Source organism: Pomacea canaliculata, linkage group LG6 (assembly GCF_003073045.1).
Source record: "Pomacea canaliculata isolate SZHN2017 linkage group LG6, ASM307304v1, whole genome shotgun sequence".
Lineage (NCBI taxonomy): Eukaryota > Metazoa > Mollusca > Gastropoda > Architaenioglossa > Ampullariidae > Pomacea > Pomacea canaliculata.
The window spans coordinates 14946704-15169306 of NC_037595.1; the positions used below are offsets into that span (position 1 = coordinate 14946704).

General features: G+C 38.3%; 8 protein-coding genes and 1 long non-coding RNA gene across 9 annotated transcripts; 3 read left to right on the forward strand and 6 right to left on the reverse strand.

The window, feature by feature from the left end:
* Positions 1–5142: 5142 nt before the first annotated feature.
* On the forward strand, positions 5143–35922 carry LOC112566861 (tryptophan 5-hydroxylase 1-like). The gene is made up of 14 exons (XM_025243266.1): positions 5143–5223; positions 8462–8686; positions 8866–8985; positions 11034–11232; positions 14119–14222; positions 15018–15085; positions 16541–16591; positions 18552–18650; positions 24813–24859; positions 26204–26339; positions 26607–26733; positions 32645–32740; positions 34198–34331; positions 34500–35922. The coding sequence occupies exons 2-14, from the start codon at positions 8468–8470 to the stop codon at positions 34681–34683; spliced, it is 1584 nt and encodes a 527-aa protein (XP_025099051.1). The 5' UTR covers positions 5143–5223; positions 8462–8467; the 3' UTR covers positions 34684–35922.
* A 3512-nt stretch (positions 35923–39434) lies between these two features.
* Positions 39435–77772, reverse strand: LOC112566104 (cullin-5-like). Its single transcript, XM_025242071.1, has 18 exons — positions 77663–77772; positions 72814–72923; positions 70987–71089; positions 67512–67697; positions 66828–66969; positions 66040–66266; positions 62872–62965; positions 61456–61586; positions 59789–59896; positions 58463–58527; positions 57330–57462; positions 55904–56035; positions 55237–55360; positions 47807–47979; positions 47401–47562; positions 45512–45630; positions 41730–41853; positions 39435–41376 (listed from the first exon to the last, which is right to left on the reverse strand). The coding sequence occupies exons 1-18, from the start codon at positions 77675–77677 to the stop codon at positions 41182–41184; spliced, it is 2343 nt and encodes a 780-aa protein (XP_025097856.1). The 5' UTR covers positions 77678–77772; the 3' UTR covers positions 39435–41181.
* Positions 77651–85839, forward strand: LOC112566105 (prefoldin subunit 3-like). The gene is made up of 6 exons (XM_025242072.1): positions 77651–77773; positions 80766–80890; positions 81386–81452; positions 84267–84365; positions 84808–84946; positions 85680–85839. The coding sequence occupies exons 1-6, from the start codon at positions 77720–77722 to the stop codon at positions 85742–85744; spliced, it is 549 nt and encodes a 182-aa protein (XP_025097857.1). The 5' UTR covers positions 77651–77719; the 3' UTR covers positions 85745–85839.
* Positions 85840–90069: 4230 nt separating this feature from the next.
* On the reverse strand, positions 90070–134803 carry LOC112566108 (TBC1 domain family member 15-like). Its single transcript, XM_025242075.1, is given in 16 exon segments — positions 90070–91775; positions 93569–93685; positions 96467–96564; positions 98348–98447; positions 101814–101914; positions 107537–107653; positions 109504–109598; positions 111021–111124; positions 114924–115052; positions 116159–116365; positions 116684–116727; positions 117654–117691; positions 121979–122210; positions 127695–127815; positions 132670–132768; positions 134668–134803. Coding segments are annotated over 16 exon segments (1938 nt in total). The 5' UTR covers positions 134686–134803; the 3' UTR covers positions 90070–91457.
* A 130-nt stretch (positions 134804–134933) lies between these two features.
* On the forward strand, positions 134934–144421 carry LOC112566107 (ras-related protein Rab-21-like). Its single transcript, XM_025242074.1, has 6 exons — positions 134934–135230; positions 137518–137577; positions 138212–138319; positions 140351–140469; positions 142732–142820; positions 143278–144421. The coding sequence occupies exons 1-6, from the start codon at positions 135102–135104 to the stop codon at positions 143400–143402; spliced, it is 630 nt and encodes a 209-aa protein (XP_025097859.1). The 5' UTR covers positions 134934–135101; the 3' UTR covers positions 143403–144421.
* A 962-nt stretch (positions 144422–145383) lies between these two features.
* Positions 145384–164376, reverse strand: LOC112566106 (tuftelin-interacting protein 11-like). Its single transcript, XM_025242073.1, has 17 exons — positions 164188–164376; positions 163416–163588; positions 162448–162545; positions 161909–161966; positions 161357–161569; positions 160783–160927; positions 160251–160428; positions 157224–157346; positions 156099–156246; positions 155154–155344; positions 153443–153639; positions 152022–152240; positions 150723–150817; positions 149763–149874; positions 147951–148135; positions 147281–147343; positions 145384–146706 (listed from the first exon to the last, which is right to left on the reverse strand). Exons 1-17 carry the CDS (start codon positions 164294–164296, stop codon positions 146530–146532), a joined length of 2484 nt encoding a protein of 827 aa, XP_025097858.1. The 5' UTR covers positions 164297–164376; the 3' UTR covers positions 145384–146529.
* A 3572-nt stretch (positions 164377–167948) lies between these two features.
* Positions 167949–187775, reverse strand: LOC112566799 (RYamide receptor-like). The gene is made up of 2 exons (XM_025243163.1): positions 182813–187775; positions 167949–170661 (listed from the first exon to the last, which is right to left on the reverse strand). The coding sequence occupies exon 2, from the start codon at positions 170525–170527 to the stop codon at positions 169337–169339; it is 1191 nt and encodes a 396-aa protein (XP_025098948.1). The 5' UTR covers positions 170528–170661; positions 182813–187775; the 3' UTR covers positions 167949–169336.
* Positions 187776–189102: 1327 nt separating this feature from the next.
* LOC112567113 lies at positions 189103–194342 on the reverse strand. The gene is made up of 3 exons (XR_003099748.1): positions 192005–194342; positions 191384–191655; positions 189103–190761 (listed from the first exon to the last, which is right to left on the reverse strand). It is a non-coding gene; the product is annotated as an uncharacterized LOC112567113 (long non-coding RNA).
* A 2911-nt stretch (positions 194343–197253) lies between these two features.
* On the reverse strand, positions 197254–205706 carry LOC112566737. The gene is made up of 3 exons (XM_025243076.1): positions 205475–205706; positions 198125–198327; positions 197254–197444 (listed from the first exon to the last, which is right to left on the reverse strand). The coding sequence occupies exons 1-3, from the start codon at positions 205673–205675 to the stop codon at positions 197354–197356; spliced, it is 495 nt and encodes a 164-aa protein (XP_025098861.1). The 5' UTR covers positions 205676–205706; the 3' UTR covers positions 197254–197353.
* Positions 205707–222603: the final 16897 nt, after the last annotated feature.

A 222603-nucleotide genomic window follows, 5' to 3' on the forward strand; every position in this document is an offset into this window, starting at 1 on the left:
CAGATCAATTGAATTGTTAAATTTTTTTTTAACAACCATTATTTGAAATAAAATTTTTGAAATAAATCAGCAAAGTGAGGGCGTGCTTCTCTTATTTGAGACAACAAGCCATGTAAATGGGTCAGTGACAATGGTATTAATGGTTGCTAGCTAGCTAATAGCAAAGTCTGATATTCATTACAAGCATGTAGCCCTGATATGATCGGTTATGGGTTTTTCGCATCGGAGCTTTAGGCCATAACTCATTTTATGTAGCCTTTCATCTTACAACGAACTTGAGGTATCATACAGAAAAGAGGCATTCGTATTCCCAACACATCGATCAACGTTTGATGGAAGAGTGAGAATAGAGCTGGTATTTATATTTATATGAAGCCTTTAATCCATTTACTGAACGGTCAATGTTTAATCCAACAACTCAAGGTGTGAAACAAAACTCAGGACTGTCTTGCGTGATTGCGATTCTTCAGCTTGAATATGTTCCTACTGACAGAAGGCTCACATTCTTGCCTAGATTGTTGTTTGCGCAGACTAAAACTGGCTTTTCCTCGACAGTGTCGAGGACGCTGGCGATCAGTTAAATTATCTGTTGCTTGGTTACGTTCCACAACCTCCGCCATACCAGCGTCGACATCCCGCAATATCAGAGCCACGGAGTTACATAATATAAAACTCCGTGATCGGGGCTTTCGATTATCCAGCTTCCTGTCTGACTTCGTCGCCTTCTTGAAGATTGCTGCTCACTGCATCGAGCCTCACTTTCTTGCTTTATATCATGATGGTCTGCGCATGATCTTTGACCTTCACGCCCCCCGACCTCTAGACGTGTTAATGACCATCCTTTTGGAATGATGCTGTGAATGCTGCCCGATGTTGGCGCAGGAGTGCGGGAAGTCGTCGGAGGACAACACAGCTTGAAGTTCAAAGACAACTTTCTGCCATAGTGCACGTCGAAGCTAGGGAGACTGTTAACTACGTAAAGAAAGACAATTTGAGTACATGATATCTGTTGCAGTATTCCTAGTTTTTGAGCCGAAACAAGAATACTGGCCCAGGGCAACCGGACACATTGGCGTGAGTCATACATCGACCACAGTTTACCACGCGGCGTCCGAGTCCCCACCCCTGTTGTTTCCCAAAAACAAGACTCGACGTGTGATGTAACGTGTAGAAATAACAAGATTTATTAAACATACAAACATACAAATATATACAATAAAAAGACCCGTCTAGGGGATCGAGTCCCAGAGCTATCCGTGCAAAGCAAAAATAAAGATGTAATTATAAGTATAGGTCCGACAGTATGCCAGAGGGAAACTTTTCTCACAATGTCATATCTCGTAATGGTGCATAAATGCGATTTTCTTGAAAAGCACTTTTTTTTGGCGAGTGTCTTTAATGTTACCTTGGCAGTCCAGTCACATGGCGGTTTCGGGTAGCCGGCTTCTGATTGCACGAGGACAAAACTCTTTCATACCGGCGCGGGCGCCTATGACGGGCGGCCGTACCGGAGCGAAACGTGAGTGAGCGCCCGCGGGAGCACGTGTACCTCCTCTAGAGGTAGTACGCCACTGGCGCAAAGATGGCCGCCATGGTTGTAGAGTTTAGGCGTGTAGACGATATTCACAATTGAGAGAGCTTGAGTAATGAACACAATGATGAAAATAATAAAGATCAAAGATACAACATGCTTAATGAGAAGGTGCTTGTTGTGTCCTTTTGTAAAACTCCATATCATTGTGTTTTTAGGTCTGTTATGGAAAAATCAACTTTGCTTTAGAACACTGTTGTTTTGGGTCAGATGGTTAGATTTAAGTTAAATGTGTCAAGAAATATTGGCTTCCCTTAATAAACTATACTGTGGTACATTACAATAGTTATAAGCTGGCACTGTGTAAGAGAATCCTCAGTGAGCAATTTATAAAAAAGAAAGAGCATGTTACTTGTCAGCTGAGCATGTATAATAAACTTAAAAGATCCTAATGATGAAGACCGCAACAACATTCAAGATTCTTTATTCTGTCACCTTCAAAGGGATATTGAGATCTTAATAATATGGCCATACATGTTCATGAACATTCCTATCTTTATAAATAGTGTCTGTTATTCACATACACTCACTGGGTGATTTATGACAGCTAATAAAAAAAACCCAATAGCAGCAACAACAACAAAAAGGAAAACTAATTCTTGGTATCATACGCTCATTCTTTCCTTCGTCCAGACTCCTCGTGTATACCTGTATATGTAGTCTAGTAAATTATGAAGCAACTAAGAATTGTGATGCTACTGTAGTTATTTGGATCACTTTGTTTTTAAAACCTAGTGTTATAATACCTAATGCCCATTCTGTGTTAGGAGACTAAAGCAGACGTGGAAAAGAACAGTAGAGAGCATGGCAAAGGACATCGGAACCTCATGGGCCCAACTGATGGGGGCTACCCTTTACTGGGTCCGCTGGCGAGGTGTTGTGGCCATATGCTCCTGAGTAACAAGAACTAAACTAAGCATTCTCTGAGGGCATGACCCGTTGCTATTGAGAATTTTAAAAATTATCATTTCCACGAGCTTTGCTTTCTTTAAGCTTTTTTAGGCAATTGGACACCTCCCTCTCAAATACTTCAGTGTTCAGATAGTTATTGCTAGTTTCAGGTATGTCCACAGGTAGATCAGTCTCAAATGTATCATTACAAGAGTGGTTTATCTTCTTAAATGCTCTAAGAATTCATTCCAGGTTGGGATTTCCTTTCTTTTTTTTCACTGTTATTCTTGTTTAGAGTGTTCCAAAATGCCTTTGGGTCCTTACATCTTAGATACCTAATTTTCATAAACCGTTTTTGCTGCTTTCTTGTTTCTCTTTTGTAGTCATGTCCAACTCTAATCATGCATGATTTTGAATCCGGGTTCTTACAGGATTATACATGACACCTAGCTTTAAAAACATTCATGTCTCTTCATGCGGGAGCCGGAGTTAAACCATGGTTTAGTTTTAGGCTTTGGACTGGAGACAGCTGTCTGTCAGTCTATTATGCTAAACAAGTTACAGCTGTCTGTTAATCTGCGTGTTATGATAGACAAGTGACAGTTGTCTGTCAGTCTGTCTATTATGAACTACGCAAGATCAGAGCCATCCGTCCCATTCTGTGTAATCGCGCTACCAACACTCTTGTCTGTGCAGAAAGGACATTTACTTGTATTCTCTGTCCTATCTTGTACAAAACGATTCTTGTGTGCATTCCTAAAGAACATTCCTGAAGTCCTTTACTTATATTATAAATACATCTCTGTCATGAGTGGATTTGATTCGATCGGTATGGTTGGAAACGTTAACTGTGTCTCGTGTTCGCAATCCATGTTTGCTGACTGACATCTGAGTTTGAGAATGGCTCAGCAAACACGCAAGATTTGGTCAAGATTAGGCCAAGCTTGGGGAAAATCTTATAACATTGGTTTGCCCATTGTCAAGCATCACAAAGCAAACGCCAGCGTTCGCTGTACGCGCATCGCGATCTACGGATCTTCGATCGGCTAGCTACACATCCTTGCATGTCAGCGTATGGTCGTGTTGAATTGTTGAATAGTATTACATCCCTATTCTCAAAACATGAATTGTACTAGCATATGAGTGAATGATCGTACTAGCACATTACATCATTTTATGCAGTACACATCTCTATCAAGATAGCAAGTCGACCTTGTCGGCGCATATATGCCATCAGGTGACTTCCAAGTCGCTTTATGAATCTCATGTTGAAAAATTTTATCTGCAATTACAAGGTCATTTTCTTCACAAAAATCACATAATCTGCTGCAATTGTCAGTTATATACCCTATTCCTTCCCTTCCCATAGTTCTTTACCTACCATCATTCTATTGAAAACTCCGTGTACTAGTATCACATGGGTAAGAATGTTTTCCACTGCTGCCTGTAAGCTGTTGAAGAAATCTTTGTCTTCTTCCTCTGTTGGCGTAGAGCAGGTCAGTATGGAAAGCTTGATGAATTTGGAGTTTTGCCTTGTATACCTTTGCTGATTGTCTTCCATTCTAATAGAGACTTCTTGTGTTGTTTTGGGATACACATTTTTATCCCTGTTGGAGGCGCGAAAAAGTACTCTCTCCTCCAATAAAAGCATATCGAAACAGCCGTTTGGAGTCTGCAAAATGTGTGTTTATGATTAGAAATCACTTCACTTCACTTTTACACACTGTCAAGTCAGCTGATCCCTGATTGTGGTCCAAGCGTACTCAAGAAATGAACAGTAAATATTTCGTAGCTCTCCCCCACCGCCGCACCCCTCTGCCAAAATAGTCAATGTTCAGATTACACAAAGCTTTGATCAAATACATAAAAAAATATCTGTTATTTCCAGATTTCTAAAATAATAGGTGAGTGCTTAAAATATCTTGAGATTGATACACATTGGTAACATCAATATAAAAAGGTTGTCACAAAACTTCCCATTAATGTCAGTTGTATTATTATTTGTATTATTATTTAAAAGTGTTATTGACGTTTAGATTATGCAACTTACTTTATTACGCTGAGCGCCATATGTCAGTAATGTAAATATTATGCGCGGGCGTCGCTCACTGGCATATTCACGCACGCACGCACGCACGCTTTTACGCAAGAAATCACTAAAATTTAAGGGTACATAAATAATATATGATTATAACTATTTCAAACAGCTTTTGACGCAAGTAAAGGACAAAAAGTGGAAAATACTTGTTTGGTACCAAAATTTGTTTTGCGAAACCTATTAATATTGTGTCTGGTCGCATTTTACGTAGGCGGTCACAGTATCAATAATCAAAGCAAAAAGCAGCAAAATCATCGTCTGCATCATTAGTCAAATACATAAACTTCAGGAACCTATCGCGCTTCGTTTCTCAAGCATCCGGAAAGCCAATCTCACTAAAGCTTCTATTTGCTTAAATGCAATTTGTATTCCAAGAGACGAGATCACTTTCGAATGAATATGGATTAGGATGAGAGCAATGTAATGTAAAATGCCCCAAAAATAACTAAGCAGAATCTTCTACTAGGCTCATTTACATTATCATTATCATGAGTTGTCAGAAAAGTAATTATCATGTCATTACCGTCAGTATAAGAACAAGCCTACTGGGAAAGAGTATGACATACAAAGTGGGATGTGCCGCTGGTGCTATCTGCAAACTAAGCTGCAAGACGTTTTCATCACAAGTATATAGTCCGTAACGGTAGGACATGTTTTTAGTCATGTTTTTAAAAACTCTCTCTATATGTATCTTTTTATTGCGATATATATATATGACAATTTCATTGAAACTATAAAAAATTGTCGGTGAACAAATCCGACACATTGTTGTTTAGGTCTTCATTGAGTAAATTTCACAGCAAGAGTGCTTGTGCTTACACTCGCAAGTACACATTTCAGCTGGACCAGACAATGCGTTTCAACAAGAAAAAGTCCTAGTGTCACACAGTGCAAATTTCAACTGAATTATAACGTTAGCTCTGAATTTACTTCTTCAAGAGTTTCCTTATGAAAATCTGAATTTTTTTGCTATCATGAAACAGTCTCTGTATTGCAGTACCTTTTTGTATACAATTTGAGATAGACTCGTCAGCAAACACAAGCTTACTTCAAAGAAAGTAATTTACCATCTTTGCTTACACCACTTTACCTTAAAGTCCAATTTGTTTCAAAATCTTCTGTCAGTCTTCCTACGTCAGAGCGGGTCGTCCAAAAAAAACGTTAAGTTTTCATAGTTTTAACTTGCAAGCTGGTAAGAGAAGTTAGAAATAAAATTAAATGTTGAAGAAAAAAATTATGTGATTTACAAAAAACACTGAGATGATCAGAATATATAACAACTGAAGCGTGACAATAAATAAAAAGCAGGAAACCAGCTAGCGGCCAGGATATGATGTTCTCCTTCTTGAAGTCACTGATATAGCGTACAGAAATATGTTAATTCATTTGTGTTTTTTCACATAAATTATATATGTATAAAAGACTTCAATACTCACGGACCAAAAAACACGAGGTTCAGCGTAGATGTGCAAAAGAGTTGTCTCGAAAGATGATATAAGAGTCGTAAGAGTGAATGTAGATCGGCCTGATGTCAAATCCCTCTGCGGCACTTACATCTTGTGCACTAAACAGGCGGAGTAAGGATGAGGGACTCGTAGTAGTTCAGTAGAAGCATGGAAGTGTATATATGGACTGATGTCTGTATACCGAGACTCACTCTTGGCCTCGTGCGAAGTGATCTGTTGTTAGTCTCGGCGAGCCGTAACAAAGAATGTGAATAAACCGGAAGCCATGTCGTCTAATGCCTCGTTTTAGTAGTTAATCTGAAATATGAATAAACCGGAAGCTGTGTCATCTTATGCCTCATTTTAGCAGTAAACTGAAAAAAAAATCGCCTGCCAGCAGTCCAGGATACTAGTTCGTGGTAGAAGAGGCGTAGAACTCGTCGAGAATTTTGATTTCATAGCTGAAAACAACGGTGATATGAGCACATATTCTCTATGGTAAAAACACTAACACAATAACAAAGTAAAGTATTTATTTTTATTAAGGTGGGGGTAGGTAAGTGGATGTTAAGTGATTATTTTGTAAGTTTTAAATAGATAAAAGAAACTGTCAAAAACCAGCGCTAGATGTTGAGTACAGTGTGATCGATTGTGACGTTGAGGCAGAAAAATAAGTGTAGGAATAAAGCCATACAGCAAAGCTTTAATTCAGAAAATGTTTCTTGGGATAAATTGGAAGGCATTGTTATATGCACCCGTCTACCTAACGTCTACAACTTCTTGTCCTTTAGCGACTCAGGAATTGCTTCCTATAGGATTAGTCCCCTTGGTTTTGCGCCAAATATTGTTGACTACATGGTCAAGCTTTAGTCAGGTGAAAACATCCGTTTAATGATTTTCTGTGCACGAAAACGATTATTACTGGCACAATTATCTCATTAACTTTGCTAAGATTTTTTTCAAGTGGTTGTACATATACACTAAAGTTAGTAATTTTACAGTAACTTGAAAAACTGATTTGGGTTTTCTTAAATCTACTGACATCAGTGCTTTATAATCCAAGCAGAACATTGTGATTTTTGCAGTATTTAGAAAATGAAATGATTTTAATGCATCAGCCCATACTATAAGGGGTGATTTTGTACTAATTCACATTACGTTCACAACATCATGTCCCAATATGACATAGTCATATCTAATCCTGCAGTTATTTTACACTCATTCTTATGTAGCACTTTTACATTAAAAATGCGCTTTGTCGTACTACGTCTGCTGTTAAGCAGAATTAAACATTTATGGATGTCTATATAATTTATGAAATACTGTTCTTAAGAGATCTATATATCTGCTACAGTGAGCGTACGGTTAAGTTCTATTTCATCTGCATATGTGCATATGACTAACTTTTTCAAGAAAGGCAATGAAATCTCTAAAAGTAATTCAAACATTTCTTTTTATCAGTTTGTTCTGAATTACCGTTTTTTAAAGAATATTTTCGATTGCCCTCAAAGGGCTTTCGGATCATTACTGTAATTCTGAAAGGTTTTTGTAACAATGCTTTTATGTTTTATTTTACAGATTTCTCGTCTATGTTTATTGAATTTTGGTGACTAAATTCTTGTAAACAAACAACAACAACAACAACAACAACAACAACAAAAATCCAGGTTTTGAACACACCAACTGTCAATCTGAAGACTTCGTAACCACTACGCTACAGAGGCGTTGCTCACGATGAACTCTACTGTAACCTACTTGTAGTGTAACATTGTCTCGGTTGTTTTGGGCCCTCGTTTATTTTATCTTTACCTGTCATCCGTTTTAGGCCTTGAGTTATTTGGCATGTCGCAATTAACTTTCTGCCGCCCTTCATAGTGTTTACAAGTTGTAGAATTAGCCCCAGAACAAGTTTCATGGCTGGCACGGAGTGAATCGGACAGTTTGCTTTGCACGGGAAAGTCAAGGTCGCTGACGTCACGCTTTCGAAGTTTTTTCCCTTCACTGGACGTTGATAAAAAAAAAATCAGTATACATGTACAGGCCCGTGTATTAAAGGGTTGCACACCTGCTGAGTGTTCCTGCCTTTGTTCGAGTGTTGGAAGTTTGTTGTTCACACCACAACCAAGCTAATTATAGATTATTTATGCTAGCTAGGCGTGGACACATCATTAAAACCTCTGTTAACATTACTTGTAGATACTGTATGTAGAAACTTTAAAAGCTTGTAATCTTCGGTTGTGTAATGCTTGTATGAAAGTTAAGACTTCTGATTCAAAAAGGAGCTACTGAGACGGGTTTGTCGCTTTACTTTTCAATGAATAAAATTGATTAGATGCATAATCACTTGATATAAGATATAATTATGGCTGGGTGAATGTGTGTGCTGTTGTCTTGCTGGCTGTTTAATTGGAAAAAATACTTAATTTCATGTTTCAGAAAGCCATGGGAAACTACATCGAAATTTGTAAATCAAGTGTTAGAAACACACCAACTGCCAGACTCTCTTCATCTCAGAAGGAGCAGGATCGGATACTCAACCCAATAATGCATCGGCCTAAGCCTCTTACTTCAAAGCCAGAGATGTGTGCCTCTCAAATTTTAAGAAAACGAATGTGTCATGATATACGACCGCCAACACCAAGTCAGATAAAAGCCCTTGAGGTCAATTTTAGAAGTGTATACGCGTATTTTGTAGCAGTTTATTATTTATTTATTCTATGAAACAAGTGGTTGTTATATTTTTTAAGGAAAGGATAGACAGTGTCATCAAGGTGCCTTTATTCAAATGAGTATTTTGTCCTAGCATACGTAAATGTTTAAAGGTCTAATTTTGCTCACAGGATAGTTTAAAAAACATAGATGGTATTAGAAGCCCTTCAGGTCTTGGCACTACGACAGCGGTCGTCTTCTCGCTCAAAAACAACATCGGGAATCTGGCCAATGCCCTTCGCATATTTCAGGTAAGTTTTATTGAAATAATTTTTAAAATAATTGTTTCTGATGAGTGGGTAAGGCTAGGCGAAAGATACTTTTTTTCCCAAAATCTGGATGAGCACTCCTTTCTGTTCTTATGGTAATTCTTTGCACACATAACCACACACAGAAAGAGAACAAGCTCGTGACACAGATATACCTAATAAACATGATCCAAGTTCTCCCACTGGCAGAAATTTTTAGTAAAGCAAATTATTTATGCATAATCCTGAAGACTGTGTTATTGACTTTTTTAAGTGCATTGTGATACTTGCCCACTTGTACATCAAGAACAAAAGGGGATTTGCTACTCAGATTTGGGGAAGCAGTATTCTGTACTTAGACATGGGAAATAGTTGACTAGATTGTCACGTTACTTAAATATGAACAGGCGATAAACTAGAACATGAATTTGATAAGTAGATCAGTAGTCTGTCCACGTGGTCCATACGAGGACGAAATAAACTGGAGGTAAAGAGGCCTCACTTGCATTTTATCATTTTGCTATCAGTTTTCATGACATGTGAACAGCAAACCAACGGTGGCTCTTTTGGCATAATCCGCTTAAGGATTCACTTTGCAAAATTTATTGACGAAATCCTAAATTAGGAAACAAAAATATGTTGTCGTCTTTGTCTGATCCTGTCAGCTGCAATTACTACCCTGAAAATTTAAGGCATTTCCGAGTGAGCCGAGTTGTATACAGATTTAGGGAGTTCGAGGCAATATAAATGTATAGTGTAATTTTCAGCGCCTGAAATACAACTGTTTTCTTTATTATCGCTAATTTCAAAGTTGGCGGTTTGTATCTGTAATCAGCAAGTCCCGCAAAATCTCGCTCTCGCGCGAATGGGCGGTCTGTTGGCGCAAATTTAGCCCCAGTCACAAATACAGTGAGGATTGGCTATTATTTTGGTGATGAAGAAACTGGAAGAGAAAGCTTCACTGTGTCGTTAAGTAACTAAGAAAAAAACCACCTTTGACCTCTCGCTTGTAGGCTTCAGCGCTAGGGGCGGGCCCCCATCCTCTCGGTTCACAGAGTGACCACACATCAGTAACATACCTATCTCTTCACTGTCAATACCGATTTGCTTGCAGGGCCTCCTCTTGTGGCACATAAATCCAGCAATTTCAATGCACGAACATTCTTCTATATTTTCATGTGCAATAAATCCTCGGTGTCCAGCGATAATGTGATACCGGTGACTATGCTTCCCACCCCAGGCCTAGACCTACCTTAGGCCTAGAAATTGTTCTTGGCTGTTTCTTTCTCGCTGTGAAGGGCGTCCCGGCCTTGGTCAGTGGATTTTTTCCTTTCTTTTCCTTTTCGTTGTCTTTTAAAGAAAGAAGGGAAAAAATCCACTGACCAAGGCCGGGCCCCCTTCACAGCCGCGGGCCTGGGGACAGCAGATCCCCCTGTCTCCACCCCACCTCTCTCAGGCCTGGGTTCCTGGAAAGTTTAGTCTGATTCCCATGAATTCCGTGTCGATGTCTTATTTACTGGAGTTCCGAGTCTCAACGGATGGATTGCTTTTATTCTTAGGCCTCCTTTAAGTCGTTTCTTCCTGTCTTGTCTGAAAGTTCCACGCCCTTCATGAAGAAGCGATTGCTTGTGTAAGGAGTAAGGAGTCAGACCTATGGTCTGTATCTGTGGGCTCGAGGGCAGGATATCGTTCTCCCCTGACACTAGTCCTGGAAGATGACACCACATACGTGAGCAGTCCGATAACAACAGACCTCTATTGTTCTTGCATAAATCATTGGCTATTAAGAAGTGACATAAATACTGTCTACTAATCTTTCTCGCAAAATACTTTCTAGGGTCTATAAAACAAGCCTTTCGTACCCCGTGACTATTGTAGATAATCTTTTAATTAATTATGGCAGTCTAAAACCAGTGTTTTTGAGACCACGGCTGCTGAATCCATCTTGGACTCCGATCATATTGAGATCTCTCAAAATTTATAATTGATGATTAACACTGTCAATTTTTTGTTAATTTTAGTAATAATATTACCATTTTGTCTCTTTATAGGAAAACAAAATCAACGTTGTTCATATTGAGTCCCGGAAGTCTCAACGGCGTGACTCTGAGTACGACATATATGTAGACGTTGAAACGGACACAGTGCGTCTTGAAGAACTCGTTAACCGTCTGAAGCGTGACATTGCTTCTATTACCTTCAGTGAACTAAGCCTGCCTGTATCTCCTCCACCACTTGCAAAGGAGGCTTGTAAGTGTTTTACATGACACGAAACTCTCTATTGATCAGGTTGGCCCATCTCCAGACATTGCAGATTTGTTTAAAAATAAAGTAGCTGATGTTAAGAAGAATCATATTTTCATCTTTATCTGCAAATAATTTGTACATAATATTTCTGTTTATTGTCATACAGGGAGTAGGAAAAAAACTGTTCAAATATGAAGCATTGTCTTATAGATTTATATAAGGTTGGAGCATGTGAATCAAATGTCCTAAACTAGCCTGTACCACCTACTATTAACCCCTCTCTCATCATCATCATCATTCCTTGTTACTCCTCGAGGAGCATAGGGCCGCAACAACACCTCGCCAGCGAACCCGGTTTTGGGCAGCCCCCCTCAGTTGGGCCCATGTGGTTCCGGCTGCCTTTGCCTCGCTCTCTACTGATCTTCTCCAAGTCTGTTTTGGCCTCCCAACTTTCCTCTTCCCCTGCGGGTTCCAGTCAAGTGCCTGCCTGGCAATGGTGTCAGCCGGTTTGCGCAAGGTGTGTCCTATCCAGCCCCACTTGCGCTTTTTGATGTCTTGACTAGTGGCATTCTGGTTAGTTCTTTCCCACAGGCTGCTGTTGGAGATCCTCTCAGGCCATCTTATTCTCAAAATATGGCGAAGGCATCGGTTGGTAAAGGTCTGGAGCTTGTTGTTGATGGTGTTTGTCACTCTCCAAGTTTCAGAGCCATACACTAGGACTGCCTTCACATTGGTGTTAAATATGCGGGTTTTGCTGCGAAGGGATAATGCTCGGGAGTTCCAGATGGGGCGCAGACTGTTGAAAGCATGCCTGGCCTTGTTTATGCGGCTTCTGATGTCGTCGTCCGCTCCACCATCCTTGCTGCCGATGCTCCCCAGATATGTGAAGCGGTCTGTTTCTAGGATGTTCTCTCCTTGAAGTTGAATTGGAAGTTCCTGCTTGTTGTTGAATTTCATCACTTCGGTCTTCTTTTTGTTGATCTTTAAGCCGGTCTTTTCTGCTTCCTCTGCTAGCTTGCTCAGTTTGGTTTGTGCATGCTGCTGCCGATGAGACTAATGTCATCTGCAAAGTCCAGGTCTTCTAGCTGTTTAGTGAAGATCCACTGGATACCGGTGTTGTTGTCTTGGGTCGTCTTACGCATAACCCTAGTCTATGACCATCAGGAAGATTGTCGGTGATAGTATGCAACCCTGTCTTACACCAGTCTTCCTTACAAAAGGTTTAGTGAGTTTGCCATTATGGATAACTTGGCAGGATGAGTCTTCATACAATCCCTGGACGATGTTTATGAATTTAGGCGGAATACCATAGTGGTTCATCAGTCTCCAGATGACGTCCCTGTCTACACTGTCGAAGGCCTTCTCAAAGTCCACAAAGGTTATATAAAGGGAGGATTGCCATTCGATGGACTGTTCTATGATGATACGAAGGGTTGCAATGTGGTCAGTGCATGATTTGTCCTGGCCGAAACCCTGCTTGGCGAAACCCTGCTGGCCCTCCAGGTTGGGGGTTTTCCTATGGGTTAACAACCCATTCAAGTAAAACATAAACTGTTACAGAAACTGCAACAATATCGCAACCCCTCTCTCAACCTTCTAATATTTCTTATCTTTCTCATTCTCCATTACTAAACAGTACAACAGCAGTGATCGATTAGAAAATGATTGCAAACCCAATTTCCAAGAATTTTCGAGTCTTACAGGAAACAGGAGAGAAAATACTGGGCTTCCAACGGAAAAAGAAAGAACAGTGGATCAGAGAAGAGACATGGAAAAAGATAGACGAGAGAAAGTCAACCAAACAAAAAACTCAAGAGCACTAGATCTGAACGCCTGAAGGAACAACACAGACAAAGATATACAAAACTAAACAAAGAGGAAAAGAGGATGGCAAGAACCGACAAAAGAGACCACATAGAGAAACTGGCAGATGAAGCTGAAAAAGCAGCTAGCAAAAATGACCTGAAGACACTGTACAAGATAAGCAAACAGCTAAACAACGGGTTTAAGAACAGTGATGTGTCAGTGAAAGACATGAACGGTAATGTCGTCGAGGGAGAGGCAGGAAAACTACAGCGCTGGAGGGAACATTTTGAGTCAGTTCTGAACAGACCAGATCCCCCCTCCCCAATTGCAGACATCCAGCCAGCAGCTATAGACCTTGACATCTGCACAGACCCGCCAATCCTGGAAGAAATGACAGCAGCAATCAAGACAATGAAGAGCGGCAAAGCACCAGGGGCAGATGAATAACAGTAACGAACGAATTTTTTTTTTTTAACGAACGATGGAATAACAGTGGAGATGTTGAAAGCAGATGTGAATGTGACAGGTCCCACATTTTCCTCCATTTAGCTCTGAGTACGTGTCCGACGAAAGGCTTCCCTTTACTGTCCGCTTTAACTGACCGCGGCCCACCTATAATTATCTACCCTGCATAGGTCCTGTTGTTCTGGCCATAAACCAGGCTGGTTCATGACAATACTTATAAAATGTACTCTATAGCTATACATTGCATTCTAAAGTTATACATTTCATTCTCTACTTATCGATTGCATTTTATAGCTAAAAATTGTATAAATAAAACTCGGTAAAAACCAAAGTGTTTCATTTATATTATACTCAGAAGTTGCTATCCAATACATTTTATTTATACAATTCCATTCTGTAGCTAAATAATGCATTCTAGCATTGCATTTCAATTGTATACTTATAGAATAAATTCTGTAACAGAGGCTGGCTCATTTGCATACTCTGTTATAGAATACATGTATTGTATAGCGCTATAGAGAGAATATTAGAGAAAATTCCACTCTTGGCGCCCCATACAAAACTGTAACTTGCTCTGAACTTTCTGGGAGTAGATTAGCTGCATGTGTTGTTTTCCAGCGTTTATGGAAAGTGTTCCCTGGTTTCCTCGAAAAATATCAGATCTTGACAAGGCAGCGCATCGTGTCCTTATGTATGGCACTGAACTTGATGCTGACCATCCGGTAAGTTCTTCATTCTGACACAGACAAAAAGATACTAGAACACGTTTTTAAATAAAACGTTCTGGGTTTTAAATTTTAACACAGAAAGTTTTGCACTATTTAAAATAAAATTAAAGTAATAATATCATTGGTTTGTTACAGATCTATGGTTATTTACCAAATTAGTATCATTACTTTGAACACAAGTAGAAAAACAACAAACTTGAAAATCTGCATTTAGAAAAAAAGAGTGGGTAAACACACTGGGGCATTTATCGAAGAGTTTAACAGTTTATTGAGTCGTTCAAAACCGGATTTTAATGCTTGGCTATTTTAAAGCAGTATAATGCTTTCGCGAAGACTGGATTTATAATCCCAATTATGAATTATATTTGAAAAATTTGTAAACAAAACGAAAAACCTTCTAAATGAAGATAGATACCCAAGTAGTCATTAAAGACCATATGGGGAATAGACACCTATATCTATTGTTAGCTGCATCACGATTACTTGCTAAATTTTCAATTCGCAAAAGTTCTCATGTGACGGAAATAAAACAGATACTCCTGTTTTAAAAATTGTAATGTCCGAAACAGTAGTGCATGATCTAAAATAAACCTTTAGAAGCATTTTGTGCAACATTCAGCAACAAATACTATGGTAATTTTTTTAAATATTGCATCACATAGAGAAGTGTACATATATATTTATAAATTGAGTTAAATTCATTAACTTTCAAGCTTCTAAGTTCCAGTATTACTCGGTAGTTTGCAATAAAGTTAAGAATTTAAACCAAGATGTTTCTTTTGTGTGCAGGGTTTCAAGGATAAACTATACCGAGAACGAAGGAAAGCGTTCACTGATATTGCAATGGCGTACCGCGAGTAAGTCCAGGCGCATGCATAAACAACTTATGAAAACACACACAACACGCGGCGCGCGCGCGCACACCCTAACCTGATAGAAGGAGAAGAGTAGATTTCTAGTTAATATATAGTGGCAGTTCATTTTCGATAAGAGGACCAATGACAGACAAGGAACATGTACCAAATGTAAGTCTGGTCTGAGGAATGCAAAGACTGAAGGTATTATAAGAGAACTGACTGAGAGGCGGTGTGTGGAGAGAAAGTTGGGAAAAAGACCTTGATGACACATAACAGAAAATCAATCATTTATACATGATGATTAGTTGCGCGGCATGACCTTAATAATAATAATAAACACTCTTGTATAACACAGTTCCGTAAAGGCTCAATGCGCTTTACATCATAAATTATATACAAACACAAGCACACGCACAAGAAAGTAAACAGAAAAATACAGTAACAGGAAAAACGAAAAGCAAACATGCTATCTCTCGGACAACTAAACAGTATGAATAAAAATCTATATACTACACAACAAACTAATGGGGTATCTTAACGGAGGAGTCAGTTCGGTGATATACACCTCATCACCCTGAGGTACAACAAAGCCTCAGGCGTCATGGCAATATCCACAATGTCTTCGAAGAGCATCTGGTGAATGTCATTCTCCGTCTTTTGACACGATTGATCATTAAATTGCATTGTACGCATTGGGGGTAGAGTGTACACAATGTTGACATGATTGAAAGTTGCGGGGCGCACAGAAGAGGACAAGATCTGTGCCCCCTCACCTAACAAGTTGGAGGCGAGCGTGGCTTGGTTTGTAGTTTCTTTCACTTTAGGTGTCTTCTACGAGCTTCACTATTTCAGCTTCATTAACACCGAGAAAGAGCCATTTTAATCAAAGAAAAGTTCTTCGCCATTTTTGCGGTTTCCTGCTCTTGCAGAAGTAGTAAGTTAGGTAATGGGTAGAGGAATCCAAGAAAACCGATGTAAGCGAAGAATGAGTCTGCTTAATGCGTGAAAGAGTCCTGCACGGTCTGCCTGTGTCTGACTCTTCCACCGTTAGCTGTGCACTGTCGGTGGCTACTATCAACACCTGTCTTCCCGAGTGAGGAGCACTAGACCGAAGAGGTGGAGCGTCATTTTCACTCATCTCAACCAAAGGTCCACAGTAACTTATCCATGAGGAGCATAGTCATTGATCAGCACAACTACAAGCCTCATTTTAAAAAATTACTTGGGATTTTTAATAAATTGCAGGATTAAAACAACGACGATTATTTCAGTGTGCATAAATATTTGGAGATTTGTTCATTTTGAAATATGCTGCCTTGGTCAACTAAATGATTGATTACATGAAGGAGAATAACACGAGTTTGTGATCACTATGCAAATCATCTAATCTATTGTTAAAATCATATATTAAGTTTCACATTATCTCATCAGGATTGTTCATCTGCTTGATTTCAGCGGTGACCCTATACCTCGCATTGACTACACTGACTCTGAAGTCCAAACGTGGTAAGGATTTCTATAGTCTATTCATTTTTTATACCTTTTCTTACGCCGTAACCCCTCTAGCAGGTTTTGTGTGGCACTTGAAAAGGCGTTTATGTTTCAAAATGTTCTTATTCTGTAGAAGTCCCTTTAAAGGATAGGGATCACTAATTAATTAAGATTAATGTTTTCTTCTTTTGTTTTCGTAATATTGTAACTAGAGAGTTAGATCTTTTCTGTAACAGATTTACCACTCAATTATCAGAGGTCATTTTAGCAGTAGCTTTTGTGCGAATCTGTGAAGGTCTCTTTTATTAATATTAATATACGAAAGACAGTTGTGGCAGATACCCAACCTGCAAAACTACTACTAGTACTAGTAGTACTGGGTAAGAACTGGATCGAGGTGTAACGCCGCAGCAAAGAAGATAATATGGCACAAAATAATAGCAAAAATGCCCTACCAGTTTCTGAAGACTCTCATTAAGATAGTCCAGGAAAACCCTTCAGTCTTTGAAGACTAGGTGGATCTTCTGCAGATTATTCTCCATGAAGATTTTTGCTGTACTTACATTCTGCATTCTTCCCGAGAATAACTTGATATCTCGCCATCGCAGCATTGAGCGCTGGTTTGTTAGACCTCTGCGCCGTCTCTTGACTTCGATTGATCTTCCTTGATTTTATTGTAAAGCGCACCTACCTCGTCCTCATGGACGGAGGAAGTGTACACTTTTATTATAAAAAACAACAACAATGGAAACACTTAGGAAACTCAAGCTATGGATCGAATACTGTAAAGACTGTACACTTTCCAGACCCTAAAGACAGAGGTCTCTTCCAAAACTGTTGATAAGATAGCGAGCTTGCGGGTTTACCAGTATAATTGGAAATCATCTGGCGTACCTGTGTGTATCAAACAAGTTGAGGAAGAAATGCCACGAGGATCTGTCGCACATTATCAACGACTTTAAATAGAAGCTTTACACTATCTTGACGTGATTGCCATGTTATGGAAAAATTCAACATCGAAGAGGACTTCATTCGAGTCAATGAAGTTCTTTACAAGAGCTCAGTGAGCGAACTGATGCTCAGCAACTAACTGGAAAATTCTTTGCTTGCGATGCCTACTGTTGAAGCCAAATGTAACCTTAGTTTTGTAGAGAACATTTGATCAGATGACAGGAAACAGCAGCAAACTGTAAGACATAACAAATAGACAGTGCGTCTGAATTTAGAATGGAGACCATCACTGACAAGAACAAAGTAAGGATTAATACCAACACAGACAGTAGAGCAAAAAAAATGAAATACATCTGGAAGAAGTAAACAGCATCAAGTATTTTGGGAGCCACCCTGTCTAGAGATGGCAGCTGCATCACGATTGGCTAGGTTGGTACAGCTATAGTATGAGATTTAGACACCACTTGGTGATGGGTAGGAAAAATCCAGGAGTCCAAGGAACTGCTCAGAATCTCATACATTGAACATAAGACCAATGTATATGTAATAAAGTACGGTCGCCACCAAGAATCCCTTCCGGTGTTAGTAATGGCATAAGCTAGTGTGGATTGGCCATGTAACTCAACATGACACTGTCTAAAAACGTCTTTCATGTTACAACAGTGGACGTCAAAGCGGACAGAGAAAATGTGGCAAAAGTTAAATAATGTCTGGACTTACCAGACGGGACTTCTTTACCGCAGTTCAAGACAGGCCAAAGTGGTGACCTTGTTAGATGCTGCAACTGTCTACTATGACTAGTACGGACGGAAAACATGGCAGGTCATCAGCTGGTACCTGTTAAGGGAAGAATAAAGGAATGAAGAGAGAGCTTCCCATTCACATGCTTGTTTATTTATTTCTTAAGTATTTGTTTTTGAAACATCTTTATTTGTAAGTAAATGCAATTGAACTTTTAAGACATTTACAATGACCGTTCCTTTTATATAGGTTTAATACATGCATATTGAAAATGTTGTTGCAGGGGAACAGTTTTTAGGGAACTTATGAAGCTATACCCAACTCATGCCTGCCGTGAATACCTTGCAAATATTCCACTTTTGGTGGAACACTGTGGGTACAGGTGTGTTAAGGAAATCATTTTATAGAGTGAAAGTACAGAGACTCATTTCACGTTCGAGGAGAGGCTGAGAGGGTCGCGACTTTATACAGATACAAGAGAGCAGAAAGGAAGGGAAAGGAATTACTGCTACAACAGTATTGTGAGAGTTTTGTGCTATAATTAGTTTTCTTTCTATATTTCGAATTTGTGTTGGCTGTGGTCAACACAAGAATTCGGCAGCATTGACACTTATTAGGCAACGAAGCTGAAGATTCTCTGTGAAATAAAATGTTGTCATCTCTGCAACACAGTATCTCTTTCCTCAGACTGGTAAAGAAATCGGTAGAAAGAAATGTTTCTGAACCGACCTCTTTGATGTAACAGTTAAATCACGCTTTGGAAAGCTCATTTCAGTTGACAAAGATGTTAAAGACTGTCGCCCGCCTGATAAATATTGATAAAACAGTCTTGAGACTAATGAACAATTCAAGGAATTGCGCCATGAAAAATCTTTCTGGCCAAAGGCGAAATGGGCAGGAAAATCGTGGCTTCTGATTTGGTACAAGGATGGTGTTATCTAGATGAACGTTCAAGAACCGTGTAAATCTCTGAGAAAAATAGGATCGAGAGTTTAGCAATAGACGCACCTGTTCCCACTGCCTACCAAATTACACAGGACAAAGATGACTTGGAATTTGTACTGTTGGCTAAAGAAATATTTAAGTAATGTTCCAGTCAGATCACGGATTCCGCAGAGGTAGGGCTCGCTGACCAACATATGGAGCTTTTTCGCAGTGTTTTAAGAACTGAAGGAACGTTGTAATAAATCCGTACCATTAGCGGATTATTGCTTAAACGGACTCAACACTTCAGAGTTCACCTTTTTTTCTAGAAAAAAATCGCCAGCTTTTCAGCCTCTCCTAGTACTCACGTAATATAATTATGTAATTGTGAATAAATACATCATTAAAACAATATTACCCAATATGGTCACTGTTCATTTCTCCCCAAGACCATGCTGCCTCAATCATATCAAATAACCCTAACCCAAACCGGTTCTAGCCATGACAAAGCAAGACCCATCGTCCCAACATTGAAAGTCAAATCGTCCCGCGTATGACACAAATAGCTATTACAGTCGGACATCGATAAATCGACCTTCCTTAAGTCGAAAACCTCCCTATATCGAATTAATTGTTAGTTCCCGGTCAGATACCTGCGCCTATTTCGCCATTTTCCCTAACTCGAAAACTTCGTAAGTCGAATTTTTTTCGGGTCTTTGAGTTCGACTTATCGAGGTCCGACTGTAACTTCAAAAATTGCCAACAGATCCATGATTTGTTTGAACACTATACATAGTTCAGCCGCCTATTTGAAAGGGAGCCATGCGAGTAAATTTATCCATCACTTTACTAAATTAAAAAAGCCATTTGGCAATGCACATCTAGTTGAGAACATATCGCAATGACGCATACACGCTATTTCTCTTTAAACTATTTTTTAATCAAAGTTTTTGTCAGCATTTATTCATAATTTAGAGGTGTCATTTAAATGTACTAAATTTTTGTTTTCCTTCTCTTTCTGTCTGCTGCTATGTCTCTGTATACATAATACTGTATATTTGATCTGTGTTTGAAGATGTTATTTATTTTGAATTGTTATTTTTTCTTTTTTGTGCATTGCATCTACTCTGCATGTCGTCGTCGTCGTCGTCGTCGTCGTCATCATCATCATCATCATCATCATCATCATCATCATCATCATCATCATCTAGAGGTGTCGCTGTTCGGGTATTCATTTAGCCTGTTGCACATATCTTACTAAAATAGTGCACCAAAATCATGTACTGTACTCAGGTGTGAATCCCACTTATGAAGAAGCTATCGATTCTATTGATGTCTTGTATTCAGAAGGAGTGGATTGATTATTTCATAGGGCTCAGGGATTCATTACAACTCTCTTGTATTGTATGCAAGCCAGAACGTATGTAACATGTATTAGTTAGTTAGTTCCCGTTATGCCGGTCGGCACGTAGGGCAGTGACAAAGGTCCTCCACTTTTGCCTGTCCTGGGCTAGACTCCCCACAGTACCCCAGCGGAGGTTTTGGGTCTTCATGTCTGCCTCCACAGTTCGGCGCCAGGTGATCTTGGGCCGGCCTCGCTTGCTTTTTCCTTCTGGCGTCCAGTGTAAGGCAGTTTTTAGGATGGAGTTGCTCCCGCCTCGGAGGACGTGACCAATCCAGCGCCATCGCTTCTTCAACAGGATGGTGGCCATACTCTCCTGCCCACACTGGGCAAGTAGTTCTTCGTTGGAGATTGTCCTTGGCCAGAAGATGCCCAGAATTCTTCGCAGGCTTTTGGTGTGGAAGACTGACAGTTTGTTGAGGTCTCTGTCAGTCATTCGCCAGCACTCCGAGCCAAACAGTAGAGTGGACATGACCAGGCTCTGGTAAAGTCTCAGCTTGGTATTGATGCTGTACTGTGTCGACTTCCAGATGTTGCGTAGGCTACAAAAGATGCCCCTGCCTTTACTCAGTCTGCTCTGGATGTCACGGCCTGCTCCTCCATCTTGCGTGACCACGCTGCCCAAGTAGGTGAAGCTTTCAACCATCGGCAGGTCTTCTCCCTCTATGCTGATCGGTGTTGTATTGGTGGTGTTCAGGGTCATCACTTCTGTCTTTGTCCGGCTGATGTGCAGTCCGACCTGCTGCGCAAAAGTGTTCAGGCGAGACGTCTTCTCCTGCATGTGTCGGTGGGTGTGTGACAGCATGGCCAGGTCGTCGGCAAAGTCTAGGTCTTCTAAGTTCGTGGAGAGTGTCCATCGTATGCCCCTTGGTTCATCTTCCGTTGTATGGCGCGTTACCCAGTCAATGACAAGATTAAAGAGCAGGGAAGACATCACGCAGCCCTGTTTCACTCCAGTCCCGACCTCAAAGTAGATGTCACTGTTTCCAACACAGCACGAAAAGTTCGCATAGAAGCTTTTGATCAGCAGTACAATTTCCATTGGTATTCCGTATGCTCTCAGGATGCGCCAAAGGCTCTCTCTATGGATGCTGTCAAAAGCCTTCTGGAAATCTACGAAGTTAATATAGAGCTGCCTCTGCCACTCTGTGCACTGTTCAATGATGTTGCGTAGTGCGAATATCTGGTCGGTGCATCCTCTTCTTCTACGAAAACCAGCTTGTTCTTCTCTAAGTTGTGTGTCCACTGCCTCTGAGATTCGTTGGATGATGATCTTTGTCATGATCTTGCTCGGGATGGACAGGAGAGTTATTCCTCGCCAGTTGTTGCAGTCGCTAAGGGATCCTTTCTTTGGGATTTTGACGATCACTCCTCTGGTCCAGTCATCTGGGACTTGCTTTCCTTCCCATATTGCGGTAAATAGGTGTTGTAGGATATTGGCTGCCAGTTCTGGGTCTGCCTTGAATAATTCAGCATTCAGATTGTCCTGACCTGGTGCCTTTCTGTTCTTCAAGGACTTAATCGCTGTGATGATTTCCTGCTTCTCTGGTGGGGCGATGTTAACGTCTAGGTCCTCAATGGCTTCTTGTATGTCGGCTTCTTCGGAAGGTGGTGGTCTGTTCAGGATCTCTCTGAAGTGTTCAGCCCAGCGTGCTTCTTGTTCTCTCTGTGTCGTTAGCAGCTTCCCTCCCTTGTCCTTGACTGGGGCATTGTTGGTGCTGTGGAATTTGCCGCTAATCGTCTTGGTGATCTTGTACAGCTTTCCTTGTTCTCCTTTTCTTGCTGCTTCTTCGGCCTCACTTGCTAGGTTGTTCAAGTAGGCACGCTTATCTGATCTCGCCGAGCGCTTCACTTTCCGGTTCATCTCTCTGTACTGTAGCTTGAATGTCTCTTGCAGTCTTTCAGATCTGGTGCTAGCCACCTTCTTTTTAAGTTCTCTTCTTTCCTTTATCGCTTTCCACTTCTCTGGTGTTATCCATTCCTTCTTCTTAGTTCCTCTCAGTCCAAGACTCTTCTCGCTGCTTTTCTGGTACACTGTTCTCACAAGGTCCCATCTCTGGTTTATGCTTTCTGCGTCTGCCTCGCAAATGTCCGTCATGTCTGCAAGTGCCTGAAATCTGTTTTTCACTTGAAGAGTGAAGGCATTTTTCAACTTGGGGTCCTGCAATCTTTCCACATCAAAGCGTCTGTGTGCTGCTGACTTGCGTCCTGTACTTCGCAGTTTCATTTTAATGTTTGCTACAACAAGGTGATGGTCACTTCCAACATCTCCTCCTCTTCTCACCCTGACGTCAAGCAGGGAACGTCTCCAGGAGCCGTTGATCATTAGGTGGTCGATCTGGTTACTGTCCCTACCATTGGGTGAGCACCATGTTAGCTTATGGACGTTACGGTGAGGGAATAGTGTTCCTCCAATCACCAGGTTGTACATAGTGCATAGCTCCACTAGCCTCTCTCTGTTCTCGTTCATGCAGCCACAACCATGTCTGCCCATAGTTCTCTCTACATGGGTGTTGTCGTTCCCAACTTTGGCATTCATGTCGCCCATCACAATCAACAGGTCATGATGGGGTGCTGCACTTACTTCTGCTTGCAATTGATCGTAAAAGGTGTCCTTCGCCTCATCATCGCCATCGTTGGTTGGTGCGTAGCACTGGATCAAGGTCATGTTGCCATGTCTCCCTCTCACTCTGGCTGTAATCAGTCTGCTGTTGATCGGCTTCCACTCTATTAGGCACTTATCTGTTCCTTTCCTCAGGATGATGGCTACTCCCTCATGGTGTTGGTTGTCCTCTCTGCCAGAATACAGCACTGTCTCTCCGGTCTGGGTCTTTACTCTTCCAGAACCTGTCCATCTGCTTTCACTTACTCCAAGGATGTGTAAGTTGTAACGCCTCATCTCGGCTGTAACTTGTGCTAACTTGCCTGTTTCATACATGGTGCGCACATTCCAGAAGCCTATTCTGGTCTTACATTTGGCGCTCAAGACTTCCATCTTCTGAATTATTATATTTTATATTTTATAATCATTATATTCGTGATACATTTACAGTTGGCGCTTTTATACATCCGCATGAAAATTCAAAAGTCAGACGGAAAGAAGTCTAACGAAATGTAAATCGTTTACCGTGTCAAGGGAATGGAAACCCTGAATCAGTACCAATCTGCTGAGTGGGACGGCGTTGGTTTTTTTTAATACATTATAATGGCACAAAGGATTGGCCTCACTCAAATTGGCGACTTTCTACGCAATAAGCAATAGGCAAATGCACCTCCACTCGAAGGAAAAGAATAAAATGGGAGACGCAAATGCATGCACTTAATGTATATCTGTAGACACATATTGTGTTTATGTGGGTCAGTTTTGTACTTGTTATTAAATGCTGACAAAGTTTCGATCAACAACTGTTTTATTTACTCGTCTAATTAACAATTAAAGTAATACCAGAATAAGTATTTTTTTAAATTTTAGACACAAATTTTATTCTCCCTTTCCATATCCGCCACCTACCCAAGGTCTTTAAATGTGCATTGAAAATGTACCCTTCCGTAAACATTACTACTAGCACCCATTCCCACAATACTAGTCCTTTTTACACCCTTCCCTCCTCGTCTTAGTCATGATACTCTCAGTTCTTGTTATTTGGTTCCTTTTTGCATTTTCTGTATTTGTTTGTATTCATCATTCGTACTGTTATTTATTCTTTCATAGTTCATATGTTATTCGTTTGTTTTCCTGTCCCTTGCATGCTGTTCTTGTTCTTAGAAGCCACGAGCATGCTCCTTAAGAGTTAAGAGTGTGAGTATGAGCTTTACAAATGTTGTATTTATTGTTATATTATTATTCATATATTTAAATCAGTGGTTCTTAACATTTTTTGAGGTACCGAACCCACAAGCTTCACATGCACATTCACCGAACCCTTCTTTAGTGTCATCACGAATTGCGGGTGTCTTGACCTCCATGGCGGAGGCTCCGCTGAACCCCTGAGACCGACTCATCCAAACCCCAAGGGTTCGATCGAACAGGTTAAGAACCACTGATTTCAATATTTGAATATAATTGTTTCGAACGCGATCTTTTCAAACATAACTAACAAAAGTATGTTTTATTAAATATCCTAAATTTGTTTATAGGTAAACAAATTATTAATTCATGTATAAATTTCATCTAATGAAGTCGGAGATGATACTAGTGTGCCATTATCTTTTATATAGAGAAGACAACGTACCTCAACTTGATGACGTATCCATATTTTTGAAAGGTGCGTACTTTCCTATTCTTCTGGTCAAGTTATGAAGCTTGGTGTTTACCTATCTTAGTCATATTAGAAAGTGAATTTGTTAATCATAATTTGGTTTCATTTTGTTTTAAAAAGAATCCTTTTGATTTACCTTGTCGCCTTGTCAGAATTGTCCCCTTGTCACCTTGTCACCTTGTCATTGACTGGGTAACGCGCCATACAACGGAAGACGAACCAAGAGGCATACGATGGACACTCTCTACGACCTTAGAAGACCTGGACTTTGCCGACGACCTGGCCCTGCTGTCACACACCCACCGACACATGCAGGAGAAGACGTCTCGCCTGTACACCTTTGCGCAGCAGGTCGGACTGCACATCAGCCGGACAAAGACAGAAGTGATGACCCTGAACACCACCAATACAACACCGATCAGCATAGAGGGAGAAGACCTGCCGATGGTTGAAAGCTTCACCTACTTGGGCAGCGTGGTCACGCAAGATGGAGGAGCAGGCCGTGACATCCAGAGCAGACTGAGCAAAGGCAAGGCATCTTCTGTAGCCTAAGAAACATCTAGAAGTCGACACAGTACAGCATCAATACCAAGCTGAGACTTTACCAGAGTCTGGTCATGTCCACTCTACTGTATGGCTCGGAGTGCTGGCGAATGACTGACAGAGACCTCAACAAACTGTCAGTCTTCCACACCAAAAGCCTGCGAAGAATCCTGGGCATCTTCTGGCCAAGGACAATCTCCAACGAAGAACTACTTGCCCAGTGTGGGCAGCAGAGCATGGCCACCATCCTGCTGAAGAAGCGATGGCGCTGGATTGGTCACGTCCTCCGAGGCGGGAGCAACTCCATCACAAAAACTGCCTTACACTGGACGCCAGAAGGAAAACGCAAGCGAGGCCGGCCCAAGATCACCTGGCGCCGAACTGTGGAGGCAGACATGAAGACCCTAAACCACAGCTGGGGTACTGTGGGGAAACTAGCCCAGGACAGGCAAAAGTGGAGGACCTTTGTCACTGCCCTACGTGCCGACCGGCATAACGGGCAATAATCTAAAAAATCTAAAATCTTCTCAGAATAATATTTTAGGAAAAAATCCGGCTTTGAGTTAACTGTAGTTAGACGGAGTTTCGTTTGGAACGTTCCCAATGTTTGAAACAAGGCGATTTGTTCTCCAACGTTATATACACAAAGTAACTGTTGAAATTCGTCATAGAGGTCACTATGGGACCCAGTATTTTAGATTTGACAGAGCTCTATAATACAAATTGATAGTAGGCCACTTACTACATGAAACATAATTGATTTGTTTGCGAATGTTTCTAATCCTAACACAATTTCTTTTGTGAAAGGGCGAACAGGATTCCAGCTTCGCCCCGTTGCGGGTTACTTGTCATCACGGGACTTCTTGGCAGGTCTTGCTTTTCGAGTATTCCATTGTACTCAGTATATAAGGCATGCTTCGGACCCTTTTTACACCCCAGAGCCGTGAGTTTTAAAATTTTATTTATATTCCAATCTAAAATAGTAGCTGCTAATGCAAAACTGTTACGGATAAACTTTTTAGTAACATTTTAAAGAATATACAATTGTAAAAATAGATTGTAAAGAGAGGAACTCATATTTTATGTTCGATTCAAAGAAAGAGGGTCAAGAAACACCCATTGTATGTTAAAGGCTTTTGAATCTGATATGAAATACCAAACATTTATTTCCATTCTTGATATGTTCGTCTATATTGTATTTAATTGCCAGGGATTGCTGCCATGAGTTAATGGGACATGTGCCGTTACTTGCTGATGCAAGTTTTGCTCAGTTTTCTCAAGAAATAGGACTTGCATCTCTCGGAGCCTCAGATGAAGATGTTGCCAGGCTTGCAACGGTACGATGACCACTATAAAATCTTAAGAAAGGACATTAAAATCTTGCAGTTGTCTAGCTTAACTTCGGTTTTTTTTTTCTTTTTTTTTTTTTTTGGAAAAAGCTTTCAGTCGGCAGCATGGTCTTTTGGAACAATTAACATTTTGTGACAACTGTTTTGGTGTTTTAGGGTTTTTTATTGTCTATACATAGGGCTTTATTCTTTTATGTGCAGAAATGGTCACTTCCAAACTCTTTTTATACAAACAATAACAGGTTCTCCATAACATTTTTAACCGCATATTACACAGCTTGGATAGCATAACGATAAATTGTCAAACATGCTCTTACCTTTGTTAAGCAAATTGTAGCACATTAACATAAGTGTCAGTTAATTTTTTAAAATTTAAATATCTAAGATATCTTGTGCGAAGCAGCCGATACACCTAGGAGAGATCACTACAAAACGCTCAGATGTGTCACTTTAAATTAAGGGCAGGGTTAAGAGTGTCTTTACATGACTTTATCATACGAAACTATAGTCCATAGAAATTATGTATAAAAAATGACAAAAGGTTCATAGTAACGAACGTAGAACTATGCTATTGTTATTGTGTTCAATCTGTTTCATGGTATTTGGAAGAATCTGAAACTTGTTGATTTCATAAATGTAAAACTTATGATGCTCAAAAGGGCTAAGGGGCAGTTGCAGTTTTAGGTTAAGCATTGTGGAAGGAACTGAAAACCCTGGTGTGATTGCACTCTGTACTTGAACGACTTGTACATGTCTTGTTCTTAAAGACCTACCCGATTGGTCAGAGCTATAAACAGGTTCTGTGTTGTTGGACGAGAAAAAGCATGCTACTGTATAGTAGGTGCAGACCCTGGAAAAAAGACGCTCCTGTGGTACATCAAAACTCTCTTGCAACTATACTTATGAACCAAAATTTCAACTGTATAAAATGTCTATTTTTCAGCTCAATCTTAAACCATAGTGTGAACACTGTTCACCCGCTGTTTCGAAGAAAAGGTATCTAAATGGAATGAAAATTGGTTTACAATAAACATGCACCCAGAAGACATTTGACACCAGTCTATTCTGGCTGGTGTCTATGGTTGACTCCAAGAAAGTACATTCAGCAGTGTTCAGAGGGCTAGTTTAAGTAATTCTGTTAATCGGTGAATTTTGAAAAGATTGAAAATGACGAACAAGGCTGAACAATAGGGTGTAACGTCATCCAATGAAGTGTAACGGATCAACAGGCACATTTGGAGTTTTTTACAACCAGCTATGCTGAGTTCAAAGATGTAAAGCAGAGAAATCTACAATGAGCAGAACACCTCCCTTTTTCTGCCCCCAAATGCAAAAATTATGGGATTTTAACTAAATGTTTCCTTTTTGTCGAAAGTTCTATATTTAGATAACTGCAAGACAAGATCCGTTTCTGATAACGTTTGCACTGTCAGACAATAATTATAAACAGTCCAGGCACCGGTTTTCATTTCTAGTCACGAGGTAAACAAAAATCTTGCTTAGTCTGAAATGACGGCATAAATTCTCGATGATAGCTCGATTGTAACCATCCCTTGCATCCCATCCCATAGACTAATTTTGATGCCTCACTCACTAGTCCTGACACAGCGCTCGACTACCTGAGAGTGACAAGGTATCTGACAGATGAAGGGCTGAGTGGCAAGCTGCTGGAGTGCTTCATCTGGAAGGTGATTTGTGAGAGGTGGTTCCAGTGTGAATTCCTCCATTGATGGCAAGTAAGTCTTGCAACGTTTGGGCATTCTCCTTTAGTTTGGGAGGTAGAAATTCTCTGACTTGCTGTTAATACCCACCAGCTTGCTTGGCGAATGGTTTTTATTATGTCCACTGCTGCCTTCCTATTGACTTCATCGTCGTCTCAAAGCATCATCAGAGCATTTTCCTGATGGGCTCAGTATGAGTTGCATTGCATTACGGGCCATGTTATATTCCTGTAGGCCGAGGATAACAAACTCTGTTGCTTAATTTGTTGAATCAAATGCTTTGGTCTGTCAGTGCATCTAGGTCGAAACTTGATACTAAACAATGATGCAGACAATGAAGTGTGTCAGGGAATACAGTTCGTTACTTGGTTGCACTGATGCCACATACAGCCGACATATAGCCTGCTAGCAGTTGTGAGCCATCTGGCCATCGACATGGGCCCAGGCTTTTCCTGCGGTAATTCGTCACTGATGCTTCCACTTCTAAAAGCTGTAATCATTTTGCACAGGTATGCTTGGTCATTACTAAGTTCACTGACCGATTTCTAGAAGAGAATCACTGTCGGCAATGAGTCGAACTCCTTCTGCACAAAGTGGCAATGATGCACAATTAGCCAATGCATTTCCGATTGGTCCTTTCTACAGTGTATGTCCTTCGGTTGGACCAGTGAGTGTTTGCAGTGCTGGCGGACTGGAAGCTTGTTCAAGTATAAAGAGAAAATGAACCACTTCAGTCTGAAGCTATAGGAGATGTATTGCCCCACCGCGGCGCCCAGTGTTCACAGTTGTGCAGTCGGATCCAACTGCCATGATCTTGTCTGTAATTCCCCTTTCTTCAATTGCACTGTGAATGCTATCAGCAATGGCAGAACCGGGGCCTCGTTCCAGTGTTAAATGGCACAGAAAGAAAGTTCCGGGTTCACCAATCATTATATAGTGTTCTTCGATTGTCTTTATATTTTACCACTTGTCTCCCCTTTTCTCTATCCTCAGTGTCATATCTCATATCTTTTCGGCCATCAGAAAATATTGCCAAGATTTCCTCTTCATTGTTTATAGGAGTTTCCCTGATAGCCCCTCTCAACTATTGTCGAGCCCTCCATACTCTGTGATGATCGACGATATTGATGCGGTCTTCCAAGCAAATAATGCCATAGTCCATCAATGCAGCTGTCCTATTTGACACGCCATATCGGTCTGCTTCCAAAGCAATGGTTGGTATTGGTACCATTTTTTTGTTCTGTTGTTGGAAAATATCAGTCCAGTCATCAGCATTGTCGTCATTATCATCATCGCCGTCGTTGTCGGTTTTACTATCATTGCCATCATAATTAGCAGCGGCCTCTTTTATACTGGTACTGCAGGAAGCTGTTTCTAACTCTGCATGCACTACTGCAAACACTTCTACAGATGAAACTATGTCCTCACTTTCCCTCTTCCTTCTCTTTTCTTTTATTTATTTTTTTGATTTTTATTATTTTTTTATTTTATTTTTTTTTATATTTCTGATTACCCTGAATTCTGCTCTGTATTCACAGATGGCTCCAAAATCCCATGTGGGGGCCCAGTCGCTGCGGCAGCAGTTCCGTCCTGCCAACCACAACGGGCTGTTTCAGTCCGACTGGCAGACGAATGTTCTAGTTTCACAGCAGAACTTCATGCCATCTTGCTTGCCTTGCAGCATGCTCACCGCTCTTTGGAACACAACTTTTTGATTATTTCCGACTCTCTTTCTGCACTTCAAGCCTTCATTTCAAATGATTCTGACCACCCTCTTGTGGTCCAGATTCATAAAATTCATGCAGCACTCTTTCAGCAAAATAAGGACATTGTTTTTATTTGGGCTCCTGGCCATGCTGGTATCCCATGCAATGTTCGAGCAGACCAGGCTGCCCAGGCTGCATATCAGTCCCCTGGTAAACTTCAATCACTTATTTCATCAGACTGCAAATCTTTTTTTTTTTTCGGCCTACATTCAGTCCTTATGGCAACGCCACTGGGACATTCTGGGCCAAAACAAGTTATATGCCACCCTTCCCTGACTTTCCGACCTCCTACCTTCTTGCCGCCCTACTAGACGGGAGGAGGGGTGGGATTGGTGTTTTACGCCGTGCCAGCAACTGAGGCTATATTACGGCAAGGCAGCCAGCCATGTAAATAGATGCCACGTATAGAGAAAGAACAGCGTGCCCGAGACGAGAAATGAACTCTGGGCAGCCAACCTTCACTGTATCGGTGACAGGCGCTAACCGCTAACGAGACGGGAGGAGGTAGTTCTTACAAGATTAAAGATAGGACACACCTATATGCCACGGAAGGACACCACTTACGAGGTGAACCGCCACTTGTTTGTCCCTGGTGTAGGGAAAATTTTAATGTTCTACACTTTTTGATTGTCTGTCCGAAGCTTCAGACTACTCGTCAAATTTTTACAGAAAAATCTTTATTTTCCTTATTTAGGTCCGTCCCATCGGCAGCAATCTTTTTCTTTTTAAAGAGGATAGGGCTCTACCATCAAATATAAAATTTTTATATCCTGATAGTTCTGTTTTGTTTTTGGTGTGATTGTAACCTTTTTGGGCTTCTACACCCCTTTTAAAGCTTTACCCACCCGTTTTTACATTTTGGTAACTTATTATGTTGGGCTTTAAAAATATATCATGTTTATAAGAATTAGGAAGTTTTTATTCCAAAACCTTTAAAGTTACAACTACTTTTTGCCGTGATATAGCCATAGTTGCTAGCACGGCATAAAAACACAAACTGCTTTCTTTCTCTTCTCTTTATAGCAGGAGTGCCACATCCGGCTCGCGAAGGTGCCTCATGCGGTCAGCTCATTTTAACCAGACGCAATATAATTTCATTTCTAAAGTCATGATTCTGGCAAAACCGCCATGTTCTGGCCCGCGAGGTTTTATATTATGTCCATGCAGCCCTCGGGTGAGAAAAGTTTCGGAACTGCTTTATAGTCTCCTCGCCATGCTTTGATGCTTGTGCTGCTTCATCTATTAATCGGGACACTTTGAGCTTGACGTTCTTGAGTAGTTGTGACGGAATTCCAGCAACGAGTCCACAGGTGTATCAGTCTGAGAAAACTTGTGAAACAAAGTGCTTGTTGTGGTGTACTTGCTGTCCTTCAGACACATCGTCCAATTTGCAAACGAGTTGGAAGTTCAGTCAAGGGAAGCACTCGTTCCTCATTGCTATGTGGGACGTCACTTATTATTAATTTCGTTGTAGAGCTGAATGATGATAGTATAATATCATGTCATCAATAAACATCTACAGCAAAGAAATATCCGTTCAGGAAATTTAAAAAAATATGGATCCTGCAGATAATAATGATTTTAAGTACGAAACATTTCAAGTCAAAATAGCAGATCAACATTCTGATTGACGGACATTTCTTGTGGAAACAGGGAGGTGTTGTGCTTATCGCAGAGAAAAATCTTTTTCACATTTAAAATCAGGATAGTGACGTTTACAAAACCTCAAATTTGCGTCAAAATCACTGACATCACTATACCCTGATGAACAACTGTGTCTGCCGTGACGGAGCCAAATGACGTCAACATGACGACCACTTCATAAATCTGATCCAGCTTTGCGCAACAGAACCATTGTTGCAGAACCTCTAAGAGCAGATGAGAATGACAACACACGTTATTGTTAACTAAGAGACCATCCGCAACTGCCTGCACCTGTATAGTTTATAATCTGTAGTAAAACCTGTGATCTGAGAAAGAATCAGTATTTATGGTAGAACCTCTCTTTATTTTGCTCCTGGCACTTTGACTGGCATCGGGTACATAACCAAAATTCTACAGTCTCTCATTGTGCCAGTTCTACAGGCCATGGGTCTAGGCTGATGGCTACATCAAGGGGTTTTTTTTTAGCTTTTTTTTCTTGATTTGTATGCCCATTGAAAGCATTATAAAACGCAGTAAAAGCAAATCACTACCGGTCACGTTCTAATTATTCCCAGTGATTATATCTTATTTTGTCTATTTTTGAATTGTAAAAATGTACCATTTTCAGTCACATAATGACATATTTGTAATCTTGAAGACCCCCTTGTGGTTGCCAGGTTTCTTACCTCTAAGGCTCTGTCTAAAGTGTCTGCGAATAACTGAGTACTCATTGATCTTAAACTTCCTTCTCTTTGTGTTTCGTTACAGTGTTATTTCTTTTCTGTGGAGTTTGGACTCTGCAAACAGGATGGACAACTGCGTGCATATGGAGCCGGTCTTCTATCGTCTGTTGGAGAGCTGAAGGTATTCTTTAGCAACACAATGAAAATCATTTAACAAATAAATGATCGACACAAAGGGTATGATCTTTTCATTCTCATTTAAACAGCATAAAAAAAACAGATGTGCGCAGTAAATAAGCTATCGGTGTCTAGCTGGGTGTACAAGAAAGCTGCCAGTTGACAAATACGATTTCGATGGACAACTTGGATAGGTAAAATTAATTTGTCTTTGAAAGTAAAGTTTATCTTTGGAGGAAGTCTGGACTTATTTTACAGGGATATTTATAATACAGTAAAACCTCACTAGAGTCCACCAAAGTCAGGTCAAAACTGAGAGGGTAGAGAGATCAATGAGTCTGCTTTCACCCCAAGAACCATAACCTCGAACAGCTATTAAATTCAAGTTCGTTTCTCTCTATGTCAGAGTAATCGCTCACTACGTATATACCGTGGTAGACAAAGAGTAAAGACGCTTTCTTAAAATGCATTATTTATACTTTTGAACGATCTCGCCATGACCTTACGTCCTACGTAAGATAACATCGTCCCAACTCGAAAGTGGAATCGGCCATGCTCAGGCTAAATGAATACCCTAAGAATAAGACCTGTTTTATATGAACGGAACACTCACATGAGGGCCTCCAAACTAAAGAATAATGACGACAAAGGCTTTCTAAAAACAAACAAAAATATGAATTATTTAAAAGAAAATTCTGTTATGAACCATTGTGTTATTTGTTTTCTGAATTTGAATCGCAGCCGCTGGCCCGGGTACACCAGACCCACCTGTTCCCGCCTCCTCCCTCTCGTCAGGCCCGATTGTCATTGTCATTGAAATTCCCAATGACGCACTACAGCTTTAGCCTAACAACTTAGAAATGCTATGAATTTTCTGGCATTGCATCCTATTTTTCATCTTACTCGACCTTCAAAGAGGTGCTACTGTCAACAGCCCATGCAGGAGGTTTTAGGGCGACAAAGGAAAAAGAAAAGAAAACCATGGGTCACGAATGACTAGATCTCTGTGACCAAAGGAGGACCTTGAAGAGAGGAAAAAAAGCAAAACCAAAGCAGCTACCAACTACAAAGAAATGAACCAGAGAAGGAACTGGCTTACGAACGTCATAGACTGGTCGTCCTGCTGACTATTGCCCACAATAGACAAGAGTGGCGGCCTGTCAGCTATCCGCGTCTATCCCCAGCGACAGGTGCCAGTCAAAGAACGACTGACTGACCTTCATTTACCAAGATTGGAATCCACAAAAGACGCTTTATTTATCCAGAAGTTTCTATGCTTCTGTGTTCTATCTGACAGGAAAACAGACGTAAATTTGAAATGGATTATTTTACATTTGTATATTTGTTTAACAACCGAGAAATACATTTTCACTACTTACATACATACATGAATCAGTCTTATCTCTCAATCATCTGTGCATTCAAATTTAGCTGAATTTATCCTTTAATGCTATTTTGTAGCATGCCCTGGCGAAAGAATCAGAAAAACATCTATTTGAGCCTCTGCTGACTTGTAAGCAAGAATGTCTAATAACAACATTTCAAGACGTCTATTTCTACACTGACTCGTTTGAAGAAGCCAAAGAAAAAATGAGGTAAAACTAGTTTTTATTCTGTTGCACACAATACGACAAAATGTAAGTTATTACTTCTTTATTATGCAACAAAAAGGATTTTTCGATCTCGTGCAAGATGGCTACAGTAACTCTTTTGCTGGAAGTTCGTGATATTCATGTGACTTCCATTTTTGTTTTCTTTTGCAGACAATTTGCAGCAACAATAAGACGACCTTTTGCAGTTCGTTACAATCCATACACACAACGTGTCGAGGTGTTAGACAGCACCAGACGAATTGCTACTGTTGTGAGCGAGCTGAGGGGCGACCTATGTATTGTCAGTGAAGCTCTACGTCGAGTACAACTACTGGAAACTTTTTTGAAGTCATAAACCCCACTTCCATTCAGATTGCAAGCTGGAAGTATATCTTTTCTTTGCATAGTGATTCATTTTAGTGTATTGCCATGAGACTTTTCCCCGTTTTTCAATATTTTGGGTTTTGTTTTTGAGGAAAGTGGAAATAATTTAAGAAAAAGAGGCGGTGGAAAGAGAGAGAGAGATCGCCGTGTTAATTCGCCGACTGATGAGTTTGTCATTTCTGCGTTTGACGTCTGCGCAGTAAAATCCTCTCGCATAGGGATGCTGCAAAGCTGGCAGTGCTAAAGTCATTTCCCACCCCCACAGCCTTTGGCCACATTTTGTTTTTACTGTCGATCTTAAATGTGAAACTTCTGATAGATTATCAACATTTTAATGTAAAAAATAGCATTATATGCTCATCGCCGTCCTTATCAATTCCTTATAGCTGTATCTTTATTAAATAATTCACTGGTGCGCTTCATCCCGCTTTATCCTATGGAAATATCCCTTATTTTCAAACTACTGTTTGAAGAGTATTCACAGTACATCTGGCATAATGCCATTGATTGTTGTAGAGAGCTTGGTTCACAAGTACAGGTGCATTTTTCTGTTCCATTCCACTTATTTACATGCGTTTTTAATGTATTGTTGGACTGCTAAACAAATGTAGCATTCGAGTGTATAATCGCAAAAAGTTTCCATTTCATTCCATAGTGTACTACTTTACTATAGGCTTTAATTTCTATCAATTGTTTTCTAGATGAACAAGTCACATGGTACACAAACTGTCGGCCGGCATGTTGCGCACTAAGCAGACGATAATGGTGATAGCTGTTAGAAGTCCTGAGAATAAGCGAGGATAGGTTTTGATAGAAATGTCAAAGAACGATACAAAATCATAATTTCTTATATCAAATTATGCCCTTACGTCTTTCCTCCCTAACCATTCATCCGGGATCTAATGAAGTGTCCAGAATTGATTACATCGACATCGTCAACTACCTAGTTGTGGGGGTTAGCTCTCATACCTCAGGTCAAACACGAGATTAGTAATACTTCTCTATCAAAAATAATAATTGAATTAAACTGTCCAAACGCTAAAAAGTGTTTCAATGGGAATTTGTGTCTTGTTGAAGCTGTTATATACCCAATCAATCTATGTGGAAAAACATAGTGAGTGTAGCATCATGAGTTGCTAGTCCTTCTGTCAGATAATACAAGTGACAACTCAAAAAAAAAAGCTGATAAACATCTTTGTGTGTAAATGAATATCTCAGTGAAGATCTGTGTGTTTTTATCAACCAGTGTGTGTATGTGTTGCGTTGAGTGGTGTATGGGTGCGGAACAGTGCAGTGCAAACTGTCCCAATTCATGATCTTTTTAGACAAACAAAACTCACCTCGAATCTTGTGTTAGTTGTCTCTTTGCCTTGATTCTTTATCAAAAGTCACAAAAGGGTTTCATTCAACAATAGTGATTTAACATTCTCAAAATGATGGACTATCACACGTTTCGCTCCGAAAGAGACAAAATGAAATTAAGCTTATGACTTCAAGGATAAGTGCAGGTTTTTGTAACTTTTAGAGACGTTGTGCGATTGAAAAGAACACCTCACAAAGTTAATTAAACTGCTAAGTCGGTATGTTATATTACCAGTTTTTGTACTAGACCTTGCTATCAGAAAAATTACCAAATTTTGAGTACTGCATGATGCACTCTGTAATTAGTTTTTATGCCTTGTTTTTCCTTTCTGTCAAATATTTTATGTTTATTTTGAACAAACTATACAAAATAAACGGCCTTTAAATTAAATAAAATGTTAATGTCTTTATTCGACTTTTATTGCAACAACAGCCACACAGCCGGTGTGGCCAATATTTTGACCAGCCTACATATCAAGAGAAACTCTTGAATACATTGACTGTATTCTTTAAGTTAACACCACTGCCTATCAGTAACTATGTAAGTAAATTACAACTGTAAACGTATACGGACTTTTAGTAAGTTGTGTCGATTTATTAGCCAGGTTAAAAAAAACCCTGTCAATTTATGTAGATTATTCCACAGACTATGACCCTGTTGTTTTTTATCACAGAAGAAATTCTTGTGAAAACAGGTTTTAAATGCTCAAAAATAGTATGCTCTCACTGATAAAACAAGCCGCTTAGTCTTGATCCTGTTTGTTTACCTTAAGAAACTTCTGGACGACATAATTGAATGGTATCACCCGTGCAAGGGAAGGTAGGAGTACACGCGGTGCTGACTACTATATATTGTCCAGACAGTCCAGTCGTCTCCAGTTACTAGCCGGACAATAGCCAGGGTAGACATCAGAGGCACTGCCGACTAGCCAGGCAATAAAACGTCTTTTTCACCTGACCACTACTTGCTGTCCGGTCTAAGAGCTGAAGTGAAATGACTTCTATCTGAACATACTGTCGTGGTAAAAACTGAGTGTATTCTCCACAAACAAACAAAACTAGAATATATAAAGGAAAAAAAGGATGAACAGCGCAAATGACACAAATGACAACTAAATTTTCAAACTTTACTTTATTGCCTTTCTCTATATTTCTTATCTTTCTTTCCTCATAAGCGGGGATATCAATATTCGGCTTGTAGTCCGTGCTTACATGTACGATCTATGTGTGCATTCCATCTACGTTTTGGTGCGAGGTGCATGCACGTTAATGTTCACACTGTAGTATTATTTTATTTTCCACTTGTTACGTATACTTAGTTTCTTACATTCTGAATGTGGAAAATGACAGTCTGTGTCCATCTAACCGTCCTAACGAATTCAATATTTTCTTACCACTATCTGCACTTCCGTGGCAGCTACTCCTCATAAACTTCTGGGAAGTAATCTGTAGATGCGCAATAAAATCCGAGGCTGGAAGCAAGAGGGCAGAGCTTGTATATACATCGCTGTAAGTTTGGCTCTGATGTGGTTTGTTTCTTTTTGGAAAACCGAACGAAAATGAGTAAGACAGGGTATTAAAAAAAAAAAAAAAAAAAAAGTAGAAACAACAACAAAATATAGTTTGCAACTAAAATTGGTTTAATTTATTTTTACTGTTTCAAACATTCTCCGTTCATCCCTGAAAATAATGTCAGGGGTGGGGAACCTGGGAACCTTTTTTCCGCCAAGGGCCATTTGAATATTCATACCATCATTCACGGCACATACAAAATTAACTTAAAAAATGGAGAAGACCAAGGATCTTTGTGAACACCATCAGATCAAGGCAAATATCAAAAAAAAAGTTACAGCTGGAGGAGGTGCAGTTCCTGGGAGTGACAATGGATGAGCATATGTTCATGGAGTGACTGTGTAGAGAACATAAGTCTCAGAATCATAGTGGCAAATCTACTACAGGGAGCAAAAAAACGAATGACTTCATATGCAGCCTAGTCACCTGCCTGGTGGGTCTCTAGGAGTCCTTGCTAATAATAATTTTTAAAAAGTATGATTTATATGGCGCATGAAGAAGAAGCATGCTCTCCGCGCTTAAGTAGGAGGCTCAGGCAGAATATGAAGGACGAAAGGAGAAACAACTATGCAGGCACGTAATAAATGATCAACATAGTAGACACAACGAGGAATCATGGAACAAACAATAAGGATGGAAAGTGTCATCAGTAAGGATGGAGACTGGCATGAGCTCACCTCTGCTGTGCTCCATCAGATCTCCTCTATGAAGGTAACAATAAACACCTGTTAGTTTTGGGATGCACAATAACTAAACACAAAATATGAAACAGAGGTATTGAAATCAGCAAATTATAACAGTGAATTATTGTATACAGCTGACCCTTAATCTGTAAGACAAAATGAGGTTCACACATGACTTTGTGAGAGAGAACACGCAGCAGACAGGAAACCTCACTGTCAAGATTATCATAGGAGTTGCTTCACATCAGCTGTAAGAGAGATTCTTAGCAAGAAATGAAAAGGATATTCAGCAACTTATTCCACTTCTAGATTTTAAAAAAGTCACTGCAGATATTGCTGAATATTGGCATCGTTTTGGGAGTTATTTTGGCAGTAATTTAAATTTCCTAGTCCAAGTCACTTAGAAAATAGCAAGTTAGAGATCAGAAATGTCGTGTCTTAGTGATAAAAGTACTTGAACTTTATTTCAATATGCTGTCTGATGCTAAAGCAGTTAAAAGCACATTATTTTTTATCTCATGTTTTCTTTAAGATAACACTTTATTTATCCCAGAGGGCAATTAAGAGCAGCTCAATATGAAAGCACTAAAACAATACAACATATTCACACCTGCCAGTCTCATACATTCCAGTCCAGGTAGCTGCATTCATTTACACACAATAACATTCAGACATCTGAATGAGATTTTTAATGAGATATATGGTGATATAGACAAGTTTTGTGTGACAGACTGCTTCATGATGGCTGTTTTGTCATTGGATTTATCTTCTTGGATATGTTAATGTGATTATAGAGCCAAGAAAACTGAGTAAGAAATTCTAAATTCTACCAACGTAAAAAAAAACCAAAACAACTACATAAATGGCTATTTTTTTGCAAAAGAAAAAAAATTCATAGGTCCAGAGGGCCAAAGCTCTAGTGAGTTAGCAGAAAAGTCCCTCTTCCTCCAAAAGAAAAAATCCCACTGATGGTTATAAACTTTTAAGCATATTTTAAATAAGAATAAAAAAAATTAAATAACATTAGAACAATTCCAAAAGCATGCATTTTCCAAAAGACACGAGCTGCTGCTTTATCAGAAAAGCAAGAATTACTCAAGACTCGTAACAAGCAGTTGACTTTATTCTGTCTTTTATTGGGTCTTCCTAGCTACACGTCAGATATTTATTTAAAAACAGCATTGCATCACAAGGAATTTCTTTTTCACACATTATTACCTCGCACAGTATACGAGCATTCTTCCCTAAGTTCAGGCATACCAGATGCAGACCATCAACAAATGTTGATATTTCTTGGCACTCTTAAGGTACTCACATGCAAAGGAAAAAAGTGGTCTTGGCATGAACTTCATTTTTTTTGATTACCCATTTTGATTCCTACAGTTATAGAAATTTGTAGCCAAGTATTAAGAAGGTAAAAATGTTTAATTCCTTTTCTACAAAACACATTTCTACATAACTTGTAAATGAAGCTAGCCATTTTTTAAATCTTAATGTAAACAAATTTTACGCTCTTGTAAAGGCTTTTCTAATGTTACTGTCCTGTTGTCTTTAACTACCAGGTAAGCAGAGGTGAGAAATTAGAGTTGAAAGGCATATTATTCAGCACAGAAAGCTGCAAGCAGGCCTCTTCTATCATAACAGGCTCCATAATTAAAGACATCTGGTGAAATCACTCAAGCCAAAATCCCCCTCTGAAATAGTGAATTCCCCCCTCCTTTAAACATGTGCTTGAAACTTTATGAATAACCTTACATTAGTAGAAACAGATAATGGAGTTTTCAAAAGTCCAGGTACAGTTATTTCCACAGGGGATCCAAATGGCTGCCATTTTAAAACATTTTACACAAGGAAAAAAAAAAATCTCTGTAACAAACCAATTACTGTCATTCTTTTTTAGGTTGTGATTCAAAAAGTGAGTTCTACACAATAACAGAGATTTTAGTTTTTATGAAAAAAAGATTTTTAGTCATAATGCTGTCTGTTACTATAGCAACAAAAAGAGCTTTGCTATTGCATGTCAAATTGGTTTATCATTGAAACTGTGACATTTCACTTTGCTTGAGAAACAAGCTCAGTGCATCAATTTTAACGTTTAAAAACAAATTTGAGAAAATCGAATTAGAAAAAAAAAAGAAACTCTAATACACAGTAGATCTAAATAGGACATGCAAAACATGTTCTGGCGATAAATACTATCAACTAAAGCAAGTACAAAATAGTGAAATATGATGGTTGTAGACTCAACAATGCAACCTAAAAATCCTTTTTTTTTCATGCAATTTTCAGAGGGGGATCTTGTCTTTTTAACAACCTATTAACATGATAATCAAAGAAAATTTTCCAGCAGATTGCTACACAGGATGGTAAAATGTAGCCATGGATTTGTCACACAATTAAGAATGTCTTCGGTGGTCAAGACTAGATCGAGAACATAGCAACTGCTCTCCTCTCTCACGCACATTCACTTCCCCCCTCTCTGTCTCACTCCCACTCCCACACACATACACATATGCTCAAACACAATGCAAAATGCAGCACCTAAATGAGTTTCTCTGTATGTGGTAAAGGAAAGCTCATTCCAATTTAAACCATGCACTGTCCTTCTCCAAAAATTGAAATTAATCTGCTGTGAAGGATTTCACCAGGCTCAAATTACATCTCCTTTAATCTGCCAGATTGGTTGGTGATGTTCTGGTCTGCTATATGGCACTCTATCACAAGCTGGATGAGATGATGCAGGCACTGTAGGCGCATTCAAAAGCATCTTCTTGCAACTTTAAATTGACAGCTGTTACCGCTGTGTCAGTGCTCATGCATTGACTTCTAGCCAATGCTTGCAGAAGAAACAACTATGCCATATAGATAAACATGTTGATATTGTCTTCATCACGACGCATATAACGATGTTCTATCAACCACTCAATCTGTTCTTTTATCAATTTTTTGGACGGCAAAAACATGTTCTTCAAGATTTCTACCAGTTCAGTCTGCAATGCTGCATTAGTAATTCTTTTCCGCATTTTCATGATTTTCACGATGGCCTCCTGAAACAGAAATACAGAGATTATTTAAAAGTACGATGAAAAGAATCACAAAGTACGTGAAATGTGGTAATACTGTCTAATATTCTTAACAACTGTTTCTCATTTTCCATGGTTTTTCCAGACTTTCAAAACTATATATAAACCCTACCTTCATGGTGAGAAATTTTTGTGGTGAACCATTAACAGTGGCAATGTGGTGAAAGGGATATAATAATTACCTGAAAATATGTTGCTAAATCATCTAAAGCATATCTTCCATTTACACCTGAACAATGCACTGTCAATTCATTGGCACTGACTAATCATACAGAATAGCATATCTTGGAGTTTAAAATTACTTATACTAACAGTACCTGAACACGAAGGATCCTAAGTTGCATGATACCCTCATTGTCCTCCTCTTTGCTCTTCTCTGTCGATAGCTGAAGCCGCCCAATTAAATTCATCTTGCCACTCTTTTGAACTTTGCCATTTTTACTGCAACAGCAACAAGGAAATGTTCCAATAAGTTTAGCATATGTTTGTTAAAAGGTGCAAATGACATGAAAACTACTTCTGGTGACAAATACCTGATGTGGAAAAAACCCAAGGTTCAAATTGTTTGGTTGTAAGATGGATGTCTCTTTTTGCCATATCTCCATTCTAAATGATAGGAGATCATACATGTTCCACTGCCTAGTCTTCCTGTCCACAAGGGCAGTCATAACTTGTATCAAGCGCTTCTACTTTTCAGCTGAGTTCATTTTCTTTTTTCATAATATGAATAACCAAATATTAGTCTTTGAAATTATATAGAATAGTAAAGAAAGTCCCAGGCCATCCTAAGGAGAGTTAGATGATTCAGCAGACTTGCTTAACTGCAGTGCTCATTGATAAATAATCCTTTAAAGCATGCCATTTTCATTATCAAATACAGTCAAATCTCTCTACTATGCCACCCCTCTACTATGCCACTCTCGGTATTATGCCACTTTAGCTCGGTCCCGACTATAAATTCAATGTAAGAAAAAATTTACTATGCCACCCAGACTCTCGCTACTATGCCACTTTTTTGTGATTGTTAAAAGACACAAGTTGTAAAATTCCGCGCAGTGCTCGATTATTATACTGTACGGTAGTGTGGGACATTGCAGTTAGTGGGGATGGAACATAGCACGCACACAGGGAGGGTGGCGATGTGGGGAGTAGTGGTCGCTGGCTGGGTGACATCCACGTGATGGAGGGAAGGTGTGAGGGGGTCGACTAGCGACAGGATGCAGGTGCGCGGATGTGGTTGGGAGGGGTGGAGGATGAAGAGGTGAGGGGGAGAATGAGAGGAGACAGCTAGCGAAGCCGACGATTCTTGAGAGCTTTGGACCAGACTTGGGCAAAGGCCTCCTGTCTCTGACTAACCCGCCCGCCAGTATATATACTATACATACAGTATTGGGTAAAACTGAGTTAACTATATTAGTCCGGCCCTCTAAAACCATCCCAATTTCTCATGCGGCCCCTTGGGAAAATTAATTGCCCACCCCTGCTTTGGACTGACGGGTAACTTGAACAAACAAAGCAGTTTTTACGAACCCTCTCTACTATGCCACTCTCGCTACTATGCCACTTTTGCTCGGTCCCGGTAGGTGGCATAGTAGGGAGATTTGACTGTACATCATTTGCAATATTACTTTCTTTACAAGCAGCCCTTGGACAGTTAATGTGGCATGATGATGTGGATGCGATGTATTTTATCTTTTGTATGTACCTTAACACTCTAAACTCTTTATGTACACATGCCATATGCTCTAACTAAACAAGAATTTGCATTTATTAACAAGCAAAAAATGATTATGGTGTTTAGAAAAATAAACATGCTTTACTCTAGAGAAGACCTTTACTCTAGAGAAGAGAAATATATTAGACCACTGTGACTGGAAAGGTATTGGCTAGACCTTTAGGTACAACACTGAAGCTTGTGAATATCTTATTTCAAACAATTTTGCACATGGACTTTTAAAAGCTATTCTGGCTGGAATCTGTTTCTGGAAAAGTATGGTATCCCTATGATTTTTTTTTAAACAGTGCAACTGACAGCACTCTGACATGTTACCAACAGATTAATACATTTACAGCATTTGGATACATCAACTAAACACAGCTGTCTGCACAAAGGTATGTGCCATATTCAACAATGCTTACTCCAAAACCATGTTAACAAACTATAAAAAAAATGACAAAATAATGATGATGCTTGTATAGTATGGAATCCCAGCATATGGCCAAGTGCTCTTCCCTTCACATTACTGGACAATGACTATATAATATAGTTGATTGAGAAAGGGTGTAAAATAACAGCACTCTCGGACCTCAAAACACACACACAGAGAATATACACATCTTAACCATGGGCTAAGAATACAGCAAGAATGAAATTACTACTAGATGTATTTCTGAAACAAGAAAGAATTTATATCCCACCCACCCCCCACCCCACAATATGGAACAGACCAGTTTAAGCTGAAAATGGCAGTGAGTTCCAAAGTTTGGGGCCAACACAAGAGAAAGATTGCTTATCAAACTTGCTGGAGCACATTTCTGGCAGTTGTACAATAAGGTGGTCTGCCACAGATCAAAGGTGCTTTGATGGAGAGTAAACAGTGAGCATAGTAGCCAAAAAGGCAGGGTATGAGCCACAAGATGTTATACAATATAAATTGGAACACCTGAGAAGAGATCAGGCATGATAACATTTTCTTGACTTGAAAACAAGGCATGGGGCAGAGTTCTGAACTTTGTGTAGTTCATTAATTACATGGTGTAAAGTAGAAAGTTGGCATAAGCAGGTCTGGAAAGAACTAGTGAACTGTTATCTTTGTTGCCTGAACATCAAGGTATAGTCTGATGGCACAGATCAAATAAATAGTTGTTTAAGGCAAACAACAAATACAAGTCATATGGTAGTCAGGGGACAAGTCAAGCAAGATGATGTAGCCCAAACTGCAGGCAGAAAATATAAAGGAGATGGTACAAGTCCTCACCTTCTTTTAACAAGGTCAATCATTTTTGAATGGCATTACATCCCTTAAAGAGAAAAAGATGGTTTGAAAATGAATTACAGGTTCTCATAATTTATGCTTATTCATTTCTACATGATGTGTAACCATTAGAATCCACTGCCAACAAAACTAGAAATTGAAGATCCTACCTTTGTGTAACCATGTCTTCAAAGAAAAGTTTTGGGAAATACCATTGGAAATATATAACTTCCTTTGGATAAAAAAAAAAAGTACTGTTTGGAATGAGACAGAAACAGTTTAGTCCTGCTTATGTTGAACTTCATTAGTAATTTTGATTTTTTTTTTAATATTTTGAAAATGCTTTGAAATGTGGATACTATCATAAAAGTCAAGGTAACAGAGCAAATGAGTTAAAAACTTTTTAAAAAGCTGGACTAAATCTTAAGTTCTCTGGAGATAAAATTCATATCTTTTTTCTTATACATCAGCTACATTCTAGAAATCTACCATGCAAATTTTTTTTAAAAAGCCAAACCATGAAATCAGAAAAAAGTATTTTGGAAATAATGGAATGAATCAAATCAAATCAAATCAGACTTTAATGTCTATCAAGGAGCCCAAGACAGAAATTTTTCTTTTGCTCACAAGGCAGGCATACATACTCATACAGACATTTAACACACACAGGAGTAAAGATATAAATGAAGAGTAAACAAATTTTTTTATAAATTATTAGAAGCTTCAAATACTACTTGTTTTAATGTTGTCGTTTTAGCCTTTTATGGTAGGAACTGATATAACAACTGATAGCTGTCACTGATAGTAAGTAAACATAGCAGACTAATTTTTCAGTACTTTAAACAGAAAATTCGTAGCAGAAGAGTATAGTGTCTTCTTATTGATTTCTTCTTTTGTTTCTTCTTTCATGCAGTAGATGCCTTCTAGCAAACCAACCGAACCATGTTAATCTGTCAAATATTTACCTGTGGAGTTAATGTTTATAACTGTCAAGTCAATAAAAAATTAAATGTGTAAATTGGATTATGTGAGGATTTATCCACCATGAGTTACAGTCTAAATATCTGTGTAGCATCATTTGAAAATAGGTACAATATAAGAAAAAATGTTTTAGTCTGACTTACATAATAGCAAATTCTTGGTTGATCCAGAACATAGTACCATCATGGATGTCCTTAGGGCCCTTTACTTCTGGGCCTGACAAAAGTACCTGTCTCTTGATTTTAGGGAAGAAGAGCAGGGACTGTACACAAAAAATGCATATATATCTGAATACTACATTTACAAAAGAATGAACTCAGAAAAAAGTATTTTGCAAATAATGGAATACGGAGTATACAAAACTTGCATTTTATACACTTTCTGCTGACTGTTGATAATGCTAATCATAGATTTGTACTTTTGTTCACAACTTTGATAAATTTTTCATGCAGCAATAATGACACTCTTTGACTGTACCAGATGACATGACCTTAAGAGTTAAAGCTCTTCAACCATCAAAAGTTGTCTCCCTGACATGCAGAGCACTCTACTCGTCAGGTGAGCAACTGCCCTCTAACAGTTATAAAGGCAAATGCCAGGCCAATACAGCAGCAGCTTTTAATGGTTACTGTGGTGTTCACTAGCCTCTGGTCTTTTTAAGTGCCATAGAGAATTTTTTTTTTTGGGGGGGGGGGATTCTTGTGACAATGGACCACATTCCTTGAGTTGTGCTTGTCAGTCGGTGTTAAATGTGCTATGGAGTTTTGTCAATACATAAAATTCTATTTTGTTTTATTTTTTGTCTGCATTCCTTGTGCCACTATCTTGAGAAAGAACTTTTCTACATCAAAATTATGTCCACTGCATGGACCCACTACATTTGTTCAAGTTGTGTACGAGTCGGATCTTTAGAAAACACTTATCCAATGTGTATACAGTGCTCAGTTCATCTTACCAGCTGTGTTAAGTCTATGCACTTTAGTCCAAGAAGTGATGGATGCAAGTGTGGTGTGACGAACCACTTCAGGTGGGATCTAACTTGAGGAGGAAAGGAGCTTTTCATTTTCTGCCTGCATGTTATGTGTTGTGAGCGGTCCCACTTCATCTGAACCCTCTTCCTCACAGCATTCTTAGAGTGTGTGTTGCCTGGTTCTCATGTGGTAGGCACCCCCACCCACCTTGGAAAGTGGGCTGTGGCCCCTCCCCTTGCTCTTGGTGTTTTATGACGTCAGTCAGTTCACCTCAACTGCACGTTCCTGCATGTTTTCATGTCTTCTTTGGTTCCATCGGACTTGCATCTGAAATGTTCCCTCACCTTCAACCCGGAGTTACATGTTGGATGCAGGAAATGCTCCCGCATTAAGTTCTTTTAGTGTTTCTGCTTTTGAACCTGAGGATCTTTCCTTTATGTCAGACATGAAAGCTGTTTCTCTCTTTATTAAGAGTCTGTTACCAGTGACCAGGTGTCTGCTGGTTAACTCATTTATATGAGTGTATTGATGCAACTGAGGTACAGTTATGAAGATATTTTCATTCACATGTGCGAACTGTATAGGAAGAGTAAAGGAGGCCACTAGTTCGGGCTTTGTATAGGTGGATGCTGATGAAGCTGCCGGCACCCTCATCCTTCAGAGTATCATCATGTCTCGCATTCCTTTATTCTCGGAATCAATAATAATAATAAAAATGAGAATTTGCAGAGCACCTTCCAAAAATTTGCTCAGAGCATAAATCCTACACAGACTAAATCATCAACAATTATGCACCCATATTTACATATAACAGACACATTCTCTTCTACAACAGAAGATTAATCTGTTGGTAACTCATACACAAAATTACAGACACGTTATACACACTCATGGTCAGGACAGGGTCACAATAAAGTCGTTGTTCTGAAAAGGTGCATCTTAAGTTTAGACTTAAAGGTGGAAAAAGAATCAGTCCCGAAGGCTGATGGGTAATGTGCTGAACTGAGGTCTGACCCTGGGAATTTGTTTACAATGTATGTTTCAATAAAACATTTACAAACCAGAAGAGTCCTGCGCAGTTCAGCATCTGGTAATTCTGTAGCTAAACGCAAACTCTCATATGACAGTTTCTCTCGTGGTCTTTGATTCCAGGCAAATAACACAGCCATCTGGAAAGTAGTCACCTCCAAGTTGTACCGGCCCATATCATTGGAAAATGTTATCTGCAAAAAATAGAAGCAATGAGAGAAGAAATAAAGAAAAATATCACTAACACCCCATAGTTCTCTAAATGTGTGGGATAAAACTGTTCTCTTTTCTGGTCAGAAAGGACTGTTTACAATTTTATATATCGTATACAGTTTTTTTAAGTGCTAAATGCTCTCTTTAAAGTGCATTTTTAGCTCACTTTCAAGATCATTAAAACAATTATTTTACCCATGTTCGATAATAAAATGGAAAGCTCACAATGCCATTTGACATCAAATGATGCCACTGCAGTTTTCGACCTGAATGCTTCAGTCTGTAGAACTCCTCAACTTGTGGTATGTAGTCCTCTAATTCCATTGGCAGAGTCACTGACACTCTCTCACTTGACCGTGCCCAAGCACCAGCATTCAGAATCTTGATGTTGATGGCATCTGAATCACCATATAAAAGTAAAGGAATACATTGGAAAATACCTAGTATTATTTTGTGTACGTAATAATATATAGTGTCTCTTTTCTCTCTGGTTTTGCCATTTCTTACACAGTTTCCAAGAAACTGAAAGTTATACAAAGAGCCTTTGATATCAAATTTGTAAATCACTAGATGCACATTCTCGTGGCATTTCCTTTTTTCCATGCAGCAAAAGACTTAGATGCAAGAGACAGGCTACTAACTCCATAAGTCTGAGATTTTCTCCTGATACTTTCATCATCAACTGCTGTATATGTGTGCAAGATTCTTTGAGACAACAAACACCAGATGGATGTTTGTTTTTAACGTCGTGCCAGCAACTGATGCCATATCAAGAAATCAAAAAGTAATCCTAACTTTTAAAGTCTAGGGACAAAACCCGCAGAGTGACATAACCATAACATTCTGTAAAAGACCAACTCAAGAAATAAACAATATTTAAAAGAATAGGCAGAGTGTAAAAAGGAGTGATGAAGACCAAAAGGGCCACCAACAAACCAAGCATCAAAAGACAAAACGGTCATCAGGACATAAGATTCCCTCAATCTGATGATAAAGTCCTATCTTTCTTAAAAATGTAAAGACTGCTGCCAATGGGACGGACCTGAAGAAAGAGAACAAAGAATTTTCTATAAAAGACTGCCAGCAGATACTCTAAGGGTGGGGGGGGGTTGGTGTTTTACGCCGTGCCAGCAACTTATGGCTATATCACAGCAAGGCAGCCAGCCCTGTAAACAGATGCCACGTGCAGAGAAAGAACATCATGCCTGAGACGAGAAATGAACTCAGGGCAGCCAACCTTCACTGTATTGGTGAAAGGCACTAACCGTTGCACCACCAGGCTGCCTTGCAGATACTCTGGAGCTCAGGACAAACAATCATAACATGTACCACCCGAAAACTTCCCCCACACTATAGACAAACTGATGGTAGTTTACCTCGTAAGAGGTGTCCTTGCGTAGCATAGGTGTGTCCTAACTTTAATCTAGTAAGGACCACTTCCTCCCGCCTCACAGGCTAGCACAAAGGTAGGCAGTTGGAAAGATAGAGAAGAGTGCCATATAATTCATTTTGGCCCAGAGTGTCCCAGAGGCGTTGCCATAAGGATGTAGGCAGAGAATGTAGGCAGAGAAGAAAGGTTTACGGTCTGATGATACCAGCAACTGTTGTTTGCCAGGGGACTGACATGCAGCCTTGGCAGGCTGGTCTGCTTGAACATTGCCTGAGATACCAGCATGGCCAGGAGCACAAATAAAAATAATGTCCTTGTTTTGCTGAATAAGTGCTGCATGAACTTTATGAAACTAGACCACAAGAAGGAGGTCAAAATCAATGGAAAGGAGAGCTTGGAGGGCAAAAAGAGAGTCTGAAATAATCAAAAAGTTGAGCTCCGAAGAGCGGTGAACTTGCTGCAAGGCTAGCAAGATGGCGTGTAGTTCCACAGTGAAAACAGAACAGCCATCTACCAGTCGTACTGAAGCAGTCCGTTGTGGTTGGCACCACAGATTTACTGCCGCAGCGATTGGGCCACCACTTGGGATTTTGGAGCCCTCTGTAAAGATGGAACAGCATCCAGGATAGTCAGAAAGGAGTTCATAAAAACGTTAGAAAAAGATGAGGTAAACAGTGACCCCTTTTTTAAAAGCTGTAAGATCAAGACGAATCTCTGGAATAGGAAGGGTTCAAGGAGGGGATGGTAGTGGAGAAAGAGGCTCTACTCTACCCCTGCATCTTGTAGGCAAGGTGCTACACGGAGTGATATTGGCTTTTGTTCCTTGGTACGAATGGCATACAGGGCAGCACACTGAGGTCCGAAAACAGCATAGTACGCAGGGTTATAAAGATTAACGTCCTGCTCCAGATTTGTTAAAAATTGTAAATTTATAGGAAAGTGATCGCTGCCACACAGGTCGTCATGTACAGCCCAGTTAAAATCTAGTAACAGTGCTGGGCTGAACACTGATAAATCAACTGCTGACACTGTGCTACTGTATGGACGACAAAAGGTGTTAGAACTGTCATTCAAAAGGCAGAGATTCCTTTCCATAAAAAATGATCCCAGCAACTCTCCTCTGGTGTCAGTCGAGGCCCCGACCCATGAGGGGTGGTGCCCATTAAAGTCCCCCAAAAGAAGGATGGGAGCAAGGAGCAGTTGAGTCAAAAGACCCTCAAGGTCATGTCGGGATATCTGAGCAGAAGGAGGAAGATAGACACAAGATGCTAGGCATCAGAGTTCTTCAAAGTTGGCTCGGATCCCTTGAAAGTTCCATTGAAGGATTGTAGACATAGTTTATCTGTGAGGAAAAGATGCAGAGCGCCTCACAGAAACAGAGGGAGAACAAGAAGAAGAAGGCAGGGGATGGTGGGATGGAGAAGGCGACACTAAACGTCGCTCATCCACATCCATCCCCTGCTTCGCCAAGAGAAGCAAAGTGATCAGAAATAGGAATTGATGGTGCTGATGTGGTAGTCCAGATGTTATCTGCTGAGTAGTGGGTTTTCCTGCCGATTTTACAGTCTGTCTGTGGTGTGGTATTCTTGTTCCTTGGTGATTTTGTGTTGCTTGCTTGCTGGCGTGCAGTGTTTCTGACTGGTGAAGGAGGATGTTTGGTTTGTGATGCTTGCGCGGCTTGAGATGCTTGTGTGGTTGGAGATTTTTGTGATGACTGGGTGCCATAAAGCTTGCAGGAGGAGGAGGAAGCATAGCCTGGTGGACTGGGACATGGCCCTCAGAAGAGACCCATGTCATCTGGATAGACACAGAGGTGGACGGTCATTTTGTAACAGCTGCCAGGATATGGAGCTTGAAGTAGAAAGTGCTCTGAGGAGCCACCCACTACATGACGGTGAGCATCGGGGTATTAGATGCCCAATTCCTTGCATACGCGCTGAATGGCTGCCTCTTCTTTCCAATTCAGGCAGTCTTTAGAAGAAGCGACATGAGACCCTTCCCAAAATGCCCACTTGGCACTTTCAAAACAATCAGCTGCAGCATGGCCTGTACCACTGCAGCAGAAGCAGCGCACTTGGGACTTGCAAAAGCTAGACCCATGACCATAACGCTGACAGCTGAAGCAGCGCAACGGTGAAGGTATAAATAAAGAAACTTTGTCTCGTATATATCCAATCTCAATGAAGTCAGGTATTTTGGGCAAACTGAAAGTTAAGAAAAGAGTATTTGTAAGAATGGATTTTCTGTCCTCCTTTAGGATGATCCTCTGCACCGCTGTGACCTCCTGGGGTGCCAGTTCTGATTTGATGTCAACTTCGAACATCCCAGCAAAGTCTGGGCAATGAATGAAGAGTTGAGGGATCGATGAAGAGTTACATTTATGAGCCGGTCGACAAACTGTTTCCTGCCCATCGGCACAGGGCCTCAGACGCTTTCTGATTAGGGCACTGGACAAGAAATTTTCCGAAGCCCAGGCATCTAACAACAGAAAAGTGTGTAGATATGTTTCTAAACCCTTTGGCTATTGTAAAAGGTGACCGGCTGGGCCGGATCCGCACCCTCCACCACAAGAAAATGGGGCCAGGCCCCTTCAACATTCTCTCTCAGCAATCTCTCACTGCATCCTCACTGTCCAAAGATTCACCTTCTCTGATGCATTTTCCCAGGTTGTGGTTTGTTTTGTGCCATGATATAAAGGAATTTGGTTCGTTTCTTAGGCTCCCCAACCACCACGGAGTCCAACAAGAGGATGCGACCGAGCGGTACCACTTAGGGTATTTACAGCAGGATCGCACCAGGGATACACAAGGAATATACTCTGGCCTTCTCAGTATAAAGACCAGATTGACCCCAGCCACAGCTTTCTAGCAAAGCTACTGCAATAGGCGACCAGCCGTCCAGGAGAAGTCCGGGCCAAAGAGGTGTGTTGGTATGATAGACCGCAACCCATCAGGGACCTCAACCTCTAGGATCTCATCCTCCCCCGACACTGGTTGCCTGTCATGGCAAATGCAGGGGGCCTAAAGGAGGCCCCAGATTCAGGTAAAAAAAATGGCATCAAAAGAAAGGTATGATAAGAAAAAAAAGAAGACAAGAGAAAGACCACTGTAGACAGAAGATGGGAAGGATAAAACTGTAGTATGACAGGAAGATGTTTGATTAGAAGAAGAATATAGATGAAAGGGCCAGGTAAGGGAGAAAAACTAAAAATTTAAGAAAAAAGGGGTGGGCCAGCTTAGTCATCCTGCCGGAGAAAGGCACAAGAAGCTAGGCCCATGGAGGCGGCCAGCCTGCCGAACCTTTACAACAGGCCAGCACACAGAACCTTTACAGTGACATGTTCAGTCTGTACCTGGGCAGCCAGCTGGTGGTGGTGCTCAACAGCTACAAGCTCATCAGGGACAGACTGGTAAAAAATGCTGATGCCGTCTCTGACAGGTCTTATAGTTTTCTTCAGGATATAATAACCAACAATAAAAGGTTCCTGACACCTCTGAAGCGATGCGGAAAGACCAAAGAAAGGTTACTCTAAACATCCTACGTGAGCTAGGGATGGGCAAAAACGCCCTGGTGATAAAGATCCAGGAAGAGGTCAAAGAATATGTCAGGGTCATATCCGAGAGCCAAGGTCTACCACTGGATCAGAGAGCTTAGATATAGAGAGGGTGCACTCGCGACCGGCGGGAAAACTCGTCGGTTAGAGTTATCTTTCGTAATGGGGTGCTACGAAACAACACGGCACAAGGCGATCGTTTGAGGCAAGGTGGGAAATTGTTCTGCAATTAACTGTCAGAATGCCAGATTTAAATCAACCCCAAAAGAAAAACGTTTCCACAATTTCCCAAAGGACGAAGAGAGGTAAGCTACAAATTTATTCTCAAATTACGATCTATAAGTGTACTCTAGTTGAGAGCAGTCTACTACAACGCGGTTGCTCTTTTACTACGATTATTAAAACGACTTTACTGATTATACTGTGAAACCGTGTGATGAATTCTCACTTATCTGATTAGAAACCTATTTAAATTTGTTATAGTATTTTCATTTAAGGCATGCGTCTCTGGGGTGAGGTGTTATAAAAATATTTGTTATTAATATATTGAAAAAATTATTACAACAGGTCCAAAATATGGATGAACTTTACGAGAAGGAAAGATTTTGACCATCTTACACCATCTGATGTGTATAGAAAAGGATACTATCTCTGCTCGGATCATTTCGAGGAAAGTCAGTACAACTGTCCAACCCCCCAAAAAATTCTTAAGAGGCTGTTAAGATATTAGAGTGTGCTATTGTAAAAATATTGACCAGTTAATTCCTGGGAAAAAAGTTAAATCTCAGTTGATTCAACTTCTGTGGGAAGAGCTATGATTTGTGTGAGAATTTATTGCTCATGCTTGTATGTAAACAGAAATCTATATGTCTCATTTTGTGAGCAAGTCTTCTGAATGTGGCTTGTTTATATTCATGTGTAAGTCTGTTTTTGACTGCTTTTCTCATATTCATAAATTCTCATAAATTAGATTTTTATGGATTTTAAATAAATGCAAATTTGTGCTCATGGATGTGCTGTCTGAATTTATAAAAGTTATCCTTTTTAAATATAGTCAGCTGTCATACATGTATTAAAACTCTCCCAAACTACCCTTATCTAAGCAATTCTCATCAATAAAAGACACAAAAATCTGTTCTTAGATAAATGTCATTTCATATCACAAACACCTAGACATTTACTCCAAAGATAAACAGTGCTAGCGATGACTTTGTTTAGTAGTGGTTGATAGTAGCAACTGCGCCGTAGCACCCCATTTCGAAGGGACGCAACTCCGTCACTACTTTTCTTAACAAGTAAGGATAAAGGAGTGCACCCTCTCTATATCTAAGCTCTCTGGATCTAGCCCACTTGACCCAGGCAAGCATGTCCAACAACATGTGCTCCATTCTCTTTGGACAATGCTTCGAGTATGACGACGATGTCTTTGGAAATAACCTGATGTTGGTAGATACTGTTGTTAATGACTGGGTAGCCTGTGCCGCAGTCACTATCATGCCCTACCTGCAACACCTGCCTGGTGATTACCTAAAGTTGCAACGCCTTGTGGACAACATGCGGCTTATGCTAAATGAGTTTATTAAACCTTTTGTAGATGAGCACTACTGCAGGTTTGAGGAGAGCACAGTGGATGATTTTATAGGTGCATACATCAGAGAAATACATCATTATCGTAACAGGTAGTCAGGATCACCTCACGTCAACAGTAAATACATATTCCAATTTGTTAAATTTTAAACAATTTTACCACCAGTGTTGGATTATAAGGTATATTTTTAAGATGCTAATGCTAAGATAGTCTTTGACAGCTTTGTAGGTGGAATGGATACTGGCTCTAAAATTATCTGCTGGACTCTAGTTTACTTCCTTCACAACCCTGACAACCACCGAGTTTTGGGAGCTGAGCGAGCACACACTATAAAGAATAGACCCCAGTTAGTTTATGTGGAGGTTGTCATAATGGAGGTTATTTGCTACGTCATCATTGTGCCACTTAGTTTGCTGCATCACCTGCGTATGACATGGAGTTTAGCGGATACACGATCCCTACAGGCACTTTAGTCACCCACAACCTGGATTCTGTGATGAAAGCTCAGAAAATCTGGGGTGACCCGCCAGATTCTGACCCAAATGTTTCATTGGAGGGAGAAGATGGCAAACTTTGGTGGCCTGAAGAGTTCATTCCCTTCTCTATGGGTCGGCATGTCTGTTCGGGTGAGAAGCTTGCCAGAATGGAATTATTTCTATATCTGTTAACAAGTACCACACTTCCAATTCCTGCCTCCAGATACCATTGCAAGGCCTGATGAGATTTTCTTATTCTCCTGAATATTTCAAGGTTTGAGCTGTGCCTAGGATGTGTTCCACAAAAGAAACATCTGAATAAAAACAGTAACGGAGCCGACATTACCCTCTCAGAGGGCACCAAAACACATCTACAGTGATTCTACAACTGATTTTTGAGACTAGCATCCATTCTCATTATGTTTGTGTTTTTTTCTTTTTAGTAAAGTGCTTTGACCCCACCTTTAATGGTGGAAAAAAGCGCTACACAAATCAACATATTATTATTCTGCTGAGAAGCTAAGTCCTGTGATTCCTCATATGGAGTTATGTTTTTTACTGCCAAGCAAATTAGCATGGATATCAGCTTGAAAACTCAATGTACAATTAAAAGCTTAATAATATTAAATAGAAATTCATAAAATTCACCTGCAAGCCCTTCATTGTTGTTGCGGTGAGCTTCTTTAAACTCTCCATTTAGATCATCACTAACTTTGATGTCCTGAAACATGCGTGCCAACTTGTTGACATAGTCTGCTGGCATACCAACCTCCTGCAGTGTGAAAAAATAAAATAGCAATAGCACAACATTTACTGCATTTGATCAGGTTTTTAATGTTACTTTAAACTAAAACTTTTACAATCACAGTAATTTTTAGTCAAAATATCTAAAATTTAAAAAAAAAACCCAAATATATGGATCTTATGCCACTTCATGAACCAATCAAGATGGCATATTTTTTTGCATTTCGACATCCCTTGTGATTGGTTGATTAGTGGTGTTTTATGCCATGCCAGCATTGAAGGCCATGTCACAGCAAGAAAGTGTGAATCAATGAAAACAATATTTTTGGATAATACTGTAATAAAATCATTAAATTAACAATATAAACAACAAATGGAACAATATCAAAAAGTACTTAGTTAAAAGATGTAACCTCTAAAAAGACCACCATTAAATACAAGCTACGAACAAAATCAAAATTTTAAATCTAATAGTAGAGTTGTATGAGTTTAAAAAAAAAAAAAATAATTCTTTGCACAAAACTATTTCATAGTTCTAATCTAAGAGAAAGAAACAGAGTATCCAACATACCCTAAGCCATTCAACCATGTTTTCTTCCTTTTCGTTGTCGGCTGAAGTGTCAAGAATCAAACGTCGTGTCAGATGTGCTTTGTGGTATCTCATAAACACATCTTTGTTCTGAACATATTTTAACACTAACAGCTGCAAAAGCCATATTAATACATCAGTTACTTTAATAATAATAAAAAATGCAAAATTTATAAAGCGCATACTCCCATCCTAAGGAGTATGCTCTTAGCACTTAAGAAGAAGAATGAATCATGGACAGCATACGAGGGATAGGAAAACAAACAAATAACATGAGCTATAAAAGAATAAACAGCCGTACTAAACGAAGAATAAAATCAAAAACAGAAAGCACAAAGAGGAACTGAATAAGAATTGTTTGTTTGTTCCTGTTTAATGCCGTGCCAGTAACTAGGGCTATATCACGGCAACAAAAGGTAATCTTAACCAGTTTAGGGAAAAAAACCTCCCGAGTGATATAACCACACCATTCTTTTTAAAAAGTCAATACACGAAATAAAAAATATGTAAAAGAGTGGATCAAGTGTAAAAAGGAGAAGTGAAGCCCGAAAACGCCACCTATCTATTTCTCTTCGTGCATCAGGTTGCACATAAGGCCTCAACCAGAGTCCGCCACCAATATCGATTGGCTGAAACCCTCTCCAGGTGACCCCATGTCCAGCCCTTTTCTTTCATCTCCCTTTCCACTGTTCTTCTCTAAGTTTCCTTTGGACGGCCTCATTTTCTTCGGCCGTCTGGAGTCCACTGGAGGGCAACTTTGGAGAAGTCTGCTGTCTGCTGGCGGAGCACATGTCCAATCCATTGCCAACGCCTTTGTTGAACATGCGTGGTGATAGACTCGGTTTTAGTTCTTCGGTGGATTTCTTCGTTGGTGATGGTATTTGGCCAAAAGATATTAAGTATGCGCCTAAAGGCATCTGTTTTGGATAAGGTCAAGCTTGTTACTGATGGTTTTGGTCATCTTCCATGATTCTGATCTGTAAAGGAGGGTGCTGATCACATTTGACTTGAAGATTCTCAGCTTGATCTTCTGACTGATGTTGTTTGCCTTCCATGTGCTCCTGAGTGAGGTGAAGGCCTGGCTGGCTCTTGCTAGTCGGGCTCGAATCTCCACCTCCGCATCCCCGGTGTTTGACATTCTGGACCCAAGATAGGTGAAACTGTCAACTTCCCCAATCTCTTCTCCATTTAGTTTGATGCTGTCTTGGACTCTGGCTTTCACTGTCATACTTTTTAAAACGATCAGCATGGTAGCAATGAATTTGAATCCATTGTCTCAATGGGGTGTCAGCAATCACAAAATCATAGTAAAGACTTTCAAATCAATAAGTAATAAAGTCACAAAAAGAAATGCAAAGATTACCACACACTTATTTTCAGACCCCTTTTGCATTTATAGTTCACTTACAACATCTTTTAGTTTTTTTTCCACTTCTTCAGAGGTCAGTTTTTTGCTGAGGGGCGTTTTCCTCAAAAGCATATCACAGTAGTTAGCAAGAAGCTCTGGACACTTTGATTCAGGTTGCGTTTTAGCACCCATTCTGGAAAAAAAACAAACTTGGTACAGTGCACACAAAATTGGTGACCCTAAATTTTAAATTGACTCAAATCTAGCTGTTAGTGAAAGATACCAACTACAGATTGATGGCACATGTGCAATGGTTGATCTATCCAAATTTGTAATGAGGGATATAGAGATTTTTTCCCCAGCATAGAAGGACTGGTTTACACTAAGCAAAGGCACATGGCATTCAGTTTAAAACTATAGCTCAGCTTATTCATGCAAGCTCTTTGTGATAAAATATTATTTATTATGTTTAGATTCAGATGAATTCCTAGTACTAGGAAGTGTTATGGAAGCTTTCTATGATAAAGTTCTGCCTTAAGCACACTGCATTCTCATATTTGGCAATGTACTGCAGGTAATCACAACATCAGCTTTCGGTTGTTTTATCATCAAAACAAAACCTTTCTTGCGCAGGGCTTCTGCTTACGCAAAAAATTGCGTACAGTACGCATTAAAAGTTCGGAGGACCCCTTCAATTTTCGTCAATGGGGTCCCCTTCAAAATTGGGCAAAGAACAGGGACCCCTTAAAAATCTGAAGAAGGGGTCCCTGGGACCCCAAAGAATTTAGCCTTAGCAGAAGCCCTGCTTGCGCATTCAGCATCACACATGCTTCCATTGTGCCTGCACTTTTACGATTTGTCATATCTGTGCAATTTGTATCAACAGAGATACTGTGCTTGGCCATGTTTCTCATATGATGTCACATGCAGCTTTGTGCCCAGGTGTAGATCAGAACAGGTGAGGGAAATCTTTTTTTTTCTTTTTTTTTTTTTTTTGAGATTTGTGTTTCTCCTTGTGATTTCGTGTTGAAGGCAGGCAGTGTGATAGTCGCCACTTGTAAAGGTCTTTAAAGCTAGAATGTGTATTAATTTATTGTATTTATCAAACCAGTCACATATCTTCTATTACAATATGACAAGATGGACAAACTGTACCATTTCAGTAACCATGATGACTACTGTTTGATACTTACCCTTTATTTTTTGAAGGTATCTCAAGCCTGAATACTGAGGTATCATTTACAACTTTTTTATATGCCTGAAAACAAAGTGGTAAGATGTTAAATGTACAATTTTTCATAATTCGCTCATAAGCAAGCTGAATATGCAAAAAAAAACAAAAAAAGTTCAGTAATATATGCAAGACAGGATCCAGAGAAAAAGTGATAACAAAGGGTAGTTCATATAAAAATAGTGCCTGGAGGGTTAACTAATGAAAAAAAAGTGAGTTGCAACAGGAATTTCACATCATGGTATAAGAACAAGAAAGACTGCAACGTTTTGAACTTTTTAAGATTTCCAATAAAAAGGACAACCAGGCATTAGAGAATAAGTCAAGCGAGAGTGCTTGTGATGTGGACAAACAACAAATGGAAGGTGGCAATAAAGTGGTGAAATGCACAATAAGAGATTAACAGATTTTTATCAAATGTTATATAAACACTTAAACATAAAACCAATAACCCAGTCACCTCCAAACAACTTAATGGGAATCTGATTATAATTGTCATAACGTAGTTTTTCATAACAGAAAAATTAACACAGATGTGAGGATGCTAACCATATCTTAATTAGGCATAGATGTATACATACATCGCGATTATTACCTCTTTCTGTATCACTACTAGTCCCTTATTGAAGCAAGAGAACATAAGCAAACTATAAAAAGCAGAAATTACAGCTTATGTCTATTTACCTCCTCATCCCACTAAATTAATCAAAGGCACAAAAATGTGTATCACATAAATAAAAATGACTTTTTAAGGCAATTGTTTGCAGCTTCACAACTTTTAATTGACCTGGATCAGCCACCTGTCTGTGAAACTGTAATCATGTGTTTAAAAAATAAACCTCTATATTTTCAATTCCTGAAACTACAATTAGTTGAGTAACACTTTTTTCCCTTGGGTTTGGTTCATTTAAAGCTGCAGTCACAAAAGTGTATCATGTCAGTTTGTGTCTGTCAATACTTTGCAAATGTATGTCATTTCATTTGTGGAAATGGAATAAACCCCACTGACAGTCACAGTGTATGATGAAAAAAAAATTGCTATGGGCTAAGAGTCAAATGCCACGGAAAACTAGCATAAGTGAGGATTCTATGAATGAGGAAATTTAGGGTTAGGCAGGTCTGCTTTTAAGATTTTTTAGGGTCAAAATATGTTGCAACTTTTAAAATAGAAAACGTGATGCTGAAGCATCCAGAATTACTGCAAGAAGCAAAAAAAGACAGCATACTACTAAATTAATTTAAAATATGGTGTTTTGAGTCCAATTTTCAAAACCTGAAAAACTCAAACCTTATCTCTAGCTGTGAGGAATCGAGGATCATCACCAAATGCATCTCGAACTAAGCTGCTGAAACGATTGAAGAGGTCTAGAAGTTGTTCTACATACTTTTCAGAATCCTGGCAAAGACAAAACATATTAGCCAAATTAAACTATCAAATCAAACTTTACTAAGTAAATAATTCAAAAGTAAAATACAAGCATTTCTAGGTATGTCAAAAAAGCATATATATATTAATAAGCATATTAAAGCATATTAATAAGCATATTAAAATACTTTCTATTAAAGGTACAGTAAATCCATACTAAAACTGATCAGGATTCTGCAAATATCCATAATTACTTTTAACAGATTATGCTTGATGTTGCCAGCAGTCCAAAATTTTAAAAAATAGTTGATCTTTTTTCCAGCCCTACCAAGCCTACTGCTGCTATTTTAACAGTTCAATACCAATGGATATTCTGTTCACACCATCAGTGTCTACTCTTTCTCTCTATATATCTCTCCGAAAAAGAAAAATAATTTAAGAAAATAAAAGACAATGAAACCCGTCTCCTGAAATTGTGCATTACAATTTTTTTTTCCAACGTTTTTGAAAATCCTTCTACAATCTTATGTTTGTCTAATCCAACTGGAATGAATTTTAATATAAAGAACGTCATTTTATAAATTTGATGTCCCTTATAAGATATTGACCATATCTGGCTAATAAAATGACCCCACAGTGGTCATTCATGTTTAACTGTTTAAAATAATACAGTGAAACCTCTTTATTAAAGCACCCAGATTACAAACCCCTCTTAGAACCAAAAATTTCTCAAGGATGTATTTCTCCTTATAGACGTCCTCTCTATTACAACTTACCTCCCCAACCCAACTTATGATCGATCAACAGTTTATACTCTATTACAATTTTTTTTGGTGAAAGTTGCCTGTTTTAAAAAAAAACAACAAAGTTGAATGTTTCTGTACTGTTAAACATAAAACAGAATCAACTATCATTTTCACAACTATCATCATTACTAGTTTTTTTGTTTTTTAAAGTGCTCTGTGCAGTTTCCCAAATCCTGTAATCTTCTTTGGTATTTCAGTGAAAAATCCTGAAGCCAGTACCAAAGTAGATGACATGTATGGTATTCATTTTGTTTATATTATTTGATGCTTATATCAGGTATTTGCTTTTTGTCTATCTTTTTAATTTGTTGCATGTAGTTTTGTGATATAACCCAAAAATATTATGCTGTCACATGCACTGGTATATTCCACTTTTTGTAAAGCACCATGAGCTTGCTTATAGAGCCAGGAGATGGTGCTAAGTGTTAACTTTCTTAAAATACTGCACACAGAACCAACAAAGACTACTAACAACTTGTACAGTGCACTAAATAAACATAGGCAAAAATAAAAAAACATTAAAGATAAATCTGTTAAGCTGAAACATATACATGCTAACATAAGTGATCTTTGGGAACATCTCCTCCTGTAGGGATCATCACAAGCTATTTGATCAACTGCAAGAAAGAATGCTCTTTCAAAGGGAAGTAACAGCATGTAAAGTGACTGCTCAAAGAAGGAAATCAGCTGAGTCAACATTAATTTATTTAACGGCTTTAGAAATAGAACATGTAGTACACAGACAAATCAATAATTTACAGAAATTTATAGCCCCACACTTACTGTTGTGATTGTCTCAGCAGATGCCATCATATCTGCCAATCCCTGATCAACTATGTGAACCTCAAGATCATGGAGCATTGGTGTAATGCCATCGACCACCCGGTCCATTAAACTGAACATCAGCCTCAACTCTGCAACAGTGCAATATTTATGAAACAGACTTGCATGAATGTCCACAAGCATGCAAATGCAATATAATGCCCGTAAGACATGCTGGGTAGGTGTTTTATGCCTCTCTGGGTAGGTGTTTTATGCCTCTCTAATCCTGGTTTGTTGATGGATTTCCTTGAGCATTAGAGGCATTCTGCATTGTTGGTAATTGTGTTTTAGATGAAAAGCCTTTAATGTAAACATGTAATTTTGACTTAGTATTGTTTATGCAAAATCTGTTGTATTTTACTATTAACTACATCTTTCGGTTTGCTTAAATTGGTAAGGTTCTAGCAATGAGTTCAAGATAAAATTTAACATTAATGCCTTTCCTGCGCTTTACAAAAATTTGAAACACCAACCAGCTTAAAAAAAAGTTGATATAAAAGTATACATATAAATATGCTCATATGAGCAACAACCAAAAAGAGAAGGAAAAATGAATAATTTAAAAGGGAAAGTAGTGTGTTAAAAAAGTGGTGTGGCCTATTGGCTACAACCCCTCAAGGATCTCAACCTCCAGGATCCCATCCTCCTTCAGCATGGGTTACCCTGCAGGGAAAATATATGGGCCTAGAGTAGGCAGCAAATAACCCAGGGAAAAGAAGGTTTTATTTGGAAAAAGAGGACACGCCAGCTAAGACACCTAGCCAGAGAGAGAGGCTGGGTGTTCACCCCTGACACAAGGTCTACAGGGGCAGGAGAGGAGAATTTGAGAACAAGTGCCTGAAATGGCTGTTTTGGATCTCATACAGGGAATATAAAACCAATGACAAAGCACAGATGCTACACTCATAGGACACTAGAAATTCCTCCTTGCAACAGCTGGTCTGGTTTGGCCATGTGATGCAGTACACACTCTGTCAAAGACTGTCCTGTAAGATACATTCCAAGGCAGTCATTGCCAAAGTCGCCAGAAGAAGGACTGGCTTATGAATGGGAAGAACTGGTTGTCTGGTACAAGACCTGCTCACAAATGCCTAAGACAGGCCAGAGCGGCAAGCCTTCTCAGCTACCATGTCTATGCATGTGCATCCCTCTCTGAAAACCAGTTCCAGTCAAGGGACCAATGAATGAATGATGTATATCCATGGTTGGTCTACTGACATCTTCATCACCCAGAATTTGAGTGGTCAGAGAACACAGCCTTTCTTTACTCCTGCGTTGATGATGCCAAGTTCAGAACAACATACACTTTCGAAATTCTCATGTTAGTGTGCTAATCCCTGAAAACAAATGCTTGTTTATTCACACATAATTACTTACTTTCGGTTTCTTTGTTCTTGATCATTTGAGGACACTCTTGTAAAATTGTTTCCTTGAAATCTGTCACCAAAACACGGACACAGGTCTCTGTCAACTAAAACAAACAAACCCCCACCACCACCAACATACACATATACAAAATCAAAATTATAATACTTAAGAACTAAATTTTACTTTTAACCAAATGTTGAGTAAAAAAAGTATTTTATTTGTTACATGTGAAATCTTGTTTATAACATTTTACTTTTTCATTGAAAGTCGTCCTGTCTCAGATAAGTAAGGTCTCTGTAAAGAAAGATTGCCTGTGTGCATTGCCTAACAACAACACAGCATCAGAAAAAAATCAAATGTATTATATTTTATGCCGAGCCAGCAACTAAGGCTATATCACAGTAAGAGAGTCACATTCTAAAATGTTGAAATAATAAGGCTTTTGGGTAACAGAAATATTATATAAATACTAAAAAAAACAGAACTAACAAAAAAGAAAAATGAACAATGTGAAAGGGTCCATAGTGTGCTTAAAAAAATGTTGTGGCCTCCAAAAGCAAAAGCATTGAATTAAATCAAAACCTTAGATCCGATGGTAAAGTTTTACCATTTTTAAAAATGAGAAAACAAAGTTGCAGTGGAGCAGACTTCAACAAGAAAAACAAAGAGTCAGCTGTAATAAGACTGATGGTGGACACTGGATTTGTTTTTCTTTTATGCAATGGCAGCAACTATAGGCTACATCACAATGAAAGAGTCACATTTCACCGAAACAAAATAAATTAAGACTTCCGGGTGATACCACTAACAATATAAACTAAGGAAGAAAAAAGGAAAAAGAATAATATAAAAGAGTACGTAATGTGTTGTGGCCTCTTAAAACGCCATCATTAAAAGAGAGGTTGTGCTAAACTAAAACTGGAAATCTGATGGTAAAGCCTTACTTTAAAGATAAAAATATAGCTGCTAGTGGAGCGGACTTTAACAAGAAAAACAAGCCAGCTGTAAAAAAAAACTACTGGCAAACACTATGGATGCCAGGACAAATTAAAGCATGTACAATAAGAAACTGTCCCTCTTAAGTCTACTAATGTCTATCCCTTCCGACTAGACAGAATGACCAGAAGGTGGGTGGCTGAAAAGAAGGATGGTTGGTTGGTTGTTTGAGCAACTAAGGCTATATCAGGGCAAGAGAAGGTAACACTACACTGAAAGGGTGAAATACAAGACCTCCCAGGTGATGCAATAACACCACCACTAACTGTAATGGACTGCCACGTGTGGGTCCTGCGCGCAAGGATTAATTTCCACTCGCATGCACCCGTCCAGTATGCGTCCACACGCTCACTCCAAAACACTCCTCAAAATACAGATTTCAACATGAATAAGAATATAATCAAAGAAAAGATGTACATATATACACATATCTACATAGCAGAGTGGCTACAAGTATATCTTCAAACTTATCTCTCTGGTGCTTCTTCTTGTTAGTTTTCTCACGATAATAATTTCACTGCTCACTGTTCACAAGTCACTAGATACGGTTCACAGTTCATCAGTACCAAAAATTCACACTGCACAGTTTCAGTCCCCACGTGGACTTTAACGTCTTCGATGATCCATAAGACGGACTCTCAAGCGGCCGCTCACCAGCTCGCTACCCGGAGAAGTGACGTTCTCTGCCCCTCGCCAGACTTGGTTCCTTTCTTCCGTTGGGCGTAACTTCCTCCCGTTGGCCTTGGAGGTGTAGGAAGGGTCTGGACGCAGGTGTAAGGGGCGTTGCTCGCCTCAGGCGGTCCCCGACCTTCAGCTGGACAAAGAGGGGTCGGGCTGTTACCCGGTGGTCTACCCCTGGCCATGGTTGACTCGCGGCCGCTTACGTCAGGTGTTGTCGTTAACTTCAACTGGCCACTGGTGATGAATGGGCGGCCAGACATTTGGCGCGCCAGTCGGGCCGATATGCCGCCAGCTTGACCAGTTCACTGCTTTTATCATTGTAATCAAGCCTACCCCCACCCGACTAACACACTAAATCCACTAAATACACAAAATGCCACAAAAGTAGAAAACATATTTTCTACACTAACAATATAAACCAACAAAATAAAAAAGAACTATATCAATGGGTGATTAATATGTTAAAAAAAAGTTGGTGTGGCCTAAAAGACCATCATTAAATCAGAATCTAAAAAAACTAAAACTTTAAAACAAAAGGCTATATCATGGTGAGAAAGTTACACTACATTGAAAGGGTGAAAAACAAGACTCCTAGGTTATATAATAACACCACTGTCAATATAAACCAACAAAAGGAAAAAGGATAATGTAAATGAGGTAGGTCATATGTTATAAATGGTTAAGCCAGAAACTAAAAAAAACACAAAACCTTATATCCGATGGTCAACTCCTATCATCTTTAAAAATGAAAAAATAGCTGCTGGTGGGATGGATCTAACCAAGAAAACCAAAGAGCCAGCTGTAAAATAATTGATGACAGGATACTCTGGAGGCCAGGACAAGTAATTCAAACATACAATAGTAAAAGGTCCTGGCACAAGTGGAAAACTGGTGGAGGTTCACTTAATAAAAGGTGGGAATGCGTGGCATAAATGTGTCCCCTCCTAGACCTACTAAGTACTACCTCCTCCTGCAGCATAGTATGGCCTAAAGGTGGGTGGTCACAAAAAGAGGGAAGGATGGCATATAAGTTATTCTAGCCCACAGTGTTCTAGTGGAATTGCCACATGTACTGAACATAGGATGTGACGACAGACTTACACCAGATGACACCAGTGAACGGATTTGACTAGGAGATTGGCAAGCTGTCTAAGTGCATTGTAAAAAGCTGTTATATCCACTAAAAAAAGTGAAGAAATATTTGCTGGATCAGATGCCTCATCTGTCAACATTCATGATGGACTATGATGAGAGTGGGTGGAATAAGTTTGGTTGTTGGTGTTCCACACTGGATTTTACTTGCCATCATTCAAATAAAACACAACTACCCAACAAATTTAAAGTAGTAGCATATAGATATTCTCTGTGCAAAAACACTTTAACAAAGTTCAACTACATTTATTTAAATACATAAATCTTTTGCTCATTTTTGACAGCTATTTCTTTGACCTGACAAAAGTTACGTTTCTCTTCACATAAAGCTGTAAACACAATACTCACAGCAGCCACAGACTGGCATCCATATCCAGTCTCAAGGTAGCGCCTTGCACGAGCCTCCTCCTCCTTGAGTTTTTGATCAGCATATCGCATATAATTTTGAACACCATTCTGTCCAAGATATTGAGGTGCATTCATTTTGTAGAACTCTTCTGCTGCTTGAAGATAAGCTTTTTCAAAATTCTCACGGTAGATTTTCAGTTTGTCCTCTGCATCTGAGCTTAGGTTCACTGTGTTGAGAAAAGTACATGATGAAAATATATTTCAAATTAAGAATGTTATGGAGTAAACCTTAGAAATGTCTATACATATTTTTTCCTTGCATGTGTGTGTGTTTGTGTGTATATAAGAAGCAACTGAGTGATGTTGCACACAATGAGTAGCTCCTAGCACAATCAAAAAGATTGTGTGTTTTCTCCACAGAACCAACTGAGATATGAAAAAATTGTGCTTGTGTGGTTTATTTTATGATAAAGGCAAATGTTACCAGCATCACCCCCTTGCAATACTAGCATTAAAAACAAAAACTGAGTCACAATCTATGTGTTTTTGGGGATACTGCTGCTTGAAGTTTGTGATTTGCATCACAGCTATAACTACTTTATTTTGGACCATGTCTTGTGTCCTGCTTTAGGTACAAAGAGGAGTAATTTTTTATGTTCATAAAAATCCTACAGCATTCTGAACATAATTTTAATGTTATCACATTTTATACATGACATACCAGAAGATCAATAATCATTTCAAATATTTTACTTCTGTCAAGTTATTTAGAAACACTTGGAACTTACCATAGGATTCCCTTACACCAATAACAAGCTGTGTATCGAAAGCATCACCATAGCGTTCATCACGGACCAGATTCATGGCACAGCTTTGAAGCCTGTGCTTGATGTTGCTGAAGATGCTCTGATTCCAGCTATCAAGCATCAACTGTAATGTCAAACTGAAATAACTCATTCCTGTATGTTAAATGGGTGAAAAAAAATTACCCTATTACCCAAATATGTATATATATCAATTTACAGTAAAATGGTACGTGTGAATTACCTGTGAATTCAGAAATGGCACATTGTGATTGTGTTTTCAAGATTTGGTATTTTCTGAGCAACTTGTATCAATAAGAGATGTGACATCACATGTGGCTTTGAGCCCAATGATGCCAATGTGACAGATGGAAGCCAGGATCAGGCAAACATACATACATGCACAGTGAACACTGCCAGGAACATGAAAGAATGCAGAGATAAGAGCAAGGAGGAGAAGGAACTGAAGCCCACGGTGGTGCAAAATCTTCACACGTACAAATATCAAAAAAACTAAAATAAAGCAATGTGTATTCACATATAACTCACAAGCAAAAGAATTTCATAAAAAATTTACATGACTTTAACATGTAATTTTTCAGCCTCAAGCCTGTGCAACAATGAGGTGTGAAGCACTATAGAACTTTTGCAAAATCAAACAGATCTTACCTTTCTAACGAGGCTCTCCTCCCCAGACTGAGTCTTTTTGGGCATGCTGGAGTGCAGCTTACCAAGGAGGTTGGCCTCAAGCTGATTGAAAGGCTTTGGCAAGTAGTTGCACTGAGTAAAAAACTTGCCCCATTCAGCAATGTATGCCCTCAGCAAAGCTGATTCATCTTTGTGTGTAAGAACCCGCTGTCGTAAGAGATAAGAATTGGTTTTTTTTTTAAACATCCTAATACTACTATCATTTTATCGGGTTATTTGTTAAACAAAAACAATAAATTTAAGTCGTACATTTTTGTAGTCCCTAAATGCAGTAGTTATATCCTCTATCAAATCAGAGGGAAAAAGTGAAAGGACAAAGGTAATTTATTGTACATTATTTGATCCATCTTGTATCAGTTAAAATTTTAGTAAAGTGGTCAAAGGAACACAAGGGAAACAATCACTGTATTGTGAAATCACTCTAACTGAACAATACAAATACCATTAACGTTTAATGCATGAAAAACAAGTATTAAATATCCAAAGTGAAAAAATACTTTAGATAAGCACATGAAAACATCATCTGTACACCCTCTTTGCCTTATGCTATTGATGCTATTGTTAACAACCAAACTCTTGACTATTACTTATTTGTCCATTATTCATCCATTTTAAATCTTTCTTTCGATAAATTTTGAAACACCATCATTCCATAGAAACTCCTTTATAAGTTTTTAGTTTTTGATCTCTTCTAGTTAGTTTGCTTTTTGGATCCTTGACTTCCTCTTTTATCAACCCCAAAGTTTTCTTCTCATCTTCAGTATCCTGAGGCACACCCCATGGCTGAATCCACTCTCCCTCTGTGTTATCTCTTCACCAGCAACTCTTCTCAAAATCCTTTTGGATGTAATGACAGAGGTGAATCAAGAGTGAGGCCTTAGAACAAGTTTTATCAGTTCTGGTAACTGGGAACCATCATCTCAGCCTGGATAATAATGTGGTGTCCATCATCAAAGCCAAGTAACATTACTTTCTACACCAGCTTAAGTTTGGCCTTAAGAGAGACATTCTGGTCCAGTTTTACAGGGCAGTGATCAAGAGTGTACTGACATTCTCAATCACTGTCTGGTACAGCAGCACCATCCAAAGAAGGTCCAAAAGTCCAACTCAAAGAGGTGGTACATGCAGCTAGCAGAGCTACTGGCTGTAAACTATGCACAATCTATTGCCCAATGCAGTTTGTGCAGGACATAAAACTGTGGCCAACAAATCACAGCCAGCCAATGGCTTGTCGCACGTGCTCTGGGGTCAGGTATAGACATATCCTGCCCGAGAGGCAGTTTTTATGCTAAAATAGTAGCCTTTCTGAACTCCCTTATGGCACAAGTTAAGACTGAGTGTTAAATGCATCTCCTAGAACTCTGCAGATATTGTGTAGTGCTAATGGGCAAGCAGCATATGTTTTTGGGTACATGTGGGCACAAAGAAAAGCATTTTCATTTTCCTTTGTATTTCAATTTTTAGTTGGAAATATAGCAATCCATGTAGTGGAATCTGGAAGTGTGTGTATAAGTATAAAGTGACAAGTATAAAACTACATCAAACAACAAATGTATATACTTCAGCAAACAGCAAAAATTGCATGATAACATATATTCTTGCAAGGAATATGGGGGGAGGGGATGGGTATTTTACGCCAGAAATGTGTTAAAAAGAGTGTTGTAGCCTCCTAAAAGGCCACTGTCAACTCATCATCTTAATATACAGCACCTTTGATTTCAAAAATACAAGACTGAATGCCCCCTACTATGTAACAACACTCAGTTTATTTTAAAACCGAGTTAAACTTTATTTTATTATTTTAGGAATACTTAAAAATCATTAAAAATTGACAGAATTGTACTCAAGTAACATTTGGTGAAGAGGATGTGAAAGAAGATAAAGAAAAATTTCATTTCTCCAAACCATGGTACCACAGTTTATGATAAAGACACCCAAGTTGAATTCTTGTTTACTTTTTATAATCACCAACAGCTACTAATAATGTCTCAAATAACTCATCTGGCATTAATTTTTACAAATGGAAATTTCACTGTGATTGCATTTATAAGACTTAGACCATTTCTGTCATCATTTTGCATTTAGAAAGAAAGTTTTTTGGTGTGATAACCTAAAATAAAGTAGTATTTAAACAGCAATATCCTCGGCAAATGTAGTTAGAATTTAATAAAATTGTGGTATTCTAAGCAGAACTGAATGCAGATTAAGATTTTTATACCTAAAATGTTTTGTCTCAAGGCAAGAAAAAGTTTCTTCTTTATAATGTTGATCATTTATTAACAATGATTATTCATGATTAAATTAAAACTATTTCAATTTATATGATTCCTCTGGCTTTTTCTTTTTAATATCCTAAACATTTATTCATCTTTTGTTAGCTTGGTATACGTCTACTCTCTACTCTTTGCGTATGATCAGCAAGTTTTTGCAATACAACCGAAAACAAAGCATCAGAGTGCCTAAAACCTCCAGCATAGTAAGAGTTAAACCAGAGGTTGTAATATAACCTTAAATTTGATGGTAAAGTTTTAATAGCTATAAAAAGAAAATGATAATGGCTGGTGGACACTCTTGATGCCAGGGCAAATAATTAAAACATGTACAACAGTAAAGTGTCCCCAACATCAAGGACGAACTGGCAGGGGTTTGCCTTGTGAAAGAGTGAGAACACGTAGCATAGGTGTGTCCTATCTTAAGTCTACTAACTACTACCTCCTCCCATTGCACAGAATGGCCAGGAAATGGGCAGTCAGAAAGGTGTAGCTTATTCTGGCCCAGAGAGGTCCAGTGGTGTTGCCACAGGAACTAAACATAGCCCATGAGGATAAACTTACAGTTAGATGACAGAAGTAACTGCAACTGACTAGGAAACTGGCAAGCTGCCTTGATGGCTTGGTCTGCTCAAACATTGCCTGGAATACCAGCATGGCCAGGAGCCCAAAGGAAAACAAAGTCCTTGCAGTAATGAGCAGCCGCATAAATGAAATGCAGTTGGAGTATGAGTAGGTGGTCAAAACAACAGAAAATAAGAGCTTGAAGAGCACACAGCTAGTTTGAAATGATTAAGAAGTTCTGATCCAAATATTGGTCAATGTGCTGTAAGGCTAGCAAGGTAGCATGAAGTTCTGCAAAATATGGAGCAACCATGGATGGAGCAGATGTCTGCTGCAGCTGCACATTCATTCTTCCTCTCATATGTAACGGTCCTGTTCATTTTTGTTTTGATAGAGGAAAGAAAGGCATTCTTTATGATCTTTTGCTGCAAATGAGCTTCAAATTGATGAATTTTACACCCAGGCAAATAACAGCCACTATGCCGTTAACTGCTCCCCCCTTTTTTTTTCTCAGCCCTTTTTATTTTATTGGTTTATATAATATTCTCAAAACAAAGTAAATTTCATCTTCCTAATATCAAATTAACATGGCAAAAGCTTACACTCTGTGCTTGCTTGATGAATTCCAGAATGTCTTTCTGCAGGGCTTCATAGATCTTTGGAGGACCCTCCTTTTCATCCCACATGCAAACTGAGTGAACAGCCCTGAAAATATTCAGTGAAAGGAAATTGTTATATGTTAAGAGGGAAATGTTATTGTTAAAGAAAGTCATGTACATATGAGTTCCTTCTCAAAATGTACAACTGTGCTTTAAATTTTAAACTGTTTCATACTCCTCACTGCTTAAATTCCTTCTGTCCAGTTTCCCAATATGGTAAATGTTACTTTAAAGACTCTTGAACTACTATCCAACTTTAAGGTACAGCTTTAAAAATAGTTTAGTTTAGTCCTTGTTACTCCTTGAGGAGCATAGGACTGCAGCAACACCTCGCCAGCATGCCACTTTTCATGCTTTTGATAGCTTTGATGATTTCTGTCTTAGTGGGAGGGCTGGCACTGACGTGAAGTTGTTCAGTTGCTGGTGCTATGTCAGGTAAAGATGGTGGATGAGGTTGATTCAGGATCTCTTCGAAATGTTCCATCCAGCAGTCTCTTTGTCCTGCATCGTTTGTTATAGTCTTGCCGTCTTTGTCTTTCACCGGCTTGTTTAGGTAAATGTTCCTGCCTGACAGAGTTAGTGTTATTTCGCATAGTAGCTTCATGTTTCCCTGTATAGCTGCTGTGTCTGCTTCCTCTGTCAATTCATGGGTGAAGCGTCTCTTGTCCTCCCTGACAGACCTGTTCACTTGGCGGTTGGCTTCCCAATATTCAGCTCTGAGATCTTCCTTCTCTTGTTGACCTTGACACTGGTTGAGCTTCGTTTCAGTCCCTTTTATGATTCAATCTTTGCCCAGGTCTCTTGAGTCATCCATTCATTGTGTTTTCTTTCCTCTTCCCTGGAACATCTGTACAGGTTGTCTGCCAAATGCTTTTGAGTGTTGACCAGTGTTCTTCCACTGATTCTTCTGTCAGTCCTGAAAGGGACTCATACTTATTCTTGACTTTACAGTTATAAATTTCCCTTGATTCCTTGTTCTTGAGGCACTGAGTATTGAACTTATGGTGTGGTCTGCTTGCTGGATCAATGAAGGAATTTAACTTAATCTTGAAGTCCGCCACTAGAAGCTGGTGGTCTGAAGCAACATCTGCACCTCTGGTGTAATGCTGCAAGAACTATGTGCTCAATCAAATTTGGCACTGAGCTGACTGAGGCTGTGCATGTATCTGTATGGCGTATAAATAGTGAGCCTCACTACTACACTTGAATTTCCCAATACAACTAATAATTGAGGGGGTTTGTATGATTTTTACCCTACCCACCTGTTGTTTAAATCAGTAGGCTCCACCAAAATGTGATTTAAAAGAGAGAAAATGATGGTGAGTTGATCCAGACTGTCTGCACATCTGTGTGACAGTTGTGTATGTTAATGGCATTTTGAATGGTATCAAGAACAAGGTGAACAGATTATAACAAAACTTGAAGTCAACCTGACATGAAATTTAGAAGATACAGATGTGCTGGCACTTGATCTGAAGTTCTAACTGGCTGTACATCATAATTTTGTACAAAATGCAAGCAACTATAATTAATTTTAGGTTAGATATCTATACTTCAAATAACACTACTGTGCTGTTTTCCTCCAAGTTTGAAGTAAATCCATCAAGATTCATAGCTAGGATTAACTATATTTAAAATGAACCTGGAACAATATTTTTTGTGAAGAACTTGTAGCCTAGGAAAGAGCTCTGATGTATCCGTACAATAAGAAATGCTGCAGCATATGGGATGATATATATATATGATGATAAAATGTTATGAATGACTTGCCAGAACAGTCCTTGCCATTCATCCCGGGTAACAGGTTCTTGCCGCAATAACTTCAACACAGTTGGCTGCATACTGGGCCATTTGTCTTCAAATTTACACTGGCCTTGTTGCTAGTGGACACAGAAACAATTTCAGCGCATTACCTTATAGCAGCGGTTCTCAACCTTTTACTTGTGGCGACCCCCCTGACAAACACCGGTACGTCCGCGACCCCCTTAGCCAGCAAGAGCGGGGGGGGGGGGGGGGGGGAGAAGCAGCCTTAGCTAACCTCGAACGCCGCGTCGTAGAAATTAACATTTTACTAAAGCAATTCTTGTGCTAATAATATTATTTTATTTGACACTCTTGCTTTGCATAGAGAAGGTACCCACAGCCATGTATTCACTGCTTAGCCTCTGCGTATTTCGACTTCAGGGCTGCCAATGCTGAAAATCCTTGCTCACACATATACAATACTTCATTGCTTTCTCAGAAAGCACCGTTGATGCTAATCCAGAATGTTGATTGATCACTTGAAAGGTCTGAACAACCCGTTGTGCTAGGATCAGCCAGAAATGGATTACGAATCCAATCGTATTTAGTCACATCAATTTCAGCGAAGTAATGCTGAAACCTTTCTTGCAGTCCGTTTACAGGCAATAATTACATTCTTCACCTGATCAAGGCTTAATTGTTTGAGAGGGATTGTGTTTTGAGTTTTGGAAGTGAGAAGTCACTGCATTGCCGAGACAGTGTACTTGAATAGGGAGAAGAGATTTGGAGTTTGATCGCCCTCACACTCATGGTCACAATCTAAGCTATTTCACTAATACCACTTTTAAAAAAGGACCACCTTCGCGATTCGCGACCCCCCAGGGGGTCGCGCCCCACAGGTTGAGAACCGCTGCCTTATAGATTATACTGACAGAAAAACAGTCATGAATAAACAAGTCAATCCAAGAAAATGAGGAAAGTGCAGGTCCTATATTCACAGGCTGATCTCTTTTCAAAAGTTCTATGGTTTCAAGTACTATCATTTTAACCGCTTGCAACGTACAAAAACTTAGTTGTGATTATATATGTTGATCTTATCACTTATTACTAACTTACTATTACTATTACTAACTTATTTACTTGATTTTATATTAATAATGATGATTTATATATTGCCTTCCCAACGATTTGCTCATTGCGCTTCCCATAAATCATAAATAGACTAAATCATTAGCAACCATGCACCCATATTCACATATAACAGACATGTTCACTTATACAACATTCTCTCACTCATACACAAAATACAGACACATGTTATGCATGCTCATGGTCAGGACAGGGTCACAGTAAAGTTGTAATATAGAAAAGAACGCTGGAACTTTGCTGATGACATTGCCCTGTTGTCACACCGCCACCAAGACATGCAGGAAAAAACAAATGCCTTCTCAGAAACAGCTGGAAACCTTGGCTTGAAGGTCAGCGCAAAGAAAACAAAAAGTATGAGACTGAACGCCAGAGTCCAAGACAGCATTAAAGTAAATGGAAAAGAGATTGAAGAAAATGACAGTTTCACCTATTTTGGGTCCAAAATGTCAAACACCTGGGATGCAGAGGTGGAGATTCGAGCCTGACTGGCAAAAGCCTCACTCAGGAGTACATGGAAGGCAAACATCATTAGTCAGAAGATCAAGCTGAGAATCTTCAAATCAAATGTGATCAGCACCCTCCTTTACGGATCAGAATCATGGAAGATGACCAAAACAATCAAAATCAAAACAGACTTTATTGTCTGTCCAGGAGACCCAGGACAGAAATTTGTCTTCACTCACAAGGGCAGGCATACATTCTCATACAGACACACAGTTAGGAGTAAACGTTAGGAGTAAAAAAGTGTAGATTGCACCAGTCCATCAAAGCAGTTTATGTTTATCCTGACAACAAACCTTGGGTGACCAAGGGCCTAAAAGCAGCGCTTAACAAAAAGAAAACATGTGTTCTTCACGGGTTCTGCCCACGACAGAAAATTGGTACATAGAGAGGTCCATGATGCTATCCGTTGGGTCAAGGTGAAACACATCAGAAATAGAGTCTCAGTTTGCTACAGGTAACATCCGAGTAGCTTGGCAGGGACTCAACAACATGGCCAATATTGATGACCGGAGTAAGGGGTCAAAAGCCAAAATCTCGATCTCAGGCGTTGAGAGTACGGCCCTGCCTAATGCTCTTAATGCTTTCTTTGCTCGTTTCGAGTCTCATGACTTCTCAGTGCAAATGAAAGATGTGCGTAGTTCTCTTCACCCTGTACAGAAGGTTGAGATTTGTCATAAGTAGTTTGTGGAGCTGTTTCAGCTAGTGAATATTCGCATGGCCTCCGATCCGGATGGTATTTGTGGCAGAACATTACGTTCCTGTGCACGCCAACTTCGAGGCATTTGTCAACATCTGTTTCAGCACTCTATGGATTTGTAGAGGGCCGGTAGTCCGGCGTTGTTGCTAGTTTTGGCGGGACTAGTTTTGGCGCACACCTGCTGACTTTTACATCAGTAACAAGCTTGACATCTTTCAAAACAGATGCTTCAGGCGCATACTTAACATCTTTTGGCCAAATACCATCACCAATGCAGAACTCCACCGAAGAAATGAAACCGAGTCCATCACCATGTAGGTTCAACAAAGGCATTGGTGATAGATTGGACTTGTGCTCTGCCAGCAGACAGCAGACCTCTCCAGAGTTGCCCTACGATGGACTCCAGAGGTACGAAGAAGAAGAAAACAAGGCCGCCCAAAGGAAACTTAGAGAAGAACAGAGGAAAGGGAGATGAAAGGAAAGGGCTGGATATGGGGTCACCTGGAGAGGGTTTCAGCCGATCGACATCGGTGGCAGACTCTGATTGAGGACTTATGTGCAACCTGATGCAAAAGAGGAATAGACACATGAACTGGTGGTGAGTTTGTTGGTAAGGTTTTGTAGGATGTCCTCACTGCCCACTATCAGATTAATGCCACTGGCAAAGTGGAAGACTCCCTCCAAATGACATAAACATGATTGTCCTGGAGCATACCGTGCATGATTTTCTCCAGGCAGACATTAAAAAGCGCTCGAGACAGAGGGCAACACACTTGCACACCATCATGGGAAACAGCTTATCCACATGTTCAAGAATACTGAGCTTCTGAAGCCACCATACAGCACCTTGGTGGTTGATACAAAGCCTTCCTCCACAATGAATGTCCACAACATATTCCATAGTCCCTCATGCCATATTCTATCAAAAGTAGGGATCATCACCATGCTGCTGGTGCTTTTTGATTATGACTCGAATGTTGAAGATTTGTTCAACAGTGCTCCTGCCAGCCACAAATCTGGCCTATCCCTCACTAACAGCATCTCTGGTGCTGGTGTGAGGTGGTTCTGGATCGCTTTGAACAAAACCTTACTTGGATGACTAATCAAACTCACTGTTCAATAGTTCTGACACTGCCTCATAATGAGTGTAATTTCAAGAGTCCTTGATTAAGGCCTTCTTAAGCATAAAAATATGGATGAACACTTGACCATATGGCAATGTTTCAACACAACAGATATACAGGCGGTTCTCAACTTACAACAATGTTCCATTCCTATGTTGCGCCGTAAACCGATTTTTGCTATAAGTCGGAACATACATATATAATGTACGTAAATAACATACTGTAAGCACTATTCTATCCTAACACCTATCCTAACACAGTAATTATCAAAAAACACATATAAAATACATTTAATAATGAAATGAAATTCCCACCAAACACGAAGTTCACGTTACAATGTTTACTATGCAAAACCACTAAAGTCGAAACAAGGCTTTATACAGTATATGGGAGATGTGTCGTAACCACGAAACATCGTAAATCGGGGCAGACATAACCCGAGGACCACCTGTATATAAACTTTGCCATTTCTTGGCCAAATGTTAATCCATGTTTGTCTGGTTAAGAAGGGCCTTTGTTCCTAAGCTACAAGGATCATCATGGAAGGATAGCACACAAAAATACGTTGTTGCATAAAATCCAAGTTCTCAATTTGATATGGTAAGATCAGAGAAAACTAATAACATAAATAAAACTAAAAATAATGAAACTTTTTCAAGAACATAAAAAATTACCATCAGGCAACCAAAAGTTCAGCCACAAAACAATAATAATATGCAGAAAATATTCAGGTGTTAGATACTACAGTCTGAAATAACATTCAAAGAAATAGATATGTGTTTATGTGCATATCTGAGTGGCTCAGTTGACTTAAAATGGTATACATTAAACGAGAATGAAGTTCAATAGTTTGGATGCGCAATTATTAAAGTGCGTTGGCTGTATGTCGTCTTTAGGGGTAGTGGAAAGGCAGCCATTACGCGGCTTTGTACGAGTGATTCTTTATTTTTGTCATTTGTCAGTGTTTTTCATCTGTTTGACTTTTTGACGCTGTTTTTTTTTTTTTTTTCAAGGTGGCGTATCTCACGAATTGTGATTAAAAGTATCTTTAAAAACATGATTTCTAACAAGTTATCAAAGATTTCATCGACATTAACTCAAACGTAAAAATTTTGTGTAACCCATAGTAATCTCATAGTGTCATAATTCACTTCTACAATGGTCACATAGCAGAAAACAGTATCCAAGCAAATGGGAAGAACGCTAGTACTAAAATCGTCGCAGTAGTCACCAATAAGCTACTCGGTTCTCGTGGTGTTGAAAACAAGCAGCAAAGCTTTCCCTTGCTGGAATGATACTTTCCTCATAAGGTATTTCAAGGTTATATCAGAAAAAAAAATTGAAAAGAAACTCCAAGGTGAGAGAAGATGACTGCTAGACAAGCATAACAATTATTTCATACCCCCAGCATCGCCATCTTGTTTCTGAAGTCTCGCGAGATGAAAATAAGCAATCGAGCATGGCGACTGAAACGTCTGAAAACTGTTCTGGAATTCCTCAATCTGACTTTGTGGTAGGTAAACTGCAAAATATGTACATGCATTTTGTAAGACAGTACGCATTTGCTTTATAGATTTATTCATTATAGCAATTTTCTTGGAAAATAAAAGTATGCGAGAAAAAATCTTGAAATATTCATCAGATAGTAGTCCTGATCGAGAATTCATCAAGTTTTGCTAGTCTTTTCTTGTTCATCATTTCGTCTTTTCTAGAGCACTGCCACGACTAAAACTTGACGTTATTGAATTTTTTAAAAAAGACGATCCTTTTTCTGTAGGCCTGTGGCGTCAGCATAATTGAAGCTCCAACTTATTTTCCCAAACTACTGCCTGTTGGCTTTTTTTCCCCAGAATTCAAACACTTCAAACTAAAGCGACAGACGGCGAGATAAGTTAGAAGACAAATTCACTCCATTAGAGTTTAGCAGAAAGCTAAAGACCTGCTGACCAGAGCGAATATCAGTGAGCTGCATAGGCGGTCAAGACAATAAAACTTGCCTTTAAATGGTAAAATTTAAGGGGTGGTCACCTCTATTTTATCCTGGTGCCAAGGAAACTTTTTTGTGATGCACAACTCTCTCGTGGGGTTTAACATATATTTTTTTGAATTATCTTTGTTTTCTGTGTTTAGATCCCTTTGATTTATAGTTTCCATTCTGTAAGCAATTGATTTGTACTCTTATCAATTTTGGGTTGCCTTTTCTAAGGCTTTCATTTCAGCTATTGTTTCTCTTCGCATAGGTTTTTTGGCTCGTTTTTTATATTAACTGTTAAAACATGCATCCCCAGCACCAAAGCCATGCTCATAAAGGCACTTCACATACAGGCACTCAAGCATGCACTTTTTCACGGTAGGCATCAAATGTACTTTTCACACTCTTAACATGCACAACATGATGAAAGCACACACAGGGTGGAGGTGTAGCGAGACAAGAATTCCAACCAAGAATCTCGCTCCAAGCGAGGTATGCAGATGCTGGGTTTTCTAGTGTTGCTGAATGATTTAGCAGACATTTTTGTGGTATTTATTTTATCATAACCAAAAATAAATTTTTAGCTGTATGTGTTTAGCTTTTTCATGCTATTTTTATTTAAATTTGACTTGTAGTTACTTTTTAGCAGACGATCAAACACCCACTCACGCAGTGATATCAAAAGAAAATAGTGCACTATCCATATCTCTTTGCAAAGCTGTAATAATTTCATGTGTTTCTCAACTGTTAAATTTAATTTTGTAGTATGCTCAGACCATTGGCTCTCGCTGAGAGTTTGGTTCTGTCCTGACAACAAGACGCATACCTCGCTTGGAACGAGATTCTTGGTTGGAATTCTTGTCTCACTACAGAGGACATCAAAGTATCTCCAGAAAACCACTGACAGTCCTGTAAACAGGTGTCACATTCAGAGAGAGATGTCGGAGACCAGACTTAATCCCATGACACCTGATTCTCACCATCGTGGTGACAGGCGCTTCAGCCACTGTGCCATTAACTGCCCCCACCCCCTTTTTTTTTTTTCTCAGCCCTTTTTATTTTATTGGCTTATTGTAAGCTACAGTCATTTGTTTTTTTTATTTATGTTGCATAATTAAGCATTTTCTTGCCATGATACAGTCTGTGTTGCTAGCATTCAGTACCTACAAATCAGATACCACTCGCATAATTATTACTTATTCTTTGAACCTAATATTTTCCATGTCAAACACTCTCATCTTACAAATAATCACTTAAAGGCCTAAGTTGAGGTGGGCGTTTTTTTAATGGTTTCGCCTGTGCAAGGGAAGGTAGGAGTACCTGGTGCTGTACCACCAGTCAGTTTTCCCTAATTGCTACCCTGGCCCCAAGGCAGGGTGGAGATCACAGGCAATAAACCGAGCAATAAAACATCTTTCTCGGCCAAGTACTTGGTGTTGGCATTTAGAAAGCTGAAGTGAAACGGTTTGCAACTGAGCATACTGTCAGGGTTAGGACCGATAATTGAATGTATTCTCCATAAAATAAAAAAATAAGGGAGAGAAAGATGAACAGCGAAAAAAGACACAAACACAAAGACAACTGAATTTTAAAACAAAGCATACATAACAACTGGAAAATAAAATAATAATACTACAGTGTGAACACTAGCGTACATGCACGTCGATCGCACTCAAAACTTGGGTGGAATGCACACGTAGACCATGTAAGCATGGACTACAGGCTGAATATGGATATCGCCGCTTATGAGGAAAGAAAGATAAGAGATAAAGAGAAAAACAAAAAAAAGCAATAAAAATAAAGTTTGAAAATTCAGTTCTTTTTATGTTTGTGTCATTTGCGCTGTTCATTCTTCTCTCCTTTATATTTTATCTCTAGTTTTGTTTGTTGGTGGAGAATACACTCAGTCTTAACCCTGACAGTATGTTCAGATAGAAGCCTTAGCACTCAGACCCTACAGCAAATACTGGTCTGGGTGATCATGTTCACTGTCATCAGCGAGGCTAGTCAGGGGTGCCTGTGATGTCCACCCTGACTTTTGTCCGGTAGTAATTTTAGATGACTGGACACAAGTAGTCAGCACCACATGTACTCCTACCTTCCCTTGCACGGGCGATACCATTGTCTTCTGTCCAGACGGAAAACTTTGGCCTTTAAGATGCAATTCGTTTCATCAATTCTGTCTTTTTTTTTATTATTCCTCATATGATTGACTATGTGTATTTTTGTGCATGCCTTTCGACACCTTATAAATACTTATTATTTATTGTTTGATGTGCATAGGTTGGGGTAAAGATGTAATTATATATGTAGTAAGATACTTGGACTAGTTAATGTGCTGAGTTCCTTGCTTAAAAATCTGTTCATGTTATCACACCTGAATGTACCAATGTTATCATTAGTTGTAACTTTGTTTCTGGAATGATTGTTAGTGGAGTTTAAATTCTAATTGGGCATTGACCTCTGTTGTTGACAGATGATTAAAAACCATAGATATACTATTTGTCAATGTTTTTTTCACCACCTCCCCCAGGAAAACGTGGATGAGTTTATGAAAAAACCAGAAAATGATAGTGCTGAATCAGTCTTGCGGAGATTTGATGAGTTACACAGTAAATACAAATTCATGGAGTACAACCTGAACACCAAAAAGGCCAGGTAACAATAAAATGTCATTCTTCTCTCATTTTGGAGAATTTGAGAAGAATTTGACTTTTTTTTTTAATAGCCTTGAAGTACAGAGTGGGCCATAAGTTGCGCACCAAAGAATTATGTGAAGTGTGATATGAAACAATGTAAAATCAGCGGGATAAAATATCTTTTCCTTTCCTTGTGTATAAAATACATGTTCTTTTATAGAGTAATGAAACATTGTATGTATCAGTTACTATAACTGTCAAATTCAATTCACATAGATGGAAACAGCGACGTACTTGATAAAGTTTATGGAAATTTTGAACATTGGCTGGAATTGTGCATCAACACAAATGGCGAGCATTTTGAGCATTTGCGATTATTATTCATACAGCTGTTAATAAAAGTGCTTGTTAAAGATGATTTCTTAACTTTTTTTTCATATAGTGTTATTGTAATGATGATCACCCTCAAATACAATAAAAATTGGCAAGATACAACTTTTGTTTAAATTTCCAGGTTAAAGAGTCAGATCCCAGACATCAGGACATCATTAGACATTGTGAAACATTTGCAGTCTAAAAAGGTTGGTTGTACCAGTTATTTCCCCATTAATTTATTATTTTTTTTAAGAGGAATTTTTATTTCTTTTGTTTTAATTTTGAATTGTTTTTATATTGTATGTGATATATTTATGATATTTTTATGATATTTTACACACTTCAAACCCCAAATGCATTCAGAACACTGCTGCCCATCGATTGCTTCAGGTGCATAAGACTGATCATGTCACCTTCTGCTTTGCTTCCTTCACTGGCTGCATATCAGACTGTCACAAACTAGTCTGTCTTTGTCAGAAATGTCTGTCACTGTGCTATTACAATACAACTTTATTGATCCCCAGGGGCAATTCAAAATAGTGCTCGTACTAGCAATAATATATACATATATGTGATATAAAAAAAGATAATATAAATGTACATGTTGAAATTGGGTCTCTTTCACACGCACATTCTCTCTCCCAAACACACACACATTCCTAACAACAAATACAGGGTTGTGACCTTAGACCACCTCAGCCCAGTACAAGATGAAGGCCAGTAGAGTTTATCAAGTGAATGGCATGTGGAATAAATGAGTTGCAGCAGCGATTGGTTTTGCGTACATGCATCGCGTACCTACGGCCAGACCGCAAGAGTGAAAACTCACATGCCAACACATGATCAGAAATAGAGAGGATGCGTGATGCCTTTCTGAGGATTTGCTGATGACAAAAGGCTGCCAAATCCCTCTGCCTGGTTCCGGTGATCTTGGAACAGATATCTTCCCTAGGGAGAGGCTATGGAACCAAGAGATGAAAGAAAAAGTGATGAGACTTTCAACAAAGGACTAAAAGAACCAAGTGAGGATGACAGAGCTGACAGAGAAAGATTTGAGTTTCTGTAGGAGGTACAGAGATTGTTGGCTGTTACGGAGGATCATGTCAGTGTTGATATCCTATTTAAGCTTGTTATCAAAGATAGTACCTAGATGTTTTGTAAGAGTCGACTGGCTCGATGACATCATCATGGATAATACCAATGACTGCCTCAGCCCTGTTTGTCTGAAAGTCGAAAATCATTTCCTCAGTCTTCGAGATATTCAAAAGAAAATGTTTGTCACACCAGTGAACAGAGTCATGAAGAGCGCCTCTGTGATCATGTTCACTGTCATACAAAAGAGACAGCAAGGCAGTGTCAAATTTTACAAGAAAGCTCCTATCCATAGTGCTTCTACAACTGATAGTATACAGTATGAATAGTAGTGGAGACAAGCAGCAGCCTTGAAGGGAACCTGTACAGGTGAAAAAGGATCTGAGAGAAGACCGTTAACAGAAGCTGTCTGTTGCCTTTTTGTTAAAAAGTCCAGGATACAGAGAGTTAGTTGGTGAGATAGATGGAAGTCTGAAACTAGACTCTCCGCCAACAAATGAGGTTGCACCGTGTTAAAAGCAGAAGAAAAATCAGTGAAAAGAAGCCTGGCATGAGTTCTGGGTTTCTCCAGATGATTGTACAGAGTATTTAGTATAAACAGCTTAGTGTCATCAACACCTCGTCCATCTCTGTAGGCAAACTGCAGCAGGTCAAGATGTGGATCAACAGCAGTCATAACCTCACTCCTTTCAATTTTCTCAAGTGATTTCATGATGATTGACATAAGAGCGACTGGTCTGAAGTCATTGGGCTGACTGAGTTTAGGGACAGGCACAATGTGCGAAAGTTTCTAAATATCAGGAATATGATCGGAATCCACAGACAACTGGAATAGATGTAAAACTCCACTAAGTTGTTCGGCACAATAATGAAAGGTGCATCCACAGATCTCATCTGGAACTGGAGCCTTGTTAACATTTACAATTCATTCTCCCAGCTGCAGAGAGAGAACTATTGGTGCTGGTATCAATGCACCACTCTCCCTAGAAAACCAAATAAACTCTTTAACTCTGATTCATTGCTGATCTTTACTAGATTAGCTACGTCCAGACATTTTAAAAAATATTACCTCCACCAAAAAGATATGCATTTGTTCTGTGCTGGATGGCTTACTGCAACATCCTCTTTGTTAGCTTCCCCAGCTACCTGCTTGACATACTTCAGAGAGCTTAAAACAATGCATCTCAATTTTTTAAGGTCTTCTATAAGTGCAAGGCTGATCATTGATCACCACTCATCTGTGAATTGCACAGAATTTGGGCTTGTCTTGACTACAGAATGATCTACTATGCAGTCACTCATAGTCTGGTCCCAGGGCAGCTGTCTAAGATGTTGATACCTGACCATCTTATGGGGTCACTCTAATCCTGTATTTGCCTTGCAACTTATTTTTCTCTGGTGCCCATGTAATTTATAAACTGTACGATTTGTTTTTCATGCCATTATTTTGTTAAAGTAGATGGAGCTCTCATGTCAAGCATGAAAATTTGCTAGATAAGTGCATCATCGACATCATCATTATTAGTACTATCTTCGTCACTATTGTGTTAGCACTTTAGAAGTACTTGGGCAAGTAAATGTGGTTTTTTGTTGTGGTTTTTTTTTTTTTTCAGCTATGCATGTTCAGCCAAAATTAAGAGGGTTTGTTGGACCAGTATGTAAGAAGGCATTATTATGCATAACTACTGCAATGGGAAAGGGAAGAAACCTGAAATCTTTTATTCATTCTTCATCTGATGATGCCTTATGATGTATTGTTCATTTCTTGACATTTCATACATTTGTATTGTAGGATGGGTTTTGGTTTGAGGTGGGTGGGGGGTGAGTGGGGGATTTGGTATTTTTTGCAGATTATTTAATGGTTGTCTTGTGTGCTGGCTACATCTGTCGAGCTGTTGAAAATGACAGAGTTCATTGTTTTTTGACAGGATTCTACTGAATCATTGGAAACAAGATTTTTGATGTCTGATCACCTGTTTGCTAAAGCTAAAATTCCACCAACGGACAAAGTTTGCCTTTGGCTTGGGGTATGTCTCTGTCACTTAAAAAGGCATTTTTGTAGTCCATACATGCCATGCCATGTATGTCTTTCATCCTCGGCATGCTTTGTATTCCATTTGTTAACAGGGAGATAAAGCTTTTGTTTCTGTGTGTTCAGCCCTATTTACAGGCCGCATGAGTGGATATTTTTCAGCAGAAACTGTTCCTTTCCTATGCACTTCTTTATGTATTCTTCCTCTTTGCTGATTTTTCTTCTAAGTTTTGCAGCTGTTTGTTAGTGACTTCATTTTCCTCAGTAATTCCATGAGGATTTTTTTCCATCCTGGTTTATGTTATTATCAACAGGGCAATCATATTATTCTAACTTTAGAAGAATAATAAGGCTAGCAGAGTCCCTGATACTCTCTATTGCATATGCTACACACCTTACAAGTATTGAAGTGTTTTGTAATGCTGTTGTCCATGTAGGCCAATGTGATGCTAGAGTATGCTCTGGATGATGCAGACTTCTTGCTTGAGAAGAATTTGAATGCAGCTGTCAAAACTCTAGCACAAGTTGAAGAAGATCTTGGCTTTCTTAGAGATCAGATGACCACACTGGAAGTCAGTATCCTTGCAATAACCCTGCTTGTGCCAGATGATATATTTATGTTACACAGTAATTTTATAATTAAGTTAATAGAATATGAAATTTATTTGCATCTTGGCTCATTACAGATGTGTCTTCTTGATGTGTCATTGTTCATTTTTGGTCATTTTTCTGTGAAAAGGGCGATTTTACAACAGAAATTTCCTTCTTAGGCTCTCCTATGACATGGTCTCCTTTATAAATTTTTTTTTCTTTGAGATTTTTTAATTTTTGGCAATAGATAGTGTTATGCAAATATTAAAAGCATTTCCAGTGAATAGGGAATTGGTCAGTATGATCACACCAGAGCATTCAGAAAAAGCAAGGGAAATTTGTGTTGTCAAGACCAACAGTAGAAATAAAAATTCTTTTCACTGAACAGTGAAGAAATGAACATGTAGTGGATAAAATAAATGTATGAAACTTAACTTGTATCATTGCAAAATGGAATTTTCAACTTTGTCAGAATGGGAATCCAGAATTCAATATTTGTTTTGGTTTTTTTTTTTTGTAAATATAGTTTCAGAAATTATTTTTGTTGTTCTTTAGTTCCCTTTTTCATTCTGCTCAGTGGTTACTTTCCTACCTATAAAAAGCTAAGCCACCCAAATTGTCTGGTAAATGGCAAGTTTCTGGGTATGAAGCCAAGTTTTAATATAAAAGAAATTTTGAGCATGCATGTGTGAGTTGCTTTAACCTTAACTGTTGACAGATATGGCAAGAGTTTATAACTGGGATGTCAAGAGGCGGCAAGCAGAAAAAATGTTGAAATGTTAGTGGTTTTAGGGCTATGAAGACCACAGTGGAAGATGTGGAAGGTTTTATCTTAGGGTAAAAAAATAACTGTAATAAAGTTTCCACATTTGATTTAAGCATTTAAGCTTTTTTTGCTGCATAGACTTTTTATATTCCTTTTTGTTTTATTTTGCTATTGACTAGTAGCAATGTAAATTTATTAAGCACATATTCAAATAATTGCAAAATAATGTTATTCCATTTAATATCAAAAGTAACTCTCTAGTTATTTTTGGTTCATTAATTTACCCTTAGATGTGTATATAATCTTTAATTGTTATATATAGACACAGGTTTTAAAAAATGCTGACTACTTAATATGAGTACTGTGAAATCCATGAAAGGGTTCATTATTAGTGGCCTCTTTTTTTTTTTGCCATGGGACAAGAGATAAGATGTTAATGCCATACATCTGTCTTTTTAAATGATTATTTATGCCTTCAAAACATTAACTCAATCATGATTCCATGCATACAAAGGTTTCAGTCATCAAAGACGATACATTTAAAACTTACATAAAGAAAATTAAAATATAGTTCTACATATGTATCTATATAGTTCTACAATTCGCCATCATGTAAATGGCATTCTAAAGTTTTGAATATGCCTATGAATTTTGGCAATGTGATATTTTTTTTTTTTTTTTTGTAATGGGAAACAAAAGTGCTTACATTTTTCCATAATTGTCTTTTAGAAGTAACTTGCATGCAGCTTTTAACAATAGGAAAAAAGCTGCATATACTGAAAGAGAAAATGAGGTAACTGAAATCAATTTTAATTGCAAATGTAATGTTTAATAATAATATATCATCCCACCAATAAAGGCAGAAGTGTCTCTTTGTCACACACACATATAGAAAGAAGGAAACTGAAGTACCCAGAGAAAACTGTCCATTGTCAACGTTTAAACAGGTGTCACGCTCAGAGAAAGGTATGTCATAGCTGACACAAAACCACAACACCTGATTCTCACTGACAGGGTAACAGACACTTTAGCACTTCACAATAATAAAAGGGTACTTAAAACACTCAGCATCATGACCAAGATAGATCACACTCTCTACCCAGACCAGTCATGATAAATGAAAGATAACAGACACTGGGTGGTGAGGTACGAAGTACAAGAGTAGAACGTAAAGCAATGAAGGGATGTAGGTACTGTAAACAGTGTAAGATGGAGTCGTTACATGATAGTTAACAAGACAGACAGTATTGCCAGGGAGTTCAGAATAGTAATTCAGGGATAGTACATTGTGAACAGATATGTTTTCAGAGAGGGTTTGAATGTAGCTTTGGAGTCCGAGTGGCGAATGTGTACTGTTGTTTATCCATCCATCGTCCATGTATTGTTTGCATGTCCTTCCATCCCTTGTATGTTGCCCATGTCTCGTTTTTGCTCTTGAGCGCTAAGAGCATGCTCCTTAGAATGTGAGTACTGTATTCGCTTTATAAATTTTGCATTTATTATTATTATTATTGGAAGCACATTTTTTGACATTAGTAAAAAAAAGAATATAACTGAAGTATTGTCAAACCCAGATAGATTTGAAAGATCATTTCTCTTAAAACCTAAACTATCATCATATGGTTATCAGCCTGTGCCATCTGTTCATCCATGAAAGTTTTTGATCTCATGTTCTTAAGATATGTTGGTACCCATGAGGATGGTGACTGGTCACAGTAACAGTCACTAATGACCATCACAATTACTTTTTTATCTCTGTAGAAAGATTTCGGCATTGTGCTTAGCATAAGCCTTTGCATCATCAGGCAAAAGATAAACTCAACGTACAAAGTATTATGAGGTACAAATAATTATATACATATTAAGCTCACATACTACTGTCACCCACACCATTCAGACATCAGTTGAGTAATAGCGTCTTCAATGACTGTTCCAAAAAGTGTAATAAAATGGGTTCAGTTTGGGAAATGCTGTCCAGATGGCAAGAGCTCATAGTATTTAGCTATAAGAAAAAAAAATTGTATTTAAGCCTAATTTTAAAAAATTACATGGGCTTTTAATAAATAGCTGGCTTAAAGAAACAACAATGATTATTTCAGTGTGTTTCACACAAAATATTTTATATACTTAAATGATAAGGGGACAGGCTTGGCTAATGCCAGGAAAATTCTCCCCTCTTTTGTGTGTTTGGCTGGGGAGGGAGGGTAGAAAGGGTATATCATTTGTCAAAACTGTAACGAAAACTATTTCTTATTTATTGCTTTCTATATATATAGAGGGGGTCTGGCAAGCATATCACAGTGAAATTTAAAGGCAGTAGGCAAAACATCATTGCACATTTCTGTTTCTCCTCGTTCCTGCACCAAAACAATATTGTGTAACAGCCTAATGGATATTTATTATAAATATATGTCGTGTTCCCTCCACCCACTGTTATTTCGCATCTTTTACATTAGTTGTGTGATTGTCTCCAAGTCTGGCAAAGTTTGAGTGGACACTGTAGGCAGTTGTTTTGCCCGTGGCAGTGACGATTGTGTGCTCTTTTATACCTATGATATAATATTGGGATTTAACTGATCAATTAAATGTCATTTGTGTGAAAATCCCAATACAAAATGTCAGCTCCACACTGGTAGTTTGCTTTAACCACAATATTAGACATTTAGTTCTGTCCCTTCGCCTAACAGGCTGAGGGGATCAGCTCTCCTTGATTTTGTTTTGTGATTGTGCTCCGATTTGGATAAAAAAGTTGGACCTACATGTTTACGTGTGGTTCTGCTGCGTTTTCTTCCTCTTCTGGTTTGCAACAGGACGGTATATAATGTTATTTTGAACTGTGAAGTGTTTGGATCTCTATAGATGCTGTAAAACTCCACTGAGAGGGTGCGTCCACAGATTCTGTCTAGACCCGGAGACATTTGCTCGCCTCAAGAGATCTTTAACAGAGGACTGGGTAATCACGATGCCATGTTCAGGTACCAGAGACTGTTTTATTAAGGAAACATCATGGGAGAAGTCATGTTTCTCAAAAGCGAGCACATTGGGAAGATCACTCATCAACGCCTGAAGTGCCACTGGTTTTGTTTTGTTGGGTTTTTTTTTTTTTGGAAGAGCATTTTCTTTGCGTTGGGCAGAGGATATGTTTTTAATCCCATGCCAAGCTGCTCTGAGGTTGCCACTACTGAACTGCAACTCAAATTATTTTTGTATTTTTTCTTTGCCTCTCTAATGGCATTACGCACCTCTCTGTTCGCTAATTTTCTGTCAAGTGCAGTTACGGTATAAAACATACGCTTCTTATTATATAATGCAGATAATTTTAGTTCCTTCGTTACCCAGAGTTTATTATTAGGAAAGATGACATTTTCCTTGGAGGGTATGACTGTGTCAACACAGAAACTAAAGTGATGTAGGAAGACACATCAGCCGGGTCATCTATAGATTGTCACCGGAATTTTAAAAAAAAAAAACCCTGACAGTCTATGCAGTCAAAACACCCCTACAGGCGGATGATACTCTCTTCTGTCCAGCATTTGACCGTCTTCACCACCGGTGTAAATTGCTGACACACCATCTTATACACCGGCACCAGGAGAATGCTGTTGTTATATGATGCTCCAAGGGATGGTAAGTGTAGAGCTTAATAGACACCATGGACAGTGCTGTAACAAAGGGCGAGAATAGAATTCCTCTGAGTGGTGGAACAGGATACATATTGCTCATAGCTTTTAAGTATCCCAGTAATGATTAAAATCACCAAGGATAAACTTGGGAGTCCTGAAAAATGGCGTCTAATTGGCAGCAAATCTCTTTATGCTTTCCAGTCTGTTTTTAAATAACCCAACAAGCTGGGAACGCTTGTAATTTCAACACTTGGACTCTGACATTACACATCACGCAAAAACAAAGGACAAGTAGAATTTGTGTCGTCGGAGTCTCAAGGTCGAAGGCACATTAATTTACCATCTCTAGAAAGCATGATAAAATCTGAACACTTCTGTGGTGTCGTATCTGTTGGATCCGTTCTGTGGCAAAAATATTTATTCAGTTGTTTCGTTCGTACAAACAAACTGCCATCTTTTGCAATTCTCCGAGTCGGCTGAAACTAGTGACGGGATTGCCTGTTATCAATAGTCTGAAATTTCCAGTCTGAACACACAACCTTTTTTGGAAATTCTGTAATCTGTTGTGTATGTTCTAATTGTCCATTTTTGTCATTCAGTCTCACTCTCATCTCTATACTGCCTGATGTTTTGTGTAAAGTGCATTGAGCTCGCCTTTGTGTGGGAAAATGTGCTATAATTATCATAGTGTATGAAACAAAAAAAAGTTTAAATACCCATATGCCAAGAGTTTTTAATACCAATAAAGCACAATGACCATTGGACCACTTTCCGTCTCCTTTACTTGCAAGGTAAGAGTTATATACAACTCTTGAATACTTAACAATCCATAATTAGCTGGAATTACTAGCAACTGTTGTGGCTTATTAATGACGATGTTTTGGGGATAAACACTCTATAGTACTTTTGGAGTAGCATGATAATTTTTGGGCATCTATGGAATGATGTAAGAGGGCACTTTCTAATGCAATAAATCACAATTCTAAAATGAACAATTCTTTAAGGAGTTTTTAACCAAGAGAAATGATTGTTATTTTAATGAACAAATAATAATACAAAAGTTTTTCTTGCTCCCCTCCTTGCTGAATGTCTTGTATCATTCACCATTTTTATCACAATTTAGGCACAATTCCATAAGAGAAAAAAACTCCCAATGCATTGCATACCTTAGAACAGTGGTTCTCAAAGTGTGGTCCGCAGACCACTAGTGGTCCTTGGGCATAAGTCAGGTGGTCCGCGGCTGACAGTCGTCACATGTCAGCAAAGTGATGTTTAAAGTAATATATTCCTCGCATTAAAATAACGAGGTACGTAGTTTTATGTCAACTTATCACTATACTACTGTCACAAAAGGACATTTAATTTTGAATTGTAATGAAACTAATGCGGCAATTGAAATTTGAAATTTGTAGTACAGACTGATTTTTAGGCCTTGGTGGTCCGCCATATTTTTTACTTAAGTGGTCCGCTGTCCGAAATACTTTGAGAACCACTGCCTTAGAATATGAACATTCAAGCTGCCAAAAATGCTCATAAACTGTTAATGGATATTCCAGTAAAATCATTGTTCTCTCCTCAACTTGCATCATTCATTAATCTGAAAATGATTTACCATGTTATCATCATTATTAAGTACAGTAATGGGGCAGTGAATTACTGATGAAATCATGGTCTTCCCTTTACCTGACTGGTTTGCAGTACATATTGACAAAATAACATGGCCAAATAAAATACAATGGATTGTTGGTAACAGCATTTGTATAGGAACTGCTTATTTGGAAAGATTTCATGTTTTTGAACAACAGCTTGGATCAATGAATCCACATTTGAATACAAACTTATCTCGACCAAAATTAATAACATACCAAAAAACCCCAATATTTTGAAAGTATTTCAATATTATAAATATAAATAAATATAAGCATTAGTGATTGAAAGTATTACATCTGTTGTATCAAAACAAGTCCATATTCTTTTTTTCGACACGTCTTTTAAAAACACTAGAGACAACATTCATACCACAAAATGTCTCCTGAAAAACAATAGTCTTGTCTTTAATGACATGCATAGATCTCACACTGCCATACTCAGTCAATTTCATTTCAAGTCAGTGATAAAAATTCAAGAGAGCAGAGTCACTGGCATCAGTAAGAATCTCTATGCTACTGTCATCTGGCGTTGTAGGTGTTGTGCAGTTAGTGCCAGCTGTAGGGTCCTTTGCAAAGGCTGAGCTTGTTTCATTGACAGCAGAAATTATGGCAGAAGAACTCGTTTGTGAAGTGGAAGGTGAAGGCCCAGGTATAAGACCAAAGATTTCTTTTATTGTGTTTGGCAATTTCTTATACTGTTTTAACTGCATGAAGATGCCTTCTGCCCTTTTGAGTGTGTCTTCTAGTGGTATGGAAAGGCTGATATCATTGATGTGCTGCAACATAATCATAAAAAAAGTTACCTGAAGAATTTCTGCTAAATTATTCTAAATTTATAACCACAAAGAGATTTAAAATGCTGCCAAGCGAAGCGTTGCAAAATGTGTCAACAAGGTCAAGATATCTTCAGGCCCAAATAAATAATTGCATCTCCTCCAGAGCACATTTTGACATATGCAATCGAATGACTGGAATTAACAAGGTGATGCCACTGCCCACTGCCTATCCTGGTTCACAGCTACCATAAGTGTTTTGTGACTATTTTGCTAACAAGATTTCGGACACTGGATCATCCTAGGACTTGATATCGGTGCCTGCCAGCATCTCATGTGATATTCTTCTTGGATCCTCTCTGACCAAAAGTCGACCAGTCTCTGCTGCCGATAGAAAGGCGATTATTCTGAAAGGCAAACCAACAACTTGCCAATTAGACCCAACATCCACAAGTCTTCTTCTTGAGTGCTTAGATATTTTACTTCCTTCCATTACAAACATTATAAATGTCAGCTTGTCATCAGGTGTTTTCCCATCTTTGTTTAAAATGCCTAATGAAGCCACTTCTTAATAAACCCACACTTGATGTGAATGTGTTGAACAATTATCGCCCATTTTCCAACTTGTCTTTTTTCTCAAAGATCATAGAGAAAGCAGTTTTGACACAGCTCTGGGTCTACTTACATATCATAAAGGTCCTTCGTATCACACAATAAGGTCTGATAATGGGACAATATTTCTGACATGCTGATAGGTCAGTAAAATAATTTCCCAGCAGTTTAGAAGCTTGAACCATGAAAATAATTAAATAAAATAATAAACTCTGCCAGAAACATTATAACAAGGGTGAAATTTTTTTTTAACTAGTTGTAGGCTAAAAATCAAATGGTTCTTAAAGTTACAAAAGTTTGCCACCACCCACCCCCCCGCCCCCCCAAATATGCTACACTAGGGAAAACTACAAATACAAGATCACAAACTTTAAATGCGTTGATAAGTCAGAAAAAAAGTCAAAGCAGTTAAAAAACCAGACAAAATCTCCTCAAAGGCCTAATCTGGAAAACAATGTCAATTCAGCTATAAAAAAAAAGTATTAAATCCTTGAACATATATCCCTTAGGCAAGAAAAAACAATCATCTTGTGGTACTCTAAGAAAACTGGGTGAGGTCTGACAAAAATGTATCTGAGTCTCATAAATTGTGATGGTTGCCATAGAGGTCATCAGGCAACTTCCAATTAAAATCTAGCAATAATGTGGAGGAGAAAACAGAAAAATTGATGGCTTAAGCAGGGCTGCAATTCAAAAATGAGGAAAGGTAGACAGCAGATAGTGATAGTCTTGCCCAGAGTAGCCCTGGGCAGCAACAGCTTGAAGAAGAGTTGAAAGTAGATAACTGGCTTAACCCTAGGGAGGGTTATTAAGGTTTTGAAGTTCTATTGAATGAGAGGTGGAGATATGTGAAGAATACAGATTTTTGACTTGTAAGAAATGAGGCCTGGACAACTGAGGTATTGTTGGAGGGAGAGGAGATAAAAAATAAAAAAAAGCCATCTAAAAAGTCCGCACCTCCTCCCCCTTCCCCCCACCATCACTTAAAAAAAGTATTGCTTGTCAACTGGTACTTAATAATTCAATATTGATATTCCATATTTTAAATCAAAGTGTCATATTTTGTAGAATAGCTTAAAATAATAGTTCATAAAATAAAAGCAGATTTTTCTAATGAGAACACTTTCAGTGACAACTTGATGATGAAAGATTTTGGCAAGTCTTGATAGGAAGGTTCTCTGTACCTTCAATATTTCTGTGAAGCCAAAATTGTTCTCCATCAGCGTAGATTTTTCTGCATCCAAAATGGCCAAGGAGAAAATAAGATGGAAGTTTTTGCATGGCAGATCTGTCCAAAGAACCTGTCAAACATATCATTGGTATCAGTTACTGATTCCAGACAGAACTGGTCAGCGCAGAGAGTGCGACCCATCTTGGCCATAATGCTGCACGGTACAAGTGCACAAATTAAATTAAAACTTCCCATCCATAAACTGTACAAGAAAGGGTTTTAATGTTGACAAAGATTTCCACAATTAATATGAAAACTACATTAGTTGCAGAAAAAAGTTTTCTGCCCCAAAGCAGATCTTCCAGATTTGATCATAAGCCATGATAAATATCTAAATAATCACAAGACCTGTTGTCTTTTTGTTTGTATTACTTTCAGCTACAAATTGTTTTAAGGTTTCAATGGGCTCTTATCAACATGAAAAAAACAAGATAACAAAACTATAAATTTGGGTGGACTTTGTCAACTGCAGGAAACAAGCGGTCAGTTGTACAGACAGCATAAAGGTCAGAGCAGCATCTAATCCTAAAACTGAGACAGTGTATGTTTTGCTTTTGCTAGCATCAATAATCTGTGTTGAGTTGTCAAGAGGAGTGGGAGACTATGCCACCGCTTCCCAAGGTCTCCATACATAATTGCCAACTGAGTGGCAGAATCTAGACACACTACTTCAAAGTTTGTCAAATACCTTTAAAAGTCTTCATCACCAAGCCTATTCTGTTTCTTCGATGTTCCAGCAGACACTTAAAAGAGGTACTGTTAAATATGCAATATTTTCATTCTCCATATCTTGCAGGCTGTAACGATTCGCGATTGAGACGAATCTAGTTAGATTCATTTTTATTCTCCTTGTGGTCAGGGAAGAGCAGACGCGTGAGCGCTGACGCGACTCTGTATGACTCATTCTTTTACGTCATGGATGGAATGACGTAAATGAACTTAGCACAGCGTAACTAGGGCGACAGTAGTCAATGGAGGGAGAAGCCATATAGTATTTATGATTGGTTGGCACAGTCTCCAAGAAAGACTGTTAGGAGGTCGTCCTAGTTACCTGGTCGCTAAGGGTGCCTGATGGGTCAGGAGGGAAAAGAGGATGAGTTAACTGGGTGGTTCTAACATTTCTCGACAGACGAGACCAAGCAGTTGCAGAGTACAGAGCTCCGTGGAGAGTGAACAGTGTGTGGTTAACTGCCTGCAACGGATATCCAACGTTTTTTCCAGTGGAGTATTATCGTGTGTATTCCGAGTGTGGTGTAGTAATTAATTCAATCGGAATATAACATTTCGCCGATACGGCTTTAATATCCGTAGCTTCACGAACTGCGTGAAGTAATTCATTGGATTAACCTGCTGGTCCAGTTGGACATCTCGCCAGCCCGTCTGCTAACCGTACTAGGGAGGTTGACGCTGAGGGAGTAGCGTTCTTTAGCGTATTCACGTATTATAACCCTTCAGCGTATACCCAACGTCTTTTCCAGTGGAGGATTATGATTTATATTCCGTTGTGGTGTAGTAATTAATTCAATCGGAATATAACATCTTCGCCGAAACAGCTTTAATCACCGTAGCTTCACGAACTGCGTGAAGTAATTCATTGGATTAACCTGCTGTTCCAGTCGAACATCTCGCCAGCCCGTCTGAGAAACGTTAGGAGGAGGTTGACGCTGGGGGAGTAGCGTTCTTTTACTTTGTTTCATCCTCATCTCATCGTTAATTAATTTCATAAACATTAAATGTGTTAATCGTTGGCCGGACCTTTTTGTTGAAAAAGGTGAAAGAGTGCGGCGAGCGTGGTTTACATGCAGATGTTTACACGCGCTCGCAAACACATTCAACACACTCTTTCGTAAAACGTTACACAGGCAATGGCCATAAAAGCCACCCTGCACCTGACTGGCCCTGCCCACTTGACCCTGTGATCCCTTTTGCACCACTACCATTGCTACCTCAGTCCTCCGACACTTCATGCCTCCAGCAGTCATCCCTGTTTTCCATTTGTTGACCTAACTCATAGTGTGACCTCACCTATCCTATGACTGGTCACTTCGGGGTATGAAACTGTTCTGCTGTTTTGGCTAGTCTGTTGTGATGAAGTAAATCATTTTATGTGAGTTACTCGCAGCTGATTTTTAACCTACTGGAGAATTCCCTACTCTCATCTGGCCTACGAGGCTGAGAAGGCCAACATGGATATGGAGTCGGTTGGCTAAGGCACTGCCCATTTACGCAGGCCTTGCCTTCCTCTTCACCAGTACTGCAGACATTGTGTGGTAGTTGTGGAAAACACCTGACATCTACATGTAATTTCCCATGTTTATAAATGGCCATCTTATCCTTATTAAGGGCTCTTTGTAAGCATGCTGCTTGCCACTTGGGTCAGGTCATCAGTTATTCTGACCCTACTGCTCTCAACTTAATCTTTACATCTGGTATATGGGTTTCTGAACTCATAATTTTCGGGTTCCATCATGTATGGCTTAGTACTTCAAGACTATGCAGTATTTAAAATAAGCTGCTGGACATTTTTTACATGCTTATTGTGAGTCAGCATAGATAGAATGTACACAATGTGACGTAGCATGTTATTTGCCTGCAGTAGTTAGATTTTGCAGGACTTTCTGATTACAGGCACAAACTGCCAACTTAAAATTTAGATAATAAATAAATGGTTGTATTGTAGGCACTAACATTTATAAAATATATTTATATTGTTTCTATCTTGTAGAATCTGTGTCTCACCAAGCAGGATCTTAAATAGGCTGACAGCATTTATCTGCAGGACAGATATTCTATATATGATCTCTCCAAACAGTATGAACATGGACATCGGACAAATAAAAGCATTCCTTACCTCCCAAAGTCTGTGGATCTCTTGAAAGTGGAATTCTCGTTTAAAATGTATGAGGATCCAACGAAAGCAAAAATAAAAGTTTCCAGAATCATGACTTTCTGCAAAGTACAGGAAAAAAGCTACGGTCATGGCATATTTTCACACTTACTATAGAATGAATAAAAGAATGAATGGTGTGTGTGCAAGTGCACAAAGGTTATGTAGTCTAGTTCTTGACCAGTGGTATGTGTACCACTAGGTTGGTTGGTTGGTTGTGTTTTATGCTGTGCTAGCAACCAAGGCTATATCACGTGACATAAACTTATTTTAAAGAGTTTAAGGGCAAGTTTCTCAAGTTATATAACCACACAATCTTTATCAATAAAAACCAACACAAGAAACAAAAATAGCGTTTAAAAAATGAGTAAAGTGTAAAAAAGGTTATGGTCCAAAAGGCCACAAAAAATCAAAAAACCCAAAACTATCAGAACATAGAAACTTAAATCTTCATTCTCGAGCTCTTAAAAGTACCAGGTTGGAGTTCTCGAGTAGCACCACAGCCCTAGGCAGCTAGTGGAGACTTCATGAGGAAACCCTCACTATCTTAACCAGTACTTTAGTTAAGAAGAAAGTGCAGATTGATGAAAGAAACTCAAATACACTAGAAGCTGGTTACAGAAGATAATCTCTTTCAGTATTTTTGAAAAAATACCAGAAATGATCATTTTTAAAGCTATTTTAATTAAGGTCACCTTTCTTTTAAAATGGATTCACTATAGCAGTTTAAAATTTTTTTAAAAAATTATTCTTGTCTTTTAATACTATTTTGCTGACCTTGCTACTGGTGTTTTCATGTACAGTGATACCTCGGTTCTCGAACATAATTCGTTCCGGGAGGACGGTCGAGAACCAAATTGTTCGAGAACCGAAAGCAATGAAACCCATAGGAAATAATGGAAACTGGATTAATTCGTTCCAAGCCCCAGAAAATGCCTATTTACTGGCCTAATTTGTATATAATATGTAGAAAAACATGAGTCTCAACAAGAAATAAGAAATAAAAGTGTATTTATTAAAACAAAAAAAAATAAAATGTACAGTACAGTACAGTAAATTGTGTTTCATTTACTGTACCTGTACCAAACTTTATGGCAGGAGGGAATGAATGTGGAGGGAGGAGGGAAGGGGGATGGTTATTGTTTTGAAGGGGAGTCCTCTTCAATAAAAACAGAGGGTAACTGCTCTTCGGGTGTTTCTGTTCTCTGTATCTTTTGCTGAGGAGAATCAGAATCTTGCTCTGCAGTTGCTTGTCTGATTTCTTTACGGAAGAATTTGTCAATTGCTTGCTGTTTTTTTCTCCTTTGCAAAATTTTGCGGAAAGTGGACATAACATTGTCATTAAAAATGTTAACTGCTCTATTTGCTACCACTTTATCAGGGTGATGCTGTTCAACAAAATTTGTGATTTCTGCCCATTTTGCACACATTTCATGACTCTCTCCACAAAAACGTGACTCTCTCTCTCTGCACTCACACTGATGACGCAAGCAAGGCGCGCTGGGCCGAATGAACGCCATTCGGCTCAACTCGGCTCATCTCGGACGTTCGGATGTTCGAGTTCCAAATATTTGTTCGGATTCCAAGACAAAACTTTCTCGAATTTCCTGGTCGAATACCGATTTGGTCGAAAGTCAAGGCGTTCGAGAACCGAGGTATCACTGTATTGCTATTGGCAGAGATTTATTGCGTTCATCGCTCCCTGCCTATGACTATTTTTGCAGAAAAGTCAGTCTGATTTTAAATAAATATTTAATGGAAACCTTTTAAGTGGTCTTTTTTTTTATTAAACTTTTGTAAAAACTTGCTGCAATATTTCTACTAAACCTTTATGGTCATACTTACCCAAATAGGTACAAAGCTCTGGATCAAAAACTTGCATTAATTTGTGAAGATCTGCCAGTTGGGATTTCATACCACCCTGATCCATCTCAAAGTTGTGACACTGCATATAAAAAAACAAAACGCTTTCCTATTTATAAACATGTATCTATCGACTCAAGAAATCGATGGTTTTTCTGGGTAACAGTGGTCAATAAAAATGAAATCCTTCATAATTAACTTTATCAAGCCAATGCTATACGGCAGGGGTCTCAAACTCAATCTACCCGGGGGCCACTGGAGGCAGAGTGGATGAGGCTGGGCCGCATCAGGTTTTCCACAAGAAAAGCTCTTACAAAAAAAATTCCAATGTTATCAACTGTCTTATTTTTTCATCTTATTTTTGTGTTAAAAAATAAAAATAAATTAACAAATTCATAAGAAAAAATAAATCAATCAGTAATAAATAAATAAATTGAAAATGAAAATATAATAATAATACAGCAGATATAGAAGACTGAAGAAAATATAGTTGCTGACCAGAGAAATGTAATTATTATTATTCAGATTCAAATGTCTGTATTAGCATTTCTTTAACTTTCTGAACATGAATGGAACATTGAACATAAACTGTTTTGAACATGGCTTCTTCTGCCTACTTCTTGCTGCTAGAGATCTGGCAGCGCTTACTCTCGCATAGCCAAGCCACATTTGGCTTAAGGGAGGAAGCAAGTTGAGACCCTCAGTACGGCTTGATGCTCATCAGTAAGTCTGGATCTGTACTTGGACTTATTGAAGGAGCATCTTGCACATCAAAGGAGAAGGGGTCCACACAAATTTGAAATGTGGTTCTGTGCGTCTTGAAGTCTGCAAATCTGTGATCGAATTCCTCCTGTAGCTTCATAATGACATCCACATACTCTTCACCACTGAACGGTGTGCCTGCATTCATGAGTCCCTTGCATGCTGGGGAATGGCAAAGGTTTGTCTGAGAAAGCTGGGCTTTCCATAACATAAGTTTTGTAGAGAATGCTCTCACGTTGTCATAGGCAGCACTGACAAGTTGCCCCTGACCTTGTAGCTTCTTGTTCAGTACGTTAAGCTCATGTGTCATATCAACCAAAAAAGCTAAGTCCATGAGCCATTTTGGATCACTTAGCACAGGAACAGCAACCCCATCTTTCTCCATGAAGGCTTTCACTTCGGCTCTCAACTAAAAAAATCTCTTCAATATGTTTCCCCTGCTGAGCCAACGTACCTCGGTGAAGTAGAGCACATCCCCATATTCTGACTCCATTTCCTCTAAAAAAGCACGAAACCTTCTGTGCTTTAAGCCCCTGGATCTGATTTGGTTTATACATTTCACAATGAAAGACATCACATTGCCAAACTTCAGGCATTTGCTGCAAAGGGCCTGCTGATGAATGATGCAGTGCAGAGCAATGGCCTCCTCCACACCGTCCTCTTCCAGTTTTTTTTTTTGAACAAGTGCCACCAGTCCATTTTTCCTCCCTGTCATTGATGGCCCTCCATCAGTTGTTATTCCAACAAACCTCCTCCAAGGCAAACCGGCATTCTCAATGTCATCACACAGCTGGTGAAATATCTCCTGAGCGGTGGTCTGGCCATGCATTGGAATCACTGTGAGCAACTCCTCTATGACTTCAAAAGTGTCATCAACACCGCGGACAAAGACTGCGAGTTGGGCAGTGTCGGTGATGTCTGTGGTCTCATCAAGAGCGACTGAGTATACACTGAAACATTTTGCTTTCTCACAGTTGATCATAAATGTCACTTGACAGGTCAGAAATGCGCTCTGCTACGGTGTTGGTAGAAAGGCTGATGTTGCTAAACTGACCTTTCTTTTCTGGACAGACAATACTTGCAGCCTGTAATATGCACATTTTTAAAAATTCACCTTCTTTGAATGGCTTTCCTGCTTTAGCAATCATGCATCTCACTAACCACGTAGCTAGCTTCGACTGCTGCGTCATTCTCTTTGGTTGCTTTCTTAAAGAAATTTTGTTGCCTCAGTAGATATGTTTTAAGATTAGCAACCCGGTTGACTCTCTCATCTCCCTGGTATTTTGCATACTCCTCAGCATGTCTAGTTGTGTAATGACATTTCAAATTGTATTCTTTGTGCACTGCAACTTTCTCTGTGCTCATCACCAACCTTTCTCTTAACTGCAGGCTTTGAAAAAGACAAGTTTGGGGCTGTGCGTAAAGGTCTTTGCGGGCTCACTGCTGCGCAATGGCAAACTTAAACTGACTTTCGTTCCGCACACCTCATTACAACACACATACTCCAATAGTCACTCACAGTTCTGTGGCAAATCACACTTCACCACTTTGAACTACCAACACAAACGGCGTATCTTCACCACATACAACTTTACGTTTCCTCGAGACGGACCTCCTTTCGCCAGCGCGCAGTTTGAAAAGTGAGGATTTTTCTCATGCAGAAGCCAAGATGTTTCTCCCTCCGCGTGGCGTGTCTCCAGTCCTCCCTTTGAAGTTGACCGATTCAGGGAAACTGGCAGACACCTAACTTTTCCCACGGCCGTCCGCTTGAAGCCGGCGGGCCACGTGTCACTGGTCAAGATTTATGGCCACCCGCCCGGACCATCCAGAGGACAGTTGACAAAAACTGGAAGTTGTAGACTAAGGAGCGAGAGAGGAGAAGATATAACAGTATCAAACTCGGGCCGCACTAAAATGAAACTTTAATATTGAGGTGGGGGCCGCGAGTTTCAGACCCCTGCTATACGGGATGCCTACTCCTGCAATAGCTCTCTACTACTATCAAACATTCCAACACTTTTCACTATGATTTTGTAAAGAATCTGCTGAGTTTTAAGTGTTCTGAATGTGGAAGAGTCAAAGATTGATCAGAATTAAGCTCATAGTTTTTTGCCACTCTGTTGCTTAATGTGGCACTTTTGAAGAGTTAACAAAGACTGGCAGAAACAGTGAGATTCCTCCACATCAGCCATTTGCTCAGAGTGTTTCTTTTTACCAAAGCCAATTCGGTATCAGATTCTCTCAATGGGTAAAGTCGGGCTCAACAAGCAGATTTGTTTACTCCTTAACATCTGCAGATAAATATTATGATTAATATTTTAATCAGTCATGGCAGAGACTGAAAATACAGATTCCAGCCTCTCTGGCAAGGTATGATAGGATTCTAACAGGGATATGGTACCAGAATAGTGCATTGTGTCCATTTTCATAATATTCCTGCAGCAACTGAAAATGATCACTGCGGGGTGCCTTAATTAAAATGCATTTTAAGATCATTAATGTTTTTCACTCAGTCTAACGACTAAAGATCACATTTTCACAGAAAAGTGAAACTACACAAAATTGACCATAATCACCATTCAAGTCTCTGCTATCAAACTGGTGTGGATTAAGACTCATTTTGTGATGAAGGGTCTCACACACACACACACAAACTGAATGTTGTGTAAAATACAAAAGAACTAACCATGCGTTCCATGAGTCCAGCAAAACACCAGAAGGCATCAACTTCGTTTTCCATTACTACCAGCACTGGTGATAATAAATCACTCATTCCTTGGACATAGCCTGTGAAAAAATGATCACAGATTATCAAAAGCAATCTGTGTGACATCAAGTCATACAAAGGTGATATTACTTGAAATCACAGGCAAAGGAGAAATACTGCCATCAGATCGTATAAAGATTTTTTTCAGTGTAATTCTTTAACTGATAATGTGGTTTAGGAAGTCTATCAAGTAGTTTTATATGCACCTTCTGTGAAGCTGTCGTGAGTTTGAGATTCTGAATTTACATGCCTAACAGAATAAAGGACCTGTAGGTACAATTAATATAGTTAAAAGCCTAATGCAAGAAAAAACTATCTTTTCAACCACTGGGTTGAGTTCAGAACAAGGTACTATTTCCACAAATCAGGGAAGAAGCAGGAGTGGAGGGATAGATATTCACCCAGATTTGATGTCTTATGCTGAGCTCTGCAGTCATCAGAAAAACAAATTGCACCGTAGTAGACATTTAAGTACAATATATTAAAAAACTTATAAAAAAATGGTGTACTTAAAAAAAAGCCCAGAAAAAAACCATGATGCAAAATACACCAGGTTACAGCCTGTGTTATGGGGAATCACAAGCCCCAAATCATAAATCCCCTCACTTGTTAATCTATACACTTACTTTCTTTTACAAGGTTTCGAAACAATAAAAAGAGAGACTTGTGTTCAATATTTTACTGCTAAACAAAATGTATTTTTTAAAGTGTCAGATGCATTAGTTACAGCTATATTTATTTTCATATCTGAAAGCTATGTAGAGCAATAATGAACCATGCATCCATTTTCAGAACATTGGAAGTCTTGTTTTCTAATTTTAGTAAAAATTTTGGCAACATGAGTTCAGGTTGCACAATTTAAAAGCAATGGAGTGACATAACCACATTAATAAAAACTAAAAACTATGAAGCTAGCAAAAAAATAATCATGATATAGCTTAGGGTTTGTACAGGTGTGATTAAACAAAATTCCAGGCCTTCATCAGACATTTTCAAAACCCTGTTTCACGTTTTCCAAACCTATTTTTAACTCAATGTCCCCTGGCAATACAAAAAAATGCATTACTGATTTATGTGCATGTGATGATGATTTTCAAAAAAAGCTCCAAAGAGAAATGGTTTTACAGACTTTTGTCTTTGATGATTTATTTTTTAACTGTTAGTCAAATACACACAAAGTGACAACATGAAGGTAGTAAAATGTGTGTTGTGGGGACATACTTTGTTAAGCTAAAAAAAAATGTTCCTACATGACTGTTGTACCCTTGTCTGAGGTCTGCACTTTTTGAATTTAGTACAAGGCTATTGGTTCAATATTGTATTGTTGCTTACACTTTATTTTTCAAGGCTGGAAGAAGTCCTAGATTATATTTTAGTTTTCAGTTGAGAAAAAAATTATGACTACAAAATGTTTCAATAGTTCTTCATGCTATGTGGATGTCAACACCAGATTAGTTATGTGGATACAATCATTCCTGAAGTACCGACCACAGAGGGTGGGTCTCAGAGTTCCACCAACAGGTACTGTAGGGTCCGGCTTGTCTGAAAGGGTAAATCTGTCAATGGATGGAATGATTTTCTCAGACGAGCAGATCCTCAACACAGGTACCCCTCAGGGATGTGTGCTTTCCCCTATCCTATTCTCTGTATACACAAATGAGATCACTATTAACAGTGTTATTCTCAAACTTGTTAAGTATGCAGATGACATGGCCCTGGTGGCCTGCCTCAAAGACGAGCAGTCCCTGTCACAGTACCTGGCCTGCGTGGGGGAACTGGAAGGCTGGTCTGACCGCAGCTTCCTGGAGCTGAATGTTAAGAAAACAAAAGAGATGGCCTTTGGGAGAGCACACGATGGAAGAGATGGCAGCAACCCTCTCTCCTCACCAATCCAAATCAAAGGACAGCAGGTACAGAGGGCTGCCAGTTTTAAGTACCTTCATACAGTTGTAGAGGGCCGGATGTTATTTGTGACGTTCAAATGACATAAGGTGACGTCAAAATAACGTGACGACAAAAAGGAGGACGTTAAGAAAAAGGCCAGAGGAGGAAAAACAGCGGATCGGGGAAGGAGCATCCACGTGTGGCGCAGGCGTGGCAATTGTTCTAGCCCGTACATTAAAGGGTCGCACCTGCTGATGGTTCCTGCTTTTATTTGAGTGCTGGACGGTTGTTGTCGTTAGCCAAAACCCCACCACTCGGCTACACACTGATAGATATGAACCAAGTGTACAAAAAGGCCCAAGACTTTACCTTTCGAGAAACCAACGCTTCTTGTGGCAGTTTAACTCCTAGCCTAAACTTTATTAATGAATTTCTAATAGCAATATGTTTAATGTCAATTAAGTATTTAGCACTAAAGAAGACTTTGATAAGCTGTAGAATGAAAATCAATTACTACTAGATATTTTGCTATGCCAGTTTTGCTCAAAACAGTCTTTAAGTCTCCTATTGAATTATCTTAAGAACTACTTAACATTGTCCAACCCCTGACATTCCCAAACAAATCCAAACCCATACTAAATAAAGTGCTACCATAATGTTGTTAACCCAAGTTACCTGGTTATTACAGTGAATATTTAACACTTTTTTTGGAAGTCTACTAGGAGGGCAAATTTACAACTTTCAGCCAGTATAAATCTCACATAAGCATTTACAAACAATGTGTATCTATGACATTTGCTGTAAATCATTCCATTTGGAGTTCTTGTCGTCATGTTCAATAAATGTTTCATTGCAAATAAATAGACTCTCAATAATATTGTCAGCACACAGACCCCACACCTCAGAACCGTACAGAATTGACTTAGTACTTCAAGTATTTCACTGCTGGGGAAAAATTAAGACATCCAAAGAATCCAACACACTGCTCTACTTGCTGGGGAATGTTTATGTGCATGGATTGAATGATGAGACCATGTAGCACGTTGTGTGCAGGAGCAAAATTTTGCAGGACTTGTTGTTCCCTATCTTTCCAAATCTTTTTTAGACTTTCAAAATTCTGTACAAGCTCTGACAATTGTCACTGGCTGCTTTAGTGTGCAGCTAACAACTTCCTGTCAAATAGAGGATGACCAAAAAAAAAAACTTGTTGAACTGGCAGTTACATGATTCCATAGTTGCAGTGGGCAGAAAGTTGGTTTGTTTGTTTTTTGGTGTTTTATGCCATGCCAGCAACTAAGGCTATATCATGGCAAAGGCAGAAAGTTGGAGGAAATTACATTCTGATCATTTTAAAATATGATAGATTAAATGGAGGCACAAGAGAAAACAATGCTGGTCAGGGAAGTACACAAACTAGTGTTTAAACTGAACATGTCTGTCATGAACCAGCCTGGTTCAAAGCCAGAATAGGGTCGAGGTCGGGTAGGTAATTATAGGTGGGCAGCAGTCAGTGAAAGCAGACAGTAAAGGAAAGCCTTTCTGTCTGTTTTTACAACTTGACAGGTCACCTTGATTGATGAAGGCGATCGAGGCCCAGGGTCGGGGGGTGGGGGGTGGTGGTGGTGTAAGATGCAGCAGTTTAGGAGTATAGTGCGGTAGGCTGTAGTTTTGTTAGTGTTAAATTGATAGCGTCAGGGCTGGGTGGATTTGGTTTCATGTTTAGATGAGTATATAGTTTAGGATAGAAGTTTAGTCATGGCTTTTTCTCTCGTGTACCAGCAGAGATGTCGCTCTCTGGGTGATTTCCAGCCGCAGTCTGAGAAAGGGAGGCCCTTTCCGTTTAGAATGTATATCATTACCTGCTGGCACTTGCGGTCTGGTTGTATAGAGGAGAGAGTGTGTGCAAGTAAGAGGCTGGTCCTCCCAAGCAACAAGCAAAAGAGCCAACTGTGTTCCGGCAGCAAAAAGTGCAAGGCAGCAGCTGGTAGATCCCACCATGCCACAGGTCCAGTAGTGGTCAACTTCAGAGGACAGCTGACAAATCATTGCTGCTGTTTGGAATCATTGCTGCCATCCACTGCAGGGGGGCAACTGTTGTGGAGCAGCAGCAAGAAAACCTCTGACAAGAGTAGTCCAGCAGTGATGTTTATGGTGTTGTGGTGTTTAATGTCAGTTGTGCTTTGTAGCCGGCTTATCCACTGCTCATCTCCAAGTAACCTATGGCAAGATAGCCGAGTGGTGCTCCCAGTTCCAGAGTAAAGAACAGTTCGTGTCCCGGGGATTTACCAAGTTCTGAGACTGAACTGTAGGTCATGAGAGGACGAAGTGTACCGGGCTGGGAGGAAAATGTTTTTTTTTTGTTTTGTTTCAATTTCACTGACCTGATGTTGGGTCATTTATTGGTATTTCCAGAGTGTGTTTTATAGTATTCAACCTCATTTTTTCTAAATTTTTGTGATTATAATTTGTTTACTGTGTAACAGTGATGATGGTTGTGTTTGTGCATGTAGGTGATTACTAGTGTGTACACATGTGGACGTGTGAAGAAGCGGGCGAGTGGGTGTGAGAGGGCGAAAGTCGGGTGAAGCAAGCCAGTGGAAGTGACCCTTTTCCCCTCAGGAGAGTTAGGCCCATCCTTCCTACCTCATTTGTTACAATGTCATATGTTGACTGTAAGAACAGGGGAGAGGGTGGATGAGATATAGATGGTTTGGGAATTCTGGTATATAATCTCAGATCATGATGCAGACCACATTACCATTGAAGAATAACGAGAAAAAAAATTCTGAAAATAACTTGGCTCTATAAAGATCTTCAACGCACAATGAAAGGACTGAAGTACAGCAAAACCTCCTCATTAAGACCTTCCCTTTTAGGCCCCACTCTTATTTACAACCCAAAAATTTTTCAGACATATTTCATCACATAAATGCCATCTCTATTATAACTAATTCCCTAAACCAACCTAACAGTTTGTGCTCTATGACGACTTTTTAAAAAATTTATAGGTGTTAGAAGTCATGGTTCCGAATGAAGGTAGTCTGCTTAATCTCCCTACTATGATCCCTTTCAGTTACAACCTGATTTTTATAGATTTTAGGAAGTCTTAATAGGGAAGTTTTATTGCAGTATGGGCTCATCTCAATGCCATCAGGACTTGCAAAGATAATCTTGCAAAAAAGGTGCAATCAGACAAAAGGCAGACAACACCCAGGAGTGAATGGACCTTATCAGTACATTGCTGAGAATGGTAGACAACCAAAAAGTTGGGCACAAGACACTAAATTTTAAAATATAAACAACTGATGAGTGCACGATGATGAAATATTTTAAAAGCTATAAAAATTAAATTTAAAAGTTAATTTTGTGTGTATTTCCTTTATTTACAAATTCTTAGTGAAAGTGGTAACTGATACATCATGACCAAAAATCTCCACAATCAGAAAAACATACTTGGTTTCCAAATTTAAAAAAGAAAATCCGAACCTCTACCAAAATATTTAGTCAAAGGGAGAAAATCTAAAAAGACCCTGAATCAGCTGAACATCTCAGAACCACTTTATTTTAAGGAAATATGGTAAGTATGACCATATATAGTATAACATAAAATGAGTTGTGTGACTTCAAAGACAGATACCACAAAAACTGGGAAATTTCAGGATAATTTAATTTATGTTTTCTTTTGATGACATTTACAATCAATAGGCTAGCTTGAGCTGCTCGAATCAAGTAGAAAATACACACACAGAAACACTTACCAAGATCAAAATTGTACATGCAGTATGTCATAAGTATATCATAGAGCACCTGAAGATTCTGATTGCGATCTCCAGAGAAAAATTTCTGTGTTCTATCTGTTCGTGCCACATCCTTATCTGGAAGAATACACAAATACACATAACAAATTAATCATGAACAGTTTTGACATATGCATTTGTATAAATTCTTAATGTATGATACTTTTCACAGCATCAGCAATTAGGCTATAACAGTTTTAAAAATACCAAAAGCAGCACAGCTGTTGCTTAAAAATCAAACAATAATAAAATGTTATTAATGTTGAAGTGACTACCAAAAAAAAGATGTTAACAAAAGGATAATATAATTCACTAATTAACTATTAAAAAATCAGAGCAAGAGTAAAAATCTACTATTAACTTAAAAAAAAAATAACAAGGTCAAATCTGGAAACTTGAGATCGAAGGATAAGCTAAATCTTTGAGTAGACGGGGAAGAAATGGTAATCCAGGGAAGCACGGTAAAAGGTTAGCCAGAGAAGTGGACGGAACAGCTGAGAAAGAGGTGATCTCCAAAGAGTACGGTAGTGAGCAAATAAACTTAGGAGAGACCCATTTCATCTTTGATATGACTCTGTGATGGAAGGCCTTTGTTCAACCACAGCAAAAAAAATAGATGAAGCTCCTGTCACAGGGCAATACCTGTCGAGCCTGCAAAATGCATTGGTGCGCCTCAGCAAAAAGACGGGCCAGTCTCTGCATGGATGCACTAATCTGCAGACTCTTCCTTCCATTTTGGACACTCTTTGGGATGAAATCACATCATCCATTACAGTTGACAGTGAATAGCAGTCATGTAATCAGCTGTAACATGATCTGTCCAGATGCATCTGAAACAGTGTTCTGTTGATATACAGGAACTGGCTCTAGCCACAGTAATAGTGAAGAGGGGAGGGGATGAAGAGTAAGATCTTTACTTTCATGTATCCAAATGTTGGAAATTTGGGTGGCTTTGGAAGGCAGAATATTAGGAAGCATGAGCTGGTGGGAAAAGTCTGAACCTCTTTATTTCAAATTAACAATAACTGCTGTGACATCAAAAAAGATAATTCTGCTGTGATATCTAATATGTCACTAGTCGGGTTGAAAAGCAGCAGACAACCTCTGAGGAATTTAGTGATCAGTGTGTGAGACTTACTGGCCAGTCAATGAACTGTTTCCCATCCCATTTTTGCAGGACCTCAGAGGCTTTTTGTGTAGCACTGTGGACACTTGATAGTTGTAAATGAATAAAAGTCTGGAAGTCCTGAATTGTAGTGTGACAGTCCAGAAAGACATCTGTCAGGATCCATCTCTTCACTAGAAATGTGTCATAAATTTTGTCGCAAGTGAATGAATCTCATCTTATCTAAAAATCTGGTTCCATGGCTCCTAAAAGCTTAAAGTACATGGTTTGTTTTTGACATGTCATGGTGTTAAGTGACATCATTCCTCTTATTCCTAACCAAGACTCCAAAAAGGTGATGCAGCTGAGCAGTACTATAAGAGATACTTACAATACAGTCACATAAGGCCAAAGAAAAATATGCTTGTTCTAGATAGAGCTAGAACCTAAGGCCATGATCGACCCAGACCCAACCACCTGAATGACATAGGCTACACCGAATTCTCATGTAGAAGTCCAGGCGAAATGAAGGAATGTGCAAGTATGATGGGCTATGATTCATCAGGAGCCAAACAACAAACAAAATATTGACAAGATGTTTCCTGACAAAGATGAATCAAGCCAGCTAGCCAGAGATCAACCAGATAAGGTACGTGGAGGGGAACGCAACCTTGCCAGTCTTAAATTCCAATAAGTAATCAATGGCTCTGTCTGCCAAAACCTGCAAATGATATAAAAGTAGAGCCAAAAGCGGTTGCAGTCTTTATGATACAATTCTGTTGAAAGAAGGGAAGAGAAGCAGTTTAATGAGCAGTATGCTTACCAATTAAACCTTTTCGTTCACGTAACAAGCTAAATCGTCTCTCCTGCTCAAGACTGATGGTTTTCCACTGCAGTTTCATGCGGAAGTAGTCATCCCTATAATGTATTAACAATGTGTCAGCAATTAGCAATGCACATTTCCTATCTGTAAAGAGTTTTTGTGTGCATGTGCATGAACACTGAAAATTATTTTCATCTAAACAAGTAGTTTTAATGGTGCATTGAAATAATTATGAAATATTACAATAATCAGACAGCTTATAAAGAAAAAGGTCAATCATGTGTAAAGCATCAATACAAACAGAATGATTCTTAAAATTAATGAAATAAAAGCTATATTACCAGTTTACAAGAAGCCCATACAAATATTATAGGTGTTAATTATAAAAATATGCCCTGTCCTTTACATTGGTGTTGGTAAGTAATTTTGCTGTAAATTCATGGGCAGTCTCTCACATCTCTTAAAACTCTTCCTTTTTGTTTAGCATTTTCATATTATGCCATATCAACCTCATCAGTCTCCATAACTTTTCCTGCAAAAGAAGATTATTCGTGTTCGTTTCTTTCGTGTTCCAAGGATCATGCCTATCAGACCAAGATTTTCTGTGATTATGAAGTAGGATGTTTTCTCCAAGTTTTCTTTTGTGTCCTAGATTTTATATTTCAGTGTGGTTGCCTGCAGCCAAAACTCTGTGTCTGTGAAGAGGCAGAGTTGCATGACATGCTCAGGGTATGTGGGTTCATCTTGCATAGGCAGTTTTCAGGTGTGATAACCCCAGTAGTACGTATGTGCAACAGTACGTCCAGTGCTGGCAGAAAATGCTGATGGTGCTTGAGATAAAAATCTGAGAAGTTTCCTGAACAGATTTCAAGCGCTGGAAATCTGGAGAGTAGTGCGAAGAGGAGGAGTTGTGACAGATGGTGGATGCCAAGGAATTAGCAACCTCTCGTGCCTCTGTGAGAACAGAATCTCCAACCTGCAGATGGCCTATTGAGCCAGCCTGAAACCTTCCCTTTATCTGTCTCATGGCCGCCCACACCGCTTGGGAAGTGGTGAGGGAGGACAGTGAGGACACAAACCTCTGTCACGCACGTTTTCTTGCCTGTTTAAAAATATAACGAGCATGAGCTCTACTACATTTAAAACTTATCACATTTTCAGGAGTGGGTTGGCGGCAGGCAAGGCGCTTGGCCTTCTTCCGCTGCGCTGGGCCACCCTACACTCCTCTGTAAATCAAGGGATACATGGATGGCTATTACAATGCCTTCGTACAGGAATCGTCTCAGAGGCGATTTCATTTAAAATTGAGGTGAAAAGCTTAGCAGGATGCAACGTGGGATCATTGCCAAAGTCTTTAACCTTGAAATTAAAACTAGAATTTCGGAGGAGGCGGGTGGGGCAGAGGGGATGAAAGGCAGGCTAATTTGCTTTAGTCAGATTCCACCCGCCGTTATAAAGATTATTGTCCCGCTCCAGACTAGTTAAAAATTGTAAAGGTGTGTTGTGCTGCTACATACACTTTTCTTTTTCTTTCTTCTTGCCGCTTTTTTAAAGTGGAATCCCATGTGTAATACCCCAGTAGGAATTTCCAGACCTCACTGCGGATGGAAGGATCTACACCCTGTATAAATAAAAAGATAATACACTATTAAGGAAAGCATATATAGAGTTTCCACATAAAATCAATCACAAATCATGTCAGTAGATAACCTTCCTTACTTATCCATCTACATGTGATAAAAGGACATTTCATGGTAGGAAAGTTCTTCAGGAGCTCTTGTCATTGATACTTGTCAGTGTCTGTCTATAAATCTTTGCCTATTAAAAAAAAAAAACCCTGATTTATCTGAATGTCCAAAGCTATTTTGGTTAGAGATACCCCTGGTCCGTATGGTCATTCTTACAAATCAGTCATTCCTCCCTTGACTGGTACCTGTCTTTGGGAGAAGCACATGGAGAGATGTGACAGCTGACCACTTTTGCCTCTTTTGGGTGGTAGCAAGCAGGTCATGCACAGGATGACCAGTCCAGTCTTAGACATTTGTAGCCCAGTTCTTCTAGCCCCTGTAGCATCAACCAACCTCCAACGTATCTTGAAGGACAGTCTTTGACAAGGTGTCGTGCTAGGTCACATAGCTAAACCAGACCAGGTAGTCGCTTGGAAGCAAAGGTTCCTGGTGTCCTATGAGTGTGGCAACCATGCTTTGTATAAAGTCATTGGTTTTATGTTCTCTGTCCAAGAATTGGAGCAGCCTCCCTGGGCACTTGTTCTTCCATGCCTGGATTTTCCTCTCTGTATCGGTGTCACATAAGTAAAGTAGGCTCGGTACTATGAGGGACTTGTACAGATTGTACTTCGTTTACTACAAACCTAATATTACTACTAGTACACCTAATGCTATGGCTGAACCAGACTCTGTCCAACCTAACCCTTATTGTTGTTGCTATCCTGATGTGGAGCTGTCATCCTTGGAAATGGAGGCTCCCGAGTACTTAAAGCTGCTTACCTCTTTAAGCCATATGCCATTCATGTAGATCTCTGCTTGCCATAGCTAATGACCATGACTTTGCTCTTATCATGGTCTCTATTCCATGTGTTTGAACTGTCAGTCTGCTAGCAAGATCTTGCAGCTTGTTAGTACCAGATGGCAAATCTAAGATGTCTGCAAAGTCTGTTGGTAAGGTCTTGCATTTTGCTGTTGGTGTCTGATATCAGATCGATCATCTGCAAAGTGTAGGTTGCATATTGACCTTCCACAAATGAAAATGGAAGTGTGATGGTCACAGACAATTTCTTTCTAACATTCTCCAGAAAGATGTTGAACAGTAAAGGAAATATGGGGCAACCTTGATGACACCTACTGTCTTGTGTAAGATAACTGTCATTGAGTGCTTTGATGACAAGGCCCTCTTTAATGTTGAATTTTCGCATCAGATGCCATAACCCCTCATGCCAGATCCTGCCAAAAACCTTTTTAAGTCTATGAAGTTGAGACAGAGGTCCAGCTGATGCTGCAGGTGATGCTCTATAAGAATGTGACAGAAAAAAAATCTGCTCAACCGTGCTTCTACCTGTTCTGAAGCCAGCCTGTCCTTCTGTGGTGGTGCTGAAGTGGTTCTCTATTACTTTCAACATGACTGTTGCTTGGGTGGCAAAGTTTTTTCTTACAAATATGCTGGATAATAGATTCAGTCCACTGTTATATGTAGATTTCTTTTTTAAATCATGTTATGAAATATTTTACAAAAATTTAATAAAGGCACCAAAATTGTATGCAATTATGCTATCTGGGCTTTACAATTTCTTTAAAAAAAACTTTTTTTTTTTTAATTAACAGGTAATCTAAATTATCAAAGTCAATCCTCTTCTGTGGATGTGCATTGTTATAATGAATGGGTGGTTCTTAATTCTTGATCATTTTCAAGCCTGATTTAAAATGAACATATTGCTGTTCAATGTCTACATTTTTGCACTATCCAATATCCATTTCTTTAGTCTTCCAAAATTCTTGCTAGTTTATTGAAGAACTGAGGAAGTCTGCATATGATTGGTTATTGTATACTCTGTTTTTGTTTTCCTTTTTAATAAATTTTCATTTTCTGCACGCTTACTGCTATAAATGTACCCATCCTTCCTGTCAGCTGACCTAATTTTCTCAGAAGCTTGTTTACATTCCTTCTCTTGTGAGTGCACTTTATGAGTGCATTTTGCCTTATGGCATTTCTATTCAAATTAAGATAACTTTGCATACACTGGGCACAGTTCAGCAAACACTTGGGCTCATATTCAAGGAACAGATCCCAGCCTGCAAAACTAGTGGGTTAGTAGTGGGCCCCACTGGTTTTGCAGGCTGGGATATATTTTTTGTGCAGATTTAAAGAATTTGAAGGTGGGTAGGTTGCTGATATGGGTCTTGAGATTGCCACTGTTTTGCAGCACAGTAACTAAAAATCCAGTGACCCTATGCAGTTGTTCTGGTCAGTGGGGTAGTTAACAAATGGTCATCAGACTAAGAACAGAGATAATACACAGCTCTTATCCATGATAATTTTCCTGACTTCTTATTCATACACTATACTAAGCTGCTCCTGTTTCATTCCTTGCATTGACTTCACACTCCAAGACATTCTTACTCCTGACATTCAGACCTCTGCAACTGCAGACCATGGAGTATGTCTGTGCATACCTACAAAAGTGATAAAAAAAGCCTGCAAAATACCAGAGTTTACTTGCAGCTTCTTCAGTGTCTGCAGGTAGCAAAGGAGGAAGTAGTCAGAAAGGGCTCCCAGCTAGTAAAACAATGTGGAGAGACCTACCCTATGAATATGGGAATTTAGCTCTCTCTGAACAGAAGATCCACCCAGCCTGTTAGCCTACCTGGGTTGGGCAAATGTGTTTCATGAATATAAGCCCTGTTAAACAACTGAAAAAAAAAGGCTACAAACAAACCGACAGTAAACCATACAAGAAATAAGTGTCAGCAAACAGATGATACCATAATGTAAACAAAAACAAAACAAAAAAAAGAAAACAAAGAAACACAACAAAATAAAAGAAGTTTTTCTACATGAGGCAGATGAATGCAAGTAATTAAGCATTCTTTCAAATATGCTGCACAGCCCTATATTTGTCATTAAACCAAGAGATCTTGTTATTGTAGTTAAATCTACAATCAGGAAAAAGAAATGTTGCTACACTGAGGAAAAATAAATGTATTGTTGGAATGTTTGTTAGGCAGAACATATAAATGTCAGGCAGGACATCAGGCATGTTTTTGACAAAATCTACAGACGAAAAACTGCATGGGCAAGAGGGTGTATGTTAGGATGAAATGGAGGTAGGAGCAATCATTTTATCTAACCTTATATGATAGCGTGTGTTTAAAACTTGTTCATTTATCTTCTTGCATAAAAGTACAAGAAAGGATGCAATTAGGGTAAGCATAACTTTCTTAAAAACTGAAATATTTTCAGAGTGCTTTAAATTAAAAATAATGAAAATTTATACATTTTCTAACTCTGTAGATGTATTTAGGCACTATTTGACTGTAGCAGTTTATTTAAATGCAATAAAGAAATATATGCCTACTTTCAGCTGAAACACTTTGTAGAAGCAAGCATATAATGCAGCAAACACGGAACCTTTATCATCAACAAGATTCAGAGCAGACAATGGAAAAAAGAGACTTCTCCAGCCTTTGGATTTATGGGCTTCATACTTTAGCATCCTTTTAGCATCAACTCCCACCAGTGATTCTTTCCAGTAACTGTACTGCTCAATTTTCTTGCCAGGATTAAAACAGATTGAAAACAGTCTTTGTTTCAAACTTAAAATTTGACCAAAACATAAAAAAAAAAATTGTTTACAATCTGTATGATCAGGATTTTGAGAAATGTTTCTGTTGTAGAAAAGTACTTACACCTCTAAAGATAATTTCCTTCAATTCCTCTACTCCTGTCATACAACCTTCGGAATCAAAATGTGATGCCCACTGCTGTGCATCTAGTGGCTCTCCCCTTTGAATTTGTGGGCGTGGTGGCAGTTTGGTCTGCAAATAATTGAAAACCACTTTACAACTACAGTCAATTAACATGATCTGACAAATCTAACTTCACAAAAACCCCTTCTACTTCATGTGCTCTGGTCTCGTTTTTCATAGAAGTGACAAAAGAGAGAGTGTAGCGAAAGTGAGCTAATGTAAGAATTCATGTGTATGGATATGTACATGCACAAACTGCACTTTTGCAGGCATATTAGATGTTTCTTTATGTACAGTATAAAACAGATTTTATCACTTGGCATCCACAGCAATTTCATTTTTAACATCTCTGTTCATACTAAGAAGTTGCACATTAAATAGGTATTTATTTAGATCTTTTCATGACCTCTGGAAGCCTTTGACTTCTGAGCCATAAAAAATGTAAAAGTAACCCTCCTTTTGTAAGATACTGGTAAAAACATGCTCCATACTAATATCAGAGAAATAAATTCTAGACCTTTTCCAGGATAAATTTCATCATGTAACGACTTATCTTATTACGTTCTACTCTTGTGCTTAATCTTTATGTTGTCCAGTGTCCAATTTCTATCATCTTTCATTTATCATGACTGGTCTGTGCAGAGAGTGCGATCTATCTTGGTCATGATGCTGTGCGTTATAAGTTCCCATTATTATTCTTTGTACAGTTGTCCAAACATTGTCTTTAATGCTTCTTCAATGATTATTGCAGATTTAAAAGCTAAATCATTTTTGTCAGTTCATAGTTTTTCTTTCTATAAATCTGATGTACAGCAGAATACAGTTTAATCACTGATCTCAAAGTAACTGAAGATGTAGGTACAGATCTCTTTCTTCTTATTTCCTGATATGGCATCATTCTTCACTATTAGCCACTACCACTCCACTGGGTAGCCAACTTTTTGTCCATTCTCATTTCATACTCCTTTTTTTGATAGCCAAGCCCCTTTAAGAACCTGTTCACAATATACTTTTACCTTTTACTTTTAGACAGGGTTCTGCTGCGTTTATTATTTTTTCAACAATGCAAGTCGGAGATGTTCACATTATCAATTTTCCTGACATGCATAGTAGGATACAGTTCTGTCATTTACATAACACTATACATAAATGATAATCTAAGAAACATGTGATACCTTGATAACGACTTCAAAGCCTGGTTCATCCTGTTGGCTGACCTCCATACCTGGAAGGTCATCCTGCAGAAGTTCTGCCACTTCCTCTCGAGGCCTTGTCAGAGGGTTTTCAGACTGCATCAGAACGTCTCTCAGGAAGTTGGTGACTTTGGAGAAACTTCCCATTGTAGTTGTGTAAGGATCTCTGATAAAATTCTGGAGAAAAATCTCTTCAACTCAACTGTTTGCAAGCAAACAAGAGATCTCATCACAATGTCGGCAGAAAAAAAGTACAATCTATATCAAAATATGAGTAATAAAGCTACATAAAAAAAATTGAAATGTTTCTCTCAAGAAATTCTTTTTTGCAAACTTCAGTTTTTCTTTGGTTACAATGCTGCATGTACAAGAGGTTTATTGACAATAACACAATGTGAATCATAAAAATCAATTATGCAGTGATGAATTTTCTCTTTTAAAAATAAAATTGCCACTACTGTCAATCTGGACAAAACAGGTGATACAGGAGAACAATGATAGGCTTACTGAAACAAGGCGACCTGAGGAATCTGAAAACAGGGTTCCTGAAGCTGGCACGTGGCCAAGGCGAGCTGACTGTTTTTGACAACATATCAGTGTTCTCATGTTCTTCAGGACAATGAACTTGTAAGCCTGTGCTTGGTATGAAGCATTTGGTCCAGACATTGCTGTATCCTGAACAAAGCAAACAAACAGAATTCTCACCCTAAATTCTAATATAATAACTGTAATTACTACATGTCATCTGCAAAAACAAGGGTGTCTTGCTTGGAGATTGAAGCCTATGAAGTACCGCGCTGGAGTAATTAGTGATTACATTTAAAATCTTTGACTCTAACCCTCTGACCAAGACATAAAAGTATAAGTATTACAAAGACAAGCTAATAACTGTAACATGACCAGACGTTTCAGGAGCAAAAGCGGGACACATGCCAATCATGGTGTCGTCACCAATAAAGACCCCCGAAAAAAAGCGAAACGCAGGGGGTGAAATTCCTCTGACTAAGAAATAACGAAAGGCAGTGAACTAGGAGACAAATTTGAAATTATTAATCATGCAGCGATGGGCAAAAGCCAAAACCAAAGGCATGGATGTGCATCAATGTAATCAGATTTTTAAATACAAGCGGGACACTGATCGACTTTTTAGAAGAAAGTGGGACATTTGGTGTCCCGCCAATACTGTCCAGCCTAAATCGGGACATCTGGTCCCCTTAAACTGAAGACTAACAATAGTGGGTGAAGTTTGTTTTTATTATTGCTGCTCTCAGGTAAACATTAGACCAAGAAACCTATACATTTTTGAAACAGAGAAAGTCTGAACTTTGCAATAAAAGTCATGAATATCGTCTTCCCTGTGCTTCCCCAGCAAAGCCACAATCATGGCCTATCCTACCCAAAGGGTTAAAAAGTCTAGTTTGATGCTATGAACTCCCTGGGCAATTATGAAATGGCCAGAGAACAAGAAGTGCTTCACAAAAGCTTCGAAGAACAACTGAAGGAATATACTCTGGCCTTCAGAAAGGAAACCAGATTGAATCCAGCCACTGCCTTCTAGCAAAGCCAGGGCAATGTACAACCAGCTGATTAACTGATGTGGGCCGCACAAATCTCATGTCTAAGAGAAGTCTGGGCCAAAAAGGTGTGTTGGTATTATGGGCCCAACCCATCAGGGACCTCAGCTTCCAGAATTCCATCCTCCCTCATCATGGGCTGCCCTGCATGGCAAGCAAAGGGGACACAGTGAAAAGAGATACATCAAAAGAAAGGCACTATGGAAAAAAGACCCCTGTGGGACCCCGGGGTATGCTTGCCTAGCAAGCATTGTAAGAATAGGGTCCCTGCCATCCAGCCAGGCATGTCGTAAGAGGCGACTAAGGTGGACACCTCACCTAGAGGTAAACTAGGTTGTGGTAGGGCTAACAACCCCACCATGTAAAAAAAAGCATGTTACAGAAACTAAAACCAGAGAACTCGTCACAGATGGTGGAGGTAATGAAGCACACCAGGAGACTGGACTAATGACGGACGACAGCCAAACCCGAAAGGTGCTCCAATTAGTCAAGGAGTTCGACAACTACAACTTGGACATCCTGGGAGTCAGTGAGGTCAGATGGACCGGCACGGGAAAGAGGAGACTAGCGTCAGGACATACCATCTTGTTCTCAGGAAGATCAGACGCTCAGCACTCTGAAGGAGTAGCTCTACTCCTCAACAAGAAAACGGAAAAGGCACTGCTGGAATGGAAGCCTTATGGACCCAGGCTTTTGAGAGCAAGATTCCATTCAAAGTACACCAAGCTGACAGTGCTAGCCTGCTATGCACCAACAAATGACTCTGAGGCAGAAGACAAGGATGCTTTTTACGATCAGCTCCAGGCAGCCTCAGAGAGCGTTCCAGCCCACGACATGTTGCTCATCATCGGCGATCTCAATGCCAAGGTGGGAAGCGACAACACCTGCAAGGAGCATGCCATGGGCAAACATGGAATCAGAACCATCAATGACAACGGAGAGAGACTGGCAGACTTTTGTGAAGAAAACCACCTACTAATTGGTGGCACACTCTTCCAACACAAAGACATCCACAAGGCAACATGGACATCACCAGATGGGATCACAAAGAACCAGATAGACCATGTCATCATCAACCGAAAATGGAGGAGCTCACTTCAAGATGTTAGAGCCTACAGAGGAGCAGACATTGCCAGTGACCACACTCTTGTGATAGCCACAGTTTCTCTGAAGCTGCGTCGATCACGAGGAAAACAGGCACGTCAGCAGAGAGTGGACTCCGGCAAACTAAAAATCCAGCCACCGAAAGGGCCTTTGCTATGGAAGTAAAGAACAGGTTCCAGGCACTAGGAGACCAACAAGAGATGACCTTAGACGACTTCAATCGAGTCTTACAGGAATCAGGAGAGAAAATACTGGGCTTCCAACGGAAAAAGAAAGAACAGTGGATCAGAGAAGAGACATGGAAGAAGATAGAAGAGAGAAAGTCAGCCAAACAAAGAATCAACAGCACCAGATCTGAACGCCTGAAGGAACAACTCAGACAAAGATATACAAAACTAAACAAAGAGGTAAAGAGGATGGCAAGAACCGACAAAAGAGACCACATAGAGAAACTGGCAGATGAAGCAGAAAAAGCAGCTAGCAAAAATGACCTGAAGACACTGTACAAGATAAACAAACAGCTAAACAACGGGTTTAAGAACAGTGATGTGCCAGTGAAAGACGTGAACGGTAATGTCGTCGAGGGAGAGGCAGGAAAACTACAGCGCTGGAAGGAACATTTTGAGTCAGTTCTGAACAGACCAGATCCCCCTCAGCTTGCAGACATCCAGCCAGCAGCTATAGACCTTGACATCTGCACAGACCCACCAAGCCTGGAAGAAGTGACAGCAGCAGTCAAGACAATGAAGAGCGGCAAAGCAGCAGGGGCAAATGGAATAACAGTAGAGATGTTGAAAGCAGATATAAATGTGACAGCTCCCAAGCTGACTGAAATCTTCAGGCAAATTTGGGAATCAGGGCAGCTCCCTGTTGCGTGGAAGACAGGGCTCATCTTCAAGTTACCCAAGAAAGGAGATCTTGGAGACTGCAATAATTGGAGGGGCATAACACTTCTTTCCCTCACCAGCAAGGTCTTCAGCAAGATTGTTTTGTCAAGACTGACGGCATCTCTTGAGAAAGACCTCCGACCACAGCAAGCAGGATTTCGTCCTGGGCGATCCTGCTCCGAACACATCTTCATTCTGCGACAGATTCTGGAGCAGAGCAACGAATGGAACACACCGCTGTACATCAATTTCATCGACCTGGAGAAGGCTTTTGACAGCATCCACCGCGAGCCCTTATGGAAGATCCTGAGGCATTACGGAGTCCCTGCAAAACTTGTTCAGGTCATTGCAATGCTGTACAGCGATTACAAATCCCAGGTTGTCTGTGACACGGAGCTCACAGACCCCTTCAACGTCAGTACCGGGGTGAAGCAGGGCTGCATTCTGTCGCAGTTCCTCTTCATCCTGGCCATGGACTGGATCATGAAGACTTCCACCGACAGTGAGAGGAGAGGGATCAAATGGACCATGACTATGACAGCAACAACAGCACTGGAAGACTTGGACTTTGCTGATGACATTGCCCTGCTGTCACACCGCCACCAAGACATGCAGGAAAAAACAAAGGCCTTCTCAGAAACAGCTGGAAACCTTGGCTTGAAGGTCAGCACAAAGAAAACGAAAAGTATGAGAGTGAACGCCAGAGTCCAAGACAGCATCAAACTAAATGGAGAAGAGATTGGGGAAGTTGACAGTTTCACCTATCTTGGGTCCAAAATGTCAAACACCAGGGATGCGGAGGTGGCGATTCGAGCCCGACTGGCGAAAGCCAGCCAGGCCTTCGCCTCACTCAGGAGCACATGGAAGGCAAAAAACATCAGCCAGAAGATCAAGCTGAGATTCTTCAAGTCAAATGTGATCAGCACCCTCCTTTATGGATCAGAATCTTGGAAGATGACCAAAACCATCAGTAACAAGCTTGACGTCTTCCAAAACAGATGAACAGTGGAAAGGGAGGGCGGGGGGGATTGGTGTTTTACGCCGTGTCAGCAGCTAAGGCTATATTACGGCAAGCAGCCAGCCCTGTAAACAGATGCCACGTGCAGAGAAAGAACAGCGTGCCCGAGATGAGAAATGAACTCAGGGCAGCCAACCTTCACTGTATTGGTGACAGGCGCTAACAGCGCTAACCGTTGCGCCACCGGACCGCTCAACAGTGGAAAGGGAGATGAAGGGAAAGGGCTGGACATGGGGTCACCTAGAGCGGGTTTCAGCCGATTGACATCGGTGGCGGACTCTGGTTGAGGCCTTATGTGCAACCTGATGCACGAAGAGGAATAGATAGATGGAAAAAAGAAGGCAGAAGAAATACCAGTGTAGACAGAAAATGGGAAAGATAAAACTGTAAGGTGACAGGGAGAGGATTTGTTAGAAAAAGAGTACAGCTGAAAAGGCTGGTAAGAAAGAAAAAAAAAAAGAGTCACATATGTGAAAGGGCTGGGCCAGCTTAGTCACCCAGCCAGAGGGGCTGGCTGTTAACACAGCAGGCACGAGGAGCCTACAGGCTGAATGTTTCGAGCCACAACCAATCATCAGTTGGAAGTCAATGAAAAGACTGGGCAAATGCAAAACAAGTACTGGCAGTCTTCTCACATCTAGACCAGAGGAGAAATCCCCCATTTTCTGGACAAGAGAAAATATAGTGTATCACAGATATCACCCAAAGACCCTGACATGCAGATAGCATCAAGGAATTCTCAAAAATGTTTTTGATAGAGGAACCAAGTAAACATTTCTGAAACTAAGCCAACAAGAGGTCAATGACAGCAATGCATTTGAAGGGTTTACTCAAGTAGTGAGTTAATAATAATAAAAAATGTTTGTTTATAAAGCACCTTTACCTCCATCAACAGTGGACTCAAGGCACTTACACTCATAAAGGCACACAAGCACACACAATAGGCATTGAATGCAAATATATCAGTCAGATCATAACTCTCTCTCTCAGGTGGAGTAAACCAGAGAAGCCAAAAAAAAACCAACCCTATCATGGTTAGCCCTGTAAACAGATGTCACATTCAATGTGGTGTATCAAAGCTGAACCCACAACACCTGATTTTTACTGTCATGGTGACAGGCTCTGAGTTCAAAGGTTAGTGGAAAAGGAAAGACTGAGTTAGCAACTATCCAGAGAGAGAGTAGCAATGAGATAGTATTGTGACAAACTATAATTGCACAGCACAAAATTTTAATACCTGCGAATATGGACAAATTTTTCAAGTTCCTTTAGTAAAGCTTTGCTTCCTCCATTGTGAAAATGTAAGGCTGGAAATGTTGTTCCATCTTTCAGAATGAAAATAATATATGCCCATCCATGGTTTGGTGCACTTCGCTTGAAACTCTTTAAATCCAGCACGTCAAAGCTTATGTTGTACTTACGCCGAACATCCATCTTTGAGTTTGCTGACACTATAAAAGAAACAGAAAAATTTAATAAGATTATTATATGTTCACAGAAACATAGGCATACACATATGCATAAATCCATTTTCCATATCAGCATTACTAATTACAGCGACCAGACCCTGAAAGACTAATACAAATGTATAAATATATGTCAGAAAATTAATTCTTCACACATGTGAGAAACTTCTCCATTTAAAAAAAGGGATGTGAAACTGGTCATGCAATGGCCATTGTTTTGAAACTGTCAGCATCTAGAAAATGCCCATGATAAGAAAAAGCTCTTTGACTGCCTCTGTCAAACATGCTGGCTGGCTGTAACAGTCTGCATCCTGGCATCCTTGAAGTTTTGTAATGAAATACTTTTAAAATCATTCTTAACAAGTTTTGTGATTATAGAAGTGGCATGGGTTGAGGGTTGGAAAAGAAGTGGGGGGGGGAGAGGGAGAGAGAAATAAACCTTAAAATAGCATGGGAGAATGGAAAAAAATATATAAATTCTTCAGGTATTTTTAAATGCTAGTAAGTTTTTAGTTTAGTCCTTGTTACTCCTCAAGGAGCGTATGGCCGCAACAACACAATATACCAGCATACGTCATAACCTCTTCTAGAGAGGAATCTTCCCGACCAGGCCCTTGTGGTACTGTTGTGGTTTCTGTAACAGCTTTTTTTTTTTTTACACAGTGGCTTGCTAGCCCAAAGCAAAACCCCCAACCTGGAAGGCCAGGGTGCAACATTTTAGCCTGGCCTCTCCCCTGACAGACCTGTTCGGCTTGGTTAGACCTGCCAGAAGCACAAGGCTCCTGCCGACATAGCTCTGTGGATCGACAAGGTGTGCAAGCCACCACACCACTACAAGAGTTGCACCAACTCATGGTGGAATGCCAGCAAAGTACAAAATAACTTAAATCTGATAATCAAGCTAAAGTTATACAGCTATCTAAAGACACTGACTTTGGCAGAATTAATATAATAATTGGTATAAGGTTCTAGGTATTTTCTCCATAAAAAATAGTAGTTACTGTCAGACTACCACCCACCCAACCACCTTGTTAATTACTAGAACTAAATAATTGATGAATCATGTATTAAAAAGCTTTATTCCAGCCAGGCAGCAAATCCATGAACCAAATGAATGGTTTATGTCATGATAAAAATCACACATTTGCAAGATATTTAATAATATGTATCCAACAACAATAAACTATTTCAAATTCTGACTAAGAAAAAAAATCATTCACACACTTCACACACACAAAAATTAATAAAACAGATGCAATGTACTTAGGCAAAGATTAACAGCATCATTATATTTAAAGTCTGAATTAAAAAATTCATATTTAGATTCCGTAACTTCCATCACTTGTATGCTATAGCCGAACATAAATAATAATTGCCAAACACTAATTTGCCAAAAAAAATGGTGAAAGGTTATCATAATGAAAACAAACTACTAAAGTGTGTAAAAATAATGCAACTCACACATCTCCAACAGGCAGTGTTGTTGAAAAAAAAAGTTGTTAATTAAGGTGCTAATAGTACTGTTTAATGGTCAGTCTTATAAATGGAACATATAGTGCATCCATCATCATAGTGCTTTTGTTATGCTTTCCCTAGCAGCCAAAATAGTAACAAGTGGTCTAACAGCTAACAGTCTTAGGTTTTAACCACTGCTGAGATGTTTATTATGTCAAGCGTTTTATATATATTTTTTCGATTTTGTTTTCTTACATTTAATCATGTTATCAAAATTATGGTCATAGATTGGATTATGCACAAGACACTCCAAGACAACACAGGTATCCAGTGAACTTTCACTAAACAGTTAGAGGACCTGGACTTTGTAAATGACATTAGTCCACTATCTCATCAGCAACAGCATGCACAAACCCAAACGGAGTACGCTAGCAGAGAAGACAAGCTTAAAGGTCAACAGAAAGAAGACCAAAGTGATGAGAATCAACAACAAGCAGTAACTCCCAATCCAGCTTCAAGCAGAGAACATCCTGGAAACAGACTCCTTCATGTATCTGGGGAGCATTGTCAACAAGGACAGTGGAGTGGATGATGACAACTATGAGCACACCCACCATGACACGCACAATCCTTCTCACATACAAAAACAACAATCTGTACAGATCCTATATCAAATGTTTGATATACGTGTAATCTCAAACCTCACAATGATTAATTCACACTAAAAGAAAAACTGCTTCAGTAACTGTATCTTCATACAACAACTTTTGAAGGATTTATATTTAAAAAACACCAACCTACATCTCATATTAAGAGCATATACCACTCAAGTGCCCTGGAAAAACACTCAAAGGATGAAAAATTTATGTTTAGCAATGGCAGCATTTCCAGTGAGTTCATAACAATAGTCCTTTCAAACACACATGCATCATCTGGGGCATTGACAATCTTCATAATACAATGGTCCTGGAATTATCTCAGGAAATCAACAAATTACAGATGGTAGACTGGATATTTCACTGGGGATCAACACCTAAAATCTGAAAAGTAGCATCAACATCCTTCTGAACAAATGACAGTCTTTGGGTTGTCTATGTGAACTTATATCCTTCTGTTTCTAGGGCCAGACATCACCAGATCTTCCATATGATAAAAACTCTCATCGCTTCCACACTTGACTTTGCATGCTCATGTTCACACCATCTTTCATACTTTCCACTCTCTTCTCCAGCAGCCTAGGTTGGCACTTGAAAACTACTTGTCTAGCATGCTCAGCTTGAACCGCTTTCACCTCTCCATGCTTAAATCCAAACAGACACACTATTTCATAAAACTTTGATCTTTCTCAAGACTGATTTTGCAACAACTGGAGAGCTAACAGTTATGTTGTGGTACATTTGGTCAACGGTCTTTTCTTTCTTGGAGTATATATATATGTAGTGACATGACCAGAATGTGAGTGTGCATGTATGTAGGAAAGAATGTTGGTGTGACTGAAAATGACAGATTACTGATGTGAAAGTTTACACTCTCACCAAGACATGCTCCTCATGCAATATCATTCGTTCATTTTCATTCATTTCTTCTTTGACTGTTACATATTGTCAAGGGGTGGGGTGGGGTTTGAGGAAGCACATAGATACTGCAGCTGACAAGGCCCACCTTTCAGACCTGTCTTAAGCAGTGGTGATCCGGTCCTATGAGAGACAATCGCTCCACTCTTTCAGGTTTATAAAACAGTTCTTCCTCTGACCACCTCGATATCTTCCACCTTCCAAGGGACCTTAGACAAAGTGTTGTGCCAGATCACATGACAGAGCTAGACCAGCTAATGCCACTTTACTGTTGCACATAGTGGTTCCTGTGTTCCCAGCATGGTGAATGTACTCTGTACTAAGTCATTGGTTTTATGTTCCCTGTATAAGATCTGGTGCAGTGCTTTCACTTCTCAGGCACTTGTTTTCAAATGTCTAGATTCTCCTTTCTGTTTGAAGCCTACATTACACATCCACATAGCAGGATTGTTACTACAAAGGACTTGTACAGACGTAATTTGAAGTAAACCTGATATTATGGCTGTGCCTTATCCTGTCCAACCTGGCAATCACTGCTGCTGCTGTCACGCTCATGATCTGCCAGTATTTTTTTAAAGCCTGGTTTCAGAGATATAGCACTCTATAAACATCCGCTGTTACTGAAAACTTTGCTGTTGTCAGTACTGGTCTCTATTCCATATGCATTTGAACCGTCAGTCTGTTGGTAAGGTCTTGCATTTTGCTGTTGGTGTCTGATATCAGATCAATCATCTGCAAAGTGTAGGTTGCATATTGGCCTTCCACAAATGAAAATGGAAGTGTGATGGTCACAGAGGGCTTCTTGCATAATAATCTCCAGACAGATGTTGAATGGTACAGGAATTTGGGGACAACCTTGACAGAACACCTACTATCCTGTGTAAGAAAGCTCTCACTGAGTGCTTTGATACAAAGGCCCTCCTTGATGTTGAAAGACTTTTTACAATGAATAGAGGTGCTGTAGATGTTTCTCTATCAAGATATGAAAGGTAAACATCTGCTCAACTATGCTTATCTGGTCTGAAGCCAGTCTGTTCTTCTATCAATGGTGCTGATGTGATTCTGGATTACACTGAACATCACTCTGCTTAGGTGACTGATTAGGCTTACAGTTCCATAGATTTGATGTCATTTGCTGTTTCATTTCTTTGGAAGGGATACGACTAGTGATTGTGGCCATTCTTTGTGTTCTTATGGCTGTTGTTTGTATCTCATCCTGCAAATGCACCACAGATGGCAAGTGATGTCTCTCCCTTTAGAGTTTAGACTGCATAGGACTGTTATGCATGTTTTCTGGTTTTAGTCTGGTTGTTTTGAAAGATATTAATGTCTGTCATCAGTTGAAAGGTGTACAGGTTGTTGCACTATTCATTCAGTCCATTTGTTGGGTTCAGCAGTGCTATCTGTGAGATGGCCGTTGTCTTTGAAGACCGATTATAGTCATCTAACTGCAGTATTTTTATGCTTTATTAATGTTCTGAAGTGTTATTTAGTAAATCTGATGTTGAATATCATTATTTTATCACATTCCTGATGTAGGCCTGAAATATACTCAACTTTTGTGATTTGAGTTAAGTCACACTTTAACTTTCAACTTTTACCATGAAAAACGGTTAGCATAATTTCCTAAACTTCTATAGATTGTTGTTTTATTGGAGTAGGTTTTTTTCCCTTTTTTTGGTTTTTACTACCATTTTGATATCCAGAGGCCAAGATTCAGAATTCAATATTTTTTCCTGTTATTTTCTGAGTAAGATCATTCAGTTAAGTGAACAGGAATCAAAACTATATGCAGCAATCATGCCATAAAAGATGCATTTCATCTAAAAAAAAAAAGATCAACAAATGAGAAAAGTAACTACACTTTCAAAGAAATTTATCTGAACAATAGATTTTACCTGTTTGTAGCCATTTCTTATGCTTTTTGTGTAAATCCATCACAAAGAAGGCATGTAAACTTCACAGGAACTAAGCTGTATTGTAGGCTATCTCAACAAATAAGCAGCATCTACTTGGTTTATTAGGAAAAGTCAATAGTCTAATAACTCGTGTAAATAAAAAAAAAAACAGCAAGCAATAATTACTAGCATTAATAAGGCACCTATCCTGTGGACAGTGGATTCAAGTGTATCTGTGCAGCCATTCCCACAAACAGGCAATCCATGTATTACAGAAAATTAACACTAACTACTAAAGACAATGAATCGCAATGCAAATCTGAGTGTATAATGTTCCTTGGACCTCGAACAAATTTTTCTTTTCTAATTAAAACTAATTTCTAACATACACTATTCATCTATGGTTTATTATGAATTCAGAGCTAGTAAAGTGGTTAACTTAGTTAACTGCAATCAGAGTATGCAAATGGTAGTAAGGATAGCCTGCAAGGTAGCATGGTAACATTTGAAGAATCAACATATTAAAAAGAAAACAGACTCACCTGTATCGCAATCTCTGTCATTTTTGTAGTTGACTGCTCCAATGAATGCCCAGTCTTGGTCTGACTGAGATTCTAGGTTGAGAAATTCCTCAGCTTTCCACTCAATATAGTGTCCGTCAGACTAGACATACACACACACTGCATTTAGCCACAATGTCGAAAATGTTCCTAATGTTTAGCAGTAGGCATTACAAAGAAACTCTGAATATTCAGATCTTATCTTAGGACACCTGTTTAGAGGGCTGGATTATTGGATTTTTATCTGGATATTCTGGTTCCTCCCCTCTCCCGCTCATAGAGAGAAATCACCTCTAGGTTTAAGCACTTTTCTGCCAAAGCAAGCAACCAATTTATTAGGAAACTTGGAAGTAGTTCTGCCCCCAGACATGTGGCAGGCAGGTCCGCCAACTTGTGAACATGCCTAGATCTAAATATAATCATGTTCAATCGTTTCATAAAGGCAACCTAGAAAAGAAATTGATGCAGAACTGAAGCATTAAATTGCAGAAACAAGTATTTACAAAGAACTACCTGGATGCACAATTGTTGAAGTGAATGCTACAAATCACTGACTGCAAAGGAAGTAGCAGGATACAGACAATGACAATGACAATGACAATTCTTTATTTACGAGGGGTAAAATAAGCAACTGAGCGCTTTTTTCCACTTAGCCCTCGCCCTTTTCAGGGAAGGAAATTAACTATATAAATGAATTAATTAAGCATTAAATATAAAAAGATAATAAGCACAGAGAAGGGTGGATATGTACAAGGTGATGGTTAAAGAAGAGATTAGCATATATTCACAAGGTCACCTGGAGTTGGTAGGAATTAGAGGGCTCATCTATATATCTTGAACGTATTGAGATAGATGGCGTCGAAAGCAGGTCAGGGAGTGCAATTGTTTGAGATGGAGAGGGAGGCTGTTCCATAGCGCACTCCCTGAAAATTGCAGACTTGATTTGAAGAGGTCTAGTCTAGGAAAGGGGATATTCAGTTTTGGGAAGGTTCTAGAGTTATTGGAGGAAAATAGGAGAGAGAGTCTGGGCGATAATTTACCCGTCAGTATTTTATACATGAAAATGCATTTGTTAAATTTGAGTCTGTTTTTAAGAGGAAGGACGCCTAGAGAGGTGAAGTCACGTGGGTCTAATTTCGGTTTTAGCAGGACGGCTTTGATTGCTCGCCTCTGAACACTAGCTAGAGGTTTCATGGAGGATCCACTAGCGGAGTCCCAGAGGGTAGAGGCACAGTCAATGACTGATTGGATGTGGGTGACATAGTAAAGTTTTCTTGTGTGAGTGTCAAGGAAATGTTTGATTCTGGACAGCTGGTAGACTTTCTTGGAGATGTTTTTACTTGTGGTGGAAATATGTTGGGACCACGATAAGTTGTTGTCAATGGTAACACCCATGAGTTTATGGAACTGTACTTCAGTTATTGACTGAGCGCCGATTTGGATAGTAGGAAATGGGGTGGCTAGGTTTTGTCTTTTCTGTCTGGTTGTTAGAAGCATGACTTCAGTTTTCTGGGGGTTGAGGGACATGTGGTTGGATTCAGTCCAAGCCTGGAGCTCGTCGGCACTCAGCTGTAGGATGGAAGCGAGTGGCTCAATCTTTTGGTGGTGAGCGTGTATTGTGGTGTCGTCTGCAAACATTTCACAGGATTGGGATATATGGAGAGGAAGATCGTTTATGTATATGGAGAAAAGCAGGGGTCCTAGTACTGACCCTTGAGGGACACCGAATTTAACTTCAAGGGGATCAGACAGTTGGTTGTTTACAGCAACTCTCTGAGTTCGATTGTCAAGAAAGGAGATAAGGAGTTCGGTGCTACTGGTACTTAGTTTATATAGAGTTAGTTTTCTGATAAGCAGATTGTGATCTATGACATCAAAGGCTTTGGCAAAGTCAACAAATAAGGCGGCAGAGAAAAGATTATCATTAATATTATTTAGCCATTGTTCCACCATAGATGTAAGAGCGGTGTGGCAAGAGTGATGTGGCCTAAAGCCGGATTGGTTTGTATTGAGGAGTTCATACCTTAGAAGGTGCTCTTGTAGGTGCTTGTGGATGTGTTTTTCTAAGGGTTTTGAGAGAGGTGATAGAATTGAGATTGGACGATAATTTGTAGGGTCGCTTGGATCACCTGATTTGTGAATTGTGATTACTTTTGCTTGTTTAAGGTGCATTGGAAAGTAAGATTTATCAATACAGAGGTTATACAGATAGGTCAGGCTTTCCGTAATGGCCGGTGCTGAGAGCTTTAGGATTTTGTTGTTGATGCTGTCTGGACCTTTGGTGTTAGTATCTTTAAGTTTGGTAAGTGCTTGATATACATCCAATATAGTCATTGGTGGGATGGAGAGAGCCATATCAATGTGCTTAGAGTTACAGAAGCTTTGTAACTTGTCTAGATTGTTTTCTTGTGACTTGTCATTTAAGACTACCCTAGGAGCAATTCCTGCAAAATGTGCGTTCAGTGTTAGGGGCTATTGTAGTTGCGGGACTGGTTTTTCTTGACTTGTTGGTTAGCTGATTGATGGCTTTCCAGATCAGTTTGGTGTTCTGCTTGCATTCTATGAGTCTGCTAAAGTAGTTTTTCATCTTGCTTTGTTTCATAGCGGTGACAAAATTTATTTGCTTTTTGAATTCCGCTTCCTGGCCCCTCCTTTTAAGTTTGTCTCTAACATTAATTGCGGCTTGGAGCTCCAGGTCGAACCAAGCAGGTTTGATGTGGTGTTTAACACGTTTGGTCCGCAGTGGTACATGCTTATTGTATATTTGTAGATATTGGTTGTGCCAGTAGGTGATGGCTTCATCTGGGTCTGTGATATCATATATTTTGTTTAGGGGAGAGTTGTATAGATCAGCTAGAAATTTAGTTTCCTCAAAGGTTTTAAAGGAGCGGTAGGTGATTGTTTTGTGTGAATTTCTGGGAACTTTGGTCCCATTTTTGTGCCACGTCAAGCAAATGGGGAAGTGATCACTGCAGCCTGTCATGGGCACACAGACTTCTAGTATGTTGTGTTGGTTGCTGACGTAGATATGGTCGATGAGTGTCTGTGAGGTGTTAGAGACTATGTTAGTCAACGAGAAATTTGATCTCATCTGTCTAAAAGGCAGAAAGCTGCAGACAATCAGCACACAGATCGACAAGTTGATGATGATAAAAACCAGAAAAGATAATAGCCAAAACAGAAAAATGTAGAGCTGCCCCATTCAGCCATTTAGGTGAGGGAGCATATCAGAGAAAGCATACTGCTTACAGATTGTCTAGCCAAAAAGTACAGCCAGTTCCCTCAGCCAGCAGACCCCACATCATACAGGAAAACCAAAGCATTCATCCAAAACAGGTAGAGAAGAGGTTGGATTATTCTGAATGCTGGATACCAAGCTCATTAAGATCCTGTCTTGCAGTCTGACAGAGACCAACAGACCCTAATCTACTGCCTTCATATGGGGCCTTGTATTCTGAACACTCATCCTAAGATAGACATTAAAAGTTCAGCTCAGTATGAGTGTGGCCACATATAACAGATTATGAAACACATCTTACAAGGCTTCCTTATCCACAAAAGCAAAGTGCCATGGGCTGTGGTCAAAATGGGTAAACCTCTGAACCTAACATTGAAAGGGAAAAGGCCTCCACTACACTGTCAGTTTTGTGCCATCCATCTGCAAGTGGATCTAACTGTACAGTTATCAAAAATCTATACTACGGATTTTTTGAATGCTCCTCCCATTTCTACTTTACTGAAATCTTGTCTGTCCACACTCCTGCTCGAAACTGTCGCTTCTCATCAGACTCCTGCATTCTATCAATCCCTCCACAAAGACAGTCACATAGGGAAAACAGATGTTCTCCCTCTGTGCTGCTAAGCAGTGGAGCTCTCTTCCACATCCCATTCGCTCCTCTGACTTGAAGGCTACATTCAAACGTTATCTGAAAACCTATCTGTTCCCTAAGTACTATCCATGAATTACTATCCTGAACTCCTTTTGTAATATTATCTGTCATATGAACCATTATGTAATTACTTTATCTCCATTCTGTTTATAGTAACTATATCCCTTCATACCTTTATCCATTGCATTATCTTCTATTGTACTTCATCTTTATGCTGTTCAGTGTGCCAATGCATATCTCACTGTCCACTATTAGCTAATGTTCATTTATCATTACTGGTCATTGCAGACAGTGTGACCTATCTTGGTCATGATGCTGCACAATTTCAAGTACACATATTATTGTTATTTTTTTGTGATTGAATCAAACTACTTCTGCACAAAGTTCTTATCCCTTTCTTATTAATAGATGTCTAGCCATAAACATCTATATTTGGTCCTTCTCTAAGCTTTCTGCAGTTCTACACATCTTTTGTCTTTTGCTTACTTCTGAGATGTTGGTTACCTCAACATTCATCCAGATGGACAAACAAGTGATAAATAATTTGTTCAATGCAACACCTGTATGGCAAATAGACATTTTTCCACATGGATTAATACCACAGCTCACTCTGCTGTTGCTCAGGACTGGCAGAAACTCTTAATACTATTGCATGACAACTATTTTAAAATCATGAAAAGCTTGCTATAATGGTTCATGTTTAAAAAGCTGCTTTCAAGGTGCTATGTTATGTCCAACTGGCTCATGCTTAAACACTCCATGTAATCAGGCATTCAAAATAGGGAGCTGAACTATGTAGTCTCTTAAGGAACAGAAATAGGAAAAAATGTCTATTATAAAAATAATAAATGGCTATTTTGAAAAGAATAATTGCTGTTATGCACTGAATCTGGGACTGTAGATCATGTTTTGATGAGTATCAAATCAGTGACACAAGTCACAGGCAATAAGCAAGTTGTTAGATAATTTTGTAAAACATTCTTGAGGCAAATTTCAAAACTCCATGAAGACTAAGCAAAATATAAATAGAACGTAATATGTGTGCAACAGTAGCAACATGCACTCACCTTATGGAGTAGAAAGACACGACCAGGTATATGAGCATCTTTATCTGTTGCATCAGAAACATTTATGTGAATAAAAACGCTGTCTTTTGCATACAGAACCTGGAACAAAAAAGCAAAAATATGTGTGACCATTTGGTTTACTGAAAAAGGTATATATATATATCAATAACTAAAATCCTGATTGTTTTTTGTTATTATTGTTAAAAATACAGGCAGGTTTGAAAACCTCTTGGATGGAAAACACAGTGGAGTGTCATGAACATCAAAGAAATATTTGTATGTTAAAAAAGAAGGAGAAAATATTCTCTACAGAGATTAGTGACAAAAATGATTTAATATGAAAATCAACATGGTTCAAGTGCAGAACAAAGCCCTAAGAATTTATAAGCATATTAAAATAAATGAACCTGGCCTATCAGAAGTAAAACTATTCAGTGCCAGCTCTAACTGCTTAACGAACTTTTAGAAGTGTTATGGTTTTCACAGTTTCAAGATCTCTGAAGGCAGATCACAAGGCCGCAAGACTGTTTCCAAAAGCCTTGAGAACCACTATATAGGAAGAGGGTCATTCTTGTCAACCAAATTTTTAATCTACACAGTGCAAGACTTTTCTTCGGAAAAATGCCCGATGAAAGTTGTATCTCTCTAGTAGATGATATGGCACCCACCAATGCATCAGTGCATAGGATCGTGCTGGTGATATGAAGGATGGCCAGGAGTTATGTGCTATAGCAGTCCTGGTGCTTTCCAAGGAATGAACAAGAATCTGCTGCTCACTCATGAGTATTCCAGCAAGAAAGCCATATTTCCCTTTCACTTATCATCTAAAGCATTAGTGTAAAATAAAATGAAAAGATGGCCTCCTATTTACTGATACTGGATAGTCCTTGATAATGCTCCAATTCATCTAGATGACCTGTCATACACCTATTTCAAGAAAGTGTTTCTTTTCCTTGTCACTCCCAGTTGTCGCAATTGTAGGCATGTATAGACATGTATTTAAACACAATGTACTTGTGTATACCATTCTCTAGCATGAGTTTCATTCACCAAAAAAAAGGTTTTTCATCTTCATGACACAATCAATGAGCCTCCAGTTCCATCATACTTTTATAATCAATAGTAATGCAACCATTCAAAGCAGACATCACCTTAAGATAACAAATTTTCTCTGCTTTGGATGCAGTAGTAGCTGACTCTAGAGAGTACCGGCTGGAACAGTCATTGGTAGGTCAATGATATTGCCACCCAGGCACACAACATAAGTTGATCTTCGTATGTGGTGAGTAGGGCTGCCATCTCTAAAAGATTGTCAGTACTCTAGCTATTACTACTCAGTAATGTGGATAAAGATGTCCTAGTGGAACCCAAACTTTTTAGGTTGGAGCAGAAAGTAGAGGTGTTGCTGCCTCTTCTGGTGATGGTACTGTAATACTGTCCCATTCATGGGATCCTGTGAAAAGATGGTATCAAACAACCTTAAACAATCTACAGACCTTGCCACTAGCCATAATGGGATTCACATGGCACTTTTCTTCTGGTGTAGAATTCTATCATCTCCACTGGCTTGAAGATGAATAATAATAATGGATAATGTTTCATTGCTGAAGAAAATCGAGTATCCACAATCTAACTTGAAAAAACCGAAAACTGGATGATCAGAGACTAATCAGCTATACCGATACTATTCTAAATATCTTACTTTCCTATAAAAAGTAATGTTACAATTAGTTCTCATATTTACAAAGAATGACATGATGCATAGTGATCTCAAATTAAAGTCAACCATGTGTAATACTCTGTTGACTATTGTCACTATTCTACTTTTACTAATACCAACAATTGGCAGTTGTGAACTGCGAAGTCGCTGTGGCACGTACCCAAGAATTTTACTTTGAAGCAATTCTATTTAAAGAATTTGTGAATAAAGTGTCGTTTTCTGTACACTGTTTTCTCAACACCAATATTTTCTAAATCTGAATAGTCTCAGCCAGTTACCTGGTTTTGCAACGCCATTTTCGCTGTTGGTGGGTGTTACGCTAGCTTAGAAATGACGCATCGGATGAATGTCGCTTGAAACATACACACGAACCACCATCGCTGGTCAGGTTTCGTAAATTATATGCATTTACATATGTGACAAATTCGCATTTAACTTTTATTGGTTCTTTATTTTAAAATAAAAATTGCACCACTCGATCGCTCAATCGTAGCTGTTTTTGACGTTGGAGACGTCCGATCACGCTTCCTCGTGACCTGTTTCAAAAGGAGGCCATTATTGCTTCGAAGTTATGTAGGTGGTTCGAAGGCGATGAATTTGTTGAGTATGTAGATGTCTTAATAACGTTTCGTTGTTTTCGATTTTTTTTTAAATCGAAAACTTACTACACAGAACTTTTTGTCTGAGCACGTTTTGATGCTGGTAAACTGAAATGGCAGAGGCAGGTCGGAAATATAACTTTAAAATTGTTCTTCTTGGAGAGGGATGTGTTGGAAAAACGTCTCTTGTGTTACGATATGTGGAAAACAAGTTCAACGATAAACACGTAACAACTTTACAGGTACTATTAATTTTAAATTCACAGCATATGTAGCCTATAATAATGGCAGTCAGTGTTGAATGGACAGGAAGATGTGTATGTCCGAGGTTTCAACCATTGTCAATACAATTACGCTAATATAACAAAGCTGTTAGCAGCTTTGCTCATTTAGTGCCAGTCTGAGTGCAATACAAAATATGCAAAATAAGATAAGCACAGTTCATAAGAAATGATAACTATATGAGTCTATAAAAACAAATTAGACCAGCAGTGTTCACATTCCTAAGTCTATGTAGTGTAATGACCATTGCTAGCACTGGCAATAAAAGAGTATGCATGATATAGCTTTAATTTTCTTAAAAGTCTTCTCTAAGAATTGTAGCTATGCTCAAATATTTGAAAAGAAGAAAACAGAATACTGTAAGCATTGCAGCAATAAGTGATGCCATGTAATACCATGTTGACATGGGAGCAGAAGAAAGGGAGAAAGTTACAGAAATTAGGTGCTTAAACAGAGGGGAGTGAAGCTGAGCAGATTGAACAGAAGGGAGTAAGGTAGAGAGATGTGTGCTGTTAAAGACCAAACCCTATGCAAAAGCATGTTGCACTCAGAAAGGTCCATTTATAGCATTCGATAGCACTGCAAACTAAAACTTGTTGTGCTTTAAGTAACTGGCCTAGGGCATACTGCCCTGTGGGGTCTGGTATCATCCTGAAGAATGGTGCCTGATGCAATGGTCTACAGTTCTGGCAGTCCCAGAGGCTATAATATGCTATCTCTGTTAGGTTGCCTTGCACCAGGTAAATGGGAGTTCTGTAGGCCATCCCTATCCCACCCTACACCATGATGGATCCATCATGTTCCACCACTGTGGGATCAAGCTAATGCTCTTCCAGTCATCTCCAGACGTAGATTTGATCATCGTGGGTGGAAGGACGTGGCAAAACGAGATTCATCAGTGAAGAGGACTACAGCCCACTGTTGCCTTATCCATCCCAGATAGTGTCACGCTCATTCAAGATGAGCAATGCAGTTGTCAGGACAGGGCGTACAGGCTCTCCCTGAGCTGGTTGCAAGCCGTCTGGTCACTGACACTTACATTGGTGACCGCTTGCAGCTGTCCCCTAAGTGTGCTAGCAGTCGCTGTTCTCAGTCTCAGCCAACAGAACATGAACCTGTTTTACTAGCAGTTGACCAAGGGTGTCTGGGTGTCTTCACTCTGCGGCACTTCCTGTTACATTGTAGGGGCTTCATAGAATTTGAATGACAGAGTGAGCAATACCATATAATATGATGTTTGTATCGGTGAAATTTGTAGACTGGTTTATGAATTATCAATTAAAATTTTTATTTTACTCACCATAAGATTCCTACTGGTGGCTGCAAAGAAAAATCAGCACAGCAAATTTTGGCAAATATTTTAAAATCAATGACTTCGGGGGTTTTTTTAATGCCACTGACATTCACTGTTGACTGTGTTTCCTGGTTTCTTGCTAAAATGACTGCAGTTTAAACACCTTTAGATAAATAAAACTATGCATATTACTTTGGTGTAAAAAGTGTGCCTAAAACTTTGCATCCTTTCTTTAATAAGCCTGAATACCTAGGAAAACGTTTAGGTATATAGTCCTCATGAAAAGGAGTGATGCTACTATTATAGCATTTGTATAAAATACATAATAAAAATAAGCCAGTTAAAATAAAATAAGTGCTAAAGAGAACTGGAACCTTTTTCTTTAAAATAAAAAATGATCACGTTGGTTTTAAGTAATAAAAATAAGGCACAAGGAAACTACTTGGACTGCATTACTTAATAATACAATTATTGATTTAGAAAGTAATGGTAGGAGAACATCAAGACAATTAGCAGCAATTGATCATTAGTGAAGGGTGAAGAAGAAGAGTCGTTAGTTAAACTCAAAATTCTTGATGTCAGTGATCAGCAGACAGCAAAATGCTAAATAGTTCTGTTTTAAATTTCTATGATGCATGCCTTTATAAATATTCTTCTCTCTCAAGGTACTTTTGTCATAGCTTGTGATATCTTAGTGAAACATAAAAGCAAACACCATTTGATGAAAGATGCCATGAGATATTTGAATACTGAAAATACAGTGATCTATATTTTTATCTTTTTATTTATATCTAAACTTTGTCTTAAGTCACTAAATTCATGCATTAACTTGTCAGTCATGAATCATTTTGAATCTATAAATTCTTAATTACCTCAGTGACAGACCAGATGTTGATCCTCGTGAAAAAATCGTTGATGGTGTTCTTGTTATATATATATTTTTTTTTTAACAGGCCTCGTTTTTAAACAAGAAACTGAATGTTGGTGGCAAGAGAGTGAACTTGGCCATTTGGGTAAGTTTCTGGTTTTTAACTAAAACTGTATATTCTGATAATTTTGAGAAGTACAGGATTGGCACTTTTCTTTTTTATTTTAGAATATATCATATATATCAAGCAGGAATCAATCACAGCGAGCTGTTAAATTTATGTAAAACTTATTAAAGTTCAACAGAAAAGTACTTGGCAGTAAACAGGAAAGCTGAAAACCTTAGATGTGTTATTTTTATATCTGGAAAATCTGAAAGTCAGAAAAGGTTTATGTTTGTGCACATTGGGCAATGGATATAGCATAAAAGAAAGTGCCATTTATTTGCAGGAGTTGCAAAAGTAGGATAGCATCTCTCTTTATTCATATGTTAATGCAAATTGGTCCATGATTAGCTGTACATTGATGAAATTGCCATGTAAATTCAGATAAGCTGAATACAATGTATACTTTTTCCTTGTATCATTCTTGTGACTTATTGTAGAATTTACTGGGTACTAAAAGTTTTCTTTGATAAGGATATGTTCAGTTTTTGTTCATTCAAGGACACTGATGTCAATTGTGTGAATATTTTATATTTTAAATTCTTAACCATTTTATTCAAAGAGCCTGAGTTATAGTGAGAAGAAATATGTATAAAATATTTTTATATTATTTCAGGACACTGCAGGGCAAGAACGATTTCATGCTTTGGGACCTATATACTACCGGGATAGCAATGGAGCAATTCTTGTTTATGACATTACAGATGAAGATTCATTTCAGAAGGTGAGCTATATTTTCCTAAACATATCCTAATGATTTTGGAAACGATGGTGAACAATTACTTCTTGCATTGAAATTGAGGAGTCAAAATAACAATATCATAAGACAGTCATTTGCTTTAAAGGTGTTTTGATATTTTCCTATATTGGGTAATTGAAGAAAATGTGAAATGTAAAATGTAAGAAACTAATTACGAGATACATTTTCCAGTTGTATAAATAACACCATAGCAGAAAAGTAGTGATGTCAAAGACTGGATGGTAAAAAACAAACTTAAACTTAACGATGTCAAAACGAAGCCCTCAGAAGAAGAAATCAACTTTGGCTCGTCAGTCTGCCCAAGTATGTTAAAATGTGGGAAATCAACATCACCTTTACATTATCCATGACATGACCTTTGATAAACAAGTTGCAGCTGTCTGTCAGTCTGCCTGTTATGAGCTACCTAAGATCGGCACCATCCATCACATTTTTTATGTTCGCTACCAACACTGTTGTTTTTGCATTTGCTCTTTCTAGGTTTGATTACTCCTTGCTTGCTGGTCCCCCTGCATATCTTTTTCAGAAACTCCAGAAAGTACAGAACTCCGCTACCCTAGTGTTTAGAGCTAGGAAACAGAACCACGTCACTCCTTTCTTTTTCTGCACTGGCTACCCATCTGCTCTTGCATTCAGCACAAACTGTCTGTGCTAGGTTTTAATTTCTTTGTGGGCTCCTGCCCTATTTCTCTGAACTTCTTTTACCCTACGTCCCAGCCAGAAAATTCCACTTGTCTGATGACCATATCCTAACTATTCCTGTCACCAGAACAACAGCATATTTTCACAGGATTTTTAGTTACTGTTCAACAAAACAATGGAACTCTCACTTTTCCATATCTGCCACCTACTCACTGTTGAATCCTTTAAGTGTGCACTGAAAATGCACCTCTTCTTTGAGCATTACTCCTAACAACAGTCCACGCAATGCCAGTTCTTTTTTCACCCCCTCCCCCTTTTTTCTGCTTATAGCTACTTTCCTACTCTTTCTTAGCAAAATCACAATGCTCTCAATTCTTATTGCTTGGTTCCTCTTTGCGTTTTCTGTATTTGTCTTTTATTAGTTATCACCACTGCTTATCTTTCTGTCGTCTGTATATTGTTTATCCTTTTGTCCTTTGTCTGCTGTCCATATCTTGTTCATGTTTCAAGCGCTAAGAGCATGCTTCTTACAAGTGTATGTGCTATACAAATCTTGCATTTATTATTATTATTGATACAAATCAAAACAGGTACAAGCTCATAACTAAAAATCCACAATAACTAAAACTTCTGTGTCCATATGTGGATGTTCTGGTGACAGGAAGGTTCATCTTCAACCACTTGATCATGGCTTTCTTCTGGCAATCCTGCACTTGACTTCGCTTGGTGGTCATGTTATGTCTAGCAGTTTTTGTTTGTTTTGTTTTTTTGGCAATCCTGAATGCACAGTTATATGAAGACTGGATAATTTAGGCTCCAATATATATGCATATATAATAGTAAACTGGAAGGAAATTGCTAACACCGAAAGTTTATCTTCAGCATCTTAGTGCAAAGTCATTTAATGCTTCTATCTCTATAAACCTGTAGCATTTTAAAGTGGGTTATTGCATGCTTCTCTTGTCCTAAAATCCATGACTTGTTTATGATTGATTTATATTTGTTGTTTTAAGTTATGCATTTCTTCTTTTCACAGCCTGTACTTTCAAATGTGTGAGTGGAAATATGTGTATAGTTTGTGTGTTCAGTGTGATCGATTTATATATATATATGAGTCCAAGTGTGTGTGGGTGTTTGTACAATTCACTGCCCCTATTATCTCAAGGCCATGGGATCTTGATCATCACTTGCACAGTAATTTATGGACTGCAAAATTTATTTTGTTTTGTTTCTGAAACTGATACAAATGCATTATACATTTTCTTTTAGATACACATTGTTTCCGCTTCATGAGGTTTTGCCTAGTAAAAGATCAGTTAATTGAGAGTAATTTGTAGGTAATATATGTTGCAGGTGAAGAACTGGGTTCGTGAGCTAAGGCGCATGCTTGGGCAGGATGTATGTCTGTGCATTGTTGGCAACAAAACTGACTTGGAGAAAGACAGACATGTTCCTGTGGATGAAGCAGAGGCGTATGTCGTTGCATATTGGATTTTTGGGGGGGAGGGGAATTCTTTGAATTTCAGATTTCTGCATAGAAAATGTCTTAAGCTGTGAACAAATTATTGTTCATTCATGAGGAAAAATGTCTTAGTTGCTGTAATATTTAGTCCATTGTGAACCATGCTATAACAGTCGTCAGCAGGAGTAAATGCCACTGCTACTGAGCCAAGACATTTGAAAACAAAAAAGTATTCTACTTTATTAATAGCTGGGTGTGCTTGCACCTTCAGATACTTAGTTAACTTTGCATTCTTACATGCCAAGTCAGTGTTAGAAACCAGTGAGTGGCTTTTGTATCCTATGATGTTATCACTATCTAATATAGAATTTGAGCTGTTGCCACTGAGTGTGACTTTCACTTGAAGCAAATCTTTGGTTAAAACATGCAAAGTTTCTTTATTGGAGTGGTCACTAGGGAGAGGGAAAGAAATAGACCATTTATTTGTATCCAGTGATTATTCTGTTTACTAGTCTTTGCTGCAAGCTGTAGTATGCTTGAAGAACATCAAGTAAATTTTATTTGTTTTCATGCTAGCTGCAAAAGTCCATGGACTTCCACTTTTATTTTTGATTCCTTGCAAATTTTTGTTTTGTGCATGCAGAAATTCTGACTGAAGTAGTAGGATCTGCTTAAGGAAATTCATTTTTGCACTTGATGTGAGGATTCAGTGTGGACTGTGTTTGACCAAGCCCCTGTGGGCCTGGCATCTCGTGCCATGGGGTGAAAATTCAGCATTGACTGAGCTGACCCACCCTTTTCTCTTCTACTTTTCTTTTTTTTTTTTTTATACTGTTACCAGCCCTTTTGTCTATATTCTTTTCCGGCAAGCTTTCCCCTTTTTACCCTGTTGTTTTCTTTCCTGCCTTCTGTCTTCCATTTCCCATTCTTTCTGACTGTCCTATCTTTATGGATGTTCCAAAGTTCCATGTGGCAGACCTGTAACTGCAGCAGCAGTTTCATTTTTCAAATGCAACAGGGATCTTCAGCTCATCTTGCAGACAGCTGCTCTATCTTCTGTGCATAGTTTCATGCCATCTTGCTGGCCTTGAAGCATGTTCACTAATCTTCAGGGCAGAACTTCTTAATCATTTCACTGCCTGCTCTCTGAGCTCTTCCTTCCTGTTGTTTTCACCATCCTGTTATGTGTACATTTCATGCAGCTTTTCTTTGTCACAACAAAGACATTGTCTTCATTTGAGTTCCTGGTCATGCTGACATCCATGGCGATGTTCAAGTGGACCAGGCTGCCAATGCTGCTTGCCATCCTCTTGGTCAATTGCAGTCTGGTGTCATTCAGCTGTAAGTCTGTTCTAAGCCTATATTTAGTCCCTGTGGCAATGCCTTCCCCATCTTTCTGACTGTCCACCTCCTGACCATTCTGTGTGGCAGGGCTGTACATAGTAGACTTAGTATGTCCACACCTATGCCATGCATTCAGCAACACTTTACTGTTTTACATGTTTTAATTACATGTCCTGGTATCCAGAGTGTTCCCCAACAATTTTTTTACAGCTCTTTGTTTTTCTTGTCTTTTCTTTTTTTGTCCACTTCACTGGCAGCTATTTTTTCAGTTTTAAAGATGGTAAGACTTTGTGTGTAAGGCCTTGGATTTAAGGTTTGGTTTTATTCACAGAATTTAGCTTAATGGTGGCCCTTTATGCTGCAATACATTTTTTTTTTAACACATTAACAACATTTTTAACATATTACCTACCCTTTTATGTTGTTCTTTTTTCCTTCTTGTTGGCTTATGGTGATGGTGTTGTATCAGATAGGGGTCCTATTTTTCACTGTATCAATGAAATTTAACTCTCTTTGGACATGATATAGCCGTAGTTGCTGGCACATTGTAAAACTCAAACAACCAGTCAACAGCCCAGTTCTTATCTTGCTAATGTAAAGTGAATGCAATGGATGCCCTAACGCAGGCATCTTGCATCTTTGATAAGACACCTTGAAAGAGACTTCGTTAGCCTATGAAATGTGTCAAATTGTAATTGTTTATGCTCAGATCTAAAGGATTCACACTTGCAGATAGTGCCCCTATCTTAGACTACCTCCCTTTAATAATGAAAAGTAATGTATTAGTAAAATGTTGGCTTTATTAACATATAGTGTTGTAGACAGTTGTTAGGATTCATTTTGTAGCCCTTTCTTGTCTTTGTGTTTTGTTACATCATGCTCAAAACAAGGAAAATTAAAATATTTAACTGCATTTTTTTCTTTACAGATATGCTGGATCAGTAAACGCTAAACATTATCACACATCTGCAAAGCTGAACAGAGGTATAGAGGAGCTGTTTCTTGATTTAAGCAAAGGTATGTTAAATTGGTTATCCCTTGTTAATTTTCAGTATGGAACTGATCAACTGCCCCAACTCCAATGTAAATTAGCATGCTCAGAAGGCATCTCAAATAAAAGATTGCTGAGAATCCATGTGACTCTTTTGATCTCTGACTTGCCATTTTCAAAAGGATGCAGTGAAACCAAGAAATTTCAAAATCATCGTAACAACTCCCAAAACAATGCCAAGGAAAGCAACTGCAGAAAAATACAAATTATCCTTTCAGTGATGTCTGTAACTACTTCCCGTAGTCTACATAAAGAAATGCACTTAAAAAATTTTGACTATCTTCTGGTAACTCTCTTGTGAAGCAATCTCTTTGCTTGTACATAACTTAAACACAGTTGCAGGGAAACTCCAATCAGTTGATGCTTTATCTAAATGTATTTAATTCACATTGTCATTTCAGTATAAGGGTGTGATTGTTTCAGGCATGATGGAAAAGTCAGAAAGCACACTTGGACGACATCATTCTGGAACTGGTGGTCGATCAGGTGTGGTAGTAGTAGATGATGAGCAACAGAGTGCTAGAAAAAGTGGAGGCTGCTGTGGATAAGAGCATGACTTGCATACTGATATAAATTAGACCCTACCAAATGCATGGTAACAGCAACCAGAAGTGCTGAATGATCTTTTACTATTTGTGCGTAACTGTAAACAAAATTGCCATAGGTTACCTTCTGTCTAGCAGTGCACAGCACTTTCTTTGATTCAGCATGTGCCTTGTGTTTTTGGATGTGGAGCCTCGCATGCTACCATTGTTTTAAACCATGTATTAGGACAACATATTATTAAAAGCCAATGTTTAACTGTCAATGAGCAAGATAGTTTCTCTTTAGCTGGCAGAAAGATTTTTCAGGATCCATTGCTTTGTGGTTTCATCTCTTTGTGTCATATTGGATGCAATTTTGTATGTATATGTGTATGAAAATACATAAATTGGAAAGAGTATTTGTGCATGCGTGTTGTATGTGTGAATGTACTCAAGCATATGCTTACAGGGGGCGGGAATTGCACGAGTATGTGGATTATTCTGGCAACACAGTTGTGTATCTGTTCTAAAGTAGGTCAAGTGCTTGGTGCAAGGTTATGGGCTGTGGTGTGTGCATGCACAAAGGTTAATTTGCATAACGTAGTCAAATTCTTGATGTAAAAATGCTTTTTACACCAGAAATTTGTATTAGAAACAATTGTTGAAAGAAGTCATGTACATGTATGGGAGTGTTTGGCAGGTCAGCCAAACCAAATGTGTCGATGACCTTGCATCAGTAATAAGCCTTGTTTGATAATCAGACCAGTCAGCAATCCATTTTCTGTGTAAAAGCTTTTCATATTTTTAAGAGGAAGGGACGTTAATCTGATTATTATAGGTATATATTTGTTACAGAAAATGTACAGTTTGCTGGCATAATGGATTAGTTTCTTTTGACATTTTGTCTTCGTTTTACAAAATGGGAGAAAGTGCAAATATTACAGGTGACATGATTAGTGAGTGGTAAATGATATGCACACTGGTAATTGTAGAAAAATGTTAACAATCTGAAATAAAAAAATAAAACATATTTGTGCATATCATTTCTAGCTAGCTTATATGAGTTTTCTTTTCAGATCTTTATGTGAGAGTAAATGAGGGTGGCAGCGTAGTTTTAGATCTGCTTTAGACTGTTACAGTTATACAGGCAGGCAGGTTGTTGGAGCTCAGTATCTTGTAAAGGAAGAGGGGAATCATTTTAGCCAGGGACGAACAATAAAATGGAAAATTATGTGATATCATTCTCCTACACAATTATACCATGTCATTCAACTGTACAGAGGTATATGTGCTTGGAAAGTGGAGCAACATATTGCTAACAATCAGCTGCCAACAACTCAACAGTGGAATTTACTAAAGATTCTAAGATTGAGCATTCTTATCTGGCAATGTTTATGACATACACTGAGTACAAACTCTTCTGGAATCAGCTGTTTAATTAATGGCTTAAAAATAAACGTGCAAGAAAAAAATTGGGGAAATCCAATTCTTCCATCTCTCTCAGTTCAGTCCATGGACATACTTTGTATAGCCATTTCAAGTTGACTGCTATGCAGCATTAGTGAAATCTACGCTAAATTGGCTTTAGGCTTTTAATAATGGTGTTCAGATTTTTTTCTTTTATCCTGAAAGAAAAGTTAATGACATTTATTGGCCCATTAAGACTGAACTGTCCATCTTGTTTTTCAATTAAGTGTCATTTTCTGACCTGCGAATTTGTTAAGTGTAAAAGTTGAAGCAATATCAGTGACAAATCTAGGTATAACTTCGTGGGGATTTCAGTTTGAAACCTTAATTCTTGTGCAAAATAATTCTTGTTGGTACCAGTGTGGTTCTTAAACATAGCAGGTGATGATTATGATGCCTTCTTTTCGTTGAATAGTCCTTCCTCACATAAACTTGCTTCAAACAGATGAAGCCATCATCATCATTGTTGATTACTGACCTTGTGTTTGTCGAAAACCACCAATTTGTAGTCTTTCATGTGCTCAGAACCACGTGGAAATGCATTTTACAAATCCATTTATTTATGACAAGAAAAAAGCAAGTCATTTGTGGTATTATGTTTAACCACAAGGACTGCACTTTACTGATGGTGTCTCTAATACAGCCCTGGAATCCACCATTTCAAATGCTCTTTCAGACACTTAAAAAGAGAAGCAGGGAGTAATTCAGATTTCTGGTCTGGTGAAGCAGAGTCAGTGAATGGATCAGAAATCTGCAGTCAGGAATTTCATGAACATTGGCTAATAAACAAACATTTTCACATCAACAGGCAAAACATATGTTTCATCTTTTTATAAAGGAACTAAAATTATGACTGGCATCCTGCACTGGATGTTCCTTTGAGTTGTGCTAAGTAAAGAATAGAAGAGCAACATTTTCATCGCATGCTTTGTTTATATTATTTCTCAATATGAGACTTAAACTTTAGAATCAAAATCTTTATGTATGTTTGGAAGTTCTTTGGGACAACCATTTTTATTTTAATTCTTTGGCTCTTAAGTTTAAAGATATATAAACAAACGAAGAGGTCTTTTTCAACCCATCTACAGAACTATGGTATACTGTACAGTCATCTGCTATAAAAAAAACGGTGGTGAATCATCTGAATTATAAATTTACATGAATTGGAAAAAAATGAAACAAACTAGAAAACCAGAAAAATCTAAAATATAATCTTAATGTCTGCTTATGAATGAAATAAAACTAAATATAAAAATCATCAAGAGTATCCATAAATTTTAAAAGGATAATAAAAATACAAATAAATTCTGAAGAATTACACATTTAAATACAAGCATAACTTCAGCATTCAGAATAAAGAACGGAGAAAAAGCTCACCCCTACTAACAAATATAAAAAGAAATTAAATGCCAGCCCAGAATAGGACAGTACTAATTGGGATCTGGCAACCAGGTTTGGCAGGGCTCTTGAACCCAAGAGCAAGGAATACAACTGGAATAGGTACACTAACACCCGCAGCCTGATGGAAGACTGGTCCTCTCCTTTCTTATTTCCCCTTTTAATTGTGCCCATGGTGGAATTGCATAGGTGAAGGCACTTCATCCACACAACATCAACAACACAAAATGATGTTATAATCATTTCTTAGATTTTCCATACTTTTTCTCAGGATATCATAAGAAAACTATCTTGCTCTGTCAATGAGATTCTGCAAAGAAACGGGAATCCACCTGATATTTGCCTCCTGCATGAACACAACATTACGGTCAATGTAGACTTGAAGCTTTCCAAATCTGTAAACCTGATGACCTTCGTGGGTTTTACCAGGCAACAGCATAAACAGTAGATTCTCTTCTTCTGCCTGAAATGTAAAATAACACATAAGGTAACAGAAGAACTATTATTTGCTACTCTTCCTTGAAGAACTGGGAATTTTCACACCTATTATTCCACCATTGTAGTCACAAATATGGTGAAGTCATATTTGAATGACACTTCAAAATTATGTAAGACCTCAAATGTAATGGTACACAAGAAAACTTTCTTTTTTGAAACTGCAAAACTGGGATTAGAGGGGTGGCTGCTTTGCTGTGATATAGTGTTACTTGCTGGCCTGGCATAAAAATGTCTAAAGTTATTTAGGGAAAGCGGGTACAGTTTGCAGTATCAAAGTAGAAATTATTCCACAAAAATAATGTAAGTATGACTCCCATTTCCAGAATTTTTTGTAGAAGTTTGGGGATGTGCACAGAAAACATTTCCATCACATAATTTATGTGCATATTACACATTGTTGTTTAAGTAAAAACAGGGGTTTGGGTTTCAAAGGAAAAAAAATTCCCTTACAAAAATACTCAACATGCACATTTCTAAATGTTATTTCACAGTCAACAACAAAAACTCAGATCAGAATGAAAAAACATTTATAAATTTACCTTTTTTTCCACAAGGTCCTTGAAGTTAAGATGTGCTGATGTAGCAGAACCTTTGAGTGATGGCTTAAACAAAAAGACAAATTGTGCTAAATAATAAAAACATTTTCCCCCAAAGCCTCCTGCTAAACTTTTGGTGATGCCTTAATCTCCACACTATTCAAAATATTAATGTAAACATTGATTTGATGATTTTGAAAAAAAAAAATCAAACTGTTTTTGATGTGTATGGATAAAATAAAAGTCATCAAAATCTCTCTGGCAACAAAACTTTGGTAGCGTTCTGGTCTAACACAGGTTAATGTGTGTTTCTATTTATCTGATCTCATTCATTTCTAGATATCCAATATCAGGTTTTCTGTTACTAAATGGGTGCTTAGCAAGATTTTACAAACACAGATAAATGAAAATGTCAGCCCCAGACCTCTTTCAGGTCACTGGTGAGTGAGGTGTTAAAGACTTCATTTTTCTGGGGCCAGCCTTATGCAAGAGCAGTGCCCATCTCCTCTCCCTTCCTGCTTTACTTTTCCCAACCGTCAGCTACCCATTCCTGTCAACTATGAAGTTTGCTGTGATACACGGGTATCGAATCTCTCAGAAGGGATGCCAGCACTCTAACCACAAAGCTATTCGCTTCCCTTTTACTTTACTGAATTCACAGCTGAAGGTTTACCTCTGGTCCAATACGAGACTGTGTAGCAGAGATTGCTGGTGTTTGCTGTAAGTAAGTTGAGTGCGACTGAGTGTCCATCTGACGGCGCTCAGTGTGGGTGAAGTATGCAATGTTTTCTTTCATGCCTGGCACAAACTGGCCTGAAACTGCTTGGTTCATGATATCCAGGGCCTTATTTAGCTGATCTGTACATAAAAAAACACAATCGTTCTCCATTAAAAATGAACACAATATGACTATATAGATAATTTGCATGCATTTACAACTTACAAGGTTTTTTCCAAACACAAAACATGCAAGTGAGCCAATCAGTCTAGGCCAAAAGAGAGTGCAAAGTGCAAAATTAAAAAAAATATTCTTTCTTTTACTATTGATAAAATGGTCTACTTGGTCTTTTCATTGGCTGAGAAAGCCTACATGGGGTCAACAGGAGAGATTCACATAAAGAAATAGTATATAAATGGTCCGAGTATCTACCCTTTAGCTACTTATTTCTAAGAAAAAGAATTACGCAAACTGTCTGACTATAATTATATTCTTTTAAATGAGCCTCATTGCTATAATGCGGGACAATAACTGCAGACATTTCATATTTATGCTTTTAAGGAAATCACCAAGTAAAAAGCTTCTAAAGATATATACTTAATATGATGAATTGGATTTTAAAGCATAAAAAGTTGTTACTGTAAGCACCCTTATCTGGCATCTTCAAAAAACATATTTGCCCTGCTGAAAATGATGCACCAGGTTGCCACCAACGTGTTAATAAACTGAGAGCACTTGACCTACCTCTATGTCTTTCAAAACCATACAACTATAATAAATCTAAAGGTTTCATTTATAAAGTGAAGCATCATGTTCATGAAGGGGCTTGTAATGGACCAATCTTAAAAAGGCATCCACAAATTCAAATCAGTTATAAAAAAAAAAACCCAACAGAATTATATAAAACATGCAGCAGAGATCAATTGCAGAAGGATGATCTTTTTGGCTAGTTGGTTCTTTAATTTCTTCATTTTATCTATGTTAGGGATATTATCCATAATTGCCAGTTCTGAAAAATTTTATACTTTATTACATTTGACTTGAGCGAGGTGACCCAAACCACATCCACTCAACATCTGTTCTTTAGGGCTGTACATATTGATAATATTTAAACTTAATTTAAAAATACATATAACCTACTATAACAATATAATAATTATAATATAATATTATCTTTGCAAATGCAGATGGAAAGTCCCCTTTCCTTATATTCTGGACAAAGTACATTGATTTAAAGCCTTGCACATTTGTAAGCATTCACACTCAGTCCTGACAATTACTGAAATCCTCAACTAGTTTTTAGTTACAATCAACATTTGTTTATATCCAGAAGACATGTACAAATGGACTGTGGGACACCTAAAATTTTCCAAAGCATGTTTGTGTGAGCTATAATGTGGTCAAGGATGCCATTAGTAAATTCTCATTAGTTATATTTAGAGTGTTTTTATGCTTTGTCCATATTAAGAATTTTCTTTTTCTTGTGAGTGGGATTTGTGTGTAAAAATTTCCACTGGCCCTGAACCTGCTTTCGTTTGAAAGGCAAATGAATCTAGCCAGTCTCCTTCATGAGCTAGCACAAGTCAAATGGCTGAAATAAACTTATGGAAGCAGTGTGGTTATGGCCATGCTCTGCTATAGCATGCTATCTGAAGCAAAAAGTGAGGAGAATGTTAAGGCTGCTTCCAATGTGTATGTGTTGTGCACAATGAGTAGCTTCTAGCTAGAATGTGGTTCAATATCAGAATTATCATTATTAAGGCTCACCCCGAATAGATGGACACTGCAAAAGTCTGTCAGGAAGCTGAGACTTCCAACCCAGATACCACCTTGTGATCTCATTGTAGTTGGGCATGCTGGACAGCCATGACACAAGAACCTGAGAGGCCAAAACGAACACAGATTATGTGTTTGGTCATTCATGGCATGAAATTCAAAGCAGTTATACAAATGTATCAGCCAGCTTAGTTCTCAAGATTATTCCTTTCTCAACTTTATCTCTGCCTGTGAGCAAACTAGATAAAATAGTGGCTTTTTATGAAAAATTGGTTTTTAAGGTTTCATGAATGGTGAGATGTTAACTTTTTGAAAATTTGACAATCACTTATAAATTAGCTCTATTTCATAGAAATGTAAAAATTCAAATTTTTAGCATTTATGTGTGTGAGAGAGAAAGAGAGAGAGAGCATGTGTATGTCTGGATTGGGGATTGACCAAACCCCCACCCCCCAAAAAAAATCCACAACCATTAAAGTTGCTAAGACAACCCTAACTCTAAAGCACATGATTACTGTATACAGGCTATTCAAGCTGGGAATGTTGCATACTACTTGATCTGTGGCCAGATTAAAAGATTAACTCCACTCTTTCACAATCAAGCACACTATTCTGCTAGCTTGTCAGTTCATCATCTTGATCTACACACTTTATTCATGTCTGCCATGGTATCAACCCTTCTCTGATCATTGTGTTTCTTATATGATTCATTGACTGTTCACTGGGGGTCTTTTGTGACAGGGCATTGAGCTCACCTCCACAGGAGAAATGCACTCTACAAACTCAATATTTATTATTACGCACATACGTGCATGCATACACTCCCTACATACACAGATGATGTGTCCTCGCATGACATTATGTAAGATATAACCTATAATTTAAAACACGAAGTGTGGGACCAGCAACAGGTGCAACAGCATTCATTCAAAAATACAGAAACATGCATACTTGTAACCACTTTGGAAAAAAAGACTTTTCTAATGTTGCAACCAGTGGAGCCAGTGGTATGATATCCTTCCATGTCATGATCCAGTGCCAAGGCTCTGAAAAAGTGACACAGTTCTGAATATTTGTAGTTAAGATATGTGTTAACAAATAGCTTACTGATAAACACCCATGTGATAAAATGTAATCATGTGAATTCTAAAACAAGCTTTATTTGGTGTTTCTATTCAGTGTTTTTCAACCATGATGTTGAGTTCTAGACAATTTAAAAACAAAAAACATTGGTGTATATCCTTTTTTCTGTTATGCCCCTTGCTATCATCTAGTCCAGACCTGGGCAAAGGCCGGCCCGCGGGCCAGATCCGGCCCGCCTCCTGTCTCTGACCGGCCCGCCTGCCAGTATATATACTATATATACCGTATTGGGTAAAACTGAGTTAACTATATTAGGAGCACTTTGTTGACTAGTGGCCTCTACTGCCACATCTGCATCATGTTGTTGCTGCTTTGCTTTTGGATCTGTGTGTCAGCAGCAAGGATCTAACAATCAGACCACTTTTCTGCAAGGGCTCTATGAATCTTCTTGAATGTTATGCCACTGATCATCGGAAGGTCTAGAATTGGTAGTCATTTCATCTGTTGCCTGCAGTCCCTGTTGCTGTTGGAACATGCATTACCATTTGAAGTCTTGAATTTGTGTGAACTTTAACTGCTTTGTATTTCCTGCCGCTTCCTTGCATTACCTCAAACTCACCTTTTTCTGCTTGCACCATCTACCAATCCTTTCTTTTATGCCGAGTTGCCCAAGTAGGTTTTTCTGTCTTGTCTTTGTGTCTCTATTTGTTTGCTTGCTGACATGTTTTGGTCTGTGTCCAGATGAGTGTTATATGAATTTTGCGTCTTTCTTTCTGTTTGCTTTTCTTTTGTAAGGTGCCTTTATATAGTCTTCTAGTAAATAGGGAAATTTCCTTTATTATCATTATTCTGGCATGGTATTTGTAGTGTGGACTCATCACAAGTGTGATGAAATTTTTCCTTGCATAATTATGTATAGGACATAGGCACATTAAAATGCTTTAATCCCCTAGTTTAAATACAGAAAAGAAGGCATCTACTTAATATTTGATATTACGCAAATAACACCATTAGATTACCTAGCCAACAAAATTATGCATAAGAAAAGATATATTAAATGAAACTAAATAAGAAATCTAAAAAATCTAACCCATAATAAATTAATATCTGCTACTCTTTAAAAACATTCTCTCTAATCAAGTTGCCTATGGAACTAAAAAGACTGACCTAAAGTCTGCTGAAGTGGGTTGATAGGCATTTCTTCCAGAACTTGGGCTAGTTTTGGGAGCACATTTTTTACTAAAAATGCATCCATGTGTCCTGTACGGAATACTCCTACCCATGGTTCCAATATTATCTTAGCTGACACATCTGAAGGATGCCAGTTAGTAAGGGCACTAGCCAACTTATGTCGAATGGGTGCATATAATGGATCTAGACGCTCTCCTGTAACAAAACAAAGGTTTCATTTGCTTTTATTACTTTTATGGAGTGTTGACATAAATGTGTACATATCTAATTGGACAACAATTTGAAAACTTCCTTAAAGAAAATAAATTGCAGCAGAAACAGCCAAAGCATGAAAAATGAGAAGACCATACAAAATATTTAGACTGAAAACCTTATCTGTTTCTTAGGCAATGAGGTAGTTCGAACTTTGTTAAAAAGAAGTATGCAGCCAACAAATTAGGTAAAATAGAGGCCCATTAAAATGAAAGTATTTTTCTCAATTTCACTATGTATAATATATAGATATTGATTACAATTCAAAATACTTTGATAAGCTCTAAGAAATTGGAGATTCATACACACTCATCTTTCTTCTTGTTACTGTAATATCTTCCTTCATTATTAGTAATTTTCACCGTCTGTCTTAATTTGGTATCTAAAGGTAAATATGGGTCTATTAATTTCTAGTTCAATCTCATTCCATTTTCTTATCTGAGTAACCAACTCCTTTCTGAAATTTGTTCTGAAATGTGTTCACTTCTATTGAACTCAGATAGGCATGTGATTTATTATGTCTCAGTTTCATCTTTTTTGCATTTACATTGTAGGACTGTTAAGCTTTTTTGCTGTTCTTTTACATATACAAATCAGTTGTGATTACTGTCACCCAAACATTCATGAAGTATATTGCATTAACTTTTATAAACACATTCTGCTTTCTCGGTTCATCTGTTCTCTATTTTAATTGATATGACTTTTTCTTTTCATTTCCCCTATTCCAAAAAACAATCTTCCACCTATCAACTGCCTGGACTTTCTGTTCACCTGCCTTCAAACAGCCTGGGGTGAAGAGGCTGGGGACACTCATGCTCACTTCAAAATTTAAAATATTTACAGACACCACTTCAGGATATTCTCTCCCCACCCCTACCCCATCTCCTTTTTTTTTTTTTTTTTTTTTTTTAAACTAAATCTGGAAGAAAGTGACAAGTCAGTTTCATGTACTAATGCTTTACCTGTTTCCAACAGCAAAATTTAGAGCTAAAAAGTGAACGGTTAGTCAACTGAAATGCTATCCAATATTGAGAAGTAAACCAAAGATCCTAAGAAAAAAAGAAAAAAAAACCCACAAAGCTTAAGCAAATTAATGTAAGGAAATGCAAAATGTATAGCAAAAACTAGAGAAATCATTTTCATACCCATCAGAGGAAGCCAAGGATGTAGCCAAGAATGGATAGGAACTGTGTCTGTCAAGGGATTCCAGCTTTCTATTTCTTGCAATAAGCGTGGCAATACTAGCTGGTCTAATATGTTGTCTAGAATCCAGGATGGAAGAGCTGGGCACCAAGCATTTAGCATGCTGATCAGCGGTTGATAATCACGAGCATTCCATTTCCTGTACAAGGTTTTAAATTGTGACTAAACCAACTCATAAAGTCAGAATGCCGAAGAAGAATAATATTTGGTGAGCACAGCAGAATAAGTTATTATGCTCACAAAGATCTATATATTTTGGAAACTGCTGGAAACAATAGAAACATCTGTTGATGACAAAGTGAGGTATTATCAAATTGGATGGCAGTTAATAATGATTTTCAAAATAATACTGAACAGTGGCTGATATATCTTATTCCCATCTGCTAAAAATTTTGGGTTTCCAACATCCACCATTTACCCGCTCTAAAATCCTTTAAACATGCACTAAAAACACAACAGTTTCATGAACATTACTGGTTACACCAATCAGCATAGTTGTCAACATCTGCGATTACAGTCGATTGACTAGACCACCTGCTTTATATAAAGGTGCACTAGCACACTTTTCTTCAGTATCTGCATCAATGCACCTTTCCTAGTTGAACATGCACACAGCTTAAATGTTTCCATCAAGGATGTCTGCATTGCAGTTTACTGTGGTTAGGATGACAAATTTACTTCCAACTTCTGCCTTGAAGCTTTCTACAATGTCAGAGTATCTCAGTCAAAGCAAATTTGGAGGGAAGTGGAGGATGTCTGAGTGGTGTTTCATCTTCAATTTTAGTCTTCTTCAGACAAGGTTATTGTCAATACTTATATCTGTACCTGGATTGTTTTGGCCTTGTACAGCAGGATGTAGTCAACCCTTTGGTTGCCTTTTTAAGGTCAATGAAGTTAAGGAAGAGACTGAACTGATGCTGGAGCAAACCATCAGGAGAGTGCCAAATTGCTGTTCTTGATTCCTTTTTGGGGGTGGAAGGTATTGGCTAAAATGAGTCTGTAGCCCTGTACAAATTCTAGAAGCCTTGGGATCCAACAACAGCAACTTTATACCCAAGAATATTCCAAGCTTTCCTCTGTCTCCAACACTGTTATGCAATGTAACCTCTTCTCTACAAAATGCATTAAACTTAAAGATAATTTACAAATTGTATAATAAATTTATCTATTATTCCTTTTCTAACAGATGTAGCTTTAGTAAGCTGTTGAGATTCAGATGTAACTACAGACACCTTTCAGTTTTGTTTATTATGGAAACTTTATGTAAAGCCAGTGACAAGCCTGATTCAACCTTTACCCCCACCGCCTGGTTTCTGTGTCTCTATACCTAACTACTGTTGAGAAGCTACTGGCAAATGGTGAATGCTGTTTGATAGCTAATATGGTGCGTTAACGCTTTTACAGCATTCTTGAAACATGATAGAAATATACTGTACTTTAACAAGATTTGTACAGAAGGATTCTTACACATGTATTTGTGAACTTAATTCACAAGTGTACAGATGATGGACTGCTTCCCTTCTGCAGCAACTAGCAAAATGACATATTTATTATGTTTATTTGTTAAACTTACTTTAATGCAACCATCACACATTTCTCACAGCCATCTGACACACCAAAATTCTAGGTGAAAGTCTTGTTTACTGTACTAACAATATTGTTGCCCTGACAGGTGGTAACCAGACATCCCACAGAAGGCGCTGATAAGGATCCATGTCAGCAGGTGAAGGTATAGGAGCAAGTGAACAGTTCTCATCCTCCAAAAGCAGACGCCATTCTTGCATTGTTATCACCCCGTAGTCTGGTTCGTGCAACACATCCCAATGGTTTAGAAACTCTTTCATCTGCCAACACAAAATGTAGAAATATTAAATTGCAATCATACTCATGCCCTCTCATCCCTGATTCTGTCTTGTTTACTTATCCATGCACATACACATATACATTACAATCAGATTGTATAATATATATGATGCAAAAGCAAGAGTTTAAAGGTAATGATAATAGCGTCTTGCACAGGATCTGTACCTACAGTGCAGAAGAAGAAGCCTTCTTTTCCAATAACAGAAGAGTTTCAAAATGTTAGTGTTTGTAGTAATGCCCACAACCTGCCACAAAAGTGACAAGTACCAATTAACCTTCGCTGCCATACCATCAGCTTGAGCTAACAGCCATGTGTGACAAAGCCTTGTAAAATAAGAGACAATGCTCTAAGCAGAAAACCGAATCTGAAATATTCTTGCTAGTGTGGGCTCCTGTCAGCAATCTCTCTTCAATAATTCTAGTGGTATCAATTTGTTGAAAATCCAAAGCAATGAAACCATTTGTCGCTGTTTCCTGATAGGGTGTCTTGTTTGCTTGTAAACACCTTAAGATCATGGTGATAATCAAATGTTAAAACTGTTTAAGCAGCTACAGCTCTGAAATGTTTTAAAATTAGAAGAGAAAAGCACTTTTAAAACACTGCTAAAACATTCTAAATTTGTTTGTACAGAACAGCTTTAAGTTTTAAAACATATTGTGCAATTGGCCCATGACATCAATGCAAATTTTTTAAAATCTTATCTTGTAATGATAAATGAAAATAAATTTTCTTACCAGTGGAAATACAAGGGCAATTGCAATGGCAGGCAGGTCATAAAGCTTGTACTCAGCGTAAAATTCATTTCTAAGATGTTGGAATATCCCAACACATTCATCAAGAGTCAGTCGCTCTGAGTTTTCTGCCTGCAGTCGTGCTTCACAACTGAAATCAGCAGCAGAAAGATAGAATGTTCATTGTAGATATGCCTACAAAGTAGTGTAGTTGTGGTCTAAAATCTTTAGGGACCAAAAAAAAAACTAATTAGCCCATTACTTCCATGCTGCAGAAAACAAAAACAAGGTAAAAAAATCTGCTTTGAACAATCAATATTTGTGTTAAAGTTTTTGTTTATTCCTTGTTACTCCTTGGGGAGCATAGAGCTGCAACACCACCTCACCAGCGGACCCGGTTTTGTGCAGCCTCCTTCAGTTGGGCATGTGTGGTTCTGACATCGTTTGCCTCACTCTCTACTGTTCTTTTCCAAGTCTGCTTTGGCCTCCAAACTCTCTTCTTCCCATGAGGGTTCCAGTCAAGTGCCTGCCTGGCAATAGTGTCAGCTGGTTTGCACATGGTGTGTCTTATCCAGCCCCACTTGTGCTTTTTGATGTCTTGGCTAGTGGCATTCTGGTTGGTTCTTTTCCACAGGTGCTGTTGGAGATTTTTTCAGGTCATCTTATTCCCAGGATATGGCATAGGCATCGGTTGATAAAGGTCTGGAGCTTGTTGTTGATGGTGTTTATCACTCTCCCGGTTTCAGAACCATACAGTAGGACTGCTTTCACACTGGTGTTGAAGATGTGGGTCTTACTGCAAAAGGATAATGTTTGGGAGTTCCAGATGGGCATAGGCTGTTGAAAGCAAGCCTAGCCTTGTTGATGTGACTTTTGATTTGCTCAACCATCCTTGCTGACAATGCTCCCCAGACACATGAGCGATGTTTCCATGATGTTCTCTCCTTTTGTTGGATTGGGAGTTCCTGCTTATTGTTGATTCTCATCACTTCTGTCTTTTTTCTGTTGACCTTTAATATTTACACATATTTAGACCTTTTGAAGGCACCAAGCAATTTTTTTATGAAACTTTGCTTTGATTCAATGTCAGGCTCAGCAATCATTCTGAAGCAAAAACTACTGACCAACCTTTTGACAGTATCCATCAGCATAGAGAGTTTTGAAATATGTTGTTCCTCCTCTTCACATACAGCTTGTAGTCGTTCCTGATCATACCTCAGATTGATAAGATGGTCTTCACAATGTCGCAGCCTGCCAATTGTTGAAAACACTCTTTAAGTTAATGGCCAAAGGTTCTTCCCTAAACCAAAAGATGAGAACTCTAGTGCAGAAAAACTGAAATATGTAACTATCTGAATCATGCAGAGCGAAAAGCTAAAACCTGGCTATATGCAGATTAAATTTCAATAAAGGTGGAGGATGTTTAATGAGTGCAGAAGATGCATTTTTAAAAAAGTAAATTTCAGAGAAAAGGTAAAAATACAAGAACTGTACTATTTAGTGACAGGATGCTAAAAAGGATATTGCTCAGGCAAAACAGCCTAACTCACTAGACCTGGACCATTTAGTGCTTAAATCTTAATGCTGTTACACTAGAGCAGGGGTGTCAAGCACCCGGCCCGCCATGAAATTTTACCTGGCCCGCGAAAGAATTTGTTAATGGCCCGGCGACAGTGACAGAAGGCAAAGAACAGAAAAGTTCCCGTCGAGCACAGCAAGCGATGGGATGAGTTTAGTGAAGTTTGTACAGACCACCAACAGTGCACTGGTCAAGTTACCACCGCTCCTGTTGATGACCAGAAGGGATGGTGAAGGCGGGGCCCATAAATCTGACCTTTCACACAGGACACGCTGGCCTGAACACGGGCCGCAGGTCGAAGATTTTTAGTACCTGTTAACTTCCCTGAATTCGTCCGAGATCAAAGGGTGACAAGGGGAAACCCACGTGTATGATGAGGCAGCTCATCCTCAGACTAGTAGAAACTAATCACTTTCTGAATGTGCGGGCTGGCGAGCGGAAGTCGTCTCGATGAGACGTTAATTGTGAGAAGCAAACTTGTGGAGATGAAGTTGGTGGGAGTATAGCTTCTCCAAGGACAGGGGATTAAATATATACCTACCAACTAGAATTATATGTGCAAACTGTGCATGATAAGACAGATAAGTATCCGAGTATAAACAGCAAGCCACGGTGTAGAAATAACTGCTGCTTGTGTATTGATGATTTGTGTCTTTTTTGCCTAATTATATCTTCTTTTACATACATATACTGATGCAACATCACATGTCATAGCAAATAGTACTCAGCAGAGCTCAGTTTATTAGAATTAATTGAAAGCTGTGTGTAGTGTGCGAACTTAACGCTAGTCGTAGGTATTGGTGCGCCATCTGTCGGGGAACAAAGGCAGATGAACAGAGCTAAGCACATGTTGTGACTTTTCTAAAGACTTTTACTTAATGTTACTTTACTTAATAAAGATCGAGAACATTACACTGTGTAGTGAAGGGATTTTTGTAATTTCAATACCAATCAAATATCAAATTAAAGTTAGCCGTTAAAATGGCCAAGAGAAAAGTTGATTTTGAAAACAGAATCTTTCAAAGTCAATGGGAGGCTGACTATATGTTTACTAATATCAGCGGTAAAGCAGTGTATCTACTTTGTGGAGATACAATAGCTGTGACCACAGAATACAATCTGAGACGGCATTACGAGACTAAACATCAGGACAAGTTCAAAAGCCTGAATGCAGAACAGAAGCTAAAGAAAGTGGAAGAACTTAAGAGGAATCTGAGATGACAGCAGACATTGTTCACTATAGCAACATCACAAAGTGAAGCTGCTGTGAGAGCAAGTTTTATTGTGGCAGAGGAGGTTGCTATATCAGCCCGGCCATTCAGTGAGGGAGAGTTTGTGAAGAGTTGCATGATGAAAGTGTGTAAAGTCTTGTGTCCAAACAAAAAACAAATGTTTGCAAATGTAAGCCTCAGCAGAAACACGGTTGCTAATAGGATTTGTGAGATGGCCACTGATGTGAAAACACAGCTGATCGAAAAAAGCAAAGACTTCGTTGCATACATTTACTCTCTTGCAGTCGATGAAAGCACTGACACGACGGACACCGCACAACTCGCCATCTTCATCCGTGGAGTCGACTCCAGTTTTAATATCACAGAAGAAATATTAGACATAAAGTCCATGCATGGGACAACGACAGGAAAGGACATTTTTGACAACGTATGTCACAGTATCACTGACATGAACCTGCCCTGGGACAAACTTGTTGCACTTACAACAGATGGAGCACCGGCGATGTGCGGCCCAAAGAGTGGACTAGTTGCAAGGATGCGGTCACATGTCCAAGAAAATTGTAGTGGGGAGTTGATAGCATGTCACTGCATAATACACCAAGAATCGTTGTGTGATTAAGTCCTCAACATGGAGCTTATTTGTGTGAGCAACTTTTCTCTGTGATGAAGATCAACAAAACATCACACAGGAGTCGTCTAACTGACGCACACTTGCAGTGCATCCTGAGAATCTCCACAACACAGAAACTTACTCCAAACATAAACGAACTTGTTGCCAAGAAAAGAATGTCAAAACATCCACTTCTGACAAAATAAATTAAGAAGAAAAACTGCAAAGCCTTGGTTTGTTATTACTTTAATTTTGTTTTAATGTATGATTTTGTTTACACAAAATTAATAACAAAAAGTTTAGTTTTCTACTGTTCAATAAAAAGTTATTGGACTTAAATAATAACCTTCGGCCCGCCACCTTGTGTACGATGTGACATTTGGCCCCCTGGGTAATTGAGTTTGACACCCCTGCACTAGAGTGTCCAAAGATCATACCAGGGTTCAAATGTGACCAAACTAAAGATCTGAAGTGATCAGACAGTTCTGATTCAATGAAAGCTAAGCATGTTTAATGGCAAGTAAAATGTAAATGGAGGCAATTAAGCAAAGGGTTAGGGTCCTAAAAAGTAAAATCAAGCCTCGTTAATTAATTAGAAAAACAAAGACAAATTTCATCCTTGTCTAAAGAATAGGTTCCACATCTATCAAACATTAAGCAGTTTAGTTTTTGTTTGTTGTAGAACTGATTAATAAGAATAATCAAAATAATAATTACTTTATTACCATGCTCACCTTTGTTCGTTAACAACAATGTCTTCCTCTGTCATGTCAACTAACAAATTCAAGTTGTGCACAAGCTCTGGCATTTCAAAGTAGCGCTGTAATCCACTTTTAACTCCTATGGAAGACTGACCACTCATCTCTTCCTCATCGTCAGGTTTATCATGCACTTTGCTGATGGCATGATAGCCTGATATTACAAAAAACCCAAACAAACGAATAGTCAAAATTGATTAAGAAATCTTTACCTTGGTGCATGTAATCACTTCTTTACACCATTTTACTAAAAAGATCTGAAAAAAAAAGTTCTCAGAACCCAGTGATAATAAGGTAGTATGTTAAAATATCATTAGAGCTTTTAACCAGACTATATAACTGTTATCGACACTTCCACACAAGTGACCTGCTTCTAAGAATTCTCAAATTAAAGAAACAGGTTATTAAATGACAAAGCCACCCTAAGCATAGCTACCGTTTACCCACCATCCTATATGTCCAGTCAGTTTTTCCCTAAAAGAGATCCAATACATTAAAAATACATTACCTGAAAGAATACGTTTTTCTTTGCCTGTCATATCAATCACTTTAACTGTTTGGGTATTACTTGATCCCACCTTCTTTTTTGTCCCTCCGGATTCAATTACTTCTTGTGCAGTCTTGTATGTGTATTTTGGAGCTTGTGTTTTGCTCTGGAAAAAAAATTCCTCAGACATCTTATATAGATAGAATGATAATAACTGATAGAATCAAAATATGCAGAAGTATATCAAAACAACTAAGCAGTCTTATATTCTCTAAACTTTTATATCTGTAAACAGACATAGACAATAAAGATGTATTGCATTCAACAGGAATATAAATCCTGCCCCACCAGCATAAACACTTTTAACCATAGCTCCAACCCTTTGGTTCCCTGTGGAAATCTTATACACAATTAGTTTATAGTCCCAAGCACTGTAGATCTATTTTATTAAACACCTTCTAAGATATGATTTCATACTACTAATGAACATCATAAAAATCATTCAAATCATTCATATAATCTCATTATGCTACTGCTGAGTTATGGTTCAAAGGCTTTTTGCTAGCATGAAGGACAAAATTTACTGCCAGAATACCTCAGGAAGTTTTTTCCATTGATGCAGTTCTTTATTAAATAATTTTCCTTCTTCTCCTTCCAAGTCTTCAGCTGGATAATCCTTTAGGGATTTCTCTGATCGTTCTGATCCATATGCCCCAACAGCAGCCCGTCCTTTGCGTTTGATGGCCTCAACTGGTGTTTTTATTCCTTGACCAGCTTTGCCAAGACCTTCTCCAGGTTTATAACCCATCTGAAACAATGATTGAAATTAAGTTGTTATTCTTTGCAGTTTATGCACAACAGTCTGGACTGAGTGTGACATAAGGTGTGTATTTTCATTACCATTAAACCTACTCATCATCACTTATTTGTAAAAATACATTAAATCACCACTGAACTTATCATCATCAAATGAACAAGCTGGAATTATGGAAAACTGAGTGTTGTCTTTAGTGCATGAGTGAGCTGATATCTTATAAGGCACCAAAAGAATCTGGAAGCAGCGCAGCTTCAAAACTGTATGACATATGTGTCTATATTCAAAATAGAAAAATGAAAAAGTATTACAAGTACTATTAGAGCAGCTTACATTTTCCAGAAGTTTCAATCCTATGCCTCGAGTATGTTTCTCCCATTCACCAAAATCCCTGCACAAAAAAAAAAAAAAAAAAATAGTATCAGCAGTCATCTGATACAGCAGTCATCATACAATCCAAAATCTTTCCAAAAACATTATTTTTCTAAATCTATCACCTTCAGATTGATTGCTAAATGGTAATAACATCAGCACAGCAATGATACTAATATGCTGGTTGCATACAGATGGTACTACTACTTACTATGTTTGAAATTTGACAAAACCACAAAGCTTAAATTTACATTTTAACATCTTTTCTGGAGTGTTTTTCAAGAAATCTGCTTAAAGATGGTACTTTAACAAATACAAACCCAGGTGCTGAAAGGGAGAGATCAGCAAGGTTAGAAGAACTGCAAGAACTGCAATATCCTAGTCACAATTACGAGGCATATTCTCTGTAAATAGCCAAACATTATAATTTGGCTAAAAATGGTCATGCGTAATTTTAGCAAAGTGAGGAAAAACTGAATTTTAAAAAAACAAACTTATACCTGCTTTCATGATGTCCTTTCAGAAACCTCATTTCACTTTTTACTGCTGATCTGGAATGCTTGGATGCTTTATGAGCAGATAATTTTTTGTCCCCATTCTGAATCAGAACATAAAGAATGACAACGAAAAATATAAAACATTGCTATATTTATTTTAGAGATGTAATAAGATTTGAAAACTGAAGATGGCATTTAAAATATTGCCAATAGTTCCGGCATAGTCCATACCACAAACTGCAATCAAGCCATCTAGCACTGTTCCACAAATTTTCTCCTTTTTAAAAAAATATTTCCCTTTATATTGTCCTGAATAACTTACAGCCAAATGAACTGAAATCAATTAATAATATTAGTGTATGTGTATATCTATAAATAAAATTTTTTCTCATTCAACAGCCACATTTTTAAAATGTAGGAGGTATACAAACTAAAGTCTGTCAATGATAAGACTATGGTAGCTGCAACCCACAATTAGATCAACACTTGTTCTTGAATCACACCAATGGGAAATAAAACTGCATAAATAACTTATTGGTCTTTTGTATTATATGTACCGGTTATTTTATTTCACAATAATAATAAGCAAATTATTTATTATTTATATAAATCACCCTTGACAGCCATCTCCCCACTGCCAAAAGTGTAAAAAAAAAAAAAATGGGTTGCAGCATGATCATGAAAACACTCTAACTGAAAACACTTCAAATCACAAATACTATAGATAAAATGAAGCAAAACTTTTTCACTTTATTTTGCCTACTAACAGAGAAACAAATTTCTTTTAAGCTGAGAAACTGTTGGCTTTCCAGAAATCATATTAACTTTATTTTAAAACTAAAGAAATATTAAAATTAAGAATTCAAACAGTTCTTGAAATTTTAATTTTAGTTTGGGACACCTAACATAAGATATAAAATAAGCTCTTGGTAGGATGACTTCAAAATTGGTATAAAACCGGTATATATTACCTTTCTAGAAGATTCTTCAACTTTGGCTATGCTAACATCTTTTTCTGTTTGCTTAAAACCACCACTGATAAAGCTGATAGGAGCAGACAGATCCTTCTGCTTATGACGCCCTCTGCCAAAGCCAGATCGCTGATCCTCACCCTCATCATTACTGTCATGATCTGCCCAAATTCCTGAGAACAAAGACATATGCACATATGTAGGTTTGCATGTTGCACTTAATGTTATTAAAAAGAAATAAAGAGGGCATGTCTATGGTTATGTTAAAAGAAATGTCTTTCATTACTTTTTGCTCCTATCATTTTCACAAACTTCATCCCATCCTTTGCTGCCCCTGAGCCAGTCTTTAGCTGCAAGATGTTATAATTCTGCAGTAAGGCTATCTAAAGAGATCAATCTAGTTTTTAAATGAAGGGTGGTTTGAAAAATATACAAGATTAATATGTGATTGAATCTACTAAAGAATGTATTTGCAATGAACAAAAAGAAATAAAAATTATTTCTGTCACTATGCTTGCAACACTTCAATGATGACATATAATGTGTTGTCATTAAAAGGCAGGAATATTATATTGTTTTAATAAACCATACTCATAACTCTTTGAATTAAAAATACACGTTTATGAATACTAATTTTGCCCAATATAATATGCCCGTAGGAACTAGTGAAAAACATTAATAACCAACAACATACAGAGACTTCAGTAAAGGCCTTCTACATAAAGCGGAATAATCACATGAAAAGCAAACTAGATTATTTTCTGCATTTTACCGTAAATTGCTTGATTCTTAGACTGGCCAAATCGTTTTGCTCCTGGATCGAATATATGCTCCACGTCATTTTCTGTTAATTCAAATCGTTCTAATTCGGGCGAAGACATTATGGCGCATCGATATGTTTATTTCCTTATTTTAGAAGATCATAGAAGTCTGCATCTCCCTTTGCATTTCGCACACGCGAGAGGTATATCAGGGGAAATTACTACTGCGTGTGCGTTGGGGGTGGTGGTGGTCTAACAGGATGAAACTTCCTAGCAGTACTAAATGTCTCGGTTCAAACTTCCGATGGATTAGTAAACATTTTCTTGGGTTTATTTATCAAAACCAGCTCAAAGCATATTGTGCATAATTTTGCTTTTGCAACGTTATTTTATTTCGTATGTCCTGTAATGTTTCGTCCTTTACTTTTATTTCAAGTAAACTGCCAATCGAAGATTCACGTGACCGATAGGCTTTATTTTTCTTCGCTTCATGACGAGACGTTTGGTTTCGCCTTCGAATAGTACGCTGATATTTTCAAAATATGCTTGTATAATTTTGCTTTTACAATGTTATTTTATCTCTAGCAAGAGCCAAGTGGAAAGTATTTGATGTGGTGCCCTTATTTACCCAGATTCAGCAATAAAGCCTCATTTCAGATGGAATTCCAAATTCTTAGTTTACTTTCCCATTGTCAAGCAGCTCTAGCATGTAACATGAGTTATCATTAGGCATCAACATGCGTTTTACAATTTCATTCACTATCAGTAACATATGCGCAGACTATACCGAGACGTTTTAGTACTGATGGAAAGTTTCATCCCGTTACAGTGGTGGTCATTTCGACAGAAAAGTGAAATCGTCCCAAGCCCAAAAGGCAAGCGATCACCGATGAAAAAAGTAGCTATTAGATGTCAAATATTACCAAAAGCTATACGTTGTTCAAAAGATATAGATACACAAACTCAGACTCCTATTTTAAACTGAACCATGCGAAAATGTTTATCCACCACCTTAATGAACTAAAAACGGCCGCTTGGCAATACGCATGCAGAAATAGATCGTAACTTGCAATGGCAATTAAAGTGATTCCTATTTAAACAATTTTTTAATTAAAGATTTTGTCATCATTTTATTGTGAACTTGTATTTTGACTTTTTTGGTTCTTATTATTATATGCAGGGCTTCGCTGATCGGGTAGACATATCGAAACACGTCTGTAGTGCACCGACACGTCCGTTGTCGTCAGTTGTGAAACCTATTTTAAACCGCCCAAGGCTCTAAAGACTGGTCTGGGCGATCGAGATGACGGGTGTACTCTGGTCACTACCCAGCCTGCAAGGGCTTTGGGTATTTGAACGGCCCCTATAGGGAAGTGAGACTTTTAGGAGGGCTGTGAATTTAATCTAGACTTTGCTTTGACAGTCGTTAATTATTCTTAAGTTGGAGGTTCGATCGTCAGAGACCTCGAGTATTGGGTACTCATATACCACTGCTAACTATTCCACCTTCTGTCAGTCGCGCGTCCGCCGTTCTCGTGAGAGAGAGCAGAAGTTCAAAACCCACACTATAGCCCTATATCTAAGCTCTCTGCTATTAGTTACTACTTTTTCGTGACAACACTTGTGGTAGCAGCGATCGAAGCAGGATACACAGTGGGAAGCAGCATATCTCCTTACCAATTAATTCCAGTTATTCGATTGCATATGTCAAAAACTGCTCTGGAGGAGGTGCAATTATTTATTTGGGCTTGAAGATATGATGTTTTGGCCTTGTTGACACATTTTGCAACGCTTCGCTTGGCGGCGTTATATAAATCTCTTTGTGGATCTTCCGCCAAACATGCTCAGCTCGCCGGTGAGTACGCTTCAGGTCACGGAGCTCAACACGGACCTGTGAAAACCAAGGTGCATATTTGGACTCAAAGGCATCAGACGTCGATGAGACACCGGGGCATGGTCATCAACTCTACGCAAAACACAGTCAAGCTGCTCAGCAGAGGGTGGCTGGGGCAGGGCCATTTGCATTTGTGCTTTGAATGCGACTGTATCAACACTGCGTAACAGACGATCGAGTGAGTCTAAAAACAGGCGCCGATGATAGGTATCCTCGATCGTTCAATCAATACACAGTAATGATCGGATGTAAGATCTTGAGAAACATGAGCTGCATGCACTAATTTGTCATCAAGTCGAGGCATGACCTGTATGCAGTCTAAGATGGGATCTTTTTTTATGAGTGGGCTGCAAAACAGACTGGACGAGACGAAGTGTGCAACAATGCTGCCATTTTTACTGTGTCAGGTTGAGACTTGTCAAAATGGACGTAAACATCTCTAAGAAGCACTACAGGTTCACTGAGTGCATTGCTATAGTCCAGCATATGATGAAATTCTGAGAAAAAGGTAGAGGCTGTTTGTTCTTGGCACTCGGAGGTGGTCTATAAATGCAGAACAGGTGTATCGAGCAATAGGGAGCCGATCGAAAAGAGACTTGTACACATTCAAAAGATGTATGTGGGAACGATAAAGCAGTAGTAAAAGAGAGATTATAGTGATTAGAGATTTGTAAGTGATGATTTGTAGGAAGAGGGAATAATTTCAGACAGTAGCCCACTGGAGTTCGATCGACACTGCTTAAACCACGTGTCAGGATGATTAAAATATCGAGATGGTGATCTGTTACTAACTCTGCAATTTCAACACGCTTCAATGACTGTAATCATGGAGGATATTAGTTCGTGCTGTAATTGTGCTGACGATACAGACTGGGCTTTGAAAAGCTTAACATGGAGGCAAGCGTTGAGTTATCTTGCGGGGGAAACATGACAGTCTCTTGTTCTCAGACGACCATGTTGAATTGGTCGGTCGATCGTGTTTCCAGATGGTGTTACCGCTGTTACGGGTGATGACATTAACTGGTACACTTTGATCGCGCCGATGCTGATCCTGATGCTGACGACGAGTCAGAGAATCTTTACAATGGCTGTGAATGTTCAAAGTACTACACACGTTTGCAGAAGCGAGTGTGAAAATGACGTGTGAAGGAAGCATGATATTATATATCCAGTAGAGAGTTGACAACACAGCGAAGTTTGATGAGAGGGGCATAAATGGATATACACAGTGTGTGCATACAGATTGTATGTATGATAGGGATGAAATGGTATGAATGAATAGGTGATTGGATGAGTGAGAGGATGTCTGTCATAAAAAGTGACAATGGCTATAAGTTAATTAAATATTTGAGTTCGAGTTCGTCCAGTCACTCCAGCTTGTCCAGTCACTATACTTGCTTTGAGCCATTTAAATAAGGCAGTTGTCCAAGCTGTTTCAATGAAGCAAGAGGCAATGTGACTAGCAAGCATATTCTACTTCTTTTCCTGCCTTGGTGGACCACCCAAGAAGGATGTTGCAAATCAACAGACACAATTAATTCATCTCTGTTCTCTTTGACATTTCTGTTGGGTTTTTTTTTTATTAAAATAGATATATATTTTTTTCTTCAGACCTCAACATGTTAGCAACTATTATCAATAGATATTCCATTCTTATTAATTTGGTCGTTATAAGAATATTTTTTTCTTTTTCAAGTCAAGGACAGTCAACACTTTAATTAGTGTTATTGTCTGTGGGAACCTAATAGGGAAGTGCTGGATTATGCCCCTTCAGCATTTTTATTTTACATTAAATAGTTAGCATTTTAATCTGTCTGGTTAAATCTTTTACTGCAAGACACAAACTCACAAAACAGTAACTATGAAAATATGTTCCAGTCCTTTATAACTCATTTATTTTGCATACATAATTAAAATTTTGAATGGTTTAAAAGTGACATTAAGGATAAATGCTATTGGTGGAAGATAGGTTGGAGTTTTATTTACATTTGTTTCTTCAAAATCACAATAAATGGCAGTGAATAACAACAGTGGCAGATATGCTCTTGATATTATTAAATATGTTTAATATGATGTAATTAAAAAGTAGTCTTGGATGATACATACAGACTGTAAGACAGCTACAACAAATATTGATGAATGTTTTGATACATTGATATGATATAAATGACTTAGATTACTGTAACAATTAATATTAATTATGCATTACAAACGAGTAATGAAAAATTTGAGTGCCCAATATGCAAATTACCCCCAACAAGGAAGGTCATTACTTGTAATCTGCAGGCTTAGTTGGACACCCTACTTCAGGAAAACTATCCCTTGGCACCTTACCTACAGGTTCAGCAGGTTAAAAAAAAAGGATAATGCATGCAGAGCTTTATCTGTTCTCAAGGTATGAAGCCTGCAAACATCACCATAAGCAGAAAGAGGAAAAACACATCTCACATAAACATCTAATAATCATTTGTCTAATAATCCACCTCTGCCATTGACTGCAGCCAGGACAAGTAGATGTATTATGTTCATTCATGATTAGAAGGTTTAAGTGGATGAAAGGGGTGTAATTCACTGATTTGGGAAAATAATCAGCCCAGTCATTTGACAAAACTTGTGTAGCTTGCTGGTAGTAATGTATTCTCTGTGGTTGTATAGTCTCTTATTATACATATATATATATCCAACATATTTGTAAACATTTCTAGAAATGAACATCTTAGTTCTCTTGGCCTGTGTAGTCTGTTGGATTGAGTGAGTGGATAAAGGCTCTCCAAAGTGATATATGCTGTGCAGTATCAACTATGGCAAGCTTGGTCTTCTCCAGTCTACATAAAATATATTTCAAGCAAGTTGTTATCTACTCAACTTCATGTTGTGATGGGTCACATTGTCCAGTCAATTCTGAGCTGTTTTACAATTGTAAACACTGGTACATAATTCTGAATACTGTTTTCTTGGCAGACTGTCTTGTCATTTATTTTTAACATTTTAAAATGGTATAAAGCAAATGATAAATGATTTAAGCTATTCATAGTAACTTTAAGAGAAAAAAATTATGTAAATTATATGTCTAGAACAGTAATTCAGTGTATCTATGAATGTAAATAAATAGAAAATTCTATGGACAAATCTATCCAGCCTATTTAATATTTCTTTTAAAACTTATCTATTTCCTTATCCAGAAGTATACACTTTCAAATTTTTTGTTTTAAATGTCTAATTTGGCACAAAAATAACCTGTAAAAACATCATTCAATATTAAATATTTACACAGATGATTGTGTAAAATGTAAAGAAGTACTAATTTGTAGATTTGCAGAGGCACTTTGCAAATCAGATTCTTCTATTTCATTACCACTGAAGGTTGTGCGGTGAAACCTTCTCGATAAAACCTTTGACACATTAAGCACAACATCACTTAATCCAGCCCGAAAGTTTTTTGAGAAACAGACATATGAGAAAAATTTGCATGCAAAAAATTGTAGATGGATAAGATGTACAACAAGCTGCACTTTAGGTATTAGGTCCTTTTGGCCAACTCTGTTAAATAAGCCAATGATACGAAGGACTGAGAGTGGCAGCTGGCACACAAAATCCAAAGCAACAAGAGGAAAAAGCAGTTTACTGATGAACATTGTCTCTTTAGCTTGTTTGCTTTTGTCGTGTCTTCTACAGACATTATCAAAAGCATATGATTCTCTACAGCAGGTGCATCCATGAATTATTATAAGACTCAATAGCACAAGAGTCACAAGCAGAGGAACAACAGACACTATAAAGGCATCAACAAACATCAGATTGCTGAAGTGTTTATGAAATTCTTGCCATGGATTGCAGTATCGATGACCAGTAAATTTATTAGTTTGTGGTCCAAAGAAATATATCATGTAAGAGTAACAGACAATGGCCAAAACAGCTAAACTGATCAGTACAGCTTTAGCTCGAAATGAAGTGCACATAGATGACTTCTTGGAAGGCCAGAATACACTAATAAATTTTTCCACCATCATTGCAACCAAATACCACTTTGAAAGGAACAAAAAAACGAAGTTTGCAAATGTTCCAAATTGACAAAGTCCCACCTGATTCAGAAGTGGCAACTCATGATTGTATGTTAGAAATGACAGAAAAAAGGTAAAGAGAAACCCACTGTCTGATACCGCAATTCCTGCAAGATAAGGAATTAAAGCTACTTTACGAAGATAGCTTTTAGTAAACACTGCATAAGCTAATATATTTGTTATAATTCCCACAACTACAATAAGGGGAACCCCATAGATATTCACTTTATGCATTGCAGAATCAAAAGAAAGGTCTGGCATGGTAGAACCAAGATGGTGTTTCTTCGAATTGTTTGCAACTCTATAATGTTCGGTTTCATTTTCTTGGAAGGAAGAAATATTTAAAATATGCTTGCTGTTGCCCAAGAGGACACTGACATCTCTCAGTTCTGTCATTTTTAGGAAACCACTGATTTAATCCAAGTATTAGCTTCAGGTGAATGTTTCTGGAGGCACTTGCTGTTCTCACTATGTGGATTTGTTCAGAGAACAAATTTCTTCTGAGATTCTGTCATGTACTTGTCTGCCTTCTGAAATGGAATAAGGTCATCATATTAAAAACATTTTGTCACAAAATAAATTTGAGATAACACTTTTCTTATACATGAAAGTAATTGTAAAGCAATTTAGTAGTACAACACTGCTGCAAATAATGTTCACATTTTCTCTAGATTACCGCATATATTACTGTGATTGAGCTATTTCACAATTTATCATCACATAAAATTAGAAAACCCTGTTTTTTGTAAAAATTCGAATTTTCTATTTTTAATGCCGTTGTTTTACAGGTAAGTAAACATTTCTGAATAAACCTTATAAGGTGTAAGTTATCTTTCGTTAGATCAAATGCTAAATGCAAAAAAGCATGTAAGTTTTACTTATTATTCTGTTGCCCTCATAAAAAATTTATTGTCTATGCAATTAAAGGTCATAACTATTCTGGAGAGGTAATTATGAAGCTAAGGCAAGTCTTTGCCCATGGGTCTAAATCAGACCTGGGCAAGGGGCGGTCTTCGGGCCGCATCCGGCCCGCCTCCTGTCTCTGACCGGCCCGCCTGCTGGCCCGCCCGCCAGTATATATACTATATATATATACAGTATTGGGTAAAACTGAGTTAACTATATTAGTCCGGCCCTCTAAAACCATCCCAATTTCTCATGTGGCCCCTTGGGAAAATTAATTGCCCACCCCTGATCTAAATGGAAAATTCAAAGAAAAGTATCTTGTTTCCAAAGTTAAAAAGGTGATGTTGACTTCCCCCGAGCACTACCTGACACTTTACCTATTTACCACATTTCGCCTTTTCCGCCTCTTTATAATGACAATTCCATTTACGAAACATCTGTGGGGTCTGAATACCGCTTAACAATTATGGAAACAAGACACTTGTTCTCGAGTTCCCCATGTTGCTCAGGAGAAAGTCTTACCCCGTTCATAACAGACAAACAGACTCATTTCATTTATTGGCTATAAGCCCAGGAGGCATTTTTAGCCATAACATCAGATACTAACAATCACTCAATAGCAGTCTCACATGTGCAACAGATGGTGACAATATGTCAAAATATACAGATGAATTACTCAAACAGATTTATGCGATTCAAATAAATTTGCTTAAATTAATAAGAATCCCCATCTTATGTTGCTAAGTGTTCACAGCTGAGAAAAACAAGCTCATGCGTAACCTTTCAGACCATGCCCTATCGTTAGACAGACATCTTGGCATGGTTTCGTCCCAATGTTCTGCCAGGCAGGGACGGTGTCGGGTCATCAGCCTTAAGAAATCCAACCCCAGCGACTGGTGACTGGCTACTTCTACAGCCCTAACGACTGTGCAGTGAAATGCAGAAGGCATCAATCATAACAGTAATATTTTTTTAATTCAAAAATTTGAAAAGCGCATACTGACACTCCTAAGGAGCATGCTCTTAAGAAACCAGAGAAACAACAAAGCTCCAAGGATTTTTTATCCGGCGTTTTATGTCTTAAGCAAAAATCCTTAGGAAAGCATTCCGTAGCCTCACTATTTCTGATCATGTATAGACATGTGAATTCTCACTCTTGCGGTCTGCCCGCAGGTACGCGATACCTGTGTGCAGAGCAAATCGTCACAACTCATTCATTCCACATGCCGTTCACTTGATAAATTCTGCAAGCTGTGATCTTGTGTTAGCCTGAGGTGACCTGAAGTCACCAACTGTATCATACAAGACTTGACCTTAATGCAGAGTCAAGAAGAGAAGCGATCAAAGAAAGGACGATAGACAACAGACAAGTGTTCACTAGTAAACCAAATAACAAGTCATCCTATTACTCCATGTCCTGGAAGAAAAGAGAAACTCGAGACACTGATTAATTGATTTATTGAAGAGGCCTTCGACCCGTTTCAAGGGGAATCTAAAGAGTACAAAGTACAATATAAAGCAATAAAACATACCTCCTAAACTACACAACCAGTATGATGAATTAAATAGGCAACGATTAGTTAAATTTTGTACTTCAAATGCCTGTATAAAAGATGTGATTTGCTGCATTATTAACTATATAATTATATACTAACTAGTATTTGCTAGTATCACGAATAAACAAACAAAAAAAAAAAAAACAAAAAACAGATTGAGATTGGTAATACTTTCTAGGCATAAATTTCTTTCTCAATACACTGTATCTTGGACATACGAACATAACATGCAATCCCGACACTACAATACCTGGACAAAAGAGACATGACAGGCAATTAGCATTGTTAATTGAGTTGTTCACAAAACGCAAACGATGTGACAAACATATGAAACCCTGAGTCGAAAACATCTTAAAGAATTATGGATTCCTATGTGTTGGACATCGTTCAGATATGCATATAAAAAACCAATATAAGTGTTCGATCAAATAAAAAACGATCTACGACTGAAAATTTTGTAATAATTCCATGCCAATCTCGATATCAATTATTAATAAGCCTTCATTCAAACTCTCTAAAGAACACCTTCGCGTCTTCCACGCCCTGATTTTCCCCACACATAGCCAAAACCCTATTTATACAGTAAAAAAAAAAGACATCCTTGTTTTTTTGTTTTGAAGATGTCAATTCAACAGCATATGGTATGCTTTATGTGAGATTCGGTTAGCGGGCTTTCGATGGACCTGGAGCCAGTAGCGAATACATAGAGTATACAAATTTATGCTATGATATCTAGCATAATGTGTGTCAAGACTGACACTTAAAAACACTTCAATGCAAATAAATGAACACTTTCAATAATGTTTAAATCCCTTCCCAATCCCCATACCTCAGCCCCCGTATATAAACATAGGTAATATTTATGCAACTCCACCTGGAAACCACCCAGATAACCTGCCGGTCCCAAGCTGGGATGAAGGAGGAGAGTAGGGCGTGGGGCTAGCAACCCCACCCTGTAAAAAAAAACAAAAAGTTACAGAAACCGCAAATACATTAACTGCACAACTAGAGCCTGGACGGGAAGATTTTGGAAACGAGGCTACGCCTGACAGGCTGAGTTGCTTTGTTCTCCAGTGATTTTGTTGCTTTCTTGTGCAACGTCTTTGCTCTTCCATATCCTTAGATTTCTTTTAGTTACAAGTTGTATTTGTTTCTCTTAAATTTTACTTTGTTGCTGTTTAACTGCTTGTTATTGCCTTGCTTTCTGTTTCTGTGGATTTTACTGTAACGGTTACGCTCTCCGCCATTACCTTAGATCTGATTCCTACTGCTCGTACTGTTTTCTTTTTTCTCAAACTTAGTCTCACTTTAAATTCTCACATGGCGGACCTCCACTATGTTGTATAGCCGTGAGTACCTTCTCGCACTCTCTCTTACTTCGGCGACCTTCATTTATGATACTTCCACCTTTCCAACTAATATCCTACCTCAAGACTCGACCGTCCATCAGAAAAAAAAAGTGAAAGAGAGGTAGGAGAGGCTGAGGAAATACGGTCTAAGCGAAAAATGTAAATCTCCACCACTACTACACCTAAGCACCAAACGAGGTACAAATGGTGGGAAAAAGAAAGGTGACCTAAATTTTATTGTGAATTTTCCTTTGTCAAAGAGCGGGCGACTTTCACTAGAAACGAAAAATGTGATAAGTAGATGTGTTGGTCACTTAAATGTGCAGTCAGTCTGCAACCAGGCTGTGGACATTCATGATTTAGTGTTGGATAATGACTTTGATGTATTTTTCTTGTCAGAGACATGGTTAAAAGAGATAGGCGATGAATCAGTAATCAAAGACCTTACGCCACAGGGTTATACATTTGCACAAAATCCCAGGAGTGGTAGGAGTGGAGGTGGAGTTGGAGTTTTATTTAAAGTACATTTGAAATTTACAGTGCTGAAGGGACAAACACAGTACAGGTCCTTTGAGTACATAACAGCAAGACTGACATTAGCCAAGCAGACATTAGAGATCATTTGTTTGTATAGACCTCCTCCATCTAAAAAGAATAAGCTTTCTGATTCTCTGTTTCATGAGGAATTTACTATGCTGCTGGACAGTTTACTCACAAAGGAGAAGATTCTTATTTTGGGGGATGTAAATTTGAGACCTAAAGATCATAATGGGCGACATGGATGCCAAAGTTGGAAATGACAACACAGATAAAGGACACGTAATCGGAAAGCATGGTGAGCTGCTCACAGTTCTGCTTGTTCAATGACCTTGTAGTCAGAGGAAGTTTTTCCACACCTAACCATTCACAAGACCACCTGGACTTCACCAGATGGACATACAGAAAACCAGATCAATCACATCACCATTAATCGCCAGTTTAGAAGGAGTCTGCTGAATGTCAGAGTAAAGCGAGTTGTAGATGCAGCCACAGAGCACCACCTGCATATAGCAACCATGAAGATAAAGCTGAGGTCTTTCCATGACTCATCAGACAGACTCACCACAAATTCAACGTGCAGTTTCTTAGAGACCATAGAAAGCAAGAAGAGTTCAACTGCAAAGTTAAAAACAGGTTTGCAGCGCTGGACAGACTCCAGGAAGAAACAGTAGGCAACCACTGGACAGGATTACAAGAGACGTGGACACACGTTCTGGGGAAAAAAGGAAAACAGCATAAGGAATGGCTGGCTTTAAAGACCTGGCAAAAGAAAGAGGAAAGGAAAGAGCAGAAGCAGAAGATCAACCAATGTCAAGACCAGCAGGAAAAAAAGCTCGGAGTAAAGTACTGGGAGATGAACTGAGAAATGAAGAGTGCAAGAGGCAACAAGAGACAGTTCGCACATAGGATGGCAGAAGAGGCAGAACAAGCAGCTGGGCAAAATAACACAAAGAGACTATAAAACAAATTATAAGAATTCTATCAGGAAGGAAAAACACCAATGCGTGCAGGCCAATAAAGAATAAGAATGGCAGGGTCATTACCGTTGATGCAGAACAAAGATCTCTTTGGGTGGAACATTTTGATGAAATACGTAACCGACCACCACCAACTTGGGACATTGCCCCAGCCGCTGAATAGCTCCTAGTGAAAACCAACCCACCAACCATGGCAGAAGTCATCAAAGCCATCAAGACCTTGAATTCGGGCAAGTTGGCAGGCCCATATGGCATTCTTCCAGAGGCACTCAAGGTAGACCCAACAGCTGCAGCAGAGATGCTACACCCCCTGCTGCAGAAAATTTGGGAACTGAACCAAGTTCCAGCAGACTGGAAGCTTGGCTATTTAGTAAAGCTACCCCAAAATGGCAAGTTGACTCAGTGGAGCAATTGGCTGTTGTCCATTCCTAGCAAGGTGCTGACCAGAATCATCCCGGAGAGACTGAAGAATGCCCTAGGGCCTAGACAAGAGACTGAGACAAGAACAGGCAGGCTTTCGGCAGGGTAAATCATGCACAGACCATACCGCTACAACACGAAATATTATCGAACAGTCTATCGAATAGCAGTCGCTACTATACATAACATTTGTAGATTTGGAGAAGGCTTTTGACTCTGTAGACAGGGAAACCATCTTGAAGCTGATCCAGCACTACGGCATTCCAACAAAGCTTATTGCCATCATCCAGCAGCTGTATGAGGACAACATGCCAGGTGATCCACAGCGGAAAGCTGGCTGACCCTTTCGTTGTGAGGACTGAAGTGAGGCAAGGCTGTATGCTCTCGCTGACAATCTTCCTGATCGTCATAGACTGGATCATGAGAACAACCTCTAACAGCAACACGGGCGTTCAGTGGACCTTCCCCATGCAGCTTGAGGATCTCGATTTTGTGGATTACATCAGCATGTCTCACAAGCAACAACATGCACAAAGCTCACTCAGCTTGCAGAAGAAGCAACGATGACTGGCCTGACCATCAACATCAAGAAGACAGAGATAATGCGGGTCAACAATAAGCAAGAAGCCCCACACCAACTACATGGAGAATGTATTACAGAGTCTGACCGTTTCACCTACTTTGGCAGCATAGTCAGCAAAGATGGAGGTACAGATGAAGATGTAAGAAACCGAATAAACAAAGCCAGGCTTGCATTCCACACCCTACGACCAAGGCTTTATCTCTACACACCAAGATCCGCATCTTTACACAAATGTAAAGTCAGTCCTTCTGTATGGATCTGAAACATGGCGTGTGACAAATGCTATCACGAACAAGTTTACAGACATTCGTCAATAGATGTCTGCCCTACATTCTCAACATCTGATTCCCGAGAAGATCTCCAATACAGACCTGTGGGAGAGAACCAACCAAATACTTGCCAGCCAAGACATCAAGAAGCGGAAGGGGGAGGGGCTGGATCAGTCACACCTTACCAAAGCCGGCCAGCAATTTAACCAGACAAGGCGCAGGGTTGGGAGACCCAGACAGACGTGGAGGAGATCGGCCCACAGAGAGGTGGAGACAGCTGGCATGACATGGTCCCAAAACAGGGTCCGATGGAGGGATGTGGTTGCAGACCTATGCACCACTAGGGGCGAACAGGACCAAGAAGAAGAAAAGAAGAATATTTGTGCATTCAATAGTTTAAAAAAAAATTGATGATGAATATACACCATGTGTCCACAGCATACGTATGTCGCGTAACGCGATCGGGCGTCGCGGGGCTTGCTCTCTCACAGACACACTCGCAAACACACAAACTTCCACGCTCCCGACGCGAGCAACGAAGCCAATCTTTCCTCAGTGGACACAAAACGTGCACACGAGTTACAATACAAAACTGAGGTCTATTGGCGGTCGCAGAGTACGACCACCAACTCAAAAGATAAGAAAAAGAAAAGGAAAAGAAAAAAAACCATTACAACAGATTGCAAAAACAAAACAAACAAGGGACAGCCCCACCACTAACTTTAAAAAAAAAATTCGGACACATCCACGCACGTCTAAACACGCCCCTCTAACAGGTTATCCCCCCTCCCAGGCCACTGCCTGAGACAACTCGCTGCTCACTGCCACAGATCAGTTACGGCGTCACGCCCTCTTGTCAAGCCCAGTCCGTGCACACGAGCAGATTCTCGGCGCTTAGTCAACAGTCCGCTGACACCTCAAACACCTGCCTGGTTGCACGCTGGTGGTTAACAGCACTCCGTCTTCAGATCGCTGACTGACGGCAGTCTGTTAACCCTTTGCCTGTTTGTTAACCTTTCACTATAAAAGTCCCGGTCTATCCTTGGGGAGAGGGAAACTTCCGTCCTTCCCACGCTAATAGGGTCCCCGCCCCACTGTCCGTCAGATCAAACAACCGGACACACCGCTGCAGCAAGCAACACGCGACGACGTAGAATGCCAATTACACTTTTTTGGACACAGCATGCAACATCCTCAAGAGCAGTGATGCCCAACCTTTTTCGGCCTGCGGGCCATATCCATTTCGGACAGCCGTGTCGCGGGCCATATCCATTTCGGACAGCCGTGTCGCGGGCCACTTCACCGCAAAAATACAAAAAAAGAAAAAAAATATAGAGCAGATACCATTTTTTATTAGAAACAAGTTGTACTTACCATTAATTATGTAGTAATTAGTGGGATTTTTGAAGTTGTTTTCCCGAAACCAACTTCTGAATGTCCGGCCTTATCGTAGAGACACCAAGTCGGAGCACTGAATCGAAATGTTCGTCCATCGAAAAAAAAGATTGAGAGACGCCCCTACGTAGGGATAAATACTTCTTCCCTTTTTTCGTGGGGTTTTTTTTCGGTTTTTTTTTTTTTTTTTTTTTTTAATTACTAACATGCCGATTTCCTGCACTGTGGGCAGAAGTTTCGCGGGCCGGATATGGCCCGCGGGCCGTAGGTTGGGCATCCCTGCTCAAGAGCATGAGAAAAGGAGAAACGTGTTGAAAAAAAAAAACCTCATAATATTAGTACACATTTACAACTTTTACTTTTACTATGTGTCATTTCTCCCTCTTTGGCATGTAACCCCCACTGCGGAATACAACAATACTTGAGTTCTTCAAATTAATAACCAGGCTTAGCTGTTTACTAGTACTATAAAAAAATATCTAGCTGAGCTTGATGGCCTTGTGGGTGTCTGAGGTAAGCAATACGTCAACAAATAACAGGATTAAAATATGTAGTAGTTCAGGGCTTAGCTGCACTACATGTTTACTCGGCTCAATAATATTCTTTGCCAACGTGTCAATTAAAAGAGAAAGGAGGAGAGGACTACATTCCCCCCTGCTTTAACTCTTTGAGGCAAAAGAAAGAATCAATAACATCACAACCTACCCTAACTTTGCCCTGAGCAGCTTTATACATACTCTTCAAAACGTTTACCCTTTGTCCTTTGACCCTCTTTCTTTTCAAAACTAGCCACAACTTTTTCCATACAAATAGAATCAAATGCTATTTTGAAGTCTATAAGTGCAACGTAAAACTTTTTTGGTACCATAGCTGAGAGCGTATATATTTTATCTATTGTACTGTAATGTGTCTAAAACCAGCTTGTACATCCTCTATAACCTGATTTTCTTCAATCCATTTAGAAAGTCTTTGGTTTAATATATACCTGTACAACTTACTATTTATATTTAACAATTTAACAATGAGATTCTTCTATAATTTTTGGGGTTGTTAAGGTCACCTTTCTTGTACAAGGCTTTGGTGATGGCCTCAGTTCATTCCAATGGAATTCCTTGTTTTTCTTTCCCTTTTTCCCTAGAACATGTGTACAAATTGTCTTCCAAATGTTCTTGAGAGTTTACCAGTGTTCTTACCCTGACTCTTCTATCAGTCCTGAAAGGGCCTCGTACTTATTCATGATTTCACAGTTATAAATTTCCTTTGTTTGCTCAGTGGAACCTGTGGAACGGATTGTGTTTGTTAACCGAGGTTCCACTGTATATGTAAAATCGTTTTCAAACAAAAACGATACGCAGGCTCTACAGTGCGCCACGAAGCGTACGACGTACAGCACTGGCTTAATCTGTGCATCAAAAACTCGAAAGAAATCTGTAAAAGTTTAAAGAAAATACAGTGGAACCTCGGTTAACGAACACAATCCGTTCTGGAATGTTGTTCTTTATCCGAAATGTTCGTTATCCGAGGCAGTTTTTCCCATAAGAAATAAAGGAAATAGATTTAATTGGTTCCCAGCCCCTGTTGACTCGCTAATATTTGAAAGTTACAGGCTATTTAGGTGGGCTATTTTTAATGAGAATAGTTATAATACAATATAACAGGAGTTAAATAAACATAAAAACATTAATGAAAGCATTTGAACATAAGAAAACTTGCCGTTTTGACGACGTGGGTGGATGGAGGTCATGTGGGGAGGAAGGGGTGGAATTACTGCTTGAATTCCCCCTTCATGAGCACGTGACATTGTAAAATCGGGGGTGACTTCCCGTGTGTGGGTGAACAATCAACAAATCCAGATTGGTTTTGTACACAGTATCAATACAGTAGTCAAGCATAAAAGGTCACTGAACCCCGAAAATGTGTGCAGTTGCAACACATCCTTACGACAAGGCAGAACAGAACAGTAGAAAACATGCAGTGCACACGAAAGATCTTTCCATTGTCAACAACTCGGTGGACACACGATACTGACTTTCTTCTTTCTGATATCCCTTTTCTGAATTTGGTTATGTCAGTCTAAGCTTGAATTCTTGTAGTTAAAATGATTTGTTTCAAGAAATTGGCTGACAATATTTTGTTTGATGAATAAAGAAATGTTTTGATTCAATGTAATTGACTGTGTGTTTATTGGCACGAAACAGTGATTGACTATACAACTGGCCTTTCCATTGTTTTCAGCAGTAGTCACCCCGGAGTTGTGCATCTCTAATAAACAACTGTCGATTGTTAGTAATGATAATAAAAGTATAAAGTTTCATGAAATCAAGATATGTAAGCTTTAGAAATAATTTCTTTAATGAAAGAATTATATGTTGATTATATGTTGATGATCATCCCATCACCCTGCAACTGAAGGCTAAGAAAGATGAGTGTTTCCTACTAATGCTGCTACTTCAGTAGATGCTCACAAAAATTGGAAGCAATATGTGAGACAGCATAACTAAGTGTTAGTTAGCAAAAGACCAAAGATGGCAAAAACCATGAAGTTAGTGGACACTGAACTATTTAACTAACAAAACCTATAACTGTATTGCTCAATGTTTTTATTACTGTGTACTTCTCTGAAGCCTAGTCAACATTTGGGTACACAGCACAACCATGTTGGCTTTTCTAAAAGTGAATAAAATAATTAATTTTATTAGTTATGTTAAAGTTATATGTAGTAAGACATGGAAAGATGGTTATATTTTTCATTCAACAGGTAAATTACACGAAATGCTTAGATAAAACAAAGTTACTAGGCTTGAACTTTCTGTTCTCGCTTTTTCCGTTCCTTCTTTTTGTTACAGTTTGTTTACTTAAAATCCATATAACTTTATATTGACATGTGATATAGGGCTAAAATTTGAATGAAGTTTTCTTTATATATATATTTAAGCATTTCCGTAAGAGCTTTTTAAAAATAATTAATGGTTTAGTAGTTTCTAAGCTTTCACTTTGTTTTCCTTCACCTTTTCAGTCTCTTGTTTTATTACGTTTGTTTAGTTTAAAAGCTTATAACTTTATAATTACTGACATGTGATCAGAGGGGCCAACCATCCGCGTGGGGCCGGGGTAATGGTCTCAGAGGCGGCGTTAGGAATAAGCTGGGGCTGGGACCGACCATCCGCGCGGGGCCAGGGTAATGGAGTACGTGTATCAATATTGATATGATGCCGGAAGCACTGATTTATATACAGTTAGATAGGCTGGATCAATTTCGCGAAATAACGCACGAATTTAGTGTTTTAATTGTTCGTAATCTTTCCCACCGTTTGTGACAGTAGCAGTTTTTTCTTAAAGCGAAATAATATGGTGACGATAACTTCATAAACTGCTTGTTATTATTGTCGGGCTTAACGTGAAGACATGGGTTCAATAATTTGCTTAATTAGAACTTAGAAGTGTTTTCTGAACATCAAATTTTGTCACAACTTGTTTAACACAGCTAGCAATTAATAAGTCATAAAGATGACCTCGGGGGCTGAAGCGCGGGGCCCCTTCGAGAGCGGGGATTGGGGCAGCCGCCCCATTTGCCACCCACAAATGCCGCCGCTGCATGTGATACAGGCCTAAAATTTGAATTAAGTTTTCTTTATCCGTATTTAAACATTTCAGTGAGAGCTTTTTTAAAAAATATTGAGTATTTTAGTAGTTACTAAGCTTTCAGTTTTTCTTTCCTCGTTTTCTCAGTTTCTTGTTTTGGTTATAGACTGTTTACTTTATAAGCCTATAACTTTTTATTGACAAGAGATATAGACCTGCAATTTGGTTGAGCTTTTCTTCATACAAATTTAAACATTTCTATGAGAGCTTTTAAAGAACTACTTAGTAGTTTGGTAATTATACCGTTTTAAATAAAAATTTCGTAAAATTTAACAGTGTTTTACAAAAAAATCATAAAAAACTATGCCGATTTTACAAAATACCCGTCACTTGATTGTAGATCTGTTCTTTTAGGTAACTATTTCAAACAGAATTTTGAGTCTACTCACAAAATTGACGAAGTTTTAAGCTTTTTAAAATGTTTGTTTAGGCGCCATTTTGGATTGTTTCCCGTGAAACAAATTTTTTTTTTTTTCGACCGGTGCCTGGCCTTAAGAACACTGAGGCTACGCTTAAACAGCTTTCTTGTGCACTTCTGATATTTATCCACCAAATGCTTTTTTACTGATACGTGCAATAATAATCGAGAAATAAAAACCCCTGTACAAAGCTGTACGCCAAAAGTCGAATGTGGAGGGAGATAAACATTTAGCAAATTCTCATCAGTATGTCTAATAAGTGTTGCTAATAAACTTGTTATTACATGAAAGAATGAAAAGGAGGATGATAGCTTAAATGACTTAAAATCAAAAACATACAGGCACCGAATGTGTCGGACAAACCACATCACATCTTCTAGCAACTAGATGAAAATACTTTATAATAACACTTCACAGAAAACATTACAATATGTCCGAATAGTAGAATCTTTGCAGAAAAATAAAGCCATATAAAGAAATTTAGAATCTGTTTTAATCGTGCAGCATTAAAGCACTAGTAGTTTTCTTATAGTCGAGAGTTGTCATTAACATGTTCGAAAATGAGAAGCAATAATAAGAACAAAAATGCTCTTAAACCCAAATAAGTTCTGTTCTGGCAACTTACCACTTAGATGAAGGTCTTCACTGATACATGTCGCGTTTGCGTTTCTTCGCGTTCTCTTCCTTTTCGACTGTCAGCTCACAGCTTCGCGTTGATCTGGCAGATTTCACTCTTCAAAGTTTAGGGGTAGACCGCCTCAAAGAAGCTCGGCTGTGTTTCTTCAAAATGCAGTTTGCTGCCTCTAGCTATCTTTTGCCCCATGAATTTCTGAAAGAAGGCCGGCTCTATCTGCAATGACTCGGCACGTTCAACTCTGAAGCTCTGGCAGATATGCGTGGCACAAGCTACTGTCAAATCCGTTATCGTGCTGGTGTAGATTGCAGAAACAAGCGCAATATGTCTTCGTAACTTGGCGTCGTTCCTGGCGGCAGTCATGCACACTGATTGCTTCCAGACAGATCTGATATTTATCGCCCAAGTGTTATGTTGCTACTTCCTGGGTACGGAAACAGTCGTTTCAAAAACACGCAACCTAAAAAACACCTTATTCTGCGATTTTTTAAAAATCTGTTTAATAGAGGTCTGGATGAAACTCGCTGAAAGTCTCACAAGTATTTCTGCAGCAAGTATCACAAAAGCAAGTCGCGGTACTGATTTGTGACAAAAATATTGTTTATTAAATATTCATCCAAATCAACTTTGACAGTGACAGTGCTGTCAAAGACACGAATAAAAAAAAGCAATGCACAACGTGTCGTCGGTAACACTGGGTATTCCAGGACAGAAAAAATACAAATACATGTAATATAAAATTGTGTAAAGAAAAGGAATCTGAATAAATTTCGTGCGATTTCTCTCACCACAAATTCAGAAAAGGTAAGTATGCAAAATGACAATACAACCGTCAGTATGTGAATTGTGCTGATAATAATTAATAATACTATAGTGTGACAATACTACTAATAAAAAAAGTGTGATTTGTACAGTGCATAATCACGTTCAGGAAGTAGCTTGCTCTCACCGCTTACGTTAAGTACCAGACATGGACAGAATATAAAGGACGGAAAGAGAAACATATAGAGAAGGCGGACTAGTCAATTGACTACGATCACAACTTTTGACAGCTGTGTTGATTGATGTAATGCCCGTTGAACAGTTATATTTTTAGTTCACGTATTAAGGATTCGATGAAAGGTAGATGACAGATTTGGAAGAAAAGATCGGAGGGCTCCGCTGTTTTGCAGCGCAGTCATTAAAAATCCTTGGAGTTTATGTGGTTGTTCTGATGAGAAGAGTAGAGAGCGCACAGTCATCAGACGAAGAGCTGAGTAGTCTAGCTAGGATATAGAGAAAGAGAAGTTCATAGATATTCCCAGCAAACACGCAAGATTTGGCCAAGCTTGGGCCATGCTTGGGAAATTCTTGTAACATTGGTTAGCCCAGTACCAATTAAACATATCCACTAAGCAAGTGCCAAGGCTCACGGTGCGCGAGCAACGCTATCGCTCATTCGGCTGCGATGGCGAACTGGGAAAAAGCTTGGCGGAATAGTAATCGGCCAAGAACTCCGGTCACCAAGCTTGACCCAAGCTTGCTGACATCGACTGATTTATGACTATTAAGACACGTTTTACAAAGCGCTTATTTGTAATTATTTGTAGAATTATTTCTTTTTTCTTTTTTTTTATTGCTGCGCAATGAGCATTCTTCTGAATGGATACCTGCGCATTATAAATAGACATCATCATCATCATCATCAAGATCCCTCTCCAGAAGGGCATATGACGCGTGCTGGCGAAAGCTCTCGGGAAGCCAGCTCGCCGACCAATCTTCTCACGGCCAAGGCAAAAACCAGGATAAGGACCCGGAACATCAGAACCCTGTACAAGAGAGGTAAATCAGCTCAGGTTGCACAGGAAATGAAGAACTATAACATGAAGCTCCTCGGCCTGGAGACAAGGTGGAATGGCAGCGGTCAGACCAGATTTTCGTCAGAGGAGACTATCCTCAACTCTGGACATGAAGACCCTGACCATGAACGCTAGCCTTTTGACGAGCACTCTGTCGCCAACATCAAGGGTGGCACCACGGGTGTTGCTGTCGTAAGTCTTCTTTTGTCTTCTTCGGCTTTCCTCCGCGACTTCGGTTGCGAGCGCAAATGAGTCACGTAGTTTCTCTCTCAGAGTCCATGTCCAGGGCTGAGGCGTACCCCTTTCCCCAAGCCCAAATTCAATGTCCACTGGCAGCTGGGGGTCTCTCCCAAACATTAATGAATAGGGGGGAAAGCCAATGGATTCGTGTCTGGTGCTATTATGCATGCACGAGTGGTACAACATGATGTGCGTTCAGCGTTCCCAGCATGCTCAACAATGTGCGATCAAACCGCTCGCACATGCCGTTGCCCATAGGGTGGTATGAGGTGGTCCGAGATTTCTGGCATCCCGTTATCAGGCACAGTTCTTTGATTATCCGACTTTCGAAGTTGGCACCTTGATCAGAATGCAGCCGGAGAGGCATCCCATAGTGCACAATAAAATTATTGAGCAGAGCTTCCGCCATTGTTTTTGCTGTCATGTCAGGGTTACCCTCAACCTATTTAGTTCAACCTATATAAACCTGTTTATATATGAGCTTAGCATACGGGTGGCGTGCCACCATTGTCACTACCAATGACAGTATGGCGTGCCATATGTCTTTTGGTGGGTTAAGACAGATGATAATGTTTAAGGCTAGCCTGTGTTTATTTAAGACCCGACTTAAGACATCTCTTTCTTCTTTGATTTCATGACACTCCAAAAGCACATGTGAAGTGCTAAGCCTGTCCTCACATGTGCAGGAAAGAGGGTCTATTCTATATTTAGTTAGATATTCTCCGCCAAGTCTCATTCTGGCTATCTTGGATTGGTGGGGCCTATTTGAGCCAAAGACAAGCAGAGTAGTACTGAGTTGTTCATCTATCAGTCTCCTAGTTCCTTTACCTTCAATCTTGTACTTCTCATTCCATCTTAATTTTATTGCTGATTTTATTGCTATTCTCCTCTCTGCTGGTGAAACAGATGATGTTTAGGGTGGTAATTTTATGATTGTTAGTTTGTTTTACTGCCAGTTTGGCTAGTTTATTGGCTTCCTCGTTTCCTTTTAACCCAATATGGGAGGGAACCCAAAGGAACCTGACGTCTCCATTTTCGTTGGTAATCTTTTTGATAGTACTAAGAACTCTCGTCTTGTGGTGTCCCTCAGTTTGAGGTGTATAGTCTCAAGGGCTGTCTGTATAGCAGTCATCTCGGCTGTGAAAATGGAGGTGTGGGTCGGGAGTTTGAAGGAAAGGTTTGTGTAGTCAGGACAATAGACTCCCAGCCCAGTTGCTAGCGTTTCTGGGTCGTGGGAGCCATCTGCGTGTAGTCCTTGTAGATGGTGTCCAGTTTGAGGTTGATCTCTGAGGTGATTAGGTGTTGATGGCCCTCTTTGCTATATTTAGTGAGATCAGTGTCTATTTGCGGTTGTGGAAGTGTCCAAGGTGGAGTGTGCATGTCGGTATGAGGGTAGGGTGCTGTAATGTTTGTTTCTGCACTTTTTGTGTTTTCTAACTGTTGGATGTGATGTTGTATAGTGGGTTGTGGGGTGGGGCGTCCTGTTCTGTGTCTGTGGGGTTGTGAGTGGATATGTCGGACTGGATGGTCTGGAAGGAGACACTGCGTCTTGTAGTAGTAATTGGCTGTTCTCTCCTCGATAATCAGTTCTATTGGTTTTTGTCCTGTCTCTGCCAGTACTGACAGGTTTGGTGTGTATGAAGGTACACCCAACACTACTTTTAGTGCCGTGGCCTGAACTGATTGGAGTTTGGCTATTTGGTTAGACCTCAAGTGCACTAAGAGTGGGGCCACGTACATAGAGCAGTTTTGACATTACATGGGCTTGATAAGTAGAGATTACATGGGCTTGATAAGTAGAGATTTTGGGTGGGTGCCCCAGTTGTTACCGCTTACTACTCTCATTAGGTTTATTCCTTTTTTGGCAGATTGCGTTATTTTGTCCACGTATGGGGACCATTTGGTTTTATCCGAGAAAATTACTCCTAAGAATTGTACATGGGAGCTATAGTCAATGGTTATTTGGTTAAGTATTAGTTTGGGATAGTCTGTTTTCTGGTTAGGTTTTCTAAATATGATTTCCTGGGTTTTAGGAAAAGATAATCTAAAGTACACAATTTTAACCAGTTTGCTACGTCGTGGGGAGGTCTGCAATCATTATGTTAAAAAGTAATGGACTGAGAACACTCCCCGAGGCACTCCATTATCAAGCACTACCTCTTTGAACGTCTGGTTGTCCACTCTGACTGAAATTTTTCTGCTTGATAAGAAGGATCTGATTAATTGGACAATTTTATTTGGAGTGCCCATGTGGTAGAGTTTCTGGATCAGACCGTCATGCCAGAGCATGTCATAGGCCCGCTCAATGTCCAAGAACACTCCACACAGGTTTACTCTTTTTTCTGTATGGGCGTTGATTATTTCCTTCTGCAGAGCTGTTATATGGTCCATCGTGCTACGTTTAGTCCTAAAACCACTCTGCTTTGGGGGCATTATGTGGTTCTTTTCACAGTAGTAGTTGAGTCTGGATTTGATAATTGTTTCAAGCGTCTCGCCTAACTGCGAGGTAAGCGCTATAGGTCTGTAACTAGCGGGGGTTGTTTTCTCTTTACCTGGTTTAAAGATTGAGACTACCGTAGCCGTTTTCCACATATCTGGGAAAGAACTTTTATCAAGAATTTCATTAAAAAGTTCTAAGATAGCAAGTTTAGTTTTATGATGACATTTTCAAAGCATTTCATGTGATTAAGTCTGGGCCTGGAGCCGATCCCAGCCTTTTAGTTATTAGGGCCTGTTCAAGCTCTTCCATAGTTATTTTTTCCGTTAGTTGAAAAGTGTCCCCTTGGTTTATTGGAGGTAGAAAGTCTCGTTCGGCCTGCACCCTATGTAATTTGAAGTCCGGGTCGCTGATTTTTTTTTCCTAAACGTCCCAGTGAAGGGAAAAACTTCGGAAGCCTTTGGAAGCGTGACGTCAGCGACCTTGGCCGACCGTGCTCAGAGAAACCCTTCGCTTCAATCTTTGGATGCTATGAAAAAGCTATGAAACTTGCTCTGGGGCTAATTCAACTACTGTTAAACACTATGAAGGGCTGCATTAAATTAATTGCGACAGTCAAAATAACTCAAAGCCTAAAACTGATGAGAGGTAAAGGTAAAATAAATGAGAGCCCAACAACGCAACGCAAGACAATGTTTAACTACAAGTAGGTTAGATTAGAGAGCACTGTCAGGTGGCTTCTGTGGCCTAGTGGTTAGAAACGACGTTTCACAACTGATAGGTGTTGTGTTCAAATCTTAGAGTGGGGTTTAGTTTTTTTTTGTTTTGTTTTGCGTTGGGATGTTTTCGTTCTCTAATATGCTCAATTTTCTATCAAGCCTTTCATGAAAACCTATTGATTGTCAAGCGAAACCATATAATCATATGTAACCATATAACGAGTGACCATTTATTTTGTTTGACGTGATCGACTATATGTTAAAATCTAGGTGGAGCTAATTTTTTATGTATTTTGTTTATTCTTTCCCTAATATGAACAATAAAATATTCTATGTCAACCATTTAATGAAGACCCACTACTATATACACAGCGATCTTAGAAATGGGGATGGGTGGGTGGATTATTCTTTTAAAGAGGGAACTATATACAGTATTAACTTTCTATCATCAAAACTTAAGTGAGCTGCAACTGTCGTGCTGTTCAGTCAAATGTTTGTGTGGGAACTAATGCATCGCAAGAAAGTTTGTGGGGAAGGGGTGATTATATATATAGGCATAAGTATATATATATATGTGTGTGTCAGGGGTATTAGAAAAAATATATATATAAGCAGATGTCTGTGTGTGTGTGTATGTAGTGGGTTTTATATAAGATTATACACAGCTAGATTACATTATTTCTCTTGGCAATCAATAGGTTTTCGTAATCTATAGCTGTGTACAGTCCTATCGATAGACACATAATCTCTACTATCATACTTTGATATTGAAATGTTCATATTTTACACTAACAGATGTTTCAAATTGCGTCAGTATAGTAATAATTATTATATTTATTATTATAGTAATAATATAGTAATAATTTTCGTAATCTAGCTGTGTACAGTCTTATCGATAGACACATAATCTCTACTATATCATACTTTGATATTGAAATGTTCATATTTTACACTAACAGATGCTTAAAATTGCGTCAGTACAGTTATAATAGTTATTGCTTTTGAAAGAACATATTTTTATTTTTATATGTGTGTTTCTTTCCACTCCTAGCTACTGCGAGATTAAGTTGTTGGATACGCTTTTGCGAAGTGATGTGTTATTTCAAACGATCGAGCTAGTATTCAGCGATCGATGGGTATATGTAAAGTTCACGTTTAAAACATACGAAAAGTAAAGGGCTGATGTATAGTGTAAGTGGTGACATTTTTAGTAAAGCTATGCACTAACTGAAAGGCAAAGGCAAAAGCTACGCTAAGCAAGGACTTCAGTCGCTTCCTTTCTAAAAAAATGAAAAAAAGCGTTCTCATATAAAATGCATAATATACGTTTCTCATATATTCATAGAGGGCTAGATGTAAAAAAAAAACAAAAAAAAAAAAAAAAAAAACAACACTCAACTTTTGCTTATTCTGTTACCCTAGTAAATAAAGATTTATCATTTGTCAGCAATAACAAAAAAGTTTTTGGTCCACCCTGGCTTTCATTCTGTCAGACATTTGTAAAACCATACTGAAACATGTATACTCAAAGTCCCAATAATTTAATCAGGACCCTAAGAGAACAAACTGTATGATACACAATAATGAAATATGTGATATATGCACAGTATATTTGAAGAACTATAATACACAGAAAGTAAATGAAGACAAAGTAATTAAATGTTCACTATGTACACAATAACAACTTTGATCTTAATTGTTTTTCACTGAATTTGCTATGATATTGGGAATTGGATTATTCTTATAAATTTTGTTAAAACATCTTTCTTAGTGCTACCAGATATTTAAACTTGTATGAGATTGGATTATCTCAGCAGAATTTGCAAAATAATTTACATCATGCTCTTTTCAAAAACTCCCATAAAAGTATAAAGTGGTATTCATACCCAACATTATTTAGATGGCATTTCTTTTGCATAAATATACATTTCACATAATGTAATGTTCTCAAATGTTCTTTACTCAATTTTGTTGAAGATTCAACAGCATTAAATAATTGTTACTGCAGTTTCTCATGTTGTTATCCATTTGTAGTAACTTTTAGTGAATGAACATAGCATTGAAATAATGGTAATTATATATCAGCTCATTGCTTTTCTCAACCCCATATTTGCATGAAAGGTTACATACAGTTGTACTAAAGCATCAAAAAGTGTTAGTAATACATATATCTACAGAGTAATTATCTATACACAAAACTGAGTCTATTTGTAGAAGAAGAAGAAAGGTTGCTTCAGGGAATGTAGCTTGCAGGCTCTGCCTTTCAGCACTACTGTCATCTGTGAGGTACACCTGAGGTCGTCTATTACCTCTTCCAAAAAAAGCATCAGATGGCAAAAGTTCTTTATACAGTAACAAAGCATTTGTTATTACTTCTGTTGCTTCAGAAGAAACAATAAGGTAGCCTAAAGGGAGTCTACCTGCAACACTGTGAGTGAAAAGAAGGAAAACTCTGAAGTCATACCTGTCCACCCCCCTGAGGCATCAATAAAAACGAGTTCACCACTTGCACGGTGCAGTGTGTGCATTCTCATCATGAGGGGAGTGCAGACAGCTATGGCTATCTTCCCTGATGCTGTTTGTTTTACCTTGCAGAACTCCCCATTTTGTTCTGCATTGAATGTCCTACAAGCTGTCTCTAGGCTGTCAATCAACTGTTTTGAAGAGGTTGGAGAGTATTTCTCTTCAAATATTTTCCTGTACAGCCTGAAATGTAGGGGGAGGAAGAAATTAAATAGTAAAGAGTGTCTTAAATTCTTTCTTTGGAATAAATTACAGTTAATTATTCAAATGGCTCAGTCCTTACATCAACCAAATACACATGTGATATTTGCTCATCAAAAGACGACTTTACTACAAGAGCTAAATAATGCTACAAGAATAAAATAAAAACAGATAAAAATTTAAAAAACTGACATGTTTCATGATTGCTCTGTCCAAACTAAGGATTCTATCCTGACATTCAACACCCCTTATAATAGAAGAAAAATAGCTCAATGGTCAAATCATAGACATTTTAGCCACTATTTACTTCTCATTTCTTCATCAAATCAATATTGCAGTTTCTGATAAAATTCTATAATATAATGAACTCCCAAAACCCTGATTGTAAGGGGATAACATTATCAATTATGCTGTGCTCTAATGCTCAAGGCACATATTTATGTGAACTTATTTTTAATTGTAAAGTAAACATATAAGAATGCACAAGTAAAGAAACACTAGGGACTTCAGGATTATGTAGAACGGGTGAAATTATGGTCAAGTCATATGTAAAATGCTATGAACATCTAATTATATTGACAAACCAGCTGCAGATATTAAGTACCTGTGGCAAAACTGCAGATCAGGACAAAAAGCTCTGTCAGCAGCCTGATAAATGTAATTTACTCCATGTTCCATATGGAGATCCATCTTATGAATTTCAAGTGCTGAAGATGGAGAGTGGCCCTTTGAAAAAAGCCCCTTGAATTTGGCGATTGTCTCATCATTTACATCCCTATGATGTAGAGAATCAGCACTATACAGACTATGATTGTGAGTGTGTTCAATTCAAGGCATGTAGGGAAATCTTTCAAAAGTGGGTTTATGTTCTTTGCTCTGCAACAAGGATGTAACATCTCACTGACTGTTCATTGCTACAAAAGTTACATAACCATACACCCATCACAGCTTCAACAATGATCAAATGTCATCTTCCCCATATTTACTATGTAAGTGTTGAACAAAAGAAGTGTTCCACATGGATGCACATACTAAAACAATACATACAAACATTTCTTAATTCAAGAGGAGTGCTTAGTACTATTAAAATTAATGACATACAGACTGTAGTTACTTTGTTATTGAACATTAACAGACAAAATATGTGTAAACTTAACATACTGCTTTGCCCATATTCATTATCTTTCTTTTGATCTTCATAATATTTACACTTCAAGAGTAGTACCTGCTGAGTTTCCCAAGCTGTCTCCATACAGCAGTTGTTAGCAGAGCTGGACATTCTGAATTCTTGGAACCAAGATGGCTGTTGGCTGTAGCAGAAACCGGGTTGGTATTGTGCTGGCATTGTTTATAAATATTTTTGCCCCCCTCCTTTGCTGGCACACAAGGTAGCCTTGCTTCACCATCTGTATTAAATATTGCCAGCAGGACTTCTTTTTCCTCCGATTTTGGTTGAAATTATGTCACTTGATACCTGTACCCAAGTGGTAAAATTTCCTGGAAAATTTAAAATAATGAGATAAGAATTTTGTCTGTAATTTTATAGCATTTGGCTAATCAAGCATTATAAATACATATAAATACAAACTTAATATAACACATTCTGTTTGCATCACTTTTACAGTAGTAAATATGAACACCACAGGAATAATTCCAGTGGTTGTGACTGTGATCTCCAGATCGCGCGTCGGGATTTTTAAAAAAATTTGCCATAAAGTTCCATGCTATTTTTCACTGGGACGTTTAGGAAAAAAAAATCAGCGTCTGGGTCTAGATTATAGTCAGAACTATAGCTTCTTGGAATTGTTCCACTAAGAGGTTAGCTTTTTCTTGGTTTGTTTCATATTTCAAACCATCTTTCAACAGGGTTGGCATGGTAGATCTGGGGCCCTGATTAAGTCGTTTAACCTTTTTCCAGCTGTCAGGTTGGCGTTTAGATTCAAAGATTCTGTAAACCTGTGCCAGTCCTCTTGTTTGGCTTGTAGGATAGTTGTTTTTTGTTTTTTTGCTATTGACTTTGATTTCCTGTATTCTACTCTGTTCTCTATTGTTTTATTTTTTTCCATATCTTTAATTTGTTTTCTGTTTCTAATCGCCTTTTTAACAGTCTTTATTCCACCAGGCTAGACCAGCATATTTATATTCCCTGCCGATGCCTCTTGGTGTTGCCTATTTGGCAGCTATAATGATGCTGTTTGTCAGTTTGTCTGTCTTAGTGCCTTGGTCATCGCCAGGAAGCCATATATCATTCAGTAATGTTATTGACTGGAACAGACTCCAGTTAGTTTTTTTTTGCATTAATTCTGAAAGTTTAAAGGTTTGGGCGATGTAGTTTGGTTATTTGCATGGAGATCATGATTGGGAAGTGGTCACTCACTAGGGTATCTTCCTCATAAACTTCCCATTTCAGGATATTCGCCAGTTCTGGAGTGCATACCGATAGGTCTATGGCTGAAGTTGAGTCTGTGTCACCCTGACAGTAAACATGAGTGGGTTGACCATTATTTAATAAACACATATTAGAAATATTCATTGCTTATTCTAACATTTTGCCTCCTTTGTCTGCTTTTAATTTGTCCCTATCCCAGAGTGGGTTTTTAGCGTTAAAGTCCCCTAGGATTATATTAGCTGATAGGAAGACATTGGTTAGATCATCTGTTGTTATTGTTGTATTTATTCGTGCTAGGGATGTATATGTTGGCTATCTTAAGTTTTTTTACCTGATGTCAAAGTGATTTCAGCTATGATTATCTCTATTTCTGGTGGAATACTTCAGTGACTGTCAATTCAACTTTTGACATAGATATCTACTCCTCCTCCTCCTTTGAGCGGTTTGACTTGTACATAGGTGGGAATTTATAGCCTGGAAGTGGTACTGGCCCTCGGGTGAAGTTTACTTCCTGCAGGAAGATTACTTTTAATGAAGTTTAATAGTTCATGTTTATTACTAGTTAGTGCCTGACTGTTCCACTGCATAAACTTCACCTGCGTGCTAACCATGCAGTAGTAAGTCCATCAGTCCTGACAGGGTTTGTGGCATAGCTATCAACACTGGCATTATCCTTTCTTTTAGGTTTTTATTTTCCATAATCTTATTGCTGTATTCATTTACTTTCCTCATTAGAGACATGACGACAGCTGAAAGATTGTCACAGGTCTCTGTCACAGAATCTGCTGTCTAAGGTGGGTGACTGTTTTGGTTAATGGTCATTGTCATTTCAGTAGTTTGGTTTACCTCATTGCGGTCATTAACTCAATCGCTGCTTAAGGCTTCTACTAGGTCACATTACCCTGTGCGCATGGAAATTGACCAATTTCAAAAAATCATAAAAAAATAACTGTAAAAGTTAGAAAAAAAATTGAAACTAATAATAAGAGATCAAACTGTGTGGAACAAAAATGTTTACATTTGAATCCTGCATAAACAGTCACTTATTATGTAATCCAAAGAAAATTATTAGGTAGGTGTAATTGAATTTTCAAAAAATGTTCACACAGGGTTGCACAGGATATATCCTGCTAGCACAAGTTACACCTCCAGGAATCACACTTTGATGACCGTATTGTAACCGGACTGACCGGCACCTATCGCTAACACCCTAGCGCCAAATCAGTCCGTTCCTCTTTTGTCGTTCCAGGGAAGAGGACGGAAGTTCCCTAGGAGAATTTTCCTCGCTACGAAAATTCTGGCTCTCGTTAGTCGGGTGCGTCGTCTAGTTCTTACGAGCCTCGCGTTATGTTCTTTCTCTTCTATACCTATTTCTACAAGCACCCGAACTACAGCCGACCTAGGAGCCCACAAAAGACCCTGCTTTACTTACTAACTATACACGTAAAGTGTCTTTTCAGTCGGTGTGTCAGTTTCGCCGGACCTTCTCGTGTGTTCTCTTCGCTTCTGCTGTGTCACGACTACATACACAGGGACAGTACACACCGAAAAGGACATAAAGATAAAAGATAAAGACATAAAGGACTTAAAGACATAAATTTATTTACAGCATATACAGGTCTACCAACAAAACAACTACTAAACTTATACTACCCTATCCTACCTATTTAGAACCTAACACCTAACTCAACTCCCAAGAGGGAGAGAAAAAGGGGGAAAAAAGAGACTGAGTGTAGCGAGCCGCTATTTCCAGCGGACCAGGGGCTTCGCATTTTGTACCGGGAAGCTTGGGTTCTACGTCACCCGCTGTTGCTGCCCGTCTCGCGCTGCGCGCCGCTCGCGCGACCACGCGTGGGGTGGAAGGGGGTGGGGGTGGAGGGACTAGGCCTAAACAGCGCTCCAGCTACAGTATATTAACTTGAAATGAATAAACATTGTTCTTGTCAAAAAAAAAAAAAAAAAATCAGATTGATGCATTTAGTAATATTATTATCGGTACGCTAAGAAGGTACAGAGCCGCACGAAAAAAAATCACTACGCAGCATCGAGTGCCTGCGAAGCAAATTTTCACCCGTGTTAAAAAATTTATATCTGTTAAACTACAAAAAAGACAAATATATGTGATACGCCATTTAAAAGAGCATTTTAAACACATTTGCGTGGTGTTAATTTCAAGAATTACATGTTCTGGTTTCTTGTAGTAAGCTCACATCAAAGATAGTAACTGTATAGAGAAGACCATTGACTGTCCGAGTGGAAGATCATGTCAGAAATTAAGAAAAATTTTTTTTTACATAATATATACAAGCATAAAGTACCAAACAAGTTCATATTTTATTTGAATATACATTAGAATTTAAATATTACTTACTGTTTGTGTGAGATGATAGTTTGAGTGGAATTAATTTTTTATTAAGTTTTTATTATAAGTTTTTATTATAAGCCAGTTGTTTTACCACGTCTGTTAATTTCTCCTCGTGGAGATAATAAAGTTAAATTGAATTGAATTGAAATCGAGCGACTCCTACAAATGTCAATATCCGCCTTATAGGTGCGCAGAAAGAGTTGCGCAGAAACGAGAAACCAATGCTACTTCCTGTTTACACTTCGTTACCATGGCCGAGTCGTTTACCCCATCTGTGTCCTGTCGAAATATGCAATGCGTACCCGATCTTTCGTTCAGAGATATTGAAGAATTTAGTTGCAGAAGCTCGTCAAAACGCAATCATGAGCATGGATACAATTATTTCGCCGAGAAATATATATTCAACGTATGGGGTAAGCAGACACTTTGCAGAGTGAATGTGTAATTGTGATTTCAGCTTTTTGTCTGAATGTGCCATTGACTATGTCAGTCTCGTAAATATAATTGCAAAAAATTAAATATATTCTTACATCAGAAATATATTAAAACATATACTGAAGTAGTTTGATGAGAGAAAGTTAATTTGAAGTAGTGGAAGTCGAAACGTGCATTGTTTACATTTGCGGTAAACTGACGTCTATCCAGGCTTTTTTTTTATAAAAAAAAAAAAAAAACTGGTTTACTGTTGTTTTATATAAGGTATTTTATCATTTGTGTCTGGTCCTGTGATGCTTTTTCTGTTTTTTTTTTCTGCACAAGGACTTATTCCGATTTAAAAAAAAAAAAGTACAGTTGCACCGAATCCCCAAAACGATGGTTGTCAAGCTGCATCTCGATGATACAAATCATACACGAAAACTGGAATTCCCCTCACACTTGAAGTTAGTGATGGTGAAAATTTTCTTCTCGCTAAAATAATTGTTAAAAGGCATAGTGAAACATAATTTCACCGGAGAGAGAGAGTGAAAAATAAACTTTCTTTTCCCAATGCAAAATTTTCTGAAATTTCTATGATAATGTTTTCATCAAAGAAAGCACTGTTAAATTGAAATTGTTTTATTGTGATTGTCAGGTCTCAGTCAGTGTCACAAAAGCAGTCTCTGATGGATGCTGCACATGTGCTAATGGCCAGAGTGGGCACTGTGGACATATTGTGGGCTTGCTGTACCAGCTTGCTCATTTTAAGATAAAAGGGAACAAACTACATTCCTGAGGTCATCTTGACAATGAAGAGGGATGGTCTGAGACTATTTCTAGGTGAAATATTTTTTGTCAAGTGTTTCTTATATTAAAAATAATAGAAAATTTAGAAAAAAAATTTGCCAGCAGGTATTACTTGTTTGCTGTCTAATATTCCATCATCTACATCAGTTTCTCATTTGCAGGATGCTGCAAAAACATCACTGCCCCAGACATGGCACATCTCCAGAGGAGAAAAGATAAGAGGGGAGGCAGTGGATGAAATCAAAATCCACAGCTTTAAGTCTGACAAGAAGTCAAACCATAGTATTTGCAATACATACAGGTACAATCCATTGTGTTCAGAGTTTCCATCTGCCCTTTGTCTTGTTGAGAGTTTAAAAGCTGCCACAGATAGTAAGTTCCTGTTGTTTGATTAAGAATTTTATTTCTTGTGTTGTACAAGATCTGCATAACGAGAACTTTATGCTTTAACAAAAGAGACGGTCAACATTTATACTTGACAAGAGCATACAAAAGATAAATTTCATTGTTTATTCTGTAAGAAATGATTCCAAATTTTTTGCATTCGGAGTATAATGAGCAATAATTTAGCATGCATTATATATACACACACACATCTATGTTGTCATACATGATAAATTACTCTTGCTCATCATATAATAATTAATAGCCTCTGTTGCAGTTGCAGTCTCTGCGCCCACGTTTTCACTGATGAAAAGGAAAAATATTTTACCACATGAAATGACTAATTTTGCACAATTCACTTAGCAATATTTGACAGGGGTGAACCTGCAGTAATTTCTGCAATCAGATGAACAGAAGTGAACCTACTGAATTCAGTAAGTGACAGATCATTTGCAAGATATTTTGATATACTGATTTTTTTTTTCGTCTCATGAATACACTAGGAATGGGAGTGTTTTGTGTTTTTTGCGATTTGAGTTGCGAGTTGTAAACTGAAAATATGTCTTGAGACTTGTTAATAGTCAAAGTGTCTGAAGAAGGATGACACAATTTCTATTGTTATAATGTGTTAATATTATTACATATTTTTTTAACAGAGATGATATTAAATGAGATTTATAAAAGCACTTTGCATTTATCTTTGTATTTCTATGTGTGATTTGGACAGCAATCTCCATGCACATCTGAACTGATCAATACTTTTTTCTTTAAAATACACATTCTCATCTTGTGTAAAGCAAACAGGTAGTTCACAATAAATGAGATTAAAAGACAAAACAATTCAGACAGTTGTAGCACGGTTGCATACCAATTTTAAAAAAACATAGAATGCAATATCCTTATACAGAAAAATGATGAAGTAATCACACTCTGTCTGTTTTCATTACGAGATCATCCATTAATACAATGCAACAAAAGTTTACCTCTGATTTGTGTTGGCATTTGCTTGTGACATGGGATGGCGCACTGCAGGCTGATTTCTTTCTTTTCCACATTGAAAGTTTTTCCATGTAAACAAACTTGGTACAGCATCTGATTTAAGTCTTCTTTGTTTTCCTTTTAAGGTCAAAGGGCGAAAATCTTCTGGCACAAAAAGCCTGCTACAAACCCTTGTCCAATTTCTGATCTGAGGAAAAAAACATATAGTCATGTTATCATAAACATTTACATGTATGATTTTGTGCTTATGATTTTGTCTTTAAGCCGTTTTTTAATGATATTCACATCATTACTTTTAATCACTGTTGACTATGTTGTGAAACTAATAATCTTCTTATGTATGATAGAGTGTAAAGGAATGGCAATTGATTCAAAATTAATTAGTCATGCAGCAGCAACAAAGATATAGGTTTCACTACAAAATAAGTTGTAATACTGGGAGCCAAGATGGCTGCATAATTTTGTGCTCCTACTTTTTCAACAAAACTTCATCTCTTTTCAAAACGTTTTGAGCTACAAAATCAGTAATGGAGTAGGTTAACTCAACTCCACTGCCATTCACATCGGAAAAATCAAGAATATGTCGAAAAACAACTAAAAACCACTTTGATGTGTCGTCCGACTCTTGTTCAACGAAGTGCAAGTAGTTGAGTCAAGCACCGACTCAAGCCAGGACTTATCGACAGTTACGAGAGATAGGAAAGAAGATCTGCTGAAGTATGAAGGGGTGAGGCGATGTTGATGTTGATTGGAGCTGTCGAACAACAGGTACTCGTGGTTAGAAAACTGGGAGTGAATAATTCGTTTGCGATATAGTCAGTAAGCACCATCTTGGCTATCATTGTCTCAAAAATTGTCTCAATTAAAATTTATTGTGGTTGAGCACGGCGGTAGCCTTGTGTGGACCTCCTATGGCCCGCTCCAACGAGCGTGATGTCTTAACTGATATCCAGACATTACTCAACAAACAAGAGGAAAACATTAAACACCACATAGACGAAGTTAGAGACGAATTGAGACTTTTCAAATCGGCCATTGATAAACTGTTTACGGAGTTACAGCAAGTTAAACAAAGGCAAGAGTCACTCGAGCAAAACACCGAGAGACTAAAAGATCATGTAGATCAGTCTCTCCAGGTCTTTGACGACAAGCTCGACAAGCTCGAAGGTTTCTCACGCAGAGACAACCTGAAGTTCTTCGGGATAACAGAAACTGGAGAAGATTCATGCGAAACCTGTGCTGCTACGATAATAAACCTCCTGCAAGAAACAATTCCAGGGAAAGTGTGGCAAACTACTGACATCGTGCGAGCGCACAGAGTCGGTAAGAAAATTGTGCCAGCAGGACATACCCGAAACAGGGAAATCAAACCACGCCCCATAATTGCTAAATTCACTCGATGGTCTGACAAGTTGGATATACTTACCAAAGCACGAGAGAAACTGAGAGCAAAAGGTGTATCTGTGGCTAGTGATCTTACAGAAAGACAACAGTCGATCATAAAGTGTTACAGAAATAGCGGGGTTCGTGCGTTCTACAGGAGACCGGCTCGTCGTTGGAGGACCCTTATACCAAAATACGAACAGACAACAGGAAGAGAGGGTGAATCCTCGAACCAACGCGGACAGATCCCCCTCTCAGCACCAGGCAGCCCTACAGCAACAGACTGATGAATACACACTAGTAACAGCGCAGCGGAACAACGGAGTCCGACAGCACCGGAGCAGCCAGTCTTACTTACCTCTACCTCTGCGGAACTGCTATCTACCTCTACAAACAGATGAGGAAGAGGATAACACCATATTACGGGCCGATAAGCATGGGGAGCAAATAGACACGAACGAGGCTACTCGCAGAGGTAGCATTATCAACAACCTACAGATGATTCCGACTGCTATCTTGCCCACTAAATGCCCTGCTGAATCCAACACTACCAAGACATCTACCGGCGATAATACAAAGGGGAAGGACACACCTCCGTACACCAGTGCAACAGAGGCCAGACAGCCGATGTCAGCGAGTGTCCACCTGACAGCAATGTGCAAGTTTCGTCCCCACACCCCGCATCGGTGTCCCCATCTAGTCGTGACCCTGAAACCACGCACGGGGTACCCGTGCAGACTAGCCGGGTAGAGACAAGGAGCACGACGGCCGGATATGCTGAAAAGGTCAAAGGGACACAACTGCCGATGACAGACGACAGCACATGCACACCCAGAGCAAGAACGGAGGTGCAAGCGGAAAGGGGAAAAAACAAGGCTCTATGGACAGTTACATAAGGGAAGATAGTGCAACAAGATCGCAACCGAAGTGGAAGTAAAAAAAGACTGGCCGTCAGGCAAGGCGTTTGACTTTCTTGACTTTAATTTAGAGGGCTAAACATGACTAGCATTAAGGTTTGTTCAGTTAATTGTCAGGGACTGGGTAACTTACAGAAAAGGAAAGATGTATTTAACTATATTAGACAAAAAAATTATTCAATATATTTCCTACAAGATACACACTTTGACCCTAAGCAAGAAAGGTATATTAGATCTGAATGGGGGTACACCTGCCTTTTTGCATCCAATAATACCTCCTCTAGAGGTGTTGGAATTTTATTTTAAAATAATTTTGAATTTAAAGTTAATAAAGTGTATAAAGATGAGAAAGGAGATTATATTTTGGCAGTAATAGAAATTATGGGCGAGAACCTCTTATTAGTCAACATTTATGGACCAAATAAAGATAACCCAGAATTTTATGTGAAACTAGAATGCTTAATTCAAGATACGCAGATTAGTAAAGTAATAATAGGGGGAGACTGGAATCTAGTTATGGACCCTAACAAAGATTACCATAATTATAAACATATAAATAATCCTAAAGCCTGCGTAAGTGTAGAAACATTAATAGACAATTTAGAACTAATAGATATATGGAGATATCTGAACCCAGAAATAAATCGATACACCTGGAGAAGATCCAACCCTTTACAACAAAGTAGGCTGGACTTTTTTCTTATTTCAGAATCCTTACTTCAATATGTAGCTGAGGCAGATATTGAATTTGGATATAGATCAGACCACTCAATGATTACTCTTAATCTTCAGTTTGGGGATAAAATAATACCTCGCACTTTATGGAAATTTAATTCCTCTCTCCTAAAGGAAACTCAATATGTAAAGGAAGTACATGAGACCATTGACAGAGTTGTAGAACAATATGCTGCACTCCCTTATAATAGAGACAGCTTATCTAAAGTTACAGACCAAGACCTACAATTAACAATATCAGATAAATTGTTTCTCGATGTACTACTTATGGACATTAGAGGAAAGAGTATAGCCTACTCAACAATGAAAAAAAAAAACCATCTGAGTTAGAAAGAAATTTAGAAAAAGAAATTAAAGTGCTAGAAAATGAACAAAATAAAAATAACTCAATGTTGGAGGAAAAAGAAATAGAATTAAGATCCCTTAGAGAAAAGAAAATGGAAGGGATCATAATAAGGGCAAAGGCAAAATGGTTGGCAGAAGGAGAAAAAATTAGTAAATACTTTTGTAGCCTAGAGAAAAGAAACTATGTCAATAAAAGAATTATGAAACTCATTAAAGATGATGGAAGTTGTATTACAGATGCAGAGGAAATAAGGACTGAAACTAAATTATTTTTTGAAAGGCTATATCAAAAGGGAGAAGTAGAACAGTGTGGATTAGATGAGCTAATTAATGGTATTCCTAAATTGCCCGTCATGGTGGCAGAAGCTCTGGAAGGAGAAATCACCATAGAAGAAGCAGGAAATGTCCTTAAGAGTATGAAAAATGGGAAAAGTCCAGGAACCGATGGGTTTACAGCAGAATTTTTTAAGTTTTTCTGGAAGAAATTAGGGTCATTTATCATAAGATCACTCAACGAGGCTTTCAGAGATGGGGAACTTTCACATCCTCAGAAGGAAGGACTCATTAATAATTAAGGGTGATAAGTCTAGAGAATTTATTAAAAACTGGAGGCCGATATCCCTCTTAAATGTGGTCTATAAAATAGGTTCAAAGTGTATAGCCACGCGTATTAAAAAAGTACTTCCATTACTGGTCGCAGATGACCAAACAGGATTTATGGCAAATAGATACATTGGGGACAATATTAGATTTATATATGACCTGATAGTATACCTTGACCACAAAAATCTACTGGGTTTATTGCTTAGTTTGGATTATGAGAAAGCGTTCAATACCATAAACTGGTCCTTTATGCACAAAGTATTAAGGACACTTGGATTTGGGACTGATATCTGTAACTGGATAAAAACATTCTACCAAAACATTAAGTCAGCGGTTATGGTTAATGGAAGACTATCAGATTGGTTCGAAATAAAACATGGATCTACATCCAAGGGGATCCAATATCACCGTACCTATTCATACTTTGTGCTGAAGTCCTAGCAGTAATGATAAGGAAAAATGCTAGCATAAGGGGTATTAGAATAAATGAAAAAGAACACAAAATATTACAGTTTGCTGATGACACACAAATCTTTATGGAAGGCGACGAATTATCTTTTAATAACGCTTTGGTTACATTAAATAAATTCACTAGAATGTCAGGACTGCAGATAAATTTTGGAAAAACAGAAGCTATCTGGTTAGGAAATAGAAAAAATTCACCCATAAAATAATTTACACTCTAAACTTTAAGGAAAAATATGTTGAAATGAGGAATTTAATGAAATCTTGGCTTAAACGAGTTATTACACCAATGGGAAGAGTGGCTGTGCTAAAATCATTAATACTATCAAAATTAATTTATTTATGGATACTGCTGCCTAATCTCCCTATCCAAGATATACAAGAACTCCAAAAGGAATGCTTTAACTTTGTGTGGGATGGAAAACCTGATCGAATAAACAGGAAAGTTGCAATGAAAACTGTTCGTAATGGTGGCTTAAATATACCCAACATTTATCAATATATAAAAGCGCTAAAGCTAATATGGATTAAAAAGCTAAATGTCACTGAACACCAATGGAAAGATGTAGTGATAAAGATATACCCAAAACTCGTATAGATAAATATGTGTACTGTAACACACAACATAAAAATAAATTTTGGAAAGATGTATTAAATGCTTATAAGGAATTCTATTATTATGTCAAGCCAGAGACATCAGAGGAGGTGATGGCAGAACCAATACACTTAAACGGTAGATTTCAGCTTGGCCAGAAGGGTATTTTCTTCAAAAACTGGGTTAATAAGGGGTTATATAGAATTCAACATTTCTATAATGAATCTGGTGTACTTTTGTCCTGGGTGAAATTAATGCCAAGTATGGAACAACAATAGATATAGTTACGTACATGGGCTGTGCAAAAATAATTAAAAATTTGTTCAGTCAATGGGCATTACAATTGGGAACAACACTGTACAAGAAACATTAAAAACTATTAAACTAATTAATTCTATAAAGAAAGGTTCCAAATATTATTACAAAATATTGACAGAAAACACAGTCAGGCCCAAATGTTGTGAAAAGTGGGAAAATAAAATAGGGGCCCCAATTACCCTGGAAATTAATATTTTCCAAGGTTCAAGGAATAAAAGATATTAAACTGAGATGGTTTCAGTGCAGAATTATCCACAGAATTCTAGGTACAAACTCCCTGGCAGAATATATGGGGATAGAAGTTAATAATAAATGCACTTTCTGTGGCAACGAAAGGGAGACAATTGAACATCTATTTTGGCGCTGTAAGGCAACCAAACTATTTTGGACAAGCCTAGAAAAGGCAATAAGGGAAAAATGCTCTAAAAATAATAAATTAGCACTTAACGAATCTGTAATACTATTTGGATATGAAGCAAACTGTCCAATAGATAAGACGTTAGAGAATATACTACTAGAAGCAAAATTTTTTATCTATAAATGTAAAATAGAGAAGAAACAGTCAGACTTAAGAGTTTTTATTCTGCAGTTAAATAGAAAATACAAGATTGAGGAATTTAGCGCACTTGTTAATATGAAATTGCAGGAATTTATAATAAGCTGGGCTGATTATATGAATTTTATGAGTTTATCTGAAAATATATAATTTCACGACTTTGTATTAAAAAAAAAACAACAAAAAAAACAAAAAAACAAAAAAAAAAATCAATGTGACTGCCTGGTGGGGGGAGAGGTAAAACAAGAAAAGTAAAATATATTTAATTTGTTCTGCATTTAGTTTTAAAAGTCCTATTTTCTCTCAACAAACAAACATCTGGGAGGTTCAGAGAAAAATAATTAAATGTTAAACAGACATTATTTCCTCCATATTCTACCAATGATCACGTCAACTACTGTGCAACTTCTAATTGTTTTTATTGATATGTTATTTATGTGGGTACTGTTTATTGATTTGTTTGCAGTCCTATGCTCCAGTGAGGGCAAACAGGACTAAGAAGTCTGTTTAGTAGTGATGCAAACTTTTGGAATGAAAATAATGATTTCATGTCAAAGTTTCAGTGACTAACATTTTGTTTAAGTTATTTTTGGTGTTAACCAAGATGGGTCATTTAATATGTCATTTCCAGAGTTTTTCTTGTGTGAATATTTTTTATGTGGATATTTTCTGAGTTTGGGAAATGGTCAAATTGTGAATGAAACCTATGAGTACTGCCCAAATTTTGCCACTTGTAATCATGTGGTTGCCACATGTTATTGGACAGTATTGGCATTATGCTTTCTTGGGGAAACATTTAATCTCTCCTACTGGTCAGTTGATACTTCAAATGGGAGTGCTTATCTCTGTGGGCTGCTGAAAAGTTTAGTACAGTTTACTCCTTTTGCATGTCTCTCAGTCTCTGTCTATGCTCTTTTGTGTGTGCATGCACACCCTTCTTTTTGAATGCTGTATAGATGCACAGTGTTCAGTCCTAAACAAATTTTTGCAGTACCTTTTTTTTTATAGGTCAATTTTTGCCTGTCAATTTCTGACACAAAGCAACTTTTGTGTAATGTTTTGTGTTTCATATTATAAGATACATTATTGGTGGAGAAAATAAAAAATTGAAAAAAAAAAAAAGAAAAGTTAAAAAAAGTTGTATACTGGTAATATATGTCAGCCTTTTTGAACATTTCTGCAGCATTTTAATATAACAGCACTTTAATAATACAATGTAATGCGTTTTCAGTAATACGAAATGGCTATGCCCACATGATGTAAGTTTAAACTACGAGCACAATAGGTATTCTGAAATCATAGTTTTAAATCAATTAGAAAGATTAACGATGATTCAGATGGCATGGAAAAAAGTGATGTTGCGAAAGAAGAAAAAGACTAATAGTGATAGGGAATTTGAAACCTCGATCATGCTTACCCGAAAGAGTGGCCCTTCGTCTCTTCTTACAAGCCAAATCTTCTTCATTTGTTCATCTTTCGGAATTCCATGAAAGGATAATGTTAGACATTTGTAGGCTTGAACTGTACATTGAGGAACACAGCAAAATCGACCATCATTGTTATTTTTAAGAGCCGGTCGGCATGGTCGAAGAACGCTACGTGCATCAACAGTAAACATCAACACCGGAAGTGGTCTGGAGTTTTTGTGGGGTGAAGGTCATCTGCATGCATAATTTTCCGAAATCGTCCATAGCGGTTAAAGGGAAGCAATCGTTGGAAGAACAAGTCCTAACGATTCCCGTGTTTTCTCCCTTGTGTATTCGTTCATTTAGAGTTGTGCGTGTCTTTAAAAAATAAAGCAATGCACCCATCACAGATGGTTGACGCGCAAGCCTAAAAAGCCTGAACCTCCACCGGTGATGTACGCGCTCTGTTTCAGCTTCTTCTATGGGCTGTGAGGCTGGGACCAGTTCTTGTGGTGGGGTAACTGTCTGGGGGGCCGGTAGAGGAGAGGTTTGCTGTTCGTTCGTGGGTTCCTCAATGCCGGCGCGGCGGATATTTTTGTACGCCCGCGCGCAGATTCTTAGTCGAAGCGGCGGGCGAAAAAAAAAACCGCCGCGTTTTTACATTATTATTATTATTTTTTTTTTTGCGTTTACAGCGCTTTTTTTCGTAAAGAAATCGCTTAGTTACGATAGCTTGTGCATTTCTGAACACAGTTACTTCCCTTGTAAAGGGATGGTACTCTGTTTTGACTGAACTATCGTCAATTTCCCAGAGTAACCCTTCTTGAAAAAAAATGGCGAGACGATGTACGTGAAATGTGCGTCTAGATCTCCGATCTCCGAATTCTGGCATAATTTGTGAATTTCTAAGGACAAGAACAATGTGTGTGCATTTCTTTTTAGTTTTCAAAGATCCTATTTTACACATTTTGAATTATCATTATCAATTTGAATTATTCTTCTAGCTGTTTTAGGGTTTTTTTTAAAATAATTTTTTTGAAATTCGGTAAAATTCGTAACGTGCTGGAAAAAATTTTCCGAAATCGTCCATAGCGGTTAAAGGGAAGCAATCGTTGGAGGAACAAGTCCTAACGATTCCCGTGTTTTCTCCCTTGTGTATTCGTTCATTTAGAGTTGTGCGTGTCTTTAAAAAATAAAGCAATGCACCCATCACAGATGGTTGACGCGCAAGCCTAAAAAGCCTGAACCTCCACCGGTGATGTACGCGCTCTGTTTCAGCTTCTTCTATGGGCTGTGAGGCTGGGACCAGTTCTTGTGGTGGGGTAACTGTCTGGGGGGCCGGTAGAGGAGAGGTTTGCTGTTCGTTCGGGTTCCTCAATGCCGGCGCGGCGGATATTTTTGTACGCCCGCGCGCAGATTCTTAGTCGAAGCGGCGGGCGAAAAAAAAAAACCGCCGCGTTTTTACATTATTATTATTTTTTTTTTTTTTGCGTTTACAGCGCTTTTTTTCGTAAAGAAATCGCTTAGTTACGATAGCTTGTGCATTTCTGAACACAGTTACTTCCCTTGTAAAGGGATGGTACTCTGTTTTGACTGAACTATCGTCAATTTCCCAGAGTAACCTTCTTGAAAAAAATGGCGAGACGATGTACGTGAAATGTGCGTCTAGATCTCCGATCTCCGAATCTGGCATAATTTGTGAATTTCTAAGGACAAGAACAATGTGTGTGCATTTCTTTTTGGTTTTCAAAGATCCTATTTTACACATTTTGAATTATCATTATCAATTTGAATTATTCTTCTAGCTGTTTTAGGGTTTTTTTAAAATAATTTTTTTGAAATTTCGGTAAAATTCGTAACGTGCTGGAAAAATTTTCCGAATCGTCCATAGCGGTTAAAGGGAAGCAATCGTTGGAGGAACAAGTCTAACGATTCCCGTGTTTTCTCCCTTGTGATTCGTTCATTTAGAGTTGTGCGTGTCTTTAAAAAAATAAAGCAATCACCCATCACAGATGGTGACGCGCAAGCCTAAAAAGCCTGAACTCCACCGGTGATGTACGCGCTCTGTTTCAGCTTCTTCTATGGGCTGTGAGGCTGGGACCAGTTCTTGTGGTGGGTAACTGTCTGGGGGCGGTAGAGGAGAGGTTGCTGTTCGTTCGTGGGTTCCTCAATGCCGGCGCGGCGGATATTTTTGTACGCCCGCGCGCAGATTCTTAGTCGAAGCGGCGGGCGAAAAAAAAACCGCCGCGTTTTTTACATTATTATTATTATTTTTTTTTTTGCGTTTACAGCGCTTTTTTTTCGTAAAGAAATCGCTTAGTTACGATAGCTTGTGCATTTCTGAACACAGTTACTTCCCTTGTAAAGGGATGGTTCTGTTTTGACTGAACTATCGTCAATTTCCCAGAGTAACCCTTCTTGAAAAAATGGCGAGACGATGTACGTGAAATGTGCGTCTAGATCCGATCTCCGAATTCTGGCATAATTTGTGAATTTCTAAGGACAAGAACAATGTGTGTGCATTTCTTTTTGGTTTTCAAAGATCCTATTTTACACATTTTGAATTATCATTATCAATTTGAATATTCTCTAGTGTTTTAGGGTTTTTTTTAATAATTTTTTTGAAATTCGGTAAAATTCGTAACGTGCTGAAAAAATTTTCCGAAATCGTCCATAGCGGTTAAAGGGAAGCAATCGTTGGAGGAACAAGTCCTAAGATTCCCGTGTTTTCTCCCTTGTGTATTCGTTCATTTAGAGTTTGCGTGTCTTTAAAAAATAAGCAATGCACCCATCACAGATGGTTGACGCGCAAGCCTAAAAGCCTGAACCTCCACCGGTGATGTACGCGCTCTGTTTCAGCTTCTTCTATGGCTGTGAGGCGGGACCAGTTCTTGTGGTGGGGTAACTGTCTGGGGGCCGGTAGAGGAGAGGTTTGCTGTTCGTTCGTGGGTTCCTCAATGCCGGCGCGGCGGATATTTTTGTACGCCCGCGCGCAGATTCTTAGTCGAAGCGGCGGGCGAAAAAAAAAACCGCCGCGTTTTTACATTATTATTATTATTTTTATTTTTTTGCGTTTACAGCGCTTTTTTTCGTAAAGAAATCGCTTAGTTACGATAGCTTGTGCATTTCTGAACACAGTTACTTCCCTTGTAAAGGGATGGTACTCTGTTTTGACTGAACTATCGTCAATTTCCCAGAGTAACCCTTCTTGAAAAAAAATTTTTTTACTTTATCTACCCGATTTTGTATGGATTAAAATAATAAAAGTGAGCTCTCAAGCAATTTTCAGGTAGGATTGTTCCTATTTTACAAAGTTTGATTTATCATTATCAATTTGAAATTCTTCTAGCTGTTTTAGTTTCTTTTTAATAATTTTTTGAAAAACGTTAAAAATCATGCGTACCGGTGTGTAAAACTGCCTCTAGCTCTTCCGTCTTCATAGAGTGCTGTAGCCTGTCTAGTCCAGTATCCGTCTTTGGAGGAATTCAGAGCATCCCGGTATGACATTTGGCCAGTTGCGCTGATTTGGCTAGCGTTTTCGCTGCGCATTGGACACCTGGGGAAAACAAACGGCTTTCCAAGCTTGCGCGTATCCCACCTGTGTTGCACGCATTGTTGTAAATGAACGAATAATCAAGGGAGAAAACACAGGAACCTTTAGGACTTGTTCCTCCAACGATTGCTTCCCTTTAAAGGCTGAAAAATTCAACCAATCAGGTGTTACCTCGTGTTTTCTGCTACCACTGTATAGTTTCTTTACACGTGAGCGCCATATTGACATTCGCTAGGGTCGATCGATTTGACGTGGATTTGTACTCAAACAACAGAAAATGAGAAGAAATCAGTGAGTAATATTAAATTCTAATGTATATTCTAATAAAATGTGATATTGTTTTTTTACTTTATGCTTATATATATCATGTACAAATTGTTCTTTAATTCGTGACGTGACATTCCGATCGGGTTGTGAAAAATTTTTAAATTGTGAAAAAAAAACAACTAAAAATTTAAAAAAAAATTTCAAATGCATTTTCTAGAAATTTCCATCCTAATTGCTACAATTTGGATGTTTTGAGAAACCTTTTTCTCCTAAACACCGAGTTTTACTAAGGCAGGCACTCAGTCACAGAAAGACGACACTTCCAATAGGACACAATTCAATTTACAACACTCGCTACAATGTTAAGGAATGTCACATCATTGCATTTCGTGCGCGCCGAACGGCGCTTACTTTTCGCTCCGCAACTGATTACTCGCTTTCCACGTGCAGAGCGTTCACCGGCCCTGCGGGCGCACGCGGGCGCCTATGACGGGGTGGGCCGTACCGCAGCGAAATTTGAGTGAGCTCTAGAGGTAGTACGCCACGGGCGCAAAGATGGCCGCCATGGTTGTCGAGTTTAGGCGTGTCGATGGTTTATCTTCTAATAAATAAGTATTTTGCAACAGATAGATATATACGACGACAAAGAAGTGTATTAAAAGTTCAGGTTTCATCGTCATGTCTTTCTAGAGATGGTAGATGAATTTGCCTTCGATCTTGAAACTCCGAATCGGGACCACAACAACAGAAAGTCTGCTCGTCGTTTGGTTTTACGTGATATACTTGACTACCGCATTGTTCTTTCCACATAATCTTTAATTCTTATGGACTTTTTTCCCTCTTTTAGTTCCCAAATGAATGCCACTAGAAGTATATTGTTTGGCGCTGCAATAGATTGCTTCTATTAATTAGTCGTCGTTGTCAATATGTCCATCAACAAAATTATATTTCTCGACTTCGCTGTCACCCGCATTTTAACAGGCGCCCACGGTGGGGAAAGGGTATCACAAGCTCTTTAGGGCGTCAGTGAGCGCCCGCGGGCATCCGCGGTGAGCGCCCGCGTTACGGTACGCAGGGCAGATCGGCACGGACGCGCTCCATTTTTAGCTGTACTCCCCCTTGCCCACCCTTCTACCGTGTTTTATTTGTGCCACTCCAGAAGGAAAAAATTCCCTTCACTCAGTGCAATTTCGTTGCAGCGATTCCTCGTGCGGAGCGTTCAGTAAGCAGGGCGAAAAAAAGAAAAAGAAAAAAAGAAAAAGAAATTTCAATCGAACTTTCCAGAAAATTCTTTTCCGGATGGCTACAATTTGCTTGATGAAGTATCATACACCGTTGTTGAGTGATGCAGTTTCAAAAACTATTGTAGACGTACATACTGAAATCAGAAGTCAAGAGGAAAAATAATTCAAAAAAAAAAAAAAAAATTTTTCAAAACATCCAAATTCTAGCCATCAGGAAAGAACTTTCTAGAAAGTTCGATTGAATTTTTTTTTTTGTTTTTTGTTTTTTTTTTGTTTTTGTTTTCCTTCCTGCTTACTAAGTTTTCATTGGAAATGACTGCAATTGCTTGGAAAACCTTCCACCTTAGTAAAACTCCGATTGTGTTTTCGGGAGAAAAAAGATTTTTTTCGGGAGAAAAAAAAACATCCAAATTCTAGCCATCAGGAAAGAAACTTTCTAGAAAGTTCGATTGAATTTTTTTTTTTTTTGTTTTTTTTTTTGTTTTTCCCTCCTGCTTACTAAGTTTTCATTGGAAATGACTGCAATTGCTTGGAAAACCTTCCTGCCTTAGTAAAATCCGTGTTCGGGAGAAAAAGATTTTTTCAAAACATCCAAATTCTAGCCATCAGGAAAGAACTTTCTAGAAAGTTCGATTGAATTTTTTTTTTGTTTTTTGTTTTTTTTTTTTTTTTCCCTTCCTGCTTACTAAGTTTTCATTGGAAATGACTGCAATTGCGTGTTGGAGATTTTTCAAAAACATCAAATTTCCTGAAGTTTTCTTCTTTCTTATTTTTCTTGTTTTGTTTTTTGTTTTTTTTTTGCTTTTGGGGTGGGTTTTCCTAAGCTTTCATTGGAATGACTGCAATTGCTTGGCAAAACCCTTCTGCCTTAGTAAAACTCCGTGTTCGGGAGAAAAAGATTTTTTCAAAACATCCAATTCTAAGCCATCAGGAAAGAACTTTCTAGAAAATTCGATTGAATTTTTTTTTTTTTTTTTTTTTTTTTTTTGTTTTCCCTCCTGCTTACTATGTTTTCATTGGAAATGACTGCAAATTGCTTGGAAAACCTTCCTGCCTTAGTAAAACTCCGTGTTTCGGGAGAAAAAGAGTTTTTCAAAACATCCAAATTCTAGCCCATCAGGAAAAGAACTTTCTAGAAAATTCGATTGAATTTTTTTTTTTTTTCTTTTTTTTTTTTTTCCTTCCAGCTTACTAAGTTTTCATTGGAAATGACTGCAATTGCTTGGAAACCTTCCTGCCTTAGTAAAACCATCTAGTTCGGGAGAAAAAAATCTTTTTTCAAACACTTTTCCAAATTCTAGCCATCAGGAAAAAACTTTCTAGAAAGTTCGAATTGAATTTTTTTTTTTTTTGTTTTTTTTTTTTTTTTTTTTCCTCCTGCTTACTAAGTGTTTCATTGGAAATGACTGCAATTGCTTTGAAAACCTTCCTGCCTTAAGTAACTCCGTGTTCCGTGGGAGAAAAAGATTTTTTTCAAATCCATCTCAGCCATCAGGAAAGAACTTCTAGAAAGTTCGATGCAGAAAGAATTGAATCTTTTTGAATTTTGTTTTTTTGTTTGTTTTTGTTTTCTTTCCTCCTGCTTACTAAGTTTTCATTGGAAATGACTGGCAATTGCTTGGAAAACTGCAATGCTTCCTGCCTTAGTAAAACTCCGTGTTCGGAGAAAAAGATTTTTTCAAAACATCCAAATCTAGCCATCAGGAAGAACTTTCTAGAAGTTCGATTGAAATTTTTTTTTTTTTGTTTTTTTTTTTTGGTTTGTTTTGTTTTCCCTCCTGCTTACTATTTTCATTGGAAATGACTGCAATTGCTTTGGAAAACCTTCCTGCCTTAGTAAAAAGATCCGTGTTCGGGAGAAAAAGATTTTTCAAAACATCCAATTCTAGAGCCATCAGGAAAGAACTTTCTAGAAAATTCGATTGAATTTTTTCTTTTTTTTTTTTGTTTTTCCCCCTGCTTACTATGTTTTCAATTGGAAATGACTGCAATTGCTGAAAGCCTTCCTGCCTTAGTAAACTCCGTGTTCGGGAGAAAAAGATTTTTTTCAAAACATCCAAATTCTAGCCATCAGGCAAAGACTTTCTAGAAAATTCGATTGAATTTTTTTTTTTTTTTTTTTTTTGTTTTTTTGTTTTTGTTTTCCCTCCTGCTTACTAATTTTCATTGGAAATGACTGCAATTGCTTGGAAAACCTCCTGTTAGTAAAACTCCGTGTCGGGAGAAAAGAGATTTTTTAAAATCAAATTTAGCATTGGAAAGAAAGGAAAGAACTTTGTTTTTTAGAATACAGTGTTCATTGAAATTTTTTTTGTTTGTTTTGTTTTTGTTTCCCTCCTGTTTCATTGGAAATGACTGCATTGCTTGGAAAACCCTTCCCTGCCTTAGTGAAAACTCCCGTGGTTCGGGAGAAAAAGATTTTTTCAAAACACCAAATTCTAGCCATCAGGAAAGAACTTTTAGAAAGTTCGATTGAATTTTTTTTTTTGTTTTTGTTTTTTTTTTTGTTTTCCCTCCTGCTTACTAAGTTTTCAATTGGAAATGACTTGCAATTGCTTGGAAACCTTCCTGCCTTAGTAAACTCCGTGTTCGGGAGAAAAAGATTTTTTCAAAACATCCAAATTCTAGCCATCAGAAAGAACTTTCTAGAAAATTCGATTGAATTTTTTTTTTTTTTTTTTTTTTTGTTTTTTTTTCCCTCCTGCTTACTAATGTTTTCATTGGAAATGACTGCAATTGCTTGGAAAACCTTCCTGCTTAGTAAAACTCCGTGTCGGGAGAAAAAGATTTTTTTCAAAACATCCAAATTCTAGCCATCAGGAAAGAACTTTCCAGAAGTTCGATGAATTTTTTTTTTTTGTTTGTTTTTTTTTTTTTTCCTCCTTGCTTCTAAGTTTTCATTGGAAATGACTGCAATTGCTTGCAAAACCTTCCTGCCTTAGTAAAACGCCGTGTTCGGGAGAAAAAGATTTTTTCAAAACATCCAAATTCTAGGCCATCAGGAAAGAACTTTCTAGAAAGTTCGATTGAATTTTTTTTTTTTTTTTTTTTTTTTTTTTGTTTTCCTCCTGCTTACTAAGTTTTCATTGGAAATGACTGCAATTGCTTGGAAAACCTTCCTGCCTTAGTAAAACTCCGTGTTCGGGAGAAAAAGATTTTTTCAAAACATCCAAATTCTAGCCATCAGGAAAGAACTTTCTAGAAAATTCGATTGAATTTTTTTTTTTTTTTTTTTTTTTTTTTTTTTCCCTCCTGCTTACTAAGTTTTCATTGGAAATGACTGCAATTGCTTGGAAAACCTTCCTGCCTTAGTAAAACTCCGTGTTCGGGAGAAAAAGATTTTTTTCAAAACATCCAATTCTAGCCATCAGGAAAGAACTTTCTAGAAAAGTTCGATTGAATTTTTTTTTTTGTTTTTTGTTTTTTTTTTTTCCCTCCTGCTTACTAAGTTTTCATTGGAAATGAACTGCAATTGCTTGGAAAACCTTCCTGCCTTAGTAAAACTCCGTGTTCGGAGAGAAAAAGATTTTTTTTCAAAACATCCAAATTCTAGCCATCAGGAAAGAACTTTCTAGAAAGTTCGATTGAATTTTTTTTTTTTTTTTTTTGTTTGTTTTGTTTTTGTTTTCCCTCCTGCTTACTAAGTTTTCATTGGAAATGATGCAATTGCTTGGAAAACCTTCCTGCCTTAGTAAAAACTCCGTGTTCGGGAGAAAAAGATTTTTCAAAACATTTTTTTCCAAATTTCTAGCCATCAGGAAAGAACTTTCTGAAAGAAAGTTCGATTGAATTTTTTGGTTTTTTTTTTTTTTTTTTTTTGCTTTTTTTTTTGTTTTCCCTCCTGCTTACTATGTTTTCATTGGAAATGACTGCAATTGCTTGGAAAACCTTCCTGCCTTAGTAAAACTCCGTGTTCGGGAGAAAAAGATTTTTTCAAAACATCCAAATTCTAGCCATCAGGAAAGAACTTTCTAGAAAGTTCGATTGAATTTTTTTTTTTTTTTTTTTTCCCCTCCTGCTTACTAAGTTTTCATTGGAAATGACTGCAATTGCTTGGAAAACCTTCCTGCCTTAGTAAAACTCCGTGTTCGGGAGAAAAAGATTTTTTCAAAACATCCAAATTCTAGCCATCAGGAAAGAACTTTCTAGAAAGTTCGATTGAAATTTTTTTTTTTTTTTTTTTTTGTTTTTGTTTTCCCTCCTGCTTACTAAAGTTTTCATTGGAAATGACTGCAATTGCTGGAAAACCTTCCTGCCTTAGTAAAACTCCGTGTTTCGGGAGAAAAAGATTTTTTCAAAACATCCAAATTCTACCATCAGGAAAAGAACTTTCTAGAAAGTTCGATTGAATTTTTTTTTTGTTTTCTTTGTTTTTTTGTTTTCCCTCCTGCTTACTATGTTTTCATTGGAAATGACTGAATTGCTGGAAAACCTTCCTGCTTAGTAAAACTCCGTGTTCGGGAGAAAAAGATTTTTTCAAAAAACATCCAATTCTAGCTGCATCAGGAAAGAAAACTTTCTAGAAAATTCGATTGAATTTTTTTTTTTTTTTTTTTTTTGTTTTTGTTTTTCCTTCCTGCTTACTATGTTTTCATTGGAAATTGGACTGCAAATTGCTTGGAAAACCTTCCTGCCTTAGTAAAACTCGTGTCGGAGAAAAAAGATTTTTTCAAAACATTCCAAATTCTAGCCATCAGGAAAGAACTTTCTAGAAAAGTTCGATTGAATTTTTTTTTTTTTGTTTTTGTTTTCCTTCCTGCTTACTAATGTTTTCATTGGAAATGACTGCAATTGCTTGGAAAACCTTCCTGCCTTTAGCAAAAAACTCCGTGCCTTTCCGTTTCAAAAATCGCATCCAATCTAGCCATCAGGAAAAGAACTTTCTAGAAATTCGATTGAATTTTTTTTTTTGTTTTTTGTTTTTTGTTTTTTTTTCCCTCCCTGCTTACTAAGTTTTCATTGGAAATGACTGCAATTGCTTGGAAAACCTTCCTGCTTAGTAAAACTTCCGTGTTCGGGAGAAAAAGATTTTTTCAAAACATCCAATTCTAGCCATCAGGAAAGAACTTTCTAGAAAATTCGATTGAATTTTTTTTTTTTTTTTTTTTTTTTGTTTTTGTTTTCCTCCTGCTTACTATGTTTTCATTGGAAATGACTGCAATTGCTTGGAACCTTCCTGCCTAGTAAAACTCCGTGTTCGGGAGAAAAGATTTTTTCAAAACATCCAAATTCTAAGCATCAGGAAAGAACTTTCTAGAAATTCGATTGAATTTTTTTTTTTTTTTTTTTTTTTTTTTTTTCCCTCCTGCTTACTAAGTTTTCATTGGAAATGACTGCAATTGCTTGGAAAACCTTCCTGCCTTAGTAAAACTCCGTGTTCGGGAGAAAGATTTTTTCAAAACATCCAAATTCTAGCCATCAGGAAAGAACTTTCTAGAAAATTCGATTGAATTTTTTTTTTTTTTTTTTTTTTTTTGTTTTTGTTTTCCCTCCTTGCTTACTGTTTTCATTGGAAATGACTCCATTGCTTGGAAAACCTTCCTGCCTTAGTAAAACTCCGTGTTCGGGAGAAAAAGATTTTTTTCAAAAATCAAATTCTAGCCATCAGGAAAGAACTTTCTAGAAAATTCGATTGAATTTTTTTTTTTTTTTTTTTTTTTTTTTTTGTTTTCCCTCCTGCTTACTATGTTTTCATTGGAAATGACTGCAATTGCTTGGAAAACCTTCCTGCCTTAGTAAAACTCCGTGTTCGGAGAAAAAGATTTTTTCAAAACATCCAAATTCTAGCCATCAGGAAAGATTTTTAAACTTTCCTAGAAAATTCGATTGAACTTTTTTTTTTTTTTTTTTTTTTTTTGTTTTTGCTTTTTTCTTCCTCCTGCTTATTTACTATGTTTTCATTGGAAATGACTGCAATTGCTTGGAAAACCTTCCTGCCTTAGTAAAACTCCGTGTTCGGGAGAAAAAGATTTTTCAAAACATCCAAATTCTAGCCATCAGGAAAGAATCTTTCTAAAAAGAATATTCGATTGAATTTTTTTTTTTTTTTTTTTTTTTTTTGTTTTTTGTTTTCCCTCCTGCTTACTATGTTTTCATTGGAAATGACTGCAATTGCTTGGAAAACCTTCCTGCCTTAGTAAAACTCCGTGTTCGGAGAAAAAGATTTTTTCAAAACATCCAATTCTAGCCATCAGGAAAAGAACTTTCTATGAAAATTCTTAGTAAATTCGGAGAAAAAATTTTTTTTTTTCAGGAAAGAAACTTTAGAAAATTTTGAATTTTTTTTTTTGTTTTTTTTTTTGTTTTTTGTTTTCTGCCTCCTGCTTCAAAAAACTATGAACTTTTTCATTTGGAAATGACTGCAATTGCTTGGAAAACCTTCCTGCCTTAGTAAAACTCCGTGTTCGGGCAGAAAAAGATTTTTTTTTCAAAACATCCAAATTCTAGCCATCAGGAAAGAACTTTCTAGAAAGTTCGAATTGAATTTTTTTTTTTTTTTTTTTTTTTTTTTTTTTTCCTTCCAGCTTACTAAGTTTTCATTGGAAATGACTGCAATTGCTTGGAAAACCTTCCTGCCTTAGTAAAACCATCTAGTTCGGGAGAAAAAATTTTTTTCAAAACATCCAAATTCTAGCCATCAGGAAAGAACTTTCTAGAAAGTTCGATTGAATTTTTTTTTTTGTTTTTGTTTTTTTTTTCCTTCCTGCTTACTAAGTTTTCATTGGAAATGACTGCAATTGCTTGGAAAACCTTCCTGCCTTAGTAAAACTCCGTGTTCGGGAGAAAAAGATTTTTTCAAAACATCCAAATTCTAGCCATCAGGAAAGAACTTTCTAGAAAGTTCGATTGAATTTTTTTGTTTGTTTGTTTTTTGTTTGTTTTTGTTTTCCCTCCTGCTTACTAAGTTTTCATTGGAAATGACTGCAATTGCTTGGAAAACCTTCCTGCCTTAGTAAAACTCCGTGTTCGGGAGAAAAAGATTTTTTCAAAACATCCAAATTCTAGCCATCAGGAAAGAACTTTCTAGAAAGTTCGATTGAATTTTTTTTTTTTTTTTTTTTTTTTTTTTTGTTTTTGTTTTCCCTCCTGCTTACTAAGTTTTCATTGGAAATGACTGCAATTGCTTGGAAAACCTTCCTGCCTTAGTAAAACTCCGTGTTCGGGAGAAAAAGATTTTTTCAAAACATCCAAATTCTAGCCATCAGGAAAGAACTTTCTAGAAAATTCGATTGAATTTTGTTTTTTTTTTTTTTTTTTTTTTTTTTTTTTTTTTTGCTTTTTTTTTGGAAGACCTTCCCTCCTGCTTACTATGTTTTCATTGGAAATGACTGCAATTGCTTGGAAAACTTCCTGCCTTAGTAAAACTCCGTGTTCGGAGAAAAGATTTTTTTTCAAAACATCCAAATTCTAGCCATCAGGAAAGAACTTTCTAGAAAGTTCGAAATTCGAGATCGTGTTCGGGAAAAGATTCTAGATAGAAAGTTTTGAATTTTTTTGTTTTTTGTTTTTGTTTTTCCCTGCTTACTAATTTCATTGAAATGACTGCAATTGCTTGGAAAACCTTCTGCCTTAGTAAACTCGGTGTTTCGGGAGAAAAAGATTTTTTCAAAAACATCCAAATTCTAGCCATCAGGAAAGAACTTTCTAGAAAGTTCGATTGAATTTTTTTTTTTGTTTTTTGTTTTTTTTTGTTTTTGCTTTCCTTCCTGCTTACTAAGTTTTCATTGGAAATGACTACAATTGCTTTGGAAAACCTTCCTGCCTTAGTAAAACTCCGTGTTCGGGAAAAAGATTTTTTCAAAACATCCAAATTCTAGCCATCAGGAAAGAACTTTCTAGAAAGTTCGATTGAATTTTTTTTTTTTTTGTTTTTTGGTTTTTTTTTTTTTTTTTTGTTTTTTGTTTTCGTTCCTGCTTACTAATTAGAAAATTCATTGGAAATGAACTGCAATTCTTGAAAACCTTGGAAAACCTTCCTATGTTTCCTTAGTTGAAAAAAACTACCATGTTCGGAAAGAACTCTTTCTAGAAAAAGATGTTTTTTTTCAAAAACTTAAGTAAAAATCCAAATTCTAGCCATCAGGAAAGAACTTTCTAGAAAGTTCGATTGAATTTTTTTTTTTGTTGTTTTTTGTTTTTTTTGTTTTTGTTTTTCCTTCCTGCATTGGAAATGACTAGTTTTCATTGGAAATGACTGCAATGCTTGGCTGCTAGTAAACTCCGTGTTCGGGAGAAAAGATTTTAAACATCCAAATTCTAGCCATCAGGAAAGAACTTTCTAGAAAATTCGAAAACTTTTTCCGTGTTTGGGAAAAAAGATTTTTTCAAACATCCAAATCTAGCCACTCAGGAAAGAACTTTTCTGAAAGTTCGATTGAATTTTTTTTTTTGTTTGTTTTGTTTTTTTTTGTTTTTGTTTTCCTTCCTGCTTACTAAGTTTTCATTGGAAATGACTGCAATTGCTTGGAAAAACTTCCTGCTTAGTAAAACTGCCGTGTTCGGGAGAAGAAGAGATTTTTTTCAAACATCCAAATTCTAGCCATCAGGAAAGAACTTTCTAAAAAGTTCGATTGAAATTTTTTTTTTTTTTTTTTTTTTTTTTTTGTTTTTTTTTTTTCCCCTCCTGCTTACTAGTTTCATTGGAAATGACTGCAATTGCTTGGAAAACCTTCCTGCTTAGTAAAACTCGTGTTGGGAGAAAAAGATTTTTTTCAAAACTCCAATTCTAGGCCATCAGTGAAAGAACTTTCTCGAGAATTCGATTGATTTTTTTTTTTTTTTTTTGTTTTTTGTTTTTTTTTGTTTTTTTGTTCTCCTCCTGCTTACTCCTAAGTAATTTTCATTGGGAAATATGCAAATTGGCTTTGGAAAACCTTCTGCCTTAGTAACTTTAGTAAAACACTCGTGTTCGGAGAAGATTTTTCGGGAGAAAAAAGATTTTTTCAAAACATCTGCAAATTCTCAGGAAAAGAATTCCTCCAGGAAAGATTCGATTGTTTTTTTTTTTTTTTTTTTTTTTTTGTTTTTTGTTTTCCTTTCTAGAAAATTCGATAATTTTTTTTTTTTTTTTTTTTTGCTTACTATGTTTTTCCCTCCATATTGGAAATGACGCTCTTAACTATGTTTTCATTGCCTTGGAAAACCTTTCTTTATGACTGTAAAACTCCGTGGAAAAACCTCGGAGAAAAAAGATCCTGCCTTAAGTCAAAACACATCCATTCACTCCGTGTTCGGAGAAAAAAGATTTTTTTCTAGAGAATTCGATTGAATTTTTTTTTTTTTTTGTTTTTTGTTTTGTTTTTTTTGTGTTTTTTTCGTGTTCCTGCCTTACTAGCCATCAGGAAAGAATCTTTCATTGGAAATGCTCTGCGATTGAATTTTTTTTTTTATTTTTTGTTTTTTGTTTTTGTTGTTTTTTTTTCGTTCCTGAAAACTAGCCTTTCCTGCTTATTGGTAAATGATCCGTGTTCGGTGCGGGAGAAAAAAGAATTTTTTCAAAAACATCAATAGCCTTTCAGGAAAGAACAGCTTCCTGCCTAAGAAAGTTGATTTGAAAAATTTTTTTTTTTTGGTTTTTGTTTTTTTTTTTGTTTTGTTTTCCCTTCTGCCTTTACGGGAGAAAAAGATTTTTTTCAAAAACAATCCAAATTCTAAGCCATTCGGAAAGAACTTTCTAGAAAAGCAATGACTGCAATTTTTTTTTTTGTTTTTTGTTTTTTTTGTTTTTGTTTTCCTTCTGAAAAACCTTCCTAAAGTTTTTCAATTGGAAATAAAAACCCCATTGTTTGGGAGAAAAGATGATTATTCAAAACTCCCAATTCTAAGCCATCCAGGAAAGGAACTTTCTAGTAAGCCTTAGATTAAAATTTTTTTTTTTTGTTTGTTTTTGGGGTTTTTTGTTTTTGTTTTCCTTCCCATGTTTGGGAGAAAAAGATTATTTCAAACAATCCAATTCTAGCTAATTTTTTCATTTGGAATCAAGAAAGAACTTTCTAAGTAAGTTCGATGGAAAATTTTTTTTTTGTTTTGTTTCTTTTTTTTTGTTTTTGTTTCCTTCCTGCTTAACTAGTTTTCTTAAGTTAAAAACTCACCCGGTGACTCGGCGAGCAATTGATTTTTTCAAAACATCCTTGGAAAACCTTCCTCCCTAGCCATCAGGAAAGAACTTTCTAGAAGTTAGATTGAAATTTTTTTTTTTTTCCGTGTTCGGGGAAAAAGATTTTTTTCAAAACATCCAAAATTACTAGCCATCAGGGGAAAGAACTTTCTAGAAGTTCGAATGGAAATGAATTTTTTTTTTTTTGTTTTGCAAATCCTGCTTGGAACCAAGTTTTCATGTGGAAAATGATGCAATTGCTTGAAAACCTTGCCTGACTAAGTAGTAAAACTACCGTGTTCGGAAGAAAATAAGATTTTTTCCAACAACATCCAAATTCTAAGCCATCAGGAAAGAACTTTCTAGAAAATTCGAATTGAATTTTTTTTTTTTTTTTTTTTTTTTTTTTTTTTTTTTTTTGTTTTTCCCCCTCCTGCTTACTGTGTTTCATTGGAAATGAGATGATGCAATTGCTTGGAAAACCTTCCTGCCTTAGTAAAACTCCGTCCGTGTTCGGGAGAAAAGATTTTTTCACAAAAAACATCCAAATTTCTAAGCCATCAGGAAAGAACTTTCCTAGAGAATTCGACTTGATTTTTTTTTTTTTGTTTTTTTGTTTTTGTTTTTTGTGTTTTTTTTTTTGTTCTCTTACTAAAAGTTTTCCCATTGGAATGACTGCAATTGCTTGGAAAAGCTTCCCCTGCCTTAGTAAAACTTTCCGTGTTCGGGAGAAAAAGATTTTTTCAAAACAATCCAAATTCCTATTGCCATCAGGAAAGAACTTTCTAGAAAGTTCGATGAATTTTTTTTTTGTTTGTTTGGTTTTTTTTTGTTTTGTTTCCCTCCTGCTTACTAAGTTTTCATTGGAAATGACTGGAATTGCTTGGAAAACCTTCCTGTCTTAGTAAAACTCCGTGTTCGGGAGAAAAAGATTTTTTTGAAAACATCCAAATTCTAGCCATCGGGTAAGAACTTTCTGGAAAGTTCCATTGAATTTTTTATTTTTTTATTTTTTTTTTTTTTCCCTCCTGCTTACTAAGTTTTCATTGGAAATGACTGCAATTGCTTGGAAAACCTTCCTGCCTTAGTAAAACTCCGTGTTCGGGAGAAAAAGATTTTTTTCAAAACATCCAAATTTGTGCCATTAGGAAAGAACTTTCTAAAAAATTCGATTGAATTCTTTTTTATTTTTTTATCCCTCTTGCTTACTGAGTTGTACTATGGAAGTCTACAATAGTATATGAAACTGCATCAGTCAACAAAGGTGTATGAAACTGCATCAACAAAAAGGGAGACATTGGAAATCACTACAATTGAATAGTTCTTGGAAAACCATAGGAAAATCATAGCGAGCGTAGGTCAATATTATCTTTGAAGCTTGTGGAAAAATCCTTCCTGGTGGCTACAATTTGGGTGTTTTGAAAACCTTCGTTTGTCTACTTTTTACTGAGTTATACAATGGCAGTCAGTAATCATATATGTAGTAGTCATATATGCTTGTCTCAAAGATTAAGAAAAAAATCAGCTTCCCGGCCGTTACCTTTTTCTCTCTCGTGCTTTCTTTCTTTGTCACGGAGATGCTAGTGCATGCCATATCCTCCTATATATATTATTGGTGGACAATTTAAAGACAACAGCTATGATTAATATGAAATATGCAACAAGCAAATACTCAAAAGGGATCATTCACACGGGTATTTTAAATGAAGATTTATAACATTTCTTTTTCACTGTTTTAAAATTTTTTTTTATTACAAATTATGTAAATTCAACCAATTTTTATTTCATTTGTTCCCTTCTCAAAACCAACACAGTGCATAAACTCACAGCAAAGTACATATCTGCAAATCAGTGTGACTTCTGCTGTTGTTTTCTTGAGAGACCTGTACAGATATGCGTTGCTTCACCTTGGCAAGTGCTAATCTGATGTCATTTTCACAGCAAAGTTTATTCCTTTTCTTTGTTTTTATGTCCAGAATC

Coding starts and splice junctions, on each gene's coding strand:
- LOC112566861 (XM_025243266.1), top strand. CDS start 8,468: ATGGGAAACTACATCGAAATTTGTAAATCAAGTGTTAGAAACACACCA. Junction 18,651..24,812: donor GTGGAACACTGTGGGTACAG/GTGTGTTAAGGA, acceptor TCTTTTATATAG/AGAAGACAACGTACCTCAAC. Junction 26,734..32,644: donor ATGTTGCCAGGCTTGCAACG/GTACGATGACCA, acceptor GTTTCGTTACAG/TGTTATTTCTTTTCTGTGGA.
- LOC112566104 (XM_025242071.1), bottom strand. Junction 66,267..66,827: donor TGGTGTAAGGGAATCCTATG/GTAAGTTCCAAG, acceptor TTCTCAACACAG/TGAACCTAAGCTCAGATGCA. Junction 55,361..55,903: donor ACATGGTTGAATGGCTTAGG/GTATGTTGGATA, acceptor TTCACACTGCAG/GAGGTTGGTATGCCAGCAGA.
- LOC112566105 (XM_025242072.1), top strand. CDS start 77,720: ATGGCGACTGAAACGTCTGAAAACTGTTCTGGAATTCCTCAATCTGAC. Junction 81,453..84,266: donor AACATTTGCAGTCTAAAAAG/GTTGGTTGTACC, acceptor GTTTTTTGACAG/GATTCTACTGAATCATTGGA. Junction 84,947..85,679: donor GATGACCACACTGGAAGTCA/GTATCCTTGCAA, acceptor AACTGTTGACAG/ATATGGCAAGAGTTTATAAC.
- LOC112566107 (XM_025242074.1), top strand. CDS start 135,102: ATGGCAGAGGCAGGTCGGAAATATAACTTTAAAATTGTTCTTCTTGGA. Junction 135,231..137,517: donor AACACGTAACAACTTTACAG/GTACTATTAATT, acceptor TTTTTTTAACAG/GCCTCGTTTTTAAACAAGAA. Junction 142,821..143,277: donor GTTTCTTGATTTAAGCAAAG/GTATGTTAAATT, acceptor TGATTGTTTCAG/GCATGATGGAAAAGTCAGAA.
- LOC112566106 (XM_025242073.1), bottom strand. CDS start 164,296: ATGTCTTCGCCCGAATTAGAACGATTTGAATTAACAGAAAATGACGTG. Junction 149,875..150,722: donor TTTTTCCAAAGTGGTTACAA/GTATGCATGTTT, acceptor TTGGCCTCTCAG/GTTCTTGTGTCATGGCTGTC. Junction 147,344..147,950: donor AGTCTCGTATTGGACCAGAG/GTAAACCTTCAG, acceptor TTTTTGTTTAAG/CCATCACTCAAAGGTTCTGC.
- LOC112566799 (XM_025243163.1), bottom strand. CDS start 170,527: ATGACAGAACTGAGAGATGTCAGTGTCCTCTTGGGCAACAGCAAGCAT.
- LOC112566737 (XM_025243076.1), bottom strand. CDS start 205,675: ATGTTTACTGTTGATGCACGTAGCGTTCTTCGACCATGCCGACCGGCT. Junction 198,328..205,474: donor ACGAAGGGCCACTCTTTCGG/GTAAGCATGATC, acceptor TTTTTTCCTCAG/ATCAGAAATTGGACAAGGGT. Junction 197,445..198,124: donor AATGCCAACACAAATCAGAG/GTAAACTTTTGT, acceptor CCTTTTCATCAG/TGAAAACGTGGGCGCAGAGA.